The sequence below is a fragment of the Molothrus aeneus genome, chromosome 2, assembly GCF_037042795.1.
Source record: "Molothrus aeneus isolate 106 chromosome 2, BPBGC_Maene_1.0, whole genome shotgun sequence".
NCBI classification, from domain to species: Eukaryota; Metazoa; Chordata; class Aves; order Passeriformes; family Icteridae; genus Molothrus; species Molothrus aeneus.
In genome coordinates, this window is record NC_089647.1 from 45093132 (window position 1) to 45350996 (window position 257865).

The following is a 257865-nucleotide window of genomic DNA, read 5'->3' on the forward strand; positions in this document are numbered from 1 at the left end:
AAAATGCTTCCATATTATCACTTACTATACTGCTAATACAATTACTAATGTAACTTTAATGTTCCAAGATTTTGATTTATGGCTCCACATTGCATTATCCCTGCCTCTCCTCATGACTGATATTTTTTGATCCTAAGATAACAGATGTTCATAGAGAAATATATTTCTTTATTTGATTGCTTTAGTAAGTATCATTTTTGCCAGCATATTCAATGGTAATAGGATAAGCATGTACCAGAACTGGCCTTAGCCTGGCTGAAGTGTTATTAATCAGGTCCACATAAAATAACTTTTTAAAGACCAGTGATCTGAAGCTGCTCATAGCCTTGAATGAGTCCCTCAAGGATAAATTCTTGAATTGTTGCTCCTTGGGGTCATATATTAGTGATGCTGATTTTGTCTTTTTTAACTCAGGTCCCAAGTGTCATCCATCTGTAGAAGAAACTGTTATTTATGGGTTCATGAATACCTTTAAATGACTTTGATCTTTTTCTTTCAGTATTGTTTTCAGAACTTTCAAGATTAGCTTAAAATTAATCTGGTAGCTATAATGTCACAAAAATACAGAGACTCAGATTATCTCTGAAGACCAATGTTTGGGTGCAGTGGCAGATAGCACTTGTTTTGAAGGGCCTTGCCCTAAGGCTGCTCTGTATCCTGAGTGCTAAGACGATGTGTCTAAATGAAATCAATCTTTGACACTTGAACTTAGGTCTTAGCTCCATTATGGCAGGAGTACTCTGCAGCACTCAGATCTCCTTCTGTTTCTCTCTGACTCTGCAGTACATTGCTCATTGCACAGCCCTGCAACCCAGTGGGAGAATTTTATTTATCCACAGGAGGAGCCTGGGCAGCACATCCCACTGTGGAGCAGGCAGGAGGCTGAGTACCCCAGTAGTGATCACACTTTGCCTGCAAAGAGCACTCTGTCCTCATTAGTACAAAGGCTTTCAAGTGTTTCAAAATGCTTTTGTAATTTGAGATAGAGATATCCTGACACTTGATGACATTTTCCAGATTTGAATGCTACTTGCTGACACCACATAAGAAAAAAATTGATCAGTGCTTCTTTTAATGAATCATGTAGGCCAAATTCTCAATGTACTCATCTAATGGGAGATGTCCAGAGTTTGTTTAAAGCTGGCTACTGTAGTGAATGAAAATAAACAGAGAAAACAACTCTGCTGGTGAACTTGATGCAATTTGTGTTAAGTTTTGAATTAATTTTTTTCCAGGAATGCCTACAAGCAAACTGGCAGTTTGTCTGTAGTTGATTGATTGATTGATTGATTGATGGATTAATTGATAAGAAGAGCATGATTTATAATAGTCCAATGGCAGTTGCAGATTGTATTTTTTATTATTTAGAAATATTATGTACATATTCCCATTTCATATTTTTAAATGAGAAGCAAGTCTAGCAGAAATTTATTGTGATGAAGAGGAGTTGAACTCTTAACATCGGAGTTTCAAATGTACACAGAAACACAAACCCTCCCCCTTCGAATTGGCTTTGTCTGTGTCTAGAAGTAAAATTTACATGCAGTGCTGTGATACTTGCTCTATGCATGCACAGAGCCTGAAATAACTACCTAGAGATATGTCCAGGTAGACAGAGACTAAGACTCAGCTGAACTCAACTCAATTTTCAAGGTAGTGTGAACACTTGGAGGTAAATGAGTTGTGTTGACTTCAATGGACAGGCCCACAGCTAAAGCACCGTGCCGTACTTTGTAACCATGAAGTTTCAAATTGCTTTATCTTTCACTGCACAATCCTATCATTTTTCATTATATTTCTGTGCATTCCTTTCATGAGAATTATTACATTATCAAGCAGAGCAGAAAAATGAGACATAGGAGTTACAGTTTCCTGCAAAAGAAGTGCCAGATATAATAGTTTTCTCTTTATCACATTCCCATTTTTAGGCAGCCTGCCAGCTATTGTCTTTGAATGAACAAAGCTCCGGAAAGGCTTCAGAACCTGAATAGATCTTTTCCAAACAACTTTGTTCATTTAAACTTTTCTGAACATTATCTATTGCATTAACAATAATGCACTTTCAGATATTCTTCTGAGCATCTCATTAGGCTGTACCTAATAACTAGGTGCTTGGTAAATGATCTAATTTTTCCCATATTCATAAGGCTACTAGTGCTTTAAGCATGATGCAAGACCTATATCACAGCTCCCCGGTGAAAAAAGTAATTTAAAACAGACTTCTTCTTCTCATTGGCTGTTTTAATCTGCTTGGTTAGGGGAAATTATTGCATCCACACACAACAAGCCACTTTTACTCCACTAGAATATTTTTAGGAGGTGAGGTTCTCATTGCTAGTTCTCTGCATGGACTTGTTCTTATTTATTAGATGTAGTAATTAATAAAGTATCTCAACTTCATTAATAGGATCAGTTTTTCATTTATCTATTTAAGGGGAGGAAACAAAGGCTCTAATAACATAGGAAAGCCTCCTGTTAGAGATTTGGATTCCTGGCTGCAGCAAAGCACACAATGCACTAGGCAGGATGTTTTCTGGACCGGTTACACTGCAGATGACTAGCAAAATATTCCCAAACAGCATCAAAATCCTCGGTCTCCCCACTTTCTGCTTTTCTCTGAGGCATCTGAGTCTGTTCTTTGTCCACACAAAGCAGTTCTGAATACAGCAACACACTTGCTATGAGTTAAAAGCACCCCAGACCTTCAGCACCTGAAGTACTGATGGGAATGACAAGGGGAATGTGTGGCTCTTCACACCAGGTGCAAAGATTTCCTGGTAAAGCAGCTGTATTGATCTTTCCCTTGATTGTGGAGCTAGGGAGATCTCTGCAATTCCTGTGCTGATAGGCAGCCCAAGAGGGAGAGGATTGTGAGGGGAAAAAAGGTAATTTTTTATGGTTTTTTTCCAAATTATTAAGTAGCTTTAGCTGAATCTGATAAAGCTGCATACATTCACAGCTGTTTAGGAAGACTCCACTGTGGAGTCTGAAAGATCCCTCAGATGAGGCTGGTCTGAAACTTATATAGGTTTTCCAGCCTGCATTATCAGATTCTTCTACATTTTGGTTGGTCTATAGAACAAAATGTCACTTTCAAACTGTGTCTTGAATTGTGAAAATTGTTCTATGCAGAAGAATTCGTAAGAATATGTAAAGCAAAATCCAGGAATGTTTGAAAACAAGTCTTTACATAATAGCATACATTGAATAATCTATTTCAAAGATGTGGTGTGTTTTAATTTACAGCAATTGCTAGAGATCATTTGCAGCAACAAAAATACTTATTTCTTGGTTTGGAACATAAGAGTTGTTACTTAAAACACTTGTTCTGAGGAAATATTTCTTGGTGAGTTGGATCTAAAACAAGAACGCTGAGAAAAGAAATGCTCAGTATTAGGAAGGAATTACTTATCAGGCAGATTTTCAGAACCAGTCAGGCACAACCTGTTCCTTTGTGAATGCTTTTTACGTCTCTATTGGGTTTGCATGGCAAGGTTTTGGTAGTGGGTGGTTACAGGGGTGGCTTCTGTGAGAAGCTGCCAGAAGCTTCCCCCATAACCTACAGAGCCAATGCTAGCTGCCTCTGAGACAGAACAGTCACAGACCAAGGCCAAAGCCATCAGTGATGGTGGTAGCACCTCTGGGATAACAGACTTAAGAAACAGGGGAGAAGTAGCAGCAGAAGCTGGAGAGGGGAGTAAGAATATGTGAGAGAAACAGCCCTGCAGACAAGATCATGAATAAAGAGGGGCAGGAGGTGCTCCAGGCACCAGAGCTGAGATTCCCCTGCAGCCCTTGGTGCAGAACCATGGTGAGGCAGCCGTGCCCCTGTAGCCCATGGAAGACCATGGTAGAGAAGAGATCCACCTGCAGCCCATGGAGGATGCCATGCTGGAGCAAGTGGATGTCTGAAAAAGCTGTGTCCCCCACGGAAAGCCCACAGTGGAGCAGGCTCCTGGTAGGACTTGTTAGCCTAGGACTTGCTAGCCTAGACCCACACTGGGCAGCCTGCTCCTGAAGAACCCACATTGGAGCAGTTAGTGAAGATCTGCAGCCTGCGGGAAGGGCTCAAGTGGGAGAAGTTCATGGAGTTGGCAGTTTCCTATGGGAGGGACCCCAGGCTAGAGCAGAGGAGTGTGAGGAGTTCTTCCCTGAGGAGTAAGGAGCAGCAGAGAAACATGTGATGAACTGACTGCAGCCACTACTCCTGGCACTCCCACTCCCCCTGCACCACTGCTGGGAGGAGGTACAGAAGTCAGGAGTGAAGTCTGTGAATAAGGAAGGGGTAATGGAAAGATATTGTAAAATTTGATTTTCTTTCTCATTATCCTACTCTGACTTGATTGGTAATAAATCAAATTAGTTTTCCCCAGTTCTGTCCATCATGGTAATTGGTGAGTGATTTCTTCCTGCCCTTATCTCAACCTATAAGATTTTTCTTTTATTTTCCCTCTCCTGTCCATCTGAGGAGGGCAGCGACAGAGCAGCTTTGGTTGGCACCAGGCATCCAGTCAGGGTCAATCCACCACACTGTGACTTCACAGTACAGTGATTTGAACAAAACAGATGTTTTATAGCCAGCACTGTGAAAGATCTTTAGCTGAATTTGGGGCCCTAACACTATTTTTGTAATTTTAGAGATATGCTGGTTTCTTGCATATTTGTGTTTGAAAGTATTGTATTTAATTAGTCAGGGAAATAAAAATTAGATCATGTAAGTAAAAGTAATATTAATATTTAAACCCTTTAAGTGGACACTTTATTCCATTTATATTATACTTGAGCCAAGTTTTTTTAACGAGAAAGTTTTTTCTATCAACATTTATTTTAATTTAAGTTATTCATTATTATAAACCATATTAAGTTCTGTTTATTTTCATGTTGTTCTTCTACTTCTGAGAGATCCTTTTATTTTCTCTACATCATCCCCGATTTTGGAACCTTAGGCTGATACTTACCTTCAAAGTATGCTGATGCTGCCACTGAGTGACATAATCAAGCATTCCATAATTATTTTCTCTTAACAGGTTTACAGGCTTCACTACCCCTTTTTTATCCTTTTAGTTGATGTTTCTTAGCACAAAGAAGACTCAAGTGGCATGAAATATTTCCAGAAATTCAGGCTGGCTAAAAAGAACAACACTTCAGGTATTTTGGTCTGAATAGCAAAAAGTGTCATTTTTTCCATATACCAACTTCATATGGAGCAAAACAGCATACCTGGGCAGTGGGAGATGAGGCATCATTAGGAAATAATTTCACTACAAGAAGCAGAGATAAGTTGCTTTTTTAAACATTGTAATGTACACAGGGTAACATTGACATTCATCTTTACTAAAGTAGGTCAGGACTAAGAGCACAGGACTATGTTTTTAACCCTAAATACTTACTAGTATTTTTAAAGCGTATTTCAGAGTGCATCCTAAAAGTGCATTAGACATGTTCATCTGGCCAGCAGAATAACGTGTCTGTGATCACCACAGAAGAAAACACTATCCAGTAATCCACCTGAAAGAATTGTGTTTGCTTTTGTGTAGTATTCACCTGAAAACTAAATCCATTAATGTGGAGGTCATTCAATGTTGTTACATTTCCCTTCAGTGGTTGGTAGTTATATGGCCATTTCTAGTAATTTCTTACAGGCAGAGGCTGCCTCTGTTAAGCAGGACTGTAGTCAGCAAGATGCTGGGCTGCAGCCTCAGGAAAAGCAATGTCTCAATGTGTGACCTTGGAGGGTTACTCAATTGCCACCCACTCAGCATCCATCAGACCCCTTGGAAAATTGATTGAACAGTCTCAGGGAAAATCACATTGTGTAAGCACTGAATTTTCATGGACAAAATTACAGTATTTTTAGGAAGTAGAAGAACATGTAATTTCAATTTTGTTGATTGTCCCTGTGTACAATCAGTATTTTATTTTTGTACATACATAAATATATATAAGTGATGGCTCCTCCAAGAAGAGAGGAATTTAGCTCTAAATACCCAGGGTATGTCTATGCAAGTACCTAATTTTGCACTTAAGGGGTGGATTAATAGACCAAAAGAGGAAGTGCTGAGCCCCCTAACCCCACACATCTCATGGCTCATGGATATTACCTGGTTAGATATAGTCTAGTCTCCTGGATTGAATATGGTTATGAAACATGCAGATTGAAGCTGTTTGAAGATCTGTTTGAAGAGTTTGAAACTTCTTGGTTTCATATACCTGTGTGCATTTGTGATTGCAGCGCATGTGATGTGCCCTGGATAGGAGATTCCTACTGAGTTTCCACCAAAAGACATCCAGTTCTCACTCCCAGAACTTCTTTGTAAGTTCTGAGCTGTGGGAAATGAGGATATTCAGGACTTCCCTACAAGCTCACACTGTAGTTCCAACCTGAAGCCCCAATGGAGATGAAGCCACATCATCTGAGTGGGATGAAGGCCACGGGAAGTATCTCCCTTAGGTTTGAAAATAACAGAGAGACACTTTATTGGGTTATTACTCAGAGTGACAATACTATGTTTTGCATAACTGTAAATCTTGAAAGTGTAAAAGATGCCATAGTCAATAAATAGGCTAGCACTACCAGTGAGTCAAAGGTGAAAGGGAAGAGTTAATCCAACCACCAAGAAATATTTCACAGAATGCAATATTTTTGCTGAAATGCTTTCCAATTTCTTGCATACAGACAGCTACAGAGGAGGAATGCTGGGCTCCATGGGCAGGGAAAGGAGTCTGGTAAGAAAACATTTCACAGTTAACTCCTACAGTCCTGTTTCTTTCTTGTGACAGCAGATGAGCACATACATGGACCCTTTCACCCATCCTCTGGTCCTCCATCCTTCCTTCTACCTCTTCTCAGCAAACACATGAAGAAGCCTAAGGCTGACTTTCTGCTGGGAGAGATATTGAGACCTTCAATTACCACCATAGCTATTCCTCACCCATGGCTTAAAACATGAGAGACAATATTTAGGACTATTCCTTTTGAACTGAGACTGAAAGGTTTGGTAAAAGGAATCAATTATTTTCTGCTTTTTAAGATTGATTTTAAGAGTTATATTCATGTTTACCACTGTTACGGTTCCCACATAATACTGCCAGGACAGTCATTATAACAAACAGTATGATATAATCTTAATGAAAATAGAGTTGCCAAAGGAAAAGGAGATTGGAGTTGAAGCTTCAGGGACAGTTTTCTTCATGTGTTTACAGAGCAGGATTGACTGCTTACCTTATTTTTTTCCCCCAAGTATACCATGCTTAAGGAAAATTACATATATTCGCATTCTAAATTATTGTTCAATGAGGTGAGACAGTATGGCATTTTCCAGTGCTTCATAGTAGTTTTTCAGAGAAAAATACCAGAAGGAATTAAATACTTTCTCTATTGCTGGTTTTCTGTCTTTCCATGGTTATTTCACTAAAAAAAGGAGTGATTCTTAAAGAGCAAAAAAGAAGTCATTCTTAAAGAGTAAAAAAATTAGTCTAGAATTTTAAATCACAAAATAAAGAATAAGACCAAGTTAAACTTGTACTAAACTTCTTGTTCCTGTGCAGACATAGGAAAGAGAGGGACACTACTTGAATTTAATGGTGTACATGAGGCTACTTCTAGGTGTCAGAATTTAAATTTTCAACCAGGATAAATCATCAGGTCTTACTTATTTAGTAATCTTATTTAGAGATAATCTCAAATTTGTCCCTCTGAGTGTTTTAGTATCTTCTTTACAGAGCTTTCTCTTGCACTTAAAAACAGAGGTATTAATTGCCATTAAGTACTGTTTTGTGGGCAAAAGAAGATCAGTTACCTCTGAGGAGATTTTGTACTCAATCCTGAAGTTCCTCAATGAACTCGACAGTACATCTTTCTGTGCTGTCAGTAGCCAAATGTGATTCAGTGATTGGACAGTAATACTTGCCCAGGTTTGTTGAGCATCCCAGCTACAAAGCCACTGAGACACACGACATCACACCCCACATGCCTAAGGCAAATGATCAGGCCACCAGAAATAACTTTCCATTTAAAGCTGCTTTGCTATCAAGTTTCCCTGTCAAGGTATGTTGTGTCATTTGGAACTGCTGAGTCTAGAATTGTGCTTATTTGTGCAGATGACAAGTTACCAAAGTTACCCTGTCTGTCAGACATTGGTGGCTTGGCATGTCTGGGCATTTGAAGGTCAGATGAGCCACCCAGAGCTGACCTCTCCAATACAGAAGATATATTGGTCAGTGCTGTATTTTTCTTGTCATTCCCCCTTCCCTGAAATGGTTGCTACAGACTACTGAACTCAGCATAACACTACAATCAGTTTAAGAGAGTTTTGTGTTTGTACTTTGGTTATATTCAAGCAAATGAGAGTTTTCCTCATCTTAATCTGAGGAAGTGAACCAATGAGAGTGGCTGTGCAGTGCAGCACCACAGTGACCTTCTGGACAAAGGAAGTGGGGCCTCAGAAGTTGTTCTGGTGCTGTTGGGCAATTGCTGAATATTTGCAGGGATCTGGGAATGTGGGTTCCTTACAGTGAAGAGGGTAAGAGGATATGTCCAGTTGCCCTATACCTATGGAACAGTCCCTTGCAGCCCCCTGCCAAAACTTCACCTGTGTGTGGGTAAAGTGGAGTAGGAACACAGCCATGGCCTTGACTGACATCTGGGACTTTGGGGAGGGGTGAAGAGGAGCACACAGGTGGGACCCCCACACCTTACCTCTGGGAGCAGGATGAGATCCCTCACTCTGGCTTGGGGCAGAAGCACAGTGCCTAGCTCTCCCACTTGCTGTGAGATGCAGAAGCTCCAAACAGCCCTGGTCCATGCAAAGCCACACCCCAGGTCTGCACCTTCCGGTGCAGCTGGAGGCAGAAGGACATCAGTGGAGGATGAGGGACTGATTGTGCCAGGCTCACTCAGCCATGGATGGAGCATGCCAGTGCCACCACAGAGTGTGACACAGCCTCTCAGGGGAGGATCTGTTAAAAGGAATCAGAGTTGTCATGGCACAGCACTACAGGACAGACAAAGCAGAGACACCCACTCCTGTCATGTGTCGTAGAAGCAGGCTGTACCTTACCAAGCAGACTGAGGGTGTCAGAAGTGTACACAGAGAACACATCCAATGGCTTGTGAATGACAGGACATCTCCCTGCAGCACAGGGCAGTTTTCCCATATGTCGTATTTACATAATGCCAAAAAACCCCAGAACTACACATGAAACTTATATCTCTGTTTGTGCATAAATTATTTGCTTTTAATAAAATAACCATTTCAGTCCTGAGTTTGATTCCCAGACAAGATGGAAGTTGTTGAACTAATGTCTTCTTTTCTGTATCACTCTTATTCTATTCCAATGGATGGAGGATCAGTAACACAAACTGCAGAGATTTGCTCCTGCTGTAAGGGTGATACTTTAGCATCTCCTACATGTGTGTTGGTACTGGCAGAATAGTAATCTGTGCTCTTCATCCCAGTGTATGCAGAGACAGTAATCTTCCCTTTGTGTATACAGTCTTGGTAGTTAATCACTTTGTCTTTATATAACCTTGAGAGTATGTCAGATTCTAACTAATTTCTATACAGTTATTGCATTCTAGGAAAAGTCTATTTAGTGTTTATCCAGGTGTCAGAACCATCAAGGTATATATACTTGATGAGAAATACTGAGAAACTTCTTAAAAAGCATTTTAAATATTCAGTTTACTGCTGGTGTTTATATATGAAACAGATGTAAAAAATATTGCCAGTATTAAAAGAGACAGGACATTTGCAGTTACTTCCCCAGGAATAATCCAGAATGTAGAATCATGAAGCAGTATCTCATTTTACAAGATGCCTCAAAATAGTTTGATGGAATAGTCTTATAATTGTTAGTACAAACCCCCAAAAGATTAGGTAGACAGCTTTGATATTTTCATTTCTTGATCCTAAAATATGACAATTTTTACTAATTTGTAATAAAAAAATTAACAAATTTTAGATAAACCAGCATGTGAAAAGGTTACAAGCTGATACATTGTAATTTTTGTATTAACACAAAACAAAAAAAAAGTGTGAAAATGGTAAATAAAGAACATGTGCAGTGAACTTACAGTGATCATAAGTACATATGGAAAGCTGCTTCTGAAAAAAATCGACTTTTCTACACTTGAAAATGCAGAAGGTATAAATTAGTAGTTCTTCATTGTATACAAAATGAGCCAACTACAAAAGATTTGTATGACGTGACTGACACTTTTTATACCTTTGAAAAGAATTTCAAAAATATCTAAATTACTTACACAAAGTCGCTGGTAATTAACCTTCATCATTTCTTGCATGCTTTTGAAAGTACTTAAGGATTCAGGCTAGAATTTTTATGAGCTTAGAACTGGAGCTAGATTCTCTGAAGAGGTCAACATTCAACTCTCACAGAAATGCTAGAATAAACAACCATATATCAAGAGTTCAAGAGGACAGCAAGTCAAGCTCTGCTAGAGCTTTCAAAGGTTATTTGAAGCAGTGGCAAATATTTCTCAAACATTTTAATTAAAATAAAGCAAGGAAAAAGAAATTTGTTGGGAAGGTCAAGATTAAAGATAATCTTGAAAGGTCCTCAAAACTAAATGAACACTTGCTTCGCTTGTCAGCACAGTTAATTATGTTGAATTTAGGGGCAAAGTAGGACCATAATGGGAATGGAAATTATCTCAATCTAAGTGGAGACAAAACTCCAACATACTAGTGAATTTTGTCCAAAGCTTTGTTAGAGCTGCCATATCAACTTGTAGTTTCTGCAGTGAGGTTTTTCCAACATTGTATTGCTCACCTTGTTTAACAAATGTTTACTATGTTTAAAAAAAAAAAAGAAAACCCAGAAAATTCATAGTTTTGTCTGATTTGTTTTGTTGCACTTGAAAAACACTAACTTTTTGCCTTTACTACAGATCTTAACATTGTTATAGAGAATCATTCTGAGGAAGGGTGGTACAGATGGCATGGTCACAAGTGGAGCAACTGTTCTTCACCTCCTTCTGAAACGTCTCCCATGCTACTAACCAAAATTAGAAGTACTGATAGTGTTAACCATGTAGCCCAGTGTTTCATATCCATTGTCTGAAGGGCAATGTCCTAGATTTCTGTAGGGCAGTAAAGGTACTACCCATACTTAAGAGAGAATTATGCCCCTCCCTGTCTCCTTTTATTGACTCTAGTAACAGACTTCCTCAGTAACTGAAGTGAGGTGCCTGAGCTGAAGGTGATAAATACAGACCTGTGTACATGGCACTGAGTTCATTCCCTGTGATCCTTATCACAGTATCACAGAATCAACTAGGTTGGAAAAGATCTCTGAGGTCATTGAGTCCAACATGTGGGTGAACACCTGCCTGACAACCAGACCATGGCACTGAGTGCTACATCCAGCCTTCCCTTAAACACCTCCAGGGATGATGACTTCACCACCTCCCAGGGAAGTCATTCCAGTGTCTAATGACCCTTTGTGTGAAGAAATTCTTCCTGATGTCAAACCTAAACCTCCCCTGGTGCAGCATGAGACTGTGTCCTCTCATCCTGTCACTTGTTACCTGGCAGAAGAGGTCAACCCGCACCTGCCTACTCCCTCCTTTCAGGCAGCTGGAGAGAGCAGTGAGGTCCTCCCTGAGCCTCCTTTTTTCCAGGATAAATAGTTTGGAGAAACTCTCTCAAGAGAAACTTATGCTATTAGTTAGAAGGTAATGAATGCAAATTATCATGAGGGGAGGTAAAAATAGTTATTTTTTATTTTTGTGAAACAACAAAATACAACACCAGGAAGCATTACCTTCCTAGTACAGGTAGTGAAGCATCATTGCTGTTGTAGAAAGAGCTCATGACACTTCGTCTTCAATACGACACAAAACTTACCACCAATGCTCAAGAAGAGTGACTTTGACTTGAAAAAAGTAAAGAATAGCATCATCCAGAGCATGAAAGCCTTTACTTGCTTGGTTTGACAAAATACAGGCTAATAAATTTATGGCTGCTAATGATACATATTGGGTTAAATGCTAAGAGGAAGTAAAACTGTTTATGTTAAAGAATAACACTTGAACAAGAACCACTGGGGGTGATAAACTGATCACAAGTATCTTTTAACTCTGACCCTGCAGAAACAAACCTACCCACTGACCTGTCTGGAATAACTTTCCAGAAATGGTAACAGGAACAAAATATTTTTTTCACATTTAGAATTGAATTAAAGAACTTTATGAAGGGAATTTGTGCATCCTGTTTGCCTGCAAGGGCAGAGAAATGTCTACAATGACTAAGGAGATCATACCTTTGGTGCTAAGCTCTTCTGAATGTCAGTGAACATGGGAATGAGGGTTGCTGGTTGCTGAAATGTCTAGGAAATCTATTCAAGCTGAGTTGCTGAGCTGATTTGAAAAATCAGCCTGCAATTTAAAATGAAAGCCTGTATGTCCTTTGATACTGAACTAAGATCAGACAAAAATGACAGTAAAAAGCATAAAACCTCCTGCGCATGAAGGTCAGGATTTCTGTCTGGATTTGCCATTCTAAGGATTACCTCTCATTCCATCTTGGGAACAGAGACAGTTTATCATGCCATTGCTGTAATGTCACTACCAGACGGCTAACCTGTGATCTGCTTTGGCAGAAGTGCATATCAGGAGAAAACTTCTAATTCTTAGGTCTCTGGGAAATGAATCATATCATCCAGGGATAACAAAAATCTCCATCATTGATGGGCAGCCGCTCTGCTTCCCATACTTACTGCCCTCCAAAAAATCCATGCATCCTTCATGGCATATGGCTACCATGTGAAGAAATGAGATTAATTTGAATTATTCGATGATAAAATATTTTCCATGTTCAGAATAAAAATTGGTGTTGTGGTCTCTCTCTGATGGCGTTTTCTGGTTTTGCTTTTTTTATTTAAAAGCCAGGACAATGTAGGGAAGATAGGATTTAAGGGAGTTGGAAAGCTGGGGGTACATCTTGGGGAATAAGTCTGTGCTAGAAGTAGAGGAGAGGTGCAGTCAAAATATTTAGGATACATAAAAAAACAGGAAAAACTGGGAATGAGTTATAGTGTTAATCACACAGAAATCTGCTTTAATTTAAAGAGGTGCTTTAATCCTCTTTGTAGTGTTCTGCCTTTTAGACCATAAACTCTTCAGGGCAGGGCTTTGTCTTTCTAGTGCTGCAGTCAGATTTTTTCAGACTAATTGAATGTATACAAAATGGGGAAAAATACCAGGAAACTTCATACTTGCCAAATAAATTGCACAGACAACAGTTCTTTTATTATGACTTCATGATGTATGAGATCTCTCAATACTATTAGGGGATATACACTAATAACATTTTTTAACATGTTTCTTCTAAAAAAACATGGTGTTCTATGAATTCGACAAGAAATTTCATTCCAACATTGATTTCATCTAGTAACTACAGCATGAGACAGTTGAGAGCCTTTTTTGCATGAGTGAACAATTTAAAAAGCATAAACAAAATATTGTCTTGAGGTTTCTTTGAAAGAAAAGAAAATAAATATCTGTAATTTCTAAATTTGATAACTTTATAGCTTAAGCTTTGGCATTGAAGACTTTGTATTTATATTATGTTGTTGCTATTTCATATTAGCGTCAAAACAAAAGCTCCTCTACTTATCTGGCCTTATGAGAAAACTTTGTGCTCTGCATGTTGATGTTTTTCTGTATGAAATCCTGCCTAGGTCTGGTAGCTGAAGTGCTAAGCTAATGTCCCTTTTTCTGCAGAGATAATAACACGCTAATAGAAACTCCTGACAAGTGACTTGTATTATTCAGCAATTAGCAACTTCCACTGTAATAGAATTGAAACATCAGCAAGGACAAAATGTGAAAAACAGTACTTTTTTTTCTCCCTGGAACCATTGTTCTGTTGGAGTGTTGTGCTCCTGTGAAGTAAAACCTTTGCAGGGTTGATTTAATGAAGACATTTTGAAATATACAAATGCATTCATTTTATCCTTCCTCATCAGTAGCTTCAGATAGCCCAGGAACATGACTGAATTTCTCCAAAATCTGTGCTAGTTAGGAAATACAACACAGGAGATCATAAATATAACTTCGTGGCATAGAAAGCACTGTTTAGCTGCAAACTGTCTTTCTTTTGCTCAGCATGGAAATTCAGCATTTTTCTCCCTTTTGCAGGTATGTTAGTTTAAATTAACCTGTACAAATGAATGGAGGCACAAGCACAGCACAAGAACACAAACCAAATCATTAATTTCCCTCAAGTTCATCTCATATTCCAGAGCATTTTTTTTGTGCTGAAAGAAACATGGCACACCAGCAGGACTTGACAAGAAGAACAGAGACATCATGGAGAAAGCTTCTACTTCAGCCAGTCACACAGGGAGGAGAAGCTGCTGCCTCCCAGCAGCTTTGTGCTGCTCTGGGACTGGGTGTGAAGCACCAGATGCAAATGGCACAGAGCAGCACCACTGCACCAGAGTGCACCAAGCCCAGCAGGAACATGAGGTCAGCTCGACATAATGTGATAGAAGCCTTTCATCTCTTCTTTTTAAATTGTCCAGTTAAATACATATGCCTTTTCTCAAATAACAATGCAGAATTTGGTCTCTGTTGCTCATGTCAGCAGGGGGACCAGAACAAATGGGATCTTTGTCCCTATGGTAACTTAAATAATGACAGATCAGTTCAACATTTCCCTTCAAAAAGATTTAGGCTTCTGATCAAGAAAATAAAAAATCCTGTTAAACTCTCAATGTGCTTTTATCCTGACCCATCTGATCTACACATGTTTTTGCAAACTCTGCCACGATTTATGTATCTACGTATCTTAGACCTTACTTTAAATATTTCATAGTAACAGCAGATCAGCCTTTTGCTGACCAATGTGTTTTAAACTGGCTGCAGACTTTTGCAAATTGAACATCTTTCTTTCTCCTGCATGGAAGCAGCTCCATGTAAAAAGCCACAAAATCACCTCCTTGTTCTCCAACAAATCCTCCCTTCAGTGCCATGTTTACACATTGAAAGTTCCAGACATGAGTTAGACTGCCAATGCATTTGATGCCTGCTAAGGTCTATGATGAAGCAAGAGAGCCCCAATGTTTCTGTACTGCTCTTTTAATTGCACTCATCTGTTGCATTTCCTTCTATTCTCATAGAAATCTAGGGGTGAACAAGAGATTTTTTTTTATATTTGTGTTTATGGAGGGCCTAATGTATGCAGGTGTCTGCTTATGGATACAGATACTAAGTGGTATAGAAATAGAAGTAATTTATGGGATTAAAAAGAATACTTGATATCAAACCAATTTTTATCATTAATGAAAAATTTCTATCCATAATTGCCAGTTTCACAAGCTAAAAAGGGAGCTCTGCTGTGAGGAAGGTAGATCCTCTGTTCTCTACTACATAATCTAAAGGTATTATCTTCAGAGGCACAGGTTTTCTAGTGCTTTCTGCGCTGCCCTGTTTGGGAGAAAACACAGTGGTAACTGCTGAAATGAAGCAGGGCTTGAGTCACAGTGTCTGAAAGGATAGGACTCATATATATATATATGTATATATATACACACATATAAATAACCCCAAGAAGAGGCATTCTATCAGGTTTCACTAACACCAGCTGGAATGAGCCTTTCCAAATAAAGCTTGTAAAAAGGAAAGATGATGACAAGACCTATGTGCACTGAGGCATCACTGCTGCTTATGGGAGTACTTATAAAGAAAACTTCCAAACAAATGGATGCTGGGAAAAAGAAATTAAGGCTCTTCTCCTTTTCTTATCCAAGCAGAGACATTAAGAAAGGAACCCCTGTGTTCTAGTTTGTGAGAAAGATTTTCCTAGTTACCAATAATTTAGTGCTGCCAGAGTAACAGCAAAAATGGAGATAAATGATGTGATATAAACTGACACGATATTAAAAACAGTCGATTATAAGTAGGCAAAAAAATAAAGGACTAAAGAGATCTTAAAACAAATAAATGTAATAGTTTGCAAACAGATATAAAAGAGAAACAAATTTAACAGGTTTATTATGTTGGCTCTTTGATTTTAAAATCAGTAAAAATGCTTCAATAATTATAACAGTTTGCTGTCGCTCCCTAATAATTTTAATATCAGTAATTTTTCCCAGTGGTTGAAATTTTATGATGGTAGGGACACTAAAAATTTTCTTTACTAATAAGACATAAAAAGGTAATTGGAAAGGCAACAAGAAAGGGAAATATGTTATGTACAATCATATCTTTGGAATTTAAATTGCTCAGAATTAACTATGCCATAGACTACTCACTCATAAATAGAAAATAAATTCGCTAAGAGGTACAAAACTTCTTCTGGCTTGCAGATAACCAAGGGGGAAATCTCAATTTGGAAATATTACATATCTATATGATTTCGATATTATAAAACTATCAAATTTACAATGAAGCTGCATCTAGAGGATTTTTAGAAGTGACCAAGAAGGAGACAAAACTGTATTGTATATAGAAGTTCTTGGAGAAAAATATGGAGAATCTGTTAATTAGAAAATGCTTAATCTATCCTGATGAACATAGACTATTTTGATGACTAAGTTGTTTCAAGGGAGAAGGCTGTTAATTCCCGTATGACAACTATAAAAAGGGAAGAATTCTGAGGGACTGTGATGTCACAGCAATACCCATCAGCTCAGAAAGCCTCAGATGTCCAAGTTTGTGGTGAGCAGGCTGGAATTTAATGTAGGTGGGACAGAATGAATGACATTCACATTGCTCAACTTTAAATTACTAAAACACACACACTTACTTCTGAACTACTTGCTTTCAGATCATTTAAAGTCATGAGGAAGAACTAAGGGCATTTAAATCACCCCAGATCAGCCCAGTCCATGTTTCTTCTTTGACAGTGAAGAAGGACCTCTGTGGCCAGCTCAGCTAGAGCCACCTGCATTTTATCACAGGAATCTATCCTGCTCTGTGTCTCTTTTACTTTGTTTTAAATCCATTTAAAACTCTGAGTCACATCTAAAAGTTCGAGTCACATCCTTTGGCAAGTAAACTTTCTTCAGTTTTGAGAATTCAGTGTAGTGCTCCATAGTTCCTAGGAAATCTATGCAGATGCTGATGTTAAGATTGCTAGGTCTACAACTAAGAAGAGGAGCCCAAAGTTTTGGTCAGGTCAGATGGATTTCTGGATTTCTGTATCAACTGAAAGGGGTCCACTTGAGGGTTAGAAAGGATCTGGAGAAGGCAACACCCTGTTAGGAGAAAAGCTGACCTGTACAGCAGGAAAAGATGGCACAGATATCTCCTGGTGTATGAGTTTCCTTGCTAACAAAATTCCTGCCTTCCTCCTAGATCTCCAGTGAGTCAAGCAGAGCCACTGGGATGAATTAACAGTTTAGCTGCTGGTACAGACAGCAACTGCATAACTTTCAAGAAGAGATGTGAAAACAAGCACCAAATTGTGTCATGAAGTCAGAATTCCTTATCTAGAACTCCGAGGCTGCCCCCCATGCAATGAGGTTAAAACCAGACCTTTGTCTCTGTATCCCATTTTAATATTTCATTATTATATTTGTATTTGCTTTTTTATTGTGTACATTAGTGTCTTATGAGTAGCGTGACACATTGTTATCCTCTGAAAATTTGTTTCTAGATTTCAGTTGCTTTTTGTTCTTTTTGGACAGAAATACTGAAGTAGTGCAAGACACTTAACAGTCCAGTGAAATAAAGGAGTTGATTTGTCACTGATCCAATTTCCAGGAGCAGGCAGCAGCCTGCTCACAACTCTTGAGCAACCAGACTAATCATCAAAGCAAATGAATGCAGAGATCACTCCACAGACCATTCCCTCACCCTATGCTGTCACCGAAGAACTGAATATCAGGGGGAAAAACCACAAAGAAGCATCCTTTAGAAGAAGCATCTTGTCTAGCAAATAGATCACAATACATAAAACTGTCCTCTGCCAGAGAGGAAACAGCAAGCCCTGCAGAGTCCCTCTGCTCCTGACTGTAATGTAATGTCGTTCGAAGCTGCAGAGGCATTTTCACAGGATAGACTGGGAAATTAACATATTGCCTAGGGCTACTCATGTTTAACACCTCTCTCATTACCCTGCTATAAATAAAGGATGGCAAACACACACTGCAGCAAGTTATCATGTGAACACACTCTCATATGTTTATAAAAATTTTAAACTGTCGAAAGATCCTAATTATCTGTTTCAAATTCCAGTCAGTGTCACAGAAAGAGCACTGAGTCACAGGGCAGAGGACTCTGACACTCAGGTCACTTTCCTCCTCTCAAGAAAATTTACACTCGCTGGCACAGGTTCTTCATCTCAGTGAGACCTGAAAGAAACCAAGCAATACAGGAGCAGTAGGGAAAAAATCTCCCCTTGTAGAGGTACAAATAATGCTGTGTTTACTAGACATTTTGCTTAAATCTTTTCCCTATCAGTGTGAGAATATTATTTAGCAGAGATGAGGAATCCATGTTGAATGTAATCAGTCCAGCTTGCACAGGTGGTTCTTCTTTTTTGGTCAACTTCTCTGATTCATTTTAGCCCCTCTATACTCATCTTTGACAATTGCATTCATATTTTTCCTTTGATTTTCCATTAAAACGGAAATCTGCTTCACTTTTGGACCCCATTGTAAGACATGAAGACATGAAAAACTTTGTGACATGGTAATAAAATAAGATGTTGTTCATTCACTTCAACATCAGAGTCTTTGAAAATAGCAATGATATCAAAGCAGCATAGTGTGGAATTATAATTGGGAAAAATTGATGACAATTCCAAACTTTCTTTCTTCTTTCTAGAGGAAGGAGATTAATACAGAGGCATTGATACCTTAAAATAGTTCATTGTAAAAAATTTCATTCATAGAAGAATGATTGTGATGATAAGAGAGATAAAATATCTATTTTTTTGCCATTTTTTGCCATTAAAAAATATGCATTTTTTAATTTTATTTCTGATACCTGTAAATTTTTCTTTACTTGCCAATTTGTCTACTTGTAATGCAAAATAATTTTCAGATCTTCAGCTTTTCTCAATCTCTACGTGAAAGAGGGTGTTTTATAATTGAGGTTTTTGTGGTGGTTGCTGTTGCCAGTAAAACTGCCTGATAAACTAATTTAGAGACCCATCCTGCAATTAATAATGTGTGAACAGACTGATGCACCCTTACAGAGCTCCACAGATGTCTGCGGGACTTCTTGATGCTTTATCATTCTACAGCATGCAGTTAGATCAAGACCTTGAAAGGTTAAGCTGGAGCCCAACCCATGTTATTTTGATAATGTGGACTACTTTAAAAACTGTGTTGAAAACCTGAAAAAGGCTGAGTTTGGGTCAGTTGCTGTATCTAATTGTCATTTGGAAGGGATAGCATATCAGTTTTGATTTCTTGGGGGTTTGGTTTGGTTTGGTTTGGTTTGGTTTGGTTTGGTGGAGGGGCTGTTGTTCTTGTTTTTGTTTTTTAATTTAAACATTAGAAGGGGAAAAAAGCATAGTATGAATAACACCTTGAATATGAAAAAACTAAACTAGGAATATAGAATGCTAAATGTTCATACATTCACAGGAACCTTCCAAAAATTGAAAGGCTGCTACCAGAGCATTACAGTACTGCAAGAGGTAAGGCTAACAGATCCTTGAAGGTTACCAAGATTCCCTGGGTTTTGAAGTGGTGGGAAAAGCAACACTGCATGAAAAAGGAACAGATTTTATTGTTTCACTGAAGTTATTAGTCATTACTGCATTTGAAATCAGCAAACTATTTTTTTTTTTTTTTTGCTAGCAAAATTGACATCTCTTTGATTTGTCTATGGTACAGATCTGGAAACTTACTTGATTCTTGTAAAGAGCTGTTAAAACTTTCAGTTTTCTTCTGTTTAATTAAAACAGTAAGTTTGGTCTCAAGTCAATTGCAAAACTTAGAACAGAAGATGACAGATTTTCTTTAGTAAAGGAAGAAAATTTAAAATCTATGATTAAAGAAATGTGAAGGAAAGGGAGATGAGGCTAGCACTTTCTATTAGTGTATCTTTTATAATTAATTAGTCCTATTTTGTTGACAAATATTTTATATTTCTGGCAATATTTTCCTTGTACAACTGGCATTCTTCTCCTTTTACTGAGCAACCCACCAGCTCTTTAAAAAAACACTTTCTCACTTCATGAAACTCTCATCTGCTAACTGTAAATATAAATTCACATTAAATGTAGCTATAATATTACAAGCTGGCATTATTCTCTGGAGACCGTTTTCCCATATCTTGAACTTTAGAACACATTTCCAATATCTGTAATACTACAGAAAGTCAAAATTATCTAAAGTGCAAAAAAAAAAATCATTTTGACTTCCTTTGGGTTTTGTTCATCACACATGACCAAAGCCTCAAATACTGACTGCAGACTTGCTTCCTATGTTATCAAACCTGAAGATAATTAGCAAGTCTGAATAAGTGTTTTCAGGGGTGGATCTCTGTTACTTGAATTTTGGAGATTGAGGCTGGTGATCTCTCTGGAAGGGATCTGTTTCCAATGAGAAGTTATCAGTTTGAAGCAGGACTTCAGGTGCTGCTTCAGAACTGCATGATGTGGGTCGGGCAGTCAGATCAGTGCAAAACATTGTCTCATGTGCCATTGGAATCTGTGGGGGAAAAACCAAACTTTATTAAAAAACAGTCAGAGTTATATACTATCTACTTAGTTTACTAAATCAGACAATTTAAAATATTTGAAAATTCTCTATTAAACTATTATTAGATTTCTTGCTATTTACACATCTCTTAATAATATATAAGTTGCTCTGCTTTCAGTATGTGGTATTATCAGTATGAGAGTGTTCTATCTGGATGACAAACTTAGACATGCTGCTTTGTTTTGCAATGGTACAGAATTAGCATTTTCACAATCACAACTGGTTCTGTGGAAGTCAGTTCTGACTCAGGTTATTTCATACGACATCAAGAAATTTAAATCACAACTTCCTGCAAAAAGAATTACCACTTTCTCCTTGAGAACAAGGACATGCAGTGTTTGATTTCTCCTGTCTTTATTCATGCTCTATTTCTTAAGGAGTAGCAAAAGCTATTTATTCTTCTAACCCCTGTGTAAGCACCATGATGATTCAAGTGTGGCTTCAGCTCAAAAAAAACAGGGAGAAAGAGAGGTGACAGGCCAGGTTCAGGGAAATATGTTGTTCTCTTGTATTTGTATTCTACTGATCCATCAGCAGACAACAATACCACATCTCTTTGTGTGGACTTGAGACAGTACAGCTGGCATCAATAAATGCTGTACTTCTAACAGCAAACAGAGCAGGAGATAAGTTTAGGTGAGAAAACACATTTCATCTGCAGAAGCAGAGCCAGAGACCCTTGGGAGATGCTACACAGAGCACAATTTAAATTTTGAGGGATTCAAATAGCTTCATATAACTTTCTCATGCTAAACCTGCAGTTTCTGTTCTGTCCTATTCTGAGCAAGATTCCTGGTCTCGCTCTTGGTACATAGGTAGATACAGGCAGTACAAGGGCCAATCCTTATATTCTAGCCATGACAGCTGCCTTTCTACTCTACAGAAAGAGGCAGGACAACTATTTTAAGGTAGAATTGAGGGGCTAAAGAACTGGTCTCAGAACTCCCTGCTCCTAAGCACAGCAACATCTCGGAACGTAACTCTCCAGCTATGATTAATATAAACCTCACAGATGAAATGATAAAGAATCAGTAAGAACTGCAGTGAGAATAATTTAGCTATTTGAAAGCTTTGAAACAGTTTCACTTCATCTTTGAAGTCTAAGGAAGTAAGACTGTGTGAAGTCCTGCTTTTTAATTTAATTTTCCTTTTGTTCAATGAGTCATCTTTTCATAAGCCTTTACCATCATTCTGTAGCAAAAATAATGTATCAGACATCAACATATGAGGTCAAAGATGAGCTCTGATGACATTTGAAATTTGAAAGCAGTCTTCAGTAATTACAGTTTCCATTTGGATTAGCAGTTTATTATATAACGCTTCATATTTCAGAAAAAAAACTACACTTGATAATTATCATATTTAGCAACAGCATATTTCAGAGAACTTTTAGCAAATTTTTCAAGCACATTTGTAACTTCAAGTTTAAATCCCACAGAATACTTATAGCTCTTATGCTACTAAATTAGAGATACTTAGTTTGAATTCCTCATGTTTATTCCAATAGAAATTGAAAAACCCAGCTGGTTTTAGGTGACCACAGATTTATTCATGCATAGGGTATTTTGGTAATTTATTGTTGGGTTAGATACCTTTTCTAAATGCAAAGGTGTTTTCTGTTGAAGGCCAGCTAAGACCTATGCACCATGTTAAAAAACTCAAATTAGGATTGCTTTGGTAAAAGTATGACTTTCACCCAGAAATATTTTAGCATTTATTAGTTAGGATTTAAAATTAATGCAAGCAGCATACAAAAATGCAGTAGGTCTAATCAAAAAGGAAAAAAATCCCAATTATAATCTATTATTTCTCTACAGTCACATATATTAGGCAGTCTACAGACATACAGCATGAAAGGAAAAGGCCAGTTCTGTCAGAAATGTGCTGGTAATTTGATAAATCAGACCATAAAAGGGAGTAAAAGCAACTTCACTGGGATTATGCTAGAGGTAGCTTTTTGGGGGGATGAAATTTTCATTAGCTAGAACAAAAATCAACACTTAAGCTGCTGAACAGACACCTCTAAATAAGTTTTCTAAGTAGACCTGTCAAGGGTGATTGTCTGGAATAAGACTGGACTGGCCTCAGTTCAGTGGGTCTCTCCCACCTCCTAACTCAGGTGTACCAACTCAGCAATGTACTAACAAAGATTCTTCCCATTTTTTTCTGTTAGGTCCTCAGAGTATCCCTACTGGCAACACAGCCTCCCACTGCAGTTTTTTATAATGATACTGTGAAATACTGCTCCTTTGCTGCTTGAGACTACAGCTCAGGCACTCAAACCACCTTTTCTGGCATGCTCAGAGGAAAATGCACAATTTGTACATCTGCTTAGTTACACAATAATATCATAATTACCTTTTCTCCCTCTTAGACCATTGTACCTAAAGCCTCCAAGCAATAGACCCGTTAGAATGAATCAGTTTCTTTTTCATGTATAGCTAGCACACATATGTAGACATAACATACATGTAGAATTTGTTCTAAAAGTTGGACTCAAAATGGAACCAAAGCTGCATAATTGAGTTGATTTTCTCTTCAGAGAGTATTTTCACACAAAGGTCTTCTTTTTCATTTTAAATTATACAACTACAGTGAAGTCATTATGTACAATTTCAGTGCACTGCACGAAGAAAAATAGTCTTTTTCAGGAAAGAAGAAAAGCCATGACATTGTTTTGATGATTTTGAATATTGCAGAATTTATTTTTGAATAAAGGCGTTATTTGAATAAAGCTTTTGTATAAATCTACAGTCAGATAGTTGGAAAATGATTGAATAAAATAATAATAAACCACAAAAACTAATTAGAGTATTTTAAGAAAGTTACTGATTAGCATGTTTACAGGATTATCTTGTTATTTGGAAATATTTGGGGCCTGAAGAACCTGACCAGCACATGTAGACAAAGTCAACAAGAAAAAAGCACTATTTTTTCCTCATTCAGTTCTTTGTACAGACTTGGGAACTCCTCCTCTGAGAGAAAGAGAATTTCTTACCAATAGTGTTAAAGAGATTTGGATGACTGTCCTATCTGACCTCCTGGAAGTAGAACCATGATTCTGGTGGGTATCATCAACAAAGGCAGAAATCATCCCCTGATTTCCCACCACACCTCTGCTCTCATGACACTCAGAAACTACAACAGCCTCTATTTCTATGTGTTTCTTTTCCATTGCCAAATTAGCACTTTGTACTCAAATGTTTGCATAATATTATGATTACACAATCATTTCTGAAGGAAAAAAGGATTTCTTTTTCTTGCCAACTTTTATGGTTTGGACTCTACCCACAGAAAATCTTATTATAAATGAAAAAGCTGTGACTGCTTTCTTTGTGGAATGTTGGCCATTTAATGGCAGTGAACTAATTTTTAAACAAGATCTACCTTAGCTTTTTTATCTATTAGATAAAAGTGTCATATCTAAAGTCAGTTTCAACCCTTTCTTAAAACTGATGATAAACTACACAGTTGTATTGGGTTTCAATGGCCAAGCTTTCATAGCGAGGGTGGGCTTCAAGGGTGGCCTCTGTGAGAAGCTGCCCAAAGCTTCCCCCATGTCCAGAAGAGCCAATCCCTGTTAGTTCCAAAGACAGATCCATTGCTGGTCAAGGCTGGGCTGATTATAAATCGTGGTAATGCCTCTGAGATAACATATTTAGGAAGAAGAAGAAAAATAAAAGTTACTGCACAGATGTAATTGTGGTCAGAGAAGAGCAGGGTGAGAACACATGAGAGGAACAGCCCTGCAGACACCAAGGTCAGTGCAGAAGGAGGGGTAGGAGGGGCTCCAGGCACTGGAGCTGAGATTCCCCTGCAGCCCTTGGTGCAGAGTGTGGTGAGGCAGCTGCCCCTGCAGCCCATGGAGATCCACAGGGATGCAGAGATCCACCTGGAGCCCATGGAGGAGCCCATGCTGGAGCAGGTGATGCCTGAGAGGAGGCTGTGGCCCGTGGGAGGCCCCTGGGGAGAGGAGCCCATGCTGGAGCAGCCTGTCCTGGAAGGGCTGCACCCTGGGGAAGAGTGACCCACGCTGCAGCAGTTTGAGGGGAACTGTTGCTTGTGAGATGGACTCACATTGGACAAGTTCAAGGAGAACTGTCTCCCATGGGAGGGACCCCGTGGTGCGGCAGGGGAACAACTCCTCTCCCTGCACAATGGCAGAAACATGTGATGAACTGGCAATAACCCCATTCACTGAGCCACTGGGGGAAGAGGTAGGGCTCAGGAAGGACAAAGGGTTTGGAGGACGGTGTTTTGAAGGCTTTATTTTTCATCTCATTATACTGCTCTGCTTTTGTTGGCAATAAATTAAATTAATATCTCTAATTCAAACCTGTTTTGCCCATGACAGAATTTGGTGAGTTACCTCTCTTGATCCTTAGTTCATGAACCCTTTGTTATATCTTCTCCCCACTGTCCAGCTGTGGACAGGAGCATTAGAAAGGCTTTGGGGGTCAGCCATGGTCAAGCCACTACAGCAGTTTATAATTTCCTGTTACATATCCCTAGGACATTTAATAAATTGCTTGTGTTTGGACTTCTTCCAAAATTTGAAAATCCCTTCCTCCAAAATGGACATTCTAGATGTTTTTAAAATATTCATTTACCTTTTCACTCTATTTGCCTCTTCCCAGAACCACACAGTTTGTTCTCTTTCAAAATCCAGATGACATACAACCTAAGTTCCATAGAAAGTCTTGCAGGTTTTCCAAGGATACCAAAAAGAAAATTCTTAGCAATAAGATTAAATTTGAATTATCCAAGAAACTTCTGTACTATAATATTTAAATAGTCTATTTAATCCTACTTAGAAGTACATTAATAAAATAAAAACTTATTTGCAAATAGTTTTCCTGAAAAATATTAAGTAACTATTTTATATGTGTTACTTATCTTACTTTTAGATAACATATGCATATGTTATCTAAAAAGGCCATGAATTTTTGAAGGGTTTTTTCTGAAGTCTCTGAGTTTTAAATGGAAAACTGTACACTCTACAAGCATGTATTTTGAAGTATGAGGCACTTTTTTTTCTTCCTGCTAAAAAAAATCAAATTTGAAGCATTGGTTAAAAAAATATCAAAAGAACAATATTCTAAATAGTCAAGGTATGAATGCAAAGTTTAGGAAGATATTATAAGCTAGTTTATATTTTTCTACCCTGTTCAGATCTGACCTCTTGCAAGAATAATATGAAACTGCATTTTTCCCCCAGGGGTGGTCTTCTATGTCTGAACTAATCAGAAGGTTGAAAACCTGGTCATCACACTGATTTCTAACTCTTTGATTTCAGACAAAAGGGCACTGTCTATAGGCCATCAATATCATCCTATTGTTTCCTTTGGAAACAAAGTTTTCCATGGCAGATACATACATTCCTAGATTGTGTACCAGTCAAGTGTGAGTCCATCTATCAAAAGCATAGGCCAAGGCCAAACAGCCACAGGTAGCTCAGAAACTACATGGAAAACACCATTATAATAATATAAGAAAGGGTTTTCCAAGTTCATACTTTCTTACCAGTGATTGGCTTTAATTACTTTTCTCCTTTAACTAGATAAAAACCGATGAAGAAAAAAGTGTTTCTTTGATTGGAGACTAAGCAAAATCCATCAGAGACCTTTATTCTGAATTTCAGATTTCAACAAATTATATTTCACCTTCTCTTATACTAAGACAAGAGATTATTATAATTTATGGTTAAAGAAAAAAAGAAAAATATGAAAATAATTTATTTTCTCTTCCTTAGCCTGCACCACTGATCCCACCCAGAACTGTGTTTCTTAGCCCTCCTGTGAAGTACCTGCAGGGTGGACAGGAGGACAACTAGACAATGCACTCCAGCTCTGGTGTGGGCAAAACTGACCGTGTAGGCATACAAGGAGTATCACATATATTCAGAAAACTGCTGCTTTTTGTACTTGCTTTGCATTTATAACTCTTCAGCAGTAGTCAAGCTTCATCACTGGGTTGTAAATTACTTTATTACAATATTAACAAAGGCACTAGCATGTGGCAAATCCAGAGGTTTGTTTTCATTGTATGCTGTAATCAAATGAGAACTGCTTGCATACAGTTAACAAAGCAGACAAGAAAATTCTGAGACCTTGAACAACTATGTTAGGTGATTTTTATAATGCAGGTAGCAAACAATTTAAAACTCTTTGACTACAGTAAGGACTTAGGGATGGTTATTGTTTCATTGTTTCAAATTGTAAAGATTTAACATCTTATTCTAGAGCAAGATAATGGGAGTGAAAACACTGAAAGGCAAAAAGCTATTTTTATCAATTACTTCTTCTCCTCTGAGTATGTAATCCTCATTTGAAAGAAACTCATAAGTGGAAAATAAATCCTTCAAAACAATTTTTATAGCTACTCTCACTAGAATAATTTAGACTAAATACCTCATTATATTAATGCAAATTAGTTTTTACCATACAATGGATACCTTTAAATAAATCCTTGTCATTTAAATAAATTCAGGAACTATCAGAACACTTCAGGAATGTACAAGTACCCTACACACAGGAAAGGAAAAATGAGCTTCATAAATCTTTGGAACTGAGCAAAAATATATACATAAGTGTAGTTTAAATTTTGAATGTAGGTTGTGTTATCAATGCAGATAACAGGGCAATGGCTGTGGAGCTTCTGAGATTTTCCTCAGCTCATGCTTTAACATGGATGCTTAATATTCATTGCCAGTCTAATTTTTAATTTCTATTTGACCATTAAAATATTGAAGGTCCGGTGTAACCTTAAATATAGGTACAGACCTGTTCTGAAGAGCTTGTTATAGAAGAGGTCTTGTTTGTCACACATGCATTTTACCCCTAAATGAAATGCATTTGAAATGTTGATTTTTGTTCCAAGGGCTTCTCATTTGTCTTCTGTTAAGGACTGATATCCATAAGAAACAAAATAACCTTCTATGTCTTCCATGAACCCTTCAGGAATTTTCTTCTTGTATTGCACATGGGGATAATAGGAATAGCTTAAATCCACTGCAATTATAATGCTTAATTGTAACACCATATCTATTCCCCTAGTTTATTACTTTTTTTCAGTATTCCTGCTATATGATATAATCTCAAGTCTTTAATGAATTGCCAAACTACAATGTAAGTGCTAAGTATACTGTATTTTCTGTCTTCAAGAATAGACATCTTCAAATACAGTTAACAGTCTTCCAGTACTTTAAAAATAATTACAGCATAATTGAACTTTAGGAGCCATACAATACTGTTCTGTAAAAACAGACAAATAGGCAATGGAACTTTTTTATTATTGCTTTAAGAGAGAGGATTCCTCCTGAGGAGAAGAAAATAGACAATTAAAAGACCACAGTCCTGGACTTCAGAAGAGCAGATTTTAATCTGTTCAGGAATTTGCTTGGAAGGATTCCCATGTGAGACCATCCTGGAGACATGAGGGGTCCCGAAGAGCTGATTGAATTTCAGGAATTGTCTCTTCCATGCTCAGAAGTGGTCCATCCACATGCACAAAAACTCACACAACTGTGGCAGGAGCAACTTGATCTCTTTGAAGAAGTTCCTGCTCACAGCAGGGGCATTGGGCTAAATGACCTTGAAAGGTTCCTTCCAACACAAACGATTCTATGGTTCTATGGTTCTATAGTTCTTTGATTGAAGAGCCACTAGTGAGCTTTGAATGGTGCTTAGAGGAGGCTCATGAGGTCTGTAGAAAGGAAAAGTCTTTCCTATCATTCCTCCTCTCAAATCCCTAGAAAAGTACTCCTGGCAGCCAGTTCCTGACATATGAGAGGCAAGATCATGACTGGGAGTAGTCAGCATGGATTTGTGAAGGAAAAACCTGGCTAACCAATGTAAGAGTATTATATCATAAAATTTTATCATAAAACATATTGAATGTTTTTTACCTTGGCCGTAGCAAGCATTTTGTTGCTGTATGTTATAACATCCTCATGGATAAAGAAGTACAGGATAGGGAAGTAGAACTGAGGTGGACTGAAACCTGGCTCAACTGCCACTCTAAAAGCCTTGTGATCAGTGACAGAAAATCCATCTGGGTGCCAGCCACTTACAGAGTACCCCAGGGGTCAGTGCTGAGCCAATGTTGTTTAACAATTTCATTAATGAGCTGGAGAACCCGACAGAGTGCACCCTCAGGTATAAAACTGGAAGAAAATCTCGATACACCAGATGGCTGTGCTGCTATTCAGAGGGACCTCAACAGGCAGGAGAAATGGGCCATTGATGCTTTCTTCCATCAAAGCAGATAAGAAGCATCCTGGCTGCCATTACGAAAAATGCTGCCAGCAAGGTGACCACAGATGAGACCACCTCTGGAGTGCTGTGTCTACCCTCTGGGTTCTCCAGCACAAGGAAGGCATGGCCATACTGGAGTAAGTCCCTTGATTCACCATGAAGACAGTTGAAGGGATTTTTAGAGATTGCAGCATCTAACACACAAGTGACTGAGAAAGGATGCTCAACTTCTAGAAGAGGATGTTCATTGAGAATCTTATCCATGTTTATAAGGACTTGATGGAGAGTAGTAAAAAAGGCGTAGCCAGATTCTACTCAGTGACAGGACAAGAATCAATGGGTGTAAATTAAATTCAACAAAGTCCATTTGCATTTATGAAGAAGCTTTCTAATTATGAAAGTGGTCAAGTACTGGCACAGGTTGTCCAGAAAGGTTTTGGAGTCTACATCCTTGGAGATACTAAAAACCTAACTGGAGATGGCCTTGCTCTTGCTGACCCCTGTTGGACTAAACATTCTCCAGAGGTCCCTTGCAACCTCAGCTGTTCTGTGACTTGGTTAAATGTTAGTTTACAAACACTGAGCCTCCTTTCAAAATCAATCATAAGTGTGAAAGAAAGCCAAACTACATGGTCTATCTGAATATTTCACAGACTAAAACAAAGGGGAGTGAGTATTCTCCTTTGTGAAAAGGAATGAAGTTCAGCTGAAGTAAACTTACAGACAAAAAGTTCACAATTTGTTCTATTCTTCTTAGCCTTGTTCTACCATTAAAAGGCAACAAAGCTGCCTGTTCAGATTTAAAATGTGATGTTCCTTTTGAAGGCTATTCAAGAGCAGCAGCTGGTAAGGATGGTTTAGGGCTCAGTGAACATCAGGCAATATATATCACAGCTGTGAACCCTGGAAAACTATTGATTCAGTAGCCTCTTCTAATTGTTAATGGAGGTATGGATACCCTAACTGACATGACACTAAAACTAATAGCTTCAGGCACCTGTAGAAACCTCAGAGATTTCCACTTTAACTGTACACTCAAAAATTTTATCACAAGCATGGGAGAAAATCAAATCTGTCATAAAAGTACTTAAAAACAGAAAGTGGCACTTGATTAACACGTATATTATTATTTGTGGGACTTGCAGGTGCCTTTGAGAACCTAGACAGTGCTCTTCTTCAATAACACTTTACACTTTTCCATAATACTTTACAATCATAGACAATGGGGATATTTATGGATTAAAGAAAAATCAATTAGAAACTCAGTGCTTGGTTCTCCAGCTTTTCTCCCAAGGTCTTCATGCTACAATGGTCACTATAAGGATTAAAGATCAAGATTTCAAACTAATTTGGTTTGAGTTTCTTTTTGATAGATGATTGATGGAAAACACTAAAATCTGGAGAGTTAATATATTGAGTCAACATTGTAAAGTACCCATGTTAATTGGAATACTAAGCCACGATTTTCTCAAAAGCGATTTAAGGCCAGATTTGCAAATACATTTAGATAAAGACAGAGGCAGCCGTAAGAGATTCATACATCAAATAATAAAGTAGTATTAAATCCTCATACACCACCCATAAATATTTTAGGTAATTATGCAACTATTAAAATATGCTCCTCAGACATTTTGAAACAGAGATTTGGTATGATATCCAGATGCATGCAAGGGATTCAAGAGCCTTAACTCCAACAGCAGTCTCCAAGACTATGATTTTAAATCACTAAGTCACCTTGTAAAAATGGGACAGGCTTCAAAGTTGCTTACATGCTTTTGAAAAGGCCACCCTTTTAGAAAATGAGTTAACATTTACCCAGCCTGGTCACAATAGCCTGAAGAACATTAGATTTTAGAACCACAAGGATAGTAGGATCTTATTTTAAAAATCTATTTAGATATAAAAATTAATGATTATATGTGGGGCTCAATCTGAACTCAATTATGCAATTTAAAAGCAATGCTAAAAAAAAAATTAAAACATTAAGTCTGCAAAATTAACTATTCAGAGATTAGAAAATGTTAGATTTAAGATTTTGCTGTGTAACTTTACGTTTGCTTTCAGGTGCTTGGGTGTCTTATTTAACTGTATGGTCATAAAATACTTTTCTTTGAGGATCTACTTCATTCAAGGAATGACAGTGCCCACAAAACTAATCAAAGTTCTGTACTTAATGAGTCTATAACATGATTGCATGCAAATTTATATGCAAATGGCCAGTTGTGCATCTAAGTGGCTACTTGTATATGTCATTATCTGATTTGCATGCATAATAACTGTAATTAGACACAGATTTAAAATGTGAAACCACAGTGTGTGCTGCTGAAAAATATGACTTAATTCATGTATTAGTCATGTCTATTAATCAATCATTTACTTACAATATGTTTACATTAATCAGCTGCTCTTTGCATAACTTACATTGCCTCCTTGCCTACAAGATTTATCCTGTTCCTTTTACCTAATCACTGTTTCTGTCATTCAGGAGGCAGACACTACAGGAACCTCTGCCAAATAGCAACCTGCCTCTCTTACGGCTGCAGTCTGTGATCTATGGAATCCTCACTCAGTTACCCCATATGAACTGAGAACAATCTTAAACTAGGACAGATCTATGCATCAGAATTGGTTAATATCCCCCTTTCCAAGTAGTATGAGGTTTTATTCCTCCCATTGACATCTAAAGAAGTTTTCAAAAACTCTGTATCAGTTCTGAATTTTTACTCCTAACTGGCCCTTCCCCAGTGCAATCCAAGATTGAAACCACAAATTCTATGGGCCAGAAGCAGCAGAGTGCAAGGAAAGCATGAAGACATGTTACTCTTTATCAAGCAAACATGTTGCATTCAATTTGGATGACCTGCTAACCTCATCTTATATTTTCCATTCCCTACATACTAAATTCTCAATATAGGCTAATCTATCTTCACTTTTATGTGAAGTATTAATGGGAGGACTGGATGACCTCTATATTCCGCAGGGAACAGGCTGCTACTCTTTTGTGATCCATATGGCAGTCTGTTCTGCTATATTATGCCTGTATAAACCATTACCTGTATAAACACCCATGGATGAAGGAGAAGATATCAGCAAAGCATACCATGCACGAGATGTTCCTTAAGTCTAGGGAAGCAGAGCAGATAAAGTCTGTTACATGGAGATCTTTGTCATACCATAATTATTGCACATGCATTAATCAGAGAAAAACTGAAATGGAATAAAGATAGCAGCAATTGGCACAATTTAAGATCTCTGAAGGCACTGTGAAGCAGAAGAGTGTTCAGTGTTCCATTAGGAGTCTTACAAAAGAAGAGCTGTGCATTAAAAGGGCTCCCTGAGGCCATGAAGCTCAGTAATCAGTCAGGTACTAGTTTTCATAATAAATTAAAGTTAATTTTTAAATTAATCTAGTCTCATATCAACAGCCAGGTGGCAGCATGCTTCTTTGATGACCTTTGGTGAGACATATCAGTGATACCACTGGACTGAAACTAACACTAAGAGAAAGACAAGGTGGTCTGAGAAAACAGGAGGCAACTGCACTGAGCACCACTGCTCCACAGTTCTCATAATTAAGCTGAGTCAACCCCAAAAAGAAACTATGGAGATGAGAGAGTTACTTTGAGACCATTTGACTGTGACTATGCTTTTAGTGCACGTGTTTAATTAGATTGTTACAATTAATGGCATGCAGCATCTGTCAGCATAATCCCCATGACAAACCTTCTTCAGGCTAACTGTATGAAGCTGAAAAAGAGTACTCTCCTTGTTCTTTTTAACCATTACTCAGAATGCCCAAATTAATGACAATGCATATGTGGAAAAAAATCATCTGACTGAGAGCTTTCCTCTTCAATCATGGGGAAATAAAATTAGTGGGTTTGCAATGGGTCCCTTGAGCTAATACTGTTATTACTACTAACATGATAATGCTAGCAATCCTAATCCCCACAAACTTTGCCTTGGTGGGACAAAGTGGTAATGACAGAACAGCACAAAATACCATAATTTTGTTTACATTTTTATGACAACTATGGAGGCCTCACAACATCAATGTCTCACTGGCAGCAGTGCTGCAAGTAAACATATTGAGGATTAGTCATGGATGTATTATGGAGCTGTATGTTAACATACATGCAAACTTCAGCCAGCATAAAAAGGTCTTGCTTTTTCAAATATTACCAGTATAAACATTTTCTAAGAAAACTTGACACATTGCTTAAAATCCACATTTCCTTGTTTTATTCCCATTTATTAATCTATCCTTACTAAAAACCTTTATATAATCCAGGTCCTCTCTCTAATCAATGGAGAGAGATATTAATTTACAAAGCAGCAACTAATTCTGCCAGTTTAAGAAAAATGAACTATTTTGTATAGTTCCACTTGTGCTGAGTCATAGCAAAATTTCAAAATGAAACCACAGTAAAAACCTGTCATTTCTGAATGATGGCTGTTTGCTACTCACCCTGAAATTACTGACTACATTACATACATCTACAGATTCTCTTGTATGCTGCTTTCACCCCTTTTATTGTTATTTCCTTTCATCTAAGCCATAAAGGAAACACAAACACTGTCTTTCTTCTCCACTCAAATTAATTTCCATTTCCATTATTCTATCAGCAACCTGATAAAAACACTCCTTTAACTTGTGAAAAGATCTATGCAAAGCAGGAAGAAATAATAAATCTATTCGAAATTTAAAGATAAACTGAAATATGCACATGGAAACCTCCAGGGCTGATTCATAAGGAACTGATGGAGGGACTGCCTCACTCTTAACATCTATTATGTGAAACTAAATTAATTTATTTTATTCTTTACAAAGATATTCACAAATCCTGTAATGCAGAGAAGCATCATGAACATACAGGTGAGCTGGGAGGCAGACAGATCAAGAATAGCTATGCGTGTGTGTGTGTGATACAGGGCTGCTGCCACCATTGAAAGGAGATGGGAAGCAAGGTGCAAGCATTGAAAGCAAGGTGTCTTTGCCTGTCTGAACACTAAGAAGAAGTGGCTTCCTCTAACCACTTTTTCTGTAATCATCTATATTTGGATAAAGGCTTTAACTTTTTTTTTTTGCTAAACATTTCTTGAAAATGAGCATTTCTTTCCTCTCCCAAAGATTAGAAATTTCCCAAGGAATTTTGAAAACAAATTTCTAAAATGCTACTGAATCCTGTCTTATGTATCTTCCAAAACCAGCCTCCCTGAAAATTATTAATAAATCTAGCTGTTTTATTTTGCAGAGATGTTTTATTAAGTTTATTATGTTTTTTATAGATGCTTTTTATCTTGTGAACGCCTTGAGGTACGACTTGTATGTTTTACTTCTCCACCAAACCAGGCACCCTGGACAGACCCTTCCTACAAGAAAGTTTGCATCTTCTATTTGATTATACTCCTAAAATATTGATCATAAAGCAAAATTAAAGAACCTTTTTCACTCTTTTAGAACATCTTTAAGTATGGTTTGATTCTTGAATTCCCTAGTCTTATTGAACACATCACCAGCTGAATGTTTTGCACTGAATATTTTATAATGGTATGAATGTTTCTTCATGACAGTAAAAACTGTATTCATAATTATGCAGACTGAGGTGTGGCAGATTCAACTCCTTGCTGAAATGAGGAAATAAACCTGTAAATGTTATCCACAGGCAATCAAGTTACAGTCAATCAACTAATGAACACTTTTTCTGTGAGCCTATTAAGTGCATCCCTGCATGAATGAGTATGAATAATACTGTATCTGAAGCAGATGACAGTTGAAGCAAGGGGAAAAAAGTGAAGACAATTTCCCAAAAAAAGTATTTTCAGCTTCACAGTGAGTACTTTTAAAAGAAACCAAGTGTGGTAGACAAACCTTGGTGAATTAAAACACAAGGTTCTTTACTTTTCCACAAATCATGCAACAATGGTAAGAATTTCACTTGGAGACCTTAAAGTGTGTTATGCCAGCTGAAGATTTTTTATTTCAAATGGAGAATCATTGAAGTGCTTGATAGGCATACATGAAAGGAAAGGTTTTCCCTTCTGGTTTAAGGTTCTATGTCTAAAATCAATGGCTCACATTCTGAGCAGTGTCACCTTCAATAAGAGGAAAAGATCCATGCCGGTTTACGCCAAGTGATGATCTACTTTCTACTCCTCCTCCCAAAATGGTATTGGATATTCAGAAACACTCACTCCATTTGCTTCTAAAAATAGATGCATTGCACAACAATTTCTATGCAATTGTAATGGTTTTAAATATCTCTATATATATATTTTTAAAAAATTGGTGGAGGTCAGACAAGGAATGTATTAGGTTATACCCCTTTACCTCATTGAAATTCTATAAATTTATCTATTACTGTACTGCCTGAAGATTCAGCTTATCTTCCTTTAATAGTTAAAATAAGTAACTATATCCTAGAACTCTATGTTCAGTTTGCTAAAATTAATTTTTTTCTGTCACCAGGCTTTGATGAGACTGTTAGAATGTAATTTTTTACTATACTTGCCATTGTTCACATCACTCTCAGAGGTTTGTACTCTCCCCCCACATATAGACCTCAATGAGAGCTACATAAAACCTTAACGCTCAATTAATAAGTTGTTGCTAGTTGTAAACCACATTCTCAGATCAGGGAAGGGTCAAGAAGAGAGGCCTGCTTGCAGGACAAGCAAGAGACAAATTAAGTTAAGCAGCACAAACTATAAGTAGGTAAGAGAATCCAAGCTCAACCTTTCAGAAAGAATTAGGTGCCTCTAAGTCAGCTGAAGGAGACTGGATGGGAAACAGCTTCAGATCAGCTCCTCTCTGATTTAAGTCACATATTTTATCCTCATTCTACCACTAAAGAAAACACCTTATTCATAGTTAAATTACAGGTTAGGATCAAGAGCCATTAGTTCTTCGACTAAAAATGCCAGAATTTTTATGTTCTCCTGCCATATGAGATACAGAACTTTTCAATAACACTGTGTTGTGTTGATAACAGCCACAGAAACTACAAAAATTTTAGCTACCCTTGGGAAATGGAAAACAGGAAGGTTCAATCAAAAATGAAATCCCAATAATGAGCTTAATACAAGATCCCAGCCTAGGGAGTGAACCCCATGCAGACAGTACTTGTTTTACTTGTATTCCTCTTCTGCAATTATTCCCTTGCAAATTACTACATTTTGTGTGAAACCTCACATGCTCATTAGCACAGAAGCTGACAGGGAACACCATCAAACTCCAGGCAGTTGTGTGCATGCTGGAAGCACGCTGTGTACAGACTTCAGCTGGGGTTTTTGCTGCAAACTCAGACAGCAGTGGAGGAAAAAGGATTCTGTTAACACCACTTTTCCCCAAGTGTTTAAAGACAGCACTAAGAGCCTTCTTATATATATAGCTTTTGCCTTTGTGGTTTTTACACTGGAAATGCAGATTCAGTAATGGCTGCATTCTCTTGTTCAGCATGGTGGCTGTTTTCCTCACATCACTGAAGGTTGGGTGTGGAGTGCTTGAAGTGAGCAAGCTTAATGTCCCTTCTGCCAACATTTTTTTAAATCCTCTATATTGTGGTTATTACACACTACATGCAAGTATGTATTGCTGCAAGCAAGTAGTTAGTTTTCATTGTCTCTTACTATGTTTTTATTCATAATTGTTTTGCTAATTCATGATGCTGTCTAATTGGTTTTGTATAACTGGAATGATTATGTAAAATGTTCCAACATGCATGAAATTTCAGTGTTATAAAAATCTCACATAAAAAGCAAAACCCAGATGTTAATTCAAAACTCTGTGTAGATTTCAGACATTTGCATTGTTTTTCTCCCTAAGCATATGGCCACAACTTATTTTGATATACTCTGTTTCTCATACAAATTTTAGAAATTGAAAAACAGCTATGATTAATAAAAACAATTTTGAATAAAATTACGATGCCTGCTGAATGTCTTCTTGGGCATGTAGGCAACGACAAATCCGTTTCTAGTATGCTTTGTGACAGCTGAAAGTAGCTGTGCAACCCTTAAGCTGAAGCAGTTTAATTAAACCTTGGCATTTTAACAGAATAAAAGAAAATTAGCTATCCTATTTCATTTCCCTATAGTGTAAACAGAGTGTATGACAGGCATCTGTGTGATATATAATTAATCCCACCAGTCAAAAAATTCTTTCAAGGATAGTTATGAAGACTTCAGCTCATATATACAATAAAGTTTATATCCCAAAGTTGCTCATTATGTATTCCTCAAATTACTTAATGAGATGATTTATTGTTGTACACACCGTGAAAGAAAAAATTATGATTATATATAAAAGTAGATGCATCATACATTCATATTTGTAACTCCAAAGAAAGATAACTAGAAGCAACTGCACCTAACAAATCTAGAGAAAAAGGTCTGCAAAGTACATTTCATATGCTACAAAAACTGTGTATAAGGAAGAAGTACTTTTCATTACTTTTTAATAAAATATATAATGAAATATTTATTCATTGGTTTGAAATAAGCATCAATGAAGTATGAAAAAAGCATAGCATCTTTACTAATAGCATTGAATGACATCAAAGTATATTATTGAAGAGTAATTTATGTTTAAATTTATTTTAATAAGCATGCAATTCATAATCAAGCCAATTTTCAATTAAGTGATAATTGAACAGTGACAGCAGGGTGACATGCTGCTGCATGGTGGAGCAGAAGCAGCAGAAAGGGTAAAAAATTTTCCACCTATATCCTAACGGGATGAAAGAAATAAGCACATAACAAGTTCTCAGCTAGCTAGAAAAGGTTTACTGCAATTTTGGTTCCAGTAGGGTGCTTTAACTGGCTTCCAGCTGCTGCCCCAGAAGGACAGCTGTCTCCTACAAATCCCATCTCACACCGTTTTGATCCCATGGCCGCCCAGGATATGCCAGAGCACAGCATGCCCACCTGGTTGTGTAAGCAGGCCCAGGTCTCCCCTGACAATAATGGGAGTGTAAACCTTTAGTTTACAGTTAGATATAGATGGGCAGTTGTGTGAAGGTTTCTAAATCTCAAACTGAATCCCATTCTTAGGGCAGGAGCCAAAAAACACGCAATGGGGATAAGCATATATCCACATACAAGTGTCTAACGTAGTTTGAGTTGTCTTATGTTGTCCAAGAAACTCGTATGGGACAAAGGACAAGGAGGGAAGGTGCACACTGCAGGATGCCAAATAGGATACCCCTAGGACATATCAAAGACCACTGGACCCTACAGATGACCAACTAACATGTTTTATAACATTTATATTGCTCTAAGACAAAACTGTAGCTCAGTGGTGCACCTAATCTTACAGGGTTCCTGATTTGATGTAAAGCCCTCTATTCACAAGCAGTCCTGCACCTACACATACTCAGAACAACTTGGCTTCCACAGCTCAGTGCCACGATCCCACCTGACCTGGAGTGAGATAGATCAAACAGCCCAAAGGACCCAACATGCAAGTTCTGCACAGAGAACTACAAGTGCATCTATTAGAGACACACAGCAAAAGCGGTGGCTCTGTTTCACCCAGTAGCCTGTAGAAATAAATGGACTTCTGTCTCCCTCATCACTTTAGAATATATGCACTAATGTGGATTTATTATAGTGTTTATGCAAGTCAAGTTGAATTCACCAGTAGATACCATAAAGAGGGAGACATGCTTTTCTTGGAGGTGAACTGCGGTGGGAGGAGAGGAAACAGACACAGACTGGAACACAGAAAATTCTGAGCAGATATTAAGGGGATAAAACTACCTTGATGGTTATCCAAATTTTGAACAGAGAGGTTGTCTACAGACTCTGAGATGTTTAAGGCTCAGCTTGACGTGACCCACACCAACCTGACCTAATTAGACCTGCTTTGAGCAAGGAATTAATGAAGATGACATTCAGAACTCCTGTTAAAACAGAACTACTCTATGAAATAATAATTAATTAATTTAATTACTTCATTAAAAAATAATGAATGAAGTAATTACTCTGTGAAGGTAATTTTAAGAATATGGCTTCAGATATACACATACTTCATTGGCACTAGAATGCATCAGATTTCATAGCTAAAAGAGACTATATCTTGGTCTGAAATACAGGAACTTGCTTTAGGTTCCACAAGGCACACACAATGTGCAATCAAAGATAGGATTCTCATAATGAAATCCAAAATTACACAGAGGTTAAGCAGAGAGCTAAGAAACACTGCCCACAGAAGGTTATCTAGCCTTTCATTCCTTCACTCTTCAGAATTTCTAAAGAATTAAACCACCATGCTCACAAACTCAGCAGTAGGAATGCTGATCCTCGAAATAAGAAGTTATTCAGGAACTACATTTATGCCTATAATAACACTGAGGATTGAAAAATTGAACCAGAATTGGGAGTAGTAGGAGTTTATAGGAGATTTTAAAACACTTTTCCTACATTATGTCTGTATAAGTAACTCTCACCTCTATTACATTTATCCTAAACGAATTTATATTTTGCAAAGAAAATTTATATCCTGCACTAGTTACACAGAATCAGGATCTATTAGGTTATCTATTTCAAAGCCATAACTGTATTTTGTTTGAGAAAAAAATTATGTTTAATGCTAAAATAAAGCCTGTGATAATTTTTTCTTTTTTTTTTTAACTGAGAAAATACACTAGAGATTTCTATGATTTCATAGTGCCTTTCTTCATGGCTATTTCATCTCAATTACTGTTCCTGAAAATTTTTGTATTTTCATGGAACTGGGCTTCAATTTTGCAAAGGTAGCCACAACTCTAAAGTAGCCATTTTATTCTGGTTGCCATTTACTATAATTCCTTCCTTTTCAATGGGAAATTATCTGTGCCTCTTCATCATGTTTCAGAATGACAGAAACAGAGGACTGAGAGCTCTCAGAAAATCCTGTATTCCTTTAGAAGTCCTACATGACCTGCAACACTGGAATCTAACTTCAGAATCTTTCTGAACTTCTGTAAGAACATAGATTAGCAATTCTTCTATAAGTAGATAGGGGACAATTTAGGGTGAACTCTGTCAAAAACATCTCATAGAAGAATAGAGTTCCAAATATCATTATAGCCTCAAGATTGAAGGGTGAAAGTTACTTTAAATGGGAACAAGCAATTTTGAAAGATTCTAAATTGTTTAGGGATTTCATAACAGTCCAAATTTTTCTTTTTTGAGTTGGGACAGAAGCAGTGGCACAGCAAACAGGGAACATTACTACTCCATGTATGAGATTGTGGAATAAGACCTGAGCACTGATTCTCATGGACTATTCTAAACGGTTTTATCTATAGGTACCATTAAAGGACTTCCCTATGCATTACTGAGCACAAAGTAACTGTGCACACTGTAAATATTTAGCCACATATATAACTGAATATACCCAGTACAGCAGCTGAAGAGAGTAGTAGACATTCCTAACAGCCTACAAATAGGATTGCGTTTGCAGCCTGTTCATGACAGTACTATTATGTATTCATTTGTCTCTATATGGATGGTTGTAATCAGCAATATTTTATTTCTTTATTGTTATTTACCTTCCTTGTGCTCCTTATTGGGACATGTGTTATCTATATGTTTTAAAGCAAAAAGTGAATATAAACTAAACTTAAAATTTTATGATATATATAAGATGTGATGGCTGAGGTAATTCCAGCACAACTACTGCACAGTAAAAGAATGATGTAAAATAACATTTCAGTGTAGTAATACAGCTAAAGCACCAGATTTATTACTACCATTACTTGGTATGCTTAAAAGACACAGTGAGCATGAATTCATCTAGATGAGACAAGAACTAGTGGCTCAACAAAATTTTTCCTCTTCAGGGCCGTATGACATTCTTGCTAAAGTCTGAATAACAGCACAAAAGAAATTTCAAAAGTACTGATTACTATTACAAAGCCTCCAAGGAATTCACATTTCCATAGTGTCATGAAAGGACATTATCCAGCTGACAGTAAAGATTTGAAAATAAAATTGCTATGCCGCATGCATGTTGATAGCAATTTGGCAAGAGATATAGCATAATTTAGATAGAAGAAATAAAACCAGAACCAAAGCAAAACAGAAAACCCCTGTTAACAATATTCTAAACCCTGCTTTTCAGGAGGATATTAAAGAGCTTGTTTATAACCACTGCTAGAATATCTACAACAGTGTCGCAGACATCTTTTTGTGAAAATCTTTTCTTAGGATTTTTTCTCTTCTGAGAAGCTGAGGCCTCAGAAACAAAATGTAAACAATGGTTATCTGCTGCTGTGGAATGCATCAGGTGTGTCTGTGATTGGTCTCCTGTGGATGTTTGGATTTACTGAGCAGTCACGGCAGAGCTGGCTCTCGTGCTCTGTCCAAGCCAGCTGCCTTTGTTTTCATTCTTTGCCATTCTATTCTTAGCTAGCCTTCTGAGAGATGAAACCTCTTCTTCTATTTCCTTTTAGTATAGTTATAATGTAATATATATATATCAGAAAATAATAAATCAAGCCTTCTGAACATGGAGTCAACATTCTCGTCTCTAGCCTCATCCAAGAACCCCTGTGAACACTGTCACACAACAGAGATCCATCTTCTTTGTATGACTACAGAAAGAGATTCTAATAATTTCAGGAAATAGTCCTATTAAAAAAAAGAAAAATAAAAAGCCTTAGTTGTCATATTTGACCAGTTAAAATATAATACACTATTTTACCATACATCATTGTGAGACAATTATGCTTATGAAAGAAAGCTTCATGCTTATGAACCACCTTTACCATGACACTACCAAACACTTATCCAGGTACATTGTATCACTGACTGATTTGGTTTAAGCTGGTAGAATTAAAAAATAAATTTAAAAAAATTGTTAAAAGATTCACTTAGGGACAATGCATGGCCTACAAGACATTTTGTGACAAAATGGGTCCTAATAAAAGGTTATTTTTAATGAGTAATACCTTATTTAGAACTGCAATATGGCATTTAAAATCTAATTAGTTTATCCCTTTCTCCACAGACAGAGGGAAAAAAAGAGATAGACTAGCAACTAAGAAAATAATACAATATAAATTGGTACAAAACTGGTAGAAATGAGAACTGTGTTCATTCTGCTAACAGTGCATTCATATTGGTCATATCTAAAGGGTACAAAAAGACAAGCAAAATGTGTAGTCTGAACTAATTATATTGCATTGAAGCAAGAAATCTTTGGAAGTGTACATTCAAATATAAGAGGAAAAAAAATCTTAACAGGGGTAAGGAGGAAAAAAGGAGGCACAGAAGGCATGCAAAAAACTGTCTGTCTGCCAGGAATGACCAAGGAAGCTATCCTCTCTGTGTTTCCTCTTGGTTGGATCTAGAAGGTTTGCAAGGAGGCAATACCAACACTCTGGGGCCACTCAATGGAGAAGGTGCCAGAAAAGGCTTCAGGTCCCAGTTTACAAATGAATCCTGATATTATTGCCTAGCTGGCTGTTGAGTTATTAGGAGTAGCCAGAAATCTTCAAAAACGGTCTTCAGAATGTTTAGGATGCTTTTTGTTGACTACACAAAGAGCACCAACAACTCTGAGACACAATCATGGATACCAGATGCAGTATAAGGAATAAAATGGGCAACAGAAAAGCTGAAGAGGAACATGTATGAATTTCTCAGGAGCTCAGGGTTATAAGAGGCACAGCGTACTTCACAAATGAAGGTTTCCCATGGGCTCCAGTCCTCTGGAGCTTATATCCAGGCTGGGCTCTTTTCATGGACACTGAGTCTGAATGTGAAGAAATGCCTTGTCATTCTATCCTTGGATTTCAAGGAAAGCTGTTACCAATACCTGACCATGCAACTCAGAAAAAGCCCTGGATTTCTTGAAGGGGCTAATATGCTATCACGGGCTTGCTTTATGTTTTTTATAGGTGCTCACAGAAAAAGCAGGTCATATAACACATATCCACACAAAAGCTGTTGGATCCTTTAGCCCTGAGATAGACCACCTTCCATTTTACAGACTTGAATTTACACAGTTGGATGGTGTCCAGGGAGATGGCCTCATAAAACAACTTAAGATTTTTCTTCTCAGAAGGAAGCTGATCACTCAGGCATAATCCCTGAAACTATTAGGAACTCTAGGGGTATTTTTTTTGTTTTGTTGTTAGGGTTTCTTTTTGTTTGGTTTGGGATCTTTTTTGGGGGGAGGGGGATGTCATTGCTCTTTTTTTAAGTGCTTAAACAATGGTATCAGACTTGCAGCATGAGCCACAGAGATTTCCCAGAGACAACTGGGCTATTTCACAGTCCAGTATACAATTTTTGAAGGGTAGGGCTATGCTGGTGGGTTAACATTTACATGGCAGATGATTGCACAGTGAGAAGTCACAGTGTAACCCAAAGGCTGCATCTTTGGAGAACAATGGCTAAGCTGCTATGAGCCAGCTGAGTACAGATGGATCCATGCCATCAGTATGAGCTATTCCCAACTCCGACCTTGAGTTTCTTTATTGGGAAAGCTATTTAGCTTCTGTCAAGCTGAGTAGAACTCCAAAAAAAGACATAAGCAACATGGCCAGTGAAGGGTGGATGGGGGTGGGGACAGGTGAGGGAGGAGAAGGTGAACTCAACTGTTTACATGATGGTATAGATGCCACAAACCTGAACTTATCAACATGTTAGCCAGTTTGTTACAAACCCAAATATCTTCACATTTATATCTCACTCACTGCTTATTCCACTGAACAAGCAATCTGCCTTCAAAAAGAAAATAGTCACTCAAAATAAATGTGTTTTCTTCAGGGAGTTTATAGCTGGTATCCATAATACAATATTTCGTTTTCTATGGAACAGATTCTTATGCAGAAGTTATTAATACCATTTAATCTAGGTGATCAACATATCCAATTCTAATTCTGTGCCAGTGATTAAAGAATCACTGTTAGAATGTTACCCATACCAATAATTTTTAAACAATACTTTGGATTTACAAATCCATGTACATTATGGATTATGTTAGCAAGTATAGAATTTGTTAACAAGTACATACTTTTACGAAAATGAGTGAATTTTCCACTGATTTTGATTAAACTTACTAGTGTATCCAGGACAATAATTTGCAGTACATTATCTCAAATTGAGACACAACTTCTAGTTCAAGGAACTAGAAGAGATTTGTTAAACACAATACAAGCTGGTAGCAAACAACTACCAGAGGTCTTTCACAAAAGATTTCCTGATTAGCTACAGATTTTCATAATGACTACCCAAAAAAAAAAAAACAAAAAAACAAACAAGTGATGAAAAAGCTCAGAAATAACTTGAAAATGCTGATCTCACCTTCTTTCATATATACTAGATTTTTACCAGTCCTGAGCAGCAGCTCCACAGGTAACTTCCAGAGGACTTTCACCTCCTATGAAAAATCAGCTAAACATTTATTTTTAACCATCGTTATTTTCTCCAATACTACAACAGCACCTGGAAGTCCAGATTGCCATACCATTTTTATGCAAGAGTATCATTTGCTAGATCTCTGTTAACAACTCCCAGAAAAATTTCTACATACACAAAACATGTACAATTAGTTTTAGAGATTACTACAGTGGTTGGATTGATGAGCCACAAGAAGAAGGAAGATTCTGCACAATAAAGGGCAGGAAGCAAAATGAATAGAGAAAACCAAAGGGAAAGATACAGACTAGTATAGTCCTACCCAAAGCAGGCTAGGATACTTTTTTTTTTTTTTAATCCAATCTATACCCTCACTAGCCTGTGCTTACAATATTCTGTTTATAATCACTCATACAACGTAAGCCTTGTGCCAGACATTAATTTAGTACAATTCACTACAGTTATCTCACAACAGCTGAGATTCAAGGTGTTAAAATAGACCAGAATAAAATTCTAATTTAAAAAAAAAACCCAAAGAACTACTTCAGAGTGTTGTAGGTCAAAAAGGAAGGAGGTCAATGAAAGAAGGCATTATTCCAACAATAAATTACCCTCTGAATGAAGAGATTAATTTGATGTTCAACATTTTTTCCTCTCATTTCCAAAGTAAATACTTCAATGACACATTTCAGTGTACACGCAGTAATTTCTACTCCAGTTTCATGTATCCCAGTTTGTATCCCATCATATCTCACATCATTTTCAACACAAGAGGCAGTAGACATTCCAGACACTAAAAGCAATGAATCTGCGTGCCCATACATTCTTCAGACTGGGTTGGCTAAAAGCTAAAGCTCAACTCAGTCCTCCAAGGACTAGGATGATATCAAGTCTGTAGGAATACTGCTTTTACTGCTAGTCCTGGCAGTAAAAGCTACACTGGTTGTAAAGGTGAGTTTAGTTTGGAGAGTTTGAGTCCAACGCTCCACTAACCATGTGGGATGGCACGATTTGCCAGAAAATGGTGAGATATACTGCACAATTCTTACAGAAGTTGTTTCTGGACAGAGTGATTTCTATCCCATATAGAAGCAATACTACCACTCATTTCAAACAAGAACTTTGTGCCTTCTGCTCAGACGCACTAGCTATTTCAGGCTGGGAATTGTTCTTTTGATCTCAGAGTTTCTTCTTACCCTGCAATTCCGGCAGTGCTTATTTCCTACTTTTCCAATGCTTCCACTTGACAATATTTCCCCTAATAAAAATCCCTTCTAAGGTAAAATCACTTCCTCAGTGACCTCAGTGACTCATTTTACTAACCTCTAGGATAAAGTCACTAACTTCTCTGTACCCATCATCTAAGTTTCTCATGTATTTCCTGCCAAGCCAAGTAAAATTTTGGCTTCCTCCAAATCCTTATCTCCTTAGTTTCTTCGCCTTCCCAAAACCTGCCTTTGATGACTTACATTACACATTTTCTCCCTAGTTGCCCGACAATCCTTTGCTACTCCTTTCTACTCTTCTGTTATCCTATTGATATTCACTCCTCCCTGCCTTTCTGAACACCCTTCCTGCAAAATTTATCAGGAAAAAGTGCATTTATCATTCATCTTCCCAATCCGCACGCCACCCTTCTTCTCTGTCTCGTTCAGTTTCCCTCTTTTCTTCCCCGATTCCTTTTTCTTCTCCTGAACTGTGCAGACCTTATTCTCACGATCTCCTCCAACATTCGCCCCCCAGCTGTTTTTGGGCTCTCCACCACATCTGTCCTGCCCCGGCTCCTGCCACACATCCCGAAGCCTCCCTAGCCCGTCCGTCCCACCCTGAAGCCGGCCCCGAACTCCATCGCCGGCAGCGGGCGAGGCGAGGCGAGGCGAGGCGAGGCGCGGCAGTGCCAGCCCAGCCCGGCCCGGCCCGGCCCGGCCCGGCCCAGCCACCGGTCCTGGAGCCGGCTCGCTCCGATAAAGCGCAGAGCTTTGGGGTCGGGGCGCCCTCCAGAGGCACCACCGAGCCCTGCCCTGCCCGCCAGAGCCGGGGACACCCGGCAGGGACGCGGCGAGTGAGGGCCACGGGAGCCCCCGGTAGTTCCCGCAGCCGGGGAGCGCGGCCCGTCCGCGGCTGCTCTACCTCCGCTCATCGGCGGCCGGGGCGGAGAGAGGGAGGGCACAGCTCGTCTCCCGCCCCCTGCTCGCCTTCTCCTTCTCCTCCTCCTCCTCCTGGTGCCCGCCCTCTGTTCCTCCTTCCCTCCCTGCAGCGCCGGGGAGACCGCGAGAGCGGCGCCCGCCCCTCCAGGGCGAGGGAAGGCGGTGCAGCCCGCGGGCAGGAAGCTGGATGAGGACGTGTGCGCGGGCAAGGCAGCCCCTCGGGCATGAAGGGGACCGCGGGGACGCTGCCCTGCCCTGCAGCCGAGCGGGGACATCAGGTAAGCGCCCCACACGCCTGCCCGGCCCGGCCCGGCCCGAGCCGAGACACTTCCAGTGCCGGGAGAGAGCAAGCGTCCCCTGGAAAGTTGTCCTGCCGGCGCCGTCCGAGGGGCGGAGGGCAGGGGAGGCGGGGTAGGGTGGCACATCGGGGTGTCCGGCAGGACCCGCTGCGTGCTCCGGTAGCCCGGCGCGGTGCCCGAGGCTGTGCCGCCCCGCCGGGGCGAGGCGCGCAGCGCTGCGAGTGCGGCCCCGGCGTCCCGCGGCCCCGGCGGCTCGGCACTGCTGTCAGCGGCTGTGCCGCGCCCCGCGGAAAGTTTCCAGCGGGGTGAGGGCAGAGAGAAGCGGGAGAGCATCACCGCGGGACGGGAGCGAGGCGAGGGAGAAGCAGCCTGTCTGTGTTGCCGCGGGCAGTGGGTGCCGCAGCTTTCCACGGGTGGCAGGAGCGGTGCTGCCAGCAGTCCGCTCAACTTGTTTCGTTGTTTTCGCTCTGGTGTGTTGCAGAGGAGTAGGATCAAGTATCCCTGCAAGTGTAATGTCGACATCTTTGATGGCTGCATCTTACTCTTCTGTGAAATTTACCTACTTGCGTGTGTCAGTTTAGGTATGTTTAGGGAAAACAAACTGCAAAGTCTTACCAGAAAGGGACGCAGAGCAGTACGCTTGAGACTTCAGTAGGTTTGTTATGTTGTGTGACGTAAGAGTAAATGCAACTGCTGCTCTTTTTGATTCACATTTCATTGGGGCTTTTTAACTGTACATTTGTGGATTAAGCAGAAACTTTGAGTAAAATATGTGAATCATCATAACACTGTTGGAGATCAGTTTAAATGTTTGGTAATTATTTTCTTCCCCCTTTGCTCATAATTCAGATAAAGGACTGACTAAAGTAGTTTGCTTAGTTCTTCTGAAGTAACTTAAGGAATCAAAAGTGAGCAGAGTTTCCCACAGAGGTTGTAGGTACCTTGTAGGCTACAATCTTTGGTTGTAGGCAAACCAAAAAAACAACATTGAACCACTTTATGGAAAAATAACTAATCAAAAAATCTGTACCTTGGGAAGCCTTCTTCCCTCCCAGCTTGAACAAAGATGTGTGCATTGCAAACTGCACTGGGAGTGGAAGGATTCAAACCATTTCCAATGAGGCAGTTTCCCCTTACAGAGAATTTTCTGCGCTAACTCACTTGGTTAATTGGAGACAGTCTGCCTTAACTATCAGCTGCAGTTCTGTGTTTCACTTACACGTTTTCAAGTACTGAGGTAATTCCACCATACTTGTTGCAAAATCTAAAAGAAAAACTTAAGTGCAATGAACCTAGTTTCATTAGATCAAAGAAGTACAAGTAGCTTTTTAGTTTGGAGGTTTATTTTCTCGGTTTTGAGGGTTTTGTTGGTTGATTGGTTTTTAATAGAACAAATTTGAAGCCAGATTTAGGGGAGCATTCAAAAGTAGCCTAGATTTCACAACGTACATCTGTTGCTGCAAGTAATGCCTGAACATAGATAAGGGACTGTACTTAAGGTGATTTTCAGGTTAGGACCTTTCTTAATAGGCTCATGGATATATCTCTTAAGAAGGTCTATCACAGTTAATGACCCAATGCAGCTCTAAGACTACTTTACATGTGCTCAGGCTTCTATTAATGGACTTTTATATAACATTAAGCTAAGAGTTGGCTGAGGAAATAGAAGAATAGACATGTAAAAACTTGAAATACTTCCCACTTTTCTGCATTTTGTTCAGTGGTTGTGTTTTTTGATTTTTTCTTATTCATTGGCAGCTTCAAATACAACAACTCTGGGCTTTCATGCAAGCGCCAGGTTTTATTAAACCTATGATACAATTTTCTATTGTAGAATGTTCTGTAGTTCTTACTTCCTTGGAAAGATAAGATATGACTAGGGAATTATCATTTTTCTTGACAGCATGACAGTTAAAACTTGGTTTGCATTGGAGTGAGCATGTGTAGTGTATTAAAGGAGATGTCATTCTGAACTGTCTGACAAACTTCTCAACATTTCTTTTTTTTATATGGAGGTGAATATATTGCTTGTAAAATCACTGCTAGGATGTAACTAAGATGTAAGGATGAATTGATGTAGGGATGTTGGGTCAAACTTAGGATTTTTAGTATGGTTTTAATATTTAGAAGCCTATGGATTTAGTGCTCAGTTCTGTAACCAGATGTTTGAATTAATTTTATTCATATCAGCATCTTTGTTAAATTCACGCAGAAGTACTGCTACTTAAGCTATGCAGAGGTAGAATATGGGTAGAATATACTGAAGCAAAATGCTTTGTTTGCTAGTAAGATATCTGTTCTGATAACATGTCCAAATTGTATATAGGAATTGCTATCAAAACCTGAACTCATGTTAGAAGTCAGAAGCTTAAATGTGGCTGGGTGTCCAACAAATGTTCTTTTACAGCGTGCAAAATCTCAAGCAGTGAAAATGGCCAGGTGAAGCAAGGGGAGGCATAAAAAATGCCATTAAGGTATGGAAGTGTGGAAGACTGGGAAAAGAGGAAAAAAAAAAGAAGGAATTTAGGAATTGAGAGTTTGGGGTTTTATTTGCTGTGATGGTTTTTTATTTGTTAGGGAGGGGGCTTGTTTGTTTGGCTTTTTAGTACTAACATTTGCTCTAAAAAACAAAGTTACCTCTTTTGAAGGCAATACACACCTTGGGTAAAGGTAAAGGTGGGTAAAGATGTACATGAAGGATTTTGGGTAAAGGTGTACATGAAGAAACAAGTGAGGTATTTGCTTTTACCTGAAAACGGTGGCTGCATATACAGCTTTTTTCCTTATAGTTCTGTTTGCAGACCTTGTACTGCTATATTTAAAGGCATCTCTTGAGCCATAATAGAAAACTTTTTACTTGGTTGTTAAACCCATCTGGTGTGCTTGGAGTAGATAATACCATTGCAAAACTAGTTAACTGTTTAGTGCTTTTACAGAAGCAAGAAACTGATAAAAAGTGGAATATACTGGCTAAAGAAAATTTTGTCTTAGTTACAAGTTGAATTCCCAGGTGCTGAGAAGTACATATGATAAACCTGTAAAAAGACAGGGCTAGATTTAGGGAAAGGATTTTTTCTGGTCACTACAAACAAGTAATATTCCTGCAGAATGCGCTTTCACTTTGCATGCACATTCTGGCTGTTGGTTTCCTCTCAACTGAAAGACTCCTGATTATTTAATTTTTGCTTTCTTTGCCACCTTTTTTAGACCTCTCGTAGTTAATATTTTCTGTATTTTCTGCTGAATTCCTCTAATTTCTTCCTTTATTCAAAAAGTAGAGAATGTTCTGTATGGAAATTACAGCTGTAGCCTTACCAACAAGTAAACTGTAAAGATTAGCTTCAGTTCAAGATAGCATGTTGTCTTTTATGCAAGAGTATGGTATTTCTGATCATTTTTACTCATGGTAACTCTAACCATCAAAATACCAGAGTAGCTACACACTGTGTGTCCTCATCCAGTATTTTTTCACTTGGTTATTTTTAGTTAACTATTTACATTCTTTAATTGCATCTTAATTTTCTCCTAGATCATGTTTGCAGTTTAACATCATTATTCTGAGTTTTAGTCTTGTATACCAAGATTTCTACTCCTGGCTTCTAGATCTCCTTGGCCTAATGTCATGCTTGGATGTAAAAACTATACTTTGTTGCTTCTCTTATTAATAAAGTGATTAATATCTATCAGGAAAGACTAGGGGAGCCTTCTCTTAATATGGTAATGTAAACTGTTTCTTAATTAACCAATATAATGGGTTTCAGTCCACGGGTATTTATATTATGTATAAATATGGGTATTATTGTCTTTTAGAAACTATTATGAAGTCCAAAGCAGGAGTAGTATGTATTTGTTTAAGAAAGGTTTTGTTGCAAAACATCACAGCTTTAAAGGAAAGGAAGTGCCTTTTAATTTAGAAATTCTTTTTAATACAATTGTTTTACTGAGTGACCAAATACCTTTTCTGAATGTCAGGTCAGAATACTCCTGGGCAGTGTCCCTTGCAATGGTATCATGTATCCTATTTGTAATTAAAATGCTGTACAAAAACCTCATGAAAATTAACAATGTAACATAAGGGCTAGTTTTAAATTTTAGTTTTTAGTTTTAGTGACACTTACGTAGAAAGTAACTTTAGTTACCAAAAATGGGGAATAATACGTCAAATTATTGAGCTGTTTGATTAACTACTATGCTTTAGATGATTTTTAAGGGTCATTCAGGTTTCACATTTGCACATATTTATGAAAACATTAGAGGAAAACTAAAATAATGTTATGAAAACTGATTTTCTTTTAGGGGCATATGGCATTGAAAATCTTAATAGTCTTTTATGAAATTGCCATAATATGAAATTTGTTGTTATATTTTCCTGTTTTCTACAAATATGTAGAGTCTGGGGTTTAACAGAGTGATTCTGAACATCTAATTATTTTTTTCCACTTCACTGAATTGACTCACTGAATTGAGTATTGAATATTCCAAATTAATATATTTGTCAATATTGCTGTCAAGTCACGTTACATGTATCAGCCTCTGAAATTGAAGAATTACTTTTGGAAACTTCAATATATGTGAGTAATATACAAGTACCTAAATAAATTCCTTGCTTGTTGTTGTGCATTAAGCATTGTATACTTCTGAGAATGTATTTATTATAAATAATTCTGAAAACTTCATAATATCATGTCTGTATAAACCTGGAGAGATAACTTCTATTTGTTTTCTAAGAGTAGCACTCTGGAATTTGGATTTTGTGTATTGAACATCCTTGCTGTTATCAAAGATACTGTAAAAACATGTTTTTCTATGTTGCAGAAAAGTAGATTGCTTTTCAAATTGGAGTTTTGAGGAAAAAGTTCCAAGATTCAAGAAGTTGCACAATGGGCACCGAAAACTCTGTTCATTGATCTAAAATTGACATAATAGCATATATATATTGATTCTAAAACAGCAATTTTTTTGATTTCAGAAACAAGGAATTTTTGTCTGTAACTATCTGTCAGTTTCCACAAATTATTTATGTGCTAATGAGGAATTATAAACTAATGTGCAACATTATTTGAGAAAAATGTATGTGAAAAATCATAACATGATACTGGTTCCCTGACTTGATTTTCTTGGATGCAGTGCTTTCTCAGGCCGTGAAGTTTTTTGCTCAGAAATTTGAAGACAGCAATATTTTTTACATAGAGAGATGCATATGCACATAAATAAAAAGGACTCAGATTTTTTCTGATGCTGACTACGAAACTTGGGAAGACTTAAACAACCAAGGAAGGAGAAACAAAATGGAAAGGTCTGGCTGATTAAATAAATTTCAGTGGAATCTCTCCATCCATTCTCAAAAACAAACTTCCCCAGATAATTTGAGGATAAAAATTGTAACCTGTCTTAAAAAGACTGCAGTAGCTGCCATTGTGCAAGTCCAGAGACATACTGCCTCCTCCTTGGTATCGAAACCAACACTGGGTTCTGAAGCCTTCTATTATTTAGGAAGAAGATTCAGTTTTTAGTAAACCATTTGCTGTGTCTTGGCAATGGTCAGAGTTACTTTTATGTCTGAAGTGCAAGGTCAAATCACTTCTTTAGTTGTTGGATGAGCTGTGTTCTTCATGGATCTAGAAGGAAGTCAAGAGGTCTTCTCAGCATCTTTTAAGGAATGTGATGAGCTACCAAGCCTTTAGGCAATGGGATCTTCTTCTTCCCTTAGTTTACTCGCTGGCTACTGCAAGATCCCCCAGAAGTAATAGAATTGTAGAATAGCTTGGGTTGGAAGGGACCGTAAAGATAATCCAGTTCCAAACTCCCTGCTGTGTGCAGGAACATCTCTTACTACACCAGATTGTAAAAAGCCCCATCCAAGTGGGTGCTAGAACATCCCAGAAAGAGTTAGGGATCATACAGGAATCTCTATTATTGGAGGTAATCATACTCATAGTTAGGAATTGGGATCTGTGTAGAGCAATGTGCAGATTTATGCAGGAATCTGAGTTCCAGCAACTAATGTGGAAATGGCTGTGACTGTGCTGCCAATATAATTACTAGATGCAGCAGGCACAGTGCTGTGGGAAGATGTGTGCACTTTATCTACTTATTGTTACTGACATAGTTTTAGTGAGTGACACCAGGACAGAGTCTTCAGAGAGCCTTTTACTGTAGTCTAATTAAATCATCTTGTCAATTATGGTGTTTTATTTCCAGAATGCTTAATGCTTTCTTCTTGTTCAGTCTGTGTAGAGAAAGTAACAGTACGGCCTGAATCACTTATTACACCTTTGAACTTAAGCCATGTTAAGTTATGATACTACTTGGTCTAAATACCACTTTAAAAGGGGAAAAAAATTGTGCTTTGGAGGATAAGTACACTCACTCAACATGGCTTTTTCAAGGGTGGAATTGCCATGAAATTTCAGTCAGGTTTTGCAACAATTGACCCAAGGTATCACTAAGGACTTTCTCTGTTCCAGAAGATTATTTCAGGTTAAGCATTGCAGACATGCTGCAATTCTTGATGCACCTGAGCATAGCTTTGAAAGCTACAGCAATATTACAGTGTTTCACAGGTCTTTATCGATTCTATTTCAAGGGAATACATTAAGAAATTGCAATTGCAACTAAAAATACTGCATTTTAAGGAGTACAGTTGGTTTCATGTTACATTTGAGCATTGCATTTTTAGGATACACTAGACTTGAAGAGACTGAAACTTTGAATTCTAACTTCTCAGTGGAAAGGCAAAGTCAGCTTTACTTAGATCAGCAGAGAAAATTTGTGCCTGTCCTCCAACCAAATAAACAGGCCTTCAAGAAAACTATATGCATTTATGGGAAAAGCTATTTTTTATCTTCCTTAATAAAACCCTTTTGTTAGCATATGCTGCCTTCTTAACAGCACATTTGATTGATAGCAGTCTCATCAGGCCTACCTTTTTAGGGGAACTCATTATGCTACTTCTGAAGTGTGTGCAGTAACCCATCAACATGGGTTATTGGGTTCTTAATACTGTATAATTAGGATATATGTATGATTCTGCTCCTTGTCCAGCTTGTTGCTTGCCTTTCTAATCCTATTTAGAGATTTGCCAAGAATAGGAATTGCTTGTATTTTTTTTAAACACTAGTGTTTGAGTAATAAAGGAAGTAAGGAAGATTGTAAGGAAATTGTCACTGTCATTGCTTTCTTACTCCCATAAGTGAAGGTTAATCTTAAATCTGAGACAAATATCTCTGCTAAAAGGAGGCATCCCTCCCTTTTTAAGTATGCTGCTGTGTGTGTCTCTTATCTGCTAGTTAAACTTAATGATTGCCAAACTCTTCTCAGTTTTGGGAGTGCTTTGTGGTAATCTCTCTGACATGTCTTAATACTTTTTCTTGGGATTTTTGCTGTCATACAACGTCTCATGCACTACACATACTAAATTTCTTGGAATATTTAGAAATTATGTTAATTATGGCAATTTTTGTCAGGAGCTGTATTCAAATATTTTTGGGGATTTTTTGGTTTGTTGTTTTATGTTCTTGTTTGGTTTTTTGTTTGTTTGGTTGGTTTTTTGTTTTGTTTTTTTTGTTTGTTTGTTTTGTATTTAAATAGTAGGTTAACTTGAAGCCAGTTGAATCAGTAACCCAAACTAAGCATCCATTGTTATTGTTTGCTCAGCTGAGTCCAAAAATATGCTAATAACAAATACATTCAGTCCTCCATTCCAACAAAAAATGCAAGTGTGCCTATGTGTGCCAGTGAATTCTTGTCTCAGGTTGCTTGTATAGGTGGCACCTATGTCTGCACATATGTCTTTGAGCATGGCAGACCTTTATCTGTGGTGAATGCAACACTGATTGAAGACACTACACTGGCAGATAATAAATTTTGGACATTCATGCTGATTCATATATTTTCTATAGTCCTATCATCAAGCTGGTGAGCAAGCGCAAAAAATTTTGCCATTTTTTCAGCAGATATTTGCTGCATCCACTCTTGGCTGACAGGCTAACCTCAAGGACCGTGCCTATCCAGAAATCAGCCCCTCATGCAAATATCCAAGAGTTGAGGCCATCTGTAAAATCTGCTTCTCATCTATGTATCATTTGGATTTATTGATTGTACTGTCATTTTCAGGTATAATCTCTGATCAGGGTCAGTCTCTTTCCCATGGCTACTGCAACTGTCAGCCCTCTATGTAAATGATGAGCATGGATTCAAGGAGTCTTTTTGCAGAGTGTGCAGAAAATCATAATTAGCAGCAGAAGTGACTAGACTAAAATAATTTTTATGACTGCATGTAAAATCCTGTTTTTATTTTAATTTCAGCTCCATAAGGTTTTGGAAAATTTAGTTGAGCAATGGGAATACACTTTTGGTTGAGTTCACTGCACACTTACCTAACAGCATTGTCTACAATTCACTTATTTTTCCAGGCAATTTTTTCCTTATTCATGTGGCAAAATACTCTTAAGAAGTTAGTATAGATTTACTAGTTAGCACAAGATTACTTCTTGGCACTTGAATTTGTCTTGGCAGGTTGAACTACTATGTGATTTTTTCCATCTCTTACTGAGTTGTGGCAGCATTTTGCAAATACAATGCCTTTATGAAAGTAGTAAGTTTAAAATCATCCACCATCATACTTTTTCTACTTTATTGGGAATTGTGAAAAAAGAAGTAAATGCACACCTGACAATAAATAGCTTGACTAAAGTTGGTTGCAGTGACAAACTGTCTCTTCAATCAACTGCAGAAGACATCACCTAGAAGTAGCCCAAAGCTGATACAAATCTCCTGATAGTTGACTTTGGAAAAGTCTGGAAAATTAATTCCTTCTTTCTGTTCATCCTTTTGAATAGCTTATAATCACAGACATTATTCTAAAGGAGATGCTGGTATGTCTTTTCTTCTTGTTAGTTTTAGATGTAAACTCATTTGGTATCAAGTAGAAGAATTACACTTTTTCACAATCTAGGTCTTTGATGTGAAAAAAAAAAGTCATGACACGCTGTCATGCTCCAGACCTTTGTCACAAGATTGCTCCTGCAGTTGCTCCTGCATGAGGAACAGGGATTGCTCCTGCAGTTGCTCCTGCATGAGGAACAGGGACAACTGGTGATATCTTCAATTGTCATAATAGACTCTGAAAACAGAGTGATTTGAATGGGAAGAAAATATTATCTCTTTTTTTTCCCCCTGTAAAACAGCCTTACACCAGATCATTATTCTTTAGGATCAGTTGACAGGAACAAATGAGAATCTTTAACTGAAACTGTATGTTAATGATAGCATGAAAACAAATGTAAAGGTGTCTGAAAGGTACTTAAAGCAAGTTCATTTATCTACTTATAATGGGTATTAAAATCATAACAATTTTCTGGTAACAGTTCTGGGGAATGGCATACTCTTTACAGTATGTGAAGTAAGTCTCCTGCAACATGGGAGGAGGTCTTTATATCACAGAAGGGAATCATAAAATTGCTTGAGTTGGAAGAGATCTTAAAGATCATCCAGTTCCAACCCCCTGCCACAGGCAGGGAAACCTTCCACTACACTATGCTTCTCAAAGCCCCATCCAGCCTGGCTTTGGACACCAGTACATCCCAAAAAGAGTTAGATCATACAGTAGCCTGTTGGAGATTATCATATTGATAGGTAGGGATTGCTGTCTGCTTAGGAACGTGAGATGTATGCAGGAATCTGAGTTCCAGCATCTAATGTGGAAATATCTGTGACTGTGCTGCCAATATGATTGTTAGATGCAGCAAGCACAGCGCTGTGGGAAGATGCATGCACTCTCTTTACTTATTGTTATTGAAAGTTTTAGTGAATGACACCAGGGCACTAATACACAAGACTTTATTTGAAGAGAAATCTTCAAAGAGTTTATGAAATCACAAGAACTAATTAATCAACCGGTACAAATTCTCTATTTCTAAGCATATGTATTTGGCAATATACTTCAAACTTTCATCTGATATGTTCTCTATTCTGATAATTTGTATTCAAGAACTTCCTTGGGCTGAGAAATGCATGTGTTGTTGTGAAAAGTTTAGTAAGAGGTTCTAAAACTAGATTTTGAATTGTTAATAGAGCAGCTAAAAATGGAAAAGTTTAACTTTCTTTTTCCTGTGTTGTTTAGTATTTAATTATAAATAATGTTTTAAAATAATCTATGAGGATCAAATGTTTAATTGAGTTATTATGGTTAGGTATGAAAATTGCATTTACAATACTTATGAACATTACAAAGTTCTCAGATGCTAATCCGACAGAAAATGTCAAAATGCTTTTGTGTCCAGGGAATAGCAGGACACCATTTCCTGTAGGTGGACACAAGTGAGTTTACTGCTACAAGCTTAACAAAATAATAACTTTTGTTTCACGGTAGTTGAGTATTACAATATGCACTGTTTGGTTGAGAAATTAAATAGTTCTGGTGATACTTCAGGTTAATACTTAAGTGCCAACTCTGACTTGTTTTAAGCAAGACAGTTTTTACTTGCAAGTAATGACTTACAAAGTCATTACTTTCCAGTTTTGAGGTAGCTCTATTGAGTTTTGGTAAGCAGTGTTGAAATTTTAGTGGTTGTTTCTACTCATTATAAAATCCTGTAAATGAACTAGCTTCTGTTCCAAACTCCTTCAGTTCTTAAGGAAAGTGGAAAAGTTCTCTAAGCTTACAGCAATTGGTACTAGCAAGTACTTTCCATCTATCCTATGAAGTAGTAGACATCAGGCTATTTTTTGATGGGACACTCCTGTTGCTCTCTGTTCTGTGGTTTACTGTTGCAGATTGTTTTTGTTGTCTCCACCCTTTCTCAGTCTCTTTTATTTTGTTTGCTTCTCTCGTCGTATTTCTTGATTTCTTTTTTGCATGTCATCCCTATGTCTTCATGTCTCTTACCTCCTATAAAGCCATCTTATCACTTCTCTTTAGTATAGATAACTCTTCCTTTCTTCCTGAGCATAAGCCAACTGAATTTTGAAAGTCCAGTGAAAAGCTGTCTGGCCTCATTGCACAGCAAAATTCCACAGTGAGATCCGAGAACTGGAAGGAAAAAGAAAAGAGGAAGTTCTGATTAACCTAGTGAAAGATTTGTCCATAAGCAGTTCCAGGAGATCATGACAGATTAGTTTTAAGTAAAATACAGGGGAAACATTATTGATATGAGTTTTCTTGAGCTTCAGCTTCCTGAGGAGTCACTAGTGTTGTTAGTGTACATCGTCTTTCTCATCACATTTGTCAGAAGAAGCTAGATTTGTTTTCATGATTTTGATAGTTCTAGTTTTATGTGTTCTCCATCATCATTTTGAATGATTGTCTGTCCTTCTAAGACATCTTTGGACTTTTGCCATTACAGAAGTGTCTGAACAGACAAAGAGAACATTTTACTCACTTGTGCTTCTTCACAGAATTGAACAGATGTATTAAAGCTATGGTACTGGTGACTTACTGTTCTTGAATAGCTCAGTTTTGTCTCTGAGACTAACACCATTTTGTGCCATTAGGAGTGCCTCAGGATATTTGCCTAACATTTAAAAAGCAAATTTAATACATATTTTATGTAGCTAGAGTAATGTGTTAGTGAGAAGTGGTACTCCACTTATTTGTCTAATTTTATAATAAAATCATAATGTTCTAACTTCTGTAAATAACAGACTAAATCAGGCCCATCTTTCCAAGTGAATGAATCTCATAGCTTACTCAGTGACAGACGACACATCCCATGCCAGGTAACCTTTTGTTCAGTGGCAGAAGGTATAGCCTTACTTAGAGGTGTCACACTATAATGCAATCATGTAAGAATCCAATTATCTTTTCTTAACTATTCCCACTTTCTTTTTTTTTTATGACCAGCCATGCTGAAATTTTAATGAGAATTCTCAGGCTTACCTCAGCAGATAGATGGCAGAATGAACATTTTTATAACTGGAATAAAAGCTGTTATGTTTTATCACAAGGCCCTCCTATTATCTAGTTTCCCTTTTGGAGGATAAGTAAACATTACCTCAGAAGAAACTTCAAGGAGCACCCCTAATTTTGTTATGTGTATACATAAAAATTCGCACACATACACTTTTCCAGTATTACATCTGCATATTTACTTCTCAGCTAGACTTACTGATTATGTGGTATTTCCTGGCTACACAAATCACTTTTTCACATTTTCATTAAGCCTGAGTTCGCAATAACATTGAGGTCATCATGTTTTTGTAACACAACCATGGGAGCACCTTATCAAAACTCCTCGTTGCTAAAGCAGCTTGACCTTGCATTTAATTTACTAATCAAAAGCAATCCTAGCAGGCAGTTCAAACAAAAATACCATATCTTTGTTTTCTTTTGTAAGTAACAAACAAGGTCAGAGTAACTGGACAAGGGGAGAGCATTTACCAAACTTCTTGGGCCTAAATTTTCCCCTTACATTGCTGAAAATAAAATCTTAAAAGTAATATTTAAAAATTCTTTTTTCCCCAAGCTGGAAATATTAGGCTTACTCTATATTCACTGTAGACTTTCTGTGTGCTACTCCAGGTAGTTTGGAGTGAGCTGCTGCTCTCAAAAATAAGTGATTAGCCCTGCTCCTGAGCTCTTCCTAAAGTTCTTTGTGGGCCAATAGATCATTCTGTTATGGCTGTCCAGTGCCAGTCAATATTTTTTTCTGAAGATTTATGGATTCTGCTTTGGCATGAGATTGCATTTGCCACTGTGACGGGAAGTAGGCTGTTTGGTCCTTGGGAAATCTACTCACTGGAAATGTGCCACCATCAGAAGGGCTTCTCCAGTATAGTCCTCGGTTTTGTCCCAGGGATCCTGAAAAATAAAGTACCCAGTAATGGATTGGCTTGCTATTGCTGATAAAGTTAGTTAATCCAATGGCCTGGCGCTGAAAGTTCTCTGTAAAAGGGGGTAGCTGAGAGAAGGCTAAATCTGAAGTGAATTGTTGTCGTGTGCTGCTAATGCACTCTACGAGAAATTGTAAAAGCAGGTATGTAACGCATGTTGCACAGGCAGAAAGACAAATTTTGTTTTGGAGTTCATTGAAAATCAATCTTACTATAAATCCTATGGATTGGTAAGTATTGGATGTTTGGAACACTACTATTCTTAAATGTATCCCACCTGTTTAAAGTACAGTGAGTACAGGATACATACATAGGTAATAATGGAGATTGTAAATATTAGCAGATGTCAAGGACAGGTTAAATGCTAAGTCCAAACAGGGGAATTTGTGATCTTTGCAAATACCTCATGTGCCCAAGCTGTCATTCTGAAAAATTACAGGTCACAACCAAATGAATGTTTCTTCACAGTGATGTATTTTGACAGATTGTGTTCAGGATTTTATGTTAAGAATTTACATTGTATATGTGGGCTGTGTTTCTTAAAGTTATTGAAAGATGTAAAAAGAATTGCAATTTACCTGCTGCACGCTGAGTAAAAACAAGCCAAATATAATCTAATTCTTCTTAGATTATAAAAAAGGAAATACTGTTTGTAACACTGAGCTTTTTGTGTACAAACTTATAAAATGCACAAGACCAAATATAGTCTCATAAAGAGGGCTTACCTTTTCACAACAACTAGCAAGGGTACTTCTTATTGGGAATATTTTGGGAGGCATTTGCATGTAGTAAATGTGACCCACTGTGCAATAGGTCTTTAAAATAATTTATGATTTGGTGTATAGTGCACATACAGTTAATGTAAAATAGTGCAGTGGCTATAAATTTTACAAGTCCAAAATTCTGTCTCTGGAGCAGAAGCAAAGGAGTTGTTTTACACAGGAGAGTCCTGAATTTTATTTAATGTAACTTGGAAAAAGCTATAGATGACCTAGCCACATTTTTGATTATAGACTAAAAAAAGGGACAGGGAAGTGGAAAACCAAATTCAGAAAGTTACTAGCTATGGAAGCATACTACTACTTCACCTTACAAGAGAATGCCTTAACAGCCAGACTGTAAATTAATATTAGATAGGTTCAGTCTCAAGCCAGTCTGTTTCATGTTGGATCATTGCGAAGCAAAGAATAATAGATTTAGATGTAAGAGGTAATAATAACAGGGGACATTGTAGTATAATCAGAAAAAGACTTCAGAGAAAAATGTGTCCACTGACTACATCTTTACCTTGAGATGATTAGTGGGTACTTGCTCATGTCCATTCTTCCCAAGCCGGAGACTCTTCAGAAAGATAAGTTGCATCCCTGCTGCATATAAGCAGGAGTGTAGATGGTGTAGCAGCTACTTCAGAATGCTTGGGATTTTCACAGCATAGGCTTCCTTGTTCTTGAGCTACTTTATCTCTCGAATGTGTTGTGCTATTTATAAAGCCATTGGTTTGTGGTAATTGCCTAGATGTGGTGTTGCTGTGCCATTGGTGAAGCTGTGATCCCAGAGTGCTTATATAGGGTTATCCTGGTTTATGGAATACAACTTAATGGGTTAACATGAAATGTTGTAATTTGGCATCTATGATCCTATTATACTGTGAAGTGTGAAAGAAACTGCTGTCTTGTGAAGGATGATTCTTTGTGCATTTGCTTTCATCAAGAGTTAGTCCTCACTATACAGAATGCTGGGAAAACTTGAACAACTGCTTGAACTCAGTTGTCTTGAACTGAGATCAGGATTGGGTCTCGAATTTTGCTGTCTAGAGCCTGGGATATCTGACATTTGGTCTTCTGTTTTCTGGACGCTTGTCCTTATTGAGTAGGAGAATGATTCTTTTCTTAAAGTGAGCCAATCCCCAGCTCATACCTGAGGAATGACTTCAGCCTGAGTAAAATCTGAGTCTTTTCATGGTCAGTTGTAGAAAATATAACTGCAAATCATCCATATTGAAAGCAACCAGGTTTATCGGGGATATGTTCAAGGGGAGTTCCCATTTATCTTGGGGTAGTCGATGGGGTCAGTATATGTGGCTTTGTCTACATAATGTTTATAACTGGCAATTGCCTCACATGGGTGTCTACAGAGATTTGTAGATAACCAGGGAAGATTTGTGGATTCCCTGACTTGTTCTAAGAGCGAAATGTATATTGTGTAGGTCAGATTGTTCTAATGATGTGTATAGCATTCTTAACCTCTCTCAAGATGCCATCTGTTTTAATCTCAGAGTATTGGTCTGCATTGTGATGGTGCCACTCAAGCCCTGCTCCCCATTGCAAGTGACAACTATTCTTTGATAACAGATGCCAGAACAGAGACAACAGCTCAGTCTTGAGCTCTTGCAAGTAGAAATGAATTATGTCTTTGCTCCCCTTAACATAAAAAAGAAGACTTGAGAGGTGTTCAAGGTGCCTGTATCTCCGGTGCTGTATTTATGATAAATTTTGGAAATACCTCAGCTCCATCTTGCCCAAAAGTCTGGCTTTGACAGTACCTCACAATAAATGCTTAGGAAAGAATACAAGGACAGGAACCATCATCTTTTAGTGATATTTCCCAAAATATTCCCCTACTTTCTTTGAGTATTTCAAGATTTATCAGAGCCTGTTGTCATGCTTTTGTATATGAGTTTTAGACAGATTTCCAGGAATGTATCTACCTTACCTTTTCAATCTGGCAAAGTTCTTAGCATGTGGGCTGTCTAGAGGCGTCATTGCATTTGATCTGTTTACATTTTGCCCTGAAATAATTCTGTGCTCTGACATGTTTTCAATAGTTTCATATTCTAGGAAGTCCCTATGAAAACAGTGAAGGAAGTCATGCCCAGTCCTTTTCTCCCCCCTTGCTCTGGACCTGGAGTTCAGTCAAAGAATCTTTGTTAGGCCCAGTAAATTTCCTACCATCCCCTGGAAGTCAAACTGTAATTCAGTCTGAAGTCATTGGCCAAGTCTCTTCCCGTTAGATGGACTAGCACATGGACATTGGACACTGGCCAGCCATTGTCTGAAAATTGATTGGAGTCAGTGGAGGCAATAATATCAAACACTTTGGTAGCTGGACTCTCTTTCCTAGGCTTGACATCTTGAAGCATGCATAGTGAAAGAAAAATGCTGCAGTTTTCCTTGTGGATATTTAGGCTGGAGTCATTCCATCTCAGATCACACATTTAAATAAGATAACCTGTGTACCAACTGGTGGTAAATGACAATCTATATTCCTGATAGTGATGGCAGGAGCCCTATGTCGGTGGTTATGAGGAGAGGGTTTGGGATTATGTTTTTGTTTTCATTAGGGTTTTTTTTTGTTTGTTTGTTTTTGTTTTGGTGGTTTTTTTTTTTTTCTGAAACACTGCATGTGGAGGAGGAAAAGAGGCTAAAAGGAAAGAACTGATTTCTGTCTTCTGCCAAAGAGGTACTGGTCTAACAGCTGTCTGTGCTTTTGTAATTTACCTTGAATAAATCAAAAAGTTGTGTTGCTGTGGATCTAGAAGGTACCTAAAAGAAAGAAATGGAAAGAGCTCCTCTATATGCATGTATTCACTAGTCTTTTCTTTACCTCTCCTAAAGAATTTCTTGGTATAGAAAATGTGGGTTTAGAAGGAATTGAGAATACAATGAAAATCACTGCCCCTTCCCCCCTCTTTTTTTATTGTGCCTAGATCACTATGCATAGGTTGCCAAAATAGATTTCAGAATTCCTTGCACTGGTTCATTAAATAGGTAAATTAATCCTACCTGACTTAAGTAGAATGTTTCTTCACATTTTAATTCTAATTACATGTTTTATTAATTTATGGAATTTTGTTTGTTATGACAGCCTCTTCTTCCTCTCTGTAAGATGCAAGCTGCTTTTTCTTAAGAACTTTTCTCTTTGTAATTTAGTGTGCATCTACCCATGTAAACCTAAACATTTAAGCTGTTAATGTGCTCTTATTTGACTTAAAAAATATCTCACTAGTTTCTAACACTTTAAAAGTAATCTTTCTATCAAAAATAGACAGTTTTCAACCTTCATTTTAATACTGCAACCCCTTTGATAGTTGTACTTTAATTTTCAGGAAATTGAATCCTAACTAAAAGCTTCTTTCCATTCTGTCAGTCTTCAGCATTGTCGCTTGTAATTTTGGTTATTTGATGCATCTGAAAGCTTTAGATGAAGCTTTTTGACATTGATTTTGTTGTTCTTGTATCCTGAGAAGTTAAAAAAATTAGATGAATTTTTAAGCTTCTGCAGTATGTGTCATGAAAGCAAAGCAGCTATGCAAAGAACCAGGTAAAGCAGATTGCTTTGACTTGGGGTGTGGCTAGATATTTTTGCTTTCAAATTTTAGATCAGCCTTTTGAACAATTCCAGTATTAAACTTCATTCTAGCTGTATGACATCATGTGTCCCTGCACATGTAGAATAACATCAGTAAAAATTCTCTTGTTGATTCCTCAGATTTCCTCAGGAAACTTTCAAGATATTCCCTAACCAGAAATTTAAGAAGCTAAGCAGCTGTGGCACAAGGATTAGGGTTATGGAAGGATAAACAGATGGCTAAATCTTGGGAAACAGGGAGTAAAAACGCATGCTGAATTTTTTCCGGCAGAGAAACATTGTCTTTGTAGATATGCAACAGTTTGTGCTGAGACTTGTCCACATAACACAGATCTTGCACAATGCACATCACACGTCTTTTCCATGATAGCACATATCAAAAGGGCTGTGTTGGGGTTTGGGGCTGTGATGTTTGGAAAGAAGTTAGAAATAGGATCAATTGAAAAGCTCCAGAAGAACCTGATTCTGAGTGATGAGACAGGAGAATGGCAAATCCAGGTGATGGAAATGTAAGGTATGCTAGAATAGACTAGAACAGCACACTTCAGTCAGATGGGACCTTCCATTGGTCATCTATTTCAGCTGTCAGGTTGTCCTTTGGAAAGACAAAAAATCCCTCAGTATGTTTCCTTGATGCTTTCTTTGCTGCATCAAAATACTATTAAAGTTAATTTAAGGAGAGTCACCCCTTGCCTTGGTCTTCTTTGTTGGCCTTAAGCTTCTGAAGCTAGCTCTGTATTACATGTTCAACATATAAAAAAGGCATGTTCTTTCTTTACTTTTGCATGTGTAAGCCTTACAGAAAGTGTCCCTTACTCTTCATTCTCTCAGTGGGAAGTGGGTTCTGTTGTTCCAGTGTAGCAATTTGTTCTCACATATGTGGTGATGTGTTTGGAACCAGTTCTGGCATCAGCATATGGTACCAGCCCATGGTGGGATCTAGATGATCTTTAAGGTCTTTCCAACCCAAACCACCCATTGCAGGATTTTAGTGGTACTTAGTGATCTCAGTACCTGTGTTCTTTAACATCTCACCACAGGCATCTTACTGTAAATCCATTTATCAAGCACAGCAGCATTTTCAAAGTCTACAGTTGTGTTTTCAATTCACCATTGTTTAATTGGAGGTTGGGTAGTGCCATGCCATCAGCTGTTGTTACAATACTTGTGTGAGCCCATCAAAGAAGGTGGGGTAGAAGAGGCAAGTTTTTCTGTGTATTCTCTGCATCTCAAGGAACTGATCAAAGTGGTACAAAAATGGCAGTGGGGATGTTCTGTCTTGTGCAATGTTAGTGGAGCAGGGATTAGAGCATTCCTCTCATGGACACTGCAAGAAGAAACTTCATTTTTTTGTGATTAGGATAAATTTGCCCTTTGTTAAAATGCACTTAGGAATTATCCAAGGAAGGAGCACTATTACTGGTCAGGATAATTTTCCCCCTTGGTTTTGAAAGCTGCATTCATGAGAAGGGGCTTCAAAATGCAACTAACCAAGAATATCAGGGTAAAAGGGGGATTGGAGATACAACAACCCTTTCAGTTGAGAAGCTGTGTGAGGTATTGGATGGCATTAACAAAACCATCAGATGCTTTGTTTCTCTTCCTAGCTATGTGTGGTGTTTATGAATGCTGATAGGAGAATTCCCCTAGGTAATGCTGAATTAGAGTTTCACAGACAGGAGCTTGATGAAAAGAGAGTTTATTTTTGTGGCTTGAATTAAGTCCTGTGGTAAAAAGCTATGCAGTCATCCACTTTAATGACAGGTGCAGGGAAGATAGTGAATATTTTGGTTTTATGCTACATTTTTTTCCTTTTTTCTTTTTTTTTTTTTTGTAAATTAGTTGAAGCAGCTGGAAAATAAATATGATATGAGAAAATTTTATCTCAAATGGAGTTCAATAGCTATTCATAAAATCAAATTCTAACATGGAAAGTAAAGTATTTATAGACAGTGGAAGACAATTTCTTATTTACATATTGGGAGATTTCAATGAACTCACTTTTTAAAAAAAGCTTTTCTAGGAAGTTAAATACCTTTCCAAAGGGACTGTTTGTTTTCGTTGTTAAAAAATTAATGTCATATTGTAACTTTGTATGATCCTGCTGTTTCTTTAATTGTTCTTGTATTGGGACTTAGATTCTAGCCCCATGCTGAGTGGCCATTAAGACAGTAAGAGAACTGGCAGGGAGATTGATGTGGTACACCAGGATGCCATTTTTTCCCCCATTAGCTTGTCTGTAGATACCTTTTTCTGCTTTATAGGCTTACAGCAGTTTCTTTGTCCAGGCACATTCACAGTTTTCTCTGTTTGGGCTCTCTTTAAGTCTGTTGGTGTGAGATTCTATGATTGTCTCACAGCCACAAAATCCTTTTCTGCTTTCACCTTGATTTCATATTGCTAATAGAGAAAATGGAAATGCAGAAAATATTCTATAGCTGCTGAATTCTCTTCATTCTTAGAGTTTGAGTCATTTACAAAAAAAATTAGTTTCTGAAAATGTTTCAAAGCATCTAATTTGTAAAACTTTCTTTTGGAGACTATTCTAGTGTACATTTTCAGTGCCTCCATAAACATCCCTCTTTATAAAATCAATAGCCTCCTTTTAAATATTTACTTTATTAGGTGAGATTTTCATGTAGTTTATTCAAAAAAAGGCTATTGTTCCTGATCATTAGCCCGGATTAACATAAACGCACCAGGCAGACATTTGTTAATTTCATTCTCAAAATTATACTTTACATTTTCATTACTGTTCTTCATAAGAAGTATCTCAACAGTTCTGTAGAAGTCAAGATTTTCTAATGACTGCAAGTATTGTTCCTTAAATTCTTTCTTTCCTCTTAAGATTGAATCTTTGTTTCACAGTGCTTAAAAAGATGACAAAAGCAAGATGACAAAAGCATCCATCTTTAAGAAAAGTTACAGATACCTCCAAAGGCACATCACTGGGTCTAGCTGAGGTGGACTCAACTCCCCAAAAAAGTTACACTATTCATATTCAGAAAAGCGTTAATTTGTGGAATTGTATATTCTCTCACAAGGATGCTATTTATGGATCCTTCCTAAAGCAGGTGAAACCAAGAACTGTAATGAATTGCATGGGATTGGCTTAGGAATGAGGAGTGGGAGTTGTTAGTGCTTGACATTTTTACAGATGCTGCATTGCAATCTACAGGAAATTGGGAAGCATCCTTCAGAGATAGCCAGTTATCAGTAGTGCTACTTCTGCACCAAGCACATTAAATATGTATCTCAAAGTTTGAAATTGTTGGTGATTTTGAGAAAGTGACACAGAACCTTCTCTGCATTGCTAATTATAATTACTCTTTCAATAGGAAAAAAAAATAATAAAACCCCAAAGCTCATTTATGCTTAGTTACCTTTTGGGAATGCAAAATAAGTATAAGGTCACTTTAGTTCAGAAGAACTTGACACACTATTAGTTACCATGTGTCCATCTGTTTGCCTTGCTATTTTTTACCTCATCTTGCTAATCAGGGCCTTTGCCCTCCGCTGGATCTGTTCCCTGGGCCTACACAGAACAAGTAGTTGAATTTATGTGGCATTTCCAGTAAAAATTTGAAAAAAAGTATTTTAAGGTAGTTATATTTTTCACAGAGGAATGTAAGTAAGCATGTAAATTTTACTGTTTACTAAATGTGGAAGTTGAACTATGAATCTCTTTTCTTGTCATATTTAATTTTGTAGTTTCTGATTATGCCATTTTAAAATTTATATAGCCTAAAATATTTTCTGTTATTTATGTTGGCGGTTTTTTTAATTATAAATGAGTGTATAACACTCATATAAATATTAATTAGGCTGATATATTTTCTCCATTTTTTAACCATACAACCATTAACAAATGCAAATTACCTGATTATCTTACTGCTGTAAGAAGATTTTAAGTGGAGCTATTTGACAGTGTATAGACCATGTACAAGTCATTGTTTCAACTGTTGATTGCTTGAAAAGAAAGCAAGCTACCTAAGGTATAGACTTAATATAAGAAAGATGTAGAAATAATGGTATAAAACAAAGCCCAATCTATTCTTTTGCAGTGCAAGACAAGTGAAGACTTCACTTGCAGTGAAGACAACATCCTTGCAATATATGAGGATATAAAATGCTACTTGAGCAAAGAGATACCATTTAATGTAGAAGAATCTCTTTGTCTTTTGACCTGTTCTGTAGAGGTTACATTGTATGATTCAAACAGCGTACTAATTTCCTGTGTCATCGTGTGGAAGTTGCTGCTGGAGAATGTTCGGTGTGTACAGTTTTTTTTGCTCACAGAGGTAGTCTTTTTCATCTTAAAGGCTGTTCTCTTTAACCTGTAACTTGCACATTAAGCATCAAGAGCAGAAGTGGTTGGTATCTTTCTGTTGCAGATTTGGTACTAAACCAGCAGCCTCAAAATGCTCCTTCTTTGTTCAGGTTCTGTCTTCTGTAGGATTTCCTCCATTATTCTCTCTCAGAGTAAGGTCAAACTTTCCTACAGTACTTTACCAGCTGCTCATCCTGGTCTCTCAATGCATGGCCTTTACATGAAGCATTGTTACAATCTGCTCCAAGCATTAAACAACCTCCCTAGCAACAGTGCAAACACATTTTCATTCAACTCCTTCCAGCTCCTGAATGTGTAACCTGAATGTGAGTCATTGTCTTCACTTTTTCTCAGTCACTTGGGTATCCATTTCACTGTAGGAAGAGTATTCCTATGTGCTGTTGGATGCTAAATATCACAAATGCAACCCTCAGTGTTTGTCTTCCCTGTCTTTCCAGTCTTCAGCTAACAATGTGCCCGGGAAAGCTGTCATGAAAATCAGTATGGCTGGAGGCAACTTCTCTTCTAGCCTCAGGTGTCAGAGTGCCAATCCCTCCTTGATTCAGTCTTAAAAACGTAAGAAGAACATAAATATACAAAAATATTGCTTCTCTTCCTATGCCATTCTCAGGAGGAAATCTGAATGTAGTCTTGACCAGACTTTTTCTCCCCAAACTATTTCAGTAGCAAACAAAACTGCTGTCCTTTCCATTTGCTCAGTCCTGTGGCAAGCAGTAGAGAATTGAGGGGAAATTTTGAGAGATACCTGAAAGTATTTTCACATGCATCTGCCAATGTATTAGGCTATATATCTGCTTTTAAAATGCATCTTCATTGATTTTTTTATTATTTTGGGAATATTATATAGAAGACAGACAAGGAGCAGTAAATTGTATAAGAAATAAGAACTGCTAGGTATTGATAGTAAAGCAAGATGCCCTTGACTTAAGGACAAGCTTAAAATCTAAGCACATCAAGCAAAGTTAATGAGGAAAGAGAAGTACATCAAGTGTCTACTAGAATTCCTTGAGAATATAAAAGTGAAGTACTCTGGTATTGATGGTTTTGCCAAGCCCAGAATCAGATTCTAAGGTTCCTATGAGGCAAGTAAAATCAGTTAATTATAAAGTCTAACAATGGCAATTAAAGAGAAAGAGCCCAAATATATGTACACGTTCTGAAAATCTGAAAGGCTTCGCACTGACTACTTGTAAGTTGCTGGTTATCCTCTAAGACCTCTTCCTATCAATATTCTAGGAAGTATCAAGGATACTTCCTTAGAAAGTACTAGGAAAAGTAGAGATAGTTCTAAGACATGGTTAAACTGGGTATGCAGCTAGTTATACTGTGCATAAAGGGGTCCATTCAGTTTTGTACAAGAGCTGACTAGAACAATGCACTTTTAGACTGTCTTGGTGCTTATCTGCTGGATCAATACACCATAACAGAGTAGGTGTGACAGCCCACCCTTAAGGGGAATTGTCAGTCATCACAGAAGGTTGGAGATGGTCAGACACCTTTATCTTAGGAAATGGACAGTGAATTTCTGGAAGTTGTTTTCTGCTGGAGGGCTGATCTGTGCCTTGGCTTTGAGTTTAGCCATGCAACCATTTTCTAACAGTCGATGGTCTGAGTATTTGACTGCGCAGCTGAAAATGAAGCAGCCTGTTTGTGTAGTTATCCAGACAGTAAATGAGATGATCATACCAACTAGGATGCAGCTGTTGTCACTTCAGCTGATGCAAAGCCAGTGAAGTGTGAGAAGTAAAGATGTGACATTAAATGTTTTGAGTAAATAACAGGGGAAAAGACTTTTAACCATCCATTCTGATTATGGTTAAAATGAATGTATTCCCTACTAGTCAATTACATTGACTAGTAATTGTGAAACTATTATGAATCACAGGTTCACTAGAGGAGAAACCTGGGCATTTGGTAATAATGTTTCTTACTAAAATCAAACAAATTGTCTCCTATTTTGCACAACTGGAGCAGCCAAGTTGAGCCTACTTCATTTTGTTGTCTATTTCCATACTACTTTTTTCTTTATTATTTATTATTTTTCAAAATAGCCTGTTAGAATGGAATGCCATATTGTAATAACCATTGCTCCAGATAGCACTACTATATTTCTTATTTAAACTGATGCAACACTATTTTGCAAGTATATTGAAACTCTGCTCAGTAAGTTGGGATGTCATATTCTTAAAGACTGCCAAAATTTATCAGTTTAAATCTGTCAATTTTAAGTCAACACTTCCACTATGGTTATTCTGCTTGCTGTGGTTGCCTACAGCTAAGCCTCAAGGATAACCCTTCAAAATACTAGATAATTACACTATTCCCATAGTTAATTTAAGCATTTCAATCAAACAGGAAATAGCTTGTAGTCTGCTCACTGGTTGATTATAGTTTCTTCATATTAAAAGGGCATCACTTAACATTTGCTTGCTTATGCCAGATGGCAAGTTCCTAATTAAATTCACTTCTCATGTGCCTAATTTTCTGCTTGCATTTTGGCAAAGCTAAAATCTCAGTAGGGCAAACAGATAACTGGGATATACTAACAACATTACTATTGGTTTTTTTACGGTCTTTCTTATGAATGGTAGCTCAAAAAAGATCTTATGGATCAAGAGCTGCAACTTAACCTTTGGTACTAAGGGTCTGCTTCATTACAAGTTCAGAATGTCAAACGAGATTCTTAAAAATTATTTTGTCTTCCTTTCTACTGTTGCTCTTTAAGGGCTGTTCAATTTCTTTTTCCGCAGAAAGAAGGAGCAGAAATTGCTATTTTGTTATGGTGGTTGATAAGAAGAATTGCTTGTCCATTTTCTGCTTCCTTTACATAGACTTTCTTTTTGTCTTCTTAGAAACATTAGAAGAGGTAAAAACTCCTGAGCTAAGTGCTGAGCTTCCTTTATCTGCCTGATAAGGACAATCATCTTGATCCAGAAAAGTGACTCTGAATTAAGTACTTTGGTCTTGCATTCCTAAATATGGTTCAGTACAGATTCTTCATGGAATGATCTTGGGAAATCATCTAAGTTTTATTTTTTAATGCGTGGTGGGTTCACTCTGGCTGGATGCCCTGCACCCACCAAAGCTGCTCTGTCTCTTCCCAGCTGGACCAGGGGAAGAAAATACAGTGAAGGTTTTAGGGGTTGAGATAAGGACCAGGAAAGATCACTCACCAAATACTGTCATGGGGAAAACAAACTTGATTTGGAGATATTACTGAATTTATTACCAATAAAATCAGAGCAGGATAATGAGAAATAAAAACAAATTTTAAGAACGCCTTTCCCTACCTCTCCCTCCTTCTCATCTCTACCTCCTCCTTCCTAGCAGTATAGGGAGATAGGGAATGGAGGTTACAGTTAGTTCATCACATGTTTTTCCTGCCACTGCTCAGGGAGAAGAGTCTCCCTTGCTCCAGTGCGGGGTCCCTCCCACCACAGGCAGCAGTTCTCCATGAACTTCTCCAACATGAGTCCATCCCATGGGCAACAGTTCTCCACAAACTGTTGCAGTGTGGGTCACTTTTCCACGGGGTGCAGTCCATCCAGCCCAGCCTGCTCCAACATGGGTCTCCCATAGGGTCACAAGTCCTACCAGGAAACCTGCTCCAGTATGGATGCTTCTCTCCACGGGTCTGCAGGTCCCTGCCAGGAGCCTGCTCCAACATGGGCTTCCCATGGGGTCATACAGCCTCCTCTCAGGCATCCACCTATTCCAGTGTGGGCTCCTGCATGGATTCCAGGTGGATCTCTGCATCCCTGTGGATCTCCATGGGCTGCAGGGGCAGCTGCCTCACCACACTCTGCACCAAGGGCTGCAGGGGAATCTCAGCTCCAGTGCCTGGAGCCCCTCCTGCCCTTCCTTCTGCCCTGACCTTGGTGTCTGCAGGGCTGTCCCTCGCCCATATTCTCACTACACTACTCTTTGGCCACAGTTACATCTGCCCAATAACTGGTTTTTCCTTCTTAAATATGTTATGCCAGAGGCATTACTGTCATTCCTGATTGGCCCAGCCTTGGCCAGCTGCACATCTGTTTTGGAGCCAGCTGGCATTGGCTCTGTCGGACATTGGGAGGAGCTTCTGGCAGCTTCTCACAGAAGCCACCCCTGTAGCCCCTGTGCTATGTAAAGCTGTTCATGCAAACACAGTGTGTAACTGTATTTTGTTAACCAAAGATTTCCCGGGCCTTCAAGGTGTGAGCTGTTTTGCTGGGTTGACTCTGTACCTCCACGGTACATGTGTTAACTATTTCTTGGGAATTTAAAAGTGAGAGACTCAGTTTCGCAGTCAAAAATGGAAATGCTATAAAATATTGTATAATTCTAGTTTCCAGAATAATAGAATAACTTCTAGTTTCCAGAATAATAGCCCTAATATATCTGGGGCTTGGGCTGTTTTACTCTGTAGCACGAAAAATGCTTTTTATTGTGCCTTTTCTCACCCTCCACCCCATTTTTGGCATTTTAGAATGCTAGGGCTTTTTTCCCCTGGCATTCTTTAGTGAGTCATAGGGTGTAGCATGATTTTGATTGCAAAATTAATAGTAATCTACTTCAGAACAGCTTTACAACGGGAACTTGTAAAGGAAAAATCATTAATCATTCAGCATTTTATAGCATAGTTTTAAAGGAAAAGTAAAATGCTTTCTTTTTCTTGGCTACCAAAAAAAAACACAGGAGATAATCAGTATTGGATAAAAGCTTTTCCTACGTTGACTGCAAGACATTAATTCTTGGGGTTTTTTTTTTTGCCAGTACTTTTGGTATTTTGTGAGCTGAACTTGTGCAACAAAAGAATTTAAAGACGTTCTCTTCAGGTCTCATAACACATTGTTAAGAATGTGTTCATTTATTTATACTAAACAGCCAGTCTTACTTTTTCTTTGAGCATACATGCTGGTCTGTAGTATGACCATCCTAAAATAACTTTTCCCTCTTGTTTAACAAGGAAGAAGTGCTGGTTTAATACTGTATTTTTACAGTATTATTATTTTATCACTTTTATTGAAGACTGACGTTTTAAGAAAATTAAACTAATGCAGATTCCTTCCATAATTTAATAGTCAATGGCTCCAAATATAAAATTAGAATCCACTAAATTCTGAGCATTGGGTCTGTCAAGGCACGAGTTCTGGGACAGTGGTTCTTGTTATAGGGTTCTGGCCAGAGCACTGTAATTTCCATGGTTTCACTTCTCTTCTAAATGTTTTGAAACTGGAGTAATTTTTCTTGTGCACCCTAACTTTCTTTTTTTTTCTTTCTGGGAAGATGCATAGTGGTACTGAATGAGAATACTATTCTAACTGATAAGTAGACACTGAATAACTGTATTTAAACAGAGTTTTATGTCCTTCATATGCCTTTGTTTCAAATGCAAATTAGATAAAAGCTTGCTTTCTCAGAGTTAAATATATGCTGTGTTACTGAAATATAACATTTAATAATAAAATGGCAGACTTTTATATCTCTTGATCACCAGTTCTTCTGCTCTGTCAGTGAGTAGGGAAGGAAGCAAGAAAAATTAAAGAAGATAAAAGAAATAGGAAGAAAGCAAAGGAGAGTGGTAAAATCATTCTATTCTTTAGGGTTTGTATCTGTACAAGCCATTATATGATATGAAAATACGGGTACAGAGGCAGGGCTTCAAAGGCCTAACAAACTTGTTCTACCATGGAGGGACAGTCATTCCATTTTCTGTTTCATACAGCCAACTGTACTGAGTGATAGCCATGTGTTTCACTTGAATGCCTCAGAATTCAGATATCCCAAGGCAGACTAGACCATCCTGCTCTGGACATTTAGAGCATTTGGGGTTTTGGTTTTGTTTTTAGTAAAGACCAGATGATGTACGAGGAAATGTTATGACCAGAGAACATGAAATGTGGTTCTCTGTTGCTTGTCAGTGCTGTTGACGTCTGTTGTAGAAGTGTATGGAACAGAATTGTAAATACACTATTCTGCCTGTCACAGAGTGCTTGCTGATGGAGCTGTGTGTAGGTGCACAATGAATCATATCCTAAAATAAAAATCCCAGTGCACAAAATAGCACCTATTAAAAAGTGCTTTGCTCCACCCTCCTGTCCAGAACATTTGTAAGTGTGAAAAATGCATGTATTTTATGATTGGCTTTTCGCAAATATTAAAATGAATATATGTGTTGTGTTAGAAAGTAATGCTGTATTAAATCTCTTAAGTTCTGTGTTAAATATAGTTTTAAAAATTGTTAAAATAGAAACGATGCTATGTAGGATATTTTTTTTAAAGAAAGGACTCTCAGCGAGATAGCAGCCACAGGACACCTAAATCTTTCAGAGAAAGAGAATTCATTGCCCTCTTATCAGAAGAAACAAACTTCTTCCCACCTCGAAGGCACTGTTAGGATTCAGAGGAAGAAGCTGACGATGACCAGACAGAATCCTGTATTTGAATGGAATTTATGCATCATGTATGAAGAATTTATGCATCCTGTATGACTATGCAACAGGCTATTGCTTTTAAGGGTTAATCCTCTGTTAAGGGGTGTCCTTTTTCGGGCTCATGCTGCCTAGAAAAAAGTACCCAGACATCCGTAACTCTTTGTCTCTATTGTCTCATATTGCCCTAATCCAAATTGTCCAAATTATTATTACTCTAATTGTATTACTATTTTTATAACCATTTTATTACTATTAAACTTTTAAAATTTTAAAAAACAAGTGATTGGCGTTTTTCACAGTGAGTTTCATATGAACCAAAGTATATGTTTCTGTATGCTTTGGTAAGTATACCAAAGAAAAAACATTTCTGGTTTCCTTCCTGAGAAAAAGCTAACAATTAACTTCCTCAAGCTCTAACAGTATTTGCACTTCATGCCTGGGAGAATACTTGAATTATACCAACAACTCAACAGGACAAAATCATTACAAATCTGCTTGGACATTTAGTGTTTGGTGGGGTTTTTCCTCCTTGATACTTAGGTAACTTTTTCTGCTTTTAAGGTCGTGCTATAGCAAGGTTACTCCATTGTGTCTTTCAGTCTGCAAAAGCTGTAGACTCCAAATTAATCTTTTCAGCTGGCTCTTTGCAAGGGTCTATAAATGTTAGCTTTCTTGTTTGCTCTTAAAAGCTAAATTTATCCCTACTTACCTATATTCCAGGACAGCTGTCAGGCTCATCTTTTCACAGAGTACAGTGGTGAGCACAGAGTACACATGCAGCTTTTCACTTGTTGCTTCACTACATAATCTCTTTAAAGGTTTGTGCAGAATTATACTCACAGAAATGAAATCTTTTTTAATCTGAGTGTGTGAAGATGCAATCCAAGTAGAAGATACCATTTAACACATCCTTCCCCAGAAAAACCATTATCTAGCCCTCTGTGACAGTTTGAAACAGTTCTGTATAAATTAATTTTGTGTCTATGTGAATTTGAAAAGAGATGGACTAGAGCTGGTGAACAATTAGCAAAAAAGATTCTTCTTCTGGACCCACTGAGTGTACTGGGGAGGAAAGGTGACAGATCACATCAAAAATGGGGTAGAGGAAAACTGTGTGGCAGCAAGGAACAGAAACCTAACAGCTGAAGCAGGGATTGAAGAACTCTTGGGGTGATCAGGCAATAGACCCACAGCCAGCTGTTCATGCTCAGAGATGAAAAACTTCCTAGAAACCAGACCTGCCATGCACTGACACACAGGGCAGTTGGATACTTACAAGTTCTTTAATTTTTGTATTGTCTTGCATACTACTTTTCAGATTTTTCTCTTTTAGTTTATTGTTGTTCATTCTCTAATAAAACATAGATATTCCACATTTCAAAGGTGTTTTGAGCCTTCTTATAGATATCATGTAATGGAATAGTCTAAGCAGATCTCCCTTAAAGCCTTATATTTTTGGGTTGTATATTTATATTTTAAAAGGTTCCTTTTGGATTATTTTCCACTTTGGAACTCCTTAAAACAATTGCATTTTTGTAGATCTAATTGATGTAAGAGTAACTTTCAAGTGTTTCTCTTTGTTTATATGGGAAAAATATAAGGCTCTCTTAGCTCACTCTTATGCTCAGGTTTAGAAGATTACATTCCATTTTAAACATTCACCATAGCCCTGTCCTTAGGAGGAGGCAAGGTCTCAATCTGTCAGTAAATGAACAGCTGTCTTATCCCTTAAAAATTTATAAAGCACATTAAACATAGCAAATTCAAAAGGCTTTGGAGGGAAACACTAGAAAAATTCTTTCCAACACTTCTTGCTTGGTATTACAGTGGAGTCTCTAACGTAGTGGGAAGTCAGGAGAACAGGAAAACATCCTTTTTGAAAAGGTGCTTTTTCTGTGGCATTCAAGCTCATCAGTAACTTAAATGCCCAAGAACAAGAATAGAGAATACTTGGGCATTTCTCCTCTGTTATTGGTAGTCCAGAGATTTCTGGAAAGTAATTACTTTTTAATATTTTCTGGCCATTATTACAGTTATCCCCCACTTTACTTGTTTTAGAATTTGGTTAATTTTTGGTTTTGCATTCATACTTTTTTCCCCAAGGTTTCTGCCATATTATCTTTAAATTTGCTTTTGCTATACTACTTGACCTTTCTGAACCTTTACGAAAGTATCTTTTAATATTTCATATCTCAAAACTCCTGTTTCATAGAATCTTTTAGGTTGAAAAAGATCTCTGCTATCATCTGGAGTTACACATCTGTACAACCTAATTTTAGTTATTTTTAGTGTTTTCCCCATAATCACAGTATTTCAGATATATTCCATTTCCTATACCAGCTAGAATAGTCTTGTTTCCTGAATACCCTTTGCTTACCAAATCCTTATCACCACTTAAATACCCTTTGCTTTTCACTGCTTATCACATTCTTTAAACAGCTCACAGACTTGAAAAATATCTGACAGGACCAAATGTCTTCTATGTCCTTTCTAGCTGGATGAATTACTTAAACTGATACCTGATAGTGTCTTCTCCAGCACTGTGTTGTTTTGTACTTTGAGAAATAAGCAGATGTTCTTGAAATCTTACAGGGATAGATCAAACATTTGTTACAAAAAAAAAAAAAAAAAAAAAAAAAAAAAAGAGGGAAAAAACATAGAATTCATAGAATTAGTTAAAGTAGCAGAATATTGAAACCATCATTTCTGTTGGGTTTTTTTCCTGAGATGAGTTTGCAAGGGCTTATAGTTAGTCAGGTGCTGCTTTGGGTGGACTCTGACAATGTGGAAGATAAATATGTTAGTTACCTTTCCAGGACTAAGTCATCAGCCATTGACTTTCAAAATTGAATTGAAAAGGAAGTTTTCAGTTTTGGGGTGAGGAATAGGATATCAGCATTCTTGAACTGTGCAGAAAATTAGGGGGGAGGGGGAGAAAGATTTGCATTTGTACAAATGCAATGTAACCCCAGAACTGAATTTGTTGTTCATTATACTAATGGATTCCAATCTTACAATTGCAACAAAAATATTTTTTATTATTTTGCACATAGATTTTTGAATAATGTTTATTTTGCATTTACTCTGCTGTCATGAACATTTGCAGTCCAAACAGCTCTTGGGTGTGCAGTGTTTCATTTGTTTGTGTCACATTGTAAGCTGAGTGAATTTTGGCCTATCACTTGAAAGATTTTGTCAGTTGAAGTAGCAAGGAGGGCAGCTCATGAATATATCTTATTTTTTCTCCAAACTCAAGCAAAATTTTGCTTTCTCTTTCCCTTCTGTGCATTTAAATAGGAGGACAGCTGCCTTCAGATGGTACAGAACTCACTGACAGTTGCTCTTGCTTCAGTCCTACTTCATGAGAACTTCAGAAGTTACTAACTGAGGTATTTATTTGTTCTTTTCATTTTTTCAAGTTTTAACTCTGCAGAAATTAGTTATGTGGAAGAGCATGACAAAGGAGACATCTAGACTAGTGAAGAGAAATTGTATATGGAAAATAGCACAAAGTTCTGTCTTAGAGAGAGCTACTAGGCAATAGGATCTAATCTTTCAGTAGCTAGGTACTATATTAGTCAATCTTTTTTATATGTTTAGAAATCAAGTAATTACAAATATGTCAAAAGAAAGCATGCTATAAATGCAGTTAAAAGCATTGGGGTTTTGAGGGTCATGTACCCAGTTTTATCTGATCCTCTGATTTTCTCCAAGAATGGGCAAAAGATTTTGCAGAAAATTCCTAGACATGAATACCCAATTACGTAAATAATGACTAAATAATGAACCTTTCAAAACTCTCCCATCATTTATAGGTTTCTTCCTCTACTACTTAAAAGGAATTTCAATTAAAGAAAAGCTTTGGTATTAACACAACACACAAATGCTTTCCTCACACTTTCTTTCACACAACCCTGAGATTAAATACAAAATCTGTTTTAAAAATATTGATAAATATTTTTATTGGAAATATTTCTCATTTTTGGCAGATACCAATGAATTAATTTCTTTGCAGAGAAGAGAACACCATTTGTATATGTAAACAGAGTCTGATAAAGGATTTATGGCCACAGAACTCATGAAGGGAAAAAAAGTTTCTTGTAAGCCTGTGATCAGCTGGATCTGTGTCAGTCCTAAATTTATGATCTGCAGCTGTTAAATGTGTGATAGGAGCTTTGTCTTCTAAAACGTGATGACAGTGTGAGCACAAGGCTGAGAAAAAGAAAACATAGTGCTTTGAGAAATGAGGCTGTCGGAACGTGGGTGAGGATTGCAATGCTTCGCATAGCACAAACCTTTTATTCTGTAAATCTTACATATGTATATTTTAATGCTTTTTAAATTGTGGAAAGCTACTGGCACAGATTCTAACATATCTGAGGTTGAACAAGAAGTCTCCTGGTCAATGTTTGTGTAGGTAGTGTAATGTAAGCAGTGCCAGTCTGGAATTCTTTTTCTGCATTTGAGAGCTCAAAGCTTTAATGATACTGCAAAAAAAAGAAAAAAGGATGTCTTATAACTCCTATAATGTCTGAAATCTGAAAATATGTAATATAAGCACTTTTTTTTATATAGCTCCTAGTATTTATGTATGTGTCTATGCATATATATGCATCTGTGTTTTAGATACCAAGATAGGCTTAACTTCTTGGAAAGATTGGTAATTGTTAGTATGGTTCTTGTATAAAAGTTATATGTGCTATTATAGCTATATTACAATACCTGTATTTCCTTTCTTAAAGAGACTTTTTATATGCCAGACAGTATATATTATAGCTAGAATAATGTCAACCTTAAAATGAAAAGTTTTCAGAAAATGAACTCTTAAAATTCAGTTCAGATGTTACATACAGTTTCATAAAAGAAAGCAGAAGTCTTTTTTGTTTCTAATTTTGCATTGAGTGCTGTTAGCAGCCAGCTCTGATAATGGTTTTTACGTGCAGGTTCTATGGAGTGCTCACATTCTCAGATTTTAATAAAGAAGTTGGCGTTACGTGACAGGTTGAGCGATTTCACTGCACATTATGGATTGGTTATGTCTTACCATAAGTTCATTTCTGGAGTCAGTACACAACTGTTTTAGCAGGAGAATTAACCGCTTATGTCACAGATTATAATTAGCTGTGTCTGTGTGCCAGAGCAACAGGATGGAATGCAAAACGTAGCCAAACATGTGAACGAATTTTCTTCCAGTGATATTTGGCCAGACCTAAAATATCTTCCACTCCAGATCTGAAAGTAGTGGAAAAGTTAGACAATTCTCTCTTGGAAAGAGACCGGTTGTAGTTTTTTCACAAGTCCACATTGTTTCAAATCTCCAAGGTAAGTAACAATTTTTAAAAATTATTTTTATATCTGTATTAAAACATTAGAATGTTAAAAAAGGAAGGTTTTTTGTTGGTTCTTTACTTGTTACATGGTTGTAGTGAGCTTCTCCCCTGTCTACATTTCTGTGCAACATTTCAGACTGATTTTGTCCTTACTTAAGGATCATTTTGATGTTTATGTGATTTATTTTAGGGCCTAAATTATGTGTTCATTTTTAACTACTATTATTATTTTTGATTCAGATAGTTTATTTATACTTGTTTTTGCAATTAAAAGTTACATAGTTTAAACCTGCACTTCTGTAATACTAAGAAGCTAAATTAGAAATTTTAAGTTTAGTAACTTTTAAATCTTTTACAGTATCATGTTACTGTACTTACATAAATATCTGATTTGCAGTAGTAACCTCTGACACTTGTAGCTGTAGATTTCTCTCAGTTTATTTATCAAATACCAAAAGTTAAATTTAGTCAAGAATGGATCCATGGTTTTGCTGAACACTTCTTTTTGGCTTGATTGTGTGATAAAAACCTCCCACCTGAAAAATTGTTACCAAAATTATTTCTAACTTCTGTGAACCATACTTAAATTAATATAGGGCATATAATTATATGTGTACAGAACTTGTTTTGCACGTTTGTAATCTCTTTAAATTCATTTTCTAGTGGATAATTTCTCTTACTGAAAGAAAATTACCAACTAGTTATCAGTGAATTACTGACTCATTATCAAATGATTTATTGGATGATACTTGATGTCTTGCCACCAATAGTTGCTTGCACTGCATACTTAATCACGAATCTAATTGAGCACAGAAGTTCCTAAAACAGGATATTGCCCAAGTGTGGGAATGTGATTTTAGTGCATCAACACCAGTCAGCTAGGCTCCTTTTACTGAGATATGGGTGTTTTTACTGAATCTGTCTAAAATCTCCTCTTACTTGAGGAGGACGTGACTCATGTCCTAGAAGTGTCTGTCTTATCTCCATTTTCTGGGGGGGGGGCCTAGGTAAGTGTGACTGATGTTGTCTGTGTTTGGAGTGATTAATTTTGGTCTGCACAGTCACTTCCAAGTGAGTAGTCCATTTGAGTGAACTATAGGAACTTTGTACCATAAAGTTCTGGAACTTTGCCATGAGTTATGATTTTGGAAGTTTTGTTTGTGATAGTCACAAATGATGCCACTTTGGCTGAGATGGATTTCTGATTATCTTCTAAACAAATGTTCTGTTAGATACACCCCTCCTTTCTACCATGTAATGAAGAAAAAATGCTCCTAGAATACCACCAAAGGATAACAACAAGTGCATGGGCTTAAATTAAAAATAAAAGAGTCTAAATTAAGCCCAGCATTAGAGGGAGCTACTTAAAATCTCTTTTCCAAACCTTCATGCTTTTGCTAACAGCATGCAGCTCTTTCCTGGTTGAAAACTCAGTGGTTTAAAGCATGTTATATTTTGAGTTTTATTCATAATCATAAGGCAGATAAAGTTATATGTACAAAGAGCTTCTTGCTTGAATAGCCTCATGAGATTTTTTTTCCTTCCCGTGGAAAGTAATGCCTTGTACATGAAATACAAATCCCAGGTCCTAACCTCTTACTGTTTTTAATTATTTTCATGACTTGGAATTAAGTAAGCTGGATTTCCTGTGGACTTATTCTCAGAGTTGATTGTCTTACATGTTTAACAAGCAGTGACTGAAGGTTTTTTGTAACAGAGACATTTACAAGCTCTTTTTCTCACATCTGTTTTCTGATATTTTATAAGGTCTTCATGCCCATTGCAGTCCGTCAGTTAAGACATAAATGGGGGTTCTTATTTTCTCTGTTATTTCATTTTCAGACAGTTTGCAGGAATGTAGTATTTGAGGCATCTGCTTGTCTGTTGAATTTTCAATTGAAATTGGCCAAGAAACTCAAAAGCTATTGAAGGAGGTAGGGAAAATGAATGGGAGATGGATGGTTTAGACATTGACATAGGGTTTGGTTGCTTTTTTATTTATTAAACCAGGCTAGAAGAATCATGGCAGTTTGGATAACAGGTTAATTCAATATCCTGGTCAAATTTGCAGCTTGGGTAATAGTATTCTCACTATTTAATTCATCTTAGCTTTGGCTACCTGGGCCAGTCTTCTCATTAAACCTTTCTGTATATCTGCCAAAAGCTGTTAAACAGTTGCTGCATTTCATGCCATGGTTGGTTATGTTTCGGTGGTGGATGAAGTCTGTCTAAGACTGTGAAGAGAAATATAAACTAAAATACATAAATATTTTTTTTAATGGAGTGTGGTATGTACTGAAGTGTTAGATAGTGCTGGTGGCAGCCATAAAACACATGTTTTTCAATATGTTCCTTTGTGGATATGTATATCCTGAAGGTTGCCTGTAAGAATCAGGTATATATGTATTTTCAATAAAGGGATGTAGGGATCCTTGTAGTAATGACTGTTAAAACTCCTCAGTTCCTCCCCGTTTATTTGCTGTGCTGTCAGTGCTCTGAGGAACAGAAATTTTAGTACCTTTGCTTCACATTACCTTTTCCCAGTATTCCAAGTGCCAGATACTAAATTTTATACTTTTTGCATCCTTGCTTTATTAGTTGTGGATACTAGTTGCTTTCAGAAAAGGCTGACTGTGGAGTACAACAGCCTGTTTCATGTTAAAGTTTCACATAGGTCCTACCTTGAATTTGCAAGCTGTTAGACCTTTCTGAGAGAAGCATGCAGGCTCCTGATGGAAGTAGATGTGTCTGCAAAGTTCCACTGCACCCCATTTCCTCAGTTTTGAGGAAAAGGATTTTAAGTGAGAGGCAGTAATAATTAAATAAAAACCATGTTCTGGTGACTCCAGACTGCTGAAAACAGAATAAAATGGAAGAGTTTCTTAAAAAATAAATTCTCTGAAATGAAGCTGAGTCAGTAGAGCAAAGCTGTGGTAATGAACCCTAACCACAGATCAGGCTATATTAGCAATGCTTTAGATATCAAGCTCCTTCCAAAGGCTTCTTCCAGTCCAGCTTTGAATAGACTGGAATCGATAATCTCCAGAGGTCCATTGCAGCCCAGTTTTTTCTAGGATTCTCGGAATTTGTTCAGATTTTCATGACTATTCACTCTTTTGTTATTATTAATTACCTACTGGTTTTGTTTAGTCACCTGGCTGTATTACTAGCTGGTCCAATCGGCAGTGCTTCAGAGTTCATGGAAGAGGGCATTTAATTTTAATTTAAACAATTTAATAAATACGTGAGATTGGTATTGAGTGGTATTCTCAAGCCACGTAAAGTTGCTGTATGTCAATGAGAATTAACTGTAATATTTGACTTTTACTTGGAAATACAAGGAAGGAAATAGATGGATTCTGAACTTAAAGCCAAAAAACTAACAGTGAGTATTACTTTAATATAAGTATTCCCTATGAGATGAAAAGCCATGGGAGGATATTTGTACGCCTGGCAGAAAAGGTTGCTGTTATTGATTTCCTGAGTGAAAGTTTTCACTATAGGGATAATAAAATGATAAGACAGATTTCAGCATGTGTAGGAAGAAGAGGTTGATTTGAGTTTGTCCTGAGTGCTAAACAAGAAAGTGAACATGGTGAACGATCCCAAAAGCCAGCACAGTTGAGGCTGAGAAGGCAATATCAGGTTTGTTCCCTCCACATTCACCTGACAGTGTCCTGATACACATTGTGCCTTTGCAGTATACCTCAAGACTTCCAGCATATATTCTGGTGCTACATAAAGTTGTATTTGAGGGCTGAAGTGTGGTCCAAGTTTACCCAGAGGGTACTCAGAGCCAAGTTTATGTAGTATGGATGGGGTGGCATAGAATTTTATGGAGTGGAGCCAAAACCTTTGTAGGGTGGGCAGCATGACCAAGAAAAGACCTGATAGTCCTGTGATGCCCGTGCTACTTTTCAGGCTATTTTTCTAGTCTCAAATGCTCAAACAGACCTGATGTAGCCTGTACACCAGAAAACTTGCCTTATTTTCAGCCCTTCTGTTTAGTATAAGAAAAGAATTTTTTTTCTGGCCCCAAAACTTTTCTTCCCTGTAACATTCTACTTCTACTTTCGTTCTGTTATGGTAGGTATTTCCCACTTAATGAGAATACTGATGACATCTACTGAAATCTGTTATCTTGCTTAAACATGGAACTGCATTACAAAATAGTGTATTTCATTTTGAATTATTTCATGAGTTATTTGATAATTGTGTTCAATGCATGTGTGAAGACAGTGCTTCCAAAAACAGAAATGCAGTTCTTATATTGACAAAGTTGTGTAAGACTATTAATGTATTGTCATAACAGAGAAAAAAGCATTTCTAAGCTATATTTGATAAAACCACTGTATTTATTTGAGTACCCTCCATTCTTTCTGAATTGAATATTTTGTTGAAATTCTGTTAGTAACAATTTTCACAATCTGTGAGAGTACTTTTTAAATATATATTCTAATTTTACTGATTTTGCTTTTAGTTAAACATTTGTTGAACTGATAGTATGGTGATTCACGCTTGGTGATTTGTTTTAACTGATTTTAGTCACGTTTATGGAAGAAAAAGCTGTATCCCTTTAGTCATATTGAAAACATCTAAAATACTATTTAAATTGAGAGCGTTAATATGACTGTCTTCCTGTATCAGAAATCATAAGGCACCTAATAACAAATGGCTTTAACTCAAGAAAAATTCAAAGCTAGCATTCAAAAAATTATATAGAAATAAGCTTTGATTTAGGGTTGTTTGGTAAGCAGAGTGTATAAATGGCTAGAATGCAAAATAAGGTAAAGGCAGCAGAAAGCAAAATTAACCTATATTCTTTTACATTACCAAAAAATTCCATCTTTTGTTACCTTTTTCTTCTTTTCTTTTTTTACTTTCTTCAGCATTCCTAGGTCCTTCCTTGTTCTCCCCATATTTTACAGTCTCCACTTATACATCTTGTGTTTGTTTCCTGACTGTACTCACTACTTAACCTTTTTCTCTTATCTTCAAGTATCTACTCACAGTGTTTATTTTACTGTAATTAAAATGTGGAGACTTTTTTACATATCTGATCACATATTTTGTTAATTCACAGCTAAAAAGAAATAAAAATATTTTTAGACGATTTTCCCCTAACAAAAGAGATCTCCACCTTGTGGTAGATTATCTTAAATTTCAGCTGAATTTATCCAGCATTTTCTTTAAATTGAAATAATAGATTCTAAAGCTTTGAGGGCACTCTGCTTATGTACACCAGGGCCTGACAAAAATCTCTCAGTTGTCCTTATGCTGAACTAAAGCTTTTTGGAAAAGTGATTACCTTCCAGAAATGTGTGTGACATTGTTCTCCAGCTGCCAAGTAGGAAATCAAGATCTATCCTAGGCAGAGTTTAGTTACCCAGTTGGTAGAGAACAGTCCAAATCACTGCAAACCTGGACTAGGTGAACCTGCAGGCACTAAGATATAGCATAGTTTATCTTGCCATCAGAATCTTGCATAATTTTCCAGAATTTGAGTGTAGGGAAGCCTGATTTGCAGCTCTTGGTTCTCTGATAATATCTCAGGCTACAAAAACTGATGGATGTGTCAAGCACTACTGTCCAAATCTGAGGAACAAACAATGTCTAACCGAAGTTTAAAAAGACCAAGGTATACTTGTGCTCTGTGGATGTCTTTTCCTACGTATGCCTAAAGAGTAACTTTAGAAACTTCAGACATACTTTCTGGAGAAGGTAATGTGCTTGTTATTTGTTTCAAATAGGAATTGTTTTCCAATTACTCAAATTAGAATCTTTAATATGAAGAAATCTTCAAAATGAAGAAAAATAAAAATAAATCCTACATTTCAGATTATACTACTTGATTTACATCAGTAAATATTCTCTCAACTAAAGGATTTTAGTAATGCCTGCTGATTTCTATTTTGGAGTAAATACTTTGTATGAAAAATTCTGCTTTGAAATATGAGGAGTGTATATGTTATGACAAATAAGAAATCTTTTAGTTTATCTTGGAATGCCTACATACTTAACAGGCAATTTGGGTTTTGCTGATGCTTCATTTATTTTTACAGTTAACTGAAAGATCAGCTGTGTCTTTTGTATAGGTTTTAATCCAAGAACTGGTATACTGATCAAAACCAGTATTTATACACTTGCCATGTTCTTCATTTTCTGTTTCTTGCATTGCATTGTTGCTTTGTCACAGTTGCTTAGAAAGAAACTTAGAGATGGTTGCTGCCTAAACAGTTGGAGTCAACATCACCAAAAAAGGCTTCTGAAATACAAGTCTGATGATGTCCTTATGTGTCTAATACACGTTTAATGGGTTTTCCCCTGTGTAAGTAAAAAGAAGTAATACAGTTGTTATGAGCAGGACTGCAAAGCAACAGGAACACATCATTTTGTAGTCATTGACATTTAAAATTCCTCAGAAAAGGACAGAGGTTTAAAGTATGTAATGAGACACAGTATACATAGGAAAGCATTTTGCTTCCCTTGCTACTGAAAAATGAATTTCGAATCTTTAGTTTAGCTACATGTGACTTATCAAAAAAGGTACAGTTGTTATTTTCCAGATGCGAGGTCAAATTATTCTATTGTATTTTTTAAAGTATGTATGTGATGAATCACTTGAACTTGGGAGGGAAGATTTGATTACATCTAGTTCTATTCCTCCTTTTGTCTATTTTTATTTCAATTTTCAAAAAAAAAAGAAAAAAAGCTTCACAGACTATTTACTACCTTTAACTACCTGAAATCATATACCAAGATTTACCAAGGCTAAATAAACTGCTTTTCAAGGTCCACAGCCAACACAGGAAAGCATCACAAAAGGGAGTTATTTTGTAATTGTGTTGAAGTCTGCTAAATGAACTGGAAGTATACTTCTCAAGAGGTAACAGCATTCTACTACAGCAGTGCTTTCATAAAAGCAGCAGCAAGACAAGAAAAAAGAGGAAAAAGTTATGTCAATATGTATGTCTTTATGTACTTAAATAGAGCTATTTGCTTTCACTCTCACCTCTTCCCATCTCTGACAACATGAAATACTTTTCCTGCAAACAACATTGAGGACAGTGTTAAAGAGCTTTTGCTAGAAGCTCTCTAAAACAGAACTTGCTTTAGGAACATTCTTTCTAGAAGATACATTTTGGCCTTGCTGCTGGTAATCATTGTGGTATGATAGGAAAGCTCTTCTATCACACACATTGAAAATAAAAATAATTTTTTTAAACTATTTTTAAACAGAAAAATATGCAACTGCTTTTTTAAAAAGTATCTAAATTTATTCTTTGTCTGGTAAATATGTATACAAGATTATGACACCGGAAACTCTTTCATGATTTGCCTCCATCACAGGAATTACTTTAATTTTCTTCACATTTATTTGGAATTTCAGGTCTTTTGATGTGTTTTCAATGACCCCAATGAAGATTATTTTCCCATTACTTCCCAAGTTAGCTTTGCAATTCTGGTCACTGTGTCACACTTCTAAGTGCAACAAATTACCAGAAAAAGCATGACAAATGACAACAATTTTTAAAAAAAAATTTTATGCCCACAAGTGTTTTGAGATTTCTGGTATTGTCTCCAGTGAAAGAAAATTGAAGGCCACAAAACAGTTCTTATTTGCATTTAATGGCGCTTAAGAAATGAAATTTTGTTCACAGATTTTCCTGGTTTTTGCTGCAACTCAAACTGACTAGCTGCCAGATCCTGTTTGCAAAGTTTAACTTCAGTGTGTGTGAAAGTAAAACTTTGTAGTTCTGTCTTTTCTTATGAGACTGTACACTGATGATAAAGGAGGAATTAAATGTAATTAAGAGCATCCAAGTGCATTCTGTTGGCATGTGAATAATATCTCCTGGGTCAGAATACACAATTGAAGCTACCTAGTACCGATGTGTGTTTTATTTCGCTCAGGAAATTTTTATAAAGCACATGGATAGAGCAAGGGTAACAAGATTACTGTGTTGACGTGGGTGCTTGACCAAAAATACAAATCTGTATTTTTGGGCCTCATCACTACTTCTGGTTACACTACAAATTGTTAATTAAGCTTTCACTGTTTCTTTGCAGCTTTTAAAGGATTTTTTGACACAATTGAAAGCAATAGTAAACACACACAGGTCTTGTACCCTAGTCTCTTTTTATTCCCTCTGTACTTTGCTACTAACTTTAGTTTCATCTTTGTTGCTGATTTAAGTGATGAGCACAAACTGGGCTTTGAGTTTGCCCTTTCTCAGCGCTCTTCCCAGATGAAACAGTTACCTCCCAACACAAATCCTGAATCTGTTTCAGAATATTATTGCTGTGTACATAAAAGATGTCCTATATGTTCAAGTACCATGTGTGACCTGCTTCACGATCAGAGATAGTGAGGACCAGTCCCTCATGTCTTGTGTCTTTTTGTAACATCTAAGAATTCCTGTGCTGGGATGCTCTGAGGTATCACAAGTCAACTTTGGTAGGTGTTAAATTAGTATTTAGACTGTAGAGACAGAAACTCTGCTCTGTGGTACTTCCTGAATGACTTTGTATGTACCTAGACATATGTGAATCACTGTCTTGATAGTGATTTTTTTTTTTCCTCCATGGATTTTAGCAAAACAGCCAGAGAAGGTAGACTTGAATACCTTCCTACATAGAAGATGTGCAGAGTTGCATAACTTCTGACAATCATTTACCATTGGTGTTATAAATTATTAAATACAGTAAATAAAATTTTTGGTGATTGATCCTGCAACTGTCTAACCTGATACTTTACAAAGACTGTGTTAGTGCAGTCAGAAGTCTTCATTCAGTTCCTTTGTGGGCTAGGGTTTTTTTTTAATTGACTTGTATTTGTTTTTGAGTATCAATACTATATATTTGAGTACTGGATATACACTGAAGATTTGTATTTTGAGTGCCTGAACAAATATATCAAAAAGAAAATCCTAAAGGAGTTAACATCAATGTTCCCCACTGAGGAGGTCTGGGAAATTTCTCTGTACACCTTTTCATTCTGGAGGATGGCTCTGAAGAAATGTCCCAGATGATAAAAAAATCATTAGGAGATATTTTGGACAAATCAATACAGTTGATAATAATGAGTTTTCTGTCATCAGGACCGGATGTTTTTCAGAAGGCAAAAATTTTACCTTTCTGGTAAAAGACGCAAGATAGCACCAGACATGGCTTCATCTTAATTTCAAGAACTTCCAATATATTTAGGTATTGCTAACTGCATGGTTTTAGCTTTACTACTACAATATATCCCCACTGTCCATTCTTCCAAGAGTTTGAGTACAGAGCAGAATTGAAGCAGGGCTTCATCTTAATTTCAAGAACTTCCAATATATTTAGGTATTGCTAACTGCATGGTTTTAGCTTTACTACTACAATATATCCCCACTGTCCATTCTTCCAAGAGTTTGAGTACAGAGCAGAATTGTGATGAGAAACACACATAAATCTTCAAATATTATTCAATTCCTATTAATTTTTTATATTCATACAGGAAGAATTTTGTCATTGTCAGAGAATACTCCCAGGCAGATTATCCCTATCTTCGTCTTTTGAATAAACAAAAGAGCAATAATGTCAGTTTAAGCCAAAATGTAACCTTTGTTGTGTTTAGAAGTGATTATAAAGGGATTGTAAAGTAAGAGTCACTTATGAATAAGTAAAATGTAGAGTAAGCAAACAGAAACTATCAGATATTTGCAATCAATTGGGGAAGAATGTTTCAAGATGCAGCCATTGAACAGAATCATTTCCAATAAGCTTAGAATTTCCAAAGGTATTGTGGACATCTCCATAGCCCATTGTAATGCAATGCGAAAAACGGTTTTTCTTAAAGAACAAAGGCAATGTCTTAAAACCACGTATTTTCTGTAGCTGTTTCTCAAGTGCTGTGATTTTCTGGACTTGCCAATGATATTGTAAATTTAAGTGAAAGAGTTTTTCTCTGGAGGACAGTAGAGAGTTTAATATACAATTGAGAATACAAGAATACTTCTGTAGAGCAGTCTTGGAAATGAGCAGCATATTCACATATTATTTTCTGTCCAGCACTTTCTAGCAGGTCTGGATGTATTGCTTTTGCAGACACAAGAGCTTGTGGTATAAATATGGTATCAAGAGTAAAAATTTGAATTTCATTAAGTGTCTTCATTTGCCAGTCTTCAAATTTCTAATACAAAACAGAAATATATCTCTAACAAGCACAATATGGTTTATCTTTGCTAGAAATTTCAAATAATTTACCATTTGGAGTTGTTGATGAAAAGGCTATAGCAGGGAATTAAGAAAAATTAATCTGTAAATATCAGTGCACAGTTTGGATTTTTTTTCAGTTGTAATGACATCTTTTGTGCCCTACATGCAAATCTAAGTAAAAACGTACAGTTTTGTTATATAGCCCTGTAGAGCAATTTCGTGATGTAAAACAGTTCACTTCCTCCGTACAGGCTGATAAAACATTTTATATTTCAAATGAGGAACTATCCCCTTTTATAAAAGCAATAAGATTTCTCTAAGAAGATGATTTGAAATTGTATAACACATGGCATTCTTGTTCTCCACAGAAGGATTTTATAATCATAGTAATTTCCTTAAATATCATTGACTTCCTTGGGTAGGCAGATATACAGCAAGATGTTGCTAAGTCTTGGTCCTGGTAAATATGTAGTTTTAATTGTGATGTTTTAACTTCTTATGTCAACTGACTTTTGTCTTGCCTAACTTAATTTTTTTAGTAGTAATAAAATATTGGAAGTCTGGGATAGATCACATAGGATGACTCAACTTATATACTGTAGTCTGTAGCCATCATGTCCTTGTTTGGTATTAGATTTTGTGTATTTGAAATTTTAAAAAATTCTATAATTTGATGTTTTATTCAAAATTTTGGTCAACAAGTTACTTGCTAATGTCCTTCAGAATTTTATGCCAGACTTTTACAGTAATTAACTATAACAAGGACTGAATGGAAAAGCTTTATCTGCATACAGTGTAATGTGCACATCTCTTCTGAATAAGGAAATAATTTAGCTGTCACTGAATGAAAGAACTAAAATGCTAGTGAACAAAAACTACCTGTGGTAGATTATAGCAAAAGTTCTGTAAATTTGACAGCCACCTTCTCTTTATTTCTCTCCTTGAAGTGTCAGATTATATGTGGATTGCTTTGTAAAGCTTTATTACTTGCAAGGAATGACAACTCTAAGGGAAACCTTCCACTTTCACCTGAAAAAAAGCCCTTTGACACCTGGAAGGATCAAATGATCAGAATAAGAGAGGATGCAGTGTTAAGTAATTTTATAATTCTTTGAAACTATCACTTTATAAATCAGAGTAGGAAAATTTATTAAATCCCCAAGACGTCTCTGTGTGTTTATTTTGTCCTTCTTAGTGAGAAAGCCCTTTATAAGGAGATTAAATGCACATGGTTCTTATTTTTCATAAAGAAAGGATTTTTATTAAACTATAAGGAGACAGAGAAGAGTGATTCTCCTAGCCTGTCCATAAGAACAAGATGGCTTTCAGCATTCCTTGCACATTAATATTTTCCTTTCTTCTACCTGAGCTGGTGCTACAGAGCTCATGGTACTTGTTTAAAGACTGGCCCATACAAACACAGGCAGGTAAAGTTCATACCTAACATAGTTAGAAACACTTTCTTAAATGCACAATTAAAGAAAAAGAGGATCTAGGGGAATTAATCAACTCTAGCTTGTGCTTCAGAAAGAGAAACCTCACAGCCAGAAGATAACAATGATTTCTGTTCTGATATTCATGGCAGTACACTATGTATCTGGTGTACTTGCAGTCCTTCAAGGAAAAAATAAATCATGTTGAAGAGCAGCTGCTACAGGGGAAAAGTGTATTGGACTGTGGAGGGCAAAATTTATTTCACAGTTAGGTTCATTAAAGCCAATCGTTCACTGTCGCATTTTTATCCACTACTCAAGGCCCATGAGATATCATCTTCTCAAAGGGGTTGGACAATAAAAACTGTACTAGTAAGAACAGATTAGTTACCTGTTGCAAGTTTGATGTTTTAAAATGTCTTTGTGGTAATAAACTCTATTGAAAAACACAGAATGATATTCAACAGGACAAAACAGGGTTTTACACACTGAAACTATGAAACTATGAAAGTACTATTTCATAGTTTCAGGTTTTACACACTGAAACTATGAAATAGTACTTTCTACTATTTCACAAAGAATAGTAAGTAAGGAAACACTTAAATGATCTTAACACCATTAATGGTTCTCAGTCTTTAATTGTTAAGTGAAAACAATGGCTGTATAGACTTCTCTTTTCTCACTTCTTCTGTGTGGTCATTTAATTCTGGTGGGAGTAACATGATTTTATTTTTTTTCTTATTTGAATAATATTTTTTGAATTTTTAAAGGAGAAAAATAAATATAATTGAAAGATAGAAAACAAATTTTTAAAAATTACTGTAAATGAGATTCAACAGTACGCATATTAGACAAAATATTTTATATAGCATATTATATTAATATTAATAATATGTTCTATTAGCAATATGCATATATTTATATAATATTAATAATTATGTCATTAATATTTATATAATCTTGTGCTGTGAGGGACTGCCTTTCAGCTCTACTTAAAAATGTGCAAAGCTGTTAATTGTGACCATGTCATAGTTATAATGCCAATGTGCATTGCAGGGTATGCAAACAATTAACTAGGCCATATAAATTTCATCACTAGTTTCCACAAATTACACTGCAGGGATCTAGCTCTTTTCAGCTGATGACACTAGTTTACAATTCAAATTGAAATATGCTAGATACCACGAAAATTTCAACAAAGCAAGGTTGAACAAGATTAAATACAATATGGTGGAAGGGCTGAAAGTAATTATAAAATTTTCACCTAATCATGAGAGTTTGATTTTTCCCTGTCTTTCTGATTTTTTTTGGAAAGCTTTTCCACATAGATTCCAAAGGTTTCTCATTTTTTTTCTCTGAACAACAGGATTGCCTAAACTGTCTTTCATCTTTCAGGAAGATACTCCAACAGCATCTCTTTGCTGTTGGTTAATCATTGGTCTGCTTCTGTGTTCACAAAGACAAAAGTGTGCATGCCTGAATGCACTAAGGTGTGAAGCCTTGGTGTACTTCTGATGTTCATATTATAGTAATACCCACCTAGCCCAATACAACACACACAAAAAATGAGCATAATATTCCATGAAGATACCGTATGTAGATCGTAAAAGTAGTTTTCACTTGCCTTAGCTGACAGGTTGTTTAATTTCAGTTTTCAGTTCGTATACAATGGCACAAGAATTTAAAGATATTGAAATGGTCTTTTCACTGTACTATTTTTGTTTAGCACTATCACCTTTTTCATGCCCACACCCATTGTGAATTTTCTTGCATGTGAATGAATAGACTTCATGTAAAGTGATGTCATGGTTTAGGGATGGTTGGTGTCCTCCAATTCAGAATTCCTATTAAAACCATGCCACCACCTGCTCCCCCTCCCCTCCAATTGGAAGCACAAAAGGCAAGGATCATGGGCTGAGATAAGAACTGTTTGCTGGAAACAGCAATAAGATAAGGAACAGTAAAAGCAACAACGTTAACAAGAGAAGGTATAGCACAAAGAAATTACTTGCATGGAAAGCCTGCAACAATAAAAAAATACCAATCAGTTCTTCCCAAACATGTGTTTTTCCACTGAAAGGAATGCCCTTTTCCTCAGAAGCCAGTCCCTTCTCCCCCACCCCTGGCAATGACCTGCTGGGGTATAGAAAAACATCAGGGTCCTGGACACACCGCTTCAATAATGCCTCCTTCCAGCTGCTGCAAAAAATTAACCTTGTCCTGACCAAAACCAGAGCAAGAGGAAAGAGTAGATGTACTGATGACTGTTTGTGAAGAAGAACATGCATAGTACAGGCACCAGTGGTGCAAATTTCATCATGAAACCTCACCAGTTCTTATGAACTCCAATTTGAAAAGGTTTTATTGAATGTTAAGCTTTTTGCTGAAAATATAAATGCTGATAATTACATAATTGTTAATGGAATGACCACGGGTTATGAGTATTAACCAACTAAGTAGTGCTGAATTTAAAATGTTTTCTAATTGCATGTTATTATCAGTTGCTTTATGACAACATGACAAAGTACTCGAGTAATGCAGTTCAGAGCTATTTGTAAAGGGGTGTTTTATTTAAATGAAAATAACAGCCATTTATGAACAAAAACAAAGAAAATATGTTTTTACAGTTGAAATATACTGAGATTACTTATTTTAATTGATTTTTTTCAATACTGTCTTCAGTATTTCCTACAGATAAGTCATTCCTGAAAATAGTAAAAATATCATGCTTTTATTCAGGCTTGCTTTCCTAAGCAGGCTAAAGGATAAGTTTTCAAATTACTTTTTAAAAACATAGGTGTCTTAAGTGAATATTTCAGAGCTGTCAGAATAGGTTTTGAACTTGATGCCCAAACTAACCTCAGTCCAACAGTAACATTTGTGATAGACAGTTTTTCAACGTCTTTCATAATTAATATTAATATAAAAATCTCCTGAACTTCAGAATCACTCAAATGACTGAGACCAGTTTCTAAGTTTTATATCAAAGAAGGTGCATTATAGCCAGGGAAATGTTCTGTCATTATTATATATTTTTAGAGGACAATTATAAGTGCAAAGAGCATACAGGTCTTTCATGGGCATCTCATATGTATTATTACAGGCATGAATTTCATGCCTTACATGCAACACAATGTCTGAACACATGGGAAATCTCATGAGGTCAAAAATCTGCAGTGTTACTGGTTGCTCACAAGTTTGATCTATCATTTAAAATCTGTGAAAAATCTTTTGGCAGCTAATTAGCATTCAGTATCTGGTTTAAATCAGCGAATAGCCAAGAAGTAATTTGATTTAAATGGATCCCTGTAAAATCGATGTTGACAATTAGAAAATACTTCTAAATAACAAACTATCGTGATAGAGCTCAATCCCATGAATTATGGCCAAATCTACAAAAATCCATAGGGAATGTGCTGATTGTGTTGGTCGTTGAATAGAAGCATCAAGAAATTCCACTTCCAATTAAGTAGTTTATTTGTAGTAGCTTTTTTATTGTGGTACTGCTGACCTGATGCAAATAAGATGTTTTCATGGCCCATTTGAAGCATGTAAGAATTTTCATTCTGAAACTCAATTGCCATTTTATCTGCACTATGGCTTGCCAGTGTTTCTTACTCTTAGTCACTGTGTGCTACTTCCTTGTAAAATAGTTAACAGAGAAAAGATAACATTTACCAAAGTCATTGTGCATTCTGCGGGTTTCTTGCTTCTCCCAACACAACTAACTTGTGTACATCCAGGTTCTAAGTCACCACTTCCTTCTTGGTGCCTGTTTAGAATGCTCCTACACAACCAGTTTCATGGTTATTCCACTTACAAATCACAATTCTCATCATAGAACTAAATACCTGTTGTTCTTGTTCTATGAATCTACCTTGGATCTTGGCTGACTTCACAACACAACTATCAGGTCTGCCTATCTAAGGCTTTCCTTTCAGCCCACTTTTCTAAAACATCCCAGACTTAGAAAAAGATTTCTTTCTGACTTCTCCAGACATGTCGGAGATTATTTTCCTATGTGATTTTAGCTCGTGAACATACAGGTCAGTAATATGGAAAGTTGATTCTCCCAAAAGAAACAGTCCCAGGATCAGTTCTGAAAGAATTTCCACTGTAATTATGTAATAGTAGGACACTAAATTTCTTAAAAATCATGAAAAATTCTGTAAGGGAGAAAAACTTAATCCTTCTCAAAGCATTCAGTTGTCTAGGCAAGCACTGCCTATTTACTATGACCAAAGCAATTTTTGGCAGTATTAATAAACGCTCAGAAACAACAGAACTGTTTTCTGTCAGGAAAAAATAATCCATGCAGGGAACAATGCTGTGCTGGGAGATGTCCCCTGTGGAATTTCTGAGGGGCTGAAAACAATCACAAAACTCATAGGCTTTTTGCTGAAATGCATAATGGATTTTGACCTCACCTCATTAAACAGCAGTACATAATACATTATGTATAAAACACTCAACTCACTAAGTAAACATTTTACAACAGAGTAAAAATGGAACAGAGAAGAAGAGGAATTAGAAAAATCCTATCTTGTTGTGAAATTACATGCTTTGGAAATAATTCTGTTGGAAATGTCTACAACATATAGGCATACACATATGCGAAAGTCATCACAGGCTCTCCTTCTTTCTCTTTTGATGGAGAGAAGTTAAGCAGTCCATTCGATATCTAAAATTCACATCTAACATAAGTCAGATAACTAATTCCCAGCAGGGAGACCTATCTCCATTGACCATAAAGGGAGTCCAGGTTGACTGGCTCAGATATTCAGGGCTAAATTGTTCATATCTGACGTTGTGAGATGAATTCCAACCTCAGAGACCACTGTAATGAGGCTGCATAAGACCGTGAAAATGTTACAGTTAATTAACTCTTCTGCAAATCGTCTCTACTGCAAAATTTACCTTGCAGGCGTAGGGAACAACAGCGCAAGGAACAGGCAAAGCAGTCTGCCTAGTGAAGGGGGCATAGAAGAGATGCAAACAAATTCATGTGTGAGTACTCACCACACAGAAACCAGCAGCACCCCAACCACTCACCCGTGTCCAGCAGGACCAGGAGGGATGCCTTCTCCCCTTTCCTTCTTCCCCACCACCCCCTGCGCATGGCAGGAAGCTCTACAGGATAACCTCAGAGTCCTAGCCATGCCTATCCTGCCTACTGCAAATGTTAACCACGTCCCAGCCAGAACAAGGACATAGTTGTACTGCTCATGGGCAAGAACTGCACAGCTTATTTCTCAAAGTTTGCCTCTGGTTGTTACCAGATAAGAGTTACTGCGTCCTGTTCTGTAAGTTATGTGTTGAGAAGAAATTTGTGTGGAAGTAAGGGTGAAGGTTTGTCTAATCATCTTACGGAACCCGTTGTAGGTATAAATGTCCCAATATCTTATGGCAGCACATGGTAACAGAGATTTCAGATAAGGGGCAACCTCTGTATGGTTTACTATACAATAATTAGGTAGAAAACAGAAAAGACATAGTGTTAACTTATATGTAAACAGCATTCTATAATGAGTACTATGTGCTTGAGTAATACACAGAACTAAAATACATAATCTGATATTTTTAAACATAGTTCATCTGTTAAATATTAAGAAACCTCTTGTAAATCTTGTAAATGTTTTGCACTAAGATTAAGCCAATTTATTTCAGAACCTATAATTCCTCAGTAATAAATTGTTATACTGTTTTCAACAGTGAAAATATTTATATACACAGTCTATAAGCAACTGAGACTGATAGCAGAAAAAAAAATATAATATTTTACCATAATGTCTGTAAGCAAAATTACATTATGAACTGCCAATTATTTGGTCTCATTTTTGAATATAAATAAACAAGAAATTAATTTCTTCTGGTGGAAGTGCAGAAATAAGATGACTGCTGCATATATACAAGGGGCTAATATATAGGCTTCTGTTCAATTGTAAACTTATATGGCATTCTCTATCTTGCTAGGAAGCTAAAGGAACAAAAGATGACATCTTTCTAAAGATAAGGGTTAGACAATCCATGATTGGGTTAGAGTTTTTTTGCTTTTTTTGCTCAGTGTAGAGTTTTCATTCTCAGAATGAGTTTTCATTCTTTTGGCCAAAATTGTGAGCTTTAATGAATGGTTTGAATTGTTGGTGGTCTCTGTGCTGTAAATGTGGAAGTTAGTGAATATTCTCATGTTTTAAGGAAATGCAAGCTTGTAAGATTCTTTTAAATTCAAACAATGCTTCTTTAAGAGCTATAGTATAAAGTGAAACAATGCTTCTTTAAGAACTATAGTATAAAGTGAAGTTGTTTAAACCCAGTAGGCAGTGCTTTTAATGTTGATATATCTTTAAATATGAATATCTGATTAATTGAGAAATCATTATTTCCTGTACATCATAAAGAATAATTTAATTTCTTTATATACATACTCTGAAGCCTAATTATGTATTGGCATTCCAACTGATACATACTTGTGAGCTGTAGATTATGATACAATGCCATGAAATATTTTATGATGAGAGAACTAGGCAAATGGGAGAAAAGTTTTGCCATTCTTTTAGGATGAAATAAATTTAAGCCTCCTGGAAACAGCAGTTAATGCAGTTCATATATTAAAACATTACGTTGAGTGTATAAAAAACTAAGATGTAAGTTGAAAAGAGCAGAATAAAAATGCTTTCCAGGTAAACTTCATAAAGTTTCTAGTTCCTAGCTATTACAATTATATCTTTATATTTTCTTTGAAGTTTTATATAAATATTGTCACTTAAATTAAGCAACTAAGCAGTTCCCTTTCTTTTTTTTTCTTTACATAGCAGATGGTACGTGAACAATACATGACAACGACACCAGGCACGAGCCTAGAGAGGCCGAAGAATGAATATGTGTACAAAATTGGAATTTATGGCTGGAGAAAGCGTTGTCTCTACCTGTTTGTTCTCCTCCTGCTTATCATCCTAGTTGTGAATTTTTCTTTGACAATTTGGATTCTTAAAGTGATGTGGTTTTCCCCAGTAAGTGTCCTCTTTAATTTTCCATTCTTGACTTCTCTTCCCTGCCTCACCCCTTCACCTATTTTGTATGTAAACCAGCTTCTCTGTAGGTAATGGATGGTTCTTTTTTCTTTCTTCTCAACTGTGATTTGCACTTTGGCTGAAAGTATGTTAGAAAAATCTATCTTTGAATGTACTTCCTCATATATAATTTCTGTATTAGTAATAATTTTTGAAATACTGAGGTTGTTGATGCTTTACATTGCAGTGAATTCTAGCCATTCTATGAGAATGTATTTTGCTGTTGTCTCATAATCTCTGTTTAGTTGATAGTTTATAAATGTGTTTGTCGTAATTTTATCTCATACAGAATTCCTTAGTTAAAATATTGCTGACAGCTGCTGTGGTTTTTAAGCTTATTTCTCCTATTTATCAGCATCTAAAATTTAACAATTTATTTGCCCAATTAATTACAGCTTGGAGGCAATTATCACTACTTCATGCTTGAGGCCCAGCAGCTACATAATTCAGAAATGAATTTAATAACTTTCCACTGTCATATATATATTTTAATATTTATAATGGAATTTTGCATGTAGTAAATTAAAATGTAAGTTTCAGAAGTCTGCAAGATGCAGCTTTAGTCAGGATCAGTGCATCAGTGAATATTGAAGCTAAGCTAATTTGCTCCTAACATGCAGTTGTGATACACAGATGATTTGAATAGACTTGTTACAAGAAGAACCATAATAATAAATTTCTACAGCTCTGCCCTGGCTACTGAAGAAAGTTTCTGCTAACTATTGTTATTGCACCTCTGTCATTAAGGGAAGACCGCTTTATCTTAACATAAATATTTCTATGCTCACTAAAAAGAAAAGTATGTTAATTTTCAGTCCTACTTACTAATACAGTTTTTAGTGCTTGAATTCCTGTGAAGGGTCTTCCCCTACATGAATTCTTTACAGCACTGTTACTGCCATACAGATTAGAGTGCAAACCATCTTAGATCACAGATAATTTTTCTCTTATGCAGCTCACATGGAAGATATGCTTTTAGTGCCTGCCTGTCATAACTCACAGAGAACATGAAAAACTTATAATTGTTTTCTGTGTGGCTCAGGGTTCTATTTTTACAGAGTTTTAAAAAATATTTTTTGTTGATTTGATTTCTACATATGAGCTTGGGTATTTCTTCTCTGATACCAGTGAGGATTTAAAAAAATTAGAAAATCTACTTATAGGAATGCCCATCTCCTTGTAGTTCCTGTGTGGAAGATACCAAATGCCTTGGTCTGCTGAGGGACAGTGTCCTTATGCTTTTGCAGGAAGAGCAGTGGAGTAACAGCTCTAGCAGTGCAGGTTTACATCCTTCCACAGAGTGAAAGGGCTGTGAATGCCACAATTACAAGGAATTTCCTAATTCTGTGTTAAAGAATCTGTATGCCTGATGTGCCCAATTGGATAGTGACTTAACTGTAATGCCTTCATTAATGTGGAATAATTTTAGGGAAATACTGAAATTCAGATAAATATCAACTGTAAATACATTCGTGCAAAGTGCACAGGTATGTCACAATCCTCAGCAAAAGTGAATGTGATGTTGTTAAGAGGAGAGAACTTCTTTTACTGGGTGTTGTTTTAATAGACTACATCTCTCAAGACAAGAAGTAACTCTGAGGATACCAGAAATCTCACCCAGAGAATCACAGAGAAGCGCTGCTAGCCACTGAGTCTAAGAAGGATGTTTAGTGCACATTCAAAGTCTGGAAGCATATAATTGACGCATCACAGTTCTTTCCTGTGTCAAAGGAAACACCAATTATGAAGAATTAGTGTAATAGTTATAAGAAATTACCAATACTATCATAAAACCCTTTTCATGATGGAATTAAGCATTTATTTCTCCAAGTATTTTGTTGCTGTTTGAAAAGAGAAGTATCAGTATAGTGTCAGAATTAGATTTTTATGATTCGTGAGTTCCAAGCTTGACAAGTATTTGCTGTTTAGGAAATGAGTTGATTGATGTATATCACACTTATCCAATTAAGAATTCCCATGACTGGGAAGAGTTTAAAAGTAATTGTGAAATATTATCCTATATGCAATCACCAGTTATTTAGCAAATATTAATCTGTCAACTGTAACAACACATACATTTAGAGATTATAGGACTATGTTTAATATTCATAATAGATATTGTATTTATACAAGAAACAAGTTGTATTGTCACTAAGGCTGATAATCGTATTAGAAAAAATGTTGCCAACATTTTAAAATATATTTTTATAGTAGAGTCCTGAAGAGAGTGTATGCTGAAGGAAAAATTCAAGCATAATATGACTGCAGTATATAATTTTATAAGGAAAACAGATTTTCAATAATAGAGGTGTTGGTGCTTTAGTGATTGATTGACGTGATTCTATAGCACAGCCCTTTCATATGCCCACTCAGAGCTGACAAACTGGTTATTTAGACATCAAAGTTTCCTTAGTTGTATAAAAAATGTTCTCTTTTTCTATAAAGCATCCTTGACTCTTTCATTAAGTAATAACTTGCAGTATACAAAAATCACATGCTATGTCTATTCAGAGATCCAGATTAAAATAATAATGAAATTATGAACAGAGCTTGAAGCATTGAATTAATCCATGCACACATGTCCTGCCTTAACCCCCATAAAACCAGACAGTGTGATAAATACCAGCAAAGAAGCTAAGCTGATAAAAGAGAACATGAACCAGACACAGATATGCTGCAAGATGAATAGAGCTTGATCTCCTTTTACAAATTTGGAATGATGAAAGGCAGAAACTTTTCTAAGCTCTATTGTTTGAGAGGCCTTTAGCATCAAATGTAGATGACTAAATGGAACAGAATTTCATTGTTTCATTTCATTTCACTTCATTTCATTTCATAAAAGCTAGACTAAAAGAGAACAACCTGAACAGAGAATATATCCCTTTTCTCATGCTGCCCAATTAAAAAACATATGGGCATCTCCAAATTGTGCACATTAATTCAAAGGTATCAGCTGTGCCTCATTCATTTTTTTTTCCTTTTCTCTCTTGCAGTTCAGAGGGACAGGGTCTCAAGTTTTTTGTGGGAATAAGCAAAGAAACTGGTGAATTCATTATATTCAGCTGTTTCAGAGAAGACAAATAATTATGACTTGAGTTTGGTGAATATGGTGAAATAGAGTAATTTTAAAAATATCATTATTTTTGCATGAAAATCAGTTTGAAAAAGGGTTGGGTTTTTTCCCCTGGACAACATATCACATTTCTCATGTAATGGAAATTTCAGATTCTGTTTTTAACATAATGAGGCTTTCTGAGCACTAAAAGGGACTGCTAGTTTTAAGAGTTTAGAAAACTAAGAATCTTAAGGGGTTTAAGGCTGCAAGGATGTCAGAAGTCCTGTGGACAATTCTGAAGGATCTATTAGGTCTGAAAGAGAGGACCTTCCATGTCTCTGATATCTGCTGTAAGACAAGTGTGGCAGGATGGAAGCAGTGAAGATTTCTAGAGGGTGTCAGCAACAACTTCTGAAGAGGACAATTAAAGGTGGTGCACAGCTGGATCTGCTACTCACAGGATCCCATGGGAGCCAGATCTGAAGAGTAAAGTTACCCAGAAAAGCTTGATCAAGTTTAAGGACTGTATCCTCCAAATGTAGGATGGATCAGTCCTGATAGTTAGATAAATTTCCTGGCTTAGCTGGGCAGGTTACTTGTGATGGAGCTTCAGTGAAAAAGTAGTATAGAAGAGTTGGAAGTAGATAAAGGCTACAAAGAAGAAATTTCTAAATAATGTCTGGGCCAGGCTTTCTGTGTGAGAAACACCAAAGCTCAGCTTCAGTTAAGAATTACAAAGGGCAAATGGCGACAAGATGATGTGCATCCATTGGTGCAGAGAGAACTGATTCTCTTGCAGAGTCACCCTCTACAGTGTTTGAAAGATATTGGAGACTGGGGAGATCCTTGTTGGCTGGAGGAATGCAAGTGTTGCACTTGTCTTTAGAAAAAGGAGAACATGGGTTTACCAAGAGTGAATGATGACTGACCAATCTGATTGCCATTTTATGATAAAATGTCCAGAATTATAGATGATGGGAGGACACAAAATATCATTTACCTTGGCTTCAACAAGGCTTCTGACTTTCTCCCACAATATTCCTTACCCTAGTTAGGGTATTACAGCCATGAGGAGTGGACAAACAGATAAGTATAAAAAGTAAACTGCCTGGGTGGTTGGGCTCTGAAGGTAGATGCTAATATGTTGTGGTCTGTATGGAGGGCAGCAATAACCATTGTAATTGTCTTGTCCTGGCTCTTCTCCTTTGCAAAAACTTACTAACCTGGAGGAGGTGACAGAATGCTTGCTCACTGAATTAGCAGGTTATATCAGTGTGGGGGTACCATTCAAAACTTCCAAGGCTCAGGCTGGAGGTCACACTAGCTCCAGGCCAGGATTGTCATGCTAGGTCTCTTGAACTCAGGTGTGAAAAATGCACCTGATCAGGTGATTACCATTCCTGATGCTCTAGCAAATCTTTTTCAGAAAGCCCTTATTAATTCAGTTATTGTATTATTTAGGTTTTGCCACATTATCATAACACCAGGAACAGTTGTATGCCAAAGATTATTTCTGAATTTTTTTGGCCTCTGATGGAGACACCCATGTTTTCCATGGATTTTAGTGGATACCCCAGCTATCGTGGTCTCCTGGAATAAGAAAGGAAATTGCATTGTATTTCATTTTGATAAGGACAGATAGTAATGCAACTGCAGTGTTTACCTGGACAACTAGTTGCCTTTCTTCGGTGTGGAGTTTTTTTTTTCCTCTGACAAAAATTTTAAGCGCAGTATAAGAGAAGTAGACAGGTCTTTATAGCTTTAGATGCACTGCTAATCAAACATAGTTCAAATCTGCACTCAATCTCAGGTTCTCCTGCCATCCATATCAAACCTTACTTGGGTTTAAGTCTAACAAGAAGAAAGTCAAGTCCTAATACTAAGCCTTAGAATAACCCCCAGGTCACCTTATTGTGACAGGGAGTGACTTGGCCTGTGGAGGGCAAAGTCAATCAGTGTCCAATGTCCAATGCATATCCTAAGCATGGTTCTTCCTAAGAACAGGGTAAATGTTTGGCCTGCTCTTGTGCCTGCACCTCAGGTGGACATAGAGACAAAGGAAATGAGAACTGTGAGGGTTTCTGCACATTTAAGATAGATTGCGGGCTTTTACTTTCTCCATTATGCACTTAAATTTCTGGCACTGGAATAAATAGGGAAATTGCCACAGTTGTACAAAAACATACGTGGTTTTCTAGATATTGACAGGTGTTTTCTTCTTTTGGCCTACTTTTAATTAGGTAGTACTCTATCCATGTAGCCATTTCCAGAAACTTTTATCACTGACATAGCATCCTTCTAAACTTCTGGGGTTCCCATTAAAAATGAATATACACAAAGCATTACAAATTCCCTTTTTTTTTCCTTATTTTTAAAAGTTTTCTGTAAGGAAATAGTAATTTGTTGATAGTTCATTTAATAAGACGTTGAAAAGCAAACTATATATAATCTTACTATATATATATCTTAGTTGGTGGCTAGTGGTACTGCTCTAAATCTATAAATAGAATAAATGTAAGTAAATATTCTATAAGTAGAATAAATGTACTTTGAAATAAAAAGTGATTTTTTAATAAAATACTTGTGTAAAAAACTATTCAAGCACTTGATAAACTCAGGCACTGAAGATGGAGGGAATTACTTAAGGAAATATAGAAATATGAAACTAGGAATGTAATGAATTAAGAAAGTAAAATTTTAACTGAAAATCAGTTAACACTTTCTGACAGTGAGACTTAATAGACTGTGTAATAGCATACCTTATTAAATTGGAGATGCTCCATTTGGAGCACCTAAAACCAGAGCAGACAGCAATGAAAAGGTACCGTAAAGAACACTTAGAGCAAGAGATCTCCTTTACCATAGACATACATTAGTGTACTTGTACAGCCTTTCCATGCACTTTGTGATTAACAGTGGGTCCTCCATGGAATTAGTTGTCATTTTGAGAATGTTGCATTACCTTAATACTTAAATAAAATAACTTATTGAATATTTCATAAATTTTCACCGAAATTTTCATGTCAGAATATGAACGTGCCATAGTTTCTATTCTGAATAATCTAAAACAGCTGTATTTTGCAACCTTTCTAAATATTTTATGCAGAGAGTAATAATTGAGTAGAAAGATACTGAGATACTTACTACAGGAAGCTGTTGCCAAAGAAAGACTTTTCAGTAGTGATACTTATTTTCATTTAAATATATTTTCTTAAAGCATTTGATTATTCTGAATTATATAATGAATCAAATCATGTGTATGTAAAAGGGTGTTGAGGAACACTTAAGTGTACATTTGGAATAATTTATAATATTAATAAAGAGTTATAAAAATCTGAGTGCAGTGAGATTAGAGTGTACATGCAAGTTTAAGACTGGATGTAAGAAAACCCTTTTGAGAGCCTTTGCAAAGCAAAGGAAAATATTTAATTCCATTTCTTAAGCTAAGTTGCATAATTACAAATGTTAATATAATAAAATCAATTACCCAACTTATAAAAACCTAATTCCTGAATAAAGACATGTAGCAGTGGGAGTAGAAGTCTATTTCTTCATAGTCAGTTTTTCTAACAAAGCAGAGGTAATGGCATTTTTTAATATCTGTGCAGTACAGAACCAAAAACAGAATATGGTCCTTGCTGAACAAGGAAATGAAGCTAAAACTGAATCTGTTTTGAGAATATATTCTTTCCTCTTGAGTAACACCTGTTTTAATTAATACTTTAAGTAAGGAAGTCTGTTATTCTGTATATCAGGACAAAGATAAAAGAGGACCTGAAAATATCTTGAAAATATGCATCTTAAGTATGAATCCTGTTTTATGAAAGAAATGTTATAAAAATAAGCAAACATCAGTGGTTTGATAATTTGCATAATTCATAGCTGTTTTCTTACAAATCTGTTGAATTCAAAGTGGTCATCTACTTTTCTAAATCTTGAAATATTATCTACCCACTTTTCACTCTTGTCCACAAATGCTGTTTTGGTTTGTATCCAGCCCTAAGCCAAGTGAGACTAACTTCTGTACCAGGAGTGCTTGCTTTTGCCAAGGGCTCTGATTTGACCAATGTCTTTGACTGAAATTACTCCACTGTCATCTAAGCAGATGAGTCAGATAGCCTCTGTCTGAGCCCAGCAAATAGAGTCCTTGCAACTGAAAATGAGATGAGGCATCAGTAATGTTATTATACCAAGCACGTACTTAGCTCCAAAATTGATATTGTAAGTCGAACAGAGAGTTTCATCAGATTCATTACCAATCCTGTTTTGCTGATTGCTCTTTAACAATCTCTACCCACAGTCCTATTATCTCAATGAAACAGTACACTCTTGTTTGCAAAGCAAGTTCTCTAAATAGTAATTGCTGCAAGAAGTGCTGCAGTGCAAGCTGGATCTATAAAGCCATTAATTTAACTATCTTTGGGCCACAACAAGTGGTGTCTTGGTCTGAACTTGGTAAGGTCCTTCCCTGATCTGGCCTGGAAAGAGGATGTAAGGATCCTACAAGAAAGAAAAGGATTTAACTGAGTGGAAAGGCTGTATCCTTTCTACTCTGAAGTTAATATCATTACTGGTTTCATTCAGCCACTACAGCGTGTGTGGACTTTTAATATATGGAAAAGTTGAATATTCAGGGAGCAGATACTGCAAATCAAACATGTTTTTAACTCCTGAGATGGAAGCTACTTGATTTGAATTGAATATGTGTTCAAAATTATGTTGGAATCAACTTTGAGAATTTTTTGGTTTACCTATGCTAGCATACAGGTCAGCCTCTTTCCAGTATTTGATCTCTCCCCAAAAGGAGAAAATACACATCTTCCCTTGCAGCTATTAGCTGACACACAGAGCAGAAGTTCCATTTCACTTACTCAGAGGAGCCTGAGGACTGCATTTGAGTCTAATGCTGAGAAGGTACAGAAACAATGATGATGTGATATGGCATGACATGATATGGAGAGTGGTTGACCAAATACAGTGAGCCAGTGTGTATCAGTTTGAGTGTTGGTAGGAAAATAAAAACTATATTATTCATCAAATTTAGGTGACTAGAAATACTAATTTTTAAACTGAATGAATGTTCCCCCTGCCTCATGCTCATTTCTAATGGCCACATGCCTACAGCAGCAGACCTACATTGTCATAATCCTGGGAGATAAATCCCAGATAAATCACCTGATGCTCTTTTGCTTCCATATGACATAGGCAGCATGAGACTCGGCTACCGGAGTGCAACTCACTGTGAGTGCAAGAGCCCTAGAGCTGCATCTGCTTGTTTTCCACTCCTGATAATCTGGAGTCTGTTTAGAGTCTTAAGAGAATAAGACATCCAAGATGGTCCTCCCATCCAGATGTTCCACAACACAGTGCATCTTACCTAGAATTTTGCAGTGGTGGCTACTCATTTCAGCTGGTTTTGGAGTATCTATATAGATAATTGACTGAAAAGCTAGATGTCAAATGTCTTTTAGACCAGGACTTCTCAATCAAGTAGTCTTGATGAGCTTTTATGAGGATTCAGAGATTGAATGTTTATGGTAGAAGGCTTTGTCTCTTTTTCTCCTAGCACTTACCTGCTTGGGAGCATTTTCAAATTATGAAAAAATGTTTCTACTATAGTCGAAGACATCCTGTTGCTGCAGTTAGAATAAGTCAAGCAGTTCTGAAATGAATACTGGTCACACCTGTGTGAACACTAATGCTAAGTTGCATCTTTGGTACACAAGAGTTTGGCAGCTGCCAGCAGTTTCCATGCTAGTCAACTCCTTGCAGCAGTAAAACCTGATTGCTGTCTGCAAGATGCCATTTCATCCTTCCCTGCTGTACAGCTGCGTCCCTGCCTCGCTGAGGGCTTTGAGTAATTACAAAATGTGAGTCTCAGCTATATCTGTACGTACAACAGTGCATTACAGCTCAGGGCCAGCAAACTCAAGCAGTGACAGTCACCAGCATCAGGATAACCAGAATTCAGACTTGCCGTACATTTCCTGTCTTTATGGAGCACTTTTTTTACCCCCCACCCTAAGCAATAGCTTGTTGTACAACTGCATCAAAGTCCACATCTAACTAATAGATATTGGGTCCCTTTCCTCAAATCAGTAGAAATATATTCAAATATTCAGTTATTTGAATAGGAACAGAATCAAATGCTTGAAACAGAAAGCATCACATTTGTTCATCACTGAGGAAGTCGCAATACTCAGTTAAAAAGCAATCGGTAATGTAAGAAGCAGAGTGGTTGTTGAGAGAACATTATGTGTAAATATTATGCTTTGCCTTTTCATGGAACTTAGTGTTGGATCTCAGTGAATTGGGGTGGTTGTTTATTCTAAATCCCTCTATTTTATATTCTATGTAACTTCAATTTGCCAGTTATAAAAGGGACATAATAGAATTCTTCTATCTCTCTGTACTGCATAACTCAGTACTTTTACAATCTTAAGATGCTCATAGTACTAAGAACATAATAATTGTTTGCAGTCGCAAAGGTAATAGAAGTGAGAATCATTATATAAAATCCAGTTTTATTGTTTGCATGCATGTTACACAGTTTATGTTAGTCCTCACCAATAGTCTTTTATGCACATAACCCAAATCTAAATTTCCCTGGGTTTGCACTTCCCAAGTGGTCAATGAGAATTGATAATGAGGCTGTTAGGCAAATATGTGAGAATGTGAGCTTTGTGTCAATGCTTAGATTAAATATCTGATATAAGAAAATACGGCATACTGGAGGACATACTTATACAAAGTAATCCTGAGGGATATTACGGAATTACTGAAAAAATAGGAACTTCTAGATAAGTTGAAAGTGCTGAGTTTTACCATGTGACATACTATTTTTTTTGTCAAAGACATTTCTTTGTCTATATAGCATTTTCACAATAACCATTGCTGGGAAACCTGAATCCATTAGAAAGAGTGTGCTGAGTAAATTGCATAATTTTTTTCCACAAAATTTTTTTATTCTGTTTCTACTAAAAATTTCTTCCTGCAAAAGGCAGGACAGAGATTGCTACCTAGGAGTTTGTTAATTTTCTCCAGTCTGCTTCAGAGCAAGAATTAATTGCTAGTTCTTCCTCTGCCTTCTTAAATTTCAGATTTGCCAATGTAATTTTTTGTGCTTATTCTAAAATATGCTACTTATTTAGTTCTTTTTATTTTATTCCATAAAAATACAAAAACTCGGTTTAAACCTGATAGCTAACATAAACTACTTTCACCTGATGGGAAAAAGTATGAGCTCAGAGCAAATCATCAGACCCTAAATTTGGTTAATAAAAGAGGAGATACTTGTAAAGGGTATTACTTTAGAATATCCTGATATTTCACATCAGATTTTTCAAGTATTTTCCTTAAAACCTAAGTGTCTTTATAATGTTGGTGTTGCAACTTAAAAGAAACTGTCCATAGTCTTTGCTAGAAAAACATAATTTTAAATCAGTCAGTGCTGGCTAGGAATTGTCATTATAAAGCTCACCATAGCTATTTTAGTTTTGCCTTATGGGATGTATCACTGTATACTGAGTACTTTTTAAAAGCTTGGCAGTGGTGTAGAATTTGGAAACTGTATCTGTTTTCACTGAGAAAAGTCAGTACATTAAATATTTCAAAACAGTAAAATATTTGACCCTGAAAAACAGATTCCATAAATAGCTTTTCTAAAAGCCTCTTTCCTGAAGCAAATCCTGCTGAAGAAGAATTGTGGTTGTAATCTCCAGTGGAGTGAATGAACATTTCTTGCCCTATGGAATTTAAGCAAAACTTGTTTCTCTCTTTGTCTCCCTTCAGGCCTGCTAAAAAAATAACTATGATTTTTTATTGAAGGTTGGTTTGATATGTTACTTAGCATTACATATATACATATATAATCTGATTAGTCAGAACATATATTTGAAAGCAATTACCATCTCTTCAATTATAACTTTTCTCAGTGGCAAGCATAATTCATTAGATGAACAATTCATTGGTGTGTAATTGTTATCTCTTCTGCTTGCATCAAGAACTACCTGAAAATACTTTTTTGGGTTTATTGTTTTTTTTTATTTAGCTCTTCCATCTGTTCCTTGTAGTTTGCAGCAATTGTCTTGAAATATTTTTATGTGGCCTAGCTGAAAGGCTGTTTTTTTTGAGTTTGTTGGGGTTTTTTTGGCAAGTTTTCTGTCACACTTTATGTCAGGGAAACCAGCGAATCCTTTACAAATTAGCTGAATACCTGTGAAATGCCTTACAGCTGAAGCCTACATCTGCAAACCTCAGATGTACTTACTGAAGTAATTCCTCACTCATTTTTCACATTATCAGTTCTATGATAATGATGAAAGGAAGTAAAAAGAAATAAAGAACGGAGATATCAGCTGGAAAGAATAATTGGGCTGAAAGCAGGAGGAAGAAAGGATGAGAAAACTGAGAAGCAGGTGATAGAGAAAAAGGTGTATGATAATGAGATATAGAGTCTTGACCTACAATTGAAGGAGAAAAAACTAAGCCAATGAATTAAAATTTAATTAAAAAGAAGTTATTGAGGAAAATGAAAGCAAATAAATATCCCTCTTTGTCTGTTCTGTAGGCTTATATTTTTAAAAGAATGAACCCTGAGATGTTAATGTAAGTTTTTTTATGTGAGTACTCATATGTAAAAGTTTATTGTTCATTACATTTTTAGAAGGCAAGTACAAAAGCTGTTTCAGCACAGCCAATACAAATGCACTTCTTTTTAATTTAATGACTATAAAACTGTATTTCCACTCCACACCCTCCCCCACCCAAAAAAAAACCCCAAAAAAAAACAAACCAAGTTTAATAACTTCATGAAACCTGCAACTTCTCACAGAAAATTACTCCTGGGAAAAAATAAGGTGTTCTCAAAATTTTAAATGCATTACTATTTGTATATTTATCAGTAGACTTGAGGCAGGCAGTTCTGAAAATGTTTAATTCATGAAAAGAACACAAAATAAATACAGCAACAATAGTAAATTGTGCATAATTCTCACATCTTCTCCTCAGACTGGAATGGGACACCTGCGTGTTACAAAAGAAGGCCTTCGACTGGAAGGGGAATCTGAATTCTTATTCCCTCTTTATGCCAAAGAAATCCATTCGAGAGTGGTAAGTGGGTAATCTTGCAAAAATGCTAAATAAAATGAATGCACGTCTGAATAATTGAACTTTCCATGATTTCTGTCATGTAAGAAAAAAACAAACACATATATATATATGTTCATGTATATCTGTATATACACATATTTCTGCACGCTTTACAAGGTCAATGTTATGATGCTTTGTCAGAATTAACATTTATCTCTTAGGCATGTGATAAGCAGCTCAAACAGGAATTATAATGGTTATTGTATATAAGTAATGCTAAAACTTGAGGAGTGTATGAAAAGGTTTTCTTTATTTTTACTGAGATTATTTTTTAATACAGACTTCCCCAGGAAGCTGCTTGTTCTGTTTATTCATCCACTACAGAATAGTTTCAATATCTCTAAAATTAGTGGGTCCCAATGGAAAAGTTATGATTTCTCTAAAATATATAGCTTTTTTCAGTTCAAGGATGATGCCATGAGATGTCTGGCATGTTTATATATTTATGTATATAAAATTTACAAGTCTAAATGGAAAGACTTAGTATTAAATCTAGTTCACCTAGACATAAAAGTTTGTTGTTGTTATTACTAGTGAGGTAAAATAAGAATACCAAACTTGGTCAAATATTTATCAAAATTATTAACTTTAAAATGTCACTGAGAAAGGGAAAGGTGCGGAAGTTGTAGGTTTAGAAAAAGGAAAAGAGCATCTGATTTGGATTTTAATTATCCAGGGGGACTCTGAAACTTATTCCAGTGAATTTTTTGTAGGGAGATGTCTGCTTCTGGCTAATAAAATAAATATTTTCCAGAACTATTGTCCATAGCCCAACATCTCACAAAATAAATTTTTATGTTTTGTAACTATTACCATCAACCACTGGGTCATTTCATTGAATAACGTACTATTCAGTGACAATAAAAGCCAAATATGTCTCTTTCATATCTTCAAAGATAATTGAGAAGAAATAGGCAGCCATGTGAGTTTTCTGAACCTAGGAAAAAAGTTAGTGTGTATATATATTGCTATAGCAAGAGAAAATATAAATAAATTTATCAGAATGAGGTTGTTAACATGCTTGATTACTAAAATTTAAGTAATGCCAACATATTTTACTTATATTGAGCTTTCGCTTTTCTCAAAATATTTCTAGTTTCAGGAACAGCTCTTAATTAAGACAGTGAAATTCCATTACTGTATCTGTGTTTCTATTTAGCTTCTTATGCTGTATTCATTTCTTCTTCACAGACAGTGAGAAAACTATTTATGTGCTTTGGTGAGAAAACTATTTATGTGCTTTGGTGAATTTCCCTTGAGGTTTTTATCCAGTAAGACATGTAACTTTTTAAGACCACCACAGCTAATGTTTAAGAACTCCCTCTAGTCCCAAAGATTGTTATGCAGTGTTAAGCTACCATTTGTGCTCTCTTAATATTCCTTTCAGCTCTTAATACATTTAGTACAATATAGGAAAAAGAGGTGTGGCAGCATCTAATATAAGCTTAGCTGTCCAATGATCCGTCATGATCATTAGTAGCGTGCATTAATTAGAGCCTTTAGGCTACTGCTTCTCTCTGCCTACTGCTAATTCATCAGAGGATTTTTGTTTGTATCCTTGCTTCTTTTAAATATTTGAACTCTCTAAAGGCTTAATTGCCTGAAGCTTGGTCTCCTGAGTTGCCATTTATGTGTTTATTCTCATAACATTACTTATTTGTTAAGCTTTCTTTTTCTAAGTTTGTCTTGGAGAACTGAGCCCCTCTCAGCTTTCAAAGCAGCTTTCTCCCTTGCCTTAATAGTTCTCTCCTTGCAGTCTCCTAACAGATTTTCTCACCTAATGAGGTCTCCAATGTGCTAAGAAAATATGTAGCAGAAAATCTACTTGCTGTGCATTGTCTCTGGAGCCTATTACAAGTTTATGCCTTCATTATGAGTCCCAACGCAGAGCTGTGGGCAAGACCATTGCACCTTTGCTAAAACGTCTTCATGGAAAGATAAAAGATGAGCATTTTTAAATATGTTACTAGATTTTAATTAGTCAAAACCACATGTGTGGCAGCAGCAGGTCTAGAGTACAGTTTATTCACACTATTATTTGATACCACAAATTACTAAAATATTTTTTAAATCAACCAGTGGCAATCAAATAAATGTAATAAAGATGCCCAGCTCTGTGGGTCATTTAGCAGATGTACTTAAATGTGCTATATTTACCCAATCCCTAATCTTTGTTGGCCTTCCTTTTCCACTTCATACTAACTTACTACCATTAATGTTCATTCTAACACATGGCTTACTTTTTTCCCAAGACTTTTCATTATTTGTGTTAATTCTGTGAGCTTTTATGTCTTCCCAATATAATTTATAAAGTGTGATTCATTTGTTTTGGTCACTTAATGACTTATTTTGAAAGAGCCTTTCTACCTACTTGTAAGATACTGTTTGTTTTCTTTTAAAAAATGTGTAGGTTTGAGTCCAAATTGTGTGTTACTTCTATTTCATTACTTTTTAATCAGGTTTGTGGTTTTGTTACTAAAGAAGTGTTTGTAGTAAAATTCATCACGTAAAAAGTGTTTAAAACTCTCAGGTTGTCTCATACTCCAAGCATTAAATCGAGATGAAAACATGCCTTGGGGTTATTTTCAGGGGTTAGCCCTTCAAGGTACTATGTGGTCTCCGGTGAGTCCAGAAAAATAACTAGAAGCCATATCTGTGAAAGAGGCTGATCTTTTAATAATATTCCAGTAGTTAGAAACTCATTTATTTAGGACTGGGTATCTCCACTGAGGTCACAAGCAGGCACCTTGCTGATACTCTCTTCACATCATGTATTCCCTGATGCTTTGGCAACTGAGATCTGCATGGGCACTTCTTATTACTTACTGAGTTCTTGTCCTTCAGAGACAAAGTGTGCTTTAGTATGAAAACACCTGTTCTGCAGAAAACTTCCTCCCCTTTTTTTGAAGTCTACAAGTGTATTTATAGTTTGCTGATCCAAATGAGTGATAAGATTTGTGTACCCAGATAATTTTCTGATACTTAATGTCAAGTAAAGATAGTGGCCACTATGATTACCCTGAAAATGTCATCTGTTAAAGTCAGCACTGATCTAGTCAGCCTGCCACTCTCTCCATCACTCACTGTTAGAGCTTCCTTGCCTGGAGAGTCAGTGCCAGGTGCCAAAATTAGGCCACAGCCTACAGATTGCATGGACCATTGAGGAAGCAGAATGCACATGCATGTTTCTCAGCAAGTTAGTACAATGGTATGAATTCTCAAAGTGGAGTGCTCACACTCAATTAAATGGCTGTCTTCTAGGAGTCTCAGTTATGTACTGACAGGTACTGAATCTAGTACTAAAGCATCTTTTCTAAAAGATAAAATATTAGCCGCCATGTTCATTGGTCCAGTAACACGGGTTTTGTTCACCTGACATATTCCCTTTAGTTATTTTTCTTACTTTAAATCTGATGTAGTTGTAGTAATCAGAAATATCTGCCCACATTATTTGATGAGATCCTGTGGACAGTTTTGTAGCTGCAAAGACCTTTCAGTGACTGAGTTGATACCAACACTAGACTAAACTTTGAAAATGGTTCACAATTCTAATTGTACTGTCCAACATATTTTTTTCTTTCTCCATACTTCAGGACTCATCACTGCTTCTCCAGTCTACTCACAATGTGACTGTGAATGCTCGCAATTCAAATGGGGAAGTCACAGGCAGATTAAATGTGGGTAAGTCTGAGTGATTATTCCTTGTCCACTGCTTTGAAAACATTGTAATGAATGTTTTGATAGAGATTTGATAATATAAAGCACTAAACACATGATTATGTATTATTATTATGGTCATATTTGAATAGTTCATCTGCCACTTAGTAAAAAGCAGCAGTATATATTCAATTTCTCAGTTAAGCAATAATTCTTTAAATATTTGAAGCACTTCTCTATTGCAGTTACACAAAAAAGGTCTCTGCAGAAGTTACCCTTTTTCCTTGTGTAAATATCTATTGATAATTGCAAATCAGTTTCTGAGAAAATTCAACATGTAAACATGGCTGGAGTCTCTCTTTATTTCCTAGTATTCCAGAAACTAATACATTTAAGCAGAAACCCTAAAAAAATTCAAGTTCAAAACTCAGATATTTATATCTTTTACATTCTGTGGTAGCAGTAAAATACATCGGTTTACTCAGGAAATCAATAGATCTAGACAGATACAAGTGAGAGATCTTGGCAGAAAAAATAACCTGACCCCTTACTCTTTAAATCATATTTTAAAGGCAATAATGGCAACAATATGTGTGAGCTATGACAAAATTTTTCTTAGCTTTGTTACTATTTTTCAACCTTTATTTGACATTGGAGAAAAATGTAGCAAGTTATTAACATATTTCTTATAAGGTCCTCAGGCAGCAAAGCATAAATTCCTGCTCGTTTAACTCTAGCCTAACCTGATATGTTTAAGTAGTTTGCTAAATTGGGATCCAGCAGAGCATTGAGGAGCAACTTTTCAATGCTGTTGAGACTGTGTAACTTCTGTGACAACTCCTGTTTGAAGAATTACCATTTCAATACATATAATGTTTTGCAAGCTTCACTGTTTTCAAACAAAAGGAAAAAAACTTAAAATATATAAAAGAGCCTGTTATTCCCCTTGAAAATGTATAATTATACAATTAATCACACTTCAGTCTTTAAATGTTTTCAGATTCCCTTTTTTTAATTCTGTCAATCATAAAGATCTGCATGACTTGTCTTAAGAAAATGCCTCTAAATATTTATCAAAAGGAGTGTGGTAAATAAGTGTGTGGCATACTCCCTTTATATGCACAAGCCTTTGCTAAAGAGTTAATATCTTCCACAATTGCCAATATGCTGGAATTGTGTCTTAAAACTCTAGTCCTCTTATAAATAGGACTACTTGCAATTGTGAAGGGGTCCTACAGATAAGCTTGGAATTGTTCCAGAGATGACAATATAATACAGCATCTCTCATAAGATTATAGCAAAAATACCTTTTAATTCATGGAAATTGTGATTCAAATGATCTGTTAAAAGAATTTAATAAGTTACTAAGAATTATTTAAATACCCAGTCTTCAACAGAAGTAACTCACATGAGAGATGTGAAATAAATCTTTACTTGAGTTTCTGTGAAATACCCCCTATGAAGATAATAGGCACATATTATGCATTCCTTCATGAATCACAGATAAACAAAAAAGACATAAAATGTGAGCAAATTCCAGCATGATTACTCTGGCTTTAAAGCTTCTACATGCCTCTCAGTTCATCTGCATGCAATACCTCTTGGAGGAATTGTTTGGACATTGTTTTTTTAAATCAAAATGCTGTAGATGTTAAGTTTTTTACTGTGACCCATAATTACACTGCTTTCAGAAGTCTCACTAAATGCAAATACTTCAAGAAGTGCTTGCCAGGGAAATAATAATTTCAAAATAATAGAGACCATAATTAAAGAAAAAAAAGACCAATTACATTCTTTACTCGTTTTTTTTTTTACTTCAGTGGCTCCCTGGATGACAAAAATACCCATTTTGTTTTAATTACTTTTTACAAATAAACAAACAGGAACAAAACAAGGCATAAAAGGAAATAAGATTTTATTTAAGGGAAGTGATTGCTTTGTTAATATTTCTAGGAGAAATGGGACTCAGAAGGATGTTGGCCAACAGACAGCAAGGAAGGAATCTAAGCAAAGCATAGTTCTGGGAATGTACAGGCTTGATAGTCATAGGGAATTAAGAAAGTTGTGGAGAGAGTTGCTTATATGCAAGGCAACAGTGTGTACAAAACAGATAGTAAATATTTTCATTAGAATAGCTCCTCTCCTTAAAATCATTCATACAATTCAAATGTCATTGTTACAGCTTGCTTATCAACTTTCAAAACTGAAATATCTAGAACTTACTTTGGTAATCCACAAAGGTGCTAATTACAATTTCCAAGATTTCTGTTCTTAACCACTTCAAAGCCTTATTCAATCCTAGAATAAAAGAGCAATGCAGCACTTTTGATTTTATATCCCGAGCAATAATAAATCAACTTAGTGCAAAAAATTTGTCAAACTTTTTCAATATTGATTGGTGATAAATATATTATGTATAAAAGAAGCATTTAGACTATATAGTGAATTATGAAATCTTTAACAGCAACATTGGTATCAAATAGTAAATTATGTTTTACCTAAGTAAACATAAACTTCTATGTACAGCTTATCAGCAGATGAAAATAATACAGTCAGCTTTTGCAGTTCTGGTTCAGTCATGGATAGTAAGTCAATAAGAGCAGCATGTTTGCAACTGTCTCTGCTGAAAAGTAGGACCAGATTTTTAAGATATCTGGCTTTAAAGGATTATGTAAGGAGGTTTCAACCTACAGAAGATCCTAAATTCTCCTTGTAATATGTCTTTTTCAGGAGAAAATTTAGGAAAAAAAAATTAAAACTTTTTTAAAAAAAGAAAAAAGGTTTCCAAAGTCATGAAAGTTTTGTGAGAGCAGATTCCAGTAGAATGGGTTGCTGATCCTCGTCCTAGTTCAATTTTTTACACCAAGTAATAGTAACATCAGTAGCTTAGGTCAGGGGTTCAGTTTAAAGTGTCTAAAGCTTGTAGGAATTTATTTAGATAGTTGGACTGTGAAGCTGTTCTGCATTGTTAAGCATGAAATCAGCTTCACTCAGAAAGCATGGAAATATGGTGAAAGTCAAAATGGCTTATGCAGTGTGAAAACAGAATTACAGTCAAAATTCTGCTTAGAGACTATAACATTAACCTGAACAGCTGTTACAATGAGAATATTTGTGCTATCTCTTTTTTCAGACTGGAACAAAATTCTGAGGAAACAGATCAGTGTCAGTACCTCATGCATTGCTTTAGCACTGATAATTGCCATTTAGAAAACTACTGCTTTCCAAAGTCAAATCATGTAGGGGTTTCTTATCAGCATTTTAATATTTCTTTTCAAGTGATGGTAGTTTTTCATTAGAGGCATAGGAGGAAGAAAACAGTGCTAAGGAAGCATGATGACTCTAAGAAGAGTTTGATCTTGTTTTCACAGGGAGAACCCCGAAGCCAGTTTCATAAACTTAATGACATTGTAAAATCATTTAGCTTTTCCTTCTTTATTTTTCCCAGAAGTCTTTCATTAAAAATCCCATTTTTGTCCAAATAAGTTTTCTTATCTCTAAGATAAAAGGCAGACCGTATTCCTTGAAGATCTTTGTCTGCAAGATGATTATTTGCACAACTTTAATTGGTGTCCAGCTGGGCTATAAGAAAGGAAGATACAACATAGGAGCAATTAATTGAAGGATAAATCTCAAAATTCACTGAAGTATTTTTGAGGTGATTAAGAATTTCTATGATCAAGAATTTAGAGTATTTATTCAAAGGGAATTAAAGTAGGAATGTTTACTTCCTAAAGTATAAGAATTTTAGCTATCAGTGAATCTGATCATATAAAGACATATATGCTAGTTTATGTAAAAGTAAAATTTAGTTAGATGGATAAGTTTTAGAGAATTGACAGGTGGCTGCTAAAACATTTTACAGACCTTTTGACCAATTCTCCTTTTTAAGAGAATATGCGTTAAATGCAAATGCTTTTAGTCTTTGTTGAGACCATTGAGTATTTGAATGTATATCATGTTGAAAAGAATTAAAACAAATAGCAGAAAACAGTGAGAAATAATCAAGACATGTTTAAATGAGACCTAGTTAAGCAAATCAAACTGCAGTTTAATACTTAGCCTCAAAGGAAAAGTATCCTCTTCTGAAAAAAAACACCATTGATGGTCTAAATACCATATAGAGTAAGGTACTTACTCTATATGTGCAAGATATGACCACCCTGTCCCCAGATATTGTAATCTTTGTGAAGAAATTCACGATGATGTTCACAGTCAGACAGACTGCCTTAAGCCAGAATTAAAACATTCTCTAGGAGTTAATCAGATAGTTAATGTGAGGGTGGAGGGACACTTGAACAGCATGCCCAGAGAAACTGTAGCTGCTCCATCCCTGGAAATGTTCAAGGCCAGGCTTGGATGGAGCTTTGAGAAACCTGATCTAGTGGAAGGTGCTCCTTCCCATTTCAGGGGGTTGAAACTACACATTCATTAAAGTCCCTTCCAACACAGACCATTCTATGATTCTATGATAAAGTGCATTGCCAACTTGTTAAACAGGACAGCATCACATTAAGGGAAAATTTAACCTGGCCCAGGGGACTTGAATCCTGTGCTGTCACTTTTCTTCTCACTTAGTCTAGAAGACGACATAATTCTACAGAGTTGGGCTCTAGAAAAAACCCACTAGTATTTGGGAAGCCATTTTTTATTTGGAAAATAACCATTTGGGGGTACTTGTCTCTCATCAGAGAGCAATTACTCATCTGAGTAGCTTCATTGTCTCTTTATTCCAATGGGAGGAAATAATTCAAAATAAGTGAAAAAAGGGGAAATATTAAAGATTTTATAACCTTCTCAATTTTAACAATTTCAATAAATTTCTAATCCCAAATATACTTTGTTTTCAGTGGTACAACAATCATTAACATAAGTAATTGGGTGGTAATTGGAAAGTAATAGTTACTGCTAAAGATGAGGATAGTTTCTGCACCAAAAATAATTGAATTTTTGGCAGTGGCTAATGCTAGATGAATTCGTAAAGGTCAGCTTAAAGTAGCTGAAATTTACTGAGACTATAATCTAAGATAGAATTTGGATAATTAAGTATATCTAAAATCCTAGTCACTTCAAATGCAACAGCAGTTTTCAACCTTGATGGCAGCTACTGCCCAAAGGAGGAGCCACACCCCTGTCTTTGTGCAGCAGGTGTGCAGAAGACACCCCCAATCCTGATGGACAGCTTGAACATGTACCTGCAGTGTAGCCTTGTGGCAATGACCACTAGGAGCACACTGGGCTGCACCATCCCTCCTGTGGGAGGCGGAGGCTGCAGCTGGAATACTGTAGACCCTCTCCAGTGGGATGGAGCTGCGAGCCATCCAGGGAACTGCTCAGATGGCCAGGGAGTGGAAGCACATGAAGTGTAAGAGTCTGAAGAGATTGTGTTTGTTTAACCTGCAAGAAGAGAAGGCTTAAGGAGAACTTCTAATGGGCACCTGATACTAGGAGGGCTAGAGACAAAGTAAATCACAGAATCATTAAAGTTGAAAAAGACCTCCAAGGTCAAGTCCAACCTTTGACCAAATACCACCATGCTAACTAAAGCATATCAGAAAGTGCCACATCTACTCATTTTTTCAACATTTCTGAACCCACTTCCCTGGGTAGCTTGTTCCTAGGTTTAACCACTCTTTTAGTGGAGAAACTTTTTCCTAATATCAAACCTGAAGCTCTCTTGGTTGAGGCCATTTCCTGCTGTCCAATCACTAGCATGAATCCAGACTTGAGGTGCACAGCAAAAGGACAAAAGGCAATGGTCATGGTTTGCAGAGAGGCAAAATGCAACTGGATAGAAGGGGTGGGTGAGACTCACCACTGTTCCATGGTTAACCATGGGAACAGATTGCTCAGGGAGTCTGATAAATCCCCTTCCTCAGAGATATTAAAACTTCATCTGGACAAGACCCTGAGCACCTTTATCTAACTTCCAACTGAGCTGACCCTGCTGTAGTTAGGAGTTAGGACATAGAGAGGTGACTTCTGGCTTGCATTCTTCTGTGATTCCATCTTGCCCAGTCTTCACCTGACATGCTGGAAGGGCTCACATTGCATACAGACCCCATGTCAGACTTTCTGGTCTGATATAGAAATCCTAGACACTCTAGGACATCTGAAATAAGCTGAAGGCCAGGCAGAGAACACAAAAGAATGTATAATGGTACTAGACAGCAGTTGTGAAATGAATGTTGTGAAATGAATCATGCTCCATCTGTTCAGCTGATCCTCTCACACTGTCCTCTGCCCAGATCCAGTAGGTAGGCTTAGAATACTGCTGAAACACAGTGCATGAGTTGACCTTATGAAAATACACTCATGGATTTCTTTTTTTTTAAAAAGAAAAAGGAAAAGAGGAAGAAGAATATCCATTATACAGACAATAAAGTACTCACTTGGGAATGAGAGATCAGCTATTCTCTCTGCATACAGGGTTTCATATTATCATGCCTCATCTCCTTTAGTATTTTCCTTTTCACCTTATATGTCTGAGGACTGTATATTTCAGCTTTTCCTGTGAAGTTCTTCATGCAACAAAATTTGGATTCATTAAGCCTGTGAGAAAAGGTTACCAATTTTTTAAGATCTCTAGACCTGTGTTCAATCACAGATCACAACAAAATGTAAACAGTGGTGACAGTAAGGCACTTCTGCTTTGATCTGGAGGACATAATTGTTTCATCCATTGCATAAAAGGAGAACTGAGAGAAAAAGGGGAAACAGGAGCAGCAAGTGTTCTATTAATGTATTAGAGCTGTTGTTCAAACCTATGAGAGATGTATGTTACAGACAGAAAATGTGTATGTGCAATGTGCACATTCCCTGAAGTAATACCTTTGTTCTAATGAAATACCATACCTTTCCATATGAAAATATACCTAACTTTATGTTTCTGAAAGTAAGGACTTTACATTTATTGGTCTTGTATTCTATCATACTTGGAATGAGAACTGAATCTGTAGGAGTATTACATTTTTAATACACTTTTAATGAGATCTTATTTTAAGTAAGGTGCTTTAGTTTAATAAAAATTAACTGGAAAAGGAAATTGCATAGGAATATCAAAGAACAGTCTGGATTTTGGTTTATACCCAATACTTCAATGATTCTAGGTGGTAGGAGAAGAGCAAAACATACAGAGCAGCTGACAGCCATAGGTTAATTAGAAATGGCAGATAAGAAAAGAGAGCAAGAAAATAAAAGATATTAAATTACTTAATGATAGAAGTAAATCCAATGTTGGAAAGCCTTTTCTTCTGAAAGATCTAAAGACACTAAAAATGCTTAGTATTTGGCAGAACTATTTGAAGAGTCTGCCTGCTGGTAACATGTAGGCAGACTCTTCAAATTTCAGACTCTTCAGATTTCATTGGCATTAAGCATTTGCAGATATTTATTTTATGGCTGGCCCTGTTTTTGACAGAAGATCCTTTGCTGTCTGGTACATCTATATTTGTATTGGCCTGGAATTCAAAGATTGTATAGCAGTAGAAGACAGTTTATTAAAACACTTTTCAACTGAAATGGAGTCACTAAACAAGAGCTTCCTTCTCCGGAAAGTCTCTAAGGAAGTAAAGAGTGAGGACAAATGAAAATGAAGACTGTTTAGCAGCATGTCAGTTTCTTTTTGGTAAAAAAAAGTTCACCATTTAAAGCAGCATCCTCAGTGTCAAGAGTATGTGATGTGAAGATCACTTACAAGGACTGCTTCAGGACTGCACATTAAAGGAGGAAACACACAGAAACAATAGGCAATAATCAGCCTGATTAGCAAGAATAACCCATTGACCTGGAAATTCGTGTGACACATCTCACAGCAAGCAGAAAACAAATATTGTCTATAACCTGCATTCAGTCAGGTTGCATTTTTAATCATAGGATTTTATCAGCAAATATGATTATATAGTATTAGTTGATTTATATGTAGTTAATACGCTAGAGTGGTAAACGAAACACATTTAGGCATTAGTAGATTACACTTTCAGATACTGAGTTTGGCTGCTGTTTGTGAGTTGAAAATGAATCTCACTGGGATTATGATACAGTTAGTGTTATTGCAATATAGCTAGTTTGTGTGTATTGTGGAATACCATTAAGAGAAATCAGTTGCTCCTTTTCATTACATAAACTTTTTCCCATTTATGTAAAAGTCTATTATTTCTTTTTGAAACCCTGAGATATCTCATCTCTAGCATGAATAAAACATATGCTTGAATTTTGTTTACCCTAACATTCCTTCTTAAGATTCAAAATACATCAATTATTATTCATACCATTCTCTGATATTGAAGATTATCTATAGGACAGTCCTTGTCTCACATTAGTGGGGCACTTGTGTTAAGAAAACTATGGACCTAAAGATTCTTCTTAAAGATTTATTCAAGTGTGCAAGGTCCAGGATCAAACAGTCTGAATGTAAATCCAGCATGGGCACAGCCATGAGTTGGAGTTCCAAAGAGAGACAAGTTGAAGTACCTTTGGAACATACAAAATGTTCAGTAAGTGCTCTCACACCACCTGCAGAGTTTTTCCTTAATTAAGCTAGCTTTTAAAATCATGGGGTTGGATGAATGGGAAGGATGAGGGACCAACCCCTGGAGCACTGGTAAAGTTGATAATATCCATTTTACTCAGGCCTTTGATTTGTTTGAAAACGCCAAGGATCTAGCTGCACTACATAAAAGGCCAGTTTCATTATTGTTGCTGGGCACAAACAGGAACAATCAATCACTAAACCATAAAATGGCTCAGGTTGGAAGGGACCTTAATAAAACCTTAACCAAGATTCTCTAGGAAACCATTGACAGGGATCCATCCCTGCCTCACTTACCCAGAACTGTTTCTTTTGCTGTAAAAATTTTTTTAAAAATACTGTTTAAGGTCTTTTCTCTTGACAAAGATATTTTCTGATCTCACTTTTTGCAACATACTTCTCAGAAATAAAGTCTTGGGCTTCAGAACAGCTTTAGAGAAGAGCCATATTGGGGTCCATAAGGCTGTGTTTGGGTGCACATTTGCCGCAGAGCATAACATAATGCAGAGCTCAGCCCTCTATCCTCATTATTTTCAGGTAGAATCAGTATTCTTGAAATTGTTGCCCTCGTTTAGGACATTATGGCTTCTCTAACTCTTTCTTTGTGTTTGGTGGACAGTTAAAATCAATGTTTTACATCTGCTGAGTGAAGCAATAAGCAATATGTATGGAGCCTCATGGTGTGCTTCTCTCATACCAGCTACCAACCAGATTTTGTGAAATGCCTGCATGTATTTAATGCCCCTTTAACATAAGAGCTAAAAAAAAAAAATCCCATTTCTTTTGAGAATTACTACCTGAAATATATTTAACATTTATGGGAGCAGACATGGGAAAACAGGTTTTTAATGGGAAGGAAGCAGTTCAGTGCCTCTCAGTCCTGTGGATAGTCTGTGAAATAAATTTATTAAAAATTGCTGAAAAGGAGTCTTAACTGCTTTGACCATTCTCTGTAATTTTAATTCTGAATATAGATTTATGATGACAACTCTATGTAATAGATATTCAGGTTCAATGTGGTGTGAATTTTAATTGATCAGATTGTTAGAACAGGGATATTAATGGTTTGATTTTTATCTGCTTACCAAGCCAATACTGTAGAACAGGATGTTTTAGTGAATTTAGGATCTGGAAGTATGCACAGACTCTCTTGCTCATATTATTTTCATTTTTGGAGTACCAGAATCAATTGCAAATATTCTCTTAGTTTCTTGAAACCCATAAGAACATGATCAGTAGCATTTGTTAGATAAGTGGAGCCAAACTGGCATGTGTTAGGAAGAGCTGAGGTCCTGCTCTTACATGGGATGTTTGTTATTTTAAAGCATTTGAGTCTCCCTAATGAAAAGGGATGATGCTGCAAAGACTTTGATAATTAGTTTCTGTTTCAAAACAAAAAAAAAGAAAGAAAAAAGAAAAAGAAAAGATAGATTCATTTGATCAAAGCAGTTTCAACACCAAGGACATAAATGTTAGTCTGGATCAATTTGTGTGGGATTTTCTAGATTCCCTGGAAACCCAACTACAAAGGAAGACTCCAAGACATGGTTTTGAACAACAAATTATATCATGTAAATAGACTTAAACAATTTCAGAACTTAAAAGTTCACTATCCTTAGAATATCTGAGTGCTTCATGCCCTTCAGTGTACTTAAATGAGTCACTACATTGTTAACACACCAATTAAAATTATTAATTTATATATGAAATTGAAGAAAAATGATGAAATTATTCCATTATTCTACTGTGTTTTGCAGGTCCTAAAATGGTAGAATTCCACAGTCAACAATTTCAGATCAACTCAAAGGATGGAAAGCCACTTTTTACAGTGGATGAAAATGAAGTTGTAATTGGCACAGATAAGCTGCGAGTCACAGGTTTGTAATGGTTTAAAAAATGCTCAGATAACACTTATATGAAAGGCACAATAAGAATGGCATTTTTAAACATGTTATTATGTGTGAATGCAAGTTCTTGTTTTACCTCATTAGGAAACAGAAATATGAAGATAATCTGACCTTTTTCTAATCAGCAAGAAATTTATATATATGTGTATATATATATAAAATGTGTAAATATGTGTGTGTTTTATTTTAAAGCCGTTAATAGCTGGAACTGTAGTGGTCCATCTTTTTATGAATTATTTAATGTTTCCAGTGCACACTGTCTGAAGCTGAAAAAGTTCTAGATATTCCATTCTGAGTAGTAATGAGTCTGATCTGTAAAAACTTTAGGGGAGAGAAATATCTCTCTGATATTTTTATACGGTTTTATCTTTCAAAGTGAAAGCTACTGTATTTCTGTTCTGTGAGTAGCACATATGTCACAGGAAGATATTTGTAGTATATCTTAAATGTCACCTGTCAAGAGAAAAGTTTGTCTTAGGCTGTTTCTTCAAATCACTGAAGTACTCATTTACAAAGTAATATGTCAAAGTTATCACATGAAAAGCTACTTCCTTTCATACAACCTGATAAAGTCAACCTTCATTTTCTAGGTGGTGTTAAAATAGATACATCAAGGTGTGATTTCTCTTTTTGAGCAGAAGAATCCATCAAAGGAAATATTGAAATTATTCTGTAATTTCTTTTCAATTAAGTTTTTAATATTTTTTTACCTGATTGCAACTGTCATGTTTGGCCTTCCCTAATTACTGGTCCTCTGGAATCTTGAGGTCTTCATTTCAATGAATAGATTCATATTATTTCACTGTCAAAACTATAAATATGGTAGTAACTATACAATTAGTGTTTCAAAGCCAAAGTTAAGTTATAATAATTGTGTTAATAAATTTTGTTTACGCCAGAGGGTCTTATCATAAGGTTTTTTACTTTTTAACCTAATTGAAATTACAACTTTGTTTAACCAGGAAACCATATCAAATAATTATTGTTTGCCCAAGGGATGCTAAACTTTAATAGAAAAGCGTGTTTAACAAAGATATGAAAAACTGCATAATTGTTAACTGATTTGGAAAAGGTCTGTCTCTGCTCAAAGTAAGTAAAAATCATTCATACACGAGTTGAAATTGTTATGCTAATATTAATGACTCACTCATCCAATATTAATCTTTACAGTGCATTAATAATTATTTACTTCAGCAGATATTGTACTAAGACACATTGCCTGGTTTTTTTTTTACACTGTAGTAAAATTCAAAAGCAAATACATTAGTCAGTGAGGTTATTTCAGTGTAAAATTAATGTAAGTGAGAGGAGATTCATGCCTACTTTGCTTCAAATTAATTTATTAAAATTGTGATTTAAATGATACTATTAGCATGAAGGAGAAATTATTGTGATTTTAATGATACTATTAGCATGAATGATAAATTAGTAACACTAATATATACTGAGACTATTTTTAAACATCTTAGATAGAGAATAAGATCAATGTGAAATAAATTTTGAAAAGTTCATACCATAAAAAACAGATAATCCTTGGCTTAAAATACACAAAGAACATTTTGCAGTTTTTTATGTACAGTGTAGCGAACTATTTGATTTTACTTCTCCTTATTTATGTGAATGATGAAAAGCTCAGTAATGATGTTTAGAAAACCTGACAGTTTTCAACTAAAATATAATATAGCAGAGAGCAAATGTGTATGATTTATGATATTTCAAGACAAAGGTAAATGTCTAAGAGTAATATAGTCCAACCCAACATCTGTCATTTTCCTACAATTAGTATGTTTCAACTAATACTATTTCAATCAGACATTCTCTGGCCCCTGTGTAGAATAGAACAGTGCAAATCAAAGAAGAGCAAATGCCTGGGCAAAGCCTTAACCAGGAACGTGCCTCCGATACCCCACCGGGTCACTGGCAGGTCTGGGTGGTCACACTTCCCTGGAGCACAGAGAGATGCCGGCACCAGCCCCGGGCAGAGCTCTTGTGCCCACCAAATGCTCTTCTCCCCTTTGGGGAGGGCTCCGGGGCTTGTCATCTCCCTTGGAGGAGAGTGGATAGAGGCTGAGCTCACATGCTCAAACATTAGCATCCAGCTGCATGTGAAACACCCTGGGCTGTGTGAGACACCACATGGTATCACTTTATCTCAAGGAGATGCTTCCTGTGATTGTGGCAGCTGGAGGCCAGCAGGCCACACAAGGGTGTCCCAGATGACAGTAAGGACATAGGAGGAGGCAAAGAAACACTGCCTTTGGCTCATCTGTGACATCTACATCACAGACACATCTCAGTGTATATGAAACTGAAGCTGAGTTTAGCCCTTTGTGAAAATTACTGCTCCTGAAGGAGCATGGACAAAAACTGCATCCTCTTCAATATTATTTCAGTAAGGACCTGTATTTTGCAGGCATTTATTATGTTGCTGTGGCAGTACTGAACATCTGTGTTTTGTTCTGGGAAGGTTTTGTACATTCAGCTGGCACTGGTGACAGTGAAACCACCTTGTAACTGTATTGACTGGTTCTATAAAGTCGTCATGGCAGGCTCATAGAAACATAGAATTTTAAAGGTTAGAGAAGATCTCTAACATCCCGCCATAAACCTAACACTGCTATGTTCACCTCTAAATCACATCCCCAGGTGCCACACCTACGCTTTTTTTCCTTACAGGAAAGCTGGCAGGGCAGAGAGGATCAGTTTTTTTATGGAGAAGCATATTTCTGTCACCCTTTCTCCAGTTTACCACTTGCCCTTCTGCTTGTTTGTCTTTTATAAAAATCCCCTGGAGTATTTGCACTGTTCTGTGCAAAGGATTTCAGTTTGCGTAGCTAATGCTGAAGTGCAATGTGACAGTGAGTGTTTAATTTAAACACTTCTGCTCAGAAGGTAAGTTAAGTAGGAGGCAATTTGAGGGTATGAGTAAACATTCTGTTAGGCTTTGAGAAGGCAAATGGTCCTTGCTTGATAGGGTGCGTGGGGTGTTAATGAATCTTGCTGGCTTCAATCCTGTCATGGAGAAAATTAGTATCTTGTTCTTGTGTATTTTAGGAATAAATTACAATATCTTAATAAACAGTAGCCTAAAAAATAGTAAATATAGTAATAGTCATATCACAGTTAAACTAGGAAATGAAGACAGAAAATCAATTTAGGACCATTTTCCAAAAAAGGTTGCCCTGAGATTTTTTTCTTTTAGTGGCATACTATTAAAACTTAATGCTGTTTGATGAAGAAGTTTTACTCACATTAAAGTCAAGGTTTTATTTGTGCTTAGAGGTGACAGCTCTAGAATATAGAAATAAGCCTTTTCATTCCATTTTGCACCATCTGGCCAGTGCCCAGAACATTAACACTGATGTTTCCTGTTCTCTTTCTTCCATTAGCCCCTATTTCCATGAAACTGATACTATCTCTGTAACCACTTCCTTGCTTTATAGAATCATGGGATCATAGAATCATTTATATGGGAAAAGAACTCTTGAGATCACCAAGCTGAACCATTAACCCAACACTGCTAAGTCTACCACTAAATCTTGTCCCCAGGTGCCACATCTGCACTTTTGACGTATCAGTATATCCCTGCAAAATATCTTAGTTGTATCAAATTAGCATTTTCTGATAAACATTTTTAATTCCTTAAGCTGCAGAATATTCTTAATGTTAATGAACGTGAACTGAAATGTTAATGAAGCAAGGTTAATGCTCTGTTTGAATTAATAAATTTTACATTTTCCAGTATTATATTCATGCCAGTTTGTAATTTACAGAAAAATTAATCTATTTAAATTTATAAGAGCATCAACAGCTAAATAAAATTTAAATTCAAGCTTAGTAAATCAATGATTCCTCAAAGTGGTGAAGTGATTTAATATAGTAATTCTTGTGTTCTTCTCTTCCATCCAAGGAGATTTCATTCTAGGAAATCAGGATTTCAGCTAAAACTCTTTTCAAAAAGTGGCACATTTTATGCCTTCTCAGGACATCCTGAGAATTTTCCTGCAATCCTCATGAAGAGACAGTCTTCCTATCAGTTGTCTCAGCAATGTATTAATTTTAATGTTTTTTCTTGATTTCACTTTTCTTTTTACCATGCTCTCTGAGGTTGCCCCAACCAATTTTTAATTCTCTTTTTCCCTTTATACCACATTTAATACAATCTAATACCACATATATACCATCTACGCCATACTTTTTAATCCTCCATTGCCATTCTCTGTCTAGACAGAGCCCAAATCCCTAACACAGGGATTTCTACAGCTCAGAATTCTTTCCAGAGGGTAATGGCATAAAGAGCAGCCAGACAAGCCACCTTGACTAATATCCTAACTATTAAAATATATTGCCTTGCTACATATTCACCTCAGGGTGCTCAGGTATATGAATCCTCAAAGCCAGAGAAGATCTCTCAACCTAAGACCTCTCCAGTTTTTGATGAGTACATTCAAAAAGCCAAGGAACAGAAGTTGAAAGGCTCCACCCTTGCTGTAGGTGGTGGTGTTCAGCTGCTTTTTTTGAGCTGACTCTGTTGCTGAGGGGCTTTTGTCCTACGTCAGCTGATTTCCTGATCCTAGTGGAGCTTAGGTGGAAGGTGGTCACCGGGTTGGTGACACTGAAATAATGCTAATACTCAGGAGAGCAGAAATTGAGGTCCTTGGAAGATTTTCAGGTCCAACAGAGACCTGAGCAAGCTTCTGGTGAGGCTGGGTGCCCGCTGTTTCTTCCTCTTTGGAATGAAACTACACATATATCAAGGTGTAAACTATCTGATCCCATTGTTATTAACATCTTGCTTGCAGAAACACCATTTCATATTCAGCAAGTCTGCCTGTAAATAGGGGAAAATCTTTGATGAAGCTATATGACAGAAATTGTGATATGCATGGAGCAGTCTAAAATAAATATGATTATTTAGGATTGTAGCATTTGCAAAGATTTTGTATGGGTTTAATTATCTCTAGTAACTGTATTGAAAGTTACATTGTATAAATCTTATTTATTTATTTTATTTCTGTAAGTAGTTTAAAATTTATCTGTCTTCAGACTATTTTAATAATTTAAAGCTGTACATTTACATTACTTCTATATTGTATTTGTCCAACCAATACTGCAATGGTAATAACATAGCTGTATTTCAATTGTCTTTTAATTCTTAACATGTGTTCTCTTGATGTCCAACATCGAAATGGCCATATTAAAAAAGCCACTCTTGCTATTTTTATGTTATATTTGAGCTATTACATTACAATGTTTTTCATCTTTTGGTTTTTTTTGCAGGGCCTGAAGGGGCACTTTTTGAACATTCTGTAGAAACACCACTTGTGAAAGCAGAAGCTTTTAAACAGCTTAGGTAAGAATTTATACATAAATCTAAGAAGTAAATGTTATTTGCTATAAATATTCACATTTTTTGAATGCATGATTTTCAACACAGAATTGCTAATAACTTTTTTTCTGGTTTTTGTGACAAGTTATTATTTTGAAGGAAAATCATATATATTGTTCTGCAATTTTGAATTATACTATGAATTGTTTTTGCTGATGGCGAATATATTTAAAACCCCTGTGGAAAGATTTTCTGTAAACTTCTATTTTGCAGTTTTGAAAGACTTTGAAATATGACTTTTTCTACGTAGTTACAATATAAGTTGCTTGTCTGTGGTAGGTCATCAACCTGTAATTAGGTTCAGGTTTTTGAAAACTAGTATCTGAGATAGCAGACCAAGAAGAAAAGTTTGGAAATGCATGAAGCTCTAATGTATTAAGAGAATTAAAAATTGGTTGGGGCAACCTCAGAGACGATAGGGAAAAGAAGTGAAATCAAGAAAAAATCCATTAAAAATTACTAAAAAGCAGTTTGGGCTGAGAAAATCATACTTAAGTACTTTGTATGTTTCAGAGCTCCTTAATTCAAGGATAGGCTTTTTTTGTGCATTATTCTATTTAATTTTGAGTATCCCAAATTAGTTTATAATGTGCTGGTTATGATGAGGTAATAAAGTCAAATTATATTCTCTTCATGAACATGTTATCTTTCATTTATATGCCAGTTCAAAGAAAGGTTAGAAATGAAAGAGGATGTCTTTAACAGTTGTATTTCTGTCCTTTCATACCTTGGCAGTTTGCTACTTCTTTGTCATAATTTCTCTTTTTAGTTTTCCTCTCTAATAGGGATAACTACTAGAGAGTAGTGGAGGCTGATGAAAGCTTTCAAAAACACTGTCTGTATCTTGTTGATTGAATTTTCAAATTGAGAACGACAAATGAGAGAGAGACTGTTAAGATAATTATTTTGATTATCTCATTTATATTTAAGATTTACTTTATCTTGTGCTTGCATTTGAAGACAGTATGATTTCAAGGCATAATTTTTAACATATTGATGTCCACTTTCAGAAATGTGTTTCTTCTCTTACGGTAGAATTTGGATGTGAGAGACTTTGACCAATATTCTGCATTTTAAGCGTACATTGTCTGGTTTTGTAGGAAGTGGATTCTTTATGTTGTAAATTTGACATTTTCTGTGATTATCTCAACTTCAGTGAAGTAGGAAATCAAATTTCTTAATTGCAAAATCAAGAAGCTCTCTGCAAATTTTGATTGGATATGTATGTATTATTTTCCATGGTTGTTACCTTGCTTCAAATTCAAAATCAATTAATATTTTAATAGGGTTAATATAGTTTTATTCTACATCAGTTATAAACTGTTACATTATAAGTTCTTATTTGCACTTTTGTTTAACAACAGTTGCAATGTTCCTGACTATATACAACTATTGTTAGTATAATTTTTCTGCCTCTTTTTCAAATAGGATAACAGTAGGAAGGAAAACACTGAGCTTAATTCAAAGTGTTCCTAAAGTTCTCCTCCATGAATGAATTTACCTCACAGCTTACCTCTTTAGTGTTTCTTACCATGTCAACTATAAACAACTATTTTGATCTGGAATGCTGCTATTTGTTAGCAGAGCTCAAATGTAATACATAAAATCCCACTCAGTTCTGTCTTTGATTAAGTTAAAGTAGGGGGAAGTACAGACTTCTCCAGAATTAACAGAAGTTTGCTAGTAATTATTGTGATGTCAAGGAACTAGCAACATGGCCACTGACACACTTGTGACTGTATTTGACATGAATCCAGAGATGCTAAACACCTGTGCTAGAAACTGAGTTAGCTTAACCCTAAGAAAACTGATTTTGTGGGCATTAGGCTGTGCAGTGCATGCACTACGCACTTGTGCCAGCATAGAATAGCTTGGGCTGGAAGGAACCTTAAAGATCATCAAGGTCCAACCCTTCCTGCCATGGGCACCTCCCACCAGACCAAGTTGCTCAGAGTCCCACCCAGCCTGGCCTTGGACACCTCCACCATCCACAGCTTCTCTGGGCATCCTATTCCAGTGCCCTATTATCCTCACAGCAAAGAATTTTTTCCCAGTATCTAATCTAAATCTTTCCTCCTTGCTCTATCACTACATGCCCTTGTAAAATATCCCTCTTTTCTCTCCTCTCCTGGTAGGCCTTTACCCAGAGAAGTTCAGAATACCTCAATCCTTTAATTTATTTTCTTTTTCTTTCATAATCAGTGTCAAGTTTGAAAGCAGAGATGGCAATGATTTCATTTTTTCATGAAGGGATTCTGGGAAGGTTTAAGAAGGAAATGTACTGGTCTGCAGTGCAGATGGTAAATGAAGACGTAGGCAGAGAAGACCATTTTGTCAAGCTGGAAAAAGGTTACTTTCAAGGGTAACCTTAAATGTCAGCATAAGCAAAATTCATGCATTCTGTTGTGAAGGAGTTCAGACAAATTTACCAAAAAAATTTATATAATGCGTCACAAATACTCTGTTTCATTCCACACAGTTAAATACAGGTACCTACCCACTGAAAAGTACTTCAATATGAACATTTAAAATGCAATTTTAGGTATGACTTTCCTATTTCAGATTTGAAGATGCTTCCTTTCCAGATTAGCGTAGTGAGCACAGAGTTATAGTTAATATAATATATTTGCTTACCTTCAGCCTTATCTCCACACTTTCACCATCTATTAATCTTCTGCTATTTTTCCTTTGTTTTTCCTTCAGCGGTTGTGCTATGCCATGTGAATGTGATATGCTGGATGAATGTGTTACAAAATGCCATGGTCTGAAGCATTAGATGTGGGGAATAGTGTTTTGAGAAACCCTATCCACTACAAATGGAGTTGCAGGTTTCAAGGAGATGACTGGAAAGCTGTTAATGCTCGTAATTTTTCAGCTCGTGTCATATGAATGGGGGCCACATTCTTTCTCTGTCATTCAGATTTAGAGTAGGATTTCAAACAAAGCTGACACAAATGGCCTCTGAATTACACATTCTGCTGGCTTTCTTGTCCAAATGCCGAATTTCAAGATAGACTGCTTTTTTGGAAACAAAGAGATGTGTGTGTTAGAACAAACGTGTCTTTTTATAGCTAACTTATTGAGATAGAGCAGTGCAATTATACTGTGGTCAGTGACTGTCTTTTCATTTGCAAATTGAAGGAAAATTATAGAGTCCTTTTCAGTCTAAAAGATAGAATTTTTGACTCACTCATAAAGAAAAAGAGATGTGCTCGCACTTACTTCCAACTAGTAGGAAGAATTAAAACAACAAAACCTACATTTCAAGATTGTAGCTTTCCTAAGTTTAAAATAGCATTGCCTACTTTTAATTCCTTTAATGGACTTCCTATATCTAAGTAAGATCCACGGTTTTCATTTACAAAATTTGTTAAGACTTTAGGACCAGGTGGACACCTAAAAACGGGGCCTTGCATGTAAGAAGCATCCAACAGACATCTCAAAGACATGTTGAGAGTCACCAGGGAGGTTTGGATATATCCAGGAAATATCCTTCCCTGACAAATACCACTGAGGAGGCACCTGGTTGAAAACAGCCAATTGTCATAGTGAGAACAGAAATATGTCAATGATTGCTATGATCCAGCTCTTTATTCCTGCCAAGCTATTTTTTATCCTTTTCCATGGCTCTTTGTGAGGCCTTGGACTTTGGTATGTATTTGGCACCTTGACTCAGTCAGGTCTCCTGGTGCTTCCTAAGAATTTATTTAGCTGACACCTGGAACTGGATCACAGCAAAGATTTAATGGAAAACAGAGATTTAACGTCTTCCTTCCCAGAAAAACCTGAATTTAAACAGAATTAGGAAAGCTCATGTTCAGACACATACCTTGTGACCTAAAATGTAGGTCAAAAATCTGTAACAGCAACTACTGGAAGTAGATGCTGTAGACAGAGACTTCCCTAAAAGCCATCTTTTCCCCAGGTTCCATGTTAAGCACTGGAAATAGCCTCCTCTGATATTATCCCGAGTTTCATGCCAGCACACATACCTTTTTATATCCCCTGTTATCAAATAATATTCTCTGTGAAAACTGGCGTCTAATTTTAGACATTTTTCCAGTCTGATGCTAACATATTTTTCTGATAACTTAAAACAGCTTAGAATATTATTTAGCCTATTCCTGTATTCCTCCTAAATTTTTGTATCCTTGAATAACATGGAGTTCATACATAGTTTTGTCATTTTTTTTCCGTTTGCTTCTTGTGGTCTACATGGCTTGTGGTTTTCTAAGGGAAAACAGTGGATCAACAAAACTCTTTAAATCTCAAAACAATGTTTCTGAGCTGAGCATTTGCATTTCCCAAACTTAAAAAAATGTGCTTACAAATGTGGCATTTTTCCGTTTATCAACTAACTGTATACTATGAATAATGAATATAACACTTACAAATTAGTACTATCTTTGTTCTCATATTTGCTGTGTATGGCTGTCTGACTGCCAACAACTGTGCCTTCTGAGCACAAATCTTGTGGGAAATCACTTTTAGTACACTCAGCCTGTGGTATTCAGACTGTCTTTTAACTGAGGGTTTACATCCAAGTTCAGAATGATCCACATCATTCCACTATTCTTGATTTTGGGAAGCTCTATAGCAGGAATGATATCACTGTTCCAGAGAGTCAACTTTTGCAGAGTATGATTATAAATTTATAGAGAGAGATATATGTTACCAGAATATGGGTATATTTAATGGTTTATGGGTATATACTGAAAATATTTCAATATTCCCCAGGGAAACTGATGTATTCTAAACAAATGTTTAATATTGGTATTAAATAAAACTTTAAATGTGTAACTAAGGAAGCATTGTTTTATATTTAACTGAAATATCTGTCCCAACACTTAAAAGCATAAATATATATAGATACAGATATGTGACTGACATGTTACAGAATATTGATCATTTGAAGGACAATTGTATGGTTTCTAGGTATCTGGTTAGGCTAGATTACTGTACTAATAGTAGACTTTTCCCTGTCTATATATTCATAATTGACATACACCCTTTAATTTTACATCTGTTCTGTGGCATCCAATAACTACTGATGTACTTACAGTTTCTACTTCTCTCAGATTCTTTCTGAAGTCTTATTTTTATCCTTTCCAGTCCCCATTGATATTATTTTTTCCTTTTGCACTTGAAGTATTTGCTATGGTTAAACTATGTAATAGGAGGGAAAGCTGGAAACTGAATTTGTCAAGTTTTATGGCTGTATGAGTAAGAATTATGAAGGAAATGTAGAGAAATGTATAGGAGGCAACCAGGGGAAAAGCATTTGCCAAATAATTGTTTAATCATATTTGTAATACTAATGCTTGCATGCTAATTGCTTAAAAATACCATCTAACCAATTGACGTAAAGTCATTTTGATTTGCATTCATTATGAAAATCAAAAGCCCAGTCAGTCAGAAGAGAATGAATTACATAATAGAAAGTAGGAATATGGTTATGATTCAGAGTTTGCAAGGCACCTCTACTCCCTGACTAGTGAGATATTTCTACTGCAGTGTGATTTTATGAGCCCTGGCCTTAATTTGATGGACATAAATTTGCATTCATATACTTTTCGTAATCAGGTTAACTAAGAACACCATAAAATATGTATTTTGGAAGCTTTAAAGAATTTATTTCCATTCATCTGATGGACTCAAATGTGTAAAAAAGTGTCATTTAGAAGGATTGGATAGTACAGGGCATCATGTTGATCAACTTTTCAGAAGCATTTCTGACTTGGGTATTTAAAAAAAACTCTTTTAGCAAATTCTTGTGTATTGCATCACATCTGGTTGTCTTGTAAGCAGTGATTTTACCTGCAAATGTTAGTGAAAAGAATTTTGCAAGCACTGTCATAAATTACTTTCACTTCCTCCAGTCACATGACTGATGTCTTTCCTAAAGCCTCAGTTTTTCAGAGATGTCACTCAACACATTAAAACCAATAAAAGTTGTTTCTGCTGTAGAAACAGAAACATGGGGCAGCCATTTAAGTATTTTCCATGGCTGCTTGTGTCAGTAGCACAAATAGCAAAGCTGTGATGATTACTGCACCTGTTGAACTGGGTCCCTGACAATGTCAGACTGCTCAGTGAGTTTGCTACAGTGAACTTGTCACCAGTAATTACAGCATATTCCACCAGAGCGCAAGCCACTGTGAAAACTTTGTTAGTGATTGTCACAGTTTTAGACACCACCTTGCAGGTGACCACCTGGAGCCCTGTTTGTAAGCCTGATTGTGCTGTCACTGATCCAAGCTGTAATACTGAGTTGAGCAGATCATGCCTTACATTATCTTTCACCTACATACATTTCTGCACATATATCAAGAGAGCTGAGGAGGAGGCAGGAAACAGGAGACACCCACCATAAAGAGGTGGGTGTGGGAAACATTGGGAAAAGGGAGCATTTCCTGCTAAGAGTAGCTTTTCCAAGATGCATTGCATATGTACACCATCACTTCTCACTCTTTCCCCTCTCCCTTGGACTGTGTGCACAGTTGTGATACTTCAGTTGTGAGGAATCTGATGACAGTGTGGCACAGTCAGCCACTGTACTAACAATCACAAGAAAGAAAGGGTATGACCTGCTTTTCAGCGAAGCCTCTTCACTTGAGTGTTTGTTTTTGTGGAGAACATGTGGACGCTATAAACAGCATTTACTGAAGAACTCCAGTTACTTGAAATATTGCTGTGTTTCAGCATATTAAATAAAAAATTGCTTGAGATACGTATAAAAGAAAGGCATGGCAAATTTCAGCCTGGAAGGTAGTTTTATGAAACTACTCATAAGGAAAGTGCTAACCCCATTTTTTACAACAATGATGCAAGTGCTGTTATTATACGAGATTAAAATTTTATAATACAAGACGTTATTTTATAATATTATTAAAGTAATTTGAAAAAGATAGCTATGCTGGAAACATCTGTTATGTGACAGATTTAATCACATTCACTGGGGCCTTGGTCATTTTTAATTACCTGGAGAGTCAGCACATCATAAAATTGAGGTCATCACAGAGACCTCTTTTGAATTAGCTCTTACCACTCTTCATCACAACTGTCAGTCTTGAAAGAGGCTTCTATTTTAATCATGTCTTAGTCTTATCTTTAGTCTTCATTCCTTCAGCAACTCTGCATTGAGTGACAGTAGGCAAACAGGAAAAAACACTTCAATATTTAAAATGGATGGGGAACTAATAAACAAATAAGTACACTGCGATAATCATATCTGCTGTGTTTTGGAATACGTTATAAATGTTGTTTAAAATTGCTTTTAGAGCCTTTTCAAAGTGCCATTAAAACTGGGAACTGTTTTATTCCTTTTTTAAGAGAACAGGTAAATGCATTTGTCCTAGAACTTTGAGCACTTCTTTTATGTGGCTTACATTAAAAAAAAAAAATTCTGTTAACCAAAACCTTGGGAGCTGGAAACATCTGTTATTCAAATCTGGCTTTGTAATTGTGCTTGTGCACAGAGATCCCCCCTAAGTCGTAAATAGTGTTAGTGCCTGCTGTACTTACGCTGAACAATTCCCTTGAATCCAGAATCTCATAACTGAGCTTTACTGGAATCATCTGCTGCCACGCATTTCAGATTTACAACATAAATACACAAGTAACTTGGAACGTGTTTTATTTCAAGAAATAAAACTATGCTAAGAATTTTTTTATTTAAATTAAAGAAAAAAATGCTGAAGAAAACACCAGCTGACACGTTCAAGAGCAGCAGATACTCCCAATATTTAAGAATGGTACCCCAAAAGAATGCAGGGCTTCTTCTGCCCTTGATCATTATCCTCAATCACTTTTAGCATAAGTCAAAATGAGCTTAAAAAAGCCCAGTAGATTTATTTATTTAAAAATCAACTGTGCTTCCTGCATATGGAGTAGCACTAAAAAGTGAACACATACAAAAACCTACAAAAACCCCTTCATCTGCATTTGCCTAACATTTTTGCTGATTCTAAATTGTTTCTTCATTGTTGATGCATGTGATTTAGCTGATGGTTCAGCACACACTCCTGGTTACCATTCATCTCTTACATATTTAGGCTGCATTCATGCAACTGAGTCCAAAGCTAGAGGACCTCTGTGTTCCCAGAATAAGCAGATGCATCTCAGATGTCCATCCAGGTTTAGAATACTCCTCTCTCTGCAAGCAAAATCATTCATTCATTCATCCACTGAAGTGGAAAGGGATCCTCCCACAAGCCACCCACACAGAAACTAATATTCCTGGAGCATGGCCTCAGGGGTTTACACCTGTTTGGGTGGGTGTTCAGGTGGAGTTGATTAAATTTATTTGGACATCTAGGTGAAGATATGTGTACTGCATCTCATCACTTTTGGTGGAAGGCAACAGGTATTGTGAGGGCATTTTACAGAGATATCTAAAACAGAACAGATTATTTATGCTCTAGCACTACTTCTTTCTTTCTGTTAATTTTGGAGGAATGGGGGATCAATGGCATTTCTTTAGGAATTGTACACTTGACAACTACACCATATTTGGTTAATGGCTGAGGAAATGAAAATTCATCATAAGAAATCAGGCACTGCGCTGGGAAATGTTTCAAGTTGCAGAATAAAGGCTTTCCACTTGGAACCTAGTATTTCATAAATTCATCTAAATTGCTAATCATGGTTTATATAACCATGTGACTAGGAAATGGCTGCCAATTACTGGTTCTTGTTTGATATCAGGCATGAGGTAATGAGTCCTTCCAAGCTAATCATTAGCTTGGAATGCTATGACTTTTTCTTTTCAGGAAAGTCATGACAACATCATATTTACCTAAAAGAAGTATCTTTTCTTAGTTGGTAAAATCCATGGTTGTCTTATACTCACTAAAAACTTGGAGAATTTCAAATAGTCTAAGTGTTCTCCTTGCTATCAAGTTTCTGAATATCTTCTTCCTTCAAAACCTTCTCTATATCTTCTGCATGAAATTCAGATTTCTTTTTTATACCAGTCTTGATAACTGTGCACCCCGTGTATCTACATTTATATTTATTATCTCCTACAGTTCTTCCCTTGGCTCCTGTAATTCTTGTTTTGAACATTTTTCTGGTTTTCTATCCTACACTGCACACTCATCTCCAATGTCCTCCTTTAACTGACTTATTTCTTAAAGCTTATGATTATTCAAATATGTATCAGAAAAAATAGCACAATCTCTCTTTTCTTCTAATCTGAGGTCATCAGATTGCCCACAGTCTGAAACACAATAGAATGAGAAAGCCTTTTATTGTTAGTGCTTTTCTGTCATGGAGTCCTTAGCACATACATCATTAGAGGAACACAGTCCAGGTTGGTTTCTCTGATGTTGGAATAGGTAAAAAATAGACACCCTGATGCAGCACTGGGGCACATAACAGACTTGCCTCCAAATCCAAGATCTTGGCGCTATAAGCTTATATTAAGTCCATGGATAAAATTATTTAAATATAGGCATAAATAAGGATAAATGGATTAATTTATCTACAGAAAATTAAACTTACCATAGAATCTGATTAATTGTGATTTTATTTTCTCACAATGATTGTCTTAATGTAAAAAGCATAAAGAGTCTAAGATCCATTACTGCCATTGCTCAATATTCCAAAAGGTCATTACAAGATTGTTTTAGCTTTAGATTGTTTTAGCATTCCCTATAGGTTGCTTATTTGAGCTTAATGAGTATTTGTGATCTGATTTCATTGTTTCTCCATTACATGATTTTGTAATTTCACAGTGACTCCCCTTCACCCCAGCCAAGCTCAGTAAGCCCAGCTGTGTTGTGTATGACGAAAACTCCTTCCCAAGAGTTAGGAGGAAGGGAAATATGAAAGTGGTTCAGTGAGGTTTTTTTAACCTCCAGATATGAGAGCTCAGCCCTGAAATGGTTGAGTAATGAAGTGCTCCTAGGCCTTACCAAGAGAGGCTTCTGGGAGGGGAGTCTAATATACACGAAAAGAATGGATCCTGCAGCAGTATTATACATGCCATACAGAAGGCCTGAACTGCAATTAGTAATGACTTGTGTTTCATGACTGTCTTTGTGCATGGATGTGATTGTCCAGAGAAAGAAGATTACCAAGAAAAGCAGAGCCTACTACAGCATTTTGTAGTTATTTCAGGGTACTTCTGCTGTTATGAAAGTATTTGGGATGTTTCAGAAAATAGACATTTCTGTCTACTTTCAGAGGTCAGAGGTGTTACAAGCTGCCAGCAAAGCACAGCACATTTTGAGCCATCCCCAAGTGATTGGAGGCAAAATGATGGACCTTCCAAAATGACATTTTCATTAATGCATTTAAGCAATAAACAGAAAAACCAAAAAAAACAGGTTACTTTTTAAATCAAATTTAGAACAGGTTGTTCTATCATTTTATAGTCTTTAAGTTACAATATGGGATCACTGAAGATTTTTTTTTTAAAACTTCAGAATTCCTGGAAAAATTAGGTGCTTTATGAACAGCTGCTTATATTCCAACTGAATAATTTTTCTCTAATGGAGTTCCTGTGCATGTACACTTGCCTCTAAACAGATGTTTTCATAGTATGTATCTCTGAATTCACTTGTACCCTATGTGTTTTCTTACAGTGTTATCAGACAACTTTTCTCTATTTTCACAGGAGACTGGTGATTTTTTTTTATCACAGGCACAAAACCTTTATTTGAGTTAATAGTTTTGGCATGGTTAAGTTGAAAGCACAGTTTTAATATTAATCTGTATCTCATGCTACTCTTAAGTTTTCCTGTAGGTTTTTCTGCAATGGAAGAGCCAGATTCACTTGATAGAAAATTATTAAATGTTCCTTACTTTAAATTTTGAGATAATTGCTGTTAAATTTTGATTCATTAAAAATATACTGGTTTGACTATTACATTTTATTGTGGTATAAATAATAAATTAACTTAGTGTTCAGTATATAGGAGATGTAGATATTGACACTGGTCTTACTAAAACAGAATATGTGTCCTAGTTCAGGCAAGTCCCAGAGGCAGTAGTCCTTGGAAAATGATTTTTTTGAACTATGCTACAAAAATTGGGAGATAGATTATAACCATTGACCAACTAATGGGCTTGACAAGGAAAAATGGATGCAGTTTTTCAGTCAATTTTTCTCATTATGTTTAATTTAGTTTAAGTCAGTGAAGTTCAGACTTAGAATACCAAATTGAATGAAGGCAATATGGAAGACAATACCATCCAGGTGGGAAGTGATTATTCCACCTCTTAATGAAGGAATTCAATAGGTGTGATGCAAAATGGGACATTTTAGAAAAAAAAATCAGCATTTGAAAGATTTATAGAAGTTATGTCAAATCAGAATTTTGTGCTAAAGCTTGACTAAGTAACTGCTATATTTTCATTACACAGAAACTTACCAGGGAAGAAGATTTAATGAGTCATTAGTATTTTCTATTCTTTGACATTCAGTAAGAGCTATCACAGTTTACTGTTGAATACTGATACTTCCGTGTCCTCAAGATAGACACAGTTGATGCAATATGCTGTGAAACTCATTTTTCCTCTTGCAAGGAGATGTAATTTTAGGAGCTGTTCCAAAGAAAATGCTTTTACAAAATACAGAAATGAGGCTTATAACGAGACTGAGATCTCAGTCGTGTTGTTTTGTCCTTCTTTGCCTTTGGACCATCTGGCAAGCAGCCAAAACCACAAGGCAGAACACCAAGATGCTCAAGTTTGGGTAATCATGTTCTTGCAACATCCTGATTTCCATCCCCACTCACCTGACGTCAAAACAGCAAGCTGCTGGGAGATAAGTGAATATGGGTGGGGATTGGCAGTAGTCATTACTCCATGCCTGCTGCTCACTCTCCACCTCTGGAACTCCAGCCCAGTTTTGCTCAGCTCATGTCAACAGGAATCCAGATTCCTCATAAAGAAAGGATATGGTTTGAAATTGCGTGTACTGCACCATAAATAAATGCTGACAATCTCTTTTTTCTGTGTGACTAGTGCATGCTCTGCCTGTGGTTTACTCTCTTACAATGTCTAGCTGCATGGCTGGGGAATTGGACTGCTTTCAGACTAATCAAAAAGTCAATATACTCCTATTGCCTTTTAAAGGTTAATGTACATTCAAAAAGCAGGGATCAAAGCAGACATCTACAGAGAACCAAGGCCAATTAAGCCCACAGAATCCTCTAGGTTGCTTTTTTGCCTTTCAAAACAGTAGTTCCTTGACAGGTTAAAGATTTTCCTTTTTCCCCTCTTTCCCTCGTGGGTTTTTTTTTTTCCTCTTCATTTCTTGCCTTTTCTATTCATCCTTTGCTCCATGACCTCTAGTCATTTTTTAATAAAAAAAAATACTATAGTTATTTATTGTTTAATCATCATAATTTAATTTCTGTTTCCCTTAAACCTTTACAAAGTCAATTGAATTCTGGGGCCGGTGTTCATGGCAGGATTTCTTTTTGTACACCAAAGGTATATGAGGGTCTCTTGCTTACCTGATGATGTGAGAAAGATGTTTTGATTATAGAATCATAGAATGGTTTGGGTTACAAGGGTCCTTAAAAGTCATCTATTTCCAGCCCCCTGTCATGAGTAGGTACACCTTCCACTAGACCATGTTGCTCAAGGCCCTGTGTAACCTAACCTTGGACACTTCCAGGGATGCACAATTGTTGGGTTCACTACAAAATTAGAGCTAGTGTTGATCCCGGACCTGTTCAGTCCAGTTACAGTAATCCTGATCTTCCTTAGACAGGTGCTGGGAAGAATGCATACAGATGGGCAACTTCTGTCTAAGGTCATACCACTGAATTCTCTTCCCATTGAATTCAGGAGAGATGATGACTCCTGAGCTGGAAAGGTCAAAAAGGGGTCAGAAGGAAAGAATAAACAATTACCCAAGAGCAAGCTGATTCCTCAGTCCTGCTTTTAGAGGTCAAGCAACCCCAAAGTGCAGTAGGAAACTTGTGGTACTCTTTCTTCAGTGCTAGAACTAGCTTTCTAATACCTTGTGGTACTTTAAAGATCTGTAAGGCATCCTTCTGACTCCTGCCAGACCAGGATGAAAAAAGAGATCAATATTCCTGCAGCATGCACAGGCAGTGTCACCTGCTTCTTTACCAGAACTGCTGCAGGCTGTCCCTGCCCTCACATCCTCCCTAACAGCCAACTGAGCAATTTCAGGTGATCTGACATCTCCACAAGTTAGCAACATGCTTATAGGAAAAGGGAACTCTCCAAGCCTTTTAGGTGTTGGGATGGTTTCAGATCCAGAGCCTGGATGCTGTTGAGGTTCCCTCAGAATATTTTTTCACACAGACCTTCATGAATTATTTAGCACATCTCAGCACCAAATTTCTTTGGCTGCCAGACATGACAGTATAGTTGACTCCTGGAACTCTTACCAACAAGTAAATATTATCTTTGCTGTAATCAATTGCAATGTACTGTGGAGAACCAATAAACAGCAAATGACAGCTGTAAAATATTACCAAGGACCACCTATTCTCTCACCCTTCCCTGGCTTTCAGAAGCTGACATGGTGCAGTTTCTCAGGCTGCAGGGATCAGGGTGAAGGCAAAGTAACTATTCTGCAAGTGGGCCCGAGTGTGGCTTGCTTTGCCTTACAATCTGTGGGTATGTGTACTTGAGTGTCTAAATTCAAATTAGAAACATGCTTGGGAGAGAAATCTCCCCATGGCCTGTTAATTCTCCACATCTTGATTTTCATTGTGGAACTGTTTGGGGACATAGACAGGGTGACATTTGTGTTAAACTATTCTGAACGCTGTGATCTCATGGAGAACACCTGATGTGCTCTAACCTTTCTGGGCATCCAGTTGGCAACCCCTAGTCCAGAGTTCTCCTCAGGACACACATAATGGGCTGTCAGGTCCTTGGCATCAAATATTGTGCTGCCCAGATCAATTTCTCTTGCACTGCACCCCTTGCTAATTGACCCTGGCAGCTACTGCAGTACCTAGAAGCTACTCATAAGTACAGAATCCATCTTCCCAAGTGAGATAGAGGCTGTGACAGATGTCACATTTAGGACAGCACATTACATAGATTAATTCCCCTAGATGGAAAAGATCATTCACTTCATCCTCTTAAATGTAATTCATGTGTCTGTAAGTTTAAAAAAAAAATATAAAGTGACTGGTAACAATATATTCCCTCATCATTCTAATGCAAAAATTCAAACAATATAAAGTGAGCAAAAACTCTTAAGACAATTAATTTCTTCCCTCTTACACTCCAAGCACCCTCCATCATTTGCAAACAAACTGAATTCTTGTTTTGTCAGGACACCTGAGAGACGCACATCAGTGTGGAGGCTAGAAGGGACATTCAAAGTCAAGGTTCAACTTAGGCTGTTTCTACACTAGAAAGGTGCCCATTTCCCTTTGAGTGCATCTGGACTCTAGACACAAACCTTTGAATACTGTACAGAGAAATGCATCATTAGTGTTATTGACTCTTGCCTTTGCTAGAATCTCACATATTACAGTTCACATCTCTGATTCACAACATTTTGCATTGCCAGGAAGCTTCAATGACGTGCTTAATTAGGCAAATCCAGGCTGAGTTAATCTAGAAATAGGACCTGAATAAACAGCAGAAATTTAGGTTTGTGATTAATATAGCAAATGTAATCCTGCCATGTAATTTAAATTATGTGTATGTCATATCATAAATCTAAGTGCTTCCGAAGTCTGTAGGCTTCGTGCCAGCATTAATTTTTGTAGAAAGTAAGAAATATTTCTCTTGTGTTTGATTGCTTTTTAAAGTCCAGGTCTGATATACTCTCAGAAGTTTGTCCCAGTCTGCTGTCTTGTGATATTTAATGGAGTTTAAAAATAAAAAATTATGCCTACGTATAGTTTGCTTATGTAGGTGAAATGCATTGCAAAAGAACATAAGGTATTTCAGACTTTAAAGCTTTTTGTTAAGACAAACTATGACAAAGTTATATTTAACTACTTTGACACTAATTTATGAAAATACATTAAATTTTAAAGATTGAAAATAGAAACTTTTTTAATTTTTCAGTATATTATGCATACAAATGCACCCTGAAAAATATTCCCATGAAGCAGACCACCCACATTAATCACTCAGGGAAGAGCTGATTTTCTATTTCATAGAGGTATAAATTTAGAGAGCTAAAGCAAAAATTCATACCAAAGTTGTTAAATTCCAAACACTGCATAATAAAGATTACTAATACTATATTGGTTGTCTGATTCAGAACTCATTCTCATTACCTGGTACACAGCATAATCAGGCCTGAAGTTTGTGCTATCTCAGGTTCATGGGGTGAGGCATTAAATTGTTTTGTGGATATGGTCTCAATATGGGGCCATGATGCATTTACCCATTGTTAGTATTTTATTTATTTATCAGTCTGGAGTTTAAACTAATTGAAGGTGATGAAGCTAGGAGGTGTCAGGGAGAGGCAGATCATAGAAATGTAAAGTTGTTGCATGGTTTAGGTTGGAAGGGACCTTTCAAGATCAGAGAAGATAGAATCTTCTGCTAACTCTGGCCAGCCGTGATAAGCCAATATTGCTTGAGCTATTTTCAGATTTGAGGATAAAAAATGAAGTTTCAGTGACTGTGCTTAGATATCATGGATTTAGGTTTTAAGTTATCAGCTGGATTTAGCTTCTTCAGAACTCAAAAATACAACTGAACTTTCACACAAGCACAAACTGTCTTCTTTTACATTCTGGTTTTAATGAAGTAACAGGAAAACAAAAAGAAAATGAAGACTTGAGTCTCAGTAAATTAGACAGCTTATTCCTGCCAATAATTTGCAGTCAGAGTCTGGACTCACTACACAATGCGTTCCCAGTAAAGGACCTACTTGGGCACAGCTTCCACTCGCCCAGTCTGCAGCTGTGGAGCACCTGTGGAGCCAGGACAACATCTGCTGGGAGTGCATGCACAAACACACACACCCCTCTGCATTTCTAGAAAACACAGTAGCTTGGGAACTAGTGTGTCTGTTCTGCAGTGTGGATGCAGTCCACATTCTTTGGTATGTGTCCAGAGAATAGGAAAGCACATGTAAACAGGGACTACTGCTGTCTCACTTTCTCTAGCCTTCATATTCACCTGTTTAGTATTGGCTGGTGTCTTCAGGAAAGGTGAGTGAATATTCATAAGTAAAATCTAATAGGTATCAATTCTGATCCTGCAGTGCCTCCAGATGAAGCAGTTCTAGGTAATGGTCAAAAGAAGCAACATAATCACTAGCTTTTTGCTAGGATTGGGTTTTTTCTTTCCTTGTCATGATTTTTAGTTAGTACTTCTATCCCTTCTACTTAGCATGGAAATGATACCAAAATTGTGAAGAAACAAAGCCTTATCTCTTTGAAAACTAAAAATCATTATTCCTGCACAGCTGATCCGACGAGGTGATTACTCAGATAATACAGTGCCTTCCTGCCATCTTGTGGCACTGCAGGGTTTGCAACTCCCTGTTTGTTATACTGTATAATTTTTATATTAACAGTTAAATTAAATTAACAGTTTTTAAGTTTCAGATGTCATCTAGTTAAACAACACACACACACACAAATAGTGACATCTCGCTCTAGCTAATTGCAGTGTCAGAAATCTCGTTGATTTTAAAAAGTTCCAGAATGTATTAATTGTATTTATTTCAATGTCTTATTATGTCAAAAATGAAAAAAAATTGAAACTAATGTAAAACTGTGTTTCAGGTTAATAGATTAGGTTACTGTTATACTGAAATAATCTGCAGTTATGTATGAAATAATACCTTGCATTTGCATTATGAATTAATCTGTATTTTTCATTTGGGATGCTTTGTTGGTTTTCAAAATAGCTGCCTCCTTAATCAAGTCTGCCTGAAGGAAAGGAAAAATGCATCTTTTGTATGACTTCAGAGCCTGCAAGAGCTTGTTCAATGTTTACTTATTTTTCTAAAATAAAGGAATGTATGAGATGGTGCTACTGTCCAATTTTCTGCTCCTACTTTTAGGCTGGAATCACCAACTCGATCTCTGAGCATGGACGCACCACGAGGAATTAATATTAAAGCACAAGCTGGGAATATTGAAGCGCTTTCCCAGATGGATATCAAACTACACAGCAGTGATGGCGTGGTGAGTACAAGCCCTTCTTTTCCATAACTGTGGTTGATCTTCTGTGTGACTGTAACTTCAAGTCTTTTTTTTTCAAGTTCTGGTAATTTAATTCCTCAGGTTTTAGGTAGCAGGATATTAAAATTATTAGTGCCAATAATAAAAGTTTTATTTATGCAAATAATACTACCAACAGACATAATGTTGTATTAGCTTAGAGAGATGCTTTCTAATGAAACTTGGATACTGCTTAGCTCCCTACTAGCACAGTGATTCCCAGGCACCCCAGTGGGGAACCTTGGCTCAGAAGCAGACGCAGCCCCAGAGTGGCAAAATTAAGGAGTGAAGCTCTGCAGACATCATTAACAGCAGGCAGCCTATTTATCCCCTCTGCAAGGCTGTACTGTGCCAGTTCTTCCACAGAGGAACTACAGACCAACCCACGTCCATCCATAACCAGCTGGCTCCATGGTGAGGCCTCAGCACTCAGGCCAGGATAGACCTGGGTCCAGCAGCAGTGCTTGTGTCCTGCTCTTCTGTGCACAGGCATGGACCCTGTCACTTACCTTAGAATCATGGAGTGAATAGTGCTGGAAGGGACCTTAAACATCATCCATGTCCAATTTCCCCTGCCATGGCCAGGGACACCTTCAAATAGACTAGGCTGCTCAGAGCTCAATCCAATCTGGCCTTGAACACTTCCAGGCATGGGTCATCCACAATTTCTCTGGGCAACCTGTTCTGTGCCTCACCACTGAAAGTTCTTTTTTATATCTAATCTAAATGATAGTTTCTTTCAGTTTAAAACATTCCAGTATGCCTCATAAAGGGTCCTTCCCCAGCTTTCTTGTAGGCCCTCTTTAACTACTGGAAGGCTGCAATGAGGTCTCCCCAGAGCCTTCTCTTCTCCATGCTCCAATTCTCTCAGCCTTTCCTCATAGGAGAGGTGCTCCATCCCTCTGAGCATCTTCGTGTCCCCCCTCTTAACTCACTTCCACAGACCAGTGTCTTTCTTATTTTGGGGGCCCCAGAGCTAATGCAGCACTGCAGGTGAGCTCTCACTGGAGCAGAGCTGCATGGGCAGAATTCCTTCCCTTGCCCCTGCCCATGCTGCTCCTGTTGCAGCCTGGGATATGATTGATTTTCTGGGCTGCAAGCGCATATTGCTGGCTCATACATAGGTTTTCATTTGTCAATACCCCCACATCTTTCTCCTCAGGGCTTCTCTCAATCCATTTATCACCCTGCTTGTATCCATTTTGGGGATAGCTCCAACACAGGTGCAGGACATTGCACTCGGCCTTGCTGAACTTCATGAGTTCTCTGCTAAGAAGAGGGTGGGCACCAGTTTATTCCTGTCCTTTGTTTATGTCTGCCAAGAGCCTAGGGCTCAGAGAAACTTTGTATATAACAAGTCCTGTGTAAAAGGCAGTTCTTAAGCCTCTGCCTAGCCAAATTCAACTTGTCTCATTATTGCTTTACCATCTCTAATAACCTCGTTTCTCCTGCTTTTTCCCACACAGCTTTTGCTGGATGCTGAAACCGTGCGTCTGCCCAAGCTGCCTGAGGGTACAAGGGGTGGATCTGGGATTTCTCAGGGGCTCTATGAAATCTGTGTGTGTCCAGATGGAAAGCTCTACTTGTCAGTGGCCGGCATGGGCTCCACTTGCCAGGAATACAGCCGAGTCTGCCAGTGAGGCACCCAAAAGGCCACACACCTCCTTGGGCATCTGGGTTTTGTATTACTCCTAAAGAGCATTACTGAAAGCATATTTTTCAGCATTTTAGAAACAAAGTACTTACGATTTAGGAAACAAATCTACATCTACAGTTCTGGAATACAGGGTTTAAGGGGAAGAAGAGCACAAATGACATTTCCACTTCAGAAGAATGACCTGAATCAAATTACATGTTTTGTCAGAAACACTTGGAAAACAGCCTTACAGAGAGTATAAAAAATAAAACAAATATGTTTCCTTGCTGAACTGTTATTCAGTCAGATGATTATGTCGTTGTTCATATTTTTGAGATCCATGGGTTTTTCCTCTCACTACATGTAAACACTTACTGGGTGAAATGAAATCTAGGGAACTACTTGAATTATTTGTAAGACAAAGCATTATTTGGAAAATTCAGAAAGTGCCAGCAAATGGTCTATGCAATTTTGTTCCTGCAATAACACAAGATAGAAAAATGTGGTATTTGTGTGAGTTCTGTGTAAAAGATGTTAATTTGTTGATAGCTTTCTGTTTTAATTTGGCAACACATATGCTGATTTGCTTCTTACTGAGATTCGTATAAAAATACCTAATGCAAAAAGCTCCAGAAGTCATGAAGGCCTCTCTGTGTCTCAGATCCATTCACTATAAAACAGAGAAGTATGTTAGTGTATTTTATTATAGCATTGTTTGTTCCACTGCCTGTACCATCATATTCAATCAAATCCTTTTTTATTTTAGGACATGCTAATTCAACAAGGCAATCTGTTGTGCCAGCTGGACTAGTAAACAAAAAAAAATATGTCTTCAGATTGTCTGACCTAAGGAACTCTTTGGGCAGTGGGAAAAAATCCTTTTATGCAGCCCACAGATTTCAACTAAGAGGAATATTTCATTCCCATCTGTACCTGTTCACTGGTATTTCTGATCTGTCAGAGTGGGACTCCACCACAAACAGAAAGAGTAAAACTGTTATTATTTTTTACATTAGGATTTTGGATACAAAATAAATGCTCACCAGAGCTGACAAACCGTTTATTGGCCTTGTAAAGAAACACAACTGCAGACCCATTCCCCTGTACAGTGTTGTACTGAACACAAATAAATTGTTTGCACACCTCTGGGTAGCAAGATTTGTATTTAATAGTCTGTTGTTTAAACCTCATGGGTTTTAAATTCCTTTGATGCTGTTTTGTATATACTTTATGATCTTATTATCCAGGAAGGAGCTATCACATAGTGCCTTGGTGTCTATTTACTGAAGGATTTTAACCCATAGTGTTAGTAAATCACAAATGTCCACCTTTTGGAAAAAAAAATAATCACCATCCTTAAAACAAAAGAATCAGGACAAAATAACTACTAACAAACTTGCTACTTCAGCTCTGGTGAACAAGGGAAGAAAACCAGCACTTGGATGAGATCCCCAGGTACACACAAAAGCCTGAGCTGAGAAAGAGAGTCAGTCCCACGTTAATATTTTCCACTATTATTGTGGAAAAGCCCAGGGCAGTCCCCGCTTTAAGGGTTGCCTTTGCAATTTCTCCAAGAGTCTGATGTACAGAACTGAAACTGCTCTTCAGCAGCAGGGTGGAGCCCTCAGCAATTAACGCAAACTCCTGAGAACTCCAGTAGAGCAAGTAGGAAACACTTAAGGTGAGCTTAGGCAAGTGAAGCAAGGGTTCACATGTTATCTGCAGAGTGCTCCAACTGCTCTTTTACACTGCCTAAAGGAGAAGTAGGAAGCCACACATCTTCCCCATCTGAAATTGACTTTTCTTGGGCTTAGACTCATTCATTTACTCCTGTCTTCAGGAGTGAGTCCAAGGCTGTTTGCTGTAAGGAGAGAAATGTTTATCTCCACAACTGTATCTCTTGACTATATCTGTCTCTAAGGCTAAGCCCTCAGCTGAGGTACACTTTAACAGAAACCTGTCTTCAGTATTCCTTTTAAGTCAATTTAGATAGTTCCAGCTCCATGCGCAAGCTTTTACAAACCAAAACACAAGCAGACTTCATTGGATAGAAAGTTTGAGTACTAAAATAAAGGTCAGCAGATGCCCTTGCATGTGCCAGATACCTGAAAACTGCTGCTACGAGTAAGTTGGAGAACTGTAATGTCACCAGTCTCTTACAGGTGTAGTATTAACAGCAAAACTGGGACTTGAGTCCTTAGAAATTTCAGCCATTGTTCTGACATCAAGGAACATATGCCCATTTCCATGGAGTATCAAATAATTCACTAATCTAACCCCTAAATGTTAGCTAGATACTGCAAAATAGTTAAAATCGCCTTGTTCTGCTGGCAGTAGAAGCACAGCACTTCAAGTTATACATTTTAAGCTTTTGTTTTGTAGGCACATTTTCAGTTGTGATTTGCCAGTTAATTCACAGCAAGGGACTGAAGTGAGGCTTTCCAGGCAAGAATAACCTGACCCCTAAATAGCTAGGAAAATCAGGGTGCAGTCCCCTGGCTGGTAACACTATTAAGCAGGATGGTGCTTCATTTAGACCCTGCAATAACTACCACCTTTCTTGTGGAGATAAATCTTCTGGACTTGTTTCATTTCACAGGTGGAGTCTAAGTAGTACCAAAACCTAAAGAGGTCTGCTGTACCCTTAGCACTGCCATCACACAAATCACTAACTTGATCATTTTCATTGATTAAATTTGATTCTTTTCATTATGCTACAACACTGACATCAGAAGTATTGTTCCAGTATAGAAGTTGTGCACATAAAGCATGGCTGGCAACATCTTGTCACTTTTTCTTTTAGGTGTGGTTAGTAGAGAAACAAAATTTATGCTAACATTACCAGAGTATTGTCAGCTGATGCTACCATCTGAATTGCTGTTAATATCAACATAGATCATACATCACTAAATTATAATTTTTGATATCTCTATGTGGATGTCTATTTCCCCCTCTTTAATACTTCAAAATTACTGTTTCTACTTGGATCAAGCTACAGTAATTAGTTAGAGTAACAGAAAATTATGGCACAGGGAAGTGAGAGTATGCAGTTCTCTAGTTTATTTCCAAAAGCATTATTCAAATAGAAAAAAAATCACTACCAGCATAGTGAACTGAATTTGTTTGCATATTTACTCCCTCAAAAAGAGTTATTTACAGCTGTTCTTGCAACTGGTTGCAATTGTTACACAGTGGAAAAATGATAGAAAAACTTCACTGGTGATTGCGCAAAGCTTTTTTTTTTTCCATTTCACAGTCCTTTAGTATTTGCAGTTGTCTATATAGCTTTATGCAAAAGGAAATTGCAAGAATTGGAAACCAAGTTCTTGAATAAACTTTATACATTTTCAACAATCTGCTTCTGCTTTTGTATTCAAATGAAACACAGCTTAAATGAATGTTTTCATTTTTAAAACAAAATTGTTTATACAAGACTAAGAATGTGAAATGTACTTTATTTAAAAATGTGAACACAATTCTTGGTCCCAGCTAAAAATGTACTTAGCAGAATTTAGAAAATGCTTTACAATTAGGTTTCATTGGACATCTAGAATTCATTTGTCTTAATCAGTAGTGGGTGAAAGTAAACAAAGAAATTACTGCAGTGCTACTGAATTAATCGTCCAGAAAACAAACCAAAGAAAAAATAAACAGTTTTGATCAAAATTCATTGACAAAATCCTTCATGTGTCAAAAAAAATGTGTGTCTTCTTCAAATGAAAGCATTTAATTTGGCTGCCAGGTTTAGTTATTTTTGAACTATCAGTTCTTCCTTTGTTCCCCAGGACCAATCCAGCCTTTCTCAAAGGGTTTAGAGCCAGCAACAGGAAATCTCAAAGGTGGTACAACATTCCTCTACTTTAATTAGAGCAATTACAATAGATTTAATTATAGCCTTTTTTAAAGCAACCCAAGTATACCAGTTCCAAGTGAATGCAGTCCTTGTAGTAAATTTTAAACCCTATTTCACAAATCATTACAGTAACTTTACTGATAATGATTTGAGTACAAATACTGTAAAACTGCATTTTTTACACAATAAACCATTTATTCTTCTGGTAGTCAGCTACACAAAAATCTATGTCCTTAACAAAAAACAACAACAAAAACAAAACAGAACAAAACCACTAACAAACAAAAGATATTTTTTCTTGTCACTAATTGTTGAGGCAAGTGTCCTGTGCTTTTTAGAATAGCTGTGTAACATTTCATTGTTTGAGAGAAAAGCTTTTAAAGCACAAGATAGTAACAAGACTATCAAGGCTTATTCCAACTGCAGTTCCTTAGATTTAAGCTGCTCTGTGTATAGTTGAATCAGCTTCCTAGACCACTGACTTTTTATTAAACTACTCAACTGTAATTTTGGGAGACAAGAACTGAAGCTGCTTTTCCTAGATAAACTGGTGGTACCTGTGGAAGGCAAGAGATAGACCTGAATGAAAAGATATTTTCTCCAGTGAGAAGTCATTTAATGTGCAGAATTACTTGCTAAATGTATTTTTGTGGAACCTACATGCTAACATTTACTTCTACAGATCCTTAGTACAGAATCATCACATCCTAACTGTTCTTAGCCTCCATACCTGTCTTAGACACATTGTCAAGTCTCCCAGCTGAGCCAAAAGGAAGAATCAATTAAGCCTTTTATTTATTTGTTTTTATTTTTAATCAGGAATTAAATGGCACTTACAAAATCATGTTCTGTCAGACCATGGATTCCTGGTCTCGCAAAGCCTCTTTATTTATGTTAGCTGTTACAGTGAGTTAAACAAATAAGAAACTAAGAGACTTCCAACTGAGACACCTCTCTTGCCTGTCCCTCTGCAGTCATCTGTAAATTTTATTGTTAGTTTCAATTCAGGAATAACAGAATTAATTCATTCATTCTCTGTGCCATTCCAGTTTTCTTTCTCAACTTGGCTCAGACTTTAAAATTGTTTCAGACCATTAGCTTCTTAAGAACTGGGACTATTTTCTTTCTCAGTGTCAGTGCTCAACAGAATATACAAACTAAACAAAATTAAAGTTAGAATAGTTTAGTGATTCTGCACAGCCATTTTAACAGTTCATAATAATAATACTGGTAAGGCAACATAAGCTGCTTATAAAACACAGTTATACACTTAGAAGATTTTCTTCCTCAAGAGCTCACATTAAAACAGGAAAGTGTTCATGGGTGCTCCTGTCACACTTTTGCATGCTTCCATGAGACCATATGTTTTAGCTTCATTTAAAATGAGAAGCATGAAAACTGTTTCAAGTATTTTGCATAGCCTGAAGACTATCCATCTGACTTAATGCACAAAGCAAGAACCACAAAGGAATCTATTTTAAAAATATAGGAAATTAACTAAACTGATTTATTTCATGGCAGACCAGGTTTTGTGTTTTACTTACATGCTATTTATTGCAAAAAAAACAGCAAAATGTACAATTTGTTTGAGAAAACTGCAAACATATGTCATTGCAAAAAAAAAAAAAAGGCAAGTTAACTTTTCAATAGTATTTTAATATTTGTACAATTATTTAGAATTAATCAAAAAAAGATTGTGTATTTACCTATATAAAAGCTTCAAATAATAGGTAAAGTTAGCTTACATTATAAAACCAAAACACATCGGACTGAAATATTTGTTTGCATTTTTCTTTATTAAATTTATGGCACTTAATTTAATAGCAAAAATAATAATAATAGGTCTCCACAATCAGAAGCAGTATCATTTTCCAACTGTCACATTTCTTCGAGATCAAGGCCTTTATAATTTACTCAAAACTGAGGCAGACCTCATTGTGATTTTTTGTTTTTGTATTACAACACTATCACAGCTATATCAGCTGTATCAGCAAGCTTGCTGTTGTTTATTTTCCTTTGTATTCTGTAAGTTAAATTGCAGTTTCACTGTGCTGTCAAGTAGACAATGTAACAGCATGCCACTGGAAAATGTTTGAATTTATGTTTAATGTGGCTGATCCAGCAAAAAAAAAAAAATCCTTTCATTTAGCATTATCCTTCCATTTTTTATTTTTAAAAATTTTTTTACAAAAAGCTAATGTTGAACATACATGTTGAGCATGACATTACCAAAAGTATTACAAACTATAAAAGAAAAAGTGTGAACTAATAATCAGATTTCTCAAGGGCTGTAGTGAATAACAAAATAAAACCAGCATTACATTGCAGCACCTTTAAACATGTAACAAAAAACAGTGCTCTGTGTACACCAAAAATAAGTTACTGAACTGTACTATTACCAATGTTTGTGGAAAAATATATATATATGTACACACACAAAGGCACACACGCAAGGGAAAAAAAGGAACTCAAGCATTTAGGCGTCTGAAAACTTGAGTTTTGGTGTTCCAAAAAAAAGTCTTAAAACACCATATAATAATTCTGTTCACAGATTTTATATCATCCACATGCTTTTTCATTAGACAAAAGATGACAGACTCTAAAAGAAAAAGTAAATTAAATACTTAATTATTTTATAATAAAGTAAATGCAATCAATGCATGACATGATGTGGCATGTTAAATCAAGTATCATTATTCAGCATTTAAAATAACTGTACCAATTTACATGTACTAAACTATCCTTTGAATGTTTACAGTGTGATGCTGCAGCAAATTTATAATCAGATCCAGCTGATAAGAGTATTACTATGGGTGACATGAATGTCCACAGAACACAAAAGAATACAGATAATACTTTGGAGCAGTTTCTCCAAAGTTATTTTAACTTCCATCCCATTTCCCATTTCATTGTATGTCCAGTCTTAAGATTAGTACATTGAAAACTGACATTAACCTTTCAGAAACATTACATTAAATGAAATAAATCTAATAAGGAGTTACAATTACAGGCTTTATCTAACAGAAAGCTAAGCTTTGGTTATATAAAGTGCAGTTCAATAATATGCCAATTAATCACAATGTTGTGCATACATCTAATTTTTGCAGCTCGATTTCCTTGCAAATTCTAAAAAATATTCAGGTTTTACAGTTTGCTTAACAGCAGGCTCAGTTAAGAAAAAAAATCCCATTTAAGGAAATTTTAGTTCTAGGTACCTCGGTACAATCCACTTTTGTGCATGACACTTCTAAACTGCTTGGCACCATACAACCTCTTGGATGTTCCATAATCTGCACAATTGCATTTGTATGCCACCACTTGAAACACCTAATTCTTGATAAAACAGTTCCCTTACCTCTTCAAATAATTTATACTTTTTGTTGTATGAAGTTTTCAAGTTTTATTATGATGCAAGCAGTACATTCCATCACTCTCATAGCAACTTCTGAAGTAAACCTATCATTGGGAATCTGTGGAAAAGGAAGTAAGTCAGGATACCTAGTTTTTAAGCTATCTACTCCATAAGCCTCCAATGTCTGAACGTCATTTGAAAGTCCTTCAAGTTGCTGACTGTACTCCTCTATTTTTTGTGCAAGGGCTGCTGGTTTTATGTCTTTGTCTGACTTGCCCTTCACAGCGTAGTCAGCTGCAATCAAGGCTAGTTTAGTAGAAAGGTAGCACTTAAAGCACACCCATTCATTGGCATTTTTATGAAGGTCGTTCCGTGCAGCTGAGAAGTTGGCTCGGGCCTGCCTAAGCCATCGACGTGCCTCCACAGGATTGCCAACGGACCTGAACGTAGGGGGGACGAAAAAGCGCTGGGAGTAAGAGGGCCCTGTGGAGGAGGGACACTTTTCTTTATACTGCTGTCTTTCAGATTTGTGGCTTGTTGCTTCCTGATTCCATGAAGTGTAAAATCTCTGAAATGAAAATTTATCTGACTGAAATCGAGAAGCAGAAGATGAAAATGGTCTCCTTGAGGCTCTGTCCATATTTTGATCCATAAAGGCCTGTTTTTCCATCCTGTTAATCTCATTCTGCAAATGTTTGAAAACCTCATTTGCTATATCAAGATTCTCTGCATTTTTATCTGGGTGCCATTTAAGATACAGCCTCCTAATAATCTTTTTTCTTTCCGATTCTGGAAGCTTCCAAGCCTGTTCAATCACAGATGTCACTTCTTTTAATATTTCTGGCAACGAGTTTGACTTTATCTTTTTTGGAGAGTGGTGTTTTGAGGACATTGTTTTGTGGCTCTCTCTACCAGTGAAGATAGGTGGAATTGCCCTCGGTCCATGTGCTGGAAATTCTGTAGGACTGGTTGGGGTAGAAGGTGTGCTATCCCTCCCTTGAGAGCTTTCCTCTGGTCTGGAAAATTTGTACAAGTCAAGGGAGCTCACTATTTTATATTCACTATATCCAATATCAATCTGGTAAATCTTCCCTAGAAAACTGGGGCTTTCATCATCTTCTCTTTCTACTTCTTGCACAATGATTGCATAGGTGTAAGTAGGCTGATATGATCCATATATATCACCACCTTCAGAATCAACAAGGTAACCAACATATTCACCAGGATAAAATACATTCATTGGATCCATTAGAAGTGTATAGTGAATTTCAGCTGGTATAGGAGTGCCAGGTGTTGGTAGTTCAAGTTTTGATGGCTCAGAAGAGTCATACTTCACGCCTAAGCTGTCAAGCTTCTCACTGATCCGATAAATATCATTACAACCCAGCATGGCAATTAAATATGAGGTATCAGAAATCAGGTTGTCAGTTGCAGATTTTAAGGTCATGGCTAATGCTAAGAGGAAATTTATGTCCTTGCTGTCAGAATGCTGTATGTAAAGCAATATTACTGCATTTCCATATCTCTTCAAGAAAGCAAATGTTTCACTTTTGCTGTGGGGAATAGGAGCAAACCCTTTAACTCTTAATGTTGTTTGCAACTTCTCAAAACAGGAAACTTTCAAACCTTCTCGCAAAGCTTTGCAAAGTCTTATTGCTTTTTCCTCGTTAGCCAGGAAAGCATTGTCATTTTCATGCTTCATAATCCTAATGAGTCCTGTGATGAACTGCTCTGAAGACAACAGTAACTGTAACCTTCCCTGCAAAGAACATAATGCTCCAAACTGACAAATTTTGGGCGACTCCTCATCTAACTGTTCTTCAAGTATACTGCTAAGTAAGCGAGGCCTCAGCTTCTGAGGGAATAACATTATCAATTTAGTGTGAAAGCCATGGTCTTTGCCTAAGTAACACTGGCTGAGATCAACAAGCATCTGCACACCAATGTTACCTTGGATTCTGCTTTTGTAGTGGGGTGCATCATCAAAAACTAAGATACTAGACTTTACCAACCTACCATCTTGACTGGGAAGGTAAAGGGCAAAATCTCTCATATTCTCAAGGTCATTCCTAACCTTTACAGAATCATTCTGAAGACTTTTGAACAGGCCTGAAACTACTCTTTTAACTGTACGCATTTCATTGGGATCCAATTGCTTTCCTTCCGAGCTCTTATATATGCGACCTAGAACTTCAACATACTGCTTTGTTGAAATTATGTCTTCAGTGCCCAAATGTTTAAATAACTGATGGAAAGTACCAAGTTCTAAAGGAAGCTTGTAAAGATAAGGTTTAAAATCAGATTCATACTCAAGGTTTATTACCACCTCCTCAGGCTTAAGGAGCTTCCAACCTTCTTCCACCATTACAAAAGAAACTCCTCGAAGCTGAAAGCGGAATTCCCTCTTCTCTGTACTAAGAAACTCATAAATGCTTCTTAGGACCTTGGCCCTAGTTTTCACCATGTCCTCATCCAAAGTTGTTATATTGCATATGTTCCTGCAGTTATTGATAACTTTGTCCAGAGGAGGGTCCAAATTAACATTCAGCATGGCTAAAACTTGCTCAAGCTGTTCTTGTGCACCAAGACTACTCCCCTCTTGTTCTTTGATGCTTAAAGGTGTTGCTTTCTCAGGAAGAATAGGACATGATGTCCACAGCAACTGCAACACATCGGTCTGCTTGAATTTAGGGTTCACCTGTGCCCCATTGAATCGTATAAGTGGAAGAGTTCCGTTAACTTCTTGATACTGAGGATGAAATCTCACAAATTCTGCTGGAGCTCGCTCAGGGCACAGAAAAGGAATTAAAGACAATTCTTTCAGAAAATTTCCTGAAAAAAGGTCAGCTCTTTCTTGAAATATATGATGGAGGAGAACGTCAACAGTATTCTGTAGTGTTTCTTTAGACCAGTTTTCCGTATTTGCTCGCATGCTGATTTCCTTAGCAAACTGCAGTAACTGCTGCTGTGAAATGTTGAATTTCAAACCGATATGTCGCAGAAAAGTTACCCACGATGGAAGGAACACCGCTTGATTTTTTGGTTTTGTAAGTTGCTCTAGCTTCTTAAAAAAATCTTGAGGTATAAAGAATTTTTCAGGCAGCATAACTTCAAAGACTTTTACAGTCCTGTCATAAAAGAACTTGGCAGGTTTTAACCTATTGCTTGCATCATGAATGATCAAAATGCTTTCAAGCTTTTCAAACAGCTGTTCTTTCATTTCTGAAGTTTCCTCAATGCTAGTTAGCCTATTCTTTAAGTAGATCAAATGTTCTAATTTTGCATCGTAAGACAGACTTTCAATTTTTGGCAAAAGATGTTTCAAGTACACTTCAAGATCATCCACAGAGACACAGCCAAGCATAGTATACAAATCTTTCAAATGAACCTTCTCCTCAAGAAAAGCCGATGAAGTTGACTGTGTCCATCTGTCTACTTCTACTGATGGGATGCTTTTTGTGAGGACATAGCACGTCCCATATTTTGCAATGCTGATGTATCGGCCACTGATTGATTTGTAACACGGAAGAGACTTTAAAATTTTAATGTCATCCTGAGATGTCAAATGACATAAGTTGCAATTGAAGTACATTAGGAGAGCCTCAAAGTCACTTTCTGCTAACTTTTCAGTCTTGAAAGTTGATGTCTGTACCATATATTGTATGGCTTTCAGAATGCTGGAGGGATTATCTATGTTTGCTGTACGTCCCGACAACAAAGGCACTAAAGCACTGTCTTTGGAGCAGATTTTGTTCAATGCCAGCTGAATGCAACCCGTTTTCATTAAAGCATGGAAGACTTTATCACTCTGGGCATTTGGAAAGACAGCTATGTGCATGATGCTGAGTGGCAGCAAGACATCACACTCTGGCACAACCAGATGATTGGCTGAGACAGTAAACTTTACACCTGGGAGCAAAGTCCAGTCCTTCAAAGTTTCAATAACACCATCAAATTTTGCTTGTGTATCTTCTTGCTCTTCCTTAATATTTAGAGACTCGCTGATAAAATGCCAAGCACTTTTAAGCCAAGATTCACTTGCAAAGTTTTCCTTCCATTTCATACAATTTTTAGTTCTATACTCTCTCGGCAGCACAGATGATAACAATTCAGCAAAACTTCTGATATCAAAGACTTTTGCTACTTCACTGCTGAGCAGAATATTGTTGTATCTCAAATACAATGTGTTCATAAAGAGATCCTTCCGTGATGGAATCAATTCATGGTATGTTGTCAAGAACTTCGGTCGCTTTGAATCAAAAACTTGCAAAACATTGTCCAGAGTAATGAGGAGTGGCAAACCCTCAATTTGGATTTCATTTTCTTCTGCATCTTTGAAACAGTAGTCAACCAGGAGTTTGAGGCTATGGAACAGTTTCAAATTTGTCTGCTGAAGACGACAGGGTAACTTTCCAATGTGGCAATTAGAGTCTGGAAAAGAAAATGTCATCAAAAACAATCGCACATCAGCAGGTGTCACATAGGTGACAGGAATATCTGCATCTACCAAGCAGTGGTAGAGATTTGCAGTCTCATCACAGTTGTATACCAAATTAAATCCAATTTCTAAGAGTAAATGCTTTAGTCTGTAAACATTTTCAGCCACTGTCTTCCGTGTTGTGATGTTGTATTCTGTATTTTTGAGGTGCTGCAATTCATCTTGTAGTAAATTGTCAAAGAATGGTCTGCCTTTGTTCACAGTAGACATGTTAACCCATGTGATGATAACAGCAGAATGTAAATCAGAACCATCAACATTTGGAGCTCTCATAACAGGTAAAAGACGCTTCAAATCTTCATAAATGCAACTGTAAACTGCTTTCACTAAGCAATACCAGTCTGGCTGAATATCAAGTCTATTAACTGGGAAAAAGGATAAAAACTTTTTTAAAGTGTCTTTCACAGCATGAATAGGTGTGTTTTGCAGCACTGATACTGTAGGGTCAGTGCCTGGAAAATACCTCTTCTTCAGCTGAATCAGCAGCTCAACATAGGCTGGTGCTATCAGCGCTGTCATTAGACTACTATTCCAGTCACTTCTTACTCCAACACCATTATCATCACGCCACAGATTTCTTCTTGCAGAGTCCAGAGCAAAGTGTCCATTCACATGGAAAGGTAATCCAGTTTCTAATGATAAGGGTAAAAAACAGAATGCTCTGTGGGGTTTTTTGTAATTGTGAGTAATGCAAGCTGCTACTCCACCACGAGGGAAAAGAGTAATGTCCTCATTCTTGTGGGCTGAGACCACACTTTTGGATACCTTTTCCATGGCAGAAAAGCCTGACCTGTTACAAATTAACCAAGTGGTGAGATTTCCTTCAGAGTCTTCAGTATCCATTGTGTAAGTAATCTGCTGTACAGGTATTTCACTTAGCTGCTTCTTTTTAGTTACACTGTCGATCACAGATGCATGGAATTGCTTTCGTTTCAGTCTGTCTCCATCAGTGATTTTGCCTTGTACAGAATACAGGACATTCAGTGCTCCTGTTGTTTTTTCTATCTCACAAATAGAAATTTTTTCCATATGGTTCAAAAACATTAGGAGTTCTGCTCCATCTGTACGCAGCTTATCCAAAAGATTTTGGACCATTCTATCTGAGCACGGAACTGACGAAATTTCTGATACTTTTGCCATTTCTCCATTTCGAAGAGGAAACCTAAACATCGTACAACTGTCCAGTTTAAAGTGATTTCCTAAGTAGAGATCCAGTACATCTGAGAACTGTGTTCTGAAATCTGCATCTAAATCTCTAAACATGCGGCCAGGACTTGTTGATGTTGAACCTGGTGCATATCTCGCATGAGGGTCAAAGATGCAAAGTATATCGTTGCCAGACAGGAAAGAAGGGCAATCCGTAATGTGATAAACAGAATTGAAACCTATACCGTATTGCCCAGTTTTACAGGGATTCCCTACTTTTGTACCTTTTCCAAGGTTCTGGATTCCCCGAATATCATCTTCTGTAAAAGGCTGATTGTTGTAAACACAGAGTGCTGGTCCTTGAAGTGGTGCCCATTTCTCATCAAATATTCTATCGGCTGGATGCTGTCTAGGATCAAACACAAAACAGATCTCTGTAGCTTTTGCATCATCTGCATTCTGAAGGAGTTCTTTCAGCATTTCTTTTTCTGAAGGGTAAGCATTCAGAATGCTTTTAATTCTACTAGTCAATTTTTCTTTCTGGCCAAACTCTGTTCCAAGGGTAGTAAAACAGATATTAGATGCATATCTTTCTAAAGCTTTATGGCGTTTTGGTATTGCTCCAAGCTTCACTGCAACTTCTCTTGGAATATCGCCATGACAATATTTAACAGTTGTGTCTTTAACTTTTATCCACGGACAGTCATTGTAACACAAAGATTTTGCAGGCAGAAGTGCAAGACGAGTATCTGGCAACAATATCTCACCATACTTTTTCTCACAAAATTCCTGCTTCTTCTCTCTAATGAGGCCCCATATTCCTTCACTAATTATTCTCCTGCAGAGCTGAAAGCTGTCTTCTGTTAGTTGTTTGGTCCCTCTCTCCTGATTTATTGATTCCAGAACTACAGCAAAGTCTTCAACTGTGAAAGCCTGTCTTACACCCACACTTTCAAACAGCTCACGGAAACTATTTTTGTATTTGTTAGGCAATTGATAGAGATAGGGTGCTGCCTCAAAATTCAAATGAAAAGACACTTTTGATGGATTAGCATACACATTCTCAACCAAAATAAAACTACAGTTTGTTAGCTGTTCAATTATCATGGCTTTTGTTGATTCACTCTCTAACATCGCTTCATGCAGGTATTTGTAACAAGCATTAGTGATGTTTTCTTGATACAATGTAATTCCATCAAACGACTTTGCAACTTCTTCTAACTGATTTATGACTAAATTAACAGCTGGTTTCTTAAGTAAACCCAAAAATTCTTTGACAGCTAATGACAAAGTACCACAACCTTTAAAAGAGTGGGAATTTTCATTAAGAATTGGTTGTATGAGGCAAACTATATCTTGATGATCAGCAGTGAAAAGATCATTTGCTGAAAACATCGCTTCAGGCTGAAAATCACTGCCTTTCCAGTGCAGTGAGAAGCCCGCTGGTTTGCTAAGGAAAGGAAGGAAAGGAATGTTTTGACATTTTGCAGCAAATTCTTTAGCTCTAGGATCTCTAGATTTTAATTTTTCATCAATAAGACTCAATATAATGCTGCTCCTGAGACAAGCTGAAGCATGATCAGTCTTGTTAATTTCAGCTACTGACTCTGCACGTTCTATCAGATCTTCCCATAAGATATCATCTTTAGCCATTCCCAACTGCACAAGTTTAACCAAAATAACAGGGTTAAGATAATCCTGAGTGGTACCATAAGGAAATCTTCCGTCCTCAGCATCATACAACTTTGCAACTCTTCCTTCAGGATGGATCAGTCGTGATGGTATAACTAATGAATGTCCATCCAATGAACAGGGAATACATGGAGTAGCACGAAGAATTCCTGAGAACTCCTCAAGTTTTTCATTGAGAACATAGCGCATCAGAGGATCACGTAGCTCTGGATCAATCTCCTGAATGTTAGGGAAAAATACCTCAGAAAAGAACTGTTTCTCAGAGAAAGTGTTCTCCGATAATATGTATTTGCATCCTGCTTCTTCAAATCCTGTCCTTACCCAGGATGGAAGATCTACGGCACACAGATTTTTGGAGCCAGTTTTTTTAAGGTACTTCAGAAAGATCTTGAAGGCTGACGGCCCAACGTCTGGCCGTTTCAGTATGGAGTCATCTAAAAACCTTACATTCTTCATGGAAACCCAAGATGAACCATCAGAAAACACTTTGATCCCTTCTTTGCTTTTCATATGAGCTATGTCCTCATAAAACCCTTGACAAATAACAGAAAAATCATCGTGAACTGAATCAGGATCTGGCCACACTGCACAGTAACTGTAGTCAACTAGCTCACCATTGATTGCCATGTCACGTAAGACACAAAGGGCTTCTATGTAGGCTTTTACAATAACATGCCTCATGAATACTGTATTCCATCTTCCTTTTGTGTCTGTTTTCCAGATTTCTTTCCGATTTGAAGTAACTGCAAAGCAGCCATTTATGTGGAGAGGTAAGCCTGTTTTTATTCGCAGAGGTAAATAGCAGAATACTTCACCTATGTTGTTACAATTAGGTTTCACAATCCATTTCTGATCCTGGGTTTCAGACAGCAACACTCCTACACCACCACAGGGAACTAGGCCTAGTCTTCGTCCACTTTCATGCAAAGAAAATTTCAAAGCATCTCCAACATCCATGCAAGAACATATAAGCCATGTTGTTGAATCTACTGTTTTCTGTGGCAATTCATCACCTGATCTTTTCGTCTGTCCTGATTTAGCCATTTCAAAGAAAGCAGCTGGATCTTCTTCGGTACCTCTGAAAAGTGGAGACTGTAAATCAGCAATCCGCCTGAACACATGGTGAAATTCCTCTACCACTATCTGCAGGATACATGATGACTTTGGTGTTTCCGTGGGAAGCTTTTTAGTACTGCTGCTGCACACCTTCATGAGTTTAGCTGCTTCCTTTAAAACACTTACATTTGGTGCACTCAAGGCTTTGGAAGAACACAGATTTTTTCTGATAGTGACAACATCTTGTGCCACGCTGGGATCATCTGCTTCAATTTTCAAGTATTTCAAAACCATTGAATTTACACTCTGAGCAAATATTATCAGTCTGTGACCGCAAATGCTAAATTCATCCACAAGAGAGTAAATGTCTGCTGTATTGTAGGATGCACTGCTCACTTCACTCACTTTAGCTTCCTGCTGAGTCCTAAAGGACAGCCTGAAAAGTGTCCCTTTGTAGCTATAGGGAGATTCTACTGTCAGTGGTAGCTGGCAACCAAAAACTCCTATAAATGGCTTAAACTGATTTGGAAATTTTCGCAGTCTCTTCTGTTGCTTACTCCAGTTGATTTTGATGCCAGGGTTAGATTTATCTCTGATATGCTTACTTATGTGGTTGACATTTGGATCAAACATAATCATGAATTCCCGGCTCAAAATAATAGGAACATCAGTGATATGATAAACAGAATTGAATCCCAGTCCAAATTTTCCTACTTTGTCAACTTCACTCCTTTTTAGAGACTCTCCTAATCGAGTTATATTTAGGAAATCAGAGTCGGAAAACTCAGAATTATTGAATGACCACAAAGCTGGACCATGACATGCTGCCATTCCTGGATCCAGAAGGTTCTCTCTTATATCCATATTTCTTCTCATGTCAATCAGGAAATTACATTCCGTTGCATTAGCATCATCAGCATTTTGAAGAAGCTCCTTAAAGATATCTGAAATGGAAGGGTATTCTTCCAATATGTTTTTAATTCTCACAGTCAGAGGCTCTCTTTGCCCAGATTGCTCAAACCCCATATTTTCTGGATTAATCAATCTTGTGCTAAGGCATGGGACATTTAACCACTCAGCGGTTTTCATTGGTATGTCTTCGTGCACCAAAATTATGGGTTCAACAGAATCCTCAAGCAGATCGTTTAAGTCATCGACTTTGATGTCACAGTAACAGCACTCATGAATTGGCTTCATTGCAAGTTTATAAGGAAGTTTGCCACTGTACAGTGGCATGGGTGTATGCAGACTCGCGGGGATCTGATTGCTGTACAGCCATCTTATGATGCTCAACATAATGTGAAGGCTTTGCTTACTCTCTTGTTCCGAGAGAGACTGCTCACTCTTCAGATATATTTTCTGAATGACCATAGAAACATGGTCTGGCGTTAACTCCTCAATTGAACCACAACATTTAAACAACTGGTGAAACTTTGCCATAGTTTTTGGAACATAATGTAGATAAGGCTGGAGATCAAGATCAGGAACTGATTTTATAACTGCTTGTGTGAGGGAACAAAATGTTTTACCTGTCCAAACCCAGGGAAATTTCAGGGCTTTAAAAGCTTCTTTCCCTTCTTCTAGATGATCATGCATAAATCCATAAATCTCAAGCAAGATATGCTGAAATTGATAATAGTCTTCATCACTGAAGGTTTTAGAACTATGCCAATCAACTACCACCTTGAAATGTTTCAAGACTGCTTTTATGCTGGGCTTGGTGGGGATGCCAAGTGCTTTCTCTATATCCAACAGTACATTTTCCACAAGAGGAACTGAGGAACCAACTAAAATTGCATGTGATATATCACACATTTCTGGCGGTGAACACAGATTACAGTGATCTCCTTTCCAAACCAAGGACCCTGGATAATTTGGAGGCCTCTCCTTACTTGCAGGAATCCATTTTATCTTTTTCATTGCAGCTTTTGTTTCAGATGATTGAAGCAGCATATGGTTTTTGTTCAAAATTGTTAAGAGAGTTCTAGCTTTTCTTAATAGCAAATCATGATTGGTGTTAGAGTCAGCATGCAAACTTTCAATTTTTTTTGCCACTCTCAAGATATCATTTTCGTCAAGATTTGCTTCATTTTTTAAGCCTATTTGTCTTAGTGAATGAAGAATATCTGAGGATGTAAAAATAACAGGGGGGAAGCAACTTTCCTCCTCAGCATAAAACAAATACTGCAGAAGTTCTACTTCAGGATCAAAGAGTTCGTTTGCTGACATTATCTTTTCCGGTGAGATCCGAATAAACTTTAGTGGTGTCAGCCAATCTATCACATCTGTATTCTCATTTTTCAGAAAAGTCAGATTTTCAAGAACCCATTGCATGATCTGTGCTGTTTCATCATATGAATAAAAATCACTTCTTATGTCTTCTATGACAAACTTCAAGCAGTCTGTGCTCTTTAGCTGTTCTGTTTTCAGCAAATTAGCTAAGCGAATAGTTGCTTCATCACTGCTGTCAATTATTGGAACAGAAAACCTTAGACCAGGAGGAATTTTGGCAGTGTGGTGTAAAACCTTACTACCTTTTAGGCCAGTAAAAACAGGGACACTTTCATCAGACGATTTTTCAATTTTTTTAAATATTAGCAATTCCTGAATAATTCTCTTCTCTTTTTCATTTGCATCTGTTAAACTAGCTAAGAATGCCCTAAGAGCATCTTTATGTGTCGGTGGGAATGACGCAACCTGATTGCATAATTTCTGTAAGGACATTTTTTCCATTATTTGTAAAACAGCACTTGGCAATGGTGGATGCACATACTTTTTTATAAGTGGATGTTGGATAGAAATATCCAGTTTCTTAAGTACAACTCCACCAATTTTCTGAATAATATCAGCTAAATATTCTGGGAGCTGAGTGTCAGATTCATCTTCCAGAATGATGGGTGATGGATTCCTAAATCTAACCAGTTCCACCGATGTTTGATTTTCCTCCAGCAGTGTCTTGGGGATAAGCGGCATTTCATCAAACACACTCAAGTCATGAGAAAAATGTATGTATAGATTCTTCCAGACCATCTTCAGCCAGGAAACTGATGGGTGCTTTTTTTCTTCCAAGCCTGGATACCACTGTACAACCACATCTCTCCCAGGCCACACGCTGTTCATAATTTCTTTAATGAGCCGGGCAAACCTTTCTGGGTTCAGGAGCTGCAGCTGAGTGCATGGCCTCCCTGAAATTACAGCAAAAGGGAAAAGCTGTGAAAATCACAGAGCAGAGTTACTTAGCAAATGGCTTCAGGGGACAAAGAAAAAAGAAAACAGGAAAAAAAGTCTAATATGTACCCTGTATTTTGTAGAAAAAAAAAGTTTGTTAACCAGGACTGCAGATACCAGCTTCCTTTACTTTCAGGAGTTAATTAAAAGAAAATACATTCCATATTAGTATGAAAATATAAACAATTTGAAAATTATCAGTATGTTATTATATTTGTTAGTTTAATACAAACGTTCTCAGGCAAATATAGCAACTAGAGATTTAGAACTGAACTACAAATTATTTTTTTTTAGTTAATTCTTTACCCAACTTATTTGCCTAGTGGTAAATAAAAATCTAATCCTTTATTTGTCTGTAGCTGGAAATGTTAAATAGATTTGAAAGATTATTTATTAGATATAGCAAAGTGGTTGGGGTGCAGCTGCTCTTACAACTAAAACTGACAATAAATAAGACTCAGGTAGGAAGTGCTGAAACTAAGTCTATATGTTTATTCTTATTACTGATACACTATATATATATATTCTTATTACTGATGTTCTCACTAAAAGAAATATGTCTTTACACTCATGTCTTAATTATCATTGGGAAAGTTTATACTTAAAAACTACAGAACTTCTGGAAGTAAAACAGCACAGAATAAAACAATATCACTACCTCCCAATGCATCAGAAATGATGACAGAAGTGAAATAATGACAGAAGTGAAAGCAAGACATCTTTTTGAATTTCAGATCTTTGATCACACATCTAGTTAACATTACTATCTTCTTGAAGGCAACAGTCCAAATAAAGATTGAGAGCAGTTATAGACATCCTTCAGAAAAAAAATCTTTTTTCTTTCACTTAATGCCTACAGAGCTACAGACTGATAGCTCTATTGAACACAAAAACAGGTAAACACATCAGCCCTGTAAAAGTGAGGAAAACTTGTGGAAAGGGCCCATGGAAGATAAGAATCTACTTAAAAGCTCAACTTAAACCCCATTGTTTTAATTTGAGAAGTTAAAAATATGGGTTTTAAAAAAGAGGAGGATTACCTCCTCTTTCTAGAAAGACTAGAAATCTTCCTGCAGGTAAAATTATTAAATATATATAAATAAACCAACAAAGATATTGATAATTTCCATGTAACATAATCACAAGGTTTTCTTCATCAATATGCATTTTCCCCTCAACTGTATTTAGAAATATTTTTCTAATTATGTTAGTTGTTATGTCTTGGCAGCACTATTTGGCAAGTTTTTTTACAAGAAAGCTGGGGCAATGAGAAAAGCTAATCACCAAATTCACACAAATATCAAGCTTCAGTCCAAACCAGTACATCTTCAATTAATAACCATACCTGAAAATCCCCACAGAAGCTGTTGGGCTAGAATATAATCAAATCCATTTTTAGAAAACAGCCTGTGAACTACATATTAAGACACTAAGTATAGAAACAGTTACTAACTAGACAAATACAGTTCACATTTTAGGAGAGTAAAAGTCAGATCTTTTTGCCTTTGAACAACACAATAAAAACAATTGCATCCCATCTCAAAGAAATATTATAAAAAGTTTCTATTTCTACAATTGTAGCAGAAATCTCTCTGATGTAATTTCTACAGCTACATAAATAAAATTTTTGACAGATTAAGATTTCTACACCTGTCAAAACCCCCTCTAATACTTATTATTTATAGTTACATACAAATTTTATGGTAGTGCAGTTGTACAATTACGCAGAATCATTGAGTGAAGACTAATTTATGAGGAGGAAGAATGAAAAGTAGGACACCTTAATCTTGTAAAGGATTATCTAATACTATTTAATAATTCTGAGAACATTTAGAAGAATATTTGCCATATTTATTTACAAAAATATGTTCTTCTAATGAATGGGAGGCATACTACCAAGAACAAGTCCCTAGAAAAATATCATCCAAATTGCCAGAATAAGAGAGAGACTTAAATGCAATAAAAAGCAAGACTTAAATGTGACCCAGAATTTCCCCAGTAACTAAAAGGAGTAGAAATACTTCATTGCAGTTCTGAGACCAAGCCTGCAAGGGAAGAAATGTCCTAGAACTCAGCAAGGGACTGGTTTAATAACATACAGGGGTTTTTCTGTTTCTGTCACCTCTGTGTTTTCTGTTTAAGATGTATTCAAGCACATACTGTATTTTGTTTTGGTTGTTTTGCTCTGTTTTTTAATTTAAGCCTGCTTTTAGACCGCTTTGTGACATTCACTCAGAGGAAATTATCTAGGAAAGTACATTTCAAAAATCAGCTCAAGGTTTCATCACACAGAACAGCCATTTTTCAATACTAACATTGCTGTCTTACAGGAAACCTTCATCCATCTAACTCACTGTTGTTGTCTTGATACTTATATATCCATTCCTTAAAAGGTACTATTAAACAGTAGCTCCTTTTGGTTCTATACTAGATCACAAACATTCCCTGTACTTTACATCCTGCTTAAAAATAGCATGGAGGGAAATTAACAGTAGAGAAAAAAAAAATTAGGCATATTCTAGTGCATTAACAGACACAGCATCCATCATGTAATATGCTGATAGGACTTTGAAAATTCTGCTTTTTAAAAAAAGGGTTTTCTTTGTAATAATTTCAAACTTGATGTCCTTCATATTCAATAAAGTCATGGATTTAATATATTCAATACATTTTATATTAAATATTTACATGTTTTACTCTATGCAAAAAGTTAATAGATTATTTTATTTTTTCCTAGGTGCTTTGCTATAGTTTAAAAATTTATCATCTTGCCTCAGGATTACCTTATTTTTCTTTTGTGTTTGATAATGAAGGAATGATCAAAACATGGAGAAAGGAGGAGCCTTAGAACTCAACAAAAGAATAATAAAGAGGAAAGATTTAAAGGATCAAAGAGGAAAAAAGGTCAAAACATAGAAGAAACAGGGACTAAATGACTGAAGATCATAATAAAGGATAGAAAGAAAAACAAATCAAGACTGTGAATAACATCGTGAGACTAAGAAAGAATTCTGATGAATCAAGTAATTGAAAACAAAAAAAGATACAAGAATCTTTTCCTGAAAAGTACATTTTCTAGACATTGAAGAACCACTTACTTTTAAATAGTATTAATATATGGTGAACTAAAAAGTGGCTTGATTTGTGAATTGTGTTTACATGAAAATATTTCTGAGATTTAGGCTTCAAATTTCTCAATCAAATGGTAAACACAAGGGTGGAAAGGTAAGTGCAGATAAACTTTGAGAAGAATAGGTACCAGAAAAAAAATTATGAAGACAGTTAAACATAGACATATCTTATCTATAGATAGAACAAACTCCTTCACCATGTCTTTTGATCATGACTGGGAGTATTTCAGTAGGTCCACACTGACATAACCATAAACCATGAATTAAGAATCAGGGAACACATGATGAAATTATTTGATCTACAGTATTCATGAGCTAGATGCTTAAACTGATTTAACCTGGTTTAAAACAAATGTACTGAAGTGATCACTTGCAACTGAGAGTTAAAAGATGATCCACAGTACTGAAACCATGCCACACCTATTGCATATGCAAATACTATAAATATAAAACAGAATTAAGACTGTCTTAGGTGGAAGAATACTATTTGAATAAAATTCTTCATCCTTGAATACATTTTACTAAATGTTATCACAAATTTTAATCTTTCTTCCTTTGCCTTTTTGTTCATTTTTAATTTTCATTTATAATTTTCATTTGTGTCATTTCAATTATTCAATGAAGTCTATCATATCTTAATGGGTTTTTTTTAGATTACTGTCTTATTTATGGGAAGTCAACTTCCAGAGACATTACTTTAAACTTGGGATTAGAGCTAGTCTGCTTGAACCATTAAAAGTTCCGTAAGAAAATACAAAAGACACATTACCTCGGCTTTTGGCGGCTTCTTTCAAAGAAGCAAGGACCTCAGGCTTCAGGTCATCAGAGAGTAACCTTCCCTCCAGGCCAGGAAAGAGTGATCTAGCACACCATGAAAAAAGAGAAAAAGAATAAAAAAAAGGCCCCCCACACTTAAGCAAAGCCTCATTTAATTGTGTTACTGTATAGACATCACCAGCTTGGTAACCATCATGTTAGAACAGAGTAGCATGCAAAGCAATCGTGCATATGCAGACTAGGGCTTTCAATGAGTATTTTCTGACAAATAAAAAAGTTATACATTTAGAAGCAGAGAGTAGTAAGAAAGTACTTTTTCCAACTACTTTTCAAAGCAAGTCTAAGGAAGTTTTCTTTGATAGAAAAACTGGGATTAAAAAACTACTTTCACCTATTTGTACTCTAACAAAAAAAAAATAGCACCTACTATTCTATGTCTCAGAATTCTGCTTGAAAAGTTTACATAAACTACAACACATAATTCTAGAATGTCACACAGACCTGTGGATTTGAAAAGATCTGCAGATTTCAGAAGATCAGTGGTCAATACTTAAAATTATTGTGCCAAGAGTCAGTCTCATCCTCCCCATCTCTTACTTTGGCATTTAAAACTAAATCAGCTTTCAGGGCTTTGGTCTTTGTGAAATCAAAAATAAATATCCAGTTTAATTCTGATTGCAGGTGTGTTCATTAGACATAAACCAACACAGAATCTTGTTCTTCCACAGTTAGTAGAAAGAAAATTTCAAAGAGCTCATTTTACCTTCTTAGCAGGCTCCAAATTTGAATAAGAACCAATCTCCTGAACTGAAAGGGTTTTGAAACATCTAACATGCATAATTTATCATACTTAAAACATTAGAATTAAAGATACTTGATGTAGGCAAGAATAGAGGCAAAGAAAGCATTACTATTTGAAATTCCTGTTTCATCACCACTAGCAAGGAGCTTTATGCCTGTTAAAATATGCTTTTGTATCACTTTCACAAGGCTAATCAAACCAGGTCAATTACCAATGGAGCATGAACTGAATAAGAAATATTGGTATCCTTAAGTTTCAAAAAAAGTATCTTATGACTAGTCTGAAGCAGGGCTCTAATTTGTTATTCTCATCATGGGAATGTTTTCTGTATTAATATACTCGCTGAGCTTCTGGAAGGATTAACAAAATGAAAGAAAAACAAAAGATAAATAATCTCAGAGTAGATGCTAAAAACTTTTTTTTAAGAAAAAGACACTAGAATCATAGGCCCCAAGTAGCTTTAATCCCTTGACAAATAATCTGAATCATTTAGAACAAAAAAAGATTATGGGTCTTTGTATATGGGTTTAAATTTATGGAGCTCCTGGAGCGGGTCCAGCAGAGGGCTACAAAGATGATCAAGGCATTGGAGTAGCTCTCTTATGAGGAAAGGCTGAGGAAGCTGGGCCTCATGAGCCTCAAGACGAGACAGCTGAGAGAGGACCTCATCCATGTCTGTATGTATCTGAAGGGAGGGTGACATGAGGGTGGAGCCAGGCTCTTTTTTATGGTGCCAAGGATTCAGGCAATAGGACAAGAGGCAATGGGCAGAAACTGATGCACAGGAATTTCCAGCTGAGTATGAGGAAGAACTTCTGCACTGTGCAACGACCTAGTACTGGAATGAGTACTGATTGCCCAGAGAAGTTGTGGAGCCTTCCTCACTGGAGATACTCAAGAACCATCTGGACACAACCCTATGCCATGTGCTCTGGGATGGCCCTGCTTGAGCTGGGAGGTTGGACCAGGTGACCCCCTGAGGTCCCTTCCAACCTGACCCATTCTGTGATTCTGTTTAGAATATAGCAAAAATAGAACAGCAGCAGGCTTGAAGATATGCAAATTGTTTTCAAGAAACATAAGAAGAAAAGTTACTTGCATCCAACTACTTTTCTTTAAGATTGGCTGTCTATATGTATAGTCAAAACACAATTTACATAAGGACCTCACTTGAAGCACTTTTTACCTTAATAATACCTATATGGGCACACCCCAACCCACCTCTTCTTCCCTTTTAAACCGTCCATAGAGCAGTAAAAGCAACAAAACATATGCCAAGTGTCACATCCTCTCAAGTTGAGGGTCTGGACATTAGTGGAATTCTGAGGCAAAGGAGAAGGAGGGCTCATTGTAATCATGCATAGGGGTAGCACTTTTTAAGAGGAAACATCTGGTGTGTCTGAGTGACTTCAAGCCTTATGTCTTTAGACATTTTGTGCAGAATGGTCCAGATTTAACAAGTATTTAATACATGCATAATCCAGTACGGACATAAAAAGCAGTAGTCATGCTTTCTCCCCAGTGGCCCCAAGCTCATTCATTCCAGCTAGCCTGCCCTTTGCTATCCCCTCCCCAGGGTCAGTGCAAGCTCTGGTGGCTGATGAAATGAGAACCAAACTGGAGCACTGATGCAGCTGGGAAATAAGCAAGGAAGAAAAACTAATTGGAGAGGGACTGGAGAGAGCAAAGGGAGAGCAGATGCAAAAGACAGCTCATCATAGTATCTGCTTATTTCCTGAAACCAGTTTTCAGTACTACCTCACTGAAATTAAGTGTTGTGATAAAAAGTAAAAGCCAGACATAATCTCAAGGCTTAAGTTTAATAAAAGCCCTTAGCATTATCAAATTTAATGAACTTCCTAGTATGCATATTGCTAATCTCCTCCTATTTGTAATTCTAAAAAGAAAATGAACTGGAATTGTACCCTGAGGTATTCTCTTAAAGCGTAGATCGTGCAATGCTTTTATAAAGGGTTAATGGCAAATGGGTGTCAAACTTTTCAAATTAGGCATATGCACACAGATATATACATATATTCAGAAAATTGAGTTCTATCTATGCCTTATTTCATCACAATACAGGCTGCTGCATACCTTGTTTGTTGACAAGCAAAGGAGTCTGAAGCTCTGTTTTAACATATAAATATAAAAAAAAGATAAAACCTGGCAAAAACCCTCCCCATAGCATTACAAATATTAAGCATACCTGGGATATTCTTCTGAGGTTATGTAAACTATATCCTGTTCTGACACGGATGAGGAAAAAGGAATAAAATTCCCATTCTGTAAAGGCAAAAGCTCCAATCCAATTAGTTCACTGTAGACTCCATCAGAAAGCACAAATTCTAAAAGATGAAGCTTTTCTTCAGCAGGTCCACTGTGCCCAGATTTCCTTAGGACTTGCCGCACTACAGCAGGAGTCACTTTTTTCACAGCTTTAGCAGCAGAAAGAGTAAGATGCACTGCACTAGCAATATTTGCTGGTACCTTAGCAATCTGCTTCCCTGAATTCTGGAGGTAGTTGAGAACAGACTGCGTGTACTCCAAACTCTCATCCATTTCAGAAAAGTGCACCTGTTCCACCTTTATCCACTGATTACTCACTGAGTAAATAACTGTATGCTGGAGCAGGTCTTTAAAGAGAGGTACTACTATTGGTTTCCAGGGTACCCTGATTTTATTCTCATCAGGCCATAACCTATAAATTCTTTCAGGTGACAATGGAAAATCTGAACTCTTCTCAGTCTCCATGCGTTTGATAGCTTCCAAAATAAGGGTGGTATATGCCTTAGGCACTATATTTACCACAAGAAGGTCATTCCACAAAGCTGCTGGATCTCTCCACTGATCCAACTCTCGCCATTTGATACTCCTCCTGTTGTCTGTGAGACCAAAGAAACCACTAACATGAACTGGAAGTCCAGTTTTGCTTTCTTCACCGGGAGGCAAAGGAAGAAAACAAAATGCTCTTCCTGAAAAGTCTGCTACAGCTCCATTTTCCTCCTCATTAGTTGCTAAAGACATGGCTATTCCAATAGTAGGAACAAATTTCAAGTCATCAGCTAAAGAATCCAGTTCTGTGCACATTCCTCGACCACCCACACAATTACACACTAACCAAGATGTTTTCTGTGCGTCCTTAACACTCTCATCTTCTACAACTATATTTACATGGTATGTCACACATGTTATGCTATTGCTTGGAACTCCCTTACAATACTGATTTATTGCAGTTCCCAGGATTTTGATAGAATTGGGTCTTTCATGTTTCAAGGCCTTGTTCTCACTGGCAGTTACTCTAAAAACCAGCCTCTCTGTTCCATCAGCTTCCCGCACGTGCAATGAAACATCCTGAACACTCTTCAGGAAAAGCAATACTGTGTCTGCATCTGCTCTGAAGGATTCAAACAGCTCCAAGACCTTCTGTTTGTCATAAACATTGCTGCTCAGCTGGGAAGGCTGCAGACGAAGTGGGAAACGAAAAAATGTACCAGGAAAGTTTCCATTCTTAAAGGTTTCCTTAGTGCTGCCAAATACACCAATGAAAGGTGCAAACTGGTCTGTAAGTTCATTTATTTCCTTGCTGTCTTCTTTTAGATTCCAACACTGGCCTGACTCATGAGGTCCAAAGAGGGTTTGATGGGGATCAAGCATTCCAATCTGGTCACCACTGAAGATGCTAGGGACATCTGTATCCATAAAAACCAACAATTACTAATAAACCTAAAACAACATACTTTAAAAATACAGTGTTGAGGAAAAAATTTTTTAAAGGTAAGAATAAAATATTCTAAAACTGTGATGAATTGAGTACAATCCCCAGGGAAATGGCTGAGTCACCATCCCTGGAGGTATTGACAAGACATGAAGATGTGACCCTTAGGGACATGGCTTAGTGGACTTGGTACCATTAGGCTTATGGTTGGATTCAATGTTCTTAAAGGTCTTTTACAACCTACATGATTCTGTGATTCTGATAACATAATTCAGTGCTTACTAACAGGGAAGAAACAAGCATACATCTATTCTGCAGCTGAATATATAAATACTCATTCAACCACTTGAATTCTAACTGACAATGAAAAACAGGAAGTTGCTTTCAACTTCCTTCAACTACATACTTTTATGTTTCCACTATTTTCAAGAAAAAAAAACAACTAATTAATTTACTACGTGTATGTTCTACTAGATTCATACTTTGCAGATCTTGAAGGCTGGAACACAGTAATTCTATACGTTTAAAAGCACAAATTCGCAGAATTATCAAATGACAGAATGTATTAATTTTATTCATGCTCAGCTAAAAAAACATTTTTTTAAAATATCATGTGTCTTACAAATTCACTTCACAAGGTAAAAATTTTCACCTTTTTTTTTCCCCTGCATTGTTATTACTGTGGAGACTGTAAGCATTATTTATGCTTCTTCTGTACAACAATAAAACATTCTGGGAGAATAACAGATTTCAAGACTGAATATTAAGAGTTTGAAAAACAGTATGTTCTATCTCTTTCAAGTGTAAATGTGCATATGCCTCTATTACATATCTTTTACATATCTTTATCTATTACATATCTTTTCTAGCAATAAATAAAATCACTACTATCCAAAGAACCTGCAGAAGACCTTCGGTCTAGTGAGTAGAACTTTCACACTTCTACTTGGATACCTATCCTGTATTATGAGCCTCTACAAAATGAACAGCAGTGTATAATTGAAACACCAATGTAAAGAAATGTTCATTTCAATGTAAAGGACTAAGTACATGATTATGTTAATAGAAATATCTTCAAAAACCTTCAAAATCAAGCAGATACCTTATAGGATTAGAGAAAAACAGGAATGTTTCATAAGAAAATCTAGCCATGAAGTAATTTTAAAACACGTTATAGAGAAAATATTAAATGTTTATGAATAGCTAAAGTAATTTAACTATTTAAAACTTCAACACTTTCATTTTAAAATAACTACTAAGATTACCTGTTATATGATAAACTGAATTAAAGCCAATTCCAAATCTTCCAACTTTCAGGGGATCATCCTTCTTCCTGCTTCTTGCTATTTCTTGTATACCATGCCAGTCCTCAGGGGTGAAAATTGCATCATTATATGCATAAAATGCTGGCCCTATAATAAACAGGCAAGAGTTAAAAAGAGGAAAGAAGAAGATAACTATTTAATGTTTCAAATTTCTAGGAAAGGAACTCACAGACCTGAGAAAGCATTTCTTTGAAGTATATGCATGTGCAAATTTAATGGGGAAGCTATGACTCTAAGCTGACATCAAATTATGCCTGGTAATTAAAAAAAATGCAAAATGCAAAAGCAAAAGCAATGAGATTAATTTATCTCTATAAATGGTACTTAGATTTATATTTTGATGTGTTATTTAATTCTTACATCCTCATTTTAAAAGAATGATTCTGAAAAACTGGACAAAAAGCAGAAAACAACAAAACTTCTGAAAGAAGTGTCATGTGGCACAAGGCTTAAACTCAATCTGTTCAGACTATCAAAAAGATGTTTCAAAAATGTACTAGTCACAGTCTGAAGACACCTCTACTGGAAGGGAATATAAGGCAAGATAAAACAATAACCTGTGTCTAAAAAGTAAGACAAAATCATATTAGAAGACATAATAAGGCTGATTAACAACTGAAAAAAAGCCAGAAGAAAGAAGTAGTGGATCATCCATCATTGAAACTTCAAATCACAACTGAATGCCTTTCGGGATGACTATGAAAACTAATTTTAAATGTAATATTAATAATAATTATTAAATACATAATTGTCCTTTATCTCACAAAGCCATAGTAAATGATGTAAAAAACTAAAGTTTCAAGAAGCTGGATTTGCAATATACAGACAACATAGAGCAAAGCTGGGTGTACAGTCAAGGGAAAAATGGGATGGGGAAGAAAACTGAACTGCCTGGAGAATGCTGAAATGTAAAGGGCACAATTAATTTTTACTTTAAAAACTGGTGTGCTGGCTTGGGCTTCATGGTAGCTGGGGGCTGTGTTTTGGATTTGTGCTGGAGACAGTGACAATAACACAGAGCTGTTTTAGTTATCACTGAGCAGGGCTTATGCAGAGCCAAGGCCTTTTCTGCTTCTCATGTGGCCCAAACAGTGAGTGGGCTGGGGCTGCTAAGGAGCTCAGAGGGGACATAGCCAGGACAGCTAACCCCAAACAACATGCATATTGAAAAATAATGGCCAAATTTAATAAAACTTATACTTACCCTGATATTGTGCCATGTCCTTTGACCATAATGTTTCTGTTCCATACTGAGTTTCATCATATAGAAACCTAACCTCTGTGGCACCAGCATCTTCTGCATTCTGTATCAGCTCCTGAGGCAGAAAAAATAAAACAAAACAAAGTATAATGCAGTAATACATATTCTAGCAATGGCTTTTGAACTTATACAGTAGAAAATAACAAGCAAATTTCTCAAGTATAACTGTTTTCGTACATTTCAACCAAAATGGTTTTACCCAGTTTATACATGAGAATAGGTTTTCTTATAAACAAATATTCAGACAAATACCATAAAAATTATTTGAATATGGAGCTCAAATATCATAAGAAAGCAGTCATACAAAGTTGAGAAATAAGCTACCAAACTATTACTACTATATTATCCTAAGAATCAGAGCTGTAAAAGTCTCAAAACAAGGCAAATGTGAGAAGAAGAAAAAAGAATTTTATATTTATCAAAGTGTGTTAGGTAAGTCCTTACAAACAGGTGTCCAACAACAGTGAGGCACAAATGGGTAATGCACAGCACTCTTCTTTACATCAACTGAATTAGGCTGAGGTTTACATTTCACAGTATGAAACAACCATTCCTGGGCCATGGTGCTCATGCCTCTAACACCCCTGCAGCAAAGGGCTGCAAAACAGTTCTGACCAGTGGCTCCCTAAGTCATGAACCAACAGAGCAGCAGCCCACAGTTGAATGAAACCCACAGACTAGAAAGAGGCTTATATTAAGACTGAGTATTTGCTAAATAGTAGTACCAGTGGTGAGAGCTACAGAAAACTCAAATGTCAGTAAAGCAGTTCTGTAAACATGACCATTAATAAAATATGCCTATCTAGTCCTGTTTTCATCAACAGTAGACACGTAAGCGTGATTATAAATACCTAGGGGATTACAGCCTCACACAATGGTCTATTTACACTGAATCATCACAGTGTATCAGGGCTCCAGACACATAAACACGTGTGTATGCTTATGTGGGTATGTGCAAGCTTGGCATAAGCAAGTATTTCAGCTGAATTGAAAAGCAACGTAGATACATCACATGCAATGTATTCACATACTTTAATTTCATTCAGTTATACATAAAAGACTTGATAGCAAGATGAATTTCTACTTAAAAAACGCATCAACTAGCAATCAGTATTTCAGATTAGGTTGCATTCAAGTGTACTGTTGAGACTCAAATAAGCTCACTGTTACCTAATATCTGGTTCCAAAATTATAACCCTTTTATTTTGCAGTTTTTGACAGTATGTTCAGTCTATAATGCATATTATATTGTTACTTCTACATAGTTTTGAAGTATTATGATATAGCAAGAAATACACCAACAGTTAAGCATAAATAACAGATGTTTAAAGAATCTTTACAAGATATTTATATGCAGTTCTTCTTCTAAAAGAACAATCATGACAGTCTTTCATGAAGACACTAGGCTAGTAAGATAGCCTAAAGTTTCCAGAAATATTAAATACTAAGTAGGGCAATCACCATGAAGTCAGACTTGCAGTCATGCTGTAGCACAAGAAGGTAACTACTACATTCAGCAGCAACACCATTGTATCTGAAGATTCAAAACACTGAAATAAATTTTAAGGTATCAGCAAAACTCCTGGTAGTAATCTCTCTCTAACAATCTGTTAACCCTAAATTGTAAACTACAAAAACAGCATCATTTCTACTTTTAGATTTACCTATCTGATTTCTAAGAACATTTCCTTATTTCTTCATATTGGAATGAAAGTTTGAGTTTAAAATATTGAGGAAATTTGAACCCTTCTTAATTCAAATGCATTTTACAGATGCAACTAGTACTGAGAATTAATAAAAATGTAAGCACCCTTCCTACATACAGACACTGCTCAGAACATACCCAGGAGGCAATTTGCCAAAACAGTTGAAGACACGCTTATCTTGGGCATTCCCACTAAGCATAATCAGGTTCTAGTTCCATGGTTGCAAACAAGACAACAGATAGGAACTGTCATCATCTGTCAAAATTTGTATTTGGGTGTTTTGGACGTAGGCATGTATAGATAGATAAGATACATATCTATCAAATCCCATTAGTATGCCATCCCTAGTATTCCCATACACAAATAAAATTAAGTTACTACCACCCATGTGATGAAGTATGCTGTATTAGAAGTTTAACATCCAACTAATCACCCCAGATGCTCTTAAAAAAAAAAAAACAAACAAACTGCCATCCTCAAAGAAAAAAAAAAAAAACACACAAAGCACACAACTCATTTTCCCTTGTCCACAGAAATGGACACTTATATCTTCTGTAGTACAGTGAATCTAAGATAAAACAACAACAAGATTTGCTGGGAAGTGTTAAACTTCAGTGTTATGTCATGCACATTAAATAACTGTTAAAAATACTATTTATTGTCTACCTTAAGAATCTGTCCTCCCTCTGGATATCTTCTTAATATATCCTTTAGAAAATCAACAAGTGGTGGAGTTGTTTGTCCAAAACGACCTAAAAGCAAACAAGTAAATAAAAAGATTATTATTATAATTATGCTGTGTATTATGCTGCTGTGCACTTAATTTCAGATTTAAAAAAATACTAAACAATTACTGGAAACAATAATTTCTTAAAATTAACTCAAGGCCTATTATTGTAAAATCTTGTATTTCCAGAATCATCTGTGAAAATCCTACATTACAAATCTTTAAATTAAAAAAGGTGAAATAGCAGTCTTGATGTTGACGTCAATGAGCTGTTTCATATCTAGATGAAATAAATCTGGGAGCTAAGTCTTTGCAACAGTTATGCCACAATTCCAATTACTTGATGCTCAAAAGTAGCAATTTCTAAAGGACTACTGCTTTTTAAGTAGCAGGACAGTATTCCAGGGCAGCAGTGGCTCTAACTCTTTTACAGCCAGTGATGATCCCTAATGACAGCTACACACAGGCACAGAAGGTTTTGGCTCTAGTGTACACTTCCTGTTCTGACATACTCTGGCCATGGACCTGCTGCCAGCCTTGGTGTTGCCAGGGCCTAATGCTGGAGAGAAAAGAGTCTCACCATTATGAACATCTGCTCCAAGAGAAAAAGTCTATCACAAAATGAAAGTTTCAATACTCTTCATTTCAAACTCCAGTCTGAGACTAAAGGGCAGCTCCCTAAACCAAACCTCTAAAACATAGGCTTCAAACAAATAGCAATGATACAATCCTCACAAGGAAAACAGACCCTAATGATGCCCCATTTAAAGCTTTTTTTTTAATTGTTAAGAAGTAATTATTCTCTCCCTCTCTTCTGCATATACATGTTTATGAAGCACACAGATTCAAACCCACATATTATGTATATTCTGAAATAAAATACTAGGATAAAAAAGCAAAGTGGAAAAAGGGGGACAAATAAGAGTTTTATTTGCTGAAAAAGCATCAAGTAAAAACATCAAATATTTTGTCTTTAAAATTTTCTTGAGTAACTTTATTTACAGTAACTTAATAACATCAATGAAAAAATAAGCAAGAAATTGTAATGGACAGCTGAATATGTGAAGTATTTCACAACTTCTGTTACATCTGCAGTATACAGAAGTATATGAAAGTCAGTATGCCATATGCATACCTCCAAAACTGATCAACAGACATTACCTAAAATGAAGAAACTGATCTTGTCTAAGTTGGACAGGCAGGTGGAAGTGTTTAAACAACACATTTCATTCACCATGGGAACCACCACAAAAGCAGAAAAATAACTTTCCAGTGATAGGAATGAAGATAGACGTTGTTCTCTTTAAGAGCAGAGCTCTGTGTATGTCACAACAATTACTCTGGCTACAGGTTATTATTTACTACATCCTATGAAAGGCTAAACTGATTTTTCTTCAGTATTAGAGCTAGTCATATTTGACACAAAACTGGTACCACAAATTTAAAGGAGAAACTCATTCTACTATAAGAGCAGTCAAGCACTTAGGAGCCCAGAAATCTGTGCAGTCTCCCTCCTCTTTCCAAGCTCAATCAGATCAACCCTCAAGTGACCCAGACTGACCTCAGAGCTGCCCAAACTCTGAGCAGCAGGCTGAAGTAAAAACCTTCTCATGTCCCTTCCAACATGAATTATTTTGTGATCATATGAAAAGATCATGCATTATTTGATAGCAGCAATGAATGAACACAGAGGGGACATGGATAATCCTCAGAGTACTTCAGCAGTCCATGTACTTGGTCCTATTGACCATGCACTTCCAAGTTAAAAATTCAGGGCATTTCTTGATTCACATGCTGTAAGGAAAAATCTGTGAACTGGAAGACTCCAGAATGAACACTGAAGACTTCAGATGTTTTAAATTGACTTACCTCAGAACTGTGGGCCAGGAAAAGTTAAGCACTTTATCTAGACATAGATTGCTTACAGTGAAATCTCTAAGAAAATCTCCAATCCTAGGCACAAAAATACAGCAACAGTTTCTCTTTCCCATGGAAGATTTCTTAGGGCTACTACACTTTATTCTCTATATAGTTGCATGGTGGAAAATAAGACTCCTTTTATTTAATCTACCACAGCCTACACACAGCAAAATATTAGAGCAAACAGTCAAGAATGACAGAAAGAAAAATGTTTGATATCAGAACCATGAGGTCATAGAAATGAGGTCCATTTTCATAGGTGTTTTCTAACCACTTCAGGTTCCAGAGAATGTGAACATGAACTTCTGGCTAATATACAAACTTCCCTCTGTCACTAAAAATCCACAATCCAGTACATACATGCCTTGAACAGGCTAAGAAATACAATATTTTAAGAGACCAAATAAAATATCTGCATGAAAAGAAGGGTTTTCTTCTTCATCATGCCATCTGATTAGCATTTATTTCATTGCCTTACGAGAAAGTTATTGTGAGAAGAATATTAACATTAGCAGCCAAATAAAATAATTATGACAGATTTTAATTAGAGCATTTCTGAAAATATTCAGTTATCAAGATATTATATGAAAAGACAGACCTTCGGGTTTTTTTTTAATAAAAATGTAAATAACAGACAGAATCAAAAGAAAACCAAGTTATCAAAGAAAAAACTCTAAAAACAACAGAAGAAATCCGGAAATTTTTACCAGTGCTATAATTTTTTACCTAGTGGTTACTGAAAAGATATCCTTTCAGTATCAGAATTGTTTTCGAGTATCCAGCTTATTTTATACGACACGAGGCAGCTACAACACTACTGAAAGGCAAGTCTTATTTATTCCAAAGGATAGCAATAACCTAAATTCTACACGTTATATCACAGGAAAAAAATAAACACCAAGGCACTTAAAAAGAGAAGTTTAATTTTTCTAGAGCAGAATGAAAAGAACAAGTGACAAACCTAGGACTTACATGAAAAATAATCGCTTCCCATTTAAAGAAGATAAAAATTTCAATTAACTCCATATTGCATCAGAAAATGCTTTGAGCTTCCACTTTATAAACAGAAAATATTTTTCATACCTCCTCCTTTCAACCCTTTTGACTGAAGCTCTAGAAAAACTTGATTTTGAGACTTCTGAAGATCCACAATCTTGATACCATCAGACAACTGAAGGAAAAAAATAAGACAGATCTTGGTCAGAAGTTTCAGTTTGATAATAACAGGACAAAACAAATCAGGTGGAAAAAAATGCCTATAGAAGCATACTAAGAGCAAGCCATGGCCTCCTGTTTCTACAATTGAAAAAGTTTTGTATTCAGGGAAGTTCTGGAAGCATAAAACTAAAACAGTTATTGTTCTAAGGTGCATGCCCACAAAAAAAATTAACATATACAGGAAGTACATAGTCTGTATACTCCACTAATACATCTGGGTATGCAATTTCCTAGGGGACTTAAACTAAGTAATAGCAGCTCAAAGCAGCAAGAAAGACACTGTGTAGAGGCAGAAGTCTGTCAGAGAAACACCCCTGAAGAATTTGATAGCCTCATCCCCCATTACCTCTACATGCAGACCCATCACAGCATGATCAAGGTTGAAAGGACCACTGAAAGTCACCTAATCCTGCCTCCAGTGCCTCACCAGAAACACTACAGAGAAACTGAGGCAAACTAAGCAACACATTCCTTAGCAGCCATTGGGAAAACTATTACGTACTCATAGCACATAAAGATTTTGTTGCAATTCTAGTTTCATGTGATGTGTCTCATTCATATACCAAGTGCTGCTAGAAGATTCATATACGACCCATGTTATCCTGCACACAACAACACATGCAGATTTAGAAGGCCACTGTACTAATTAGAAACTAGACTAAAATATTATTATGTGAAATTATATTATTATATTAGTCTCAGTTTGTAGTAGATTTTGGAACTACTTCCTCACTTTGATGGGTAAAAGCAAATCACTAGAAAGCAGTTGGTGTTTACACAGACATAGACGCTTACAATCTAACTACACTTAATAAAAGACAGCCCTAGTCCAGAGTACGTAATCATTATTTAACATCATTAGTAAGAAAAAAAACTTACATTCTTTTTTACTTTTATCAGTTTTAAATAGTGATTAAAACAACAGCAGTTTTATTGTAAAACTGCAAAAATATTGTACTTGAGTTGAACTTTCTCAAGACGTAAAATTGGGTTATAAGTATTCTGAAACCACTAAAATATAAAGCAATCCACAGAGTGCTGAAAGCTATCACCAAGCATTAAAGGGATACAGTAACCAAATATTCTAAGGTAGGATTTTTGTATCAAGACACCACTAGAAACTTGGACATTGAATAGATCCAAATGAATAGTTTAATACAGTAAGGAACTATGAAATAAAAAGATACTGGACTTTACTTAACATCTATCAACTGCACATAACAGTTCTAATAGAAAAAATTATTCACAGATTAATATTCTACTATTCAAAAAAATTTAAAATCATTTGATCCCAATAAACAGGAGTTCAAAAGTTTATAAAGGATTTTCAAATTTGCTACAGTAAGGAATAAATATTCCCATATATATTCTAGTGTATTATATTTAAAAGACCCCAAACACACAGAACAGCAATTACAGTCTGCTTACTGACTGTTCCCTGCAAAAGATAAGTTTTCTGTGGCAGTCAGATCTTTGCTTCCAGGCAAATTTTAGAAAGTGATACAGAGTTTGTCCTCCAAAAAGGGAAGGCCTGGTGAGAACAAAATCAAGGACACACAAAAAAAGATAAACTACACAAGCAGTTTGCTTCAAACCTGAGCCCTCAAAGCCAACTCGTGCTGCCCAGGTTCTTAAAAGCTTCCAAAGCAATACAACCAACATGTGTATCTTTCCTTGTCTCACAGAATGGTTTGGGTTGGAATGGGACATTTGAAGACCATGTAGTTCAACTCTCCCTCCTACCATTGCCATGAACACGAACTAGATCAGGTCTCTCAAAGCTCCATCCTACCTGATTATCAACATTTCCAGTCATGGGGAATCCACAACTTCTCTCAGCAACTTGCTTTGGTATTTTATCACCCTCATCCAAAAAAATTTCTTCCTTGTCCCCAATCTTAACTTACCTTTCTTTGGTTTAAAGCCATTGTCCCTTGTCCTATCACTTCAGGCCTTGGCAGAAAGTATCCTTCTATCTTTCTTATAAGCCCCCATTACATTTAGAAAGGCCACAATAAGGTTTTCCTAGAGCCCTCACTTCTCTACACCTTTGCAAATCCCCTTGCCCTATTTAACACTAACTTCCAACCTCCTCTCTCTCCCCTTCTTGTCTCTACTCATCCCATCCCACCAGGTCTCCAGGTTCCCAGTTCCCAAGAGCACAGCTAGAAGCACAGGAAGCAGTACTGAAAGACTGACACCAGGCTGGTGCCTTCAACAGAACAAGGTCATTCATTCATTCATTCGACTCTCTCCTGTGCCCAGACCTCAATTTTCAGCTTGTCACTTTCATCTCACTGTGATGTCAACTCTGCTCTTGAAACTGACCAGAAAGGCAGGAGGGCAGAACAAACACATCAGCGCTCTCCGGTTAATTTCTGCTCTCCCCAACAACTCCGCAAAGAAATTAGGGTAAAACACACGGAGAACTTCAGGGAAAGAAAGGAAAAAAAAAAAAAACACAAAAAAACTCGGAGGATAAAAGCTGGCACCATCAAGAGCGGTATGAGGGTCGTCCAAACGACCTCCGTGCTTCCCACGGGAGGAACACCTAAGGACAGGCACACACCGCGCCGCCCACGCACGGCACAGGAGCATCCGGGTGGGCACTTCCCGCGGAGGTTCCGCCGCCCCGCCCGGCCCTCACCTCTCTGCCGCGGTGCCACAGGCGCTGCTGGGCGAGAGGCAGCCCGGCCTCCGCCTCGATCCGCCTCTTCACGTCCCGCACGGCCGCCGACGGCGGCAGCTCGAAGGTCCTGCAGCCCAGGCAGTCATGGAGGACGGTCACCCGGGCCAGCCTGCGGCGACACGACAGACACCAGATGAGAAAAGGCTCGCCGCGCCGCCGCCGCCCGCCCGCTTCCCCCTGGGGCACCCGCCCGCTTCCCCCTGGGCCCCCTCCGGAGGCCCGAGACGGACGCCGGAGACCGCAGGGAGCAGAGATGGGTGGGCGAGCGGGCGCTTGTCCCGCTCTCCGAGGGGAAGCGGCGAAGTCGATCCTGCAGGCTCCCCTCCCCTCCCCGCCCAGGCCGGCCCGGCCCGGCCCGCACTCACATGCCGCCGCCGATGCCGGCCCACACAAAGGACCGCTACTCGCCCCGCCGGCGGCGCTCCCCGCACGGGGAAGGGGTGGGGCCGCGCCGCCCGGAGGCCCGCGCCGCGGAGGAGGCGGAGGAGGAGGCGGGAGCGGGGCAAGTGCCGCCCTAAGAGCGCCGGTCGAGGCTGCGGAGGTGCGGTGGGGCCCGGGCGGCGCCTCAGCCTCGGCACACGGAGGCGTTTCCCGGCTCCCCGCGGTCCGGTGTCCCCAGGGCTCTCGGGAGGGAGAGCCCGGTCGCCCGGGGCGAGGCAGAGGCTGCAGCTTCGCATGTATAGCGTGAGCTATGCCTGAGGGTGAGATCTAGAGATGGTACCGCAGGCGCAGTCCTCCTTCGGCAGGGAGGCGCGCTGGTGTTTCACGTAATTCACAGCATTCAGGTACCACCGTATGGAGCACACATAGTTACTGCTGATAAACTTCATTCTTTCTCAAGGAGGCAAAACACAGAAGGAAACATGCCTTTTCTGCTCTCTGTCAGAGAGCCTGGCAAAGGTCAGACATCCTGCCCTATCTCAAAAGGGTGTATGCTAAGTCTTCATACCATTCAAGACTTAAGGAAAGTGCTCTTGCTCCTGAAAGAATGAGCCTTAGCCTGCCTGTGATCCTGATGAATTGAGGGCGCACTTGGAGAACCTTCTGGAGGGGGCCTGCAGAAAGGCCACTGTTCATCCTGTACAAAGTTCTGCGTCCGGGACCATGAGCTGTGCATCAGTGAGGGGCTGGACAGCAGCCCTGCTTCAAAGGACCTGGGGATACCAGGGATACCAGGCTTTCCAGATCAAGGAAAGTCTACTCAGTGCAGATGAAGGTACGGTGACCAGAACATAGTGGTGTTTTGGGCTTGCTTTGTTCCCCAGCAGAGGATTACTGACATGGTCAGGGGCCCAAAGCACATGACCTACAAGGAGTATATGAGGGGAGTTGGGCTGTTTAGTCTGAGGATGAGGAGACTATAGGGTGCAGCATAGTAACATCCTACACAGACCTGAAGGGCAGTTTCAAAGGCCATGGAGCTGAGCTCTTCTTAGTAGTGCAAGACTAACAAGGGGCAATGGCAACAAACTAGCTTGGGAGGTTCGTGTGAAACAGCAGGAAAAATCCTGTCACTAGGAAAGGAGCTGTCTAGAGGTACATGATTGACCTGAACCAATACTGATCCTCCTGCTTTGAGCAAAAATATGGACTACAGACCTCCAGCCAACAGTCCCACTTCATTCCAACAGGTCCTCAATTCCAATCATGACCAAACTAGAAACATTTAAGACCTTACTCAGTGACAGGGAGCTAAAACTGATGCGTGACAGCCAAAGGCAACAGAGTTTCTATGGAAGGCGGAAAAAGACATAGCGAACCTTTGCAGAAAGTGTATCAAGCTAAGACAAAAAAATAAGCCCACTAAAATTGATATAAGGCTAAAAAAACTGCGAAGATGAGGTGGATCGGGATCCTACATGGTATCTAAGTAGTTAGGTACAAGTGCTACAACCAGATTACCAGGGCTACAACTGATTTTATTCATCAGCAATATTTGTATATTGAATTCTACAGGATCATAAGGAACTGTTGGAAATAATGTTGATCTGATCATGCTTTCACCAGAAATAATACAAAAACTATTTCAACATAAAGGAGATGTCTCTACTTGCTTTGGTTTAGGACTTCGTTCATTTTTCTATCATTTTTTATTCATTTTTCTATTGTTTTGTCCTTTTAACTTCCCATTTTGTTACATCCTCTTCAGGGTTCTTCATAACAGAATTTTTCCTACTATGTCCAAAAGAATGAGAAGGCTGCTTTCTAATCTCCTAATGTTTGTCTTTTTGTGTCTTAATACCTGCAGAAGGGACACAAATGAGGGTGACTGGGCAAAATGGAAGGAGTTGATACCCAATGCAGTTCCATCCGTATTAGCTACTAAAATACTTTCCAGACACTAGTGAACGACCAAGCCGCATTGGCAAAATCTAGTTCTTCTTTTCTAGGGATCACGGGAGCGATTTAGCATCTTATGAAGCATGCACAAGTGTTTGAATGGGCCCCTGGAGAGGAACAAAGCTATCTCAAGTAACAGCCATGTCTCCTAGTGAAACTTCTCAAGTGGTGGGACACATGCAGGGCCATGGGCCATCCTGCTATCAGTGCCAGGCCGAAGTTCCCCAACCTATGCCACATCACATGACAATACTCACAAATTAGGTCCTGTGATGATTTAACATTAATATTAGAGGAAAAACACTTTGAGTACCGCAGACTCTTAGTAACTCTATGTAACTCTTTAGTAGAAGGGAAGAATTGGGAAGAACTGGTAATACAGAAATGGAACCTTTCAAGGTTCTGGACAAAGGAGTTGCACTCTTGAGCTATTGGAATTTAGCCATGCCTGTTCTCAAAAATCTAATCCCCTTACTTTTACTTCATGTCTAAATAAAAATATTCTAGAAAATGATGAGACAGAAATCACAGTGACTGACTAAAAAAAATAAAAGAGTAGATATTCAAACTTGCAGATTTTTGCAACAACAACAACATCAAAAATAAATTTTAAAATCTCATCCATTTGGAAAGAGAACTTGGAAGCTGGGTAATCCTAGAAAATTTCAAGGTATCATGTACAAATTTGTTATGCAAAACTACTAAAAATTATTTCACATGACAATGTTAAAAAAACCATTTGACTTTAACAGCAAGGAATTTTTTGACTACCCATGGTAATTAAAAATATATATATATAAAAGGCTGGGGTCTGATTTGAGAGTTTTAAAATATTATATAGAGAATTTCCTATACTAACAATTTTATAACTACTTTTCCAAGGAGAACAGCACTTAGATTTAAAAATACATATGGAAAATTCTCCTGTGGCTATAAATAAATTCTAATTGTTTCAGAATGAAGTCATATAAGCCATACAAGAAGGGACATGCAATAAAAAACATTAAAAAAATTAACAGTCTCTGCAACATTAAATTATTTTTATAAAATGAAAGCTATTTTCACAGTAACATTTCCTTGAAGACAGAAAATTCTGCATTGCAGAACCGCCTTATATTTCCAATTATTTAAAATAAGACTGCAGTACCAGAAAAAATATGGATGCCAAGTCCCTTCCATCCTGCCAGTGTGATTAGAAAGATGGAATGGAGTCTACAAAGGGGTGTATGGCGTGATAAGAAACAGACATGACTAGGTCACTCCTGCCAGAGGAAAACCGCTGCAGCACAGCAGCTTCCAGCAGAGCAAGTAACATTCTGCAGTGCTGGCAGGCAAGGAGCAGTGACTCAACAACTTCATCTGGGTTTGAGACAGTGCACACCAAACTTACAGCAAAGCTTCCTTTGACACAACAATCACTGACCTTCATTCTTAAATTAATGCTTTAAGTGTTACCAACAGATGCTTTAAACATTGCACTGTATGTATTTCCCAGCAGTCAGAGATTACAGATTGCATTGGTCCATAGTCACTGCCAGGAGCTTGCTGTGCCCTTGCTTTACTAATGCAACTTCTTTTCAAGAAGTTTGAAAATAAGCCTACCCTTTGTTGATGACACATGTGCTAGTCATTGGCAAGCCAGCCCTTACTGTATACAGTTTCTGTTTCATTTGAATTGCTCCACTAACAGAAAACATATAATCTTTCTCTTGCTAGAATTCTATCTAGTACAAATGGCTAAAAAAAACCCCCAACCTATGGCATGTGAAGCGTTTGATTCAAACAAATGTCTCATTTTTCCTCAGATCTGTTACACAAATTGGATATTTTGATGAAACTATTTATTTTAGATTGGTGCAGTGAGTTTACAGAAATACTCCTACTTTGCACCCCTCATGTGAAACCATTATTAGCAGTTTCTAAGCAAAATATCTACAGGATCATAGCTTAGTCAAACATTGAAGAACTGAAGTATTATTCCTTCTTCAAGCTGACATGTTTATAAAAGTCAAATATCAACAGAACGGGATTTTTTGAATAGTACTAGAAATGAGCAAAACCTTTAAGGGCACAGAGACCAGGAACAGATATTTATTTTCATCTAATGATTTTGATCTCTCTGAGATTTGCTTTAATGTACAAGTGAGTTCCTTGATGGCACTAAGCAAATTCTAATGGAAAATAGTTTAAAAACCTATAAAAGTTGTTTCAGTTTTTTCTTTGCAAATAAGGAGCAAAGCAAGAAGGCAAAAATAAATTACAAGATTTCAAAATCTCAAATGCTGAAGTAAAATTTCCTCTTTGATCCACCCTTAAGAAAATACTACTTTAAGCTAAGTCCTTGAGGAGACAACTCAACTATAGAGCAGTAACCATTACTCCACAAATTTGAATTGCTGAGAATCGCAGAGTTTTCAATTCCAGATGGTACAAATAACAAAATACCAGTACAAAATGTTTGACATTTCAAATTACGCAAAAGATTATACCAAATTATAAAAATAGACTCCTCAATTACTCTTCAGGGATTGCAATAGGAGGGAGTGCAGTATTGCAAGAGCTGCTGTTGGCATACAATTTTTAATAAGCAATATGTTAAATTACTGGTGGTATTTTCTTTTGGCCTTTGGTGCCAATAAAAGGGCCAGATTTAGAAAATCCACTTTAACCTTGAAACATCAAAAGAGCAAAGCCTAAATTTGCAAATTGATTTCAGGACCTAATGTAGGCTCCTAAACACCTTCATTAATGCAGGCCTAGGGTTTTTTCCTCCGTTGAGGACACAGATTCATCAGGTTATCAAAGCTGGGGTTTTTCCATACTACCTTAAAACATTTTTCCTATTTTAATTTCAGAGTTAATGAAGCAACTATCTTTCCATTAAGGAAAATCAACTCATTAACTAAAATGGTCCAGATTACACATGTATTAAACATTTTAAGTAGTATTTATTGATCTCTATTTTTGCTGAATATTACATCTAATAATACTTCAAAGTTTCATAACATTTTCTAGGCATCAGTGAACAGAGTCCTTTGTATTTAGAGAAAACTAGAATACAAAGTAGAAGGAAATACAAGACAAGTAGTTTTAATAAAACCACAACTTGTGAAAAACCACAACTTTGAGCACTTCTACAAATATCTCTTCATCAGATAGTGGATGATATCCAGCAATATCCTTCCAGATAATCATAGCTCTTTTCCACCTCTGTATCAGTTCTGTCTCACTCATAACACAATTCCATAGAGAAATACAAGCTACAATTTATGCTTCAGGAAACAGAAGGACAAGTGGCACAGAAGAAGAAACATGAGCCACATGTAAGGCTAATAAGAGGAAGGGAGGAAAAGGGGAAGAGAGCACACAGGTCATCCTCTTCTGGGTAAACACAGAGAAGTGAAAAAATCCTCAGAGATGCCCAGATGTATAAGATTTGCATTAGAAGGGCCTTGTTAACTAACCTGCAAAAAAAGAGAGATTCAAAGCCCCAGATTTTCTATCCCACAGTATGGCAATGGACATATATAACTTCCATGAGTTTTCACAGAATTACCCAGGGAGCCAGTGGAACAGATCCTGAAAGAGTAGTCAGCTATTGCTAACAACCACTGTCTAACACAATGCAAAGCCCACCTTCTTAACACACAGGAAAAAACAGAGGCTATACATTAAAGAACATCAAGGGGGATTCTGCAGATTGCAAGGCTGAGGGTGAAACTGTCTTCTTCCTGCAGGGCCACTGAAATAAGAACATTTCTAATTACAACTTTATGTTTTGTAAGTGTTTACAACAAGTAAACACTTATTAACTTTGCGTAGACATGTTGGCACAAAGAATTTGCTTTGAATTTTAGGTGTTGGCAAGAATATACATTCATCCCAGTGAAACAATCTGTTGAATTCTGAGTTAGGCAAGCACAGGAAGGAAACTTTCACTTGTTTACAAAAAGTGCTATAGTGAATGGAGACTGTAAATTGAAAGTTAGACTATGAACCCTTTAAACACAGGAGTTTTTTCAAGCAGTTCTCATTAATTTCATGGAGACGATTCATAAGCAAATGCAGCAGAACCTGGCACCTATAGAATATTTTGTAATTTAAGAAAATAATTTCACCTTTAAAAATAGCAATTTTATACAAACACTAGCCAAGTTTTAGACTTCTTTAAATTACTGACCATGGATGTTTGAGCAAGAACATGCCAGCCTAACAGTAAATTTTTTTGCTTGGTTGGTGTTTTTTTACCTGTTCTTATCCTTGATCTCCATTGTCTCTTTTTCTTTGATATCTTCTTGATAGGAACATGAAGCAGATATTGGATTTATAAATTAGAAAGTTATTTTTTAATCCTTTTTGCTTATCATCTCTTCAGTGGACACCAGAAAGCCCAAGCATGTGAAAGTCAATTCAGTATTCACTCCATCCCTTTTCTGCCCAAGATGTCTCTGTGCATCACCGTTTGCTACTTCTCCAGTTTTCTTTTAAAGCCACTTGCTTATTTGTTCACAGAAGTTCATTCTCTTATAATCAAGAACAGATCTCAGAAAGCAAGGAGGTCTTGTTCAGTTTCTCTAATTTAGCCTGAATTCAGGCTATATTCTTGTGCAATTGATTTCTATTTATCTTCTAGAAAAGGCATGGAATTCTGGAAGCTGATGTTTCTGCTGTCTTCTTTTTTTTTCTGGAAGCAGGCACAGTTGGAAGTGTATCAGTGAAGCCCAAAGTCTGACATGTCTTCTTCATCCCACCTGCTAGAAGATACTTCTTAACATCAGGTCAGGAGTTCTGGAAGAAGGAACACAAGGGAAAAGGGGAGGGTCATTCATGCAGAAAGAGTTGAGCTGAAGGGTATGAAAAAGCCATTTCCTTTGAGGGCATAATTGCAGTTACCAGTATGGAGTGAGTCATGATACTAATTATAAACTGCCTCATGCATTGCTTGTAGGCACACGGAGGGAGAGCTGACACAGAGCAGTGAGGTTTCCTGCTTCTCCTCCAGTTTAATACCATGCAGTCAGCTCGGTGACAAACACGCAGAGCTGCAAGCATGCTGGACTGAATGGGTGTCATGGCTTAATGCCAGCTGGCAACTAAGCACCCAGCAGCTGCTCACTCTCTCCCAGTGGGATGGGGAGCAGAACCAGGGAAAAAGGTAAAATCTGTGGGTTGAGATAAAAACAGCTTAATAAGTGAAAATACTATCATTAATATTAATAAGAGTGAAGTAATGGCAATGCAAAGAAATACAACAAAAAGAGAGCCAGAAATAATATCCGAGAAAGAAAAGTGATGCACGAAACAATTGCTTACCACGCACTGATCAATGCCCAGCCCATCCCTGAGCAGAGATCCATCCCTCATGGCCAGTACATCCCAGTTTATACAGTCAGCCTGACATTCTATGGTCTAGAACATTCCTTCAGCCCCTTTGGGCTTAGCTGCCCTGGCTCTGTTCCCTCCCAGTTTCTTGTGCCGCTCCTTGCTGTCAAAGCACAGAAAACTGAAAAACGTTGATTTAGAGTAAGCAGCAACAAGCAAGTTATCAACATTATTCTCATACTAAATTCAAAACCACAATGCTGTACCAGCTACTAGAAAGAAAATTAACTCTATCCCAGCCAAAACCAGTAAAACTGGCAACTGTTCTAGGATATATATTCCTCTGCACTAGATATTACAGTCTGGATGTAAAACTATGCCATCAAGGAAAGTAACAGGCTGGGCAGAGCTTTCCTGGAGAAGGATTTTGCCCCTCTATTCAAATGGCTTGCAGCTAGGGGAAGAGGCTAACTAGTTTGCACTGACTTTCCACTGGGAGGATTCAAACTCTTCCCAGCTAATCCCCAGTCCCAAGCTATATTGGTCAGCATCTACCCTATGCTACCTTTGGGAACTATTTCCACTGAATTTCTGTAGCACCAGAACAGTGTACAAGTGAAGCAAGGTGTGTGCTGTCAAGCTGCAGAAAACAACATACTTCACTATTAAGTTATTACCCAAGGAAAATAAGTTTTAGAGAGCTGGGAGTCCTGACAATGGTGTTCAATTATTGTTCTGCATCTGTGCAAATGTAAATCCTTCTCTGAGCCTCTGAGAGTGTTGGCAAGTCTTTTCATAATGTGCAGTCCCCCTTCAAACAGCAATGCACAGACATTCCTTCCTGACCCAGAAAGAAAAACAACTGTTGCTAAATTGCAAAATATTAATTAAGCAAAATATTAAGTAAGCATGATACTGAAATACAAATTGTGTGAAAGAAAGGGAAGTAGAATCTGTGGCTTAGATACTGGGGTTTTTTAAATACTTAAGGATTTTACCTACTCATTAAAAAAAATGTTGAAATGTATGACTCCTGAATGCATATTTACTGTGAGAAGCATTATGAAGAATTTAAGTTAACATAATGTTTTTAAGTGGCCTCAATATAAATCTTTCTTTCTGTGGATGCTGAGATGTATATCTACCTTATAAACAAAAGTCTACCCTTAAGTTATACTTAAATAATAAAGACAGAAGCAAAGAGCCTTGCAAATCCAGCCCCATTTTCTCAGATGTGAATGATTTCAAAGAGAGCAAAAGGATTGCAGCCCAGCTGCATAATGGGTTGCAGTTGGAGGGGAGCACTAAGGGAAGCTTTTTGGCTGCAGTGGAAAGCCAGGCTCAAGAGACCCAAGCACTGTGTGTGTACCTATAGAAGATAAGGATAGCTTATACCAGTTCCTCTAAAATGTCATTAGAAAAAAATCACACATGAAAAGCATTTCAAGTTATTTGAGCAGCTTCAATTGCCTTGAGGAACGATAAAGGAAAAATACATTATAATAGAAAGTAATAGAGAGCTAATTATGACTTTAGGAGACAGCCTCTCCATAATTAGTGAGTGACACACTTTCTCAGACTCCATTCTATTTCTAGACTTGGTCTCTCAAAGATTGTCCTTTATTATGTTGCCCCCTTGATATGTTACTTTTCTTGGTACTGACACATGCTTGGAAAACAAATATATCTTCTAAGATTTTTGACAATGACAACTTGTTCAGAAAATTGAGAGGTCCCAATTACCTAAAAACACCCTAAAATTATTGATACAATAAATACTTTGCTTAGCAGAAAAGCACATTCTAGCACAGTGTGAACTGACATCTCTACACCAGCAAATAATTCCAGTAGTCCTCGAAGGTGCTTGGTCTTGCCAGCATAGATGTGACCAAAAGTTTGGTACCAGATCACATTACAATCCTAGAAAGATTTCAACACAGTCATGTCTATGTTGTCTCCCATGGAAAGAAAGACAGCCAACTTGGCTGGCAGATACCAGATACAGATTTATCCTGGTACACTTAACTTACTGACCTTACACTTCCCCAGTGCCTGAGCTGGTCATACAGGTTACCTTATACTTTTATATGATACTGAGCTGCAGCATCTGAGAACAGTCTCTAATTGAATTTATTGCTATAGCCAACCATAAATCTCTCCTGGAGGAGAAAAAAGCCAGTTACAATCAATACCTATGCCAAATTTCTGCTGTGAAATTTATTACCTTTTAGGATAAAACACCCTTGCTGGAGGATTTTATGTGTGTCTTTAATTGAATTTTGGGGGAGGAGGTTTAGCAGTCAAAGTGCAAAAAAATCTTCAACTTTGTGGATGCCTGTGATTAGTTGTAGGTAGGAACCACAGGTATAGCTACACAAATACCTAATTTTGCCTCCAAACCAGGTGGATATGTGTATATATATATATATTCTGCTACAGAAATTTTTGTTTTAAAAAACATTTGTGGTTGTCTGACTATCTATCTATTCACTCCTCTCCCATCCTAATTAATATTAGGATCAGTCTAAATGAAATACACTGAGTTTCTTTCGACATTGATAATGCCTAAATCAAAATTCTTAAGTCCATCCAGCAGCATAGGAAAAAAATACAGAACCATCAGAATTACTGAACACCATCCAAAGTTTTGAGTAGGAAATTTGTGGACAAAATACTGCAGCAGCTAATGCTTAATTTATGTTTCAGACAGTCTAAAAGCACAAATTGTTCCTGTCAACACACAACTTTTACTAGCTGAGTTCAAAATGAATTTCTATCAAATTCAGGACCATCACACAACTGCAGGTACCACACAAATGTAAAGACTTGCTTCTCAGAGATACCTGTTCAGCAGAAATTTGAGACAGACCTGATACAGTGAAATACAATAATGTGACAGCAAGCTATAAAAGCTGGAAATAAAGTAGATATGCCCTTAGTATGTTAATTGTCTAGACATTTTGGTGTAACAACTTCAACTGCAATGAGTAGTCCACAGCATCAGCAGATAGGAATCAATGCCATCAGCAAAATATATGGCTCTGCATTTATATTGTTGTGAATTACGGGAGCTTTCATGCTTTATCACATAGAATTTTAAGATTAAAAATATACTGAAAGTGTTCCAAAATGCCAATACTTTAATAATAATTATAGAGTTGATAATATTAATGCTACAAATTCTATATCATGAATGCTATTCATATTAAAATCAATAAAAATGCTGTGCCCTTGTTGATTTTTATATAGAGAAGAGAGTGCTTGCAGCTGTAACAGTGATCCTTTTTCTAGAGTGTGATGAATTCGATGCATTTGCACAGTAGGCATTGTTGCTTTTTGATGAGACACCACAAACATACATACAAGGATAAAAATATTTAACAGATGAAAATCAGGACAGATGCTGCAGTCAGTTTTTGAAGCAAGTATTACTAGTACCTACCCTTTCCAAGGCCAAGAAGAGGAAGCAGTTATTCCTCTTAGGACCAGCACCAGTTATTCTTCTTAGGATGGCCATGAGCTGTCAGTGTGCTCCCACAGCCCAGAGAGCCAAACGTGTCCTGGACTGCATCCATGGTGGGCAGCAGGGCCAGGGAGGGGATTCTGCCCCTCTGCTCTGCTCAGAGCCCACCTGCAGGGCTGCACCAGCTCTGGGGCACCAGCACAGGGAGGACATGAATCTGTTGGAGTGAATACAGTGGAGACCATCAAGATTATTAGAGGGATGGTGCACCTCCCTACAAAGAAAGGCTGAGAGAATTGGAATTGTTCAGCCTGGAAAAGGGAAGGCTTCATGGTGTCCTAATTGTGGCCTAAAGGAAGCCTACAAGAAATGTGGAGAGGGGCTTTTACAAGAGCCTGTAGAGACAGGACAAGAGAGAATAGATTCAAATGGAAGAGTAGCTGTAGATAAGAACCTCTGAAGAGATTTCTTTACTGTGAGGGTGGTGAGGCACAGAAACTGTGGATGCTCCATCTCTGGATGCCTTCAAGGCAAAATTGGATGGGGCCTTGAGCAACTTAGTCTAGTGGAAGGTGTCCCTGACCATGGCCAGAGGTTGGAAATGGATGATCTTAAAGGTCTCTTCCAACCCAGAACATTCTGTGTTCCCATGATCTACAGCAAGGTTTTGTAGTTCCCTCAAGATGAGTGAAGGCCCTGTCCTTCTTCTTGCCAGCATGGCAGTCATCTGACCATCACTGAAATGTATTCTTTGTGAAAACTTCTTTACTATTAAAGGAAAGAAGACAGCCTCCAACAGCAATCAATGAAGGCACAAAGGTAAGTAGTAGTTCTGGTGTGGATGCATTTGTAGAATATACTGGAAAAGATTTCAGAGTTGCCTGAGCAAACAGAGTAGCCACTAGCTCCAAAACCAGAAGCAGCCTGGTGCTAGCAATCCGGCACTGCAGCAAGCAGAGCTGACAGCCCTGTTGTTCTCAAGATTAATCCAGTATCTCTTCACAGCTCAATGCTGCACGAATACATCAGCTGACCATTATCTTAAGCCATGGAATTGAGGAAATTTGTGTCAGACTTGAAAAAACTAATTAACTGAAACAAAAAATAGGTCTCGTACCAACTTTATCTGTTTCTTTCTTACAGGAACAAAAACAACACAATTCTTAAAATGTAAATGTGCTTAACACAAGACCTACCATACTTCACCTATGGAAAAGGTGACTGAAGAAGTATGATTACATGCAACATCAGGAAAATTCTAAAAATTACTTGGAATAGTAATAATAAGTTTGATTCTATGGTATTCAAATGACCTCACAGTAACCATCTGGGACTATGTGGTTGAATTATGCATAAAGAATGCTTTCATCAAATTCTGATGAAGTAAACTCAGATACCAAATGACAATATCTCAAAGTGATTTCTCAACAATGCATAGCAGCTGAAGGAAAAGTTTTAAAAAACCTACAAAACTAGAAGAAAGAGCCATGTGGTTAAGACCTCACTGCTGTTTTCCAGAAATGTGGGGATTTTAAGACCTTTTCTCTGAAATGAATGCCATAAAAAAGGACAAGCAGAAGGAGAACTATTTTGGCTTATTTTGGTTCTGAATCTTTTAATGGGCTTTCCAATGAAATGGGAAACTGACACTGCCCATGAACCATAATACAGAAGCCTAAAGAGCACTGCAGTCACAAAGATATAAACAATGGGCTATTAGGCCGAGGAAAAAATAGCGTATGAATTATGACTTGACTGCAGAATATGATCCCTTTAGAGATACACAGCTTACTAGATAAGCTTTTCTTGCTCTAAAGACACTAAGTCTGAGCTGAACACTAATTTCTATTGTCTGAACCAACCACCATGGCAACACACTGTTCTGTCCAAACTGGCCAGTGCAAGAATTTATGAATTTTCCAACAGCAGGGTGTCAGTCTCACAAATCTCTGATGAGAAACCAATTGAAGGACAAGATAGGAACTGAGCCCTTATACTGAAAATACTAAAAATTCAGAATAATTATATAGTTTTTGTTGAACTCAGTCTCTGTAAATGATATAGAGCTGGAAGGAAAAGTAGTTGATCAAGTGCTCTGAAAATACAATTCCATAAGAAGGAAAGGAACTGAGTACTTTTGCAGATTTCCTTGTCTCTCTTTTTTTTTTTTAATTTAGATTTTTTTTTTATTTAGCTAAAATAAATCTCCTTCAAGCACGTTTCTTCAAAAGTAACCTGGAAAATTCACACCTTAATTATTGTTTTGTGACATTACTAGTGGCTGAAATATCAGGAAAACCAAACACCCTTCTTGGTTGCTTAAGGGCACTGTACTGTGCTGTACACAGAAAACCATTATAACAGATACATGTTATATGTACTTCAGAGTGCATCTGAAGTACACTTTGCAGATAAGCACTTAAATTGAAACAATAACTGAACTTATTCCAAAGATGAACTTAGAATAGTTATATACTATAAGGTCAGTTATGCCCTAAATGCTGAATACCTAATCTTGGTATCCAAATTCCTTGTGCATTGCCTCCTGCACTGTAAGCTAACAGGCAGTTCAGGCTTATGTATACTGAACTATACCAAATAAGAATACTTGATTTACTTAGTTTAGATGTACACAAATAACTCTTTGTTTACATTCAAGTGTTTAAAGCAGAAAAAAATACACTTGGGAAATGTTATTACTTACTAAATAAATCAAACTCCAAGTAATTATAACAAGTAATCCACATATATGGAAAGTTATCCTTTCACACATTGTGTCTAAAATTATTTTTGTTTTTACCCTTAAGTGAAGGGTTTGGCTATGTCCAAACATTGTTACTGATCTAACTTCAACATTTCAATGAAAGATAGAAGGGTTCAGATCTTGAAAAAAATTATCTTCAATGAAAAAAATTATTTGAAGTTTGACTTAGGCATTACTGTTCCCTGAATGCCATCAGTATGATAGGTGGCATCACTGCTTTCTCTGGCCTAGCATCTTCCCCTGCGGTCACTTTGCAGCACAGATGGCCAGGAAGTAAATATGCCTGATGATAAGAGTAGTTGTGGTTTTAGTTGGATATTCTGTCTTCTAAGGACAGTTTGGTATCAGGGTTGTGAGGGGGAGTTTTTTGTTGTGGTTTGTTTTGTTTTGTTTTGTTTTTGGGGGGTTTTGGTGTTGTTTTTTTTTCTTTTTGCTTTCACCAAATGAATATCTATTATTATATGGAAGTTCCTCCTTTTGTTTACAGTTATTTGAATTCAGGAAAGATTGATAGTCACAAAGATACTAAAAAGCCACAAAACCACTAACCTATATCAGATATACATAAATGTGATTGATTGATTTATTGATAGATTGTATAAATGTGTTTTGCAGTATCTCATTTGTTAAAGTTTGACTTAGATGGAAATTCTTAGACTACAACTCAGAAATCTGCATTTGGCTGACAAAAGCCTTATGAGAGAATTTCGTGTCTACAGTTACAGTATATTCCCAATACTTTCATGGAGGGGAAAATATTAACAATTCTCAAGGGAGCATTTATGAAGGCAAATCTTCTCCTAATACTTCTCCTGGCCTCAATTATTCTTGTGAAGAACCTTTCTTTACATTGGGTTACTGGAAAGCTTATGATGAGGTAATCTTGATGACATCATGAGCCTGCCAAGTCAGTCTGTCCTTCGGGAGGGATGAGATATGTAGACAGCCCCAGTTGGAGGGATCTCCAGGTGAGACAAATGTGTATTGCTGACAGAAATACCTCTGACAAAACTGAGCTCTGATTCATCTTATAAGGACTGCAGTTTTGGACTGCAGGCTGTGTGCAGTGCACTTGATCACTGAACAAGGCATCTCCTACCCTGCAATAGCTTTCAAATATATCTGGGTACAATTTGAGATATGGCCTTTTTACTTAGACAGCCTCATTCTCAAACTAGTATAGAGCAAGGTAGCAAAAGCAAGTAGCATTCCCTGATATTTTTAGCATTCAACATGGCAACCAAGATGATATGGCTAGTAGGAAAAAAGGTGCAGAAACTGAAATTCCCTAACTGAGGTAGGAATTAAAGTTAATTTACTCTAATTGGAAGTAATTCGATCATTTCTGAAATTGCCATTTTTGTAGGAAATATTTTTAATGAATCAGAGATTAGTACTTTATAATGGGAAAAAGAGTTCTGGGCAGTTACAGATCCTCTGTGCATTGTGAGTGGTGCAGTCATGCATCCCAGATCTGCTAAATGTAGGCTATAAACCAAATATTAATAGATACATTAAGGACAAAACACCTTGATGTGCTCTCCTGAAACAGAAACTCACTATTGTTCAGTCAACTGGCAGAGAATTTCAATGTTGATGTTGGTGGTTTTGTTCTGTTTCCTTGCACCCGAGCGTACCACAAGACTGTTCAGCTCAAGGTAGAAGAGCAAATCACATCAGTTTTGCCTTGCACCCAGACTTTCCACAGGACTCTCTGACTTAGGCCAGGGAGCAAAATATTTTGCAACAACTGTTTGTTTGATACAGTAGCACTGTAGTACCAAATCTAGCATAAAGGCCCTTAATCTGCAACTATTAGAAGGAATCACATAATTCAGAACCTACAGAGACATCACAGCCACCTGAACAAATAGACCATACCTATGCAGAGAGGAGAGAAAACAAAACATTACTTTGGATCAGGCTGATCCTGACCTATGGAAAAAGTGTATCAATGCTCCCTTTTTTGCCCAGTTGGTGATGCTGTTTGATGCACCCTGGGATGGCCGTTGCCCTCCTGTCTGCCAGGGCTCACTGCTGACTCCCACTGAGCTGCTGCTCACCACGAACCCCAGATCCCTCTCTGCTGGGCTGCTCTCCAGCCCAGGTTTGTACATGTGCCTGTCATTACCTGGGTGCAGAAACTGGCTTATCAGACACACACTGTGCCCAAGGTCATAACCAGGCTAGATCTGGGTCATGTGTCCAGGGGGTAGCCCTTCTCCCAGGCCTCTGTGCCCACTATCCCAGTGATCTTGAGAGATTTGCAGGAACTTTGAAGAAACAGGGGTATGTTTTAGGTCAAAAGACCTAAAATAATGACGGTCACATTGTGTAAAAATGGTACTGCTTTAACACAAACCTCCTAGCACAGACTTAACCCTGAATGTCTCCATGACTGGTGTTAAGGAGAGAGCCAGGTCGATGAGTAAGAAGTGGAGAATATTTTGCAGGCTATAGTCTTTCTCCAAAACAATTCCACATGGTAAACAGCCAAACTTCGCTGCAAAGGACAGGGAGCTGTGTCAGAAACAGACACAAGAATGAGATCAGCTCTGATGAGTTCTGTTCATATACCTGGCAAAGGGTATTCAGACCAACAGAAATACTTCTGAGGCATTTGTTGCATTGCTAATATATATATATATTTTTTTTTTATTTTTTTCTAGTTACTGGTGGTAATTTTAAAAAAAATCCTCTTTCTCTTCATTTCCTCCAATTTCTTAATAAAAAAATCAGGAAGGTATTTTTATGATCACTATCTACTTGTACAAGTGTGGACAGGGTTTGACAGACATGACCAGAAGTGTTTTTTTCTTTATGTCATTTGTCAGCCACAATTGATGACAAATGGCATGGCATTTTCTGTCTATGACTAGTATGCTTTTAAGCAGTGAATCCATCTGTATTAATTTCTACTTGATAAGTGGGGGGAGCTTGTCTCTAAACTGGGCACATTATGGTGAAAGCTTTCAGCTAGGAATGCCAAATGTTGCAGAAGCAAGGAGATGAACACAGATCTGGGTTGATACAGCATACCAAGACAGTGCAGAGGAAATATTTTAAAAGCTGAGACTACCCAAGTAATTTACAGATGCTACCAAGTGTCGAAAACACTGAAATGTCACCTGTTTATGTAGCAGGTGCCACTCATGACAGCAACTGTTGTTGAAAACTTCTTTAAAACTCTGCCAAGATTTGCTGTGCCCATGATTTGACACCACATCCTTCTCTTCCATTGCTTCACAACATACCCAATTCTACATAGGACTTTCTAGAGGGACATTTTAATGCCCTTTTTTCTTCCCCCTCACAATCAAAAATGCTAAAAAGGTGGCCTAATACTGAAAGAAAATGACTGAAGGTCTGAACATGGACTTTTCAATACATCAAACAGCTATAACATTATTCATAGAGAGCTATATTAAACATCAGGTGCTGCATATATAAATAAAGCTGCATTCATGAGTGTATGCAGAGTGTTTTGAACTACTTGATTAAACTGCACCTTATTAGTGAAAATTATGATTAATGATGAGCTTATAACAACAAAGCTCTCTCTGCAAGCAGTACAATAAAAAGAAAGAAATGAGAAGCACACTTTAGATTGCAGTTGCTATGCTAAGAATTAATAAATGAAGCCATGCTGAAAGGGTATGCGGAAGATTTTTATATTATAGAGTTTAGGTTGACAAAAAACCAGTGCAATTTGTTCTATTATTTTTGGCATTTTTTAAGAAAACAGTAAGACTTCATTGTTACTTGGATTTTACAACATGAGAGAGATGCCAAAGATCAGGATAAAGGGTCAAGCAGGAGGCCCTGGGATAAATACACTTAAGGGAGTCTAAGCAATTTTGTTCCTCCATTATGTTCCACAAATTAAGCTGGTGGCTTTTCCATCCAGCTATAACATTAATCCATTAGCTGAAGAGACGACAGGCTCCTTCTCATTTTTTATTTATAAAACAGGGCATGCACAACTTATCTGACATCATCCTTGTCACAGCTAATGAGAAACTGCAATAAATCCATCTTTATGGATCTCTCACACAAGATACGAAAAATCTCATATCCATTTTTCTGTGGTAGGGAAGGGCTTGCTAACCTACACAACTAAATAGATTATTGTATATGATTGTGTAGGTCCCAAAGGGATGAGCTTTCCACACAACTACTGCTGTTTGAGGGATGTCTCTGTGTCCATATACGTACATTGCATAAACATCAAACAACAAGCATGAGTCAAAAAGATGTTTTTACCATTGACAGGAGTAACCAAAACAAACCAGAAATCAATTTAAACAATTTAAGTTCTCCAGCTCTTAAATCTGCTTCACTGTGGTGGGTCCACAGCATTAGGCTGAGATCCTGACTGGCACAGGGTGGGGAAACACAAGCCAATGCCAAGATCCAGGGAAGCATTTCCAACACCAGTCCAATACGAGCATGAAGGTAGTGAGCTGAAAACTGCTGGCACCCGGAATGAGGCTCTACATCACTCTATAGTGCAAAAATCATCCTCCAGTGCACATCTTGCTCTCTCTCCTACACATGGAGAGACAGAGAGACTAGACAGAGAGCCTGGCTCAGAACATGCGGGCAGGAGCTTGGCTGCACCTCTGAGCACAGAGAGCTAAGGACGTGAGCAGAATTTAGTTCCCTACCTCTTATTTAGCAGTACATCTGTGGCCTGGAGAGTAGGAGAAATGCAAGGTGCTGCCATAGCATTGGGGCAGGCTGGGGACACTGCTGTTACAAAAAACCTCATGGGAGCTGGTCAGAAGTGGTGGTTTGTGTAGGAATTGTCCTGGTATGAAGACAAACAATAATATGGAGGGAGAAATTTGAGAAGGAAGGGGAAGGTTTACAGGAGGCATTTCATGGGGAAAATGCAGGTAGCACACACAAGGATTGAGGGCACAATCCTGAAATTCCCCTTCTCTCCCAGCAGGTCTCCAGACATCTGACATTAGCAATTTCTTTCTTAGTGTGAATAATTTTATGGGGCAGGATTTGACAACAGCTGGTGTTTTCTTGTAAAGAGCATCAGACCACTCTGAAGGAACTATCACATTCCCCAGGATCTCAGTTTACATCATTTAAAAACTGACAATAATTTTGCTGTTACCTCTGCAGAGCTCCACATTGCATCATATATGACTAACAAAGAGATAGGTAAATTATCCTCTCCTAAAATGAGAAAAAGTACAAGCTATTCCTTTTGCTTCACTGAAGCTTTAATTAAAATTGTGCGGTGGTTTAATCCCAGCTGGCAATTTGGTACCTCACAGATGCTTTGCTCACCCATCTTCCCCCAGTGGGATGAGGAGGAGAATCAGAAAGAAGGTGAAACCCATTGGTTGAGATGCAAATAGGTTAAAAAATGTAATTAAACAGCAATAACAATAGCAATAACAATAATAACAATAATATTCATGCAAAGGAATACAACAAAAAGAGAGACAGAAACAAAGCCCAAGTGAAACAAGTGATGCACAACACAGTTGCTGACAATTGCCCAGCCCATCCCTGGGCAGCAGCAACCAGCCCCTCCCACCAGCTTATATACTGCACATGACATTCTGTGGTATGGAATATCCATCCTTTTGCTAGTTTGGCTCAGCTGTCCTTGCTTTGTGCTGCCTCCCAGCTTCCAGTGCACCTCCTTGTTGGCAGAGCAAGGGAAACTGAAATGTCCTTGATTTAGAGCAGGCACTACTTAGCAACAACTACATCAGTGTGTTATCAACATCATTCTCATACTAAATCCAAAACACAGCACTGTGCCAGCTACCAGGAAGAAAATTAACTCTATCCCAAACAGCAATTGAAACACTAACATTGTTTCCCTCATGGGAAACCAGAGTGACCTTTGCTATTTTCCACCAGCTGTCATATCTGAAATAGGTGGTGATTGGTATATGCAGCCAGCTGTAACATTCTCCTGTAAGAAAAAAGAAACCAAACCTCACCACTGAGAGGGGCCTGAGACACATTCATGCCCTCCTGTGAGGTCACCAGAGGAGATCAAAACACCTGCCCCATTCTCTCATGAGTATTATCATCACCCATCAGAAATAATGCCTTATTTTGGGTTCACCTGGGTGGAGAAAGTTTCTACAGGTAATTTTAGGGAAGACAACTAAGCTTCATTTATTTCTAGTCTGATCTTCATGGCCACATATTTTTTTGCACATGAACACATGAAGGTCTTCACAGACAATGTGAAACCTTCCTTTCTCACAGCTCTGGTGTACCTCTATCACAACCAACAACTTGCTAAAAGTTTCAAACAATGACCATCCTCTGCTAAACTGATCAAAAAGAAGACAAAAAATGCTAATGAACTAGATCATCCCATTTAAAGATTTAGCTCAAGACTGCTAAAGTGCAAATATATCCATTAAATACACATTTAGAAGAAAAATGCCAACCTACTGTACCAAATAATTGTATGAGCTGTTATATTTCTCAGCTGAGGCAGAAATAATTGCTTAATAATTGTGTGTATAACAAAAATATTGCTGAGTGAATTAACACTTTTTTCAAAAAAGACTAGATCTTCCAAAAAATCAAATATTTCAAAATATGACATGCATGTTTTCAATTCTGCGTGTTATTCCAGGGGATGATACATACTGAGCAACGAGACACTGTTTAAACTCTTCAATAAAGTGCTCTTTTGCCTTACAAAGCCTACACTTTTGTATATTTTAACATAAAAAGTAATACAGTATTTTAGAAACTCTGCTTTTGAGAGCAGGATCCAAGGGCCCCCAAAAATTTGAAGTCAGTGAACATGGGCTAGTTTTAGAAATGTGATATATCAGGTTTTTTCTGGAAGCCATTGTGCTTCCATTAACGGAAAGAAAATATGGTCCAAACCTGAGAATCTAGGTCCTCTGTATTATACTTTATAAATCTGTGCCTGTTGCCTCGGAGGTCATAAAAAACTCCCATCTAAGAAACAGGAAAACAATCAAGAAAGAAGGACAGAGAAACAAAAGGTTTTTGAGTTGGCCCCAGAAGCACCAAACTCACCCCAGTGTAATTCTGCTGAAAACAATAGAAGTACACAGGAGCTGAAATTTTCCCACTGTCTTTACACAACAGTAAGCAGCCTGTAAAACTATTTTATCCAATAGTCCTGCACATTTTCAGTAAGTGAACAGAACTTTTCTATGTAGGACTGAGGGTGTTTTAAAAATTTTTGTATTCTTGCAAATGATTACTTTTTTAATCTTTGGAAATCCTGTTTCCAACCAGAAATTCTGTTTGGTGTTGAGAGGGTGACAATCCTGACACAGAGGAGGAAGGGACAGGAATGAACACTGACAATACCAAGCCTCAGCATTCACAATCACTGCCAGAGCACTCCCTAGGTAACAGTAATTTGCTATAAGCTCATTAAGGGATGAATTTGGCTTCTTATAATTCAGTTTCTGATAGCAAGCAATAAGAAGTTGTTTTGCAAATAGACAGCTGATGGAGCTCTTATACCTCTGGGAATACAAGGTGAGGGCAACTTCCAAAGCAATGATGGTAAAACTTCCCTCTGGTTTCCTTGGTGTAGGGGAAGCTCCTACATCCCCACCGAGGTGATCAGTGTGGTGGGGCAGAAGTGCATTACCTTGCAGCCCTCAGCATCAGGAGCTGCAGCTCTGCCAGGGCCCAAAAGAGATGCACAAAAGAAGGCTCTTCCTTGCAACAGCTGCCCACCCTCCTGAGCAGGCCCACACAGGCTGCTCGTCACCATCACCCCGCTGTCACCTCCCCGACACCGACGCTGCAGGGAGATCTCCCGGCAGTTTCTGCAGGAGCTGCATTAAGCACCAAGGTGCAGCCACAGAGGACGTCTAATAGATAGATGATATTCTCTGGCTTAAAGCAAATCACCACAGCTTTATGCAGTACTTAGATGAAAGCAAAATTAATATTCTCATGAAATAACAAGGAAATACTCACTACTTGCATTTCTTTCGCTCTGCTGATATGTGTAGTTTTGCCTACAATAAAAAATTTTGTCTGATTACAAAAAAAATTGCTGAGAAATGCAGTGCAGTAAACTTGCCCTAGCCCTGCTTTTTCTCTTGTTTTTAAAGCAGGATCATTACTAGATCATTAGGGCATATGCAAAATAAAAAGCAGCAAATAATTTGGGAAAGAGAAAGACATTGGATTTCTGTAAGAATAAGGCTTATTTTTAAAAATATATACATCTACTTTAGCTAGCAACAGTCCAAAGATAGGAAAGTGCACATTCCTTTGAGTAATAAATCATACTTGGAAGTCTCTTTGGGAGAGCTATGTTAAGAGCTAGTCTCCTGATAGTAACACACAGAGCCATTGAAATTTCATAAGCTTTCTTTCAACTGCATACATGAGAAAAAAATTAAAATAAAGTGCTTGGCATGAAGTAAGTTTGTACAGCAAATAATTCTAGGCAGTGTGAAAAAATGCATTGTGCATCCCTGTGCTTGAAGGCAGAGCTGAAATTCAGCAAGAGGCCTCTGCACAGGGAGGGTGGTGCTGCAGCAATCTGCCAGCACATCTATAGAGCAGAGCCCAGATAAGCCATCAGGAAAGGAGCATAAGCTCATGTGCACAGTCCTACTCTTCACCCACCCTACCAACACACTGCAGCCTGTGAATCACTCAAAAACCCCGTAGAGACAGAGACAATACAGTTATTTGCTTAAATACACGATGAAATGAGTCACAGTTAATGCTTTCTCCATCTGTAAGTGCTAAAAGCATCAGGATACCAATAAAACATCTCCCACAAACAACTGCAGTGACCACAGGATCTGCTGTCGAGCTCATACTTACATCACGGCATCAGCTGGGACAAAGCTCGGCATTTAACTATTTCTTCATAAGCTGCTTCCACATGCTTGTCTGCTCATTGTGCCATTCCTTCCATTGATTGCTTTTGTTTGGCAGCATCTGGGCTGCAAAATGATCCTTTGCCCCCTCTTTTGCAAAATCAGCAGGCTGCGGAGGGATGCGTGACCACTGCTGCAGCCGATGTATCCAAACAGCCCAATGCAGCAGAGGCTTTAGCTCCCCCTTCCCAGCCTGGGTTTTTTCTTTCTTTGTCTGTGTGGGGCTTTTTTTAAAGAGATATGGTCCTGACTAACCTCAGGTTTCAGGAGCACAATACAAGCTCCAGGCATGGACCAGTCAAACAGATGTGGAAGGATACCAAGACAGAAGGCCAAAATAATACCATTTTAAGGGATGTAACTCAAGGTGTAACAAGTATTTGAACCGATTCCTGTAACAGATCAAACTTTGTGATTGGTTCTGTTTAATTCCAATTTTTCTTGACATTTTGCTGCTTTATTTTTTCACTTTTTTCATTTTTTCAGCTTATACAATAGAAATAATAATTTTTCTGCTTATTTATTTCACTCTTCAACTCTCCTTCTGTGGCAAAGAATGTTTACATTTAAATGTTCACAATTTGAAGAAGTTCTCTGTTAAAACTTCTGTCTGTATAGCAGTTTTAGCAAATATCTTTACTGTTTTGCCTCTGTTTTGCTAACATGGTATCCTTAAATTAATTTTGTAATTTAAGGATACCATGTTAATTAATTAATTTTGTCAGTGCTGATTACATCAAAAGTCAGAAGTCTGTGGGCTACCAGTAGCATCCCAAGCTTGGTTTCACTTTTTAAACTGGCACAGGTAGCTGTTAGAACTTCCACATTTTTAAACTAATCTCCTTATTAATTTTACATTCATATTCCTATTCATGTTATCAACTGCATAAAGCAGATCTCAGCATTTGAGGCATTTCTAAGATTTTTCATTCTCTCCCCTTGGTCACTCATGTTAACTTGTCAGGTTGGCCTCCAGGAAAACCAAGAAACCTTCCCTTTGAGAGCCCTTCTAATCTCACCAGTTGTGTTTCTTTGAATTCCATATGCAAGTGTAGAATGCTGTCCCTCCCCTAGATCCAGTAGCCTACTGCCAGAAACACATCATTCCAACCTGTCAGTCTTCATTTAAAATGCTGGACTAACACAGCACTTCACAAGAGCTTCAGGACTGGCTGAAAGGATGAGATTAGGGATTTTTCCTGAGTCTGGAGCTCTCTTTTCCCTCTGCAGTCCTGAGCTTCACAGGTGATGGTCTAGAAATAGCTGCTCTACAGGGTAATGTCAGCAGAGGCAGAAAAAAACAAACACAAAGTGCTAATTCAGCTTTGTACAGACAGAGGTCTCCTCCTCAGACACTCCTGGACTTTACTACACCTCTGCCGCTTTTGGTTAGAAAAAGCCTGCTTTCCTGCCAAGGAGCCAAGGCTGGCTTCTGTCATGTTGAAGGTTAAAATAACATTGCAAATACTAAGAGGCTACTGCTGCATTGTATAATAGAAAATATTACTCCTCCAAAGAAAAGAAGTCTTCTCCATATTAAAGTACCTCTGATAGTAAGTGAAGTTGTGTTATCAGAAGCAATCTACCAGAAGAGGACAACATCTTTATATTTGGAATCCTGATCATGAAAGGTCAAGAGGAACTGAGCATAAGTAAGCAAAAACACTGTCCCTACAATATTGCTTTTTGTTGCATAGAGATCAAGGAAAACACATTTTTCTGGTCATCACATCTCAGCTTTAATCACAGAAACAGTAAGAAATCCTGTCTGAGTTCAAGTAAACAAAAGGACATTGTAACCAGGCAGAGCAGACTGTTTAGCCAGGAAAACATGTAGTGCCAGTCTCCAAAACATTGCCCCACTGGATAAGCTCCTGCAGCACAATGATCTCACACAGCTGTCGTGTTGCTCCTAAGTTTCACTGCCAGAAGGATTGGCCCCAAAGCAGTGGCACTCTGAGAACGACCTTTCTGAGCAGGGCACGTGTGTCAGCTGCAACTGCCCGTGGCCATGCTGGCCACAGAGGCCAGTAGCATGGCACCAGCCCTGTTTATCAATGTCACATTCTGAATGCAGGAAAAAAATCCATATAGGGGGGTGGGAATGAAGCCACAGATGACACAGGAAGCATTGCAAGGATAGGAGGCAATGGGGGAGAGGACATCGAAATAAAAATGCTTTAAAAGCACTCTCTCCCAAAGTGCTCAAATCCTTTTTAAGCAGCAAGCATAAAGAGCCCTCCTTTGAAATTCCATTCCTAGAGTGAAAATAGATTATGAATGAGTAGCATTATTAGCAATCTTCTTACAGAAGAATGTCAGCTGAGGGCAGCCCTGTGTCTGAAAACTGAGCCTGAAAAAGCAGCTGGGCTTCCCACGTGGGAAGCAGGTGAAGGGCAAATTTCCCCTCCAGGGACAATTTAAAACAAAGGCAAAAATAAGTATTTGATTGATGCATTCAGCATCCCAGCTGTGAAAATCAAGCAAAATTAGAAGGTTCATTTCTGCTGCTGCTGAGTTTGGTATGACTTTTATTGGTGCTGACATGGGTGAAGTGCAGCCAGCCAGCTACTCAAATTGGTGACCTGCAAAGCTGATACCTTGTAAAGTTCACTTGACTCCTCTTTCAGTCAGGAACATTTTTCTTATTTCTCTTCCTCTTTAATTTCACTTCCCTCCTCCTCAAATGGGACACCTCCTCTCATGCAGCACCCTCAGCATCAGCAGCTTCTCTATGTTGTCCATGAAGGGAGAGGCACAAAGACACATCCCCTGATGCCTCTTGGCATTCACTGTGGCAGTGGCAGAATGGGGAGGGCTGGGTTCCTACTGGGCAGCACTGGGCTGGAGGCAGCCAAGACCACCTCGCTCACACTGCCACATACAGGGCCACTGTCACATTCCAGTACAAACAAATGGTTTCATCATCCAGATGCAGCCCACAGCCACCCCTGTAATGAGAGGAGCTGAAATCTTCCTCAAGTGGCATCTAGGTGACGGACCCAGTTCAGAAGGTACAAGAGTGCTCTGATAGCTTTTACTGTGGAAAATCTCAGAAGAGCTGACCCAACCACTCTGAGAAATAAAAAACAAAATGAAAAATCTTAACCAAGATACATTTTTAGAGTGAGCTCTATTTCCTCCACAATTTTATTGAATTTTCCCAGGCATTGCAAGATCACACTCCTCAGCTGTAGGAGAAGGACTGGCAATTTTCTGTTTAATTCTTCTCCCCAGCCCCCAGCATAGCCAGCCTCCAATTAAAGGAAATGAAAGGGAAATTTAGCCATAAAACCTTCCTACAAAATCCATGTATAAGAGACCTGCACAATGTAAGAGCAAAGATTAAGTGGAATCTTTGAAGCTGGTGAATGTACAACAAATATCTAATCAGTGACATTTGAAGATAATCTGAATTGTTGACAATCTGAAATAATTTTTAAAATGTCAACAATAGTGCCAGGGTTTTAATCATCTAAGGTTAAATATATGGAACTGCATTAGATGGATCTTGTAGTAAGATCACTGTAATATCTGGAACAGCAACTCTTCAGCACAACCTTCTTCAGCTATTTTAAGTGCCTCAGGTGTGGTTTAAAGCTGCTGCAAGGAAAAAGTTTTAAAAAAAGACAAAATATGAGGGAGAGATAACCTAACTGAAAATTCTCCAGTATTGTAGTGCCGAGACACCTGATTTTCTTCTGTTTGAGGTTGAAATTATGATTTCTGCATTTTGTAACTCATCATATCAGCTGTAGACCTCTTGTTAACCTAGATAAAAAGATAAAAATGTTATAAATTAACATTTCTAGGCTGTGATCCAGGATGATTAAAATACCGTCTTGCCCAGGCTATTAGTGCCATAACAATTTTAATGCCAGCAAGGCCAGGCAATTAGCGTTTGTGTGATTAAAATACCAGCCTGGTCTTCTAGAGCCAAAGTGATTAGTATGTTGCCAGTCCTAGCTATTAGTGTTAGCACCACCAATGGTGTGGAATTTTTTAGTCCTTTGAGAATTAATTTAGGCTCATATTAGCTTGACATGATGCTTTTTCTTTACCTAGACTTTACCTCATTGAAATATACATATACATATTTCAAATATTTACATAATCATAAGGAAAAAACCATTTTTGTTTGTTTGTACCACTGTGATAATGGAACATTTAACATATTGTCTGTGTAGAAGGAGTCATGAAAAGACTGGATTATCAAGTAGGAATTCCAAGCAGGGAAATTTAAACAATGATGAAATTTGTTCACCCTCTGACTAAAACTTAAATGCCAGCTCAGTCAGTCCATGGCATGCAGCCAGAGACGTGCAGCCTGACTGACCCCATTTGCCCAGGGCAGTGGATGCATTAACCACTGCAGTGCAGTGCAGCCCTCTCTGCATCCCAAGGGGGGTGCAGAACATGTGGATGGGTTCATGGAGAAAGCTGGCTTTGACATCAAATGTTCAAATTCAGGAGATGGGCCTCTTCTATGATAAATACAAGGAACACCAATGAGGGGCAAAATTCAACATTGGGGCAAAAATGTCATGGCAGAGACCTTGGCTTAGGCTGTCCAGGAAAAGTGGGGCCATGAAGAATCACCTTTGTAGAAGCAGATACCTACAGAAGGCTGAAGCCATGTCACAGCAAATTGTTGGGCTGTAGCACTCAGGCCATCAGAGTTAAACTCAGAATTGCACTTACACTGCATCTTGGGACCTGTGCAGCATTTGCATAGATGTGTATCTATATACACTCTGTACTCTCTATAATTATACATGCATATTGACCATTTACTGCAACTCTGAATTTTCTATTATTTAATCAACTCCCCAGATAGCCATGCAGTCTTATTCTGTGGCCACTTTGAATTCCTAAAATACCTTCAGCAGTGGACTGAAATTTCTTTGGAATTCTAGGTAGACAGGATTTCCTGTATCCCTTTATGCTGCTCCTCTCAGTTGAAGTAGGTATGTGAGGTGTTATTTGCACTCACAAAAGTCATGGCTTCTCATAGTGTCATAGCTATTCATGTGTTCTCCAATTTTATTCTTTATTATAAATCCTGTGGAAGTATCCTGTTGAGATAATGAACATACCAGTCTGTAGTTCCTCAGATCCCTGTTTGACCCCTTTTTGAAAAATTGTCCCATCAATTGCTTTCCAGCACTCTAAGAAGCAAAGGATTTTGAAGGAGAAGTTGCAAGCATGGACAGCCATTCAGGTATTTCCTTTACAAGTTGTTAAATTAACTGATTTTTGAAAATGCCTAGACCCTGGCCATTTGTTATTCTTCATTTTCCCTACTGTTCTACATATATTTCACTCCAAGGCAGCAACTCTGTGTAGTTTCCGTCTGGAAGGATGACAGCATGGAGATTTTCCTGTGCTTTATTGTGGTGAACAAAGATACAAATAACTGAATCAGCTTTTCCTGTGATTGGCTTATGTGTTTTGTTTACCATGGAAGAGTTTGAAAAACTAGGTAGAATTAGTTTTGCACTTTTGCAGGTTGCTCATCAGCAATCAGCTCAGAGCTGTGTCACTTCCAGTCTCTGTTTATTTATTAATTCATCTCTCCTAAATGAGAAGGTGTTTCACATAAGCACTGGGAGCTAATACCTTCTTCAACATGATATCACAGGGAGTGTAAGGTAGGCCTGAGCTAGCATGAGCCACTGTGTTCAGCCATGCTTAACACATTATTTTCTACAATTTAAATACCAAAGAAATTTACTCAGGAGGGAAAGATGAAGACCCATACATAAACATTTGCAGACCCCAACGGATGTCAGTAAAGCTTTTGGAAAACATTTTAGGGGTCTCTCATCTTTCTCTCTTGCACTGCTCACTGGACATCATGACAGGACAGAAGAGCAGGCTGTGTGAAATGAGGGGTAGCATGAGTCAGATTGCAGTGTCAACACTCTGCACCCTGACTCCATCCAACAGTCAGAGAAAATATTATTAATTATTGTGGTAAGTAATAATAAAAATACTATACAAATTACAGATATGTTATATTTTATGTGTTTATTCAGTAGGTAAATAAATACAAAGGATTTTTATGTGTTTATTTATAAATGTTTCTTTCCAAAAACTACACACCGATTTGATAATCTTAAGAATTATTATAAAACTTGTCATAACCCTTATCTTCTGGCATAGTGCACCCATGAAGTAGGCAAGTGTGATCTACAGGGGACAGAAAATGGTTAGTTACTAATGAGTGAGAGCTAATTACAAGATTCTGTCCAATTCTGATTTAATCCCAGTTAAGCAGGATGCCAAAAAGACATGGAGAATACATTCAGAGAAGCCCTAGCAATACAGTTAGAGAAACAATATTCACCCTAAAAGAAAGAGATTAAACCTGCTTAATTTGTTTATCAAAAGAAGGTGAAAAAAATATGACTAGCCAGGAAACAGAATTTATTTTTAACCTACTGGACAGTACTTATTTCTTATTCACAAACACTCTTCTCATTTTTTCCTGCACTTTTTTTCCTTTTTTTTGTTTCCGTTCCACATTTCACAATTTTTTTAAGCACAACTTATCCTTCAGTGCAAAGTTAAGAACTATTTCTCTCCCAAATAACCAACCTAAACAAGTTTTCACAAACTTGTTGATAACTGGCTCTGCCTTTTACCTTCCAAGGGCATATTGTGACAGAACAAGGGCCAGTGACTTTAAACTGATGGCCATGGTGAGACACTGGAACAGGCTGCCCAGAGAAGTTGTGGATGCCCCGTGCTCAGAAGTGCTCTTCAAGACCAGGTTGGATAGGGCTTGTGAGCAAGCTGGTCTAGTGGAAGGTGTCCCTGACCACAATAGGTGTCAGAACTGAATGATCTTTAAGGCCCCTTCCAACCCAAACCATTCTGTGATTCTGTGAGTATTGTTCCAGTGAGTCATGCCAAGCTCATGAGGCACAAGATCAGCACTGTCAGTGATCAGTGCAGGGACTTTTGGTCAGAGCTCCAGGTTACACATCTGGCTCTCTAAGGTGCAGTTTCTGAAGGCCTTGGCACCTCTGTGATGAGCCTTGAGAAAATAGATCCTCTGCACCATTCAGGGGTAGTGGCACCAAGTGTCTGCTGGCAAGAGAAACTGAACTGCTTTAACAGTGCTGATACTCACAAGGCTTTTAGTCACCTGCAAGAGGAATGGGGCCCCTCTCTGAGCCACCTTGAGTCTGTGAACTCAGGAAACCTGTCTGCAGTGGTAACACAAGAGTTTAGATATTTTTTCCTGGTAGCTTTGTCAAAACAAATTTTGTTTGCTTTTTTGTGCATTCTGTGGGAATTGTTTGGCAATGACAGCTGCTAGCAAGACTTTAAATGATGTGTAGGATCTTAGGGGGCAAAACTAGAGATTATACCAAATGAACCACATCACTGCATCCATCAATTCAGAGCTTTCACAGTAGAGTTATAGCTTCTGAGAATCCAGGACACTAAGACAGAGCAAATAGTGACTATTTAGCTGTGATTAGCATAATCTTGATCCCAATCTATTAAACTCTGCTGAGAGGCAATGTATATTAAGTTAGGCAGGATGCCACATAAACACTTGGAGCAGAAAAGGAGTGAGCAAATGCTGGTCTACAAAAAATCATGTAGCTATATCATTTGCCTACATGCATGGATCTACTTCTAATCAAATTTTGCAGATGACACTAATTTGGGGGAAAATTGGTGAATACACTTGAGTTCAAGCCATTCAGAAGGATGTAGACAGGATGGAAGAATGGTCCAGCCTTGTGAAATTCAAAGACAAATGCAAAGCCTTGCTCCTGGAAAGGAAGAGCCTCTGGCACCTGTGCAGGCTGATCCTGCCTGGCTAGAGGCAGCTCTGTGGAGAAGCAAGATGAGCATGAGCCATCAGTGCCCTGGCAGCAAATAAGGCCAACAGAGATTGTGTTGGGGCAGAGCCAGAGACCAAAGGATGAGATTATTCCCCTCCACTCTGCACTTACTGCCAGGCCCCAAATACAGGAGAAGCATTGACTGTAACTAGATCAAGTTCAGCAGAGGCACCCCTTTGGTGGGGGATGAAGCACTGGCCCTACAAGGAAATGCTGGGGGAATGGGATTGCTCACCTGAGCCAAGATGGCTTGAGGAGACCTATCAGCTCCTGGTGCCAATAGGGAGGTCACTGAGGGGGAGCCAGGTTCTTCACAGCAATGAAGGACAGGAAGATGGGAACAAGCAGCCATATTTTGAAAGAATAAAAGTTTAAAATGGAGTGCTGGTTTGGGCTGGAATAGAGTTAATTTTCTTCACAGTAGCTGGTAGGAGCTGTGTTTTGGACTTGTGCTGGAAACAGTGTTGATACCAGAGAGATGCTTTCCTTACTGCTGAGCAGGGCTTGCACAGGGTCAAGGCCTTTTCTTCCCCTCATCCCACGCCACCATCAAGGAGGCTGAGGGTGCACAAGGAGTTAAGAAGGGACACAGCCAGTATACCTGACTTCAACTGGCCAAAGGAATATTCCAGACCATATGGTATCATGCTCAGCAATAAAAAGGTGAATGGAGGCTGGCAGGGAGGCAGCTGCTCAGGGACTTGACTGTGCATTGATCGGTGGGTGATGAGCAACTCTTCATCTTCATACATTTTTTTGTGTATGGGTTTTATTTTGCTTTCTCTTTGATGTTTGGTGTCCAAAGAGGTGATGCACTCTCCATCAAGGATTAGGGTTTTCAAGCCCTCACTGAATGAAGCCCATATCAGCCTGGTCTGACCTCACAACTGGGACAGAAAGTTGGACCAGGGGCCTCCTGTTGTCCCCCCTGTTTATATTAAAGTCCTGTGATCCCATGATCCTTCAAATCCATCCTCTTGAAGATGCGTCCCTCCAGTCCATTAAAATTCTGGGCAGACATCAGAGCAACAGCTCCACTTCTATCCTGGAAGCACATGCAGACCCACCTCTTGCTGTACCTTACCTTGTACTTACCTGAGATCCAATCTCAGCACTGCAGCTGCCCTTCAGCAAGTTGGCTGAAACAGATTTCTTGGGTCACTGAGTGGGAGAAGTTTATTCATCCCTCCTCATGGTAGTTCTTGGTTAAAAAAATAGTCGACAAATAAAAAAATAAACAAAACACTGCACCTTTATCTTACTTTCATACATGCAAACAGGTAAAAAATGATTGATGAGAGCCCCTTTATCTCTCCATTAAGAAGCTTAAATGGGAATCTGGGCTATGTGCCTTGAAGAAAAACATGTAGGTGCATTTCCATTAGATACTGCAGAAGGTAATAAAAATCCCACTGGTGAGCAGTATGTGAGTTTACATTTGTATCTGGTTCTGTTCTCAGTTTATCTCATGCATAGTTCAGGTCATGGCTAAAGAGTTTTATTCCTGACCAAATGCATTGTTCATAATTTTTTATGAAACTAGAATCTTCAATTTTATTCAATTTAGGTATTTTTGATTGAAAAAAATCCAGAATGCATGAAAAAAAAAGAAATATTGAATTATATAAGTGTACACTGATATTTCTTTTATTCCACAAAACTAATGCTACAGGAATACATAAAAATTTGCAACATTACTGCTGAAGGAAGGATGAAAGCATGTCCCTCAAACTGGGATGATAAAACTCTCATGTTGGGACTGTGTGTCACTGAAAGGACTGAAAATTAGATCTGCACAATTAATATAGGCTCTAATTATTCATAAAACTGTGAACTTTCATGCTATATGTTTTTAAAATGTAGGCAGGTGCTCATGTTTGCACCAGCACTGGCATTGAGTAATAGTCATAGAATCATAGATATAGACTCATAGTCAAAGAAAGCCAATCATTTCCTGGGCTGCATCAGAAGAAGTGTGGCCCGCAGTTCAAGGGAGATTATTCTGCCCCTCTGCTCCTCTCTCGTAAGATCCCACTTTAGATGCTATGTCCAGGTCTGTGGCTCCCAATATGAGAAGGACGTGGACCTATTGGAGCAAGTCCAGAGAAGGGCCATGAAGATGATTAAAGGGCTGGAGCACCTCTCCTGTGAAGACAGGCGGAGAGAGCTGGGGTTGCTCAGTCCAGAGAAGAGAACCCTCTGGGTAGACCTTCGAGCAACCTTCAAGTACCTAAAGGGAATCTACAGGAAAGACAGGGAGGGACTGTTTATCAAGGAGTGTAGTGATAGAACAAGAGCAAATGGTTTTAAACTGAAACAGAGTTGTTCTACATTAGAGTTAGGGTGAAATTCTTCCACTGGTGAGGCAGTGGAACAGGTTTCACCGAGAACTGTCGCCCATCCCTGGATATGTTCAAGGCCAGGTTGGATGAGGCTTTGACCAGCCTGTCTCTCCTCATGACAGAGGATTTGGAATGGCATGAACATTAAGGTACCTTCCAACCCAAACCACTCTATGGTTCTATGACAATCATAGAATCATGAAATTGTTATATTGGAAAAGATCATCATATCCAAGCTCTGGCCAAGCACTGCCAAGTCCACCAAAGCAAGGTGTGCCACATCCAAAAATTTGAACACTTCTAGAGAAGGTGAATTCACCACATCTCTGGCCAGTCTCTTACAATGTGCAACCACCCTTCCAGTGAAGAAAATTTTCCTAATATCCAGACTAAACCTCCCTGATTCAACTTGAGGCCATTTCCTCTCATCCTGTAACTTGTTACTTCGGAGATCAACTCCCACCTGGCTAGAATCTCCTTTCAGCCAGCTGTAGAGAGGGACAAGGCTCCCCCAGGAGCCTTCCTTTCTGCAGGCTAAGGTACCCAGTTCCCTCAGCTGCTTCTCATGGGAACTATGTTCCAGACAGTGCACCAGTTTTGCTGCTTTGCTTTGGACACCCTCCAGCAACTCAACGTCTTGCGGTCACAGCGTTAATTTCTTCTCATTAATTTCCGCTTGCATTCCTTTATTCACTTCCAGTCGGCTTCCCTGGCGAGGGCAGCTGTGCTGTGGGTGTCCGGGAGCGGAGGAGCCGAGGGCTGCTCCATCCTTTGGCACCACGAGAGGTCCCCCCAGCCCCGCCAGCCGGGGCTGCGGGCCGGGCTGCGCTGGAGCCGGGCGCGGCATGGCTCACAGCAGCTTTGAGAAAGCCACTTTGTCAACTTGCCCGCATAAAATGAAGCACCTGGCTACGAAATTATTATTTTTTTTTCCCCACACAATGGATGCATCTGTATTGGGAATAAGAACAGGACTAGTAAGATCCAGCAGAGAGCAGAGTCTGCTCGTAGCTTATCCACCCAAGTGTGTAGTGGTAGATTTATGGTTCTTTTACCTATGAAGGTGTTTAAAATAATGGTATTCACAAATTCCTGCCTCGTAGTCTCATCTTTGCACTTATACGTGCCTGTGTTTGAAAGACTGGAGTTACATGTGCTGGTCTTTTAATAGAGTAAGTTAGGAAAAAAGAACAAAACCAAATAATAAAACTAGAACTAAGAGGGGCAAAAAGACATTGATTAAATTTCTGGAATAATTTAGAAAAATAGTCTGTCTCTGGTAAGCCCTCAAATAAACCCAGTTATTCTCTCTTCTCTCCAAAGCTACTTTTAAAATTATAATGGGTGTGCAAACATTTTGCTGCCAAGTGTGGGCTCCTAGCAAAATGATGTGTATTAAACTTTTTCACACAGCACTTGCCACTGAATCATATTTGGAGCTGTATTTTGGTAGGCATTGAGATGACTTCAGGCAGGGGTGTGGTCCAGCTGAATTGTGAATATGAATAAAGGTCTGTGGTAGTGAAAGTGACACATCTGCAATATTCATCAACATGAAAGACAGGTGCAGGCAGCAGCAAATTAGCCATCCTGTTAGGTTTGGTCAATGCTGCATCTCAATGATTGTCACTCATTTTTTAAAAATTAATTTAAAATAATGTGAGAGACCAACTCGTTGCAAATTAGTCGCTATTGCAAAAGGTGATGGGAGGGGGACAGATTGGTCTAGTTGTCCAGCTAGAAAGAACCAGGGGCTAAATTGGGTGAGATTGTGCCCTAGCCTTAATCCAACAAAGCATGCATTTAATCTTAAATTTGTAAGCAATTCATTGACCATCAGTATGATTATTCTCATGTTTGAAACTACGTATCTGTAAAAATGCCATACAGGATTGGACCTCTCCCTTCAATACCCTGTGAGTGTTCACACAATAATGCTCTTTGTAGTGTCTGAAAATCTGGTTCTTCAGCTTCCTTTGCCTGCAGTGATACAGCCTCATATGAGAAACAGGTCATTTTGGGCCCAGTCCTGCCATGAGCTCCCCTTAGGCAGACGTCAGAGCCATGAAGAGTTTCTGTAGCCCAAAAATCTTAGTCTGTTTGCACTAACTGCAGTGATGAATCCATGTGCCTGTTGCACTCTTTCCCCATCAAACTAAGTTTGGTAATATGGCAAAACGACTTCAGGTAATTCCAGATCATTGCTGCATCAGGGGAACAGCTTTAAAATTGTGTAAAAATTAGGCAGTGCCTCTTGACAAAATGCCCTGTTCACTTACAGCCTCAAAATTCTGTGACTTGTGATTAGGACACTATAAGAATACAGTCCAGTAGACTTAAATGTTTGTTTACCTAAGCTCCCTAAAACTCTTGCTTAACTCCCAGATAAAAAATGTTCAGTAAGTGTACAGCACTGTTAGCAAGTGAAAGTGGGGAGTGAGGCTGTGCTGGAATGCACAGAACACCTCAGGTTCCTCAGGAACAAACCTCAGAGAGGCTCTGCAACACACAAAGCACAGGGTGTGTATTTGCATGCACTGGTCATAAACGCTTCAGCTTTAGCACTGGATGACCCAGGGGGGAATGAAACAACCTGGTAAGTGACTGATTAGAAGGGGAAAATGTTATCCTGTCATTAAAGAGTGACTGTAGAGAGGAATAAATTTCCAGTTCGAAGACACGAGCTGAAAGAATTTGAATTCCTTTCTGATGCTAAGTATATCAGGCATTTGGACAGTGGCCATTGCTGCAAAGCTCCTGTGGTGTGGTGAGCCAGGAGTCAAGTTCACCACAGAATTGTCACCAGGGAGGAGTGGGTGAGGACTGTCCATCCCAAAAGGGACTGGCACACTGGTGGCATGGACTTGTGTTGGAGCTCAGTCACGCAGTGAGTTAGAAGCTTTACAAAGTGCCAGGTTCATGTCTTACCATAGTGCCTTCAGCCACGGCACCAGCTTTCTATTTGGATCTTTTAAAGAGACAGGAAAAATGTTTGTGTGCACGTGTATTCCTACAGGCATTATATTCCATTCAGAGAAAATAGAATCTGACCCGTTAAAGGGGATGCTGCAGAGATTAGAGCACAAGTTTCAAAAGCAGTTGACTTCAGTCTGCCAGCTTTGTTCTTAAAGAATTTAAAGTTCTGAAATCTGTGTTTAGTGGATATTCCTGACATTAATGGAAAGTGCTGGAGAGGGCTTATGATCCCTTAAGTTTAACTTTTGTATTTTTCAGATTCTGTGCTGCAGTGTGTAACTCTGAGCTTCATATTAATTGTTAGCAAGTTCTCTTCACAGGGAAGGTGGACAAAACAGTCCTTTTCCAACTTGAGACCAAGGGCAAACATTACAAGCTCCAGGCCAAAAAAGTACAAATGGTGAATTGAAGAGACAAAAACAAAGAGGATGGAACTTCATAACCAAAATCTGTAATTGGACAATTAATTAACTCCAATAGGCAAATGGAACAGAACTTATAAAAGTGAAACCTTTTGACTGGTCATCCATTTTGTGACCATTTTGGGTTCATCTTGGTGTAGCCCTGGCCAGACTCTTTTACTGCCCAAGATGTATCGATTAAGGCCTTTTAAGAAATACCTACTTTATTCCTTAACTCTGTCTAGCCTCTGTTCTAGGTGAGGCTTCTCAAGGCATCAACTTATATACAAACATATAAACACAGATTGGAGTTTTGAAGCCAAGTGTCTTCTAAAAGTCTTAGCAGTTGTGTAGAAAGAACTTGAATAAACCCATATGGTTGCATCAGCTTTGAAGAAAGAAAACATATGAGAATCTTCTTCTTAGGGCACACATTTCTGTGTGTTATTAAACTATTTATGATCCCACATATTTGTATAGAAGGGCTTTTAAATTTCTTTTCATATTGCAGTGTCTTACTTTACAAGGGTTGGTACCATAATTACTATAGAAATGGGGAAACTATATCGTATAAAGTGTATATATCAGCAAAAATTCATGCATGAAAGCACACGGAATATTTAAATAGATATAGAGGGAATGAGTAAAGTCTCATGTAGCAGAGTGTGTGCTACACAGCACTGCTCTTGGGGGTCATGTTTTTCCCCCATCATTTCCTTTCCTCTTTTTTTCTTGTCTTCTCTTCCATGACATGGAAACAGTGGTTCCAAGATGCCGTTGCTGCCATGGGGTGCAGAAGGTGCCTTCTGTCCTTTCTCTTCACCTTCTGCACAACTTTGGCTTCATATTAGGGAGTGACCCTCCTGCTGCTTTATGAAGTGTAGGACTGATTTCTCCAAAACAGACGTTTCTAGAAATGCCCCATTATCTGAAAAAACCCCCAGGCCCCTGAATATGTTTTTTTCATGTCATTGATATTAATTCAAATCCCATCACTGCAGTACAAATTACAGCTGAATTTGGCCTTTGCCGGCTTTGAAGCAGTAAGGGAAAACATGTGTGTAATCATTAACATCTGAGAATTTGCACATTTTGAGGTGCATTTTTAAATTAAACAAATGTGCTCTCTGAAGATCTTATTTGTTGAGCAGGAATAAATCCTACAGCTATATTGAAGTCTGAGGTGCAAATAACAGTAAAGCTCTGTCTTCAGATGCTCACAAGGTTTTTCATAAAATATTCTACATAAAATATTCTATCATAAAAACTTTCAGAAAAGCCTACAGACCATTGTGCTGAGAGTCGGGCAGATCAGAAAGAAATACATAAAGACAGTGTTTTTAGGAAGAGGTAATAAAGACCATATCTGGATAATATAGACCATATTACCTCTATTAATATACTTTGTCTTGCTTATGTCCTTAAATGGTCACTGCTACTGTAGCACTAGACACTGCCCAAAGGCAGGAGTCTCAGTTTGAAATGCCTCTTCATTTTTTTCTTTAATACTTTCAAGAAGTTTTGACACATCTAGGAGTTCACCAGTAACCCACTTGTGACATGGCAGACATTTTATTTTTTAAAAAATCATCACACATTTGAAATGCCTAAGCAATCTGCTCTATGCCTGTGCTTATTGAAAAGTGGTGCTGCCCAGAAGTGTTGTTCCCAGAATCCAGCAAATGGTTCCCAACAATAGTGGAAATATTCCAACCATTTCCCCATCACCCTATTTAAAACTGAACCCACATACTGAGAAACATTTAAACATTTTAATCCTGTTAAATGTTTGGACCCATAGAGGACAAATTTATGCCCAAGCACTAGAGTTACCTTTGTAAATTTAGAGGGTTTTATTTTTATTTTTTGTGGCTCTGCCTGAAGCACAACTCATTGCCAGGGTGCTTCATTATCTGCATCCAGCTCCCTGACTGGCCAGGCCAGGCATCTCTTGGAGTTCAGTGTAGATTTAGCCTGGCTCACATCCCCAGTTGTCCTTCCTGCGAAATCCAGGTATCCGAGGTGAGGTGACTGGCATGCGCATGGGTTCACCCCAAAATGTGATCCAGACATGGCCTTTGTGCACATTCTGAGTCAGAAACTCAGATGTTTCCCAGGTTATGGTGTCTAGACATAGGCTTAGTGCTTCTGGGAAAATAATTTACGTTTTCCTGCACATAGGTTTCTCATCTCCATAGTGGAGGTAAAATGGTGCTGTCCATGTTGCTTGCTGTTGGGGGTAAGAATGGTCTCCTGAGTTCTTGTTGAGAGTTGAGACATGCGCACCCTAATTTCTGTCTAGATCTTCAGCCAGTATTATAATTACCACATGCACAATAATTTGTTGCAAAGTGTTAGGGCATCTATAAAGAGCATATCATACTGCATACTATGAGAAACCAAAAGGGCCAATTAAACTGAAGATTGATCTCTCAACGATATGTAATGTGTGCTTCTCTGCTACAGCCTGACTGTGATGATGACTGTGGTGATGCCACATACCACATAAATGCAGAATGCTTACAAAAAAAAGTATGTCACACCACCTGTTCTCATCCAGCTTTTCTTTTTTTAACTAAAGCAACTGCGAGTGAAGCGCAGACTTTCAAGCCAAAGAAACACTTCAGCCAGCATCCAATTTCAAAGGGTTCATATTAAAATTGTATGAAGAGAAATCCAACAGGAATAACTCTGGGAATTCAAAAAGACAAAACCTGGTAGTTTCAAATTCCATTCTGGAAGATGACCTATTTTTAGAGACAAATGAAACATTCTGCTTCACTTTAAAACTGTTCTATTTCTGGAGCTCCAGCAGCTGCCTTCTCAATAAAAATGAGTAATAATAATAACTACAACATGTGAACACTGGCCTTCTCACAAGGGCTTGCAACTTTTAAAAAACATTGCTGACAGTCATTGCAGCTATTGCATCCATAAGTGAAGGTAACTTAAACTTTTGTTTAAGTGAAGGTAACTTAAACTTTTGGCAGCAAATTTTGTCAGGAATTATGCTAGGTAAATAAATTCAATTCAAGCTGTCAGGAAAAGTGTGTTTCTGGACACCTGTTTTTCATTTATAACATTGGATTAAGTTCCTCTCATCCTGAAGGCAGGAAAAGCATCATTGGAATCCATCTGACAAAAACTGAATAAGTGATAGCTTATGCAAGAATGCAGAAATTCCCTTTCAACTAGAAGTAAACAAAATGGGTCACTGGTAATTAAATTATTGATTAACTTGGCCTGCCACCCATTCCACAATGCTAACTGATGTTTATACATTTAGACAACACATACCAGCACACATTTTAATAAAGGAGCCCTGACCATTTAAACAGGTAGTTACCTCCCAGCTAATATATGAATATTGTTTTTAAAAATCAGTGCTTTCTGGGCCAGAAGGAGAAAGAAAAAAATATGTTGAGTTTTAGTTCTGTAAACAGGGGAACTCTTTGACTATCTAAAGTCTTTTCTACCAGCAAATTTTCTAACCAAATTTCTTTGGCTCCCCATTCAGAAGGGCTTTATTTCTCTGAATCAATGATATACATATAAAACAAGATGCTAGTGCAGGGGCCAGGCTGCCACATTCACCTGTGTATCACACACTCATATACACACACAAAGCTGTGCAACAAATTTTCATCCTTCTCTGTATGAACAAGCCATAGCTACTGCCTTCAGCTAGCATGCAGCATCCATATTATGCAGATGTCCATAATTCACAGCTGATTAATGTGTCTTCAACCAGTAAGTTTGGCAAAATAAGTAAATACACATATAAATAGTTCCAAATTAGTATCAGTTTTGCCCAGAAGTTAATAAATTACATTCTTATACAGTGAAAAAATAAAATATCACATTTTCTACATCACTCAAATTATTTTTTCAACAAAGGGTTACAACTCTCAAGTAAAAAGTCATTGTTGTCAAAGATGACACAATTGTCTCAAAAAAAATTAAGGCAAATCCATCTTCATATTTCCTTAAACAGTTGCACTTGTAAAGAAGACATTACTTCTGTTTGTGGACAGAACAACCTTAAATATACAAAAAGGATTGAATCTGAAATTAACTCTATCTCAGCCAAAATCAGGACAGCCTCTGTTTCACTGTGTTTGCACCTAAACTAGTCCTTTTTCTCCTCACTACTAGTTCCTGTATTGTTAGTTGCCAGTACAGCAACTCATTTTCATTACAGAAATCTAAACTGTGAAACAAGTGCAATATAATAGTTAATCAAATACTATACAAATAGAAGCATTTGTATTATGGCCTTAAGGCCATTGGCTGATTTTAGATTGGAGTTTTATCTTGCTCATCGTATCATCTAGTCTAAAATTTGAATATGAGTGTAGACATTTAGATAAGCAATACCAAAGCAACTTCAGCACTGTCTTGGTTTTGCAAAACAGCTGCATATAAGGCCAGTTTTTTCTTTCTTTCTTTATTCATTATACCCTGATGTTACATAGACATACCCAGTTTGAGGTGTTTGTTCCAATTCCCATTTTGGGAATAGGTCAAGGTGAGAAGCCAAGTACAGCTTCTGACAAGAGTAATTCAGCATGACTGTTCTCAGAGAGAGACCCTTAGATGGGTTCATTATTTCATCCTAAGCAAAATTTGCAGCTGTTAGGTGCTGACTGAAGACCTTCCAAATTTTTCCTTTTTGTTGTGGATCTTTAGATATCATTAGTTTTGTATATGTCTGCCCAACATGTCTTGACAGCTACTTCATCTCATATTATCTGATAAGAAAATGTAGAATAATTTACTGTTATTAATTATAAACTCTCTTAAGTGCTACTTTGCAAACACAGAAGAAGCAAAGTGTATTCACATAAATGAGCAATGTGTATGCCCTGACAAGTTTTGCCTTTATTCCCAGCAAAACCTCTTTTCCTTATGACTTCACTCCACCTGGTTCTGGGGAAGGAAAGATAAAAGGGGGCTGTGCTCTGCTGCACATGCTCTGCTCAGCCAAAGGCACCTCTCTGAGCTCCCTCAAACCATGCAGGCAACCCAGCTGTGGAGAAGCTGAAGGTACTCTCTGCCTCCTGGTGTCATGCTTCCCAGCACCCACAGGGCTGGGAGCATCCTGGTCTAGGAATACAGCTGTAATAATAAAAGGGGTGGAATAAAATTTAAAATAAAAGTAGCTAGGTAAAAAATCAAAATAAAGCCAAGTTTGCCACTCATTCTACAGCTGCACAGAGGCTTGTGGGCATGTCTCTGTGCTTTGCTACCAGTGGTTGCACATCTGCCAAACCCATCTCCCGAGCCTGGCAGACCTTCAAGGCATCTGTATAAACAGAGTCCTGAGTTTAAGGGAAGAAATTTTTTCTGAGAAGAATTAAGTATCAAGTATCTCATGCTACACTAGCATGTTTGCATGGATGTCAGTCCTGAGCTGGCCCTTGTCTGGCCAGTTCAAAATGCAAGTGGCAATGCCTGCCCATACAGACACAGCACAAAGGTCTGTATTTTTCTGCTTCCCATATTTTTTTTTCTGCTCTCCATATGTACATATATATGCAGATGCATTCCTTCCCAGTCCCTCAGAACTATTTTTCCCAATTAATTTAACATCACTAGCTGTAAGATAAAGCCTTCGCTTTTTTCTTTTTCATTAAACCAAATTCTCTCATGATGAATATGGATATAAACCTGCAAACCATTATTTCCTTTTCTAGTCTTTGCAGGAGAAATTCAGCTCTGGCACAGATGGCTGTATATATCATCTTGTCCTAGATGAAAAGATTGCAGAAAAAGGGACTGCAAGATTATCCAAAGTAGCTCAAACTCTTAGGGAAAACTCTCAGTTCCACTGCTTGGTTGCTGCATAGTGCTACAGCCTCCAGCAGAAAGTTTTGGGTGTGTGTTGCTGTGAAGTCAGGGATCCCCAGAGCCATGCAGTGTGCCTGGCAACAGGACATGAAGGTCTAAGTCTGCAAATGCTAAACTGCAGGCTTCTCTCTCCTAAACTCTCTGTGCTGTACCTCTAATACTGCTGCAGGAATATTTGTGATCCATCTGCTCCTGGCACATTGATCCTTAGACTTCAGAAACAGCACTCACAAGAGCCTGTGAGACCACAAATCAAAACAAAAAAAAAACCCAATTATCAAGAGCTTTCATGATCTGATATTTCAATCTCTTCATGGATTAAGCTAACTAAATGGAAGTAAAAAAGTGGTTTTTCTGCAATGACAGTTCAGCTACAAGGTTCCTGCTATTCAGCATAAAGGAGGTTTATCAAATCCTCTGTTAATACACTACAGTACTGAGTCCCAAGATAAGACTGATGGAATGAGATAGCTTTTGATTATGGAGCAGACTTTCAAATGAAGCCATAAGTGCCTAATTCTTTGCCTTGAGATTATATCTGAACATTTTTTTTACAGATCTCAATCCTTCTGAACTTTAAAACTTTACAATAGCATAATTGATTTTAATATTTCCTAAGCACTTATCTGATATATGAAACTAGATACTTTATATTGTGATTCAGCCCTCAGGCCTTAAAATCTGTAGATACAGTTACTGTTAAAAATGAAATATAAAATCAAAAATTTTATCTCTAATGACAGTGTTAGATTTCTCAGTTTATTGTTTTAATACTGTGATTAATATACAGCCCCTGTGCTTGATGTAAAAGGAGCCTACAATTGTGAGAACTTCTGCCCAGTGTATTGCCCAAACCAATATTAATAATTGACTTCACTGAAACATATTGTCAAGGACCCTACTCAGCTATGTAGCAATGTTTATAACAGAATTTACAAGATTATGTTTAGGATCTTTAGCACTTCTGCCATGACTATGTCATTTTAATGTCCAGCAATGTCAAACTGCACAGACGAGTTAAATGCTTGGAACACTGCTGTGGAATGAGGCCACATGAACCTCTAGGTGATGGGGCAAAAATCAAATTCATAACCAAAATTAGATATTGAAGTGTCCACATTACCTGCTGGAGTCTGAAGCATCTACAAATAGGATATTTACAGGAGAGCACACTGACTGTGTAGCCAAATACATGAATCAGTAGAAAATGGGGAGAGAAGGGTTAGTCCCAGTGTCAGCACCCTGCTGCCAGATCTGCTTGCAGCCAGCTCCAACCAAAAACGTGTATGGATACCTTTTGATTAAAAAATGATTGTTCAAAAGACATCAGAATTTTGGATTAGATTATCCCATCTTTCAAGCAAATGGAATGAAAGGTGGATTGGTTGTATTCAGCCAGACTCACTGTTTCATGTACCATCAGTGAAGCAGAGCAGGACACTTTGGAAAGTGTTTGCAGCTTTTGGATTGCCTACCTAAATTTAGCCTACTTAGACTTGCCCTCACCAGAGAACAACCATTGCTCATGAGATTCTCTACAACATCAGTACTGGCTATGACCAGAGCAGAAGTGGAGTGACTGAAAAGCAAGAAACTTAGCCCTATCATCAGTCTTTATGCAGTGAAGGAATATTAAGGAGCTTTCACCAAATACAGCTGCTCCACTCATCCAGAAAGTGTGAAGGCAGTTGGGGCAGTCAGGTGAATCCCTCCAGGGCTCACTTGGCCAATGCTGGCACAAGTAGGTGTAATTTCAATATCACAGGTCAGCAGAGGTGAAGTGGTGAATGAATGTCTCTCCTGCTTTTAGGGCAGGAAAAATCATAAATTATAAACTGAATGTAACACCTACAAAAAGCTAGTTCAGGGATCTTCACATGATTTACATGTTGCTGACCTTAAAATTGTGCCTTAATACTGATTGAAAATGGGGGTGATGCATTCTTCATAAGAAAGCAATGGGAGCCAAACCTAGAAAAAACACCAAAACATTTATTTGTTTGTTTTCTCCGTGTTTTTCTTTTTTCCCAAATTACTCACTTTATGGCTACACCACCAGGTGCCAGTCAAGAGTGGGATGAAAGGATACAAAAATAAAGCTGCAGTTTGTGCACTTGAGGACCCAGGTGCCACTTTAACATGAGTTGTTGTATTCTGATTACAAAGCATCTCACAGGGTCTAGGACACAGAAAATAAACAGGACCAAGTGCAAACACTATGAGGACTAATTTTAGCCCTTAGCCTCTTATTTCACTGTCTTGAACTGGAACAGAAACTGCAGAAAAAAAATTCCCATAAGCTTAATCTCCGTCTTGGATACATGGATATTTCTCTATGTTATATGACACTCTCCAAACTGTCATGTTCTGCTATCACTCAAAATAATTTATAACTTGTTAACAAGGTGGCGAAGGGGAGCTGAATATTTTCCCAGAATGGTATTTACACATTTTAATAAAGATAAATATCTTGATCATTTTAATGCCACATAAAATAGTGCAGAAAAATAGCCTTCTTTGACAACTGGGAACAAGATCATTTGCTAGAAGGTGCTAGAATTTCACACAGAAATTACTTTAACCAATATTAGGCTGACCATTGACAGGAACAAAACACATGCCACACATTTCTTGATAATTTCATAGCTATTATTAATATATTAGAAATAATATTGTAGGAAAAAGTCTGTGAAAGCTAGAGAAAACTCAGGCTGGGAAAGAATAAACTACTGTGGCCTTGATGTAGATTTCTCCAAGGAACATGCATTGCTTAAATTCTGAAGGGAAATCAATTTATGATTTTTACAATACTCACATATTTTCATCATGCTTTTGGGAAACTGCCCCAAATTATGTATTCAATTGTTAGATACATATAATGTGAATGAATGAATGAATGAAGAAGGTAAATTTGGTATGTCTTGGTGAATTAATGCAGATCCAAGTCCTGTCAGCATGTATAGAAACTTAAGATGTAATTAATAAAAAACCTGTGAAATAAAGTGAGAAAAATACAAGGTTTAATGAAAAATAAAATGAATGTTAACTTCATCTCTGCAGTCCAGGTATGAAAATAAAATCCTTCTGAAGAGCTTAACAATGCATCTATAACAGACTAAGTCCTGAAGCCCTGAATTAGAAGCAACTTTGCATCTGTGCCAGCATCTGCGGAATCAAAGTTCACATTGAAATGAGGTTTCCCTCTTTCAAATGTTCAGTTTTCTTTGTTTCTTTCAGCCCTCCTTTCCCCTGCACCCACCACCACACAGCCTCTTTTTTCCCTGTTTGTTGCCAGAACACAGAAAAGTACTTTAAGCATTTTTCCCAGCCCCATCTGAGGAAAAACATCAAACTAAGTGAGATGCAAATAAAAATGCCATCTGTTTTCACATCTTTTAAAGTGTCTGACTTTTTTGTTTATAATTTAAAAATTTACTTAATTTTAAAACCTCAGACTTTAAATTGTCTTCATTATGCCATGAAAACTAGCAAAAGAGCAAAGAATTAAGAAAACAGGTTTTAAATGAATATTTTCTCTTTCCCTGACAAGCTTTAACAGAAGCAGCTGCAAGAGTGAAATAGTTAGTTAACTGTATGATATTTAACCCTTTAGATGCCAACTTTGATCTACATTTTCAAAAGGAATCAACATGTTATGTCTGTTTGCCCTACTTACCTCCAAACTTAAGCTTTTGAGATAAGTGTATTCTCCTCTCCTCAGCTGACCACCAAAATGAAAGCCCCATGCTGCACTTCCACATGTGTTTTGCTACTAGTTACACTGCTGTCCCAGAATAATAACTGAGAGAAGTTAAGACCACTGAGTCACTGGCACTCCTGTGCCCAAAAATGCAATCTTTGTGAGAAAATAAATTGCTGAGATACTACCTGCGGGCACAACTGGGCACTATGAGAAATAAATAAAGAAAAAATGACAAAGAAACAAACTAAAAAAATCCCAAGGCTTTGTGGGTTGTGTCTGTAACATCCCCTGAAGTCCAATCTTGAGAGGATGTGTATCTGTAAGTGCGTAAAACTAGGCTGTACAATGATCACATTTGGTGGAGAGGAGATACGGGTATAGAAAATGAGTATCAGCCACTTTTCCAGTCCCTTTGTCCCAGGCTTCTTGATGGTCAAATTAATCCCCAGTACCACATATGAATAAGTCTAATTCTACAGAATTAGAGCAAAACCACAGTGGGAGGTACCACTCAGGCTGTCCCATGTCTTTGGGATCCCTGTCCCAATGGGCACATATTTCTTCATGCTATGGAGGTCCCAGACAGTTTTGGGTTTTTTTTGAGCACCACATGCAGCCTGCTAGCACACAAAGGCTGAAGTAAAGACCAAAGGAATTGACCTGATTTGGGTGAACATCACTCAGGCTCCCATCTGACTTCTTTAGGAGAAGGAAACTGCAGGTGCCTTGAGGCAGAGCAGGGCTGGGGCACAAAGAAGACAGTGGCAGTGACAAGCAGCCACAAGCCTCCCCAGGTGCCACCTCCTTGCAGAGATGCCCCAGCTGCAGGAGCCACAGGCTGCTCTCAGACCTCCAGCCACTGCTGCTGCATGGGACTCTCACGGCACAAAAAGAAAAGCTGCCCACCCTTAATTAAGAGGAATCCTGGTCATCTCCTGGGGCTATGCTTCCTGCTGCAGTGCAGTGCAACCTGCAGGGCTGCCTCTCATGTCATAATTTGCTCTTCTTTGCAAAGCAGAAGTGCCTTTGATCCACAGCCCAGATTAAAATTCAACTTTGAAGGTTTTCTAAGTGGTGCTACATTTAAAATTTTCCTATAAATTAATTTCAAGACCCAACAATTATCTTAGAGAAAGCACTTACAAGCTCCACCACTGTGTTGCTGTGACCTTCTTCCACAGAAGCTTGGGTTGGAGTAGGATATCCTTTCCAAATATAGCATCCCCCAATCCAAATTTTACCTTGGGAACCTCAGGTAGGTCCCAAGATACAAGCTGAAAATTATTTCCCAAGTGAATCCATCCCCCTCAGAAAAAGTGGGGTCAGATGGAAACATGGATGCCATCCATGAGTTCCAGCACACAAGCCTAATGCCAGTGAGATGGGCTAATCTCATTTCTCCATGAGCATCAAATATTGCCCAGGGTCCCACTCAGCTCTTTTATAGAACAAAGAATTAGCCAGTTTTGTAAGAAATTTGATCCTTTGCCCTACTCTGTAGTACTATTTTTTTTTTGCTGGCTTTGGCAATCTGTTCAGTTAAAGACACTAAAAACAGGTTAGGCTGCCTGATTTCATTGCTCTGCTAGCACTGTGCATCCTTGTTGGCTGAAAACTGTTACATTAATGGCAATCACTGGGAAGCAACCTGTCAAATTAGAATAAGGTCATTACAATTTCCACCCAATAAAAAAGAAAATGTATTAAAATACATTCCCAGGAAAACACATCATTAAATGGATGGCACACAAGATAATTCAAGGGTTGCATAACCTTACAATCTAGCCAAGTACATATCCACTAAAAAAAAATTTGCTGATCATCTAAGGAACCATTCAGGAATTTTAGCAGCTTTTTAAACCATGTTACTGTTATCTGTTAGTCGTCAGTAAGCACCATTTGCAACACTTTATACACATCAGTGACTTGTGCCGAGGAAAAGATCACTGCTGCTCCAATATGCATCATTTAATACTTTATGTGTTTCAACACCAGTGCAACTGATTTTCACTTCATTCTGACAGGAACTGTGACTCAGATTAATATGCTGATTACTTCCCCATTGCCACATAACATAAGCAATCTCTGACCATGCTATCTTTCTGTGTCTTCTATTTATCCTCTTCCTTCCATTCATTTCTTATAAGCATGTGGGAAAACATGTTGGGTGTTTTGGGGGATTTTTTTTGTCTGTTCGGGGGGGTCTTGGGTTTTTTGTCTTGGGGGGGAGGGGTGTTGGGGGTTTTTTGTTTGTTGGTTGGTTTGGTTTTGGTTTTTGTTTGTTTGCTTGTTTTTGTTTTGTTGGTGTTGTTTTCTTTTTTCCAGAAGATAAACACTTTTTATTGTTTTCCATTTTCATTTGGCTTTTTTTACTACCCTGTTTCCTTCTACATCTTTGTTTGTCTTCCAAGATCCCTATCCACCTGCCCAGCTCATGCTCCTTCTCTGAGGCTACCTTTTGCTGAAATAGTTTGTGATGATCTATTTGTTTCAGATTATAGCTAATTCTCCTCATTCTATGTAGACAAAGTAGGGTTTGTTAGATTAATATTTAACCAGGCCAGTAATGACTGGGATCATCTAAGCTAACTCTCTGAATAATACTGGCCACAAGACTGCCTTGAATTAACTTCCCTCTCAACTGGAAGAGACCTCTAGAAACACATATGAACTTGATTTAAATGATTCCAGTGATGGTAAATCCACCACAACCCATGATAAACTCTTCCAGGGTTTAATTAACATCTCTATTAAAAATGTGTGTTTTATTTGCAGTTTGCATTTATCTGCTTCATCTTGCACCAACTGGAGGCTATTAAAGCCTAGTTCATTTTAGAGTTCAAAAAGCCTTTTCATAGTGAGTTTCTGGTTTTGATATAGGTACTTAAGCATTCATTGAGTCTCACCCCGAGGCAAGTTTTTGAGGACTCTGGTCATTACTACAGCCCTTCACCTTCTTGACTTTAGACATGAGACCCTGGGACTCTTTTTTCTCTAAGATATTTTTTCTCTAAGTTCTGTGACCATCTAAAGCCACAAACAATATTTCAGGTTGAGTTTTCAGTCTATACTCCACTGTTTGCTCATCCAAGGATAGAAAGTTTCATTTTCAACAAAGCACCATGTTCTGATGACAATTGTCTTGAAAATTTCCTGCACAGGAGACTGAGACAGGGTGACAAATATCACAGCCAACACCTATCAGGACACTATTTATGAATTGAAGTTTTACTACTGGTAGGATCAAGCTGTTCTTACTAATGGCAGGTAATGGTACACTCAAGTACTGAGACACAGATGATCCTGCATTTACAATCTGTCTTTTTCATAATTTACTTCTTCCCCAAGCATCTCAATATCAGGACAAAGTTTCATATAGGAGCACTGAGAATCATTTTGCATTATCTTTCACACAGATCATCCCAACAGGCTTATTAAAATATGTACGAAGATTTCAGTATTTAAAGAGAATTTTTTGATTTTAAATGTTCTTCCTCCCCCTAAAAGAACTTGAAGTGAGCTTTACATATTCTGAGTCCATTACAGGTATTTAATCACCATATATCTTCATCTACTATGATAATCATGGGTGGAAAATAAATCACATTTTTCTACAGCTCCTAGAAACTTCTAGAAACTTTGACATTTGAAATATATCAAAAGTGTCTTTAAATGGTATATCATGGGTTTCTGAACTGAAAAATGTCACTCACTCATAATGTACTCTGTAGAATATTTTCAATTTTATTCTTTCATAGCTGCGCATCAAAGCAAAATTGAATTTAGAAACAAGAACATAAATATCCCAAGCAGCAACTTTCTGCTACTTCCATGACTTGTAAACATTTTAGACAGGAACAAGTTAAGACAAACCAGTTGCAGATCCTCAAAGTCTGCTGAAATCAGCAATAGAACTAGCCCCAACTTCAGTGTCTGTGAGCCAGTCCCTTAACACTAGGATTGGAATGCTTCACTCACAGGTTTTGAAAAAAAAATTATTGAAAAAATAATTCACTGTTGTACAAAATAGCTGCTTTTCCTGATGAGCAAAAGTAGTTAGCTTTAAAAAATAAATAAGTAAACCAAAACAAAACCCAAACAGAACAGCTGAGCTTGGGAAATAAAGATTATGGATTCTTTTCTTAGAGAGTGCAGACTCCCCAACCCACAGATCAGAATTGACTCTACCAGTAAACCTCTACTGCTCACCTTAATACACCAAACTTTTCTTATATAACTTCTCCCATATGTGCACATGTTTGAAATCAAGCTATTTACTTCACTGAGGTGGAAGAGAATTTAATAATATTTCTGGACTTTAGTGATGCCGATATAATATAAATTCTACATCCTGAGGCACTCAAATTGAACAATGTTTCTTCTGATTGCCCCTGTAGGACTGAGTCACCTTTACCAGGAGATGCTCACCTGGGAGTGTTTGGAGGAGTAGTTTGGGTTTGAGAGTGTGTGTAGTTTTACCCAGTAGGACAATCTTCCTAGCAAGGCCTCAAGCATGATGTGCAGCTTCTTTTGGAGTCTTAGTGTGCTCTGCAGAAAGCTGGGTATTGTTTCTTTTTTCAGGAAAAATCCCAAATTTTGCAGCGCATGAGGGAAAATTGCCGGAAATCTGTGACTTCAAGGAGCCTTCAACTTTTTTAAATTTTCAAGAATTTTGAAGTTTTAGTCTGATGAAGCATCCATTCTATAATCCTGCTTCTGTGCTATCTGATAGTAAGTTGTTTTTATTTGATCTTTCTGTCTACATTTCATCTTTACTGTGCTGTGGACTTGCCTTTTTAAGTTTAAACAAGCCTGGCACAAGGCAGATGCCATCTCTCAACTGTATTATTTCTGGCTTTCTCTGTGACCTTAGGAAGGCAATTCTATTTCCTTACAACCATACAAAGAAACTCACATAGTTTCTCAAACATCAGGGCCAGAAATATTTTAAAACTAGGGCTGGGAGTTTCTCTGGAAATTTACCAACTTATTCTGTAATAATTACTTCAATAAATTCCAGTAGCTTCACAAGTGTGGGCACACCCTCGGAATGGAGATAACAATTCTGCAGTAAAGGGGCAAATTCCACAACAAATCCTCTCCATAAATTACTGCCTCAGCAAGGATATAACAATTCCTCTACATCTACACATCTGGTCTTGTTTTTAATATCTGCCAAAAGATTTCGAATGGATATTTTTGATATGAGGTGATTTTGTCCTCCTTTGTTGTTGTTCTGGTAATAATTCTGACCTATTCCTTTTTAGAACTATTTGAGAATCTTCACCTTGAAGGGTTCCCAAATTCAAGACATTACTATCATAGTTACTCTTGGATTAATTGGAAATTTTATTTGCTGTTTTCATGACAGTAAGAACAAACTGGCTCTCTTTGCTATTTTTACATCAATAGTGTGCCCTTGTTCTACAGTAATTATTTTATTTTTCAACACTTCTATGATTTTCGAAGTGGTTTAGCTGTCTTTTGTGTAACTGGTTGCATTCCATGCCCAATATGCTCACCTACCATAGCATTCATTTCTGGACTTCTTTTTGATGGTTTTCTCAGCTTTTTAGCAGATAATTAATATTAAAATATATACAATTTTTTTCTTCCTGAAATTGTCATAAGCATATTTAAACATAACAATGGGACAAGTATGCAGTGAAATAAATGATAGCAAAATTTTGCCACATGGTATTTGTCCACAAGCATGCATATATCTGTAAGTGCACGTGTATTTGCCAGTGTAAACACAGGTAATTATGACATTTTATCATCCCAAATGTTAGTTTAAAGGCAATTGCACACAGAATGTCTCAAGAACATTTTCCTTTGATCAAAGTTGATATTTCAATCAACCATTGAACCAAATGAAAATCATTTACACAGGGGATGACTTAGAGCATTGGAAAAAAGTGCAAGGTGTTGTTATTAAAATATGATCAAAAGTGAGAAGTGTTGGTTGTGCGTTTAAAGACAAGGTGAGATAGTTTTTAATTTCTTTACCTAAAAGTACTTTAGAGATTTGCTATTAGGGTGCCCATTCTTCTCCTGTAAGCACTCAGAATCTTCACAGGAGCAAAGGCCAAATGTCACATACTATATACCCTGAGATCTGAAGGACACAGGAAACTCCAGGCATATTTCAGAGGATGAGAGTGGTATTACTGCAGTGGGAATTCATCTATCCTGCAGTAATTTGGGGAAGTGCAGAGCACAGAGCTTGGTGTTACATTTCCTGCTGATGCTGGGTTCCCCCCACCTCCTGCTTGCTCACCTCCTCCTGCAGCCAGAAGCCACAGCACTGCTGGCAGCCTTGTGCTGAGGTCTTATCATGAGAACTGCATCTGAAGCACATGCCAGGCACAGCTGAAAGGATACAAGCTTCCTCACCCCAGGCTATGAGCTGTATGGAAGTGTTTAAACAAAGCTGATTTCAAAGGCCAGAGTAATTTTTGGTCCTGATCCTTTTGGCCTTAGTGCAACTCCAGAGAGCTGAGTAGTCATAAAGCACAAGCAGCATAATGCATTTTGTTTATCTTATCCAGTTTTACCACTTGAAGCAGTAGAATTAAAAAGCAATCAACCAAAAAGTAGTTCTTAATCACTACTCCTTGAGTAGGGTGGGAAAGGGCAAGAGGAATGAAACCACTATGAATATCAAACTAGCCAAGATCTCATTTAGTGAATATGATCTTCCACAATGCTTAAACTACTGGCCCCCCTCAGTGCCTCCAGGGAGCTCCTCACATGTGGCTCCTGTCACTCCACCCCCAAATCTGCCTCCTCTAGAAAAAGAGACATTTGAGTTTGTCTGCCACTAACCCCTCTCTCAGGGCACCCCAAGAAAACCTATGACAGGTGGCAGAAGGCAGGGCTTGCACAGCAAAAGTCAGGACTAAGAATCACACAGGGCTTCCTCCACGGGCCATGAAGCGTTCCCCAAAAAAGAGCTGGTACAGCTGCAGGTTATTCTCCTTTGCACAGAGTTGGGATGTGGTCAGAGAGCAGGGCACCACCAGGCTGCAGACTGACATGTGAAAAGGAGATAACCTCTCTTGCTTACAGAGAACTTTGGACCCCCAAGAGCAACTTAGCACAATGCTAAGTGCAGGATAATTTGTTCTTTACCATGCTGTTCATGCAAAATTCTTCTCACCCTTGGCTTAGTCACACATTTCTGCAGTTACCTTAGGATGAGCACTTGGCTGGACCCTGGAATAAACAGAAGTGGTAGGGACTGACGTCATTCCCAATGAACCAGGGAGGATATGGGATATCTGCCCAGCTTGAGAGGGAGTCTGAGCTAACAGAATGACAAACAAAGTATTATTTCCCTTAAAAGACCTTTACAGGAGATTTTCACACACATTTCCTAACCAAGAGGATATCACATAAATTTTACCATGGGAAGGGGAAACCTGGGGAATTCTGATAACCCAGAAAAACCTGTTTAAAACTTCTGAGCTTAGGGCATCTGCATATAAAATATTCTTAAGAGGTGGGTGTATGCATGGAACAACTACATCAGATTATACACACTTCCACCTCCTACAAAATTGCATATGCAAAAGAGGGAGGCTACATTTAAAAGAGTGAACTACAATTGTCTGCATCAAGATAGACACAAGTTTCAGGAAATTACTTTGGCACGAGACTTGGAATACTAAATTGAAGTATAATGATAAAGCATAGAACCATGACACATCTTCAGGTTAGATAAGGCTGCACAGCATAAAACTGTAGAAAGCTGTTTTTATGCCATGGCAGGTGGCTACAGATTCCTGCCAGACAAATGACAGCTAAGACAGCAGCACTTAGAGAACATAAATCACACTAACCAATTGTAATATTCAGAAATTCTAACTAGTAAGAGCTCAAGTTACTCTATGGGTGGGCAGAATGAAAAAGACTTTGAAATCCATCAGGAAGTACAAGACTTAAAATATGGGAACAGGGCTGATTTTTCATACTAATTGAAGGGCCCTCTAATTCTGCTCGCGGTATCTTCTATCTTGCCCTCCTACTGAAAGGAGCAGCTACTTACTGGGAAACATGTGAAAACGTGCTTCAGCACCCTGTACACATGATACTTTGAAGTTAAAATTTACATTAGGAAGTCTTCAATTTAAAGTAGATAAAAAAACTTTCTAGTAAAGTGAATAGTTCTATTTAGTTCAACCAGCAGATACAGCAAGCAAAAAAATAAAACAAAAAATTCCCTGTGTTATCCTTTTGCAACTTAAATACTTTCAAATGTCCTAAGTAATTAAATTTAAAACTTATGTATTTTATTTTCCAGCACCTGTGTTGTTTGTTCAGTGATAACATTTTGTCACCCATCATAAACATAAGAATCTTCATTTTGTTTTACTGTCAGTCTGTGTCCCTCATGCATAAAGAGAAGCTTATAAGCCAAATAAGAATTTAAGGCATTTTTAATAATTTTAGTATGTTTTCTGGAGAAAGAAAAAGGAAAGACTAAATTAAACTGAGGGATCACAATTAACTCAGAATTTACAGCATACTGTATCTTTTGTTTGAGCAAGCACATTTCTACAAAAGAAGCTCCAGACATAATCCCTACATTTAATAAAAATATGTAGAGATTCTAACTTAGACAGAACCCACTTCTTTATCTATGGACTATGAAACTGCTAGGATGTCAGGCACAAGTTAGCTTGTGGCTTTCAGGAATATTTGTGAGGATTTTATGTGCTGGGATTTTTTCCCTATGATCTGTTACAGGAATTTCTATTTTCTTTTGAAGCTTCTTTTGAGGCTTTGGGCTGTGCCACCTTGGCAGGATTTGTATAACATCAGGGCATATGAAGAGCAATTCAATGAGAAAGGAAGTGTCAGATTACTAAAAATTTGGGCTTGCTCTAGTTATCACCCATTTACACTCCCAGAGCAGTAAAAAATCAGAGAAAGAACCTCTTTGAAGAAAACTTAGCAGTCATCTCACTGTGAGGACAGTGGGAGACTTCAGAGTGTGATTTATAGGAAATGTAGAAAAATAAGTCCTCCAGCAAAATCAAACAAGTACAGACTTGTCAAAACTTGTATTTATTTTTGCAAGTAATGGTGTTTTCAAATACTAGAATTTCTCCCAAGTAAAAAGGTCAAAAATGATAGTAGGGCAAATATAAGAACTATTTTTTGAAATTAATTATCCTTTATATAACTCCTTATGTCTCCACCTCCTATGCTATTTGTAAAAATACTAAAATCATTATCATGCAAGGAGACTCCTTTGTTCCCTTTCTCCCTACTGTACTGAAAATTATTTCCAGATATCAAAAAAGAAATATACTTCATATTAGTATGAACATAAAATTCTTACATATTTCCATACCTAGTAGCTAGTTTTGACAGCTGTCCATTTTTGGGGGCTAAAGAATTTATTAAGTAGAACTGAGGATTTCTTTGATACAAAAATTGGGCAGGGTCTCAGTACCCTGACACAGCATAATTCAATCAATGGGAACTAGAGCAGAAATTCTGCACCAGTTAGCCCTTAACCTGAAAGCTTTTTCATCACATCTTTTTCTGCAGTGCTGGACTGCAGAATAGTAGTTTATTCTGTTCTGACTTTCTGCTGGTTATTTTAGTGTTTCTTCAGTATTCCTATTGCAGTGGTCATTAAAAATTACATCTTCCTGTACATCCCCAGTGTTCGGCATGCTGAAAAACATTTGCAAGATACTTCTGATTCTTTCAGACAGCTAACTCAAATAAGTTTATTTTCCTCTTCTGTTTACCTTGAAAAAAGGACCTCCTTGCACAAGGGGCTGAAAAAGGAGAGAACTTGATGTCTCTCAGCTAAGCTGTGGTAGCTGCTTATGCCAGTTCTAAATGCAAACTTCAACAGAACAAAATAATCTAAGTCCAAGTATGTAGTAATGCTATAATCTAGCAGCATACACAGGGGAAATTATTCTGCTTCAACTGTTAATCTAACAAGATGAAGAGTCCAAGCTACTGGTTTCAAATGGATTTAACCCATTACAGATACTACAGCTGCCACTGTTATGTGAACTGTAGCAGCAACACCATTAAATGTGATTAACCATTACCAAGCATTTGTAGCAGTTACCAGTACCAGTTACCCGTATATTTGTAATTATTTGGAGGAAATGGCACAAGCATTAAATAGAAGTACTGGCCCTTTACACAGGAGACATTGTGACAATTGCAGCCAGTCCCACCCTCAGCACATCTGCTCACAGCAGTCTCCTCTCTGTGGGCTGAGATCGCTCAGCTGGACTGGCATGGAGAGCCCATGTGAACCGTATCCTTCAGATGTTTCAGGGCACTTCTGTCCACTGCAGCAGTTCTTTGGGATACACATAAGGCTCTTTGCAACTGCCAGAAAGGGAAGAGATGGGCTTTTGCCTCAGACCTCTGTGAGGTAGCATTGACTAACAGCAGCATCTAAGGCCAGCACAGACACCAAGTCTCTTAGCTAGATGAAAGTCATCTCACCATGCCCACACATACTGCAACCACACCTCCCAATGGCAACGTGTGGATAACCTCACAAGTTATGCTATTTTATTAAAGACCCTTTTATTTTGTAAAAGGACTTTTACAAAAGGGGTTGTTACTGCTTACAGTAGTAGTAACTTACTTGTTACTACTTAGGGTGTAGTCTATCTGTACTAAGGATGGCAGAGGAATGGTGTAGCCTCACAGGAATACCCAAAACCTTTCTAGCTTATTCTGCTGTGGCAAACCTACATCGAGGGAGAGGCTCTGATCTTTTCAGAGAAAGTGTTATTTAAGTTTCTTTGCCCTCTCCAATCCCTCCAGAGTCAGCATGCAATTGTACTTTTCTCATTCCTTGTATTGAAGAACCCTTAAGAATGTTGGGAATTAGGGAATAGCCCCACTTCCCCTACCTGAAAGCATTCACAAAGGACCAGCCACATCTGTCAAAAATGTTTAAAAATCAAGCCAGACAATATGACAAATATTAGTTTAAATTTGTGATTTAAATTTGTAATATTAGTGATCTCAGCTGTAAACATTATTGCCTTCTAACATAGTGGTAGATAAAACATTACTGTAACACAGTTTTTAAAGATCCTCAATGTCTCACAAAGCATATTTTACAAATTTTTTACAAAATAAATGATCAAGTCTTCCAAACTCAGTGAAAGTTATCCAGTCTTCAGTCCATCCCACAGGTTCAGCAAGTGACATTTAACCCACACAGTCAGAACAGACTGATTTAGGTCCATTCTTTACAGCTGAGTTAAGGACCTTCTTTTCCTTCATTCTTCTGTTGTCTCCCACATATGTCAGCATACTTCAAATGTAAAAAGAACTCCTTCAAGATGGATTAACTCCCACATGAGATTATTATTAATATATACACATATGAAGCATTAATGAGATGAAATAGCAGCAAACTAAAAAATACCAGTTCAGATTTATCCTCCTCTAACTAGGTAGGGAAGGAAAGTCATCCCCCATAAACTGTTTGATGGGCTGGAATTTAAAACCTCCAGAGGTACATAAAGTAAGTATATTGCTGAGCATTCATAGTTTGAAACAATAGGAACGGCCAAGGTAAATTTTTCATTTATATGGTAGGAGGATATATTGAATTTTCAAATAGTAATAGTTGTGAAAGTGTGGCACTCGCTCTCACTATTTCTTCCCTTTTATAAAGACACAATTAGCACGGATGCAGAAAAATTTCATTATGCCTGAATATCAGATATAAACCAATCTTTTCAAGAAATATTCAACCTTGACAAAGCACAAAATAATTTTACATATACACATTTGTCTATAGTAGATATATTTCTAATCATGAGGATGCAAAGACGTCATTCGCCTGTGCTCCATTCTGCTCAAGAGTGCTGACAAAGCACTTCCAGTGCACATTGCTGTGATGGCTTAGCAAAACTAGGAGCTCCAACTGTCTGTTCCAGTTCTTTGGAAGAAGATTCCTTCATGGGGGATCTAAGACAAAGTCTCTGCCACTTTTGTGACAAGTCTAGTATTTTGATAACCCCTTTTTGCGCACAGCTTAAATCAAGTGAAAAAACTGTCTTTCACAGAGACATTTAGGTTGGATATTAAAACAAGGTTCTTCACCCAGAGGTTGGTTGGGCACTGGCACAGGCTCCCCAGGGAGTGGTCACAGCAGCAGCCTGACAGAGCTCAAGAAGTACTTGAACAATGTGCTCAGGCACATGGTGTAGTTCTTGGACTGTCCTGTGCAGGGCCAGGAGTTGGACTGAGTGATCCCTGTGGGTCCCTTCCAACTCAGGATGTTCTATGATTTTATGCTTCTAAGAGGTAGGTCTGGACAGAAGCCCCTGATGTGCTGTTCCTGCTGTCTCTGTTGGGAGAGCACAAGCAGTTAGCTGGGAATGGTGTGGTGACTCTTGGAGGTGAGTCCCAAGATCTGTGTGAGCTCATCTATGTGGTTTTCAGTGTTCCCTCTCTTCTCTTGCATCCAATGACTCTTCATCTTTTACCAATTTGCTGCATTTCGTTTACATATCAAATTTCCTGGGGGTTGTTATCTTTGTTCTCCGTGCCAGAAGAGAGAGAGGAAAAAAGAACCTTCGGCTATTTTTGCTGCCCTCCTTTCTAGAACTCCTTGGTCATGAAATATTTAAACTTCTCCCCACAAGGTATCAAACAACATTATCATTATCTTTAATTACAAACTAACCTGGTGTATTTTTATAATTAAAGGGAAGTAAATAACATTTAGAGTTTAACTGTGAGCTTCTGTGGAAAGCAGTGGTTAAGTTAAATCACTTATTGGAAATACAAAATACTATTCACAAAAGATGAAGGTGAAATGGACATAATGACAGACAAATTGAATCATATCCACAGTACCTTCTATTTCAACATAAGTTTCTGTATGTTTTCAGCACAAAGAGAAAGAGCCTAACTCTTAAAAGTAGTTGGGGCAACCATACCATGACACTAAAATACAGCTTTGAACAGAACTATGTTTCTTGTGAAATAGGGATGAAAATTACTGTTGGCACATCCTTAATTAAAAGGTAGCTATCAAAGCCTTTTAAATCAGAGAGATTACCAGTTCCCAAAATGTAAAGCTTATACTCTCCTCCTTCTATACAGTCTTCCAACACACATGTCTCTTTTCAAAGTGTGTATGCTGAGGAAGAGGCACATGAAAGCTGTGGATATCAAAATGGCAAGACACATATTAACATGATTTTTGAAGGATTAAAGATCCAGTAAGTAGTACAATTATTTATACTGATTCTGTCCATTTCAAAGTGGTGTGAAATGTTGCTCCCTACGTGTAAGGAACCAAGGAGCACATGATGTGCTGCACACTGCCTCTCCCACAGGATGGCAGGCAGCATCTGCTCCCTGGCTCAGAGCGGATGTCTGCCTCACCAGACAGCCCACGCTCACTGACCAGCGACCCAGGGCAGCATCTGTCCCTGCAGGCAGGGCCCCAGGGAGCCTGCACTGGCTGTGGCTGGGGACAGGAGGATGAAGGGCTTTCTGCTGAGCAGGATATGCAGGCAAGCTGCTTTTCAGCAAAGGAGTCAACACCCCCACAAAACCTTTGTGTGGTCTGAGCCAGGCAACAGTGAGCTTTGGCCAGGCTGAACCATCAGGGCTAAAGGAAGAGCAGATGTGCAGAACTGACCTACACAGCGTGTTGGTACTGCCCCAAAGTGCTGGCAATTCAGTCACTCTCCCATAGCTGGCTAAAAGATAAGCTTTTAACGGTGAGAAAATTTGTAGTACATCATAGTGCCAATAACATACACAAACATATTTACAGCACTGAAAATCCTAAAAGGTTTTTACATCAGAACCTTTCATTTTATGCTGCTAAAGATAGGGTCTTTATTATAGCACTTCCTATTTTTAATTCTGTCTTTGAGTTACTGTAACATTATGCCATACTTTTCAATGTTGCTGTGCCATAAGTCTTGCCTGAAAATGTAGCACTAATCTGTAAATCTCTGTGCATTTTCATAAATACCGCAGCAAACCTCTTAATTGCAGATTATCATCTTAATGCAAATTTCAACACATTTTCATCTGTGTTCACCTGCCACTCTGCCCACTGACTTACTCTGTGCTAGAGATCTTTACCAGTGATTTAGCGTCTTCCACTGGCTTTCATTCTTAAAGTGATGTGTGGGCCATCATCAGGAAAAGACAGTTTCATGAAGTTAAACTCTCTATGTAATGGGATTTGGCCTGTGTCTGCACACTCCTATCAGCATAATGAGTGTAGGAAATAAGTGTATTTGAAATCACACCATAATGCCTCAAATGGCTGGTATTTGATACATCCGCATAGTAGTGGTGTTTGGAGGGTTCCTGAAGCCACACCTGTCATCAAGTATGTCCCAAACCCACTGCTGGCTGAAGTTTTTTCCTGGCCGCATAAATAGCATGAACAGTACTGGCCACTTCACTATTCAGACAGGTTTACAGAACAAAAGCCTCTTGTTTTCAATCAGCCAGAATTCTACCACCACCAGGCACCAAGTCTTTGAGAAATGAGATCTTCCGCCAGGTACACGTACAGCTTTGTGATGCAGGGCACTGGAAACAGGTTGGGCTCTCTGAATAAACAATGAACAGTTGTCCTGTACATTTATTGGGAGGTAGTAAGATCCCCCGTCATCCCTTAGATATATGAGTCTCAGAGATATCGGATGTCCCATCACTGCCTCATTACCAGTGTTTGCTCATTCTTTTTTCTGTGGCTGATGAAGAGGTATAAAATGAAATAATACTTATTCCTTATTTTTTAATTATTTATGTATAAGTACCCAGTGGAATATGAAGTGAAATAAAGAGCACACATATAAAATGGATTGTTCTAGCTGTTCCCTTGTCCCAGTAAGGTGCTTGTTCATCAACCCTGCTCATGCAGGTTGGATAAATTACAGGAATAGTTGTCTCACAAATGCCCAGCAACAACAATTTTCTTTCTCCAACCAGAATATCTCCAGGTAGTACTTGACAGAAGTCCTTTTTGCTCAGCATGACAGAACTGATGGCAGCTTGCATGTAGCCTGACAACATGTAGTATCAGACAACCTGCTTCTAATCACTGTTTAGCTCAGAAGATGAAAAATCAGTGCCTGGTGTCAATATAATGCCAAGTTCATAGGCAAATCTGTACTTTGTCCCACCAGCCCCTCACTTTCAAAGCTCTTGAAATTGATGGCCTTTCTGCCTCCTAAAGAAGGAGACTCTGCAATAAAGCACTGCTCTTTTGCTATGGCTGTAACTCAGGTCGTAGAGTGAAGTAAGACTGGGCATTGCCTTATGTGTTTTATTGAATTTAAGTTGTTGGCATGTTACAAACACTTTCCAGCATGTGAAAGGGAAGGCCAAACAGGTTCTTCCATTAGACTCTCAGTAAAGAAATTTGAATACTGGCACACTTTTGTTTGGCACAAAAGATACCTCTGTAGGAAGCCCAATGCTCAACCAAGGCTGGAGAAGCCTGTGTAGTTGCAGTTTAGCAGAATATGAACACAGCATAGCTGTACAGAACAGGTACTTAGAGCTGCTTTGAACTATTTATTTTTCCTCATCTGAACGAATAGAATACTGGGGACAGACATACAGAAGCAGATGAAATAACAAGTTTTATTCACTTTAAGTAAGCAAATGCAACAAAGATCATCAAAGATCAGGAAATAAGAGGAAACCATTCTCAGAAACCCTTTCATAATATGTTTTTCCTGTAGTAGTGATGAGTGATACTTTGTAAACCTTTCACTCATTCCAGTACCAAATAAGTATCATGAAGTCATATGTGTTTTAGTTTTACTACAATCTTTTGCAGAAACAGTCGGTGCCATTCCAGAACTGTCACTTTTGTACCATGGAGGATATAGAATGTCTTCTTCTAAAGTACTGTGCTCAGTTTTGATCCCCATTACACAATAAAAGATGTTGGAGACAGGTTGGAGAAGGGCCACACAGATGAAGGAAACCTGCTATTTGAGGAATGACTGAGAGAACAGGCCTTGTTCAGCCTTGAGAAAAGAAGGCTTAGGGGAGACCTTATCATCATGTTCCAGTATTTAAAGCGTGGCTACAAAGAAAATGGAGACTGCCCTTTTACAAGGAGTCACATGGAAAAGGTAGGAGGTAATGGGTACAAGTTTCTCCTGGGGAGATCCCAATTAGACACAAGAGGAACATTATTCTCAATGAGAAAAATTAATCACTGGAATAACATCTCTGGGAAATGGTGGATTGCCCAACATTGGACAATTTTATGATTTGGCTGAACAAAGTGCTGGGCCATCTTTTCTAGGCCATGCTTTTGCCAGGAAAGGTTTGACCAGATGATCCTTCATGTCCCTTCTAACCTGGTATTTTATGATTGAATCTATGATTGAGAATGACTTCTGACAGTGGGTGCCACAAAGAAGACTGGTTCTCAGAGGTCTGAGGTCTCCTCTGTGTTCACCTCTCCTGTCTCACAGGACCCACTTTGTCATCCTCCTCCTCTTTTAGGACATAAGGACTCTCTGCTGAATTTGCCAGTCTGCTCTGAAGCAGGTATTTCAAAAGACAGAGAAAAGGATGTGAAAACACAGGGAGTTTCAAGACTCTTCTTCTTTTCCTAAAAAAGGGAGCTTCTGCAAGTAACATCTGTTCTGGATTGCAGGAGAAAGGCAGGGGCAGTGTAGGGCCAGATGCTGCAGGTTCAGGAGGAACAGAATAAAAAATCACAGTAAACTTTTACACTGACATAGCTGCAGCACCTAAAATTTCTGAAAACACTGGCTACTGATGATGGTGAGTATATACCCCTGTATTACCCTATAGATCTACTCCCATTCTGCAGCTTCTTGTAAACTGCATCTTCACACAGTTCCTGCTTACAAAAGGAATCCAATGAGACAGAGGGCTTAGTCTGGACATTTGCTTTGATCTTGTGGGACATATAAGAATCCATTACCTCACAGATCATGGCACCCTTCAATTGCTATTTATAACTACTAAAACTTAAAACAAAACCCCAAGTGTTGGCATGGAACAAATTTTCCCTGTTTATTTCAGTATGAGAATTTTTGGGTATCAAATAAAATGAGTCACGAGGTCCAGAATGAAGAAAAAAAGAAATTGCTTCATCCAGTATGATGTGAAGTTGTGGAACAATGGGGGCATTTTCATTTTACTGATGGCTTTGGCCGTGCCATGAAGTTAAGTTCATTCCTTGATAAAAATGTGTGTTTAATAAACAAGTGCATAGAATAGGTCAGAAGCTGGGATATAACACAATGGATAAATAATGGGTCCATGTTTCTATAGCTTAATGTTTTGAGAGCAAACAAGTACATCACTCAAAAATAAATCAAGAAATAAAGCACTTTGTCATGTAAGGGCATGCTCCACAGAATAAACAGGCTTCTAAGAAATTATTTTTCTGTGGAAATTCAGTAAGGAATTTTAAAAAGTTGCCCTCTCATCACTTATAGTATGACTTTGAAGATACTATTAGAACTTATGATTGCTTTTCCTGAGTCATCTTCACTTCGTGTTTATAATCTCTTTTTTTTTCCATTGTTTTCAACTGTCTTTTCATAGCTCATTGCTTTTTAGAAGAGCACACAGAGATTTAAGGTGAAGAAGAGTGTAAAAATATGTCTAGGGAAAATAAACTGAAACTTTGCAAATCATGAGCTAGGAAATGTGTTAAAGTAGATACAGAACTCCAGACTGAAAACAGATGAATGTCAGAAGAAGAACATCTGCTTTGAAAAAAGTTGGCAGCGGATCAGCTGAGCCTGATGTCTTTTATAACCTCTGCTCTTTTGTTTATATTTTTCCTTATTCATTTGGTATTTTTATGGCTGTAGCTAATATGGAAGATTTCTTAAGGACAGTAGGATAAAGCTGTGAATACTTCATACAGGAAAAATATAGTTTATCATCTATAACCAGGAAACAGCGGAAAAAAAAAGAAAAATAGCAAATCTATCAACTCCTTCAAAGTGGAATATGTGAAAAAAATGATGTATTGCAACTGGGACTGCAGAGAATTGCTTAGGGATTAGATCTAGTTACTATTTCTTCTGAGACATTGATTCTGTTCATATGTCTTCTTAATGATAGTGCTATTTATCAAAGCTGGCTATTTAAGAGTGGTGACAATCTGTATATCTTCTTGTCTTTAATTTCTGCAAATAAACCTACTCTTCTCTGGGAGGTGAAACTTGGCCAAAAATTAGACTAATGCTGCTCTCTGAGTCAGTTACTATATATCATCATCTGAGGACAGGTTCTTTATGTCTGAATATCCAAAAATAACATGCAGGCGAGGCCTCAGTTCAGAAATATGCATTTATTTATGTACTATTGACTGTCTCCTTCTTAAAGATATGGACATATAAGTGCTTTGCTGTATGGATATCCAGATGGAATTAAAGAAATCTCAAGTCTCTTCTCCGACTGACTTTTGAATATGATTATAAGTTTTTTACTGACTAAGATTAGGCTCTTGACTGCAGAGGGAGTGAGTGCTCAGAGTTTGCAGTCATTTCATAAGGAACTTGAATTGCTCAGCAGAGAAACTTGGATTTTTGTTTGCAGTATGTGTATTTTGGAATATAGCATTTAGACAGTACAGGATTTTTCATTTGAACTACTGAAGTGAACTCCCAGATGCCAAAGTAATGACAAACAGGGGAAACTAGAATTGTCTTGTTAAGGTCTGTACTGGTATAATTCACAGGAAACTACAAGTATTTGAGCATCTTGACTACTGCATCCCTATAGGTTCATGCTTCAACTAAATGGGTACTGAATCAAAGCCCTGGTATAAAAGACCATTTTAGAAAACAATTTCAAATAAAGCACCGACAAAAAACCAATTTAAAATAGAACACTTACCAAAAAGAAGTCAGTAAACTTGTTCTTAGTTTGTTCTTGAGTATTTGTGGGGAAAATAAAGATTGGGAGAGAAGGCCAATTCTGCTTAAGATTGGCATAAAAAAGGGGAAGAGGAAGGGAAAAGTAGTATGAGATCTGTGAAATAGACTGAGAGTGTTTTATTTAAATGGGGAAAATTCTGAAGTATGAAGTGAGAATAAAGGGCAAAACTGAACAAATGCTTGAAGATAGAAGTGTGGTGATGTGTTTGCAGTGTCTCTATGATCAGACATAAGTATTTATAAACAACATTTTGTCCAAAATAAGAACATTCTTTATGTTGCAACTAACTTCAGGATCTTTTAGAAATTATTTTGCTAGAGTTTCCTTAAGGGAATGCTTCTGAAACTCTGTGTTTTGATAAGAACTAGGCAGGTGGCCAACTAGGATCTCTACTACAGATCACTGAATTACATGTCTCAGATTTGTTTCTCCATTCCCTTTCTTTCCACTTAGCCTGATTTCATGGCATTTTCTACAGAGCAGTTAGAATTGGATTTGGAGTTTTGGGGGGTTTGTATTGTTTTCTGCAAAACATGACTTCTCATGGGTGAAACCTCAGTATGTTTTAAGAGTAGAGATTGGGTAATTAAGTGCTTTGAAGAAAAGGGTGTGCTACAAGGTATGTAATTTTTCTTTAAAGTAGGATGAGAATACAGTGCTTCAAAAATATCTGCTGACTTCTAAAATACAAATTACAAAATCATTGAATCTCCCATTTCAGCTACATGAGCAATACTTCTAATCAAGCTTCAGCAGCCTTAGGGAAGTCAATTCACTGACACAACTCCACCAGCACCTCTGGAAAGAGTCCTAGGTTATTAAAGTTTGCCGGCTGGTGCAGAACTTCACCCACCCTAAGAGGCAGAAATCACAGTGGACCATTTCAGTACAAGTGAAAAGAGGGAAGAAACTTTGTGTTTTCATTTAGTGAAATAATAAAGAATGAAGACGTGGCAGAAACTTCTTTCTTCACTTCTTGCTTGTGTGTGAGGACAGGTAAGGGCTGTGAAACGATTTCACAGTAAAGTGAAAAGCACACTATTGCCCTAGGGATGCTTGTTATTCTAATTAATCCTCAAGAACGCTTTCAATAGAGAAACTTTTGAAGTTTCAGAACCAGATTATTTTGGGTTGGAATTAATGCAGAATTGCTTTGCATTATTTCAGGTATAGTATTACAAATAATTATTTTTACATTATTCTAAAGGGTTAAGAAAACAAACTGAGGGGAAGTGAGGGAAACTGGATGGCCATACAGCATAAACCAACACTATTCCTTCGATTTAATTTTAGCTAAAACTTACACAACTGAAGATCTAACACAGTGAGAAAGAGTAACTTGCCTCCAGTCATAGCCATGTAATAGAACCAGGAATAAAACCACAATTTCTGACTCCCAATCACAGGTAAATTAGCTATTACTTCCTACAGTGTGCATCTACATTATCCTTGAGGACAACCTCAAAGCCAAATTCAGAACTTTCCATGTTATCTCAATGTGGCAATGCCCGTGAGGCTTCCCTCAGAGTGATCCACCTGGAGTGCCAAGAACTAAAAATCTCCATTTTGCTTAGATCTCAAGGTACTCATAAGGCAACAAGTCAAAGCTGTCTCCTATGAAGACCCATGGGAGAAAAAAACCCACAGGCAAACTGCAATAAAAATTCAAGACCAAAGACAAGCAAAAAAAGCTGTTTTCTCCACCCAAATCATGAGGTCAGAGACCTGCTATTGCAGAACACATAAATGGCAGACAGAATTTTTCTCCTTGAAAAATCAAAATTTAATGGAACTACATCCAAAGCTATTATTAACTAGAGCAAGTTGCACTGCAACTGACAGTGCAGAGTGTTGCAGATTAGGGTGAGTCTGATGACATACTAGGTGATAACAGTGAGCCAGTTTTTCAGGATATGCCAAAGGGTCTTGATTTTTCTGCCTAAAGGTGCTGTATCTGAAGTTCTTACACATTATGACTCTCAAGGAGCTTGCAAGTGCTGAAGCAGGAAGTGGGAGTAGGTATCAGCAACACCTGGCCTAACAACAGCCCTGTGATCCAGCAGAAACAGGATGCCAGCTTCTGTCGGGATGGCAGTGCAGATAATGCAGGTGGTTGGATTTGGGTATTCTAAAGCATCTCTCCTCACCACAGGGCTGACTTGCCTCATGGAACAATATCCCCCTAATACTTTAGGAGAGCAATGATCAGCACTTCTGACATTAACTGGGACCAGGATAGATAAGCATTGCTTCAGAGATAGTGCTGATCTGCCATAAAAGTTTCTGAATATGGTCTCCCACCTCTATAAATCAGTATCTCATCACTTATCATCAGGAGACAGCAGTCACAGTAGATGTGCAGGATGAAAACTTGTAACACCACCAATGCTGCTTGTGTGGTATTTATAACAGGATATCCAGCATTTTTGCCACACTTAGAAAGGCTGCAGCCAGCACAAGCAGTGGCTGCACGGCCAGTGAGTGGGCTGTAACAATGGCACTGCTTTTCCTGTGATGGTTCCTGACCTCCCCTCTGAACATCTGTTGGAGCTCCTGTGTACTGAGGGAAAGCAAAGGGAAGAGGTGCAGTGAAGAGGTGCAGATAGCTCATGTATAAAGCAACATGATAAATCATTTGATTATGATACAAGTATATAAGGCATAGCTTGAATATTATGAATATTAGATATATTAAGAATAGAGCAGGGATACAAACCCCTTTATTTGGCTGGATTGTTTCTTCCACAAATAATTTTTCCCAAGATTTGGTTATATTTAAGAAACATGTCCAGAAATTTATTACTTCTATCAACTGACAATCTGTTATGGCTTTGACCCAGTTAAGCACTGGCTATGAATAGCAGCCCTGGACTTTGTTCTGTTTCCCGAAAAATTCTTAAAGAGGAATCAAAGAGCCTGAGATCCTCATGTGGTAAAAAGAGAAGGATAGACCCACTAAATGTTTCTCAAGGAAGATTCTGTCTAAATTTAGAAAAATTTAAGCAATTAGATGGGAAGAGAGCATCTCCCTCTGCAGGACTTCCTATCCAGAGACACCTCTCTGGTTTCTCACAGAAATCACAAGTGCTTCTTTCAGAAAAGCTTTTTAGATACCTAGAGAGTGAGTAAAAGTTGGGTCCCCAGTTTCAGTAATTTCCTATCTCAGTAATTTCAGTGATTAGAATCAAGCCTCTAGAGAGGAACTTAATGGATTTCAGACCACTTGTGTTTGAATGCTCTGCTAGGTTAGTGACCACAAGAGAAAGCATGAGCTGATGATCGAAAAGTGTAAAAGTGAAGTGTCACCTTAGGTAAGTTCTGTTTCTGGCTCTAGTCTGTTCTGTGCTTTATACAAATCACAATATTATCCTTATTTTATGTAAGAAGTAAAAATCATTATCAGCTTTTGGAAAAATATTGAACAATGGAAACAGCAGCTGTTGTTATTATTACACACATCTGGCCAAATTTTGAGGAGCCATAAAATAGGAAGTAGCAGATAGTTCAGGCTGACAGACTCCACAGTGAAAAGTAGTGTCATAAATGCAAAATGCAATGCCTAAGCTTTAGAAGGTTAGATTGCCAATAATTAACCTTACTTCTCTTTTTCATATGTATGAAAGAAAGATCAAAGACCTCTAATAAACCATCAGGATTGCTTTTGCTTAAAATCCAGAGAAATAAGAGGCGCTTTCTCTGAAGAGCTTTGTTCTTAAAGCACCATTGAAATTGAAGGGGTTATTTTAGTTCAGCACAGCCCACCCATACATTTTATTTCAATATAAGTATTTTCAGTTTTACCACAAAAGCTACAAATGGAGTCTTATCAAAAAACTTTCTGGTGATAGAGGGTTGTATATCAGAAGAATGCAAATTAATGTTGAAAGAGAAGTAAGCAGCCTGGATAATTTTCTTTTATTTATAATAGTTGGAAGTGGAAATTAGAGAAAGAGATAAATATATGGTTTGTTCATGTTTTTTTTTTCCAGCAGTGTATACCTGAAAGTCAATTCATTACCTGCACCATACTTCTTTGTACGTGCATCAGCTCTTCTCCATCTCAGTTACCAGAACATCAAAGGCCTGCCTGGACAGGTGACACAAACCAATAATTAAACTCCGTCCAGCCAGCAACAGAATTACATTCTGCAACACCTTTTGTAAGGTTCTCGAGCATTTCTGGAAATATTTCTTGCCATCTCAAGGAGCAGTGCTCCTTGCGGGCCCACAGTGCGCCGTCCCGCCAGCAGAAGGCTCCCTATCCCACCGAGTGCGGCGGGAGCATCATTCCCGAGCGGCGCGGCCGGGCTGCGCAGGGCAAGGAGCGGGGGACGAGCAGGGACACGGAGGAGGCTGCAGCCCACACACGGGGAGCAGAACGAGGGATCCCCGCCGGACCCTCTATGGCTCCCGCGCTCGCCTATCCAGTGCCCATTATCCGCTGATTGTTTGCTTTTGTTTTAACGCTTAAGGCAAATGGGTCTAGCATACTGCCTCCTTCTACTTTTGCCTTTTAAATGAATTCTCGGTTACTCGGTGTGCAAATATTTGCATGCGTCTCCCGGTTGACAGGCTCGTATCACTTTCATCTGCACATGTGGTATGCCCAAAGTATGATGTATGCGTGGATGGGAACTTCAGTGCCATCTTCAATACGGCTGATTATCCTAAAATCCGTCCTGCTTGATATTTGTATGTTTTATTAACAGCTGAAGTACAGAGGGCTGAATCAATCTCTGTGCCAAAAGCTAACTTAGCCTCAGATCACTGAATATGAAATTCAGTCGTAGATTTCTTCTGCCTTTCCTCTGCACTGCAAGTGAGAAAGTCACAGCAGCCTTGAGGATTTCCCTGCTCGCCAGGGCTACACAGGACCTTCCAGCAATCCTCAGAGCTGTGACCTGCAGCAGCACAGAGAATGTCTGTCCATACACTCCCATGACCCACAAGCCGCCCCCTCCCTCTGCGGAAGCGCAATGGTGACCACTTCAAATCTACTCTAGCTAAAAAATGCCTTTACACTGAAAAACACTTCAGTGAGTTACTTATGGCAGCTTCACAGCTCATTTACTTAAAGGAATCATGAGCCACAGATGAATCAGGCTCAAATAAAACGATTTGCAAAAGGCCACACAGTAAGCAGCAGGGAGGATGTGAGACAGGGACTAAGAGCATGCTCTATTGTGCTTGGTTTTGCCAGTGCAAAAATCCAATGCCAGCGTGCAAAATGCACCATTTTCTCTGCTCCAAATCTTGACAAAGAGATAAACAAAAGTAGTTTCTCTTATGTGATACAGCTGCCTAGCAAACCGACCTTCATGTCTGACTTCAGAACTTTATGAAAGACTGTAACTTCCTTTTGCAGTCAAAATTATAAAGGATCTTTTAAAGAAAACTTTCTAGCTACACTATTCTTTCTTCTTGGGAGGAAACTTAAATGTAGTGGAGACTTTGAAGTGAGCCTTGGGTTTGCTACAATGGACTAACCTGATTAGAAATCATGCAAACTCTTGCTGCTCTTTAGCTGCATTCCCCCACAGGCTGTATTACAGCTCTCTAACCAGTCCCACAGCATTGAATGATGTCATGGGATCTGCAGCTCAGCGAGATGAAAGGGATAAAGCGGAACCCGCTGGCACTGGGGAAAGCTTCCAGCACACAATCCACAACACAGCTTGGGAACTCAAAAGCTACAGATCCAGCCACTCAACCCCA

The 257865-nt window shown here is 37.6% G+C and overlaps 2 protein-coding genes and 1 long non-coding RNA gene across 6 annotated transcripts; 1 reads left to right on the top strand and 2 right to left on the bottom strand.

Moving 5' to 3' along the window:
• Window positions 1-46557: 46557 nt before the first annotated feature.
• On the top strand, window positions 46558-152552 carry SGCG (sarcoglycan gamma). Of its 3 annotated transcripts, none has more exons than XM_066544826.1 (9): window positions 46577-46716; window positions 78001-78092; window positions 98476-98670; window positions 110795-110896; window positions 114529-114616; window positions 124880-124999; window positions 130310-130382; window positions 147403-147526; window positions 149029-152552. In XM_066544826.1, the coding sequence occupies exons 3-9, from the start codon at window positions 98476-98478 to the stop codon at window positions 149200-149202; spliced, it is 876 nt and encodes a 291-aa protein (XP_066400923.1). In that variant the 5' UTR covers window positions 46577-46716; window positions 78001-78092; the 3' UTR covers window positions 149203-152552. The 3 variants fall into 3 exon arrangements, with proteins under 3 accessions (XP_066400921.1, XP_066400923.1, XP_066400922.1); XM_066544825.1 differs by having other exon boundaries at window positions 46578-46716; window positions 98473-98670; XM_066544824.1 differs by lacking the exon at window positions 78001-78092 and having other exon boundaries at window positions 46558-46716; window positions 98473-98670.
• A 2276-nt stretch (window positions 152553-154828) lies between these two features.
• SACS (sacsin molecular chaperone) lies at window positions 154829-184557 on the bottom strand. Its single transcript, XM_066544827.1, has 7 exons — window positions 184471-184557; window positions 181407-181492; window positions 178978-179089; window positions 177714-177860; window positions 174940-176422; window positions 171924-172015; window positions 154829-167980 (listed from the first exon to the last, which is right to left on the bottom strand). Exons 3-7 carry the CDS (start codon window positions 178991-178993, stop codon window positions 156420-156422), a joined length of 13299 nt encoding a protein of 4432 aa, XP_066400924.1. The 5' UTR covers window positions 178994-179089; window positions 181407-181492; window positions 184471-184557; the 3' UTR covers window positions 154829-156419.
• Window positions 184558-191458: 6901 nt separating this feature from the next.
• On the bottom strand, window positions 191459-210247 carry LOC136553361 (uncharacterized). Of its 2 annotated transcripts, XR_010783145.1 has the most exons (3): window positions 210016-210247; window positions 209152-209192; window positions 191459-194422 (listed from the first exon to the last, which is right to left on the bottom strand). It is a non-coding gene; the product is annotated as an uncharacterized lncRNA (long non-coding RNA). The 2 variants fall into 2 exon arrangements; XR_010783144.1 differs by lacking the exon at window positions 209152-209192.
• Between the last annotated feature and the right edge of the window lie 47618 nt (window positions 210248-257865).

What these genes read in the sequence shown, in the direction of transcription:
- SGCG (XM_066544824.1), top strand. Translation starts at nt 46,663, where the DNA reads ATGAAGGGGACCGCGGGGACGCTGCCCTGCCCTGCAGCCGAGCGGGGA. An exon ending in CACAGGCAGATTAAATGTGG is followed by an intron (nt 114,617 to 124,879) that starts GTAAGTCTGAGT and finishes TGTGTTTTGCAG; the next exon opens with GTCCTAAAATGGTAGAATTC. An exon ending in GAAGCTTTTAAACAGCTTAG is followed by an intron (nt 130,383 to 147,402) that starts GTAAGAATTTAT and finishes TCCTACTTTTAG; the next exon opens with GCTGGAATCACCAACTCGAT.
- SACS (XM_066544827.1), bottom strand. An exon ending in TTCAGTTTATCATATAACAG is followed by an intron (nt 176,423 to 177,713) that starts GTAATCTTAGTA and finishes TTATGGATACAG; the next exon opens with ATGTCCCTAGCATCTTCAGT. An exon ending in AGAAGCCGCCAAAAGCCGAG is followed by an intron (nt 167,981 to 171,923) that starts GTAATGTGTCTT and finishes CTGTAATTTCAG; the next exon opens with GGAGGCCATGCACTCAGCTG.